Consider the following 288,358-nt stretch of genomic DNA (forward strand, 5'->3'; position numbering starts at 1 on the left):
TCTTTGCGTCAGCAACATTGAGAAGGTTACACTGTTTTAGCTGGTGAATGGATGAACATATTGCTTTGATGTAACATGTTTTATTCCATGAGAATGTTCAAACAATCTGTTCAAGTTATAAAGCAATGTGATACTTAGTCTGAGCCTAATACAGACCTAACACACTTCACTGTGTGAACAGTAATCCTTCGCAAAGGTGAGAAAGTGAAAAAGTGCTGTTGCAAGCAATGCCCACATGGTGTACAGCATTTGCTGAGACTAATAATGCAACATCTCCTCCAGATCCTCACAGGATGTGTATTCTTGTTGTTTCAGGGTCTCTTCCAAATTTATTTGGCGTTATTGTAAGATTCACATTAAATTCAATGGATTTCGGTCCTTAGTTTGTCATGTAAAATACTGGCTCAATGCAGAGTTTATATTCAGAGAGGTGAAATAAAACCTGCCTATTCCCACACCCTGAATAAGCACTTTCACCCTGTTTAAGATCATTCCAAAATAACAGGAAGCAGGCAGGTAATAGGTACTATCTGGCCTAACATTATAATTGCAGCCCCAGGGAAGGAGGGAATAATGGATTCTTCTATACCCATTTTCCCCATGACTGGGTCTTCAAGGAAAAAGGGACATTTGTAATAATAAAGATTCCAAATCTTTAAATAATCTCCTTTTAAAAGCCAACTGATTAAATCATTACTTAAAAATTAATCATTTCTACCAGCATTATGTAGTGCATATACAGCTGTTTACTATTTGCTCTGTTTCCCTTCTTATACTTGAGGAATAAATGTCTAATGCAAAACAAAGCATGGAGGGACTTGTATGACCACAGCTCAGCAGATGAGTAAAGAAAAGTAAGCACATGCTTCAAAATGTAGATCTCAGTTGTTAGAGCGTGCAAATATTAGCTTATAATTACTCTTTATTAGGCTTTCTGCTTGGTAGGAGTTAGGGGTCCTCCACAGGGGCTGGGAAAGCATGACCAGCAAGGGAAGCTGGACTGCTGTGCTTGTTCTGGGGAATGCATTGTACATCTGTCCATCCATCCATCCACCCATCCTGTGTGAGTATAACCAGCTACAGGTACATTCCCAAATGTTGCAGAGCTCTTACATTAATGGAGTTTGTGCTGTGAGCCGGTGATTTCCTGCCATTTGTCAGTGACCTTGGCTTCACCCTTAACAACTGCAGTGAGCCCCAGCTCCATGTTACCTGTTTGTAGCTCAGCAGCCTCTCATGAACTAAACTTAACCCAGAAAACCAGGAAGTGCAGCCAGCACCCAGCCTTTCAAGTGGCGAGGTGGTTGGAGGTAGAATGACATTGTTGCCCTGACTCACTGGCAGGAGAGTCAGACGGGATCGCGGGAAGAAGCAAGGGTCAAACGCTGGCCTTCAGTCATCTTGTCTGTCAGGGAGGGGGACAGCTGTGGGTGATCTGCAGGCACCTGCGTAAGACTGTCATCTTAATGGTGCAATGATGACTTATGACAGTCCCTTCTGATACAGGATTATAGCTAAGCCACCATCAATAAAAAAAAAAATAATTAGCTACACGCAAAGAGTGTCCTCATTCATTAGTGTAAGTTTGTTCTACTGAGTACCGATTGGTTGGTTATGCAATTTCAGTGTGACGATTCCTGGGGGATTTGTACACCATCAACAATAAGGGCTCTGTGCTCATCAAATACATGGCCTGCAGATGATCAGAAAATATGTTTCAGCCCTCACCTCACACTGTCTTGCTAAACTTGTCTGGGCTGAGGAAACTCTCTTTTGCTCTTCCCTGTGGGCCTCCCACTAAGAAACAAAAGTGAGATGTTTTCAGTATTCCCATCTTGGCTCTCACAACCCACCTGATTCTGAAAAATCAAAATATTTCCCCTCAAAAAATCGCAAAATAAAACAGTGATCTCTGCAAAAGCAAGAAAACAGGCTGACAGCTGAGTTCTTAGCTTAGTATATACTGAGGAAACAGACAGGTGTCCATCCTGACTGATGGTAGGTTGGTTTTACTCCAAATGAAAACCATGGGTGAGGACAGTCAGAGCTTTGGTGCGTACGGTTGAGAGATCGTGGTAAATGTAACATGACAAAGTAGTATTTTGAGAATTGAAAATCCCGAGTATTTACAGGAAGATGAATGATTCTGAAGAAAACAAAGTGGTCACAGCTCTATACAGTTGTTTTTGAAGTTGTGTTAAAATCGACCTTATTTCTGGACTGTGAAGGGGGCACACCATGATTTACTATGTAGGTGACCTTTCAGTATGAAATTGAGTATAGTGTTAATTTTTGTGGCATTGAATTTTCTCCACAGGTTCAGGTGGACAGAGGGGGACCATCCATTGTTCCCATTCATGTGAGGAGGATAATAGAAAGTATTTGAAATGTGTATTTAGTCATCCAAGCATCCTTTGGGTAATGTCAGTATTTGTCATGGTTTGGGGGGGCTTTTTGGCAGTACCTTTCAAAAAGCATCATAACCTCTAGTAAAAAGTAATGACATAAGAAGACTCAACCCTTCAAGCCAAGGTACCTGAACATCGCAAAACACCTACTGATACCATCCTGGTTTTATCTGGCTTTTGAGGGAGGAAGGAGGGAGTATTTGACTGTTGCTGCCCAATCATAATTCTGTCATGATGGTGGTGAGTTTTCTCAGGTAGTCAGGAGATCTCACTTCCTTCTTCGCTCAGTATGTCTGAAGGCAGGGAACGAAGTCTTAGGAACTAAGTTATTCACAGTACTGGAATGAGGGGCAGAGCCAAACAAAAAGACCTTCTGTGGCTACAGCTGCTAACTGGGATGCCAAAGTAGGATGGGAATGTTGTACAGAGTTGGGGGCTGTAGTCTCTGGCAAAAAGCTAAGGAGTCACATTCATGGCATGTGAGGATATGGCTAGGGACTCAAATGACCTTAATGGAGGTAATTTACTTCAGTGCATAAAATGTGTTCCTTTTTGCTAGCTAGTAACTAACTTCCTTAAAGCCAGCTAATTTTCTTTTCAAGGTCCTACTGGACCTCTGACACTCATATAAAGTCAGACATGATTCATGTTACTTTTCAGACTACTTCAAACATAGATGCAGGTGGCATCACGGTAGTGTTGGATGTCACCCTCTGCAAATGTACCTTTCTCAAAACCACAGTCTGCCTTTGTGGTTGTTGTTTTAGAAGAAGCCCTTCAGCTGGTGTTATCACATGATGACACAAAGTGTGGGAAATGAGACAGTCAACAGGTGCTAAGAGACCTTGAATACTAGAAGCAAGAAAAAAAAAAAAAAGAAAAGAAAGACTAAAGTTAGGTCAAGGAGATACAAAAGCAGTGAAAGTTTTGAAAAATATTTTCAAGGTAAAAAGAACCCAAGCCAAGAGAATTACAGGTCATTCTGGCTAGACCAGAGGAAACACTATGCAAGAACAATGTATTTATAGCGCATATCTTCATGTGGTTATGAGATTACCCTACTCTATTACATCAGACTTTCTCTAGAACTAAGTAGAAAAAAACTTTATTTACTGCTCTTTGTTTGGATGGTTTTGATTGCAACAGAAAAGCCATGCAACACTTTGTTGTTTTAGTTGTTTTTAGTGAAAACTTAGTTTCAGGGCATGGGTTCCAGGGCAATCGTAGGGTCTGGGGCAAACTCAGTCCTAGAGTCATTGAAAAGTTAGGGTAGGTACTGTAAGTCAAATGTCATAAAATTTGTCTTTATTTTAGCTTGATTTCCTAAGGAAATGAGGATTTGATTGTGTTATTTGTCCAGAGGTCTGTCTATCTCTTCCTTTGTATGTCTCCTGTCCCCTTTGTATGTCTTCTGATTTCACTGTCCATTTTCTAGAAATTTCAAGTACAGTAAGTATCTCAGTGGTAATTATGATCCTAAGAGTTTCTTGGATTTCAGCTCCTAGGTGGAATACCATCCCACATTAATATTGCAGTAAAGCAAAAGGAAGGAGAACTCAACAGTTACAAAAAATATTTGCCCCATTGGCCAATGAACCTGCGTGTCGTGGCTGGCCAGAGCAGAGTAATACCTCCAGGTCAGCCACCATATCAGCATCTCCTTCGCACTGGAGCTGTTGAAGGAATTATTGTTGAACAGGGGCTATTGTGGTGGAAATGGTTAAGGAGCAAAGGATTGAAATCTGTAAGAAGCCAACAATTCCTTTGCTTATGGAACTACCTATTAATTACGCATACAAAACTACTCTGCAATCAGAAATATTCAGTATGCAGTAGGCTATTTGATAAGCATATGCATGAAGAAGTACCCTAAATGCATCTTTAAATACAATTAAGTATGTGTACAGAATAGCTAAGGAATATGTTGATATGTTTATGCATCAATTCCAAACATTCAAATGCTTACTTGCATATACAAATACAATGTACAATTACAGCACTTGTAATATAGGCACCCAGAAAATTTGATTATCATTTAATTTTGATTAGCATTATCAATTTTCTCCAGGCTACTGACAAATCTCAAGTCCAATTAAAAAAGAATAACAGTCCCAGAAGTATTTTAATATATTGTGTATATATATATACACCAAAGTAAAACTTTCAAAATAAGTACAAGACGAAAACTGAATGAAATTAATTGTAAGAATTTATGTTTCAAAGCGAAAACTGATAATGAAAGGTATCTTCTGAAACAAAGTCTGAAACAAACTTTCAGTCCAAGACACTGTTTTTTCATTGCTATCACCAGTGGGGCACATGGTCCATCGTGGCTTCTCTGCCAACTCTTTTTTTTATGAGTCAGCTTGTCAAACAACAGAAAAGAGATAACACATCCATATACCACACTGTTTCATATGTGCCTCCACACTTTTATTCTAATGTGCCAGAAGAGGAGAATCAAAATGACTGCTTACTCAAGCCCAGCCACATGCCACTCTGTGCAAGCCTTGGTGAGCCAGACAAAAGGGCAAAACTGACTGTAAATGAGATTAGCATTAACAAGGGCAGTGGAGAGTCATCTTGGTCACTGCTGCAGATTAGCCCGTGTTCCTGGCTGCTTTACCCAGCAGAGACTCCTGTGGTGCCCCAGGAGCCCTTCCCCAACATGTGCTTATTCCACCTACAGCAAACCCTTGGATTTCACTCCAAGAATGCCAGGAGGGAGAAGTGTGGGGGCAACCACTGGCAAAACTGCATGACAGCTTTAATCTTACTGATTTTAAATCAAACCTGTATAAAGGATCAGGCCCTCTATGTAAAAAACTGTATTGTACTGGTGAAGAATATTTCTACCCAGATCAACAAGCCAGCAATGATTTACTCTAAAATGAAGTCATTACTTTAAAATTCACCAATGATGAATTACTTTAAAAATATCTACAGCAGCTTTTAAAAATGCTTTTAAAAAATATTTTAATTCCTAAATAAATACTCAGAGAAACTATCTGGCCCTTTTGTTATGTATGTTCACATCTTCCAGCTGTGACTGCAGATACAAGGAATAACACTGACAGATCACATTTATTAAGTACAATTCTGCACAAATAGTTAAAATAATGAAAAATTCCAAAGATAAGCATGTCATGTACAATACAGAAAAGAAGATTAAAACCCAAACCAAATGGAAAATGATCTTTCAAATCAGCAGCAAGACTCTTCCCCAGAGACTGAGTACAGTCAAAATAAAAAATTCTACCGAATAATTAACAGGTGTTATTGAAAGTGGGGTGGAGTGGTTTTAGGCTTATATCCTGAAGGAAGTAGCATGGTACCACACTAAATCATGCATTACAGGAAAATGAAAAGCTACCCACCTAGCTGCTGTTGAACCTCTAAGAACCGCCATTGCACAGGTGGTTAATAAGACAGGAGCTAAGAGGGAGGTCTGGAGCACAACTGCATCCTTCTACTTAAGAGTTTTAGCATTGCTCCAGCAGAGAGATAAAATCATCCTGGCAATGTTATAGGCAGTAATGTCAACAAACAACAGTGCTGCTACGTTCTGTGTAAAAATCCAAAGCTTAGTGAAGTCAAACATGAGTGGGCTTCAGTGGGCACTGGATTAGGGCTGGGTTGCATGAGGCAAAGAAGCTGCACTCAGGGCCTGGGAAGGGAAGAAGCCCACACAACCCATCCTATAGCAATCAGCAAGAGAGCGCTTCATGGGTACCTACACACAGATTTCTCTCTCAAAACACTGTAATCCAAAGGTGAGTTCAGCTCTTGTTGTTTTGAGTGTTCAAGGCTTGTAATAGCTAAACTGAAAGGGGTACAGAACATAATGTTGCATGATTAGCCAGTCTGACAGACTGAACCTTATGTGCTCGTAGTATGAAATGCTATAGAAGATTAAACACAAAGTAATATCCTGAATAGCTGAAAGAAAAAAAACACCAGAAGGTATTCTTCAAGAAAAATACCTGCTTGACATATGAAAACTCTGACCACAGTATGAGTCACTAGAAGTGACTTCTGATGAATCACTGCCATTTTTGAAAACTCTGATAACAATCTCTAGATGTTTCCAAAAACTTTTTTTTTTTTTTTTTTCAAAAAAATGTCTTGGACAGCTTTTCATATCAAAAGCCTGCAATTTAGTTTTCTTCTTTTTAAGCCTCTAAACAACTATACTAGTGGACTGTAGTTGTAGTAAATTAAGATTGCCTACATTTCTTGCTCCTTGTATCCTGGAAGGGCATTTCTAGTGCAGAGCATCAAGATCTTGACTGCTTCATCTCAGACTGTAAATTACCTGTAATTCTGGTGGTGGTGATGGTCATCTCCCAGGCAGTGGACCAGGGGAAAAGAGCTTCTGCTAGTAGAGCACTGGAATGCCACCAGATTACATCTCTTGGTTCCTACCTCTGAGTAGTGACTTGTGCCTTACTTACACAGGAATGTTTAGTCGCTTGGTTACACTGGTATCATTGCTCAGATAAAAATAGCTCAGTGGATGTTATGTCAGGTATGAGAACGTTTCTCCCAGTCAAGCATGAATCCCTTTCCAATTGACATAACATAAACTGAAAAAACCCCACGTTTTTCCATATCAGAAAGAGACAGTTGTGGGTTGTTTGAGTCTAGCTAAATCAAAGTAATTTGACAGTGCCCATGTGGACAGAGTTTAGCAGTGAAAGACTGGGCACTATAGTTACTAGTTCTCTTGGCAGTTCCTACAGTTTTCTGTCCTAAACCTTTTCTTTCCTCCCTCAGTCTGAATTTAGGCATGGTAAAAAAATGCCCTGGCAGTCTCAAGGTATCCAGACAAATTTTGCAGGCAACACTTTTCAAAATTGACATTACACAGTTTTGGAATAACTTTGAATAGCTTTGGGAAGTCATTCAAGTTTAATCTACTTTGAGATAAATTATTTGAATAAAATAAATGATACACTTCCTAGTTTAGACCACAGGAAGAATTTCTTCAGTCTGTTCATTCTGCATCTCATTACACATCAGTAATATGAAAATTTTGGATGGGGAACACCAATAGTCAGATAATTCTTCCAGTAATTCTGCTCTGAATTTTTATTCTACTCCAAGGCATACATCAGTGACTGCATCCACATGAAAGAAAAAAAATGGTCTTTGGTTATTTGTTGCTTGTATCGTTGCCATGATACCATGTGAACACTCCTAGTCCATTTCAGTGCAATATTGAAGAGGCTAACTACTAACTAAACCACTCTGAGCCTGGTTTGAGCTAATCTGTTTGGCTTTGTAAAGGAATGCTTATATATTTAGCTACCAAGTCTTAGCTGGGAATCACAGGTAAGAGTAAATTTTTCCTAAATTGTTAGAAAAATATGGCAGAAATTCAATCAGGTCATAGGAATGCAAGAGTAGACTGTAAAAACATTCATACCGTGTCAGACCTAAGACCGGTCTAGCTCAGCATTCAACATCTGCATTGGCCACTAGCAAAAATGTTAAGGGGAAGATTTAAGGAACAGGGCCAAGTACTAAGTGATGCTGGCAGTTTAGGGGTCTCTCAATCTGAAGCCACCTGATGGACCCACCCTATGCTGATTTGACTGATCTCTTTTAATTAATCTATATTTTGGCCTTCTTGCTATCCTGTGCCACTGGTTTTGCCACAATACACTTGGGCATCACATGGAAAAAATATCCTCCTTCTCTTAAGTCTGCCATCGGTTATTTAATGGGGTGGCTCAAGCCCTGATGTAAGAAATCAATTAGAAGACAAGAAAAGCTTTTACTAAATGTAAAACCAGTTGACTGGGTCATATTTAATGTATTAGCCGTTATTGCTTACTTATAAATCAATTTAATTGTGCAAGTGCTTACTGCATTTTCCATTTGTTTTTAATGCATGTAGACCTGGCAGTTTATGCCATTTCGGTTACGGTACAGAGATCAACGCTTTTCTGATTCCTATGGGGACATCTGTTCATTAGCACGCAGGGTGGCCAATATCACTTTAGGTAAAGATCAGCTAGTTCCGCTGTTCTACACACTTGGGAAGAATAGCGTTGCTTATAAAATGTAACAAATGTTTCCTGGACTATAGCCAATATATTTTTGATCCTTTCTTGATCTTCATTTTCACTAATCCTTTTCTTTTTGTATTCTTGCCTTTTGTTGACATGCCAAAATTCTGTCAGTCTTGTTTCCTCTTTCAAAAAACGTATTTTTGTTAAGTTGAATTAAGCATTCTGCCCTGTTGCCAAGAGCAAATTAAGTTCCCCACACACTGAAATCAAATTTCGTAAAGTGTCCGGGCAATTAGCTCTAATATGTGGTTGCTGTAACTCTTAATTTTCCCCTTTCAAGGGTTTTCTTTTTTCTCTGTCTTTGTTTCTGAACAGAAGACGTGAGATTCCTTCTCTTCCCTCTGGTGTGGCCTTTTAGTTCCCCAGCATCCAGCAACCATCCACTGATATCTAGCCAAACCTCACTTTTAATCTATAACCCAAAGCTGTTTGAAGTAACAAATTGTTCATTCTTCAACCAGAAAGCTGAGCTGGTGGACCATCCTGCTGAAACTGGAACAAAACTTGAAGAACAAACTTCTCAAGAGCTCTCCAAAGCACCACATTTTAGCACATCATATGCACACTGAGAGATTTCCCATGACGACTGAAAACTGGCACAGCTCACCCACATAACTCAACAGCAGAAGTCTTTTACATCAGAAGTTATCTTCTATGTAGTCAGGAGCTTGATGCCAACATGTTCAAGGAGGATAAAACATGAGCACGTAATTATTGCAAGTAGACAGCAAGGAAGGGCCCCATTTCAAAAAATCATGACAAATTCCTGCCTGGTATTGTATGGTGGAAGAGCCCAGCTCTAGCTTAGCCTTCTAGCAACACTTCAGCATTCTCAAACCTACATCAGCCTGTGGTAGGCTTTCCTCTCCAGCCTGTCTTCAGCAAAGAGATTTTCCTTATCCCCATCTCCAAACCCTTTGTATTGATGCACAAGGCAGGATGTGTAAGACAAGGAGTAAGACTTCTCCCTGCTAGCCATACCAAGCGCTCTGTGATGAGGAAGGATGTAATCAGAGCCAAGGAAGAAGTTGTTTCAGTTCCAATAAAAAGTCATCTTCTATAAAAAAAGAAATCCTGGATGGTTTCCCAATGTCAACTAGATTATGATCAGCTAATTTGTTCATAAGGAATCTGACAGTTTGAACATTACTCAGTCAGTCACTGTCCCTCTCTTTCCTCTACATTCCCATTTATTTTGGCATACTTAAATAGTGCACATGATAAAGCTGTGTTATAGTAACAGACATGGTGATATTTTAAATGTAACACTAGAAGCTGGAGAAAAGCTGCTTGGACTCAAAAGGATATATATATGTATGTGTGTGTGTGTGTGTATATATAGATATATATACACACACAGATTGACCAACCACACTGCAAATGCTCCAATAGTGATTTTAATACAGAAAACCTGCAATTACATGAAGTAATCTTTTGTTTAAAAATAAATACTTCTATCTACAGATGCATGCAGAAGTGTTTTCCTGCCTCACATACCTCCCATTGCTGATTGCCAATCCTTGACAATGTACTACTCATTTAAGCCCAAGATGTGGGTATGTTTTGCTGTTCCTGTCCTCCCCCTTTTTATTCCTATTCACCTCTGCAATAGCCCTTAGTCTACCTCTTCCCTAATTTAATTTTATGTCAACCCTGTAAGTGAATCAGAAGGGAGGCGCAGCTGAGAGTCAGGTGTATAGCCCTCACTGATGTTCACTGGGGATTAGGCATTAACTGCCCTTCAGTGTACTGGAAATTGCCCTATGCAAGTAACATGCTAATAACTTAGTCTGTATTTCAAGTTAATGGGGTCACAACAGCATCCAGAAATTCATAGCTAGTCTTCGACCTGGCTTGTATGATACGCATCTATTGCAGCCAATTCTCGTGCTCCTTCAGGCCACTTAAAATAATTTGCACGTGGCCAAGGTCAAGAAGCTCAGTATGTATCTCCAGAGAACAGGCAGAGGGATCCTGGGGGAGGATGTGGCGATAGGCGGGAGGTGAAACATCTTGCCTTAAGTTGTCACACCACTGCCCCGTGGAATGGGTGGGACAGAGCTTGGAGCTAGGTCATGAGGCAGCCTGTGTCTGAACCTCCTCTCTTCTTACTCTAGGCATCCTGGAGTACTTAGCAATTCAAACCCCAGCACAGACTTATATTGAGAGATCTCACCATAGCAGCCGCATGTGACCTGCTCCCAGTAACGACGTTAGCTACCTTTCTCTATCGTAATCAATACCAGAAGTGCAGTGCCTATACTCAGTGCCTCTAAGAAAAGGCTGGGATGTTTGAAGACAAGTCTGATAGCTGGTGAATTCCCACAAAGCCTGAAGTTTCACTGTAACACTCTGCTCCCCAATCTCATCTTCCTCCTCTATTTCATGAGCCACCCCCTACTCCTCTCTTTTCATCTTTCAATTTTCCATCTGGCAGACCTGATTCATGCTCTATTCTATTCCACATGCTTTAGCTTCTTAATCCTCCTTGATCCTCACCCCTGATAAGACTGACTTCTTTATTATTAATGTTATCAAAAGGATGAATTAAAATTAATGCAAGACTTGTAATTCAGCTGCATTGTTGAAGTGAGAAGTCAAGCCAGTCAAAACAGCAAATGAAACATGCTCAAAGGCATATCGTGGCAGCTTTTAAAAGAAAACACAGTCTCTTTAGAAAAGTGTAGGCTTCTAAACAGAAGAGAGAAAAGTGTATGATCATACAAGGGACAATAAGTATTCACAGAAGCTATTTGTGAAGTACATACGATACTTTTCAAGCATTTTACATCAGTTACATGATCAGCACAACCAATCTCGTGAAACAGCTATGGTATTCCTATGTCAAACTATCTTCTATCTTCCATAGAAATTTTTTTTTATGTTGTGATATTAACACAATTTTCCTAATAACATTAGTCACTATTTTTTCTATCATCTCCTTATATTAAAAGACAAAGATTTTATCCAATATCTTTGTGTTAGTTCATAATGCCATATAACATACGGCTACTGGTTTTCAGCTTTCAGTGAGATGAAGAAATAACTTTCTTTTTGAACAATGATTCCAGTCTGTTTCCCATTCGATTTAATCCTCCTTGCTTCTGAAACTTTATTTTGCAAGTTAAGTAGTACTGAAACGTGTATTTCCTGGCCTTTAGGTTAGGATTTCCACTGCTATGTCAAGGGATATTATTTTATAAGCATTATTTCCAAGCACGATCAAGTGGGGAAAAATCAGAAAACCTCAGATGGAAATCAGATTTGAATTATCATGAGGCATAAGAGGCAAGAAAAGAAGTAGCTATGAATGTATTAGAAGAGGAAAACGATGTATAGATCCATTGCATATTGTAGAAAGAAAGCAAGCATGAATACACACACAGGCAAACATGAAAGACCACTGGGAAGAAAATATATTTTAACAGGAACAGAAGATACCAGACAGAACACAGAAGTAAAGAACATATTTAGATAAGTGAGTTATGTTCTAGCTGGCAGAGCTAGGTGAAAATTACTTGACAAAACTAGCAAAACCTGGAAGTTGCCAAACTAGCTGATTTTGGAACTAACCAAGATACTTTCCCAAAACTTAGTGATTGACTGTGGGAACCTGGGGAGGACAAAGGAGGCTCCAGGAAATGAGAAAGGGCAGAAGCCTTTTAAAAAGTGAGAAAGGAAGATGTGAAGATGCCAAGTGTCATAAACTAATCAGTCTATAAAAATCCTGGAATGAATTACTGAACAATCCATGTCAAGTGCCTTAAAGATAACAAAGTGATAAAAACAGGCAGCGAGGGTGTGTCAAGAACAGCTCACTTTAAACCAAACTGGTTTATTTCTTTGATAGGTAATAGATGTAGCACAGAAGAAAGAAGCAGAAGGTCAGCTGTACTTGCAGTAAAGTTTTTCATTGTCTACACAGAGTTCTCTCAGGGGAGCAGAATCTTGGTATAGTCACCAGCAGGTAGATAAGGTTGGCTGAAAAATCAGTTTTAAATCTACTTATCAGTGATTCTCACCAAACAAAGAAAGTATCCCAAGGGGGTGGGATTCTACCATGGGTCTTCTGAATCCAGTTATATTTAACGTTTCCATAATGACTTGCACAGTACAATAGAAATCATACGTTAAAAACTTGTGGGCAGCCACAAATACTTTGGTGAAAAGGACCAGAGTTCACACTAATCTTTTTAAATGGAAAGAATGGTCAAAATTTAGTGCACTGAAAATCAGAGAAGAAACCTGCACAATGCTGCACAGGAGCAGAACACCACAAACACAAAAGGAGGAATGATCTGGGCAGCGCAGCAGACCTACAGCTGGAGTGCCTCACAAACTGGGTGACAGACAAAAATATCACATGGCTAGGGAAAAAGGCAAATACTGGTTTATTCTGTGCTGGACAGATTTCTGATGGTGCCCTCCCCATCTGTGCTGATAGTATAGGCCCCTAAAAGTATCCTAGTCACATTCATATTGCATACTAGGTGTATTTTGCTTCTCAAGCCCCTTGCAAACCCTGGGAGCCATCCTGGTTCTCCTGTTAAGTAAGAGGTTGAAGGATGTTGTTTCTGCTGGGGAGGTTTGAGGAGGCATATTGTATTGTTGATGAATGGATCTATGGATCTGACTCAATGACCACTTCAGTTAAAGCAAGTGATAACAATATGCAGATGGATGATAAAGTCTTTTGGACAGATTCTGGAAGACTTTACTCACTTCCCTAGCAGAGTGACTGAAGTATTTCATGAAGAGGTTGGACAATAATCCGGCAATTATACTTTTTTTTACTTTGGTTGAAATAGTCTTTTGGGGATGGCTCTGCAATTCCATCATTAATTTGTACTCATGATTTAAAAAAAGTAGTCCAGATGCTCAGAGAAAATTTGCTGTAGGTCTGCTTGGAAAAAATAAGTTTTCCTGATTTATAAGAGGTCATGGATCTGGCCCCAACTGTTGAAATATTAGTATGTCAGTCTGTATTATGTGAATGAATTGTTGCTATTTTATTTGGGAGTATTTCTGAGTTTTATAGACGTTGCTTAAAAAAAAGTATATACATTTCTGGTTTATATGACGTCTTTTATTGAAAAAAAAATAATCTATTAATCAACAGAGTTGGGTTTGCTTTTGTTTTTACCAAAAATTGGTACATATCACATACTTAGGCCTTTATATCATAGGCCAACAACTACTGAAGTCAAGCTTTGGGGCAGAATTTCCTTTAGTCACTGAATCATACCTATTCTTTTTGTTAACTTCAGAATCAAATTACTTGTAGTTCTCCATCTCTTACTATGACAGAGTGCACAAAGAAAAAACTAGGGTTATTCACAGACACCAAGGCACAAGAAGGCTTGATCAAACATAGTGAACTAAAATGGCAAGCACAGTTTCTGTATCAAAGACTCAAAGGCCTGCTCAGGCAAAACACCACCCCTACATCTCAGCTGAGCACAGGAGCTTCCCAGACAGCAAGATACTGGCTTTAAGTGCAAGGGCAGATCAGCTGAATCTTAAAAACTAGTCTCATGCTATTTGGCTCAAAGCCTGGACAACTGAACAAAATAAGGGAACCTATATTAATTTCCAGGTTAGCTTGCTGAGTGTTGTGGGACCCTGTCTCTGTAGATATCGCTTCAGAAAATGTCATTTATTTTTCATAGCAACCACAGCCTGTAGGTGCAAGAACAGGGTAAAAGGGAGGAAAAAGCAAGCAGTATTTACAGTTGATCTTTTTTTCACCTAGCACTCACACAGAGAAGTGATTCATTTTTACCAATAGGAAAAGTAAGGGCATCCCTTTAATGAGTCAGATTCTTTTTTTCTTGTGTATTTCTCTGTTTTCAGTGTTTTGTTTCTTGATTTTGCCTTTAATTCCTTGTGACAGAGATAAGCTGAGCATTAAAAAGGTGACCGCCAAATGTGCTTTCTCCTCAGCCTACCTTCCTTAGTATTTTTTAACTAAGTCGCAAGTCAGGGCTTCTTGTTGCTAGTAACAATCTGGTGCACAGTTCAGGTCAGTCTTAAACTTAAGTGCTTAAAGTTATGGAAGCTAACATACACGTCTTTTGCATCATTGGTCAAAAGATACAAAACCTCATCAAAGCAGGCTGTATTTCATAGACAGATGAGTAGATTGAGGACTGACTTTTAGTCCTTACAGTTTAAACATCTTAATCAACTTTTCTGGAAAAAAAAAAAAAGTACCCAAAAACCTCAGAAAATCCACCTCAACAAATTTTATACGTACAAACTTAAATTTCACAATGTAGCCCTGATGTAACTCATTTGGGCCTCCCAAATTACACCAGAAATTAATCAGCCATACAGAGGTGAGGCTGAAAGGGCTCAAAAGTATTCACTGACTTTGCATGCCTCTGTTTACGGTTGTCTGGCTTTAAAACTCTTACCAGCAGGTGTCTAAATTAGGCTATCTAAAAAAAGAAGAACCCAAAATGTGGGGGACTTTTTAGAAAAGATTTCCCCAAGTGACTTGTTCAAGGATTCTGAGTGAGCCAGTGCTCAATTTGGAAAAGGCAACCAAGGGCCTGATCCAAAACTGAGTGAAGGACAGAGTCAGCTTTTATGACTCTCATATCTATGGAAGTGGCAATCACAATGTACACCAGATTGTATAGTATAACGCTTATACTGTTACAGGGTTCTGAGGCAGAGAGGTGGTCATTTTCATATTGAAACTATGTATTGCTTTTCTATGCACCTGATTAGATACTTGGCATACAGACCTTGTCTTCTGTAAAAGGGAAAAAGAAAAAAGAAGTGAGGGCTGGTTTTCATCCAGTTTGTTCATGGTCTATGCTACAGCCCTGAAACCAAGGAAATAACAGCCTTTAATCTTTCTCAGCTAGTCAAGGAGTGCCCAAGGAACCTACCATAATGATTTTGACTGGCATTTGGAAAGCATATCTAGCTTTTTTTGAGTTTTCTTGGACTTTCTGGAGCTAAAAGCAGATCTGGAAAATCGCTGTCACTTGGATACCCACCACTGAAGTATTCTGATGCCAGACTTCTACCTCAGTTTTCATCTCCCTCAAAGACTTATTGCATAAGATTAAAAAACTCAAACCATCTTAACCTTTTTTCATATTTATAGCTCTATTAAAATATTTAGCTCCCCCTCACTGGCTAACAGGGTTTTAAAACACCATTTGTCTTGTCTTCCTCAAGATTTTGTCAAAGATTAAGTCACATGGCTTAAAATGCATCCCTTTTCTTAATAGAAGAAAGGCTGTATTTATTTTTTTAAAAGTTACCACCAGGAGAGTCACGATATGAAAATAAAAGATCTTAACAATACAGACAGAAAGACAGTTTTGGAGAAGTTAGACTAACCACCTGGCAGTGGCAGGGTGCAAACAGAGGTGAGAAAGGAGGTCAAATGTACATCAGTTAAATACACTTGTGGGAAAGTAGGTGTGAAGAAGAGTTCACTTAAGAAAAAGCAGGAAAAAGTAAAAGTGCATAAGACACTGAAAACGAGATTGTTGATCTCCCATTCTTCCCCAGCCACCTTGTTGGGAAAAACAGGACAGTATTTGCCTGCCTTTTAGTAAAGCAAATCAGGGCAGATTAACAGGTTTTCTCACTCTTTTAACAAAGGTTTCAGTAGAGGAAGAAAATTCCAGGATCTCCGTTATTGCATTTATTTAACTAAGCACAGAATTTGGCCTAACATTTATCTTTGTAAGAGATTTTCTTTTTTCTTTTCATGAGACCTTCACTGAAGCAAGATAATACACGACTCACAACCACATGGTGAAATCCAGTAACTACACATAGGACGGGTAGAAGAGCACTGACATCCCCATTCCTGGGTGGGGACCTGAGCGACAGAGCAATTGAAGATTCGGAACAGAAGGGACACAGCTGAGCATCTCCGCACTCAATTCCCACTCCGTGTCTGCATTACCAAGTAGAGCAGCTCAACAGGCACAGATTTGCTGCATGACATGGTTGATCTTGAGGACCCCATGTCCACCCACTGAGCACCTCAGGAGGTTTTAATTGGGAGTAGCTGTAGTCTGGCACCAGGTACTGAAAGCAAATTAGCACAGGAGCACACTAGGTGTGCTCCTACCATGCTTTCTCAGCTTTCTTCCACCTGAGAGAACATCCATCCCCAGCCAGTCTTCAATGCAGACTGCTGCAGAGCAAACGGGCCAGGACAGTGAGGGAGTCATTTCAAAGGTGCAATCGTAATCTACAGTGAAGACACTGACTGTCCCCGTGCCTGGGACCCAGCCGGGTGGGCTGGCAGACTGTGAGCCTGCCAGCCGGGCCCCATCCCCGGTGGGAGGTAAGTGGAGAAGCGCCAAGGCTTTTTGGCCAGGCAAGCTCAGGCATGAGCCAGGCACTGAGCTGTTCAGTCATGTCCACACTGAAGCATTTCTCACACAGGCAGATAGGAACCAAAGCTTAGGGGCCTGATGAATTTCAGACCATGACCAGCAGTGGTTTCAGGACTGTGTTTATTAATTATTTTGCTGCCTAAATAACATTTTAGGGACCTGTACAGCACTTTAATCAATTTGCTTGAAGCCACCACAGCCATTTGTGGCAGAACAGGGAAATACACCTTCATCCCCAGAGGCTCTGGCTAACACCATAACCGCACCAGCATCCTTCCTCTTTTCTCCTTCCTTCTGGCTGGTCAGAATCAGCTTAAATTCACCTAACAGGAACATACTCAATTTGATCACAGAGAGATAAGGCCTTGAGAGGCATTGCAATAAGACAGCTCTTCCCAAAAGGGAGACTCTTTGATCACAAAAGAAAAATCTACATGGCACTTAACAAGCTGTGCAGAGCCCATGGTGGTCAAGTATGAAATGGTCACAGTGGTATGAAATGAGAGGTGGCTTGGAGATGTGAAAGGAAAGGAGGTGAAGAGGTAAAAGGAAAAGCTAAGAAAGATACGGATTTATTCAGAAGGAAATAAAGTTCCTAGCTATCACACTATTTCACTCAATGGCAAAATTTCCACCAAGTTCAACAAGATAACTGGCTGACAAACCATGTGCATGACTAAAGTGGGGCCACTGATGCACAACTTAGAACCGTCACTCCCTGTGAGACTCTGAGATGGCAACATCTTGTTTCGTCCCAAATCAACAGGAAAATGTAAATATTAGATTTATTATATTTTTTTTCAAATTAAAATATGCTGTGGGTATTTGTTTTGATTATGCCACAACATTTATTTTAGGCCTTGAGGTGTCGGCTAAAGCTACGATAGAAAAAGCTACAATAGGAAGTATACAATGCTCTGCATATTTAGTACATCGATATGTAGAATGTGAAAACTGAAATGATAGAACATTTTTGGCAATTTCTTGCAAAAGTGTTACAAAAATCAGTACATTCACATGATTATTATTTTTTTTTAATTGAACAAGCACTTCAAGATTTCCACCCAGCTTTCTGTTCTTCACTTTTTACAGGCTGTACTTGCATGAACAGGAGTTTTAATCTCAAAATGTAAAGCTTCAGTTTTCAAAACTCAAGCAAGTTACCATGCTCAAAATCTTGCTCCTCCTCATGGAAGAGCCTTGCTGATTAGTTTTAATGAAACTGTGATAGAACCTGTTGTCTTTCACAAGTTTTGGATCAGGCCTTTAGTGAAAAACCTTTAATTATATCTTTCATCACAGTAAATATCTAAAGAGATGGAAATTAATATCAAATAATTAATAGATTTTTTTCCTCAAGGCTTGTTCTAATTCATTTTAGTCAAATGTTTCATTTGTAATACCTTATTTATTGGGTGTAAAACCCAACAATAATTACAAATAAATTTAAATTAATGGAACATTTCTCTCTGTAGTTATAATAAGCTCTTCAACAATTCACATTTTCTAATTACAGTGCCAGAGGAATATGCTGTATGTTTTCATTGCACATGCAGAAGTAGCAATGTATATGTGAATTGCTACCAAATATTCTGATGTATACATTTTCTGGTGGTATGTTTGCAAAATCAATACAAGGTCTCATTAAATTATTCATCTCCCATTCTGTCATTTATACTAATAAATCATGGAAAAAGACAGTATCTCACAAAAATTATACGGAATAAGATGTGGCCCTATTTGTTTCCAGGTGCCTAGGTTTTTTAATCAGGCTCCCAGAGTCTGAACTCCTACAGGAGGGGGAAAAGGTCTCAGCTATAGTCCCAGGTAGTTGGGTGAGTGCACAGGGAAGAGGACTAGCGTTCGTTTTATGTCTGCACCATTAGGACGGGAATGAGTAGGGTAAGAGCAATGAAAAAAAAACAGACAAGAAGAATGTCTGATCTCATACGCACCCCATGAAACCTGAGAAGAAAATGGTACTGATTATCAGCTTAATGCCAGGTAAGAAGAAATTGCATTTCCAAATTCTGGGGCAAAGAATCAAAATATTAAGATTTGCTTTATGAAACAAATTCCAAAATGTTTCCAGGTAAATATCAAAACAACTGTATCAGAACACTAAATATTGGAGTGGTTCTGCTACATGTCAGTTTAAGCAATACAATGTGTTGTTATCCTTTCTAATGTTAAACAGAATACAGATATCACATAATGTGAAGCTTTTTAAAAAGTAAAAATATGAATCAAATAAAAATTAAATAGCACAGGAAAACTGAAATCACATATAGAAACTGATATTGCCAGTAAGACTCAAACTATTTAAAAATTAAATAAAATCATGTCAAATATTTGTATTTTGACAGCAGGATAGAATTTTCTGATTGTTTTCCAATATTTTGAAGGAATCTGATAATGAAGATTGTAAAGAAATTAAAGATTTGGGTCGAGTCATGCTCGTCCTTTTTTTTTTTTTTGTCATTTTGGTTTTTGGACAATAAAATGTGCAACTGGAGATATTTGTATCTAGGGTTTTTTGTATAATGGAGACAGGATATGATAGGATACGGTTTTAAAGGTCTTTTTCTCTGTGAATCATCTTTGTTCTAGAAATAATATCAAACAAATGCCCATCTGACTGATGACACATTTTAATTGCAACACCATGTAACATGGTTCTCACTTTAAGAGTAAAGCAAGCTTTCTTGAGAAGTGTGGGAGAAAGTTTGTGGAGGAAGACCAAGCCACAGCAAACAGCTTAAGTTGGCCCCTGCTCTGCTAAACGTCTCCTCAAGCAGGGCTGCTGATGCCCCTCCAGAACCCCGCTGCCAGTGATGTCCTGCAAGCTGATATAGTTTCATCCATGTGTCGTAACCTGCACGGTCTTAATTCCTGTCGCCTTGCTGTAGCTTGAAAGGCAGAGGAAAAGGACACCAGGTAGGAAGTTGCTTACAATCATCCTGCTACGTTTTATGAGATTAAATGAGGGGATTTCCCATCAAGGTGAAGGAGAAAGCACACCTGTAAAGGCTGAACATCAGCAGTAATTTGGCATAGCCTCCTTCCTGCTCTGAAACCTGATGGAACGTTTTCACTTTTTTCAAACTCTCTTTTGTGTTACAGCTGAAAAACAATACACAGTTTTAAAGTTGTGAAGCTGTACTTTCCCACCTGCTCACGTCTTAACATGACTGGACTATTTTTGGTTTAGAAAAACTGAAGAAGTGCTTTTATACCTCTTTATGTGCTTACCTTCCAGTCTTACCCTATGATTTATTTTCCCTCACTCTGTCCACATTCTCTCTCATGTGTCATTGTGTTGAGGCTCTTTAGAAAACAGCCACACCCTCTGTACTTCACCATTGGGACAGCCTGGGCTTTTCTCGTGTTTGGATCGCTCACTTGGATGTCACCCTGCTGATAGAAGCCTGGAGTGCGGAAGGGAGATAAAACCCTTTTCTCCTATATGAAATAACGGTTGGACAAGAGTTAACCAAAATACGTCCTGAAAGGACCTGATCTAATATCCCCTGCAATCAATGGAAGGCCTTTAACTGACTTCAGCAGGTCTCAGATAAGGACCCACATTAATATTATTACCATTATCGTTTGTAACGGAGGCTCTGAGCATCACTGTACGGTATGTTTTGTAAGAACAAGAAACAAATGTGGGATGGGATGTTTTGCTGTTTCAAAAGAACTTTAATTTCATGCACATTTTTACTTGTTTTGTTTTCTTTGCTGCTTCTATATATCAGATGTTCCCTTGTTGGAGGTCCTCCATGTGTTTTGAAATCTCTCAAGCCTCAACAGAAAGATAAGAATATTGAAAATCAACAAGGATGTTTTTTCTCAGAAATAGTTTGGGCATTTGAGGTGATTAAGTTTCAAAAGGAAAAAGACTTTGGAATAATTCACATGAAAGATGAAGTCCCACCTTATTTAATCAGGTCTCACTTGTATGGGTGATACTGTTACCATTAGCCTTCATGTTGCATTATGTTCCAGGAAGACAGACCTAAGTGTCTGATACAAAAACCCAAGCTGAACTTTCTCAGGCTGGAAACATTGAAGGCTTAAAAAAAGTCGTAAAAACTGCTCCCCTTGTAGAAAATTGCCTAAATACTCCATAATAAAAATCTGTAGAGACCAGAAAAATTAATAGGGCTGTCTCTGCCCCTGTTGACCTCCACTGTGTGGAAGGAAGGAAGAGAAGCAGGAGAAACTGTTCTAAAAGAAAGTGCTCTTTCAGAGAGTTTTTTGCTTCGGTAACTTTCCATCTGATTTATATCACAATTGTTTCAGTGACTGTCCTGAATTTTAATGGATTAACTTTTGCAGTGTCCTCTAAGGAACAGAAATGTTGCTACCCCTTATAACAGTCCTTAAGCTGGACCTGCTGAAGTTAGATGATATGCTTTGGGTCATGCGACAGATCAATGGCAGCATGCAGTCCTCAGCTCTCAGTCTGACAACTGAGCTCAGCAACTCCAAGACAACACTTGAGCACTCGTGGAAGCTGTACCTGTGTGATTTGCTGCTGGCCATTGCTCTTGAAGTCATCACATCTAGGACTGAGTTTCATGTGTTATGATTTGAGCTTTGTCCTGCTCTCATTTAGGCGATTAGAAAAATCCTTTTTGATTCCACTATAAACAGCAGCAGGTATAGGACATCATGCAAGGAACCTGTTCAAGAACTAACAACTAAATTCGGGGTTGCATCTGAGTCTGAATTCTGACTAAACTGACATATGTACTTACATATACGTGTATGTACATGTCTTTTTCTATGGGTATCTAACAACCTGTTTCTTATACCACTTCAGTCTTTTACCTCGTCTCCCTGTTTTGTTACATACTCTCACCTACCATCTCTGCCACTCTAAAGTCTAAGACAGCTTTTAAAATCGTAATTTGTGTGCCCAGATCTCAGTACAGGAATGAGGCAACTAATCAATAAACACTTAAGTCAGACACTTCTGATATCTAGGAAGTATCTAGTAACTTCCGAAGTACTTTGGCTTGTAGGTTTTACTAACTCGGTACATTGAGAAGTGTATGTAGCTAAGGAGTTTAAATGAACGTAAATGGTATTATTTATATATTACCAGTGAGGTTAGAATTAAAAGGTATATAGGTTTAAAATTACATTTTCAGTTAAACTGGTGCAGTAAAATTAATTCAAATGGGTGATTCATATAAATTTTATCCCAAATGGAGAGTTAAAGCTAAATTAATACAAGTCAGGCTGAACAAAAAGAGTATCATGTAATACCATGTTTTGTACTGTTTTTACTAACCTGCTTTCCAGTGTGATTTCAAGCTAAACAGCTTTAACTTTGGTAAAGATGAAAACCTAAATCTGGCCTTAGTACTCTGAAGCACTAAAGTGCTGATGAAGTTACAGAGTACCCAGAATAGGAGGAATTCTCACAGGTGGCTACCAAGTTTTAATGCAAGGACAGTTAAAGGTAGAGGAGAGACTCCTCAGTTTGCAATAGGGTAGGAAGGGGAGAATGTTGGTTTGCCAATCACAGCTTTCCTAATTAAGGAGGGGAAAGAAAAAAAAAAAAAAGCAAAAAAAAAAAAAAGCCTTGAAAGCCTGAGAAAACTTAACTATAACTTGATGTCCAAATAAAGCTTTATGAGATGGTAATACAGTGGAAGGGAGACTATGAAGTATTTGCCAAGATGTGACTCTGTGAGAATAATTAAATTTGAGACAACCTGGTAATTGTTATTTCTGAGAAGGATTGATGGATGGTTTTCTAGTCATATACCATGGACACTCTAAAGACCACCATTGAGATGACCCTAAGAAACAAGAAGTCAGCCATTTAACAAAGTATTTGAGACAGATTTTATGAATGTGTTTCCAGCTAATGAAAGGGTACAGAAAAGCATAGCAAGCATATGTGATCAAAGCAGTAGGCAGTACTTAAAGACTGATCTTGATCACATCCATGCTAGAAATGCAAAACGTAAGAAATGCCAGAGGGAGGATCAGTTTTCAGTCATGTGCTGAACAAAAGGCACCCAAGAGGAACATGCAGAGCCACTCTTCTTAGGCCCTATTACCTGGGTCAGTAAGTCTGATGTACCCTGGAAAGTGGAATTCCTGCTTCATGGTAAGCATATGAGCTTTAGAACAGTCCTGGTGTTTCTGTAGTCAGAGCTAGCGTACAATGATCTTCATTACCAAGCCAAACTAAAATAAACCAGTGTCACCCTCGGTAGCTTAGTGGGAGAGCTGAACTTGAAAAGCAGAAGAGACAACACACAGTGGCTGGCTGTTGAGACCCAGTGTATAGGAAGGGTACAGCTTAGCAGCCTGTTGAGCTGTAGTGTCATACCAGTGCAGCTGATACAGAAGTTCAGAGAGTGTGTCTGAAGAATGTGGGTCCCTTGAAATGTGAGCCAAGTAGGGTGAAATGCCGGAGAGGCTATTCCCTTGTAGCAGTGATGCAAAGCATCAAATGTCACTTCTCAACAAGGTCTGGAAGATCTAGCCAAGAGATCCAAGTACCACAGTAACAGATCCTGCAGGGTGAAACACAGCATATGTCTAGACCAAAACCAAACTGACAAAATCCTGCTAGAGAGCAATGTGTTCATTGTTCTCCCAAAAGAGAATGTTCTCCCAAAGCCATCAGGCAGGCAGATATGTTTCCCCAAGATATGGTATTTCACGTGGACTTGGGCAGAGCTTCCTTCTTGTAAACAGTGGGTTGTTGCAGATTTCTCCATTTGGCCATATCTTTTAATTTTGAAATTAATCTTTTGGTACTGGCAATATTTCCTCACTTTCAACACAAGAGGGTAATTGAGGAAGGCCTGAGCCTTTCGTACTTCTGTGCTCAGTACATGTGCTTAATCAAAAGGAGGTCAAGAAGGTTTGAGTGTTTCCTTAAGGTTCATAAGTGCACAAGTATTTCCCTGAATCAGGGTCTACATCACCGTTACTAATTCAGAGAGCACAGAGGATAACTGCAAGTGGAGAACATCTTCCTCACGCAAAGGGAAGTAGCTGGTGTGTTTTGTGCCATTCTTATGTGAAATGACACCAGTGGAAGACACTTATTCTACAGATGAATCTTTTGTGCGTTTCACTGTTGTTGACAGTAACCCAAGGTCATTCTCTGCAGTCAGCTCATCTGTATCAGAAAGGAAAGGAATACAGAATTATGGGGCCTTTCCAACACCCATAAAAAAATATTGTGTAGTATACCAAATTGCCTGAAAGAGTTCCTTGTAAAACAAACAATGTTCTTGGTATTGCTGCTTTCCACGTAAAACATTTCTCTTTTTTCTCTGATATGAAGCCATGTAAAGCTTTCATGCGTTTTTCCCTACACAAGATTTCTGCTAATAGAATATTGAGGTAAATTACTCTACAGCCAGGCATGACCCTGTCCTATGGAAAGTTCTGATAACAATGCATACCCCAACCTGTCATCCAGTTACAGAAAGAAAAATCTCAATATATATATCCTGTGGAAAAAAGCACAGACACCACAGAGTCAGGGAGATCTACAGGCCACTGCTATTAGGGAAAGTGAAAACCAACAAAACCACATTTGCCTGACCAGAACGTTATGGAGCAGAGGAATTAGTCACAAAATACCCTCTACCTTTTCAAACAGTAGTGGATCCCTAGCTACAAGCAAAAAAAAGCATATTCTTTTGTAGGTTTAGGGTAATCCCTAAAACCTGGAGAGGAAACTGAAAATAGAAGACAGGATGGCCCTGAGGCTTTTAGAAACTGTTGAAAAAGCCCACTATTTCTAGAGTAGCCTACAGCATGTAAAAAAGCCAGAGAATCTCTGAATTCTGACACTTCAGTAAGGCAGTAAAAAAAAGGGGGTGATTTTCTAATAATACCATCTTTGTCTGAGGAAGACTAGAAAAGTGGGTATCAATCTTTGTGCACTAGAGGGAGAGAAATAGCCAGCTGGGCTAGAATATTAGCCAAAACACTTATGAACTGTGTGGCTGCCAAGTACAACTAAAATGTCACTGGGAAGGTTAAGAGTATGTTTTCTTAAAGGGGAATTCCAGAAGAACTATTATGAAGAAGAGAAAGAAAAAAAAAAAGGACCACGGTTTATAAGGCAAGGTTTCAAAGCTTTTTTGGCAACGATGTAATTTCTCCTGCATTATCACCAGCCCTCAATATCCTCAAGCAAAGGCAGAGACTGGAAGAAATGTGCAGACAAGATGATCCTTCCTTGGCACAGTTATGTACAGATCAGCTCTTGTTATGTCAGCTAAATAAAACAGACTTCACAGAGAAGCACTTGCCATCTCGGTGACTGACACTAGAAGAAGTTCTGTCTATCTATGTACCTATCTACCTATTTACAGAAGATAGGGGTTGTACAGACTATATTATGACAACCTCCAGCTGTCTCTGAAACATTAAGATTTAGATGGGCATTTAGGTGAGCAGCAAAGGTGAACATTGTCTGCAAAATCACAGGAAAATTTGTCTCAGCAAAATTGTGTGAGTACTTTTCTACAAAAGATGCTGAAGTATTATCAGGGATACATCTAAACAGAAACAGCAAGATTGCCTCTATTGCTTGTCAAGCTGAGAGGTATCTGAGGTTAAAAAGTCACATGATTTGCCACAGAAGAAACCTCTGGTAGTGTGAAAATAGGTTTAATGCATATCTGCTTCAGTTGAATGCTTTTATCCCCTACAGTTGCATACTTAAAGGAACTTGTGCAGTATGAACTGGTACAGGATTTATGCCCATGTCTAAAGCAGCCTGAAGAAGCAGCTCCTGTAATCAGCTCATTGCATTCATTTGGTTAAGTGTGAGAACTAGAGATGGACCATTTAGATGTTGTCATTGACTACTTCATTATTTATATTGGAAACATTAAAAATGTTTCTCAGTTCTGTCCAGACTCCTCCAGAAATACCTTTCTTCTACTCCAGAGTAAATGCTTTCAGCTTCATTCTTGACCTCTAGAAGGCACTGGCACCTCAGAGGAGAGAGAGAGAGAGAGAGAGAGAGAGAGAGAGAGAGAGAGAGAGAGAGTGTGTGTGTGTGTGTGTGTGTGTGAGTGTGTGAGTGTGAGTGTGAGTGTGAGTGTGAGTGTGTGAGTGAGTGTGTGAGTGAGTGTGTGTGTGTGTGTGTGAGTGTGTGTGAGTGTGTGTGAGTGTGTGTGAGTGTGTGTGAGTGTGTGTGTGTGTGTGTGTCTTAGCTTACTACATTGACATTTAGGGCATCTGAAGTTAATTTTAATGCCCCTTCCACTGGAATCAGATAGCTCCTACATGTCTGTCAGGAAGTCATTTGTCACAGCTCCATAATGGCACTTCGCTGGTGTGTTGCCACTGTTGACTTCTAGTACCTCACCCTAAGAGCCGAGTCTTGCTCTCCAGTTACATTTGGGCAGAAAGTGGGGGTATAAGCAGATACTGGCCTCCTCATCAAATTAAAACAACATCTGACAAGTGATAGATCAGCAAGGATGGATGCTTTACTTATTCATATGCACCCCACAGCAATTTAGCTGGTTCCTAATTGTCTTGTTTAAGAAAAGAGAGTTGCCTCTACTTGTTTTATATTTCTACCCACAAAGCACTAAGGATCCACCTCGCTTTATCATTCTCAGAGCTACAAAAGGTACTTTTACCTACTTTCTTTTTCCTTTCCTTTTGCACAGCAATCACACCCCGTGCAAGACTACTGCTCTGCTAGTGACCAATTTAAAGAGTCAGACACTCAAGAAGACGGAATTGTTCTGCAATTTTGCTTATGTAAAGTAGGTGTATTTAAAAAAATCACTCCCCAGAGGAACTATGATCATACCTGTATTTCTAATTGAGACAAGGGAATATCCCTGAAAATTGCAATTAAACTAAAATGGGAATAAAAATTTTTAATGAAAGTTCCATGTGAAAACATATGGAGAGGCAAGGCAATAAGAAATAATATGTGATTGCAAGTGAACAAAAACCGAACCGAGCAGAATGAAATTATGAAACTCATGCTTTACTCTTAATGAACCAAGTAGTAAATATTTTATTACAGGCTTAAGACTAATAGGTGACTAAGTAAAGGAATTTTTTTCCAATAATAATGTTGCATGACAAGTCCCTCAGCCAGTTTTCACAGGAAGGAAAGAAAGAAATATCCAACTTTGACCTAAAAGTACAGACCAGAAAAGCTGTCTTTGGCTGCATCTGATTCTAATCTAGCAATAATATCCCCATCAGAAAGACAAGAGCTTTAGCAGTCTTAATGATCAGTTTCTGTAGCATCTCCGAAAATAACTGAGGAATCAGAACCCAACTGCTGACCTGGTGATACAACAAGCAGATGATGGGCTAGCTCCCTTTTCATGGCTCTTTGTGTTTTACGGTGCTGACAACACTAGAGCTTGTTTTCATCAGTATACTATCCAGATATGACTCAGAAGACATATGGAGAATAGATATGTGTACTACCAAGATTCAATTTTTAAAGTCACTTTTCTGTTCATAACCACACTGCAAAAAAAAAAAAAAAAAAAAAACCCAACCCAAAAACCAAACCAACAACCACCATAGAACAAAAATGTGCTAAACTGACAAAAACTGTCACTAAGAGCTGTCTGAATCTTGTTAGCTGGTCATCTCCTGCTCTCTAACTTCAGTGAAGGTGGGATAAAGGGGAAGGGTGCTTGATGTATAACTAAGAAAAATGTCCATTTGGGGAAAAATCTTAGGTTAACAAACCTGAACACTACCATCTTTTTTAGAAAATTAAAAACTAAGTTTATGGCAGCTGAACACATGACCAAAATATATCAATTACTATTCAAAAGAAGGAAAAACAGAAATAAGATTTCAGTTTTCTGTGGAGGCTTTTCCATCACAATATGCCTGCAAAATAAGAAGTGCCTATAAACAGGAGAATAGGCACCTGTGAAGTCCACCTTTGAACCTATATGCATAATATGGCCATGTGCTGGGCCATCTGTAATCCATACTAGAAAGCAACAGTAGATGGCCTACTTTTCACAAAAAGTGAGAGCCAGAGAAAACCGCATTGTGCCATAGGGAGGGGAAGCACAGGCATAGCCTTCATTATTATTTGGCATACACAGAAAGAGCAAGCAGAAACAAGACTAGTAAAAGAAAGAAGGGAATTCTCCCCGGAAACATATGGGAAGCACAAAACAGAAGTAATAAAACATTAAAGAATAGGGATACAAACACCAGCATGTCCAGAAAGCACAATTATTAGTAATGAACGTAATGAAAGCACTGGAAGTGTGAATGCAAAAGTTAATGTCTTCTTTCACACATGTGAGGGTGTGCATGGCAAAAGACCAGGGTGTCTAAATAAGAAATGTATGAAAGAGTCTTCCAAGTATCATTTTCTGTATAACTCACCAGCCTTTAGTAAAGGGAGAAGTAAAGGAAAGCACAGAAAATTCCACTTTGACACCTGTCTTTTAGAGCTGTTTTCATTTTCACAATGTATCTTTGTAGCTCCTGCACAGCAGAGCTCCAGAAGCCCAGCACTGTCAGCAAGTCACTGGCCACAGAGCTGGCTTTCCGTTCACTTAATGCCACCAGCCCACTAAACCAACTCCTTTCCATAATTGGCCACCAGGGCTAATTTTCAAGCTAACCTTGCCATGGAAACCCAATATAGGCTCAAGTCCCTAAAGAAAACAAAGGACTCGGCCACTGTCGAGGTGCCCTCTGCTCAGGAAGCTGAGCATAAGCATTTACACTACTTTTGACTGTCCTTTTCCTATCTGGTTGAGCTCTCAAACCACAAGTTTCTGAATGTTGTCAATTGACATTTACAAGATACTTTGGGAAAGATTTTTGCAGCTCTCTAATACATTTCCAACCCTGGAAAACCAAGGTGTGTAGATGAAAGCAGATGCAACGTTACACAGAATTTGATGAGTTACTGCTAAAAAACATCTGATGAATGCATTTTCAAACAGGATACTCAAAGTCTGTTGGACACAGATACTCGGTAATAACATAGTACTTGCTTCAGAGTTGTCTAAGCGACAGCAATCACCTATTTAACCACTTAGTCTTGCTTCTAGTTAGGGCCCAGCAAACTTCTTTCAAAAACAGTGGTGTGATGGAGGAGTAGCTTAACTGGACGAAATGGCCACACTTACGGGCACAAGGAAGAAAGGAAGGAGCACAGCCTTATTTGTATACACAGCATTACTGCAAACATAATTTGACTAGCTCTTGAGCAGCAGTGGGTAACAAGGGTTGCAAGGTATAAAAATTGAGGTGATTAATTCTGTCTCAGCCTGAAAAAAATTACTTTTCTTGCCAATCTTTTGACACCTCCTACTGACTAATACAGAAAGGAGTGACATAGGGCCTGAGGATGTAAAACAAATATAGTGAGAAATGACAAGTTTTACCATCTAGCCTACATTAGGCTATCACAGCGATAGGGTAAATGCGGAGGAAAGTGAAAAAAGAAGGGAGGGACTGATTCCACTTCACAGTATTCAGTTAGTCCAATGCTGGGAGAAGGTTTGAGAGGGGGAAGGTTATAAACATATGAAATATTGGATTTTAGTAAGATGATAGTGGACTACTCAGGAAACAGGGGTTTATGTGTGAAGTGTAAGCGTCTGTGACAAATCTACAAAATGGGATTAAAAACACATTAACATAGGAAACACGTAAGAAAAGATTGCAACCGGTGAGTTGGGACCACAGAAGGAGACACATCTCCTTTACATATCTTCCAGTACAAGGAGAAATTAATGAATTTTATAGACAGTGGGCTCAACAAGATGAGAATCTGCCCTTTATTTAAACTGGCGTAAATCAAATATATTTCCTTCCAATTACCAAGTCAGTAGAACAAGAGGGAGGAAAGACTGCTCTTAGGGGGAGCCAGGCCTCTCCAGTAGTGTGACAATGAAAAAAGGGTAAAGCAGTTGGTGTCCACGAGACGTTGCTATGTTCTGCGTCACACAAGTAAGCGGCTAAACATTTACACGTGTTTATCCTCAGCTACACTACTATGGTTTATAGATTGAGCTCTGCTTTCAGGTACAGCCAGGTATAACTGGAGCACCTCAAGAAACATCACTGGAGTCGCTTTGCATTTATGGGAGCAAAACTGAGAGAAGCAGCAGGCTGAATTCCCTGTTAAACTGGTGCAAAGGTGCAACTCCCTCAGAGGACACTTCTGAAAGCAGTACAAAAGCCTCTCTGCTTGCCAGCCGGGCATACATTATAGTAACCACACCCTTCTAGGTAAACATGTACGTAGAGCAAATCACTTCTTTTGTGAATAGGGTTTACTTTATCATTTTGAAAGGCATATTGCTATTTCTTGACATATTAGTATGCTTAAATGAATCACTTAAGAAAATAAACTTATTTGCCTATGTTTACATTTATTTGTCCTCTCCTCTGTTATTAATCAAACTTGTCTAATATTTTTATCACATTGTGTTTTAAATAAATAAATAAACACTGTGATTTCCTTTGAAATACTGGTTGCTAGCAATAAAAAAAAGGCAAGAAATCACATAGTCTCCTATGTGATGAAAGCTGGCAGAAAGGATGTATTGCTCCAGGTATGCTGATAACATACAATATCAATACCCCACCATATTGCTAATTTTCTATTGCTTTGGATGTCAGTGCCCTGCTACAGGTTAAGATGGAGCTGCATATGAAATGGATGCTTCTTATTGTTAGTACTATGCTTTAAAAAGGAAAAAAAATTAAATCATTCTGTGTGATGATGTAGGTTTTTACATGGGAAGGGGTTAGTTTTCACAGGGGGCACTGAACTCTGTGGTGCTGAGCCTGCTGCACTTGGGCAGCTGACTCGACATGTGGTTCTGCTGGTGTCCAAGGATCTGGTGCCACTTGCCCCAAGCCTCACTTTGCACCTACTATACCGTGCCATTTCAGAACAAATGAAGTAACAGCTTTCGTAGAACATATGTTCTGTTCCTATAGAACGCTATTTTTGCAGTTGGAAGGCCTCAGGCATTACTCTTCTTCCAAGCCATGCACAAACAAAGAGGGTTTACCACAAAAAAGAGCCTCTGCTGAAGAGTGCAAGGTTTACCTTTGCTCCCTTGCTCAAGATCTTAATTTCACCAAGTTATGTCCCTTCCTTTCATTCTACATTGTATAGCTACAACCCGAAGTTTTCTCCCAGCAGCAGCACAGGTCCCTCTTGAATTTCCCTTAGCTTTTAAACCAAGAGGATCATCCAAGACTGTCATCAGGAAAACCTAGATGTTACAACAGAAAGGAAATAGACCTCTTATTCTGTTAGTAATCCCTTTCAAATAAAATTTCAATTGATTCAGTCTAACCTTATCACTGAATTCTTATTGTTACCTGACCTGGGCAAAAATAAATTAAACAAAAATGAATTATGCAGTCAACTGATAAGTCTGAACTATTGCTGTCTTACTCCAGTTCTATGCCAGAACATGCTGCGGATTTTCAGTGTAGGTGCTCTGGTATAATCACTGGGTAACAGTGGTCTAGTGGGCTCTAAAACTGCATGTGCTGAAACCAGATGTCCAGATCTGAAGACGAAGGCTATGCCATCTACACAGCTGGAGTAGGAGCCAGCAGAGTACCTCCTTCTTTCTCTAAGCACATGGATGCATAGCCTAGGGGCGGATCTTCTTCCCAGGAGCTGCAACAGTTTCTTCCCAGCTCACTACCCTTTCTCCAGCTTTTCAGCCTGGCTGCAAGAAAATGTAGGTATGATGGTGTGGAGATAGCCCCATCTCCTGCTGGCCCACAGCCTGCCATCTATTTTGGCCCTGTTCGGGTCCACACAATGTCTGTTTTCAGTAGGGCAGATGGTTGCCACTCACATCTACGTGTTCACTGCTCTGGGAGTCCTGGCTCACATGCAAATCTGGGTGGCAACACAAGCCAGGTACCTTTCAGGCAGGTAGCCCTCAGGCAGCCAGCCATGTGGCCATCAGGCTGGCCCTCATACACTGCACAGTTTAGTGGAAAAGAAGTGTTAATACATATTGCTGGACATAATTTATATCCACGGGTAGGGGAATGTGGCTCAATATGTGGCTGAAGTGACTTGGTATGTGACACCAGGAACATTAAACCTCAGTCTCCTGCCTCCCTCCCCAGAGCTTTTAATCAACCTTCTTCTTCCATGAGGAACTTAGGTTAGAAAGTTTACATTAAAGGAAAACATATATTTGTGTTTTGCTTCAAATGTGTTAACAATATATATTGAAAATATTTCTGGCTAAAATATAAAAAACCTCTGATTTTCAATGATAACAATACCACAACTGTATTTGAAACTTTACAGCAACTAGCCTAAAAGTGAAACTAAAAAAGTGAAAGTTGCTTTTTGTTTTTCACTGCACAAGCTGAGAGAAATGCAGAAAATAAACAAAAAAAGCACATATTAACATGCATTTATAAAAATGTTTCTTGCATTCTAAGGTGCCTTCAGACCAGAGGGAAAGGTGGCTTTTTATAACACTTGTGATAGAAAAAACCCCCATACGTGTGTGTGATCATGTGAGTAGTTAGACACTGATTTCACAGCATTCCTTGCAAATTCTGTGACAAATTCAGGAAAAGCAGGAACAGCACATAGGTAAAGATTGCTGCTGGGATTTTCCAAAGTCAAATAAGAATTTATGCAACTACCTCCTATCCATCTGGAAAATCCCAGGGTTCAGGCTTACTGTTCCTCTTCTCCCAGCTACATTTCCTTCACGATTCCTTTTTGATTTGATTATGCCTAGTTAGCTAATATTGGCAGTACTCAGCCCAAGTCACGGCAGCTAAACAGCAGATTGCAACAGGAAAACATTAAGGATGAAGACAACATGTCTTGGATTTGATGTTTAACTGGGATTCTTGAAACTTTCTTCACATGCTTTGAACTCCATTTTGAGGTTTGTGTTTGTAGTGGAGGTGCAGGAAATCAAGGAATTCACTGTGTATTTACCATTTATGTAATTACTTCTCTTAAATTACTTATGTAATTTGTGTAAGTAAAAGATCATCAGAACATGCAGTTACACTGTTTACAATTACTCTGTCAGTTGATGCAATTACTATAAATAGGCTCAGAGACATCACTAATTAATGAAGTTGGAAGGGTAATACAAGAAGTCTGCTACTGCACATCTTAGGGCATATGATCTCTAAGTTCAGATGTAGAAGGGTGATTTCTTTTTCTTTAGGGCTTTGGCAAAGATATATTATAAAGAACCCTTACACCCCAAATTGCCTCAGGCTACAGGTGTTTGGGAAAGGAAAGAAAACAAAACAGTAGGCTCGTGGCTCATTTTTAGCTAAATTTTAAACAATAACAATGAAGCAACACCAGTGGAGTGCATGTGCACACCTTAGTGGTTTTATAGGGGTTTATATATGCAGGGTTGGAGAATACTGATCTTTAAGCCTGGAGCAGAGGTGTCATTTCCCTCTTTATTTTGAACACAGTAAAAATATGTTTTATTTTCAATTTTTAGTATTCTTATAAACCAAATGTGGTCTTTGTTTGGGTTTTTTTGTTTGGCTGGTTGGTTTTTTTTTCAATATGGGAAGAAAAAAGGGTATTCGTTCAGAGTCACTGGAGAAGAAATGCAGTCTTACACAAAACCTTCAGAAGGAAATTGTGAATATTAACAGTTCTCTTGAGAACAATAATAGACATTCTTTGCATTTATTCAGCAAATTTACATCCAAATCGGGAAGATGTTGGATTTGTCTCAGTAACACTGAAATATTTGCAAAAACCAACAAGGGAAAATGTTTCCCGCAGAAGCAGGAAGAGATAACCTAGCACAGTTTTGTTTGTACCTCTGTGGGAAACTATAGGCAGCATGACCACACTGTTTCAGTGAAACGTACCTTTTCAGTCACAAAGTTACTAGTACCTCCCCTTAAGAGCAAATCCTGTGAATCCTGTCATAGCCTTACAGCTGCTTCGACTACAGGCCCAGCTTCAGGCCTCCTACCTACAGAAGCAACACTCTCTGGCGGAGCAGTACTCAGAAGTCTCTCTAATAACTTTCTGTAAAGGATTCAGCATTAGGTTCTGACAGAACTGGGTAAGCATCACTGTGTTAAGTAATGAAAGCAACATCTAACACACACAAAAAATCCCGATACTTTTGTGGATTAATATCAGCTTTGGTTCTGCAACAGTAACATCCCCAACACCCAGCAACAGTGGCTCGCTACAGTGCGGACACCAAGATGCCTTTCCGGGTTTCCTCGGGCCGCCTGATTTCCCACTTTCCCCAAACACATCTTTACCAGAAAAAAAGCCTCAAAAATCTGATGGACCTGAGTAGCCTTGTTCTCTGCTGATGCCAGCACGCACTTTCATATAAAGGTCACCGGGTGCAGAACAGAGCTGAACTAGTCTTTAGTTTTCCAGCTCTCCCACTGCCACTAGCACTGAAGTCCCCCTTCACAGCAGGGAAACGCTTCGCAAAGCTGTGACGAGGTGACTGCGCAGAGCGCCTCCAGCCTGCACGAACGCCGCCCCCCGGTGCAGCAGGTCCATTTCACAGGTAGGCGAGCGGAGGCCGGACGGTGGGGCAGCGGCCGTCGGAGGCGTGGGTAATGCACAGCCGGGGTGACGTGCGCCCGTCGGCTAATGTGGGCCCGCGTGTAACCCCACGCAGCGATGCACCGGCGGGGCTCGGGGAGACAGCCCCGCTGCCCGTCCGTCCCCGGGCTGCCTGCGCCGGTGAATCCCGTTACATGGGAGTCTAGGGGACCTCAGGGACACGACGGGGCGGGGGCTTGCCGCAGGCCGCGCTGTGCCCCATGCCCGGCCTGCGGCTCGGCGGGACGGTCCGCCCCGGGAGGCGGCGGGCCCCCAGCCCTCCCGCAGCGGCGCCGCGGGCTGGGGAGCGGCCCCGCGGCCCCGCCCCCGCCCGGCCCGCCCCGTCGGCGGCTCATTGATGAGCCGCGGGCCTTTGAGGAAAGGGCGAGTGCGCCGAAACCGCTGCAAAGCCCCGATTTTTCAAGCAGCAGCGCAGCCTGGGAACTTTGCATGTTTCGCCATTTTTCACGTCCTGACTCATTTCTGTATCACAAAACGTGTTCTCTGGAGCTCGTCGGACACCCACCGCCCCTCCCGCCGCGGCGGCGGCGGGGACCATCCACCCCTGGCAGCTGCAAGGGGAACTATTGCAAAAATCCCCCGCGGCGCGGCAGCCGCTGTCAGGCACCGGGCAGCCCTGGCCCTCGGCCCCCCCCGGAGACCCCCGCATCCCCCAGCGTCCCTTTTAGCGTATGTTTCCAGCGGGAAGGGGGTGGGGGTGGGGGAGGGGTTACTCGCCCCCCGAGGGTCGCTGTAGCCCGCACGCCAAGCAGGGAGCGCAGCAGGTGCACCCGCCCAGGCCCACCCCCCGTCGGCGGGAGGCACCTAGGTGGCCCGGGGGTAGTCGCCGAGACCCCTCGGGGGTGGCCGCGCCGACCCACGGCGGGACGCACCTTCCCCACCTGCCGTGCACGGGGGTGGCGGGTGGGGGGGGGGGGGGGCGGTGTCTGCCCCCCGCCCCGACGGCTTCGTCAATGAAAGCCTGATGCCGCGGGGACTGGGGGCTGCGACCGCGCCGTCGAGGGGCGGTGGCGCGGGAGGGGGAAGGGGGGGTCCCGCCGGGGCGGGGCGGGGCGGGGCGGCGCGGCGCGGGAGGGCCCCGTCTGGCGCGCGGCCCCGGTCCGCCCGCCCCGCGCCCCGCCGCCGCGGCACGGGCCCGCCGCACGGCGCCAGGCGCCTGCGCACTGCAGGGGCGCCAGATTTGGCGGGAGGGGGAGTGTCCAAGGGCCCTTTGTTTGATGGCATCTCTGTTTACAGAGTTTACTCTTTAATCTCAACCTGTTTCCTCCTCCTCCTCCCGCGGCTCCTCGGCACTCCCGTGCGCGGCGGCGGAGCGCCTGGGCGCAGCCCGGCAGCAGGGCGCGGCGGCGGGCGCGGGCTCCCCCGTCCTCCTCCCCCAGCGGCCGGTGCGAGGATGGCCCGGAGACCCCGGCACAGGTAACTCGCTGTCCGCGGGCGGGGGGCGGCCGGCCCCGCTCCGCCCGGCTCCGCGCCTGTCAGACGGGGCGCGGGGCGGGGGAGCAGGAAGGCAGCAGCGGGAGAAGAGCTCGCCCGGCGGACGGGGCGGGCGTGCAGCCCCCCGTCCTCCGCGCACCTGGGCTACTCCGCCCCCGAGGCGCGGCGCGGAGCGGCCCCCTCCTCGGCAGGCGCCGGGGCAGCGGGACGCGCCGCAGAGCTGCCGCTGACGGGGCGCCCGGGCCCGGCGCCGCACGCCTGCCGGACGCCACGGGGGGCCGGGCTCGCTGCCCGCAGGGGCCAGCGCGGAGCCCGGCGGGGCTGCGCGCCCGCAGCTGCAGGGCAGGACAATGTCGGGCTGGCTCGGCGGCGGCAGGTAGCGCGTCCCGTCTCATTCATTCATTCATTCCCGGCGGGGTGGGCGGCCGGCGGGGGGCTGGGCTCACTCCCTCGTCTGTTTTTTTTATTTTATTTATTCTTGAAGTGGCGGCCCTTTTGCCCTCGGGAGCGCGGCTCTGCCCCGCCGGGGTAGTTGCGTCCAGCGGCGCTCGCCTGTTCCCCGCACACGTCGTTCGGCACATGCCGGAGCGTGGCAGCGCGAGCGGGCAGCTGCGGGGGGCTGCGGGTCCGACGGGGCGCTCGGCCGGAGCTGTCACCCGTGCCCGCCCGCCCGCCGCGCTCTCGGGCGAGGTCGATCGCCGCCGCGCCGCGCCAGGGGCCGGCGGCGGCGGCGCCCCGGGGGCGCCGGGCCGGGCCGGAGCGGGCCGGGGAGGCAGCGCCGCGTGGCCGTGGCCGTGCCGCCGCTGCGGGGCGGGCGCCCAGAGCGGGGTTGTTGCCTAATTAGCCGGGGACGGCGGGTCGGACACGTGGAGGCTTTTTTCTCTTTCTCTTTGCAGCTCGGCATCCTCCCCTCTTCCCCTCCCCTGTGGCTGGGCTGTGACAGAGGAGAAAGTGGCAGCCCTGCCTCTCCCTGCCCGGCTGCCGGCGGGACTGGGCGCTCGGGGGGCTCGTCTTAAGGAAGAGGGGCTTGCGGTGCGGGAGGAGGCAGCGGGCCGCTGGGCGAGCGCCGGGCTGTACTTTCAGTGTCAGAGCGGGGGTGTCGCTGGGGCTGGCGGTGAATCACCCGGCCCCTCTCTCCCGAAAGGGGGACCGCCGCCGCCTGCCTCGTGGGCGCCTCCCGCCGGGACGCGGCGCTCCGCCGCCCCGGGCTCGGCTGGCAGCCCCGCCACGGCGGCAAGGGCTGGCGGGGAGGCGCGGCGCGGCGCGGGGCCGCCCCGGCGGGAGCGGGAACGGGCGCGGGAACGGGCTCTGCCCCGCGGGGCCGGTGGCCGAATTCCTTCAATCACGGTGGCAGCGGCGAGCCACTTCCTCCCCACCGCCTGCGTGTTTTTTCCCTCTCTCCTGTTTTTCCCCTTTCCCCCTGTGTCCTTGCACGAGCCGGTTGCCCGGGCGCAAAGCGCAGCGCTGCTGCCGCGGGAGCGCTGGGGCGGCGCGGGGGGGCTCCCGCCCTCTGCCCCGGCCGGGCGGGCGGAGCGCCGGGGGCCGGGGGGGCGCGGGCTGCGGCCGGCGCTGCGAAATAAGAAGTTTTGGAGCAGCGCTGAGGGCCCGGTTGGCTAAAGCAGCTACCGAGCGTCCCGGAATCCCGGGGGCCTTTTCTCCTGCTGGAGAACACAGGTAATACAGCGGGGGCTCGGCTCTGCGGTGCCAGCAAGGCCCCGGTTATTTAAATAAACCGGTTACGGTACTGGCACCGCACTTCAGTCATTCCGATCCGTTCGCCGCTGATGTGCCTCTGCGGGGTGGCGTCTCTGTGCCGTGCCTGAGACGCGCCGCGGCGCAGGAAGCGTCACCGATGGATGCGTACCTGGTGTTTACTGCCTGCGAAACTCATTTTCAAAATGATACTTGGAAATGGAGCCACAAAACTTCCTTTGGCATATGGGCAGTCGCACAGCTGTCTCTCTGTGTCGCTTACTTAGAAAAAAAAAAAGTGAATCTAAGCTGAGCGGCGGCAGGGGCAGGAGCCGCGGCGGCAGCGGCCGGAGCGTGTAACTCGCCCCCTGCGCGCTGCCGCGCTGCGCTGCGCAGCGGGCCGGGGGTCCGCGCTGCCCGGGGGGCGAGCTGGGCGGGCTGCAGGGCTTCGGCACCGTGGGGACGAGATGAGGGCTGGGGGGGTGGTGGGGGGTGGGGAGCGAGGAGCCACTCGGCAGGGGCTCGGCGAAGGCCACACGCATCACGGCGGGCTGTGGAAAACTTGCTGCGTGTCGCGCAGCTTTCGCGGCGCATGCCGCAGGGCGGGAAGCGGGGCTGGAGGTGTGCGGTGTGATTAGCCCAGTGGGCTTGAAAAGAACGTGTGTTCAACAGCTTGCGTTTTGGAGGCGTTTGCATCCATCCCCTGTGCTGGGACTGACCGGCTCCGGGCTTCACTGCAGCTTAATTTAAAAAGGAATCTCCTGAAAACAGGCTAACGGCGTAAACAATGCCTGATACTTTTCTTACAAAATAACTTTATTTTAATGGCTTAGTCATACTTCTGACATACCCCAGCATACCACACCATCGGATACATCACGGGTTTTAGCCTCGTAGCCTGACGTCTCCTTTCTAGCGCTTGTGGTTATCATCTCTTAGCTGAAGTGTCAGAACTGCTGCTCATACCTTTAAAATTGGAAATAAAATACTGCCCACCAGGAAGATGACTGGTGTTGCAAAACACTCTTCTGGGTTTAGTTAACTGGGTAGAGCAAGCACTGTTTGTGAAAAGAGTAATAGAGTCCTTTTTACCTGTAGATAGCCTGTGGGGAAATCCCTTAGTCATTAATTAGGTGAGAAGCAGTGTATTTCAAAAACAGAATGAGGGATTTAGGAATGGAATAGAGGCAGATAAAGTCTTAAGTTAGAGACATGGAGAGCATAAAAGGGTTCGATCATTCATTTGTTGGTTGCATGGTATTAAATGTACTTGTCCTCAGCCCTTGTCCAGACCCATAAATGGCAGGCACATTTTATATTACAGCTTATTGCATGTTAATGCTACCACTTACTGGCTTTAATTAGAGGAACTTTTGTCTTCACATATAGGGTCCATAACCATATTCTCAAACGAGGTTATTGTTGGTTAACTTTTTGTATAGACTTTTATTTGGGAACGAGAACTATCTGCTCTGTTAAACGTACAGAAACACTAATGTTTTTCAGAACGTATGGCACGAGTTAAAGATTTTGAACAGGCGCTTGTGTAATGGACACAGCCTCTAGTTCTCTTTATTGTCCCAAACATTGTATTTTAATTTGAAACTTTCATTGGTTGAAAGTTTGCCAAATGTGTAATTCACCACTGATCTAACATTAGGAGCAGGTCTAAACATGCACAGTAATACGAAGGTTGCCAGCCCTTTGCTTGTATCTGTGGATACCAAAAACAGAAGAACCAGTTCGGAATACTAGAACAACAGAATGCAGAACAAAATCTTGTTGTGCAAGTTTTAGAACTTTTATCTGTGTAACCTTTGTAAGGATTGTAGTGGGGTTTTTGTGCTTTGTAATTAAGTAGCTCAAGTCTTCATGTCCCACTCTGTGTCTCGCTGTGTTTCCTTCTGCAGTATATATAGTAGTGATGATGATGAAGAAGATGTTGAGATGTATGATCATGATTATGATGGTCTACTTCCTAAGACTGGAAAACGTCACTTAGGAAAAACCAGGTGGACCCGCGAAGAGGTAAATCTGAGTTCATTCATCTCCAGCATGTAAACAGACTGAGAAAGCATGGATGATGATCTTCTCCCTGGTTGCTTGTCTATGAACTGATTTCAGTGACAGTGACATGTGTATGAATGAGGACAACGTTTTTGACTCATTAGCTATCTTCAGTGTTTTATTTAACTTCAAGGATCATTCTCATCTTTTAAAAAAAGTATAAACCCATTTATTTATTTATTTATTATGTCCACCCAAGTCTGCGTTACAGGTATGTGAGCCTCTGTGTAATCTCTGTTGGAGAAACAGATTCAGTCACCTGCAGCAGTGCTTGACTGTTACTGCTGCCTCTTTTTGTTTGAAAATGGTTGCTATGTGAGAACTGACGTGTGTTCACTGTCCCACAGCAGAAAACAACTGTGGCAGAAACTGCTGCAGTCCTTTTGTGCCATTTGAAATTTGCACTTTAATTACAGCATTATGATTCTGAGTGGAAATAAATTAAAAGCTGGAAGAAAGAAAGTCAGCGGTACCAAAATTGAGCATTCTTTGCTTTTGAAGGTCAGAATGTGTTTTAATCACAATACCCTTGTGCTGACTTTCCGGGTAAATTGTGGTATCAAACTCCTTTGCCAGATGGATATCCTGTGGCCATTTAACTGGTTTGAGTTTATTGTGAAATACATTAATATGGTTCTTAAGTTATGTTTTGACTTTCTCCTCTCTAACAATGTATATTGATGTATAAACAGTTGCAGGTCACCTCTTGCAAGCATTTATTGTTTTTTTTTTTATAATCATAATCTGCTCTTTCAGAAGTGGATGTGGTTGTGATGTGGCCTGGAAGGAAAGGATGGCCGTGGAGCCCGATGGCCACTTTACTGTCATATGAACTGGGAGCATACTGGGAGGCCCTAATCAGGGAACCCGGGGGGGGGGGGGCGGGGGGGAGGGAGGGTTGCTCCCCTCCTCTTATCTCTTGGGGCAGTTCTCACTAGTTTTGCATTATCTCAATCTTTCCCAGTACATGAGATACTGGTTTCTTTTGTCTTTAGGGTCAGTATTTCTGGCCTTATCATTAAAAATATTGGGCCAAATTTCTTGCTGTTGGGAGTATCAAAACTCCCTCACAGTGATCAGCAGCAAAAAGGAGCCATTAGTTTTTTTGTACATTCATTGTACGTGGATAGGCAACAAGCAAATTACTGGAACTCCCATTACTTGCAAGACATACAGACCTTGAGGCTGTGATTTTCAGAGGTCTCCAGGCAGCTGGGTGTCTGTGTATTACTGAATTTCATTGTTATTCTGATGCTTGGCATCTAAACAGCCATGCCCTCCTGTAAATCCAGTACAAGAGTAACAGTTACATTGCTTTGAGCAGTAAATGGGGATGTATAATGCAAGTCAAAGAACAGCACAGAAGTCAGTCATTCTCCTGCAGCACAGTAAAGAACCTACAAAAATCCACAGGAGTAGAAAAATCTTCTGATTTAGGCAATTAAAAGTATGAGAAGACTACAGACCACCTTCCCTTACACTCAGGAAGCAAAAATAAATGCATAAAAAGCTGGAAGGACACAGTTTAAAAAAAATACATTTCATTTCACCTCTCCTGTGAAGACAGGCTGAGAGAGTTGGGTTGCTCAGCCTGGAGAAGAGAAGGCTCTGGGGGGACCTTATAGCAGCCTGCCAGTGCCTAAAGGGGGGCTACCGCAAAGCTAAAGGGACTTTTTACAACAGTATGTGATGATGGGACAAGGGGGAATGGCTTTAAACTGAAAGAGGGTAGATTTAGATTAGATATTAGGAAGAAATTTTTTACTGTGATGGTGGCGAGACACTGGAACAGGTTGCTCAGAGGAGCTGTGGGTGCCCCATCCCTGGAAGTGTCCAAGGCCAGGCTGGATGGGGCTTTGGGTGACCTGGTCTAGTGGAAGGTGTCCCTGCCCATGGCAGGGGGGTGGAACTAGATGATCGTTAAGGTCCCTTCCAACCCAAACCATTCTATGATTCTGTTATTATTTGCATTATAAGAGATTGTGATATTCATGATGTCTGGGTTTTTTAATGATCTAGGATGAGAAACTGAAGAAGCTTGTGGAGCAGAATGGCACAGAAGACTGGAAAGTCATTGCCAATTTCCTTCCTGTAAGTTGATCTTGGTTTCTCTTTCCAGTTCTAGTGACAACTCTTTATCAGAGGTTTCCAAGTAAGAGGAAGGGGAGCGGTTGCTTTGTAGGTACATTTTTGCAGGAGATATAAAACCTCCACAGTTGGAGACCTCAGAAATTTTAGAATATTGTGGAAACCTTTACCTCTAATTTTCCTTTCACTTCTTCAAAAGGGTTGGGAAAAATCAAACCAGCAAAAATGGGGGGTGGCAGGGTGTTGCACAGTAGATGGTCAATGTGACACTGAAACAAAATGTCTCAGCACAGAGGAAAAATAGCTTTGGTGAATTGTAAGTATGGTTTAGAAGATAATTGCTTTGCAAACACTTTGTTATAGAAATACTGCATGTGAAAGCGTGACTGCTATTGTGCAGATGGTGAAGATTCAGTTTCTGTAGTTTTGGTGATGTCCTCACTGCACAAATTACAGAAATCTTCCCTAGTTCAGTGAGCAAATTGATAGTTGAGCACCCTCTTCTCAGACCTCCTGTATCACACCATGTTGTTTGGTAGCTGTAGTTGGCAGTGAAATACAGCAGGAACAAGTGTACTTAGATAAGAGCATTATCACTCTACATTCATCTTGTCTAAAGAATCTATTTTGCATATTTTACATTTCACTAGAATCGGACAGATGTTCAGTGCCAGCACCGATGGCAGAAGGTACTAAACCCAGAACTTATCAAAGGTCCGTGGACTAAAGAGGAGGATCAAAGGGTAATCAGTTTTCTTTTCCATCTGATTAATGCCTTACTAGCAGATTTCATGTGTTGGGGCAAAACTCCTAGAGACTTCGGTGGTCTCAACACCAAGATGGCCAGAGACAGACTGATCCTGTCAGTATCAGTGCTTATTATTTGTGTAGTGCTTTCTAAGTTTTCTACGCAAATTAATTAATGTTGCTTTACAGTACTATAAAACTGCAGTCTAGAAATGCCTTAACTATTACAAGGTTTTTCCTTTTGGGTAAAAGTATAAATGGGAAGTGGGGAACCTTAATTGTGTGTTAGTTTTACCATGGCAATTGTGAGAAATGTTGCTGAAAATATTGCTCCACCACAGAAATATTTCATTGATTCATTATGCATCATTAAATACAGGCAGTTTTTATGTCCTTCTTTGAAGGTAATAGAACTCGTGCAGAAATATGGTCCAAAGCGCTGGTCTGTCATTGCTAAGCATTTGAAGGGAAGGATTGGAAAACAGTGCAGGGAGAGGTGGCACAACCATTTGAATCCAGAAGTGAAGAAAACCTCCTGGACAGAAGAGGAAGATAGAATTATTTACCAGGCACACAAGAGGCTGGGAAACAGATGGGCAGAAATTGCAAAGTTGCTGCCTGGACGGTAATGACATATACCTTTAGCTCTTAAATAGGAAAAAAAGGAAAAAACTGCAGGTCTGATCAGTCCGTTTCAGTTGCCTCAGGCTGCACTTTATAAATCAAAAATTTTTGGAATCAAAACCTGGAAAGCCAGTGACATCAATGTGCATTTTTCTCAGTGGGGAACTGTGCTGTTTGGTCAGTACATGGAACAGTACGCTATTTTTACATGCTTTTAATGTTTGCCATAGGTAAAAAACCTCAGTAACTAGAGCAAGACCGTAACAGTTTCCTAAATGTCCTGTGCAATCTTACTTGAGCTTGCAATAACTGTCAAAATTTAAATGGATCTAACAGGGAAGGATTAGACTTTACAAGTGGAACATAATTTACATTCAGCTAAGGGTATTCCTTCAACATGAAATTCAGTCTGTTTATTCAAAAAGGTTTAGGAGAGGGCTGCTTCAAATTTTGTAATTGCTCCTGAATCATCCAGTTGATTTTGATCTGTTAAAAACACATGTATGGAACAGGATAAACTGACTTCCTCAAACTCTGGTCCTGGAAATACTTGTCTCATTGGAAGGTTATGCCCAGCTTGCATATAATTTCAGAGATTCAGTGTCTTACTTGCTCTGTAGTAAAAGTGACTCGACATAAAGTGTAGTCAAGCAAATAATGTAAGCAAGGGAAAGGTTTCCCTTCCTATTTTTATTCCTGCTATTTGGTGAAACATCTTGAAGACCTAAATATAATGCCTAAGATCATGATAGCCTTTTAAATGGACATTCCCTAGGCTGCTTTTCAGCTTCCAGAAGAAAACAAGAAAGGAATTACCCCTTGGAAAGTTTTTTGGTTTTTTTGGTTTTTTTTTTTGTTATAGCTTCCACACATCACAGATACCGCTTTCAATGATACCATGTGGTGGTGATGTTTTTCAAATAGAGGAGCTGTTTCTAAGCATACTCTTAAAACTCACAGACTTGATAAGTTTGCTGTTTCTGACTTATGTATGTGAGAATTTGAATCGCAGTTTTTCTGCAGCTAAGAAAAATACTCACAGCTTTGTTTACTGAATTTGTGTGTATAGCATGATGCTGTCGTTGTCTGGGTGGCCAGTTGGAAATTTGTTGGAAGTTAGTCTTTTCACAGCTGTTCTCCACAGTCTGTCTTTTCTGGCAATGAGATACAATAAAACTCCACTTTAATATTAGACTTAGGAAGAGACGTTGTCAGCCCTTTAGGGTAGCCTCAAAGGGGTGTTACCCTTTGCTGTCACCTCACCTCATGGGAATGAGGTGAAGCTGAAGTTAATTTCTTAAAGTTTGAGGACCTAAGGCTTAGAGATTGCTTTAAAAATTACGTGAACAACCCTAGCCCATTTGTCTTTTCTCCTGTCTTTCATACTGAGCGTCTTTCCTGAGAAGTTGAGAGCAGCATTTATAAAGGTGGGGGTAGGAGGAAGGTCAGAGAACAGCTTGAAGTTTAAACCAGAAATGCCAACAGCAGTTTCCTGCCTATTAATCTGTCTGAATTGGAAATGCTCATTTTTAAAACTCCTCAAACGTATGTATTTCTGTTGCAGAACTGATAATGCTATCAAGAACCACTGGAATTCCACCATGCGCCGCAAGGTTGAGCAGGAGGGCTACCTGCAGGAGTCCTCCAAAGCCTGTCACTCCTCAGCAGCTGCTGGCTTTCAGAAGAGCAACCACTTGATGGCCTTTGCTCACAACCCACCTTCTGCACAGCTGCCAGTAGCCAGCCAGCCCCCACTGAGCAGTGACTACCCTTACTACCACATCTCTGAGTCACAAAATGTAAGCACCTGGAAATGCTGGGGGTTTGTGCTTTGCTTCGTTAAATAGCTGGGTGCCTTTTTGCCACACCTGATTTCAGGAAGCATGAATGGTTTTCTCCCAGTCTTGGTGGGCTTGTATGTGTTTGATGTCAGGCAACTTTAATTGTGACTTCATTCAGCGATGCAAATATGTACATTTCCGATTACTTGCTGACATTCAGGTGGTGGAGTTGAGTTCAGTGGCTTTAACATCTTGTAAGCAGTGAACGTGTTCCCAGTACTGTTTCTTACAGTGGTGAATATTACATTTCTTGAAGATCGGTTGAATCTGGTTTATTCCGCGGTCTGTGTTAAAATCTCCTACATTCCCTTCAGTACTATTCTGTTTGTGAGTTGCCTGTCAGAACCAAGTAAACAACTGTTGTTTTTAGTCTGATTCCTTTTCTATTAATGATTAATAATGAAACAGGCTGCTGCTTCAAACAGCTGCATTGTAGAGTTTTAGATGATAATAAATTGCATCTTTTGCATTTTCACTTCAATTTTGAAAAATCTTACAAATGCATCTATAAATTATTCATCTTTTCTCATTCAGGAAGGGTGGATACTTTGTGTATGAATTTTCTTTCTTCCTCTGTAATGCTCACTGTCTTATTCCTAAAAGACTGCTTAATTTTTGGTTAAATGTTGGGGGTTTTGCTGTTTAGTCTCCATAATTATAAATATATATCTATTTATATAAATATTAAGATTAAACCTAACACCAGTGTATGTTTAACACAAATTCACAATGCAGGCAGACAATACGATAGAAATAATAACTTTTAGTGTCTTTTGCTTTTTGGCCTAGGTCCCTGGTCAGATCCCATATCCAGTAGCACTGCATGTAAATATTGTCAATGTTCCTCAGCCAGCTGCTGCAGCTATTCAGGTAGATAACTTGAACCTCATTTCAAGAGTCAATTTGTTAAACATTTTATAAGTCAAAATGCAGACATTGTACATTAAGGAAACATTTTAATGTAATGAGTGCAGTGAAGAGAGAAAATGGGGAAGGTGGGGGAGTTCTAACATGGTTAATTGTTGCTTCTTCTGAAGTGGATTTAAAACACAGTAGTTGACATCTGGTGTGATAGCTTTCACTTTCTCCATTTCAGATGTCTATAATGAAATTCAGCAAGGACTTTGGTAGTGGAAAACACAATTGACGTTTGTTTCATCTTTGAGTCTAATTTGGCTATTATAACCACAGGACGGCAAGCCATAAGCATTTTAGTTGCTACATCCTATCAGACCTTTATCTTTTCTTTTCCCTTAACTCTTAATTTCAGAGACACTATAATGATGAAGACCCTGAGAAAGAAAAACGAATAAAGGAATTAGAGTTGCTACTAATGTCGACTGAGAATGAACTGAAAGGGCAGCAGGCATTACCAGTAAGATTGTCACTGTGTGCTTGGATGGAGGGATAGCAGCATTACCCCAGTGCTTGTCTTTTTAACTTTTTACTCCCCCTCTACCTTTGAGACTAATCAAGGCTCTATATTTCCGTTTTAAAAGGATGAAACATAGCACATATATAATCTGTATTTGCTTCTTAAATTCTTTTATTAAAAAAACCCAACAAATATTTTGCAGCTATTTTACTTCGCAAAGTGGGAGCAGGGCTGGGCTCTGTGATAGGATATTGGAAGCTTGGTGACTGTACAAAAACGAAAAATCCCACACATCTTAAATCAATGGGATCTGCATTTCTGAAAGTGTGCAATGGTTCATGTGATGAAAATGTAGTGCCTGTACATCAGATTTTTCTTCTCTGTTGTATTCTTTCCTTCAGCTGTGTTTTATATACTGTAAGCTTCAGACTTGGTGCATGTTTGACAGTTTGTTTTACTTCTCTGAATAATGTTAGATTCTTCATAACTGCATGTATGGAGTAAATGCTGGCTATTACTGAATTCTCACACTTCATTGTATATGCCATTGGATGTTAATGTGTGAAAACCCTTACATAATTACTTAACACCATCACCAAAGCCAAGAATCCTGGAATCGTTTTTGAAGACAGGTGATAGCCAGCAGATTCTTTTTTTGGGTAATATTTAAATTAATAGTAAAACAACTGTGTGCATGATACGTTAGTTTGGCCACTTTTTAACTTTAGTTAATGTTTTGCAATTTCTTCTGTTGCATGATCACACTGGAAAGAAACTTCTGTTAATTTGTTCTTCTGCTTTCCTAACCACGTTGATTTGACAGCCTCTTCATTGCATTGGTGTAAGCTGTAGCATTAGACAGGGATAGGAGAAGAAAAGGAGATAAGCAAACAAAAGCAACTCTAACTCTTAAACCCTTTAGCCTTCTACAGTGCTGAGTGCTCAGTAGGGAAGTCCTGCCGTTTCTTGCTTCTCACAGAAAATGACTTGCAGACACTTTTTGAGCTTTTGGAGTAACACAGAATGAATTGATTATGTGTTAGTAATCATATATGCTCATAGTCCTGGAAGTAAATTATGAGGTAACTTTGGGATAACAAATACAATGCCGATATTACTTAAAACAACATCTTGCACTGATGAAAGGAAACATCTTGACAATTGTTTCATAGGCATAAGCTTTTAGATGATGATGCAACTACTTTTATCTTTCCTCCAGTGGCATCTGACACCTTGTGCAATTTCATTGCTAAGTTCCTTCTGCCTTTCCTCCCCCCCCCCCCCCCCTTTCTTTTTTTTTTTTTTTTCCTTCTTCCTTTAGACACAGAATCACACATCAAACTACCCCGGCTGGCACAGCACCACGATTGCTGACAGCACCAGGACCAGTGGTGACAATGCACCTGTTTCCTGTTTGGGGGAACATCACCACTGTACTCCATCTCCACCAGTGGATCACGGTTGCTTACCTGAGGAAAGTGCCTCCCCTGCGCGGTGCATGATTGTTCACCAGAGCAACATCCTGGATAATGTTAAGAATCTCTTAGAATTTGCAGAAACACTCCAGTTAATAGACTCCGTAAGTAGACTTGCTGCCTCAGGTGGATTCGTGTGTGGTCAACAAGTAAGGGGAGAGGAACTGGGACCATCCTAAATGTGTTTCTGGTTTTTTTCTGAGTAGCTTCCAATTGCTACAAGATCTGAAGCTTAGCTTCTGATATAACAAAACGCAGCTGCTCGTAAATGAAGCCCTCAAGTATGGATGTATGCTTTTTGTGGGTATCTCCCTTTCATGCTGCATCTTAGTATGGGAGTGTGATTTTTAGGAAACTGCACAACAGTAGTTTGAAATGATCTCTCCGTATTAAGTCTCCATAAAATAAACTCAGAGACATCATGAAAGATTTTAAACAAGAAAATTATACTTATTTATGTTTGAAGTGACACATGCTGTAGGTTTATGTGTGGCTGCTCATGTATCTGCATCATTTTCTAAAAGTTTTTGTTGTAGCTACAATAGCTGCCTTTCAAAGTTTAAGGAGCTTGCCCTGGAATATATGAAGGACTGGAAACATGCATTTTAAAGGCCAGGTAGCTAACTGGCATTGACGTGGGCCTTTTGTCACTGTGGTCTCTGGGGTACTACATGTAACAGAAGTGGCACATTGAAATACATTTGTTGGTGGCACCCTCCTTCAGCAGCAGTCTGCTTCATGCAGCGTCACATCCCATTCAGCATGTCCAGAGGTGTGCAGGTTTGCAGGAGACCGGTCTTGGTTTAGAGACAGGGCACGCATTTTTTGGTAGCAAAAGGCACTGTCTTTGTACTCGGCAGAAAACCCTGGGCAAGTAGATATTAGGGACATCATTCGACTCATTGTTTCCTTAGGGACTCAGTTGCCAGCCACACTACTAGGTCATTAGACAGTTTGATGTGATCGAGGTATATATTTCAAACACAAGTAAGTGTTCACGGTGTTACTACTCAAACAGGGTCAAGCTGAACTGAACTGGGAAAGACTTTGTTGTTGTTGGTTATGGGCATATCCTAGCGCTGTATTTTCATGAGGTGGCACTATACACTGTCTTATAGCTCCGTGCCTCCCACGTTGTTTCAGGATCCTTCATCATGGGGTGATCTCAGCAGTTTTGAATTCTTTGAAGACACAGACACTTCGGCTAGCAAAGCTCCCTCAGGCAAAGTCGCGCAGCTTCAGCAAAGAGGGGCCAGTGCTTGTAGACCTCAAGGACACCCCATCACAAACTTGAGCAAAATCATGTTGAGTCAGGGCTCTCCTGGCTCACCAAAGTCCTTATCGTCTGCCTCACAGGGCAGTGCAGCTCCATGGGTCCTTCTTCGCAAAAAGAGAGGGCACTGCAGCCCCTTAGCCAGTGGCCACGGTAGCACCTTGGTCCTAGCTGACGTCAGCAGCTCAACTCCTCCTAAGCGCTCCCCTGTCAAAAGCCTGCCCTTCTCTCCCTCGCAGGTAGATCAAGACTTCTGCACAGATGTTACTAATTCTCAAAAGTCACCCCAGCCTTAACAATTTAGAAACTAATCCTTTGGAACAAATGACTAATTACCGTTGCGCTTGTTGATTTCACTCCGTGTTTGAATCTCCTCACTGCTCTTAAGTCTTCACCACTGAATTTAGATCATCAGCAAGCTAACTGTTGGTTCTCTTTTAAATTCATCTGTGGGGCTTGGGGTGTTTGGTTTGGTTTTTTTTTTTTTATTTAGATCATTTTTTGTAGGGGAATAAGATTGCTTGCTTTGCTCTTGCTGTTAACTCCTTCAACTACTAGAGTTTAACATTTCTGAGCATTTGTAATACTTTCCATCTCTGTCCACTTACAGTATGATTCATTGACCTAGAAAACCTCAAACTGCATTTAAATAGCATTCAGGTTGTGAGACAAACTGACAACAACCAGAAAATTCAAATCATGGCTCGCCATCCTCAACCTGGGCCATGTGGGGTAGAGTGGAATAGGAATGAGGAGAAAAATGGCCTGTTAAAATGGCCTGGCATGCACTTCCAAATTCCTGTTGATGGTTGCTTTGTTTCACAGCTGTAGCACTATTTAAAAGTGTTTTGGTTTTTTTTGTTTGTTTGTGTTGGTTTTGCCTTGGTTTGGCTTTAGTTCTTGAAGTCAGAGAAATGCTGTTTCATGAATGATAGTAAAAGATCACTTATGATCTCCCACTGTATCTCCCATTACTTATTAGGTATTTTAATCATGTATCATTCATCCAGTGCAGTCCATATTTTCTTACATGCCCTATTTTAATATCTTAATGTGATGCAATTTGAGTCTAGAAGGTAATAGGGTGAATCATTGTCAGAATAAAGGATACCACTAGGCTCATAGATATGTAGAAAAAAGAAATGGAAACAACATTTTAGGTTACTAGGTAAAGCTCATGCAAAAGCAGTTTTCTCCAAACTAATACTGCCACCTCCTTTTCAGTCAGCTGTTCCCATTCCAAAGCACTCCATGCACCCATCAGGGGTGGTGGTTTTCATTTTATGCTGTGAAAACACAGCACTTTGTTTTGAGAGAGATGATAGGAAATTTATTTTCCTGTCATAAACACTTTATTTACTGCCTTAAAAGCGCCTAGATTCCCCATATAAATCTTTGTGGAGTTTCACACAGTTTCCTGTGGGGCTATACCTGAAACATCCCTTACTCATTTCACCCAGTTCTTATTTGGACACGCTGCTCTTAATATTAATGAAAATTTATTTGCAGAAAATCCAAACCAGGCTTTTAAGCTTTGGCTCTTACAGTGGTGGAGAGTGTTTCTCATTGTAATGGGGGTGTCATTTTCTTTGTAGCTTCTTTCTCCATTAATGCTCGTTTTGGCTTCCTGAGTGCTGCAGCCAAACCGTTGCATGTTGTTTTGCCATGTAGTCAGGTACCCCCCCATACACCTACCCACATCGTAGGGTCAGAATCACTTATGTCAATCAAAAGGAAGTAATTTCAATAACGTCAAATTAAGAGGCCAGGATTGTAATCTGGATGTTCTGGTTGATTCTTCCTTTCCCTGCCTGCAGTTCTTGAACACCTCATCCAGTCATGAAAACCTGAACCTGGACAACCCTGCATTAACTTCCACACCGGTGTGTGGCCATAAGATGGCTGTTACCGCACCATTCCACAGGGACCAGACTTTCAAAGCTCAGAAGGAAAATCATATGTAAGTCTGTTATCGTGTTGTCTTGTTGGATTCACGAGGGTTCATTTCTTCAGGTTTGCAGGCAAAGTGCTGGGTCACTGTATGCTGTATGCAGAGTTGCTTGCTAACAAATACAGATTTTTCTTAATTTGGAGTAAAGCTTCCACTTTATAGCTCTGGTGTAGGTTATTAATACAGAACAATCATGCATATGGACTCGATGAGTTTTTTAAATAAAGCCATTCTACCTTATCACCATTAAAGAGGTGTTCTGCCAGAAAAGCAAAATGGATTATAGGATTGCAGGAAGATATTTGTCCAAGTCTTACAGCAGCCACTGCCTGTATGCATGTATTTCTGTAAAGAGGGAATATTTCCAAGCATGTTCTTTTAAAGTTTTTCTCCCTCTTTTTCAAGTTTCAGAACTCCAGCAATCAAGAGGTCGATATTAGAGAGCTCTCCAAGAACACCCACTCCATTCAAAAACGCACTTGCAGCTCAGGAAATCAAATATGGTCCTTTGAAGATGCTGGTAAGAAGGAAACAATGATAAAAGTTGCTTTGATATTAGTGCAGAGGGATGTTCTGGGACTTGGATGTAACGTTTCTTCCTTTCAGCCTCAAACTCCGACTCATCTTGTAGAAGATCTGCAGGACGTTATCAAGCAGGAGTCGGAGGAATCTGCAATAGTGGCTGGGATACATGAAAGTGGACCCCCTTTACTGAAGAAAATCAAACAAGAGGTAAATCTCAAGCTTACCTGAGGCAATTTAATTCAGCACTCTTTGCTGAGAAACTTATACCAATACCTTTTCTGTTAAATAGCTGTGTCTGTTTTTCTTTCATGTGAGCCCCAAGATCTTAGTGTCGGTTCTATATAGTGTACTAGGCATGCCTAATTCATCTCCCATTGATTTCCATAGAAGCCTTTCTGCTGTTTTCAGCAGGGGTTTGCTTAGGCTGTTCTAATGCAGTTTTCGTTTGAAACTTAAAAAGAAAGAAAAAAATTAGACAGGAATTTGGATTGAATCTTTCTAATATTGGTGAAGACTATAGAAGAACCCCACAGGGACCAAGCTCCATGGAGTGACTTAGAAACCTGAACATTTGAGGACATTGCATTATATTACTTTGTCACTAAAGTTCTAAAAATACGTATATTCTCAGTCCTTTCTAGGGGATTAAACTCCTGAATACTTACAGAGCGCTGAGTGCAAGTATTCAAAGTTTTATTAGGTGGGGATTTCTTTGAGAACCTTGAACTTTTTTCTTCTGTAAAGAGCAAGGGTGCGGTAAAAGACAGTACTGTAAACATGCATTATGTATGGCTGTGAAGAATATTTATTCAATGTATTAAGCAACTGACAGCCTCCTGGTCATTTTTTTATCATGGTGCCTCTCCTGTTTTCAGGTGGAGTCTCCAACAGATAAAGCTGGAAATTTTTTTTGCTCAAATCACTGGGAAGGAGAAAACCTGAGCACTCAGCTCTTTACACATACATCTACTATGGAAGATGTACCAGTAAGTGCAAGTTTTCACACCACCAAATGATTTTTCTGTTTTATATCCCTGTTCTGTTCTTAAATGCAAGACAGAAAATATTTTGTCTGACCTTCCTTATAAGTAGGCACTATTCATTATTTCTGTGTCGTTTTCCTGTATTAAGCATAAGAAGGAAAATCCTGCCTTTAAGTAGATCACTGTAGTGCCTGTAGAAGGTAGCAGAAGTTGCAGTCATTGTGCAGCCCACAGTCTTTGTAAAGAGCCTGCACTTGGAAGACATCTGCACCTGCATATAGAAATGACTAGGTCACAGAGTTAAAGCTGGTAAAACAAAAAGTTTTGTTTTGCTTTGTTTTGTTTTGTGCAAAGGAGAGCTTGCATGAGTACAGTTTCCTTTGCTTTGCTGGGGCTATTCAATGTGACTGTTGTTCTTGCACTTGGGAGTTCCACTGGATGAAAAATCTTCGCACGTGACCAATGCTTCTGCAAAGCCAAGTCCCAGGGACCCCAGGCTGAGGTCTGCTCCAAGGCTGAGCACTCGTCTGTGACTGTGCCCAGTGTTGCATGTTCTGCAGTCAGGCTGAGCTTGCATTTAATGCATTCAAATTCAGGTTGTTCTTCTGGGTTACTGAAAACTGTTGTTTTGTTTTTTCCTGTTCAGAATCTTCTTACCAGCTCCATTTTAAAGATGCCTGTGTCTGAAGGGGATAGCAGTTTTCAGAAAACAGTCACAGTACCTAGGAACAGGCCACTAGCTAGTCCTCTGCAGGTAACTATTCTTTGGTAAAAATACTTTTTGTATATAAAGATACATACACAAACTTATGTGTGTATATATATATAGCTTTCGCATAGAATGGTTTTAAGTTTGGGGAATGGAAGAATAAAATGTTCAGAGGAATGTGGCTGACAATCTCACTTTACCTGTGGAGTGTAAGGATACAGTGGCTACAGCTGTGCCAGGAAGCTGAACAGGGCAAAGCCCTGTGCGTGGGGCATTGTACCTCAGCTGCCTCCGGTGTGACATTGGTAGGACTGAGGATTAACGCGGGCCAGAAGCTTTTTCCTGTAAGCTTCTTGTAGGTGGCTTTGCTGTTTTGAAGAGCAGGAGAGTTGAGTGGTATGCTGGTGGCCAGAACTTGTCACTGGACGTGGGGGAGAGGAGAGACTGGCACTGCCCATCTGCCCAGCATTGCCCATCCAGCTGAGCACCAGGATGGCCTTTCCCTGGGTGCGGGCTGAGGCCGCAACAGGAATGTGGTTGTAACTGGTGAGCTGAAGAGGCCTCATAACCCTTATGGCCAGTTGAATGTCTTGTGATCTCTGAAAGGAATTAAATGTGCAATTGTTGTAATGTAAGCCAGATGGGAAGCTGTTTTTTATGTATTTATGACTTTTCCAAGTGTTAACAAGCATATACATTTGCTATACTTTAAAATGCAGCTGTTATGCAGGGCCTGATCCAAAGCCCACCAAAGTCTTTAGCAACCTCTTTGTCAACTCTTGTGGACTTTAGATCAGGTCCACAGCAAGTGATTCAGAGAACGAAATGCAGTGTACATAGTGATTAATTATCCTTCCACCACAACTCATATTTTTGATGTAGATGAATAAGTGATTTTATAGCTCTTCACATGGGAGAATGGAGGGAAAGTGTTTCATTCCCCAGGGTGAGTCACTGTCAGAAAGGAAATTATAACTCCATAGTTCCTGACTTGCAGACAGATAGTCCACATGGCTAATCTTTTTTTTCCTCCCTCTTTCCAGAATTTACATTAGGGGTTGTTTACAGTAGGAAGGAATGAACAAAGCCTGGTTTTGATTAAGCATCTCTAACCAGGCATTATAAAGTGAGATACTAAAATTTCACACATGTCCCTGTTTGGCATAGTTTGCCATGGAGTATGTCTGTATTTTGCACTGCGGAATCATCTGATGAAAAGCAGCTTTGAAGAACAGGGACTGTGTCCCCACTCTGCATGGGGGTGTCCGCAGGGGCCGAAGACTCTCACTCCCTGTTGCTTATTTGATCTTTTCTCACCAACTGTGTTTCTTAGCTGCACTGTGATAGATGGCTAAGAGGAGGGGGTTTGAAGATCCACTGCCTCTGGGTTAGGGCAGTTATTTAGAAGCTGAATTCAGACTGTCTCATGGCAAAGGAGCCCCAGGCTCCAGCTTTGCAGGGGTCACTGGAGCTCCCCGGCTGGCATGTGGGAGGAGGCTGCTGGTCCCCAGGTGCTCAGCCTCGCTGCCTTGCCAGCGTGCCAACACTTGGCCATGTCTCCTGGCCAAACTCTGGGCTTCTCCGTAGGTTTAGGGCAACGTTTTTGGGTAGCTAAACAGAGTATATTGTGGGTTGTCCCGTCAGTGGTAGTTGCCTTCATTCTGCCTGTAATAAAAGTGAAGAGTCTGAGGTGCCTGTAAAATAGGATCTTTTGATCTTTGGCATAACAGTGTTATGTTTCCTGCTATCTAAAAATAATTTCTTTACAAGCTGCTGTCAATGAAAGGGCTTGTTTAACCTTCTCTCCTCACTCATGCTGATTTTTGTTCAGGAAGTTTACACGAGTCAGTCTGTGGGCCGTTCTGGATCCCATTCTTCAGTCGTTGCTCAGGAAAGGCATGTTAGAAGTCAGGTATTCTCATTGTTTGGATAAAGAGGACTTTTCCTTAAGTAGGAACTGAGTTAAAAAGGACTCCCTAGCTCATCTCAGTGTTTAAAACATGTTGAACTGAAAGAAAAAGCAGTTGTAAAAAGCCCCAAAGTGAATACTTAGCATGCAGCTTCTTGGTGTACCACTATGAATGTAAAATTATTCTCTTGACCAATGAAAGAAACATTGAGTGTTTCAGCTGAAATGTAATCCTACATGAAGAATGAGCCATTCTGTTATGGTGGCACAGACAGTTTTTTCAGAATGAAATACAGACGTTTTATAACAATGCGGTATTGTCTACCTATCCCTGCACACTCTGATTTGGACTTAGTGTCATGGCTAAAAAGGAGAATCTTCATCCCTGGTAAGGCTGCTTGGCTTCATGTCAGAGGGGACTGTGGCCCCGTACAGCTCAGAAGGGACATGCAGTCTAGCTCTGTTTCACACCAGAAGCTGCTGCTGCTCTGTCCTTACTGCTTCTCCCTCTCCATCCCAGTGGAAATGGATGTGTGTGATGAGGACACAGCATGTCTAAAGGTGCAAAGCAATTGGAAACATTAGTGTTTGTGCTTGACTTTGAGTGGTAGCATTTTGTACATGACCAGTTTTTAGCATGTTCTTGTTCTATGCTTTCTACACCTCCTAGTTTTGGTATATTGCCCTCATATATGTACACACACATGGATGCACATATGAACACTGGACTAAATCTATTCATTCCATGCAGGTAGGTGTTAAACACCAGGGAACCCATCAGGGTGAAATTTAATTGTGTCTGCATATGTTTACATTGCTGTTGTTAATATTTTGGGCCTGGTCCAACTGTTCTTACTTAGGCAAATTCTCATTGACTTCAGTCCAAGTAAGCATTATAGCGCACTCTGCACCTTGGGATGCATGCATGGAGAGGGAAGAGAGAAAGGGAGCACGAAAGTTACTTTTAATATGCTTGGTTCTTAAAATTCCATTTTCTCTTAAATTTGAACTTATGTAAGAGGGAAGTAGTATGTTTACCAGCCCACAGTATTTTTCATTGCTTTAATAGTTTGCACTGCATTTGCATAAAGAAAATTATATTTGGCTAGCAATAAACTCACCAAAATGCCTGGTTACTTACTGTTTTGCTGTAATTTCAAAGAAGGCAAGAGTAATGAATGTTCAAAACAATCTTTAAGGATATTTTTTACTGCATTTTGGGTATATGTCTGATCATATGCAACTTAGTAAATAATAGTTGATAGCCATATCAGATAGCACGATACGATTGTCATAGTGAATGAGGAGGAACAGCATGTTGCATCATTTGGCATGTGATATCAGCTGTGTATAACTGTACTGGGAGTATGGTGGTATCAGTGTTGCACTAGAGCAATGTGGGGAGAAAAAGTTTCCTTAGACCCAAGAAGAGTTTGGGCTTCATCCTCATTTGATACCCTGTAAAACATGGGATGTAAAGGCAGCTGTGCGTAGGATTTTTCCAAAAAGGTGTGAAGGTTCAGCCAGCTTCTTTGTCCTGCATGACACATCTCATGGTAGGGCATTGAGCATTCCTTCACTGGCAGGAATAGGAGATGTCTCACCAAACCCACATTATGCCTTGGGGTGGAATTACTCCTACACGCCATTGCATGGATCCCAAATACTTATGCTTTATATTGGTGGAGTTAGTTACAACCTATATTTTTGCACCCTATGTTTTTGTCGCTCAAGCAATACTCAGTTGCATGGCAGGGAGGTTTTGGCCTCACTAGCAACTTTTCCAAGGGTTAAGATTTTGAAATAACATACTCCCTTATTGAGGTAAGCTGGTGGTCTGCACTGAGCCTTTGCTTGAATAGTGCCTCGTAAGTGGTTACATAAACCCCCTCTGTTTCTCACCCTTCCTATGTAAAAGTTATGTTTTATTTCACATTATGTTCTTTAGCAGTAACAGTACATAATACAAACTATCCTAACACAGGCATTTTAACAGATGGAAAAGTAGGCTAAATCATAGACCACCTAACCCTGCAGGCTATCAAAAGACACCGTGAAATGGAACCTTTTAAGAAAATAGCACTGCTTTGATATCTTCTTCTCCCAGTAACAAAGGAAACAACACAAGGTAGAAGCCCTGCAAGCTAAAGAGAATGTTCTTCAGCCCTAGATCCTGTCACTTTCCATTTTTTAACCACAGACTGACACGTTTCAGCTCGAATTTCCTGACTTTCAGCGGTTTATGTAACCATTTTATTTAAAGAGTAAGTTTAAAGGATTTTAAAAGTTACTTGGTTAACCTTTTCAAGAGTGCGAGCTGTCATTAAGCTTAATTTTCTCCATTTAAAAAGTCAAATGTGGAATTTTCATTTGCAGCTGGTTCTAAGACGCAGTGTATAGGTGAGGCAGCATGCTCTCCTGCAGCAGCAGACTTTCTCTGGTTTTCCTCCATGGCTTTTTGGGGGCAAGATGATCCTGAAGTCTCATACTCTTCTTTGTTTAATCAAGGGAGAGGGGGCCCTAGGAGTTTTTAAGATTTGCACAGCAAGGGAAGGTAGCCCTGCAGGTTTCCTTACTTGTGTTGTCTCTTCTCTCGTCAGTGCCTGATGTGTGCAGGAGCTGTGCTTGGCACAGCTCAGGGAGCAAAAGGACATTTGAAGTTACGAGTCAGTCATCGCATGTTTTCCTCCCAGGGCAGCAGAATCTGGGTTGCAAACAGATCAGGAGTTACAGCTGCCCTGAGCAGGCAGTGGTCTCTCAGAAGGAAGAAAAGTGACAGACTATCAGCCATTTGCAGCAATGTGTTCTGATCCGTGAATAAAAATTAGTTAAGGGCGAAACTAGAAAGGAACTGAATATCCTAACGTGAGTTGCAGGTGCTCAACCCATTTCCATATCTCTTACATTAATCTTACTTGGAAAGCTCATACATCTCAAACAGGAGTTTTGTCTTGAGTAAGGTCTTCAGGGTTAAGCTCTTAAAAGCACCACCAAATAGCTCTTTCTGGCTCTCGTAGCAGGGTTATAATAGAAGCTGAAAAGTTGGACCATCTTACTTTCTCACATTTAGCAAGCTGTATTTCTGAGCAACTGGGGAAGCCCCAGAGTTTAGAAAGCTGTCCCATGCCCCAGAGGAGAACTAGCAACAAGAGCAGAAATAGTGCTCTGCCTTAGCAAATGAAGTAGGATTCATTTATGGTCACTTGAGTATTTTATTTAGTCTTTACTGTCTGGTCTTGATAAGGAAAAGGGCTTCTCTTGGTTCTGCCTTCTTACAGAATAGAAAGCCATACTATTCTACACGGTGTGAATCGTATTCTGCTAGGAAATTGCCTTGTTTGGGGCATTGATTACTGTTTCAGAAGGAGTGCTGCAGTTCTGTTGCAAGCCTCCTTTTTAGCAGCATGTTCTTCAAAGTACCCATACTGTGTAATCTAAGGGAAAACTGGCAAGAAATCCAGCTTTTTGAGGTCGAGAAACATGATAAGATACCTTCTAATAGTCTGAGCCTTCTAAATATTTTAAACATTTTGGCTTTTTTTTTGGTTTTAATTGGCAGCACAACTTGGCTAAACAAATGGGAACGTATGTAACACCAGTAACTTTGCTGAAGATACCAGCCAGTGTAGTGGAGCTTTAAAATCTGTCTTCTAAGACAGTTCTTTGCCCAAAGATTTTTACTAGACTTCCATCAGCTTGGGAGCTTGATACTGCAGGACTGCAGCAGTGTTTGGATTTTGACATCCACTGCTAACACACAAGCTGGTGTAACACAGAAGCTCTCGTAAGCTGTGCAGACAGCACGTGGAAAGGCGGTCGAGGCTCTGAGTGCAGAAGGACCAGTTCTGTTAGAAAGGCACCTTTCCACAGGGTTTTTTTTTCCTTACTCTGGTCTGTTTTCTCTAGATGGTCCAAGTTTTTATTTAAAGTGCTTTAACTGGATATCCCAGTTACAGCTTTGACCGTTTGTTTACAGTTTGCATCTGCCTGAGGGCAGTTGAAGGCACATTACAGGATAAGTGAGGTAGTTTTACTGCCAGAAGAAGGATGTGCTGGTAGGATTACTGAGGTTAAAAAAAAAAAAAAAAAAAAGAGCCAGGGAGAATGATATAGCTGGAATTGTACCATGGGTCTGTAATTTTATCCTATGGGAATTCATAGTAGTACACCACCTTCTCCCCGCCACTCCCTGTTTTAACTTTAAAAGAGAAAACTGCTGCGTGTGGAAGAGAAAAATACAGCTGGAAGTACTGGCTGAAAAGCTTAAATTCTTTTAATTGACAGCAAAACTAAGAGCAGTTTCCTGCTCTTTGAGTCAATTAAAAAAATACATACATAGAATGAATTGTACTGCAGAAATCCCTTTCTTTCCCCACTGGCTAGGAATTTAGGTGCCAAAAGGAACACCTCACTCTTAGATGGCTGAATATAAGTAGAATGAATCCCCTGAATTAATGAAAACATGCCTGTCAATTTTGGTGGGTTTGGGGTCAGGCCTTTTGGCTTCTCGTTACAAAACTTTTGTGCGTCTGTCACTGATTTGCAGAGTTGGACCTTTAAATGTGGCAGGGGACATGCAGCGAGCATTCTGCAAAAGGAATGATCTGAGGGGTTTCTATGCTGTTTTCCTGCATGGCTCTAGCTCTCTGCCTGGGTCTTGTCTCTTCTGATGGATTTGCTAAGCACTGCTTTTGTGGGGCACTGCTGCCGTCCTGCAACAGAGCCCAGTCAATGCTTGCTGCGATGCTGGCATGGAAGGAGGCGTTGTGCTTTTCCCTTTTTACCGAGGGATCTTGTAGTTGTGTGTGCCCAGACCTGGCAAGGCGTTCTGCCTGGGTCGTGGGACCCAGCGCTCCCTGCCAAGGAGGGAAGTAAAACTTCTCGCGTCGGGATGACTTTCACATGTGCCTCCGGCGCTGCGCTGCGGGGCTGGCAAGGCAAAGGCATTGTGCTTTGTTTTGTGTCGGCTGCCAAGAGCCAAGGCTTCAGACAGAAAATGTTTATTAAAAATACCCACTTTAAATGTTGTCATCTGAGTTCCCCAGGATAGAATTGAAAACTTAGTAAATATACTACTTCAGAAAATACACTCCTTTGGGTCAAATTCTGCTTGCTTACTAGAGAGAAGCTCTCACCACTGTCAGTGAGACTGCAAAGTTAGCCTCTCTTCATAAATTTGTCATAAGAGGAGAGAAAATAGTGTTGTGTATTTCTGGGAAAATAATACAAGGGTCAAAACTCTGTGGGGAGATTCTCCCACGCTGTCTCTACGGCAGAACTTGACTCAGTTGTTTCGAGCAGGCTCAGGTCAGGGTCTGGCTGATCCCCCTGCGGCTTGCTGTGCCTGCTGCCCAGCGCTGCCCGGGGCGGCTGAGCACGGAGCCGGGGCAGGGGGTTACTGCCTGCCTGAGCAGCTTCTGCTGCACTGACATCGGGTTAAACGAAGACCAGGCTTTCACTGGAATGAGTGACGTGTAGCAGCATGCTGAGATGTTGTTGGAGATACCAGCATACAGATTTTTTTTTTTTCTTCTCTAAGCACACGGCTGTTAATACAAAGAGCTCAGTGTAGATAGTAATGATTAAGCCTAATTTATGAAATAGGGACACTCCTTGCCTGAAGTTACTTCTGTTTTTTAAAAATGGACGTAATGTGACAGATGGACTTTTCCTTGCATGTTTTCAGTTATTTAGGGGACTGCTGATCTCTCATTCCTAGACCAGTGCATTGAAGCTTTGGGGGATCACAGGGCAATAATGGTTCGACGCATATTTTTGTCCTTTGAAATGATGGATATTCTGGAACTACCAACTGCCTTTGAGGTGTACAGACCAAATCTGACTTCTGAGTAAAACCAGTAGCATTGTACCCGGCATTAATTTGGTCCCTGATGCAAATACCTGTAAAACAACAGGGTAAAGTACTCACAGGTGCAAGTCCTGCTGTGGATCAATAGGAGGCTGTAGGTTCCCAGCTGATGTAGGTGCCTTTGAAAAAGTTACCCTGGAAGCTGTTTAACCAAAACATAAAAGAAGCAGTGGCGTGTCGCATGCATGTCTGCGGCATGCAGAAAGTATGTCACACCTGCTTTTTGGCTGTGGAGTGTGCCCTAGGGCTGAGCCACAGCATGAGGTGTACAGCCAGCCCAGGTAGAACCACTTTAGAAAAGAGGTGTGTGGCATGTTTGTTCACTTCACAGATGCAGCTTTCCTGCAAAAAGCTGCAGAAATGTAATGATTTGAGGCCTGACCTGGTTCTCCTTCACACGAGGAACTCCCACTGAAGCTTAGCAAGAGTTCTGCCTGCAAAAAGGCATCAGGAGCAGAGACCATATCCAGAACTCATCTACAGAGTGGAGAAAGCTGTCTCCAGAGAAGCCCAGCTAAAGTTTCCGGAGGATTAACGTGCTTGCCCTCATCTTGGCCACGCTGCTTACTTACTCATTGGTTTCGTCCCTTTTAGACTGTAAGCACTCCAAGGCAGGGAACCTCGGTCCCTGTGTTTGTACCAGTGCCCTGATTAGGGCGTATTATGAGAAATTATCTTTATTTCATATGTTGCCTAGCCTTTTACTATCCATATGTCTTCGATAACACTGTTTACAGTCAGAAGAGCATTCTCTAAACATTTAGGCCAGAGAATAATTTAAGGATCCTCTTGTAAAGTTAGCAGCTACAAGGAGCAACATGAGGAGCCACGGGCACATCAGGACAGTTCTGCTCCTGGCAGGTGGTTTTGCAGTCCACTAATTTCGCTTCACCCAGTGTCCCAGATGTTGGGAAGGTTTTGGCCATCTCGCTACACAATGTAGATCTTTGTCCTTGTTGAAAGCAGAGGAAAATAGAGAAGGATTTCTCCTGACTTGTCTTTGTTGGTGGATCTTGGGCATAGACCTCCATATTCAGCAGTAGTGGGATCCCCTTGCTGGCAGGCAGCTTTCCATTGACGACAGCTGTGTCCATTTTTGTAATGCAGGGCATTAGTACAGCTAGCTCTATATGGTAATAGAGGTTTTATTCATGGCTTTGGGAATATCTCGTTGTGGAAAAGCAGACACGCAGAGTAAGTGAAAGAGTTCAGTGGGGAAAAAAAAGGAAAGTGTGTTTAAATGTGTGTGTATACTGGTAAATTGCAGAAGCTTTGAAATTTCATTACTGTTTATAGCTCAAGGCAATGAGAAACATCTCACATATATAGTGAGTAAATAAATACAGTGTGCACAGCCCTCTGCAGATACGTTTATCTCATTTTAACATTATACTAAATGGTGTCTGTAACCTCCATAAATACCACAAGAAGTGAAATGGCTTTCATGATAATTAAAATGCTGTTTCTGCTGAGAGTAGCGGACCAGCCCGCCCCCCCCCTTTGCCGGAGGAGCTCTGCTAATGGGCATGTGCTAATCGCTGCGCACAGGTGAAAGCAGCTCTAAGCGCAGGAGGTTTTGTTAGCTGTGGTCAGGCTGTCAAGATTGTCGGGTTTGTTTAGGGAACACAAGGGCAGAGCAGCTGTATTTCTAGAACGGAGGTTCAACAGGAATTTGTGCGTGGTCATAGCACTGAACATTGCAACTCTGGGCTTTTAGCCTGCCTGTGCCCTGTTGACTGTAAAGTCCACCTGCGAGTAAATTCTCTTTTTGGACCTTTCACGGAAAGGAGGGATTAAAGGCAAAGCTAAGGTATGGCCCTGTAGAGAAGGCACTTTGAGAGAGAAGTGGGGAGGTTTGGGTCCTGGCTCTTGTGGCATGCCCCTCTGCAGGGCACCTGATCTGCCCACCCTGCTGCTGCTACCTGAGAAGTGGGGGTGATTTTTTTTTTGCCTGTTGTGTTGAGATTCCAGTTTCTCTGGAGATGGGACAACATCCTGCTGCCTGTTCATGTGACACTTAAGAGCACCGGGCCCAGCTTCGGCAGGGTCTACGAACAGATCACATATCATTCACCCCAAATCTCTCTGCCTGCTTCTAATTTAGCATCTGAACAGCACGTGGGAGTCGGCATCCTGCGGGAAGATCGAGGATCAGATGGCCCTGACGGATCAGGCGCGCAAGTACATGGCCGCCTTCCCCACCCGGACTCTGGTTATGTGAAAGGGTCGACAGACAGCGAAGCATTATGGTTTTGAGAACACTTCACCTCCACTGGGAAATTCCTGTTCCTCTGCGTGAAAACTTCATGAATGGGAGAAGAGCCTATCTTTGTTGTGGTACAACAGTTGGGAGCAGCACAAAGTGCATTTAGTCACTCAGCATATATATTCTTGTTGGATTTCACCCAACTTAAGAGGATTTTTTTTTTTTAATGATACTTGCCTAAATTATTAGGTATTAAGTTTGAATCAGTAATTAATGATCTTAAGTGCAGGCTTATAATAAAATAATTTTTTCTTGTACTTTTTGAGATCAGGCAGACCTAATACACCAGTATTGTTATTTCAGTGATGTGCTAGCCAGGGGTGGGGTTTTGTTTGTGTCTTTTTAAAAATTTTTTTATAATAAAAGAGCAGGTACTCAAACAGATATATTTTAAATCACTGAACAAAATGCATTGGTGTAAAATACTGAAGCAAAAAGCATTACTACAAACACCAGTCTGTGCAAAGGGGAAAAACTGATCAAGATTATGAATGCTCAAACATCCATGCCTGTTGAAATACTCTTTTTGTTATGGTTATAGACCATTATACATTGTGTGTTTCTGTTTGGGGGGGTAATTAGCTTGCTTTAAAAAATATTACTGTATGAAACATAGATTTATGAGAAAAATTATATTTTTATTCAGTAATTTAATTTTGTAAATGCCAAATGAATACTGTGTTTTGCTGCTACAGACCTTAGTGTGTAGACATGCTGCTAGTGTAAAAGGAGCAGTAGAGCTTTATATGGAAAGAAAAATAATGATGTTAGCTAATTGACTATGCACTAGCATTTCAGACTTTTTTATTTTATTTTTTTTACATCATTTATACTTTTTCCCCTTTTTTTATAAGCCATATTTTTGAACACTGTTCCTGGGAGATTTCTTTTTTGTCTGGATGTGTTGTTTTGTTTCTCATTGGTTTGTAACAGCATGCATTGCACCTTCATATGTTTGGGAGAACACTGTCTTGTTCATGTTGTCTGTTTTGTTCCACGTCTAGCTAATTGTTCCCTAACTTGGGTCTTGTACTAAATCAGGTTCTTAAAAATACATGGTTCTTCATACTGCCGTACCAAATCTTTATCGATATGGCAAAACACTGATTTTATTTTATTTTTTTATTGTTTGGGTTTTTTTTATAACAGCCTCTGACTTTGCTGCCTTAATAGCATTTGGTGCAGCTTCATCTGCACTTAATTTTTTATACGACAATGTACTGCCTTGTAGATAAATAAAGTGTGTTCTTTTTTACTTAAACCCGCACGGCCTCTTAATCTTGTTTTAGTGTTTTGGCAGTGGTGTTACAGGCAACAGTCAAGCCAAGAAGGTTTTTTTCCAGCCCATTCAGATAAGTAAGGAATACTGTTTTGCACACCGTAGGCAGCTTCAGCATCCTCAGTTCTCACTGATTGTTAAGGAAGTGGAAGGAGCACAGCACAGAACAGTAAGTACTGAGCATGTTGTAGACTCGAGGCACATCTCTGGTGACACCAAAGTCCAGGTCAGCGTCAGCCGGCAGGAGGCTTATTGCTCCTTTTGTGCAAAACTGCTGTTCTCCCATAATGCTGGCTAGTGCATTTTTCATCTGAGACCGTCAGATCAGGCGTCAATTGAATAAGAGCAAAATATTCTGGAGTCCCTACGCTGTAGAACAGATTTTTTCATGCTTGTCTTAGGAAACCAGAGGTGAGAATGTACTTTGAAACCCTGGTGCGTTACACTGCACAGCAAATAATTGGGCAGAGCTGCAAAGCCTCATGCAGTGTAAATGTTGAGGATGTTCAGCCCTGGGTAGGCTAGACAGTAAAAGCAATTGCCAAAAATTAAAAAAAGATGCAACCTGCCAGGAAAAAAATTGCATTTTATTTAATAGCTTGAAAATAAATTGTTTGCTAAAATTTAAGTTAATGCAAGCAGTTCAAAGTCAGACCTCTTGAAAGCAAAATTCCACTCCATGAAGGAAGGAATGCCTATTTCCAAGTGTATGTAGCCACATATGGGCTGAGAGCCCCGAAGGGTACCTGGGTACCTTTTACTCCTTTTTACCCCTTCCCCAGCAGCCTGCCTAGTCCTCCAAGCTGAAGGCACATGCTATCCCTTGCCCCATGCAGTGCACAGAAAAGGAGGAGCAAAAAGGCCTTTGCGCTTTTCTCTTTCAGCGTGAGAAGGGACAGGTGCTTGCAGCAGCCCCCTCCACGTTTGCCTGTTTCCCATCACCCCCACAGGCAGTTCAGGCTCTCACCAAATGCTGGGGGGCCAGGGTAGAGTCAGCCCGGAGGTGGTTTTGCAGCAGTTACTGCAGGCAGGACCCCAGCGCTGGGTATGGATTACAGAGAAGGGGAAGTCTGCGGGAGCGCTTGCCTGTGCAAAAGCTGCGGGCTCACACCATGAAAATGCTTGTGCAAGATGCAAGGGAGGACTGCGGGATTCGGTGTGCAACTTGGGAAGAGGGAAATTGCTTAAGCAATGCCTTACGGCTTAGAAAGGAGAAAAAAAAAAAAAGGGAAAAAGAAACACCAAGCTTACAACAGGTCTTCAAAGCAAAGCTCTTGCCTTGTAGGGCTCCAGCTGTAACTGCACCTAGCGTGGCTGAGTTTAAACAGATCATTATCTAGCGCCTGGTGCGGATCAGTGCCGGGAACCGTGGAGGCTCACCCTGCAGGTGCCTAGCGTGAGGACTGGGGTTTTCTCTCCTATACCTTCAATTGCTTTAAAACCTATTTTTAACATACAAAACCATTGCAATAATTGTCTTGTGGATGGGCACACTTAGAGCTAATACAGAGGAAAATGTTTCTTTTTCCTCTTTCTCATTTCATTGAAAATGCAAAACACTCAGTAGATTAAGGCTGATTTGCATATGTTTCTGCATGCATGTGGTGCTCAGCGTGAGTGAAGGAAGAGGCTTTGTTTGAACACTGTAGCCCAGGAACCTGATTATTCTCCGCCCCCCCCCCCCCCCCCCAATACTAAGTTTCCTTCGCAACAAAGTGCCACCTCCTGCATGTGTTTCTCATGCAAATATCGCCATGTGACCACGCTCTGCTTACTGTCTGAAATACACATCTTTCTTTCAGAGGTCCAGACCAAGTCCTATGCGTTGGTCAGGCAAGACCTATCCCAAGGCAGGTCCATGTAGTGGCCTATTTGGCCTTGCAGTGGCCCTTTGCACAGGTGTATAAGCCATCCCAGACCGGTTTAAAACTAGAGTAACCTACCAAAACGAAGGGAAAACAGGTTCAGTCAAGTTCTCATTTAATGGAGAGTAGATATTTGGCTCAAATTCCTATTAACTTTTTTCTTCACTGTAATTATAACTTAATAATGTTGTCGGTGGGAATTCTTTTGATTTCTGAAAAGAATTTAAATTATCATTTCAGCATGTGCCACTAATTAAAAATGAAGAGGCAAAGGAGCCAGGGCAAAAATAAAGGAAAATACCAGAATGTGAGATATTTCCCAGCTAGACCCTGTAATTCTCCAGCTCTCTATGCCAGAAAGTCCCAGTGGTTCAACTCCCACAGGTCTGACCTATGTGACAGCTGTAAGCCTAAACTGAAAAAGTGCCAGAGCTTGTACTGGTTTGGGAAAAAACATTATAACTTGAATGAAAGAGATGGACTTTTGAGTTAGGAGCCAAAATAACAAGTCTGCTGAGGGTAAAGCACAGAGCACAGCATTAAATATCTTGTAGCACAGTGACCCTTCAAAAAAGCCAGAAGAAAAGGTTTTTTTCTTAGTATTTGCAATCTTGATCCTTATCCAGGTCAGCTAAGGCAACAGCAATCTGCCCTCCCTCAAGCCCACACAGTCAGGCACGTAAGCAAAGGGTGTTTCTGTAGGGTTGTGACTGGAGCATCATAATCGTCACCTCCTGTTACTTCTGCCACATTTAATTGTATTTCTGTCTCAGCCCTGATTTGAAACAGGGGTGGTGGCAAAGGACAGAACCCCCCTTTGTTCCTAGAAATCTATTTAAAATGTTTTGGGTTGGTTTGTTGGTTTTTTTTGTTTGTTTTTTTTTTTTTAAAAGAGCATGTTAAAAATATTTCTGTTCAGGAAAGAACGATTTTGAGGCACTGGTCTGCATGTTGCTTGTCTACTTACTCCTTAGCGTGGGCAGAGTCCATCGATAGCCCAGACATTACTCAGAAGCAATAAAGGGGTTTTGCCTGGGTGGCAAAGGAAAGACACTGGCCACATCTTTCAATCACCAGGCTAATGTCTTAATTCAAAAAGAAGTCGTATTTCCTGACCAAATGCAGTTGTCCCCTTTGTTTGCCTCTTAGCTTTGAACTTGACTTCGATGTCTCAGCAGTCTTCACTGCAGACCCTGGTACCAGCATAAACTGGTTTGTAACTTTTTTTGCTCTCAGTGAAGGATGCAGGTGAGATAATGATGATAGACCATAAGGGTCCAAATTCTGCCTTCAGCCGTGTTAGCAAGCTGGCAGTGGTTAGACAGCTCATTGCTAAGGGCTGTAAAATGCTATTATTTTTCCACAGATTATTTGTGATCAGTTTATTGGGGTTTTCATAATCCTCTTGATACATGATATTTCTAAAAGGCATTTTTCCAATCCATTTGAGTATCAGAACAGTTGCTGATTTATTTTTTTTTTTTGTTAAAAAAGCCTCCGCTTCTCAGACTGCATGGATCCGCATTTACAGACTAGCTTGACTCACACCCGAGGAAATTTCATTTCATGGGGAAACAACTTTTACTACTTGATTAAATTACCACTCATCGCTACGGCTCCAAGATGCGCCCTGTACACACATCTGTCAGAGAAACCCTTGCAAACGGCGAAGAAGAAAGTTTCAGGAAGCTCTCCCCAGACAGGTTTCTACACTAACCATAGAGACCACCTCTGCATCTCCCGGTTCCTGCCGGGCCAGCTGCGAGCCTGCTGTCACCCTCCCGATAAAGTCAGCCCCAAGAGAGTCTTGAAAGGGTGCCTGCAGGTGTGCTTTCCTGCCCGCACTGCCTCTAATGCTTCATTAACTCTCTCATCAGCGTACACCAGCACAGGAGTTATCTGAAGGCGAAGGGAGGCCGTGACTATTTAAGTGATGGGGTTTTGGTATCTGTGTTTCCTATGAGCTCAAGGCGGAGACCTCAGAGGTGCCGTCTCAGCCTTCCTGTGTAGATAAAGGCGCTGCCAGCCTGTGCTGCCGGCAGGGAAATGGAAATCTGCAGGGGGTTATGGCTCCTACCTGCCCAGCCAAGCCCCGCTGCACCTCAGAATTAAACAGAGAAACAGCCATGGTTTGCTGCAGTCAAAGGTCTGAAATACCTATCAGTGAAGTAATAAAGAGATGACACTTGGCTTTTCTTTCGCTCTCTGTTCACCCTTTTGGCCATCCCCTCTGCCCTTATAGCTGCTTCTGCAGGTTCAGCTCCATTTCACCAAAGCAAGCACCCCTGATGGGGTCTGGCCCAAACCCTGCTGAAAATTGATTGGAAAAAGCCACTGGTCTCAATGAGATCAGTGAACCCAAGCCCATGCTTCCTCAGGGCTCAGGACATGGATCATTTCCCTGCCCATGGCTGATGGGCCCCTGCCACTCAGGAGAGGCCCCCGCACACTCACAAGGGTGCTTGTTACCCCCCAGCTTCAGGATCACCTTCACTGAAAAGCAAGCTCTCATTGTGTCGCGAGTAACATCCTCCAGGCAAGCCCCATCCATGCACAAAAGCCTTCCACTGGAGGTGGTTTGCCCCAGGCTGGGAGGCCCACCAGGAATGGGCAGAATGGGCCATGTTACATTCCGCTTCAGCAACCTCTCGGCAGCTGCCCGCCTGCCCAGCATGGGGACGAGTTCTGCTGCCCTGTGAAGGTCCCATGGTGCCGCCCCAGGAGCAGCAACTCAAGGGGACACCTCTTGTGCTAGCACCGACACACAGGCACACTTTTAACTTTCTCTAATCAAAGAGGTTAGAGTAATCCTTTCCTCACCAACCTCTGATTTAGGGCCACATCCTCTAACAGAAAACCCATAACAAATACAAACGCAGTTCATACGGTGATAAGCTACAGAATCGATGTGATAGTCACCCCTCCATCACCACTCTGAAAACCATCACTTCCTAGTGCAGACTCATTGCATCCAGTTGGCAGAGGTGCTCTTTGGATCTCAGAAAAAGCCCCACTGCCACCAAAGAGGAGTGAACCTGCCCCACAACTTTGCCACAGGCATTGCTAAGCGGCCAACTCTCTTATATGAGGATTAAAATAAGCTCCTGGGCATCCCACCACACCTTGTTGTTACTTCTGAGGTTTGCTGTGCTGTCTGCCATCCAGAAAATTCCCGTTACCATCCATTGATCAATGGAGCAACTAGGGTTTTATGTGACAGCTTGAATGGATTGGATGTGAAATTTTAAATGATACCTTGGTTTGCCTTCCTGTCAGAGTGGTACAAGCTCTTCTTCCTTCCTCTTTAACACCCATAACTGACTTTTTTCAAAGGATTTCCAATAACAGAAATCCGCTTTTGTCTAGAGCCCAGGAAGCTGTCCAGAAGGCTCACTGTCCCAAACATGTTCCTGTACTCTCTTGAAGCTGATACTGAGTGTGCCACAGCTCCAGCATGCTATGCCGAAGCAGGTTTTCATATCCCAATCCAAACTTCCTAGTAGAACCAGGCTTTGTGTAAGAAAGAGAGCCCAGCTGCTACATGGGTAGGTTTGGACTTGACAGGTTTCTGTTGGCTGTGCACACAGGCTGGCAAAGGTCACCCGAGTTCTGCAGTAACATTCAGGTGCTACAGTGATGAGGAAGTTATGAGAAGTTGCATGTGGAATAACACAACCAAGCAACACAGTGTGTTGCCCTTGCAGTTTCCCAGTCCTTCAACCTCCTGAAGAAGTTTGCGTTCATTAGAGAGCTGCTGCAAGTCAGCAAAGGAGAAGCATTGACTTCTCTGGGAGGTGATTTTCCTTTACATTTACTCATGTTAAGTGCATACAAATATATCCATGTATTTCTATAAATATACACTTACTTATTCTATTAAAAATAAAGGAAAGATGTTTTACTGAGAGGGACCAAATCCCACAAGCAGTCTGAATCTGTCACAGGCTGTATGTCGTGCTTGGGTCATGGAGACTCTTGGCCACAAGAAAAAAATCATAAAGGACAGAATTCAGACAAACGTAGACTCTGTGCTCAGAAAAAAGATCCAAACAAGAGGTTGCTGTGAGAACATCTCTGTGATGAGAACTGAAACTGCAAGTCACTGGTTTTCATTGAAAGCAATGCAACCAAGAGTCTGAAATCAGTCATGTCCACCAACTGATGAGTCGTCTGAAATCTGCCACCTTCCAGAACACATGGATCCTGAGATCTCTCAGCTTCCTCATTTGTGATCGCAGATTTCTGTAAAAGGGTATTTAATGATAAAAATCAAATAAATAAATGATGATGATGATGATGATGATAAAAACAACAACAATAATAATAAAAAACAACACTATGGAGAAAAACATACTCTGAAGTTGTCCAAGGCATTTTCCTTTCCCCAATGAATAATGGATTTTTGAATTTGTGTTGCAAGTGATTTCACACACATCCACTTATCTTAGAAGTTAGGTTTTTGGAAGTTTGTCCAGATACACTGCAGTTTAGAGTAGACTGGACTTTATTTCACAACCCTGTTTTAACCTAATTCTTCCATGCCTGATGAAAGGGTTTCCAGCCAAGTCAATGGGAGTAATCATGTGAATAACACACGCAGGTTTCGGCCTGAAAATCCCTACCACCCTCATTTGTGGGTCAAGGTTGGTCTGCCTGGGGAAAAGCACAATGCAGTGCCAACAGTGAATGGCCTTTACATGGTCCATTTCCAAGAGATACAATGATACCACCAAACCACCAGGACTGTATGCACATAATGAAAAGTGACAATGCAGTCATTTGTGAAGGATATAAGACAGCCACGGTAGTTAGGGCAACATTTGCATAATCACATTAACTTTAAGGACCTACTTTAAAATTGACCTAACAATGGCTGTCATTGTTTAAAGCCACAGCTGTCCATGCTGATCGGACAACATGCTTGGTCAACTTGTGTCGCAGCCATCTTCTTCAGGAGGATTTAGAAAGTTTGGCTGAAAGAATCATGGGCTCCAGGACATCCTGTGAATGTTTGGCCTCCCATCGTGGTTTGGGTATCTGGGAATCCATGGCTTTCAGAGCTGCACAATTGATACATTTTTGCTGGGGCTGATGTAATTTATTATACATCTTTATTTTTCACAATTTTTCAAGGTTGTGTGAAAAAGCACACACAGATTACTTACTAGCTGCTAAGAATATTACAAAACATGGATAGTCTGAGCCCTGGTTATTTTAGGCTTGTGTGAGTTACTGGTAAGATTTGAAAAAAATCAGAACTTGTACTCCAGGCATGATGTTTCAGCCACATGTTCCTTCTACACACAGGGAAAAGTGGACAATTTTCATCTTCATATGTGCCTTGCACAATCATTCTCCACAGAAAAACTGCTGACATTCAGCAAAAAATGTATGGCAAATGTTCTTCAGTAGAAAAATATTTACTTAAATTATCAACACACTTCAGGGTAGTTGGCCATATGCAAATTTCTGATGAAGAACTAGACTCTTAGGTAAGATTTCTTTTTCTTGTTCTCATTTGTTTTAGAAAGGCAGCCCTGTCCACCTTGAAAAACATGTTTATTTTAAGTATTTTCAGGATTCTCAGACAAGCAAGGTGGTACTGGATTAGTTGCAGGGAACTCAAAGTTTCAGTTAGAGTGTGTCTTCTTTGAATAACACTAACCACAGGTAGGAGAATGACTAGAGCACACACTCTAGACTGGAAAGCAAATAAAGAGAAACATCGAAGAAAAAAAAAAAAGTTGTAGCAAAAACGGTTCAGCCCTTTCTGAGAATGAGGCTGAGGAAAACCAGTTTCTCCTTGCCCTGGTAGGCCTAGCTGGCATAGCTGCCAGCATGATGCCGTGAACTTTAACTGACTTTTTGTTTTGCATTGCATATACCTGTGATTAAAAATCCATTTAGGCTCCCCACTGTCATTTGGTCTTAAGTCATGATACCCAGTTAAAAGATTTTCACATTGCTTTCAATTAAAAAACTGTCCTGCCTCCACGCTGTGGATCACGGACTTGAAATTTGAAGTGGGAGCGTTGTTGTGACTCTCATCCCTATGAAGATCCACATTAATCTGACCAAGTCAAGCCCTCAGCCTTTAATTTGGCACAGGAGTACCAGAGGTGCACTCCAGTTTGGCAGCTCCGCTCCTTCCAGACCCCCAGGCAGCACACAGCACCCATTTGAGGCACAGAGGCTGCAGCTGGCCATCTGTGACCCTGCTCCTCGCCATCAGGGCCAGCATGGTGTCAGTACATCGGCTCAGCTGCCTCTGCCTCAGAGGGGGCCTCTCCTGCCCCTTGCCGAGCCTACATGGGAGGAAGGTTACCCAACACAAACGCAGAGGGATATAGAGCAAGATGGGTGTAAAGGCAAGGTGGAAGCAATGGGAACTACTGGCTAGGAGCCAGATGTAAATGTGCGTATGAGTGTGTGCACACACATAAATGTGACTCTGTAATTAAGATTAGTATTATAATGCATATATAGAAAAGTGGGGAGTGAGGGGAGGGTGAGTTAATTGCATGGAGAACCTCAATTCTGACTCCTTTAACTTTGAAGTACCGCGCTCCCAAGCCTTAATGATCATTTAATTTATACTTTAAATGATAATTTACCTTTTGATTATTCAAAAGATGGGCAATATTTTACACCAACACTTTACATTCAAGCAGAGTAATTGAAAAGATGCAAATGCCCTTACTGAACAGATATGCAGAATGCCCTTCTGAGTTAAGCACAGGTAAAGTGAACAAGCATATTAATATAGGCAAAGCTTCACTAACCACACTGTTACTTATATTTTAGGCACTTAGTTCATCATGAGGATCAGCATTCTTTCCTCATACTCATATCTAAACATATTAAGGCTACTGGAATAGTTCAATAGCACTACAAGAGAACTACAGATAGAGCAAAGATAAGGATGAGATCTGTGAAACTTCTTCAGAAACCACCTATGCTCTTTCAGCCCTTCTATACTCTTTCAGTACTTCAGAAACCCCTATACTTTGGGACTGAAAGAAAATACAGCTTCATGTCACTTAGACTCACATACATTTCCCACACCAAGGAAAGCCTCAGAGGTGAGTACTGCTGAAAGAAAAAAATGCAATAGTTGTTCAGTACTGTCTTCTGACAGTCAAAATCAACCTCTGGCAGGGAAAATAGTGCAACACCTTTGCTTGATCTCATTTTAGGTATTGCAAGAACTATGGCAGTCCCTTCATCTTAAGTCAATGTCAGGATTCATGACGTATTTTTTACTTTTGGAACTCAGCATTGTGCTAGTCATATGCTCCCATGGATTTGTTTATTACTGAACACAGTTTTATTGCAATGAGTTAACTAGATATTCCATTATACAAAAAAGGTCTTGGAAAGGTTTGTGCAGGGATCCAGGACTGAATATTTTTCATTTCTCGACATGGCAAGGATGACATTAGTAGACCTGGGATTTTTGTCTAGAAAAAATCTTAATATTTCATAGGAGAGACCAAAATGTGCAGAGCACAGAGGGATGAACTAGGGAATCCATTAACGAGCTCAGTAAGTGGAGTACCAAACCTCTTATCACCATCAGACATGTCTGATACCACCTGTCTATCAAGAGTATTTCTGCATTTGCACTACAAAACACATGCCATTTGACGCCATTCCCAGCGCACCCTCATGTACAAGCCCTGCAAATTCAATGCAGGCTAAAACCAAAGGTTTAACAAGTGAAAGGCAAAACAGCAAAATAGCATGGCATTTAGCTCAGGCCTTCTCAACTAATTTGGCCCCTCCAAACTCTGTACATCTAAAAAGGACGTTTTCTCCAGAAAAATCACACTTACCTTTCAGGTTCAGCCCCTTGGAAGTAAAAACTTGTTCATTTGTACAAGCGATCAGCATTCACTTCCCTCAGTTACCACTATTTTTCTGACAGATTAAAGTATTTCAGGTTTCAGCTCCACCATTTTACACAGACTATGCCACCTACACTAAATGTATGTCTGCGCTGCAGAACAATTTGAAATTATGCCAAATAATGTGCTCACAACAACATCAAATTGCCTATTTACAAATAGCACCTACGGTAAAAAGCACAGACTGTAAACGTTACATTAAATTCAACCTGTCTGCAAGACAACAATTAGCTATTACTAATACATCTGGATGTAACGAGGCATACAAACAGCATTGTAACTGCTTCATGTAATTCTCCAAACCAAAGAGAAATAGTGAGTCATTTATCTTAATGATGTCAATATTCTGCCAAAGATAAAATTGCAGAGTGTGGACAGAAAGTTCAGAAACCTATTCAAGCACCATGCAACATGCAAGTACTCATCAGCTATTCCACAAAGTGACTCATTTACAACAGAGAAGACAAGGTTTATAGGGAGAGCAATATTTTTATTAGACTACCTGATACAGCTTCTTAGACCAATAGGTGAACTAATGCAAAGATATTACAGACTTTGATTATCTCCGTAGCAGAAAACAAAATCTCACTTGCACCCTTATGCAATCACAGCTACAAGCGCATTCATTAATTACACGACACACAGGACAAAATGATGTCTCATGACTCCATGTGAAACTAGCGGTGCAAAATGAGTATTGGCAAGACCTTTCCACACAAAGTTAAATGTGGCATTAACACTACACGTTAGAAAGTCTAAATAGCACAGACGCATAGGAGCACACCGTATGTATACTAAACCAGGCAAGATCCTCAGTCCAACTATTACCATATTTTGCCTTACACAGCAGATCACGGTATCTGTTGCTGTAGAGACAGGTAAGATCTATCTGTGAAGCAGCTAAGTATTTTCTGCAGTGGTGATGAAGAGGGAAAGCCATCCTTTTTGGGCTACTGCATGCCTTTACACGTGAGATTTTGTTAATTCTCCTTAATACCAAATGTTGTGTTGCAGCCAGCTACCTGTGTTATGCACATATTTATGTGCAATATACACTGCTTAAAGACAGATTAGCATTAGAAGGTCACAGGCAGCTCAAAATAAAATTAAAAAACCAAACCAAAACAGCTACCTCCTCCAAAGCCCCCACACACTTCATTGCAATGTGCATGCAGGTTACTTTCAGCTGCTCTAATTCACTAATCTCCATTTAGTAACGTCTGTATTTTTTCCTCTTTTTATGGCACTTTGAAGGCGTGGGTTTGTAGAGCAGTGATGTAAAACAACCACCTTAGAAAACAACCTAAATTAAGCATCTGTTCATATCATTGAAAAAAGACGGAAAAAATCAGATGTCTTTTGCTTCTGACAGTATTTTCAAAGCCCACACAAACAGTGCACAGCTCTTTAACTTTGCTGTTGGATATTTTGGGTTTTTTCCCCTGCTAAAAGTCCTTTCATGGAGACTGTTATCCTACAAGTCTTATGTTCCACTAAAATAACTTAAATATCTCAGCTCTTAACACTGCCATTAAACTATTGTTTATTTCTATCACAACAGCAGTCAAAAATGTCAAGGAGAGCCTTATTGTATGACAGTGTAACACAAGCCCAGGAAGTTCCCATTGTGTCAGGCAGAATTTGCTGGTACAAGGTTTATTAATAGTATTATATTGTAGTGAGGATAGATCTTGCCCCTTCAAAGAGTCCGTGCTCTATCTGCTGCTCCACGATGGGCAATGAAGGTACTGTCACGGGCAGGTGGGACTATTTATTTTCATCATACACTAGCACATTATGACATAAATCTATAGGGTCTCTGTGAGAACTTCTTTTGTGAGCATACATCAAGCTGTACCATTAGAGCTCCCGAGCAATCCTTTGCCTTGCATTGGATTATTGGAAGAGCTACAACTCCTCTGTCCGGGAACTACACTAATGATATTGGATGGTATGTGTTATACAGTGGTGGCTTGTCCCTTCTGCCTATGGTCACTCAGTTTGGGATTCCTTCCATGCATTCATTATCTCTTTCAAAAGAAAAAAAAAAAAAGGCAAAAAAAAAAAAAAAAAAAAAAAGCCAGGGGGAATTAAAGCAAAGAAAGAAGGGAGGGAAAAATCTCAATCTATTTCTTTGGAGGCGAGCCCTCCATGCGGTGGCAAGGCACAGGCTGCCTGTTCCGTGCTCTGCCGTGTTGTGTGGCAATGCAATAACTTCGATCCCCGGGGACGTGAGGCGGAAGTTCGTCTTCACCATTAAATTTTTTTATAGATAGCAAAGTCCATTCTTCCACCTGCATCCAAAGCACCGAGGCAGCTGGTAGAACAAAGTGCTAGAGGAAAATAGTTGACCAGGATCTATCTGAAATTGCCAGCATACAGGTGCAGTCTTGTTTTTCATCTCAGTCGAAGCAGTCCCTAGTGACTGTCAATGTTTTACTGAGACTAATTAACCCTTTTCTTGCCTAGAAGGGATCAGAGAAAAAAACACCAAAAACCCCACCACCCTGGCACCCAAGCATAAAATTACACCTGTGCAGAAATGCAATAATCATGTCTAGTCCAGAACTGTGCCACAAATTTCAAACGTAAAAAAGAAACAGCAGAGGTGTGGGGAAACTTTGCATCCTGGGATTATTGAGACTGGTCCAAGGTTAGCATGTTACTTGTAACACCTGAATGAGCTGGTGAAGATAAAGAAATCACCCACGGCTGAAGCACTGCCAACTTCTGAGCGTAAAGGAGCAGTTGTTAAACAAGGAATAGTAAAACTGAACAATAAACTTGGATAAGCACTGTAGACAGGAAGTCAGGAAATATAAACAACTGAAACTAAAGATAAGAATTTGAGGATAGATAAGAACTCCCAAAGCTGCAGCTCGGCTGAGCTGTCAACATTAAACATTCCTTCAGATCCTCAAGGAGAAGTGGTGGCCAAAGAGCCTTACGACTTTTAACTTTCATCCTCAAAGCAGCCAGGTGAAATCCAAATCATCCGTGCAAAAGGCAGGACTGTTCTCTGCAATGTGGTGCCTCGTGCTCCTTCTCTGTCTGGTTGTTCAAGTCCTAGTCTATGGGGTTCCACCTCTGCCCTGAGGAGATGATCCCACAATCCCAATGTTAGGATTTTTCCATTTACAAGTAGCCTAGTTTTGCTTCTCATTTTCATCTCATTCCTGCTATTTATACCTCTTCCATTAAAAAGAAAATTCTGTTGTTATTATTTGTGCGTTCTGAATATTTAGCTCATTGTCATGTCCTCTCTAGCTAAATGGCTGTCATTAACCAAGGTATATTTAGTTCTCTGACAGCCTCCATGGCAGTCTCCCGTTGGCAGAGCTGTTCCAAATACCTCCAGCACTCCAGGGACAGGCTCACCGTGGCCGCAGAGGGGGAAAGATCCTTGCCTCTTGCCCCAGTCACCTGATAGCTCAGCATGGCTCACACAAAATGCACCAGCCTTTTTTTCCCTCTCCAATCACATGATGAGCACACGTGTAACCTCACTAGCACAAAAGTTTCTTCCCTTGCAGAAAGTGTATTTGGTCCAAGTTACTTTCCCCCGCAGCATCAGTTTTTCCATAGCAACTTGAATTACTTAAGCAGGTCTCTGATTTGTCACGAACACAGACAGCTTCCTACCTACCAATCACTAAAAGCCATGTGATGGCAGGACAGAAGGATAAAGGTCAAACAGGCAACATCTGGGCTTGTTCTTACCCTCATTATTTGGCATGACCATGTTAGGAGGAGAGACAGGATTATAAAATAAAAATAAGGGAGATGCTCGCTGCCTTTCTCTGCTACTCTTCCAAGCCTTCCGCTTTCATTCTTTCTGTGCCTCAGTTTCCATGGTGGAGAGTTTGGAAGGATGCTGTGCAGCTGCTTTGCAGCTGTGACAAAACCTAAACTCAGAACCACCAAAGCCTCTGCAGCTGCAAATAAGGCAGTTTTGGTAAACAAAGAGTAATGAGTAAGTCTGGGACAAAAAGGACAGGGTAGGCTGCAAGGGGGGAAATGCTCAGTTGTGCTGGTACAGCAGGAGTTCAGCACTGATGTCAGAGCTGCTGAGCCCTACCTGATTCACTCCAAACAAGCCAGCTCAGAACACCTTGCCAGCCTGGAGTTGGGGATTCTTGAGCTGCAGTCACATTCCTGGCCTTCAGCGAAACCGCCCACTCTGCTTCTCAGGATCAGCATCAAGGAAAGCAATGCCTCCAGACCCGAGCGGTGGAAGCCTGCCCACAGGCTGGAACTGCTGGAAAGCTGGGCCATGATGCAATGCTTTGGCAATCGTCGGCTGTGCTGCAGTTCAGCTTGCATGGCTGCGCCAGTTGTGCCTTCCGTATCCTTTGCTTTGAAGGATGCCACGTGCAGACTCAGTGAAAGCATTTCCCTTGCCAAGACACTTCAACAGCAAGTCTTGGACATTTTGTTGCTATAAAAATAGAAAATACACTTGGAAGGCATCTCAAGAGGTCATTATGTTCATCCTCATGCTTTTAGGCAGCATCGAGCCTAAGAAGCATTCCTGCAATTGATTTGTTTAACCTCTTCTTGAACATCCACAGCGGTTGAGATGCCCAGTTTCTTCAGGCCTCTCTGTTCTTAATGTGATGCTTTCTCAAAGTCTTACCTGAATCTTCCTTATAAGTGGTTCAAGTTTGGTTTTTTTGATCAGCAAAATCATGGAGAGTAGTTTATTTCCCTCTTTGCAGCTTGTTAATATTTAGTATTAATAAATAATCACCCTCTAACAAAATGGAATGAGATTTAAAAATATCAGTCATTAGGGGCCTTCAGCTGAAATGCAGTACAGCTTGGTAATGTAGTATGACAAAACCTGCTCTCTGGCTGTAAAGAGCTCTTAAGTTTACTATTTCAGGATTTAACTGGATTCACACTGTTAAATTGAAATTCCACAGCAAATGGCATTCTAGGTTTGCAAAACAACTTCCTCCCATTCATCCATCATATCACTTTGCATATATTTGAATGGTCAAACATCTATTTAGTCCCTGGCATGATTTGTTCTTTCATTAATGGAGACTAGATGAAAGTCACAGATAACAGCTCAGAGTGATTGAACATAAAGTAAAACCCCATTATTGTACCGCCCGAGCTGTGCAGCCCGAGCACCATGGCAATAATCTAATGATGCCAAAACTTGGATGCCCTTCAATTGCTTCAGAACAATAGGCGCTGTCAACATGACCTTATGCGAGGTACCAGCAGCTGAGAAGCCAGAGCCTGGAGTTACTCCTTCCCCCTGCCACCCTGGGCAGCAGGTAAGGGCAGCGCCCCAGGGGCACCCAGGAAGCACCGTGCATGCACAAAGCTGGGCAAGCAGCCGGCAACACTCGGGGCCAGCCTGTTTGGCTCCTTTCTTATTTAGACCCTCTAAAATCTGGCTGCCACTGCAGCCGCAGCTAAAACTCAGGCAGAGGTGAAGCAGAGTCCTTGTTAAGATATTCCAGAGCAGTCAGCCCAGCAGCTCCCACTGACTTCAGCGAGGCTTGCTTAGCAATGAAGCATGTAAATATTTATACTTGCAGAATTTCCACATTTTAAAGTTAATAGGGGCTCAGCCTGGGTAAGAAGTGTGGGATGGAAGTTGTCTCTAAAGCTGCTCCAGCACTTTGGGGCAGGCAGCAGAGGAGCCCTCTCAGGGCCGAGCCTGCAACACACTACGGACAACAAAAGACGCTGAATGCATCCAGCTGTACATCAGCAGCCCCTCTAGAAGGAATGCCCACCTTCTGTCATTTCAAACCAAACCCCAAACTATTTTAATGGCTAGCGGGATTATTCCACGTATATGCCACAAAACCCATATGTACTCTATGCAGCACAAAACTGAAATACAGCTGCAGCAAATACATTTTACTTGGAAGCAAAAAGTGATTTCTCAGACTGCTTGGAGTAGGTTTGGTGCTTTGAGAGGGTTTGCGGGAATGGGAAAGGTTGGGGAAAATAACCCAACCAAAACATGGTGTAGTTAATTTCCTGACTATTATTTCCCTCCTTTCCGCCAAATGGTTGCATTCACTGACTACATTATTTCCTGAACAGGAATAGTGTTAATTCTGAGTGGTGGAGAGAGATTCTCCCGTTGAGAAAAAATGTGAGATCATTACAAACCATTCACTGACTGAGGTCACAAAAGAAGAAAAATGGACAGGAAAAAAGGCCAAGTTCTCCAGCAATGAGACATCTCCAGTTGGACTGCGGTATTTATTTCAGTTTAAACATATTGCTCACTGAATTAATGAACTGAAGGTGTGTAGGTCAGGACCCACCAGGAATACTCTTTTCTCCTATCATAGTATCAGGCCACACATTTTTTAAAAGCCGAAGTGGCTACAGCCTTTATTAATCCTATTTCAATCTAAAGATATTTCCACTCCTTAATGAGGATGTGTTTACAATTGAAATGTACTGAAATTGCAGCACGACCCCCTGATCTTTTGATACAGCATTATTATCTCACGTACTGTAACATAAGCACAGCCTCCTCAACTACTTCTTAATGCATTTCTGTTTTGTTATCAAATCAGCACACCATCCTATATGCTAGGCAGGCATTCCTGTTTGTGGGGGACAGCAACTTGGGTCCTTTCCTTGCCAGCTTATCCTGCATTTATCTTCTCTCTCTGTTTTGATGGTAATTATCACTTATGAATGCAGGAAACCTGAGGGGAAAAGTAACCTCTCTTTCCTTGCCATGGAACATACTTCAAGGCTTTGAGTTTTTCTGGCCAGACTCCCATCCCAGATTTTTGGAGCTCCAGTGGGGCTTGCTCTACAGTCTATTATAGCTGCCAGGGGAGAGTGTATTGTAATGAGTTATAGTCTCCAACTACGGCTAAATAATCCACCCTTACAAACAAAGGCCTTTTTCAGAGATTTTTCATCTCATGCCTGATATTGCCAGTCCCAAAATTAAGAAAATCAAAATCACCCATCCAAGCCATAAGACTGAAAAACCAAGTTTACAAAAGTACTTTAAAAAAAGTCCTCAAAACTTAGTCCCGCCATAAATATGGACTATTTTCCAACTACTTACTGAGTCATATAGGTATGTGACAGCTAATTTTTTAAGATTCTGCTAGACAAGGACTTGAGGACTGTACATTGTCAAGCCAGTCTTACACTGATTAGGTCTCAGGCTGTCTGCAGGAGAAATATTAGTATCTCCAGCTAAAGACAGGGAAATTGAGGTGGAGTTCAATTCACCCAAGGCTATGCTGTAAATCATTGGAACAGCACGTTTAAAACTGGATAGCCATGGGCTCATGAGTTCTGCAGAAAGATTCAGGGTCAGGATTTTTGCTCCAGTTAGAGATTTATGACAGAGGAGATAATGAATAAAACATTTTCACTGTCATTTTTTTCTCAAAGAACGGTTGTTAAGCACCAACACTGATCTAGTGGGTCTTGCAGATGCTATTTTAGAGGAAGAAAAAGGCAACTAATAATAGTACGCATAACACAGAGCAAGAAAGGAAATATATGACCATCTAATATAAATGGCCACAGAAATAATTATTTTTGCTCTGTCACACTGCTGTCAGATAAAACTAAGCCTGTCCACAAGAGAGAGGAAAAAATAGTAGACATTTTTTTGTAACAAAATCACGTGGACATAGATCATACCAAACAGGACTGCCTAACCTCTTGCTCTCTGTAAAAAACTATGCGTGGTTAAGCACTCCTACCGTGTCTCCCATTCCTTATCTCTTTTCTGCACTAACAAATCCAATTCCTTGCACATTCCTCATAGGTTTTTAAATCTCTTGTTACCCCCACTGCTATTCCCTGGACCCTCTTCAGTTTGTTTACAGGTTTCAGTATGCAGTGCCCAAAACTAAAGCAAAGTATTCCTGCTGACGCTTCACCGGTGTAACTTGGAAAGAAATAATCATCTTCTGTTCATACACATTTCATCCCTGCTGACATCAACACTCATGACCTTTTTTTCAAACAGACATAGTGTGTTTTTGATTCACTTAGTTTGTGTTTGAACCTACCACCTTTAACATTTTTCTGCAACAAAACTTAAAAGGCATTTTATGTTTTTGCCTTTGGTTCCTTGTTCACCTGCTTCACTGAAATCTTACTGGCTGCTGTTTTACTGATTTGCACCATTACTTCAATTTTCCTAAATAATTTTTAACTCTGATCACGTCCTGCAAAGAGCCTGCAAATTCCTGGTGTCACGCACAAGTTTTATAAATACTACTACATCGTCCAGCTCATTAATGGAAATAGTGAATAGAAGTGACAGAGAACTGACCTCAGGGACCTCACTTGCAATACCTCCCTAGTATGATAACTCAACTTGGGTAACCCTTTTCTGAATGCAGCTTTTCTTTTTTAATTAGTTATTCATCAACTCCCTTTTCATAGTTTCATCTAGACCATACTTCCCCCCTTTTCTTATAAAAAATAATATGAGACTATCAAAAATCTCACTGAAATAAAAATTTGTCACACTTATTATGCAGTCTTATTCACTTACACCAGTTATACTGCCAAAGCAGCAAATTAATTCGAGTATTCAACATCAGTGTTTTACATACAAAATTTTTTCCTAAAAAATGGTCTTTAAATGAACACAGAAGTTCTCTGTGAAAAACTGTCAACATTGTCAACATTTCCTGTGACAATGTAATTACTATTTTTTTCAAAATTATTGTAAGATCACTGCTGGTATTTTCTAGTAAATACTGATAAAAAGTAACTTAGGCTCATGAATTAGGTCTTTGAGTATTTATACAGCACTTTCAGATTAAAGTTAAGTAATCTGATTTTACTTAAAAGTCACAAAACCAGCTGTAAATTAAACCCAACAAAACAAACAAATAATCATTTCAACATCTTTTGATAAGTTATTTTCTTGGTTTTCAGACAACACCAAGATTTCACATCACAACTGTAAATTTAACTTCCCAAAGCATTTTCAAACACTTTTCATCCTAGAGCAGATACTTCAGCACCTTAGGACAGAAGCAGCGAAAACCAGTTCTACTCACACCTTTCTAGCCAAAAGGAAGTTAGAATGATAGTGGCAAATAACCAGCCAACCAACCTAAACAAAGCAGCCAACCTTCAAAAGGGCCGATACACAACAAGGCAGCTATATCAGTATTTGCACAAATTTGTCCAGCAGTGAGTAATTTTTTTGAGTTACACGAGGCATGAGCGCATGAAGAAGCGAGTCACACCGGGGATGGATGGCAGGGTGTCCGTCAGTGAGATAAGTGGCGTTTGATGCCGGGCATCTGGCATGCTGCCACCCATCCCATTTCTCCATTTCAGCTGGAGTTTTACAGAGGAGGCGGGAGGCCAGCAGGGAACCGAGGGTGGCTGGGAGGGAGAATGGGAGCAGCACCACAAATTGCGTGTCCTTCCAGGAGCCCTTAATCCTGTGTGACATTTGCCACTGCTTACAAATCTGCATATAGCAGGGCCTGTTTTCCACACTGCTGCACCGTGCAGCGGAGAGACTACCAGTGCGCTGCTCGAGCCCTTCACTGGTTTTGCACAGGTTCAAATGACAAGCAAATCCTCTTTTTTTTTTTTTTTTTTCCCCTTTTCTTTCTCACTACACTAAACTCTTACTGAACTTGTAAGATTCAACCTGACCCTGCAAGATGTACTCCTGCCAAAAAACTCCAAGTCACAAAGGAACTCTGCAAGTGAGGTTAACCACTGTTCAGCTACAGTTTCAGGCACAAATACATGCATCTTCAAATCTGGAAGCTGTGTCGGTCCATTGTCAGGTCCTAAAAAAGCAGGTACCTAAACTTAGCTGATTCTAGCTCTAGGAAAAGACGGCAGTGTTCCAGAAAAAGATACTAACAGTTCAAACAAATTAGGAACAGGTTTCTTCAATGATACAGAGATAAGTTCCCAATACCACACATTCAAAAAAGGAACAAAACCAGAAAAAAAGAGAAAAAGATACCCTCAAACATTCACAGATGTTACAGTGCTGCTCTCAGTGTGGGAAACTGGTAGAGTTCAAATGACTCAGTGAAGCAACCTCAGCTTACAAGAAGGCCAAACCTTGAAGTGTTTGACCAGTGTGTCGACCTCAGTGTGCTGAACCAGTCACTCTTTCCTCTCTGTACAAAACTTCTTCTTAGAATAAGCAACCTGAGCTAAACATTAGGTTTATCATCTTTGGTGGCAGGCCCAGTAAGTACCTTTAGGCTGAAAGGGATCCTTAGTTTTTCATGGCTCAGGAGACACCTTTGTTGGTGACCTGTGTGACCTGACCATCAGCATTACTAGTCCTGTATTGCCTCCTGTTTTGTTGGCATGAAAAAATTCCAGTGAATGCTAAGCATTGTCAAAAATATTAGTCCTCCTGATAAAGCAAACAGAATCAAACTGTTGCTAGATGATAGCACAAGCCCATCAGGAAATTGTACCTCAGACCATGTCTATATGGGTCACCGTCCTTCAACACAGAACCTGACCAACAACCAGAACCTGGGAATGTCTTTTTTCCCTATGAATTCAAGCTACTCAGGGACCTAATTGGAGGCAACCAAGTCTGTACCCTCGGCCTATGAACCTGTCAAAAACACGGCTTCAAGTGCGTCTCAGCAAGAGCCAGGCACCCAGGTTTCCAAGCGTGACTCGAACACCTATACTGTTGCCAAAAAGTATAAAGGGCAAAATACCAGAGATGCTGAACTGGTATACCTGCTATCAAGGGCTTTTTCTGCTTTCAGAAAAAAACCCACCTAATCCTGACTGAAGGAATGGCAAGAAAAAAGCAGCTGTAGCTACCACTCCAAGCAAGCATGTAGCACACAGGGCTGTCCAGAGCTTCCAGCCTCCTTGGCTGTGACTGCAGCACCCCTGGGAGCCTGAGCCCTGGCCCTGCTCAGCACCACCCTGCAGCACCCTCCCCCTCAGAAGCGAGTGTGCCCTGCAGCCCACCTGGTTCTCATCCAAACCTTTGGATGCAGGCAACAAATTAGGAGCTTTGAGGTCTAACCTGGGAGTCCTGATTCCGGGATGTTTGCTTTGGTGAACAGGACTTGCCAGGCTGTGCCCTGTGCTGGGCAGCAAGCCAGCAGAGGGCCACGTGCTGCTGCACACCTCCTGTCTGCCTGCACATGTCCATGCTGCATCACCCAAGAAAGTCGCCCCAAGATATTTATCGCACTGTAGCATTCTGCCTCAGTTAACAGAAAAGCCATTTTCAGTTGTCCTCAGTTGTAACCCAGGCCCGATGGCTCCAGCCATGGCCTTGGTTAAGCAGGAGGGATGGCAGGAGCCCTCGGCCACACGGCACACTGCACTTACTGCCCTTTCCGCCCTTTCCCTGATGTCACTTTCTCATGATGACATTATACCAAATCACATAAGCTTATTATGGGTTTACGTAGGCTGCTAGAGCTTGGCTTTAGATGGCGTTTATCTTAATGAGCCTGGGGCTGATGTCACTACTACACTCTTGACTGTATATCCCCATTAAGTGCCAAAATCAATGTGGAACATAAAATTAAGTTGGTTTACACAGTGTCTGGTATACAAAGGTATCAAAATCCTGATGACATACACTGAAAAAAAATGGCTGATGACGCAATGGCAAAATAAAAATGTCAAAGTGGAACCAAGAGTAAAATTACAGTCCATAATAAAAAAGCACTGCCAAGGGAGTAACGCTTGGTAATAACAACTACTTACATTTACTCTGTACCGCTGACCTGCTGCAGTGGATATGCAAAGACTGAACTTGTGCACATTAAAACACGCAGTGCACACAAGGAAGCAAAACTATCTATCCTACTTATCAAAATCTGGGAGGATTTGTCTTCAGATTATACAGTTGTGCAGTGCTGAATTGGCTATATTTAGTTATGGATTATTCAAGATGAAAGGTATCCTCAGAAAAAGAAGAAATTAAGTATATCTTCATTTTAACTGACAGCTGAGGCAATGAATGTAGGATAAACAGCTGAATGCAGGGAGGACTTACTCTAGTTACCTTTGTAAGAACTAGAGCAGTAAGAAGCATTAAAAAATGGATTTATCAGAAATTTATATTAATTTTCTTTTCAACTCACAATTTCATGGAACTCTCTCACTACAGTATTAAACAAAACCAAGTAACTTTAACACGGTCAAGAAGAAAGTTAAACCAGCACAGAGTGTCTCAGCTCCACTTAATTTCATCAACAAAACACATGGCTAGGGCCTGCACTGACTCACAGAATGTGTGAAAAAAGGTTCCTCAGTTGAACGTGCCCACAGAACTACATTAGCTCTCCTTCAGGCTCCCAGAAGAGTAGGATCTAAGCCAACATATTCTGCACAATTTCCTTTCCAGCTAGTACCTCTGCCTGCACTGACTTCACCACGGCCACTCCATGATGTTGGTGAATGTAAGTCTGGGAAAAAGATTCAGAGAAATAATGGTAATATGGGGCTGTCTCCACCCCCACCCCCCTCCCAGCTATACCTGCATTTTACGTGACTGCAGAGTTTTCAAACAGCTATATCATAACAGTCTGTCGCAAGTGTATTGGGTGTTTCAGTTTGCCAGTCCTGTCATAATAAATTAATTACAGGATGTTGCAGAAATGGCTGAGTTCCAGCAGCATCTTGCACAGTTTAATATAGCCCTGTTTCCCCATTTCGATGTATTTGTGGTTAGATAAATCCTCAGAAAATTTACAGCTGCTACACACTAGTATATTATACTCCCTGCCTGTGAAGGCGATAGAAGTGCAACAAAAATTTGATGTCTGCTCACAGTATAGATTTTACTGATATTGCTTTACCGGTGTGGAAACATTTTTCCGCTAAAAGTGGCATCTGCAGTTTCTGCCAAGTATTTGCATTTGAGCATTAGATAGGACTTGCAAACTTGCTTGCCTCAGCCAAACACAGTGCAAATTCATTTGGCCCGACAAAGACTTCACGACTTCACAAAAGAATCAGATGGCTGGAGTTTTAGGTGAAACGCAGAGCTACCATTTCCATTTATGAGTGCAAGGTGAAGTATTTTTCCAGTCTTTAACATTAGTGTACACTAATGTATAAACTACAGCCATGATGTTGCTGCTGAATGCCTAATCCTTGCTGATTTTGCTGGAGCTTTGAATATAGGGGTCTATCTACTCCAAGCAGCTTGCAGGACCGGGACTGTACATATACATGCCACTGCTGGAAAACCCACCCTTCTGAAGGGGAAGGCAGCAAGCAACTGGCGTACCACATACTGAACAAAGGACAAGACTCTTGCCAAAATCACCGTGAGTAGAACACATCTGTGCGTAAGAACAGGGACAGTTAATGTTCAAAATAGCGACTCGATGGTTGGTGTGAAATTCTCATCACGGCTCTAGCTGTTTTGCACTGTATGAAGAGGCTGGACCGGACTGAATCAAGGCAGAGGTGCGTATTGCAACAGACAACTATGAAGGTGCCCTCTGAAGACCTGTGCCAGAAATTAGAGAACCAAAGCTTCATTCGTCCCAACAGTACTGCAAGCCATAGATGATATGGACCTTTTCTGGCTGTAGCTCAGTTAGGACAGTACCAAGTTACTGGAGAGAGACAGAAGAATATTCCTCATGGTTCTAAGAGCTGAGCCAAAAAGCTTCTTAAATGACACAAAAATGTCTTAAGAAGTGAAGTGGTTAAATATCTTGATTTCTAAAGTCCAGAAAACATGACTGAAGCCACCAAAGCTCTGCTATAACAACACGCCTTCTCACTGTCTTCTGTTCCTTCTTCTTAAGTTCCAATTTCTAATTGCCACATTCTTGCAAGTCTCCCCCAGACAGCAGTTTTCTTCTCAAGTTGCTTATTTCCCTCCCTCAGACCTCCTCTCGTTTCTATTCCTTAGGTGCAGCAGTTTTGTTCTCAATGTACATATTTTATACTCCAAGCAATAAAACTCCTTCAACTAACACAATATGTTTTTACAAGTGCAGGTGCACATCCGTAAATTAATTTCTCCAAAACATTCTGGATAGTCATTGGACTTCTAGAATGCTCAGGGAAAACCCCCACAGCACAAACCTGTACATGAATCTTTCTAACCTCCCTCCACTCTTCACAAAATTCTATCCCCTCCCAATTTCCATGAAATAGGCTGCATTGCATACATACTAATTTCATACGTGCTAGAAAAGGATCATTAAAAAAACCCATCACTCTTTGTGTTTACCAAACAAGTGTTTTTGCTTTAGTCTGTTCCCGCCTTAAATGAAGTATTTCCTATTCACCTTAGTAATTAGAGCAGAAGGATGTAGTGAATGAAGTGCCTCATTATCAAGTTTGTATCCACGGTCTCTGCAGAATGGCTACCATGCCGGCTATTTTTCATAGCTGTCTGCTTTTGCTTGTAATGGGCCATTGTTAACCCTAAATGATCCTGACATTCAATTCTCCATCAGACAATCGGGTCCAGCCGGCAGATTTAGTTCACTAGTCAACAGAGACTTTCAGTTGTCATGTTCCTCTGTGTTCTCATTAGCCCTTGTTTGACTGTGATCCATCCCCTACTGCCTTCTGAATTAAGTGATGCTACAAATACACTTACTGTGTTTTACGAAGTCTGTTCCTCAAATTATTTTAAGGAAAAAACTAAATGCAGTCTGATGGCTATTGGGAAACACAGGAAAAATATGCCATCCATTCTTTTCTATTTTGTCGATTTATGCATGGTTCTTGATGTCTCTGCCATATCATAAAAATGTAATTGGAACTGTATGTTGTAACCACACTAACAAATCCTAAAAACACAGAACAATGAAAGACCTACTATGTTGTTATCACTGGGCAGTTATAAATATCTAATATTTACCTTTTTTTAAACAAGGTTTTATCTGCTTTGTTCCTGCAATGAACTTGTATCACCCTCTAAAAACTTCTCAAATAGACTTTTATAACTCTTGTATTTTAATTCTTGGCTCAGGGAGCAATTTTGCAGGGCACTCATATTTTAGGATATTTAATGTAGTTCTCCAAGGAAAAAAAAAAAGTAGTAAAATTTTCAGTAGGGAATCTGAATACTTCTGGAATTCTTTTGTTCCACTGAAATTTAAGTCCTTTAAATACTTGGACAATTTTTAGCAATGTTAATTTTAAAGTGATTTTAAGAGATACGCAGGCTGCATTAACATAGAAACAAATAGCATTACATACAGTTTAAAACCTTATTTTTTTAAAACCATTACCCTAATCCCAACTGTTTAAAAGTTTTATCCTTTCTTGTAAATTTAAAATCCCAAAAGCAATGTCTGAAGAATAAAGAACCTACTAACACTGAAGAGAAAAGCTGTTTTTCTTAAAATAAGTATCAGCCATATTTCTGAACAAAAGGTAAGAACTGTCTTTGCCATTATGCTACGTTTATAATTTACGAGATTTTTGGACTGAACGTTCCAATTTTAATACTGAAAAATCTTGTAGACTTTTTTTTTTTAAAATTTCAGATCTTTTTGTTCATTTTATGTTACATGAATCCAGAAAACTCTAGTACCACAGTGACACAGTATAAAGGAATACAAGTTTCCAACCAACCATGGTTATGGGTAGTGAGGGAAAAAAATTATAAAACCAAAACAAAAGTTATTGCAATTACAAGAAAACATTATGAAAAGTTTATTTTCAACTCCCTGCATTTTCATGTTTGGCTCTTATCTGATTCCTTCTGCTTAATTGTTATTTGGAACTGTGCCTTGGAAGACACTACTGCTGCCTCTCCTCTCAATTTGGAAAGTGTGGCAAAGCAGCTCTATTCAGCTTCAGAGCAGTGAACATAATTGGAGCCCTAGTTCGCAAGCATGAAAAGAGGTGCTGTGCCTTTGATTAGAACTACCATCTCTCTGTGGTGTTTATCTGAAGTGTTATTTCTGTCTTCAGTGTCCACAATGCCAAATTAACATTTTACAATGCTTTCCAATGAGCTCCCAGATCTTGGATACTACTCAGCTCTCCCTGACGTGGAGCCTGATGTCATGGTCTGCCCTTATTTTAAATGTGACCCAGGACACTTTAAGAAATGGAAGATTATAAGAAATTGAGATCTTTTTCTTATAAAAATCTTTAAATCCCACATGTCACACAGTGATGAGTTGGAATATATTGCAGAAGCAGAGAGATAAGAGGCTAGGAGCCTTGCTTAGAATCAGGCAGCCCCAGGACAAAGATAATTTTACACCACCTCTGACTGGGGAAAGAGACATTAATAAGTTTCCAGTATGCATATGCAAGCAACATTTGGGGGGAAGACCCCATACACACGCTCTATGCAAAGCAAAGCTAGGACTGTTAGCAAAGAACAATTACCAATGGGGCCAAGAAAGAGTATTTGCTGCTGTGTTTTACTCAAAAGAAACAAGTTCACAGATTTTTCTGGCTTTAAAACATGTGCAGGGAAGATACTACAATATATAGTAACCAGTCCTCCGCATCTGGGTGCATTTCACACATCAGTGCCCAACATTGTTATTCTCACTTCTTTTTTTAATGGAATCAAGTGCCCTGTCTACTAAATAAGGGCTTTCTAATTTTATGTTATTTATTGCTTCAGAGGGGGAGGAGGAAGAATTTCCTAGCAGAGTAAAAATAAACTGGACATCATCAGCCAGAAAAAATACCAACACTAACTGATAGAAAGCACTGTAGATAATTAGTGAGGTCATTAGTAAAAGTTCACAACATAATACTAATTTTAAAAAAATAGGTTAATGACACTTAAAATGGATAAAGACTACAAGTAAAACAAACAACACAGACTGATATGAAATATTTCATTCAGACAAAAGAAAGTATATTTGGCAAGACTGTTGCCAAAGGACGCAGAAACTCTGTCAAAATTGTGATGCATCTTTATTATGTGCAAAACCCCTCATTTGAAAAATATAACTGCCTGGAATTTGCAACACTTATTTACATTGGTAAGCATGAGTAGTCCCACTGAAGACAGTGTAGTTGCATAGCTGGTTACTCATATTTTTGCTTCAGAGCTGCAAAATGCAGTCCAAGTGAATATCTGATGCCAGGAAAATATTTTTTAAAAGCTTATGTTTTCAGCTACCCTGTAATGTCAGCATTCCTTTGGAATTTTACCATTCTGAACACTCCTCTATTTATGCTAATCTAGTAACTTATGTAGTGGTTGAGCTTGTTTTGCTCTAGATCAGCCATGGTCACTTGAGTCTCTGCTCCCAATGGATTATCTACGGTCTACAGAAATGCCTGATACAGTGTAATCAGATATTAAATTGGTTAACATTGTATTTGATGGTTTCAGATGATACCAGTCCAGTGAGGAGCCGATCAGTCAAGTTCTATGGATTTCAAGCAACTCAGGGCAAAAGTCTCCCAAAACATGTTTACACCACTGGGGAGTCCACACTGGTGCCATTTTGCATATTTGAATATTTTAATTTCTCTTTTTCTTGTTAATCCTAGAAGTGAGATTGTAGTTGCAGTCTTCAATGTGTATGCTGAATATCACACCGATATCTGGAATTAAATTATGACTATACATCATAACATTCAGGCTCAAAGGCAATATTTGTCTTTCCATTTCTGCTTAAGTTTGAGCCTCTCACTGCCTTTTTCTTCTTCAGTTCCACCCCATGGGCTGTAGATTTTTTTTCAACACCATTAGCTGTAACTGATGATACAAGAGTATCGAGACCCATTAAGTTGTGCTGATTTTCATTCCTCTGTATCTTTTTCTTCTTTTTCTTTGCACCTCTAGAGAAAAGTAGATATAAAAAGAGTAAAAGAAACACAAAGTTAGCCCAAATTTAGAGCTTTTTCCACCCACAGCTGATCTGTTAGAGCAATTGTCTGCCTGTCCCTCTTGAGTACAATGCTGGAACAGCTACAAAAACTATGTTTCACAGCAGAACAAAGACAGAAAAACCATGAAGACAAAATATGAGACCACTTCACTTGTCTACTTTTTATCATAGCATTGCTTTGGAAAGAACTGCTCATGATCTTAAAAAAAAAAATCAGCCAGTCTTGATCAATAGTCAACAGATATAGTTAAAAAATACAAATTACCACACTCTTCCTCTCATAAAAGTCATTGCAATTTTTTTTCCCCCTTTCCTAAGCTCAGACACCTAGTTTATTTATTCAACAAGACTAAGATAGGCAGGCAAACTGTATGAGATTAAGTTTTCCATTTTAATTTACCTGAACTATGACAGATTTACAGAATCAGAAATCACTTTAATGTCTATTTATGCTTATCCAGACTTCATACAATGCCAAAAGCATCACTCAAGCTCCTGTATCTTTCCCAGTTAGTGCCTTTAACAAGAGAATTAGACTGGTCTTGCAGATGATGCCAGGGATTATGCAGATGTTACACCACTTCAACCATGAATTCCCGTTCTTGGCAGAAGTGTAACTTTATTAAACTATAAATGCATAATAATACTTCAGCTGTAACCTTTCAAGGGCAGGTACTGTCTTTGTTCAAAATTTGTATTGTGCGTAGCACAAAGAGGTCTTGGTTTGTGACCAGAACTGTTACACTGAATGCTGCTGAAACACATAAGCGAGTGGATGAATCAAGACTAAAGAATGTAATGAGATGTACGCAGTTCCCCCAAAAAGGGTGCTGCAAGAGCACTACTGTTGATGATACTGTCGTAATGTACTAATATTTTATAGATGGAAATGTTTACACACCAGCCTTACTAATGGACTGATAAGTATCTGCTTATAGTTTTGGGTGGGTTTTTTTAAGCTAAATTGTGTATTCATGAAAAATGAATTGCTGCAGCTCTAATACTGGAATATCCTAAGGAAAAGGCACTGGAGTTTAAGACCTTCTGCATTAGGATTCCTGAAACAATTTGAGAAGTACTGCTGCATGAGGAAGCAGGAGTACAAAATCATAATTACTCAGCAGTATAAGTACCAATCTATCAAACTGAGTGTTCAGCTGGGTCTCATGTGTAAACATTTGTAAATTTACGCAGACAGCACTACCTAGTGTAGCTCAACAAAACCGTACAATAGGAATATATCTAAGGAGAAAACGTCTGTCCTGACAAATAGTTTCATTAATATTCAAAGGGTGAGGCTGCTATGCGGATTTTCAGTATAAAGCTACTCAGATTTTGAGAAGCTTTCATCTCTTTATTATTTGAACACCAGATGTGATGATGCATCAAACCTTTGAGATACCTAGATAAAAACCTTGGTTCACTCAGCATCTATTATGTGGCCGTTTCTCTGTTTCTTTTAAAGTCTGCAGAAGATAGGTTAACTGCTTGGCTAAGATAAAAATCTACTACCATCTTGGATAAAATTTATTTTCCTATTGCAAAACTGTACTTTCCATCCAGAAATTCTGAAAGATAGACATGCCATAAGGGCTTGCCATTCACTTTCTTTTACAGCAGGTATTGTGGCCCTAATGAATACTGTTCTAATAGGCCAAACAGCAATCATTCATCTGGAGGCTCAAATAAAGGTCTAGCGAGTTGTGCAGGTGCTGTCAGTTTCACTTCTCCATAGTGGAAGTGTGTACTTAGCAATTACATCTCACTTCATTCTTACAAAGTTTATTTACTGCATAATTCCTATAATATACTAGCATTTGACATGGATATTAAGTGTATTTTCACAGAAAACAGGAAAATAGCAGAATGTTCTAAGTGGAGCAACTATTTAAGAACAGATTGGACTGGATCACAAGTCATGTTGATAGTGCTTTTAGATGCTAAAGTAGAAAACTTTTCCAGTTAAGATCACAACACTTGCATGAGTGTCATTTTTTAAGGATATTTTAAGACATACCAACTACAATGAACAAGAAACCTACAGATCTGTCACAGCCCCTGTGGGTCACTGTTTCAGGTACAAAGAAGTGAGAGTTTTCATTAAAAATACGCTACCATGTTTCTGAAACATTTTGTTATCTACTCTGTGCTATATAGACAGCCTATAAACACAAATATGGAACAGTCTTTCTAACTAGTGGCATCAGAAATGCCAGAAGATCCTTCTCTCTTATAGCTCTCAAAATAAGGCAAAACTCTGTAGTCTTCAAAAAAAACCAACCCTCAAACCAACGTGGTACGTGGAATCGCTGTTATAATTACAAAGACAAGTTAATCACATTCCATTATGTTGTAGTTCATGGAAGAGCCTGCAATGTACATACTTTCAGATTCAAGCTTTAGATCAGGAGTAGACATTACTCAGATTTGCATTCTTATCTTAAAACATGCAGTGAAAACTGCCCTCTCCACATCAGACAAAACACAAGCACTGGGAAAAAATACAGCAAAACCATAATAAAACCTAGAATGTCCTGTACATGGAAGGAAAATACTGCACTGTAGGACTGGCATGCTTATCTACCTCCCTTTCAAATTAGTTTAAAATATAGCATCATGGCATCTTCCATTCACCCTCACCAGTGATCAGGTATAAATGGTTCAGTACCCTGAAAGCTTGTGAAAGAGGTTCTGCAATAGTGCTCTTTGCCCAGATGGGACAGCAATGACATGAAGAATAACTTCAGACTGGCATCTCCATGATGCTTCTGCTTCTTATAGTTCAGGAGGAGGGAGCACATTCAAGTGACTCAGGCATGTACGTGTCTTCTCTCACCTTTCTGAAATGTAACTGAAGCAGTTTGGGGGCTCTGTGTCTTCAGCATCACACTGAAGTGTGACCTCTTCTCAGGACAGCCTTAATTTCCATTAAAATGAGTATTACACATTTGACGTAACTCAAAATTCTTGAATTTGATTAAATCATTTGTGATTCTACATTTTAAATCTGTGGTCCCGCATTCTTCAGTGGATGACCTGGAAAGGTCACGCAAAGTGTTTCCTGAAGTTCTACTAATGGAGTTGAGTCATACCACATTTTTGATACTCACTTCTAACAGACCGTATCAATTGTCACAGTAACTGTGCTTTTAAGGCATTTCCTTCCTTAATGTACATCCTATCAGAATAGTTATGCCCAAAATTCAACACTGAATTCTGTCAAAGCCCATTCCTCATCATACCTGAGGGTTAAACTTTCTACTCATAATTTTATATTTTCAAATCTAGATACAGGTGGAGATAGAAAATTGAGATTTAAAGGTAAATTAAAATTAGATATGTATCTGCATCTACACCATATATGCACAGATTATTTACATGAGGAGGGGGCCAGTCTGGAAAACAATAGTGAAATAACTTTGCTTTAGATAACAGATACCTGTATTGGCAAACACGGGATGTATTTTCAGATGTATTTTTTCAAGTATAAACGGTTGCAATAGCTAAAGATACTGTGGAAGCTCTTGTTTAAAATGTTGAGATCTTATCTACCTACAGCTTTCACATGACAAATACATATAATTTCTTAAAAATGCAAGTGTCACAAAGATGTTAGCTTGCATCATCTCAGTATGTGACAACCTTTCACAATCTACACTAATTAATTTTTAGAAGGTGCAAAAATAGTTGGCAGTTTGTAGCAATAAAGCCTAATACATAGCTAAGGGATGCCACAAGGCAGTCCCGTATCCCTGAGTTTCGATTCTTACATACATTGTAGTCCTTGCTCTTTTGGGCGAGGAAGTGTGTCTGTGTACACACATACAAACTGTTATTTCTGTCACGTTTCAATTGTGAAGCGCTTTTCGAATCGTTGCCCTAGTACTGTTTTTCTTGCTAAAACAAAATTACCCTTGCAACATTTCTCAGTTTTCTAACAACAGTTGTAGAAGTAACACTGCAAATTGTTTTAAGTATTTCCTGCTTACCGTGTTGCAGGTGAGTCTCTATCTGTGTCAGATTCTGAGCTAAATTTTAGGTCCCCTGATTTACTGATGACTGGTGATGTCTGTAAAAGAAAAAAAAAGAAGCAGGAAGGTAAAATGACAGACAACGGGGCCAACACATGTACAAAAACCCACCAGCTTCCTGAATAAGGAGAGAATATACCTCGTTTGAAAAAGAATGTCTATCAGCCATAAAATGTTAACTCCTATGTGGTTACAAACAAGGAAACACTACCCTGCTTTAAAAGGAAAAAAAAAAAGTTACTTGCAAATAAAGAGTTTTCAGGTATGTGTAGAAACCAAAGGTTAGGAATCTGCTTGAAGTCAGCTTAAAACATACATGGTCTGTAAAGAATCAAGAGTTATTTCTCCTACTACATAAGTAAAGACAGAATACTAAAAAGCCATCTTATTGCATAGGTTTAACAAGAGAAACTTGTCTATTTTTTAAGCCTGCAAGTTTCAGTCAAAAGCAGTTCAAATCGTTCCAGGTTACTTTATAATTCAGAGCTAAAAAAACCCCAACAAAACCCAAACAAAAAAAAAAAAACCAAACTTGGAAGAGTTTAAGGAAATTCTCTGATTTCTAATGAAATTAGTGGAGCATGCAACTCAGTCTCTCTACAAACAAACCTATTCTCATTCTAACAGGTCGTACCTACTGCAAGAATTCCCATAAAGAAATGTGACTGCCCTTCCTGAGTTTACTGTCTCCAGGGTCAGATTATTTTCTCTACCTTCTTCCACGCAGGCTGTTCACAAGTATCTGGTAATGACCCATGTACTTTCATTTTCACGGAGGGCAGAAGCCAACACAACTGATAGGCCTTATGTCTCTTTCAAAATTTGCCTTTCTGGAACCAAGCATAAACCACACATTCAACCATGAACTGCAGGCCTATGGAGCACCACGAAAGCAGTGCAGCACACTGTAGGTTCAGACCTAGTATCACAACGCTGTCAGTGAGAAACCATTGTGGAGCTCTGCTTCAGGTTGACAGGACAGCTAGGCTCTGTCAGTGTCCGTTTGGTATGGCGTGCATGAAAGAACAAGTTATATCCAGGCAGGCATTGTAAGAGCAGGGACTGGTTCCTATGAAGACCTTGGAAAGCAGGTGAAAAAGTCTGGAGCCCTAGGCCAGAGAAGATAGGGAGAAATTAGATTCTAGTACTTCCCCCAAAATAAGATTTTTTTCAGGGAGTAAAGGAGAACAGGCTTGAAACTAAACCCTCAAACCTTGGTCCTTGTTTATGATTTTAAGACTGTTAGTTGAACTTCAGATTCACGGTCAGCCTAAAGCAAAACCTACTACATTGTTTCTGAATTTCTCAAATAGCCTTAGTGTTAAAAGCATCAGACCATCCAGTTCTGCCAAGCACAGAGGTACTCATCTGCTTGTAAGAAAGATGTTTAATGTTCTGCTATAAGCCTGAATTGGTTCAAAAAACAGCCAGTTAGTGGCATTACTGTCTCTAAAACCCCAGTTAAAAATGAGCAGTATTAGGAAGCTCACACAGCATCATTCAGCAGCTCTGGAGAGTAACCACAAAGTCAACAAGGGCTTTCTACAAGCAACAGAGAAAAAAACTAATTACAGTTCTTGATGCTCTAGCTTGCCAATTGTTTGTTTCATTTTGTGTGAGCTCACAGGCAAAGCATACTGTGGTCCCTCCATATTTAATGCTTAAAGAGAGAAAACAGAGGGCTGCTTCACAGCAGTTCTTTTTATCACTTAAGCATTAGTTTCGGCATTTTAAAATGGAACAAAAATACTTTGTTTCCAGACACTAAACTAATCCATCACAGATTTCAAAGCCCTGATGAATAAAACTTAACATTTCCTCATCAAGTACTATTGTCCAATTTTAATTTGGAGTAAAGTGAGGCACAGATTAAAATTTTCTTGGCACACACAAATGAAGACTGTATTGGAATCACAATCTATATCTCCCAAACCTTAGTTTTAGGCCTTGAACAGTTCAATTACTTTCTTAAACTAAACGGAATTAATTAGAAAAAAAAATCTAGTCAATGTTAGTAGTTGAATTAGATTTGAACTTTTTTGTCTCGGTCCCATTCCCTAGTATTATTTTGTTAGTTTAATAGTATTGTTCTGTTGACTTAGAAGAAACAGGATCAAGCTCCCATTGACTTAGTGAGTTTACTGAATTCATATAAGCACACTGCCCACAACCACCATGTTCAAGCATTAGTCATTAGAATTAGTCTGCTCAAAAAACACTTTGGATTTGAAAAATTGAAAAAACAAATTTTTTTTTGCTGGATTATTTTAGACACACTCAAGACTATTTAGAATATAATGATGTAGCATTGGCGGGACCAGGAAAAAATTCTACTTCACACACAAAATCCTTGTTAATAAACTTGAGACTAAGTCAATGGTAAAAGTAAACACAAAAGAAAGAAACATAGTCCCACTAATATGAAGTATAATACAAGAGAGTGCTGTAAAGGGAATGACTCTAAGTAGTTAACATTTCCTTCAGCATTTGTAAACTTGTGGTTCCTTGCCATATATAATCATGAATTTACTTCACTTGCAGTCAAAACGAAATCTTTTTGAAAATCCTCTGTGAATGATGTTGAAGTAGGCTTTTTACCTTCCCTTTTAAGTAAATATTACAGAATCTCTACATTTTACTAATACTATAATCAAATATGGACCTTTCCAGAGAACAGTCTAGTAGAATTCTCTTAAGTGCCACTACAGAAGACTGACTTATCTTATAAAAAATGGACTAAGTTTTTTACACTTTCAGACACCAAAACACAGGAAATTATCCTTGTTTTACAGTTAGAAGATTAAAGTATCCACTATAATTAAGCTGTCTAACTGAAGGTTCTTATGATCTGTTTTAAAAACAACTCATCACATAGGCTTTCATATGCTCAAGCACAGCATTTCAGCATGAATACCAAAGGAAAAAAAGCACACAATTAGAGACATTCAAATAGCTGTGTTCACCTGACGTGGCAACTAATGAGAATTCCTAGGGTCTGTAGGGACAGACTCCCAATTCCCAAGAGTAGTGTTCGAGCACGATAGCTTTCTTACCTTATTCTTACAAACTTTCAAGCATATAATGAGGTAGGAACTAGACACTAGATCTTTTTGAAGCAGATGTGTCTGCCACTATCTTCTCTTGTCCAGCCCACATACCTTTGCGACCTTCTTACCCCACTCCTTGAACTACTTTTCCCAGCCCAGGGATGGGAGGAACAAGCAGGGCCAGCAGCAGATGCAAGGTGGCAGTGCAAGAGCTGCTGCAACATGGGGATGAAGTAGCAGCAGGAGCACTGCGAACGAGTGAGTGGAGGCTGGGAAAACGGGCAGGAGCTATTTGGCTAAGGAGGTAGTGGTTACACTTAGACACTGAGAATGCATCAGGGACATGCTGATGTAAGGAGCAAGCCACGTAAGTCTAGAGTATGGAGGGCTGAAGAGGCTGGCGATCTTTTCTTTCCCCATTTCCAAACCTGCTGACCACTTGTTATGCATGGGCAGATCTCCCAGGAAGCTCCGAAGAGCTCTGTGCTATTGTCACTGTGTCTGTACTAAGATTTAGCAAATCTAGTGTTGTAACAGATATGGTGTTAGTTATTAAATTCATCCAGATTGCAAAGCTTAAATATGAATACAGAATTATTAGGGCTCTGTTTAAAGAAATAATTAATGTTTCAGATACTATAATTATCTTGAGCTTTTCTGTTCACAAGAACAAATACTGAACCTTGTACAAAACACAAGCTCCTTTGTACAGTGTGCCACTAATGGTGTTCAATTTTGTTGCCGCATTCTAATTCTCCACCCTTTGAAAGATACAGCTCACCAGAAGGAGAGAACATAAGTTCATATCAACTGTAGAAGCTTAGATTTTCTGAAGTTTCTTTTGCTTTGTTTACAATCATAAAAATAAAAAGAGTAATAAAATATATGCCTTCCTTTTCTAGAAGGCTTGGTTTGCTTTACAGCTCCTTTTTTGATACTTAACATTGTCTCAGTGTTGCCACGTGAGGAACAACCAAGGCAAAAAAAATTTAAAGGCTAAATACACAAAAGCATATTAGTTCCTGACCCCTGCTGTAGAATCCACAGCAGTAAGTCAAGTACTAAACTCTCCCTCTGCAACTTCTGGAAACAATCATATGAATCACAACACACTTCCTAGCAAAACCCGAAGCAGAGGGCATCTAAAAGAAGTATCTGGGACAAAGTCTCATCCCAAGTCTTCACCTTTGGTAGTGCTTTCTTCTAGGCTGTGCAGAGTTGACTCTAAGACTAATGGTCTGCAGAGGTTCTCTGACAGACTAAGAGACAGACTGACAGAACGAAGAGGTGCAGACAGTCTGTTTAGGTTTTAAAGCCATGAAAGTAAATGCACTTCCTCTACAGCCTGCTCACTCTGCACAGGGGAACCCTCCCACAGAAGCTGTTTCTACAGAACTTGATCTAATTAAAGACTCGTTAGATCACAGATGGCAAGAACAAATACGTGTCTGTGTCTTTTCAGACTAGTCTTTAGAATGTTAAACTCAGTATTAAGTTTGTATTTTGTTTTTTATTACATTGTCCATGGGTGAAAGATTTATAGCAATTTACTTTACTCCCGAGAACCATGTTGATGCCACCTGCCAAAACTGTTCTGAGTCATGTTTGGGAGAAATGCTGTGACACCACACACAACTCATCATTTTCTTTGCTGCTGTTCTGTACTCTTGCAAACATTTCCCCATTAAATGAACAACTGACAGGGAGCTCTGCTAGCAGAATTACATATTTTCCTTTTGCCATGACCTTCCTATTTAAAATGCAATTTATTTGTAATTGCTTTCCCCCCTTTCTAGTGTTGTTAAAGAACAAGCCTAGCTAATTCAGATTAACCATATTGTAACCCTTACGTCTAACAGTATTAACATAGTTGTATCTAGCAGAACCACATACAACAGAGACATGGGCATGAAATTCTGTCTTTCCCATAAAAAACAGCTAAACCACTGAAGTGTTTAGGACTAAGCCAACACACACTAGGTTCTCCATCTACGAATGCTAGAGCCACAGGCAGAGAGGACTTTGCCTGATTTTGGCTTTGAAACAACAATATCCCAGACCTGTTCAGGGCTAGGAGAGACCAGCAGGATATATGGTGGGTGAAAACTGTAGTTGTAGCTCAACATTGACAAATACTGCACCTCAGAATTCAAACAACTATTTGAGGGACAACAAAAGAAAGAGGAGGAAGAGTGGAGACAAGATATTTCAGACTGAAGCACTACGGTTTAGAACAGCAGTTTTCCCTCTTGAAGTCTTGGCCTCTGGGAATTTATCTGCGGTTACAGCTTTGCATTAAAATTTACATTTTAAAAGTTCAGTCCTGTTCAGAAAGAGGCTATGAGGACCCAAGGAGAAAACCACAGGGAAGAGAGAAGTTACCTTGCTCCTGAAAGCTACCTTAATGTAAGTGTTCTTAATAGTATTTCTGGTTCTGCTTGACCAGTTCAGTGCCTCAGCCTGATTCTACCTATATTTAAACAGACGAGTCACTTACAGTGAATGACGATGGATGTAATTTCATCTTTTCTTTTTTCCCCAACAGGTATTAATTTGATTATAAACCAGGTACTTTTTCTTCCAATGACTTAATACTATAGACACAGATGTAAACAATTTTTGAGACAGAACTCATTAGGAACCACAGAGGTGGTTCTGGAGTTGGAAAAGAAGAGCTACCAGCTTACAAATAAAGTAGCCCCACATATGCTTAAGACAGTAATTAAACTTGAACAGTACAAACTACATTTTAAAGGGAAAACAGAATATCTAAAAATAGGAAACTACAGAACTAAAAAGATGAAATATGTTAACGTCGGGCAACATTTAAGGAAAATGGTCCATTCCTCATGGATGATAGCATAGTAACATTTCCTTCAGAAGAAGGATTTCTTCAAGAACAATCAAAGTAATTACTACTTCAAAAGTAGGATTTGCAAAGATGCATCTATTTTATAATGTCTATTCAACAGTTTATGTGGAAGACCACAGCGCAGCTTTGCAGACTGATTCTAGAAAAGCATAGTTTCTTTCAGCCCTGATGTCAGTGCCTTTAGAAAGACAGATCTGTAATCATCTTAGGCACGAATGAAGCCCAGAATTATGAACTGTACTATAATACATTCTAATTCAATTCAATATCACATCTTTTTGGGCCTGCAACCTCTCTGAACCTTGAAAATGAGCACACTTCACGACGTGTTGTAAGTGTTCAGCTCTATTCTCTGTAAGAGTTCCATCACACCAATCCTTTACTGTTTCCTTCGTTAGCATTATCATATCTTCCTAGTCCCTCCTCTTCCTAAAAGATAACCAGTCACTGAAGTGTTCCCCAGTAATGTGAAGAAAGGTGCCACTAAAGGAGAAAACAGAAACTGCACAAACCATAAAATGAACATTTTTGATGAAACTAATAGAAAAATTTCTAGCTAGTATTTTTGGAAATATTTTTGAGCATGTTTTCTATGCTTTTGTAATTTTTAGATCTAATAAATCTTCAGCCCACGAAAACACTCACATCGAATCAGCTCAAGCCCACGGGAAAAGTATCAATTACTTGGCAGGTTAGTTTCAGACACACTAAGCTAAGTATGCAGAAAGTTTGACAACAACCTGCTCTAGGGCAAGAAGAATGAGAACATGAATTATTTATGTGAAGAGTGATAACTCCAAACTTTGTTTAAACATACGTGGAATCAAGTTTTGATGATCTCTGTGTAAGTTATCCAAATTGTGCAATTGTGCAATGATGTAGTTCCTCAAGGTAACCCTTTTCTTATCATGCTTTTTATTTCACATTTGCATTATTTTACACCTTAACATAATTTTTCAAAGATAAATACATCAGAAAGAATATTTTCTTACACTTTAAATGGAAATTTTAAATTACTGCTTTGTTTTTGTCTATTACTACTTCCCAGTATTCTCACATAATGTAGAACTGAATACTTAACATTCATAATCTAATTAGATGCATTTTATGTAGAGAGTGGTAGGCCACCTTGAATTATAAAACGTATTTGTAAGATTTTATAGGCAGCAGAACATTTCTGACCGCCACCCCCCTCCCCCCCCCCCCCTCGCCCCCAGGACACTCCATCGATTTTGAAACATTTCTGATTTACCAAAATTTTGCAAAACCTGAATTCTGGTTTCTGACACAACCCTATGTGAATCCCTGTCTTTTCTGCTTTCCTCTTAAGGAAAAGCAGCTGAAACCAGCACATTCACTGGAGCAGCCAGATGACAGGTCCATCTCTGTTTCCTGGGATTCTTCACCAGTGCAGTGAAAACTTCACTCCATGAAATTTCTATTGGCAGTTTAGATGTATGTAGTAATTAAAGATGATTATGACCTAATTTTGTGGCTCAGGAGTTAAGTAACTCATAAGGCAGGAAAACAAGGTTTGCATAAACTTATTATGTTATGAACGCAAAGCTGATGGCAGAAAGCATTTTGAAAGCAGGTTCTTTGAACTACAACTTTCTTTTATTATTTGCAAAGATTAATATTGGATCTTGAGTATTACACCTTCTTCTAATGTTAATGATTCCATTTCATTCACTCATAAAATTTTGACAATTAGCTAAATATGCATTTATACTATATGCAGTTGGAAAACTATTTTTAAATCGACATCTGGTATTCTCAGTAATTAAAATGTAGAATACTTCTATGGTTTTAAGTGCTCTATTTAGTCTTGTAGCAAATCTCACAAGTAACTGCTACAATGATTTTCACAGTAACTGTGTTTTGCAGTCTTAACAAAGCTAAGTATTTAACTATTCCTCAAAAAATACAGAAAGAACAATAGATATTGCAGACCTGGATATAAATAAATATTTTTGAAAACATGCTTGTGGCCAAAACCCAAACACAACCAAAAATTCAATTATATTTTCTTCTGGTGGTAACAACTTAATTATTCAATAAATATTTTTTTGATTAAAAAAAAAGCTTCATTTTCTGCCAAATTAAAAAAACCACCACAGGGTATTACAAAATTATGATTTTTCTTCTTTCCCGTATAAAAGAAATTGGCATTTCCTTCCACCAGCTCTTATACTGAAAAAAAATGAAAGGAATAGGAAGAAAAGTTGCTGTGTCACTGCTGCAACACAGGAACTGCCATAACTGATCAGCCCCTTCAGTGGTCGTCTTCGCAGTTTTGTCTCAGAAGTATCTGGTATTGCCCAAAGCCAAAGCAGTGTAGGACTTTCCTTTATTATTACAAACAGCAGAATGACAATTTGTTTCTTCTATGCAGCACTCTGCAGCTTTTGTAAAACCGCCACACTTCAAGGCATTGCAAGTATTACACAGAGATGATTCATCATTTGATTCAACCCACTATCTTCTTGGTGATTTATTTGGTGCTTATGTAACTTGAAATAAAAAAAAAATAAAAATCAGGCAGATTTGTGTTTCCCAGTCATTTAGATGCATTTGGAATCTCACCCTAAACTGTTATTAAAAAAATTAATCTCTGAGTGCATAGGTTTAATAGTGTCTTGTAGTAGCTAGGTTCACCAGGTTAACTAAGCACAACATAAACAAAAATTTTCTTCTACCAATATCAGCTCTGTTCCATTCCAGCTTAATGTTCCCTGATCTTGTTAACAGCAGAAGGGAAAAAAAAAAAAAAAGAAAAAAGGAGTGCATCCAATTTACCTCTCTACATCACGTACTATTTTATGCACTCTCTTTGCTGCTCATTCTTGGCTAGTTTAATCTTCTAAAGTATATCCTCTAACATCACTTTTTCCAGGCCTTGTAAATGTTTCAATGCTTTTCTCTGGACTCTATGATTTTGTAGTGAACTTCGATGCCGTGCCAGATAAAAAGCAACATATTTGTTTAGTTTTGGACTGTTATTGTACACTTTTTTCATTATGTCTTTTGAATATCTGTATGTACTATACAGACTACACAATTCTGACTAATCATTAAATACGCATCCATTTTAATTCAAAGTGCTACTTCTCACAGAGTTGAATAATAAATACTTGTTATAAAAGTTAGTAACATTAGTTAGTATACATAAAACTATTATTTTTATATAATAATTTTAATATTTTAAACTATTATTTTGATCCAGTAAGTCAACTAGATTCCTATTAGATTAAAGCAGAAAAAAAGATGTGGATAAAAATGATCAAGTCTTTAATGACTAGAAGTATCTCAGCTCTTCTCCCTTTTTTAATCTAGGTATAAGCGAAACTGGGTGAGTACAACAACATATTCCCTCTGGGATACCTTCCTTGCCTCCAGCAATGCAGACAATATAAGAACAAAATCTTCATGCTTTCCAGTAATTTGTATTTTTTCCCATAATTGTTCCAATCTGCCTTTACAGAAGTATCTGGAAGTAATGCACCCTTGTCTTTCTTGGACAGAGGTTTTGCTATGAGTTTCTCAGCTACAAAGAGGTAAAAGAGATACTTCAGATTAATTACTACTTAGTGTAGTGATTAATTTCGTTTTTCAAATATAGTCAGAAAAAAAACACTTAGCATTTCGATTTATAGCAGTTGGCTTCAACAAGACCGCTGGCTTTAACAAGACCGCAATGTGAGTAATCCGTACTTAATAATTTATTAAATGCTATGTCTCTCTAGTCACCTAAGAAAAACAAAAGTTACAGAAAAAACGTTAATAGAAGTAGCTTTGAGTGTTTCAGCCTTGAACACTGCAATATATATTATGTAAAGATTAGATAAATCCTCTGAAAAAAAGAAAAAATTTACCTTAGAACACAGCATATGCTTTGAGTCTTGCAAATCAGATGCAAAATATAGATTAAATTTTAGAAAAGTACATGGTACATTGAAAAGTCAAGCCATTTGAAAGAAATCTGAATAAAAGTAACTTTTGAAGTAAGTTATGTTTCTGTTACTTTTTTTTTTTTTTTTGCTTACAAAGTATCCCATATTTTAAGACAATCATCAATCTTACTTCACAGAAGGGGAAAGTGAGCTATGCAAAGTTTCTAAACTCTGTCTGGAGACGTGACAGTCACTTGGCCTGCTTTGTACATAGCAGTATCTCTAAACATCTGAAAAAAATAAAATAAAACTCCATCTTTTTCCTTGACTAAAAAATGACCATTTCTTCTTTGTTGTTCTGTACGTACTGTATTCTGACTGCTAACTAAAAATCACAGAAACAGGAATGCTTCTGTGCACAGTATAGTATGTGATAATGTTAACAACAAAACGACATATGCAATTGCGATCCAATGTAAGTATCCGGTGGGAGTGGAGAGATATTTAATATGGTCAAGAAAAAGCATTCCTTTCCTTTGTTCCTCCAAACTATGAACTCTCTACATTCTACCCTCCTGAGCAACCTACAGGATGGGTGAAGTCATTCATGTCAGAGAACGAGCAGAAACATCCGTTGACAAATAAGTGCATTAAGATGCAGCATATCTCCTGGTCTGATAATAAGGCTTTCTTATTACACTGTATATCTTTAATTAGGATGTCATTACATGGATGAAAAACTCTTGAGAGAAAAACATCACAGCTGTCTCCTAAGCAACCTGATAGATAAGGAAACTGCAGGGCAGAAAATTTCAAGTCTGTGGGCAGTGTATATTATAAAAATGACAGTCAAGTGCATGAAATTATGTCAGGTTTTGAAAACCCCATGTTCTTTCTTCAACCGTAATTTACATAAAGTATCCATGAGAGATACCGTGGTAAACCTTGGAGTCAATAGGTGGTTTGCCACTCACTACAATGGTACAAAAGTAGGCAAAATATTTAATTGCTATGTGATGGAACATGTGGATTCACACAAGACAAAGTTAGATTTCTGCTGAAAATCTACGTGCTTACCTGGAATGAGGTCTACACAGGAGAAATTTTTTCAAAAAGGATTGAAAATTTAATACAGTCCACTTGGAACACAAAAGACATAGTCCACCACTAGTTAAAGAATCGTTCCTTCTCACATTATTACCTTATGTAGCATTGGAGAGCCTTCCTCTGCTTCTGTTGGTCCTTCAGGTAGGAGAGGAGCGGAATCTGGTACCAATCCTGAAGGTTGTTCTTCATATTCTTCTGAAAACAGGATCCATAATTCACCATTATGAGTCATGAAAGAATTATGAAAGTACATATTTCATATGAACAATTGTGACATTACAATCTAACCAAAAAAGGGGTGTCAGTTGGAACAGGTGAAACTAAAGCCAAACTTTGTATAAGAATTTATCAAAATTTGCCTATTAACTTTATATTAGTAAGCTTAGATTTAAATGTTATTTATATAAATGTAATTTATATAGATAATTATATAAAATAGAAACAATCAAACATTTACATGACTAAGAACAAAGTCCATACTGACAGCAATGCAGTTGATACTTGATAAATATATGACATGCATTTCTTTTGGTTCATTAATAAGATGGTCACCAACTGAAATAAAGAATTATATACCAGAGGTTTTTTGCACAGTTGGACCACTGCTTCAAAAATTTTCTTCTGTGTTTTTAAGAACAGGCCATCACTGAAGAATCTTCCTACAGACTGATCTCTTGTTTATTTTGCAAGAAAGTAAGGAAGAAGAAAATGCATAAGATGTGCAAGGGGAGGACAAAGGGGAAAGACAGTAGTTAAGCTAACTTTAATTACCATCATCAAGTCAGCAGTGTTATGTCTGAGTGTTTTTTAGGGAAGAGGCATAAATACTAGACTTCACTTGAAGGACAGAGGGAGGAACTAGAAAATGGAGGAAAAGATCTTGAGAAATGTTGAGCTAAGAGATTTCTAAACACCAGTATAACTGATAGTTTGATAGTTTAGGAAGGCAAATGAATTTTTCGTAGCATGCAACCACAGACTATGTCCGTAAGCCGAATACTAACAACAGTCAGGACACTAAGCATCTTTACATCAGTTGACTCAGTAGGATGATTCTTATATTATTTGTTCAGATTCATTTAGGTTTGTCTGTAGTAGTTTAATCAAAATGTTTTTAACAACAGGGACCTGGTAGCAAGTTCAGTGCTCAGATATGAGATTTAACCATTACTGTTTTTTAAAACTTCATACTGAAATTCAGTTATTTGGGAACTGAGCATTCTCCATTACAGTAGGGGGAAAATCAAGAGTTTTTACAAATGTAACTGCTTAGATCTAACAGATTGCCTAAGAAAAATGTAAGATGTCTGTGAAATGCTTTGATGTATCCTAAAACATTGCCAAGGTAGGGCATGAACCAGGTGGCTATTTCCAAGAAGAGACAAGGAATCAATCCATTTGAGTGATAATTAAGCCAGCACTATATAAGATGGAATGTTTAACTAAGTGCCAATGCCTTCCTAAGTCAGGTATGTCAACTTGCTAAGTGGTTAGCTAACTTTATACAATTTCTGCATCACGCTAAGTCATCATTATGCCATCTGTGTGCTACATATATTCATATCTTCAGAACAATAAGCAGTACAGCATGGTAACATCTTGGACCATCAGTTAAACCCACACCGGTATACCAGGAAGATAGCAGTAAACTTACTTTCACCAGCCACATAATTAGCTGGAAAATAGCCTTGCTGTCCATTTGCTAGGCTGCCAAACCACCAGTTATCATTATCTTTGTATAACACTTGGATAATGTCACTGCGATGGATGGTTAGCTCATCTGATCGATGCGCTGTGTAGTCATAAAGAGCCACTACCTAAAAGAGAGATAAGAGCACCACAGCTTTATCACAACCATGCCACAGAGAAAAAAGCACAACATTCACTTCCTCTTGCAGAAAAGCAGCTGAAACCAAAGCTGCACTTTGGTAAAAGCTGAGGCTGTCTCAAGTTTTGCTAATGGGATCAAGGGTGGTGGGAAAGCAGCAGGAGAGGCAAGATAAAGGACTGTGGGATTGTAGAAATGGTTAAGAACATTCAATTCACTAAGATTAGCTTCAAAACAGCAGCTGTTAGTTTTATAAGCAATTTACTTGTGAAGCAAAAAGAAAAAAAAACCACTTCAGACATTCACTTTCTTAGAACTGTTACACCACCTTCAGATCCCATTCCGTGTGCTCATGAAGCATATGTGTTCGAATAAATACTTCCACAGTACGACAGTTTCACTGATGGAAAAATTTAGTACAAAATATCATTGCAAGTTTTGCTCTGATCACCCCACTTTTTCTTTTTCCTTTACAAATAAGGGCTTGCATATACAACTTTATAAATATCTGCCAAAAATAAATTTATATTCCATTTCACATAATAAAACGATTTGCCAGTGAAATACTTCTATACTTTCCTGGGGAAGAGTACTAACAGTGGTCAGCACCATGCATACTACATAGAATACATTACCGGAAGCCTGCTTTCTACCCCAAATATGAAAATATCAAGTATAATTCTTATTTATTTCCCATGCTCTGTGAACAAAAAATCTGTCCTGATGAATTCAGAGCAGAAAAGACTGAAAAGAAAACAAGTGAACTGAAAGAATAAGGGAATTGCTCACTTCCCTCATAAGTGAAGAGTAAAATTATGACCTATTTTATGCAAAGAACATTGCTTCCCTACATATAATCTTCACCTCTGATTCCTCTATGAAATTGTAAGAGATCATAAACGGGGATGGTTAGGAGTGATAGGAGGTTATAAGGGATAGAAGAAGACAGCAAAGTTATTATAAAGATAGGGATTTGGAGAAAAAACTTTCTTTTTTATTACTCAGGCATGCATTTAAATCCTAAGACTGATGAACTGCACAGTGCTTTTTATCACCTGTGAGGTCTAAGTGTAAATATATAGCCATTGTCACTTGTATTTTCATAATTCCATGTCACCCATTAAACAGATTAAATCAGTTACAAATGAGAAAAGATGGAAATGATTCTACCATTGTAAATTCTATGTGGTAATTTGTAGTGGTGGACAGCATCAAAGAATTAGCATCAGCACAGTTCTCAGTAGATGGGAAGTTTATCTAAATATACATTCAGTAATCCTGCACTTACATAAGGAAGCTAAACAATGTAATATTTTTTATTATAACGCTCCCCTCTGCATTAGGAAAGCTAATATAGTAATTACAGCTGACATTGATGATATAGACATATGAGCCATAGAATAGAACAAACTAAAACACACTAATGAGCATCTTGGAGAAACAGTACAGAACTGGAAGCTTGCATGGTCATGTCCAGTAAGAGGTGCTCTAACAGTGCCCAATTCAGGTAAGTGACAACGGTTGCCTTAGTAATAGTATGATGAAAATCATGAGGTCACTTAAGGTTAAAAAAAAAAAGAAAGGAATACAACCCTAATTACTTGGCAGCATGAAAAACAGTGAAAGGCAGAGCAACAAACATTTCTTTTTGCAGTATCTTTTGTAAGACAATTCTGGTGTAAGTGTTTTGGGTTTTGGAAAAAATTACAAAAATTCAGTAACATGGAAACACTGCCAACAAATAGCTCAAACTAATCAAGCAAGTCCCATTGTGTGTCCCCCCCCCAAGAAATAAAAAAAAATAAAATACAAATATGTCCTGTAATACAACTGGTTTAGCAAGCCTGACAATTTAGACGAAATGTGGAAATTGCCATTATATTCTCTGGAGACATATGATCACAAAATGACCATAAAGGGATACGGGAAATGCACCTCAGGACCCAAGAAAAATGTAGAACACTCACAATTATGCCCAGAGCAACTGAATTTCTTCTGTTGTGACATTCAAACATTTGTTAAGTTCTGTCTGGGTCCAAGTTCAAGAGAACAACAACAAAAAAAAGTATCTATATTAATTAAAATTTGATGAAATTATTTTTTAAGAGTGATATAAAAATGGCGATAATGTGGATATGCTGGTTACGAACACGTTTGTAAGAATTACAAAATCTAGGGTAGCAAAAGAAATCCTTGGGATCATTCTAAAAAAAACCAATGTGCTTTGAAAAGCTCGATACAATGCAACAGGTATAGAAGATATGTAAAAATTACATAATACTTACTGTTTCTTGCTCCAGTGGACAACTGCTTCCTCCTCTCGCCCCCAGTACAGTCAGGCAGTCATCACTCTAGAAGAAGAAATTATTTTAAAACTTTAATATGAAGTACTTTGATATACTACATTTATGCATATTTTCATGTCTACTGTAAATGAGTAAGAATTATCTGTAATAAAATGCTTTTTTAAACATGAAAAAGCAGAAGTGATGTTAAGCTACACTGAGTAATATCAGCTATGTAGATCTTTTGAAAAAGATGTTAAGTTTTCCACATATGTACACTATACTAAAGATCACATGGGGGAAGACAGAGGATTGATGACTATGCTGTTTAAGTCTGTTTGCATTGCAAACACTACAGGTAGATGTTTGAGAAGTTGTTGCAGTGAATTTTACCTCTGAACCAGTATGCAAAAGTTGTCACTTTCATATAATGGAGAATTTCAGGTTGGCCTGAATAACCAATACTTCCCATTTAATTCTAATCGTTCTATCTTTACCACTTACTCTTCAGACTTCCAATGAAGTCAAAGGAATAGCAGGTTTCTAATGCAACCGTTAGGATGGACTTACACCTACAAAACTTGATGTCTGTCAATTCTGTCAAGTAGAATTCTTCAGTTGGATAAAGATTTAAAAGAGAAAAATTATGGAAATAGCAGACGAACAGCACAACAGAACAAAGGAAGCGATGGAAGTCCTTTGCTGGTGTTACTCAATTATTTTTCAATGGCCTATTTTTACAAAGGGGAAACCAGTTTCCCCGAGATTTTGTATGTGTGAAAGGATGCAAACTACAATACAGAATACAAATATTACACAGCAATTAAAATATTTTAGAGGAGAACCACCAAATGTGAGCTTTGTGAAGTAAACATTTCCACCTGTAACAGATGGTACCACTTTATAAACTACATTTAAATTTGAGAATTTATATCCAACATACTTCACCATTTTCCTGTTTTACAGCCCTTCCTTTAACTGCCTTTCGCACGAACTTCCTTCTCATCTCTTGCTTTTTTAAAACATATATCTAAAATGTATTGCTCCTTTTATTTTCCGGGTTTTTACTTTATTAGGATGATCCAAGGAACATCATTGCTGCAACCCTCAGCAGAATAAATGGCATTCTCTAGAACAGAGATTCTTGTCCTCAAATTGTCTTCCTGACTGAGCTAGGCTTATCCCATATGGGAAAGAAACCGCTGACTATCCTGAACACAAAGATTCTATCCAAGTCTCAAGACTGTGTTGATATTGCCGCAGTAGTTACAGACACATGCAGGTACATAAAGATGAACACAGTACAAAAGCAAACAGTTGCACTCGGTTCTTATCATCTACCAGAACATCTAAGCCTACCACCTAAAGAGTCCTGAATAATTATGTATGTACACAGGGAGGGGGAAGTGTAACTGCCTGATTTGATAAACAAATTTTGAACAAAGACCGGTGGAGCTGCAGCTCAGAGTATGTGGCTTGTTCAATGGTCTACTGGTAGTTCACACTGCCTTACAGGTTTCAGCTAATTCTCATTTTCCATTCTCAAGGTTAAGAGAACTATGCAGGCAACGTGCTTAGCCTGTGGGATGGGAGTGCCTCCTGTTGCCCAAATATGATTCATCAGAATTATTAGCAGTATTATTTAGGTATCTAGTTCAGGTACTCATATTGCCCCATTATTGTGTCTCAATCTGTCTCTCTTTTTAATAAAGCATTTATGTGCTCTCAAACACTCAATGTAAGAAGAGCTTGGAGAGAGGGAACTGTTTGGAAATAACAAGCTAAAATCCATGAGTCATCATGAGACTATGTTGAATGTTCTCAGACACTGTGTTAAACTTTTCAGGCAGCAACAATCCAAAGGAGTTTCATCTCAGAGATACTCCAAGTATGTCACAGGCTGCACACACACACACTACCTCCAGCAGGACAGGGGAATTGCCACCGCTGCCTACCACAAACACAGCTACTGCGAAGCAGCAGAGCTGCCTCTGGCATGCCACACCATTTCTCAAATAGTACCAACTACCAATTAGACTGCAAGTAACTACTGGCCTTTCAGTTTAGAAACACCTTTTCTCTTTTTTTATGTTGTGTCCAAGATTAAGCCACATTTTCAGGATTCCAAAAAAAGCAACAGACATACTGAAGTGTATGAATACATCATTCTTAATGCAATATTAACGTCTCCTTTTTTGAAATGCAAAATGGAAACTAGTTAATCTTTTTCTTGCATCAGAATAGATATGGGGCTATAGTTACGTTCTGAGGAGTTGGTCTTTTTGGGAGGCAGGACATCTGCGAGAAACAGGAAGAAAATGCTTGCTGAAAAAGGCCGCTGTGTCACACTGATTTTGGCTGAAGAAAGCTGTTAGGAGCTTTCAGGGTAAGAAACATCCCCAGAAGATGATAAATAGATCCAGCAGCTGATGCAGAGTTCTAAAACATGGAGTATTATACTGGTTATCTATGACTAACCCACTTACATAGCCTTGACATTTCTAACACAAAAACAAAAATGGTTTTAAGACACTAATACAAAAGACAGCATTGCAGGTAAAAGTAAACTGCTAAGTTGCTGTATCAGGTAGCACTGATTTCTGGTAAAGCACTAATTAAAATGTTTACGGCATCTTTTTAATTGGACAGTTTCAGTGATTGTGGTAATGGAGTTTTGCTCTTTATTCATGCAGCCACACAAGATTTGGGCATTAGATAGCATTCATTCCCTTAGAAAAAGCAGCACTAAGTAAGAACAAGTGATACAGTATTACTGCCTTTTCTGTAAAAAATTCAGCATTGCATTTCAACTACTGAACAAATAGATTTTAAATACCACAAAATCAAAGTTTAAAAAAAATATGCAAAACCTAAAGCCTACTGGTGGTTTCATATGCTTCCTCCTTATATGTAAACACATTCTTCATTGTAACAGAATAAACATACAGATTAACTCCCACTTCTAATCAGTCATTAACTTGGAAAATTAACTAAACTTGGAAAATAAGCTTTTCCAAGATTAACCTTAGGCAGACACTACATACACTGGTGACTGTGCATACCAGGCCAAAGCCACCCTCCCTCTTCTTCCCATCAGTGTCGGATTCAGCGACAGGAAGAACAACAAACATCTAGTTCTTGGATGCTGCACAGTGCCACTGCTTCTCTCCACTCTACCTCCCTGTACCTGCTATCTGCCAAAATGGAAGAGAAGCACAAGTGTTACATGTGCAAATACTCCAGTAAAGACACAAGGAATGAGTGTTAAAGCTCCTCTTGTCTATTCAGTAAATCTGTACCTCAGTCTGCTATAGCCTAGGTTTTCAGACTGTCACTTTCTAGGGTTTTTTTGTTGCCGTTTTGTTTATTGGTATTTAGTTGTTTGTATGTTTGGTTTTTTTAAGGAGACAAACTAAGAAATGAACTTACAGTGCTCAAAAAATACATGACAGGCTTAAACGTGAGATATTTAAAACTCTTAAAAATTTTGCAGAATCAATCTGAGCTTTTACAGTTGCTCCACTATTTTAATTTTTCTTTATGAACCCAAGGGTTAGAAATTTACTTAATCCTCTCTCTCCTCAAGCATATCATGCAACCTCTCTACCCAACAATTGAAGTTTTAAATGAAATGCTGAATAAGCTCAGACTTAGCATAAAATAACTGAATATTGTTAGCACTGTCATATTTCTGTTCTTGTTGTCTGGTCCAATTAATTGTCAACACAGTCCTAGCTCAGGACACCTAACTGTACAAATTGAGTCTATGGGAAACAGAAGTACAAGGATAGTATTAATACCTAAATTAAAATGATTCTAAAAGTATTTATTACTAAGAATAATGTACTCTTCTTTGGTCTTAATTAATCTGTCTGTAGACACTGTAAAGTTACTTCCTTAGGCTTCAGATGACTACAATCCTTATTTGATTACAGCCGTTCAATATTTAATGAGCATGGGAATCTATAAGCTGCCTAGAGCAAAAATCCCAAAACTGTGCCAGGCTGCACTTTATTGAAACTTGTAATGTACAAACAGAAAACAGAAATGCAAACACAGCTGCTGCAGTAAAGCCTACAGGGATAAAAAAGGAAAGAAAGGAAAAAAAGGGAAAAAGATCAATTTAGAAGCATGTGAAATACTCCAGTTCCTGAAATTATTCAGAACCTCTTCAACTATTTCATAATTTCTAAATATGCCTCTTTTTTGATATAAGTTTACCTGCACTTATATATATTACTGCATTTATAACAAAAAAGTAACAAAAATATTCAAAATCTTAATTTAACCTTCTCAGAAAAAAATACTCTAAATTAGGTGCTATTTAGTGTTTTCCAAAACAGTTGATCCTGTAAATGTTTATTGAGCTTGCTGTGATGGAGAACACTAAAATGCTAACTGTAAAATTTATATTTTTTCCTGAAAATTTTACATTGATGCTTAAAAAAAATGAAGATGTGAAAACAAGAACCATTTAGCCACTAACAAAACAGCAACGTAAACCTGTACTTTCAAAATTTCTTGATGTATCTTATGAGCCTTCCAGAACTCTATTATCAGAATCTATTAAATAAGGTAGGTAAAAAAACCCCAAGCCCAAACCAACCGAAAACTGCAAATCCAAATTCTAAAACAGCTATAAATGATCCAAGTTAATTTATGCCCAATTTAACATTTTTCTGAAAAATTACAATTAGCATACAATTAAGACAGATTATTATATCATGGCATTCTGTCCCTGGGTGCAGGAGGATTAATCTCCAGTACAACTGGCCCAGCTTTCTAGAGCCACACATACATTCAATATTCAGAAGCACTGCTCATTCTTCCATCACTAGTTTCCCCATAAACCTCTGTGCTTAATCCAGGTTTATCAAGCGCATAGCTGGAATGAACGGCATTTACAGATTCTGTTGGATTTTTATTACAGCGTTCAGAAAATAAAGAAATAAAGAAAGGAACAAATGTCATTACTAGACATTTCCAATCAATATTTAACAGATAAGCAATTAAATAAAGGATAACTGTGATTTCACTTGTTACAAAAAGGTGAGGTGTGAGTAAACAATGAAAACATGGTGCTGCAAATGGGATTCGATTGCAAATTACTGTTCCAGCTTTCTCTCCCTACTTATCAATGCCTGTATTCTTAACAGTACTCAGAAAAACAGGACTGTGATTTTAGCTTATTTCTAAACAACAAAAAGTGAATCATGAAAAAATAAAAAGCTTTTAATTTGCAGATATCTGATCTTCCTACCAGCTGGCTGCAGCAAAAGCTTATTTGCCCATGTAGACAATTTGCTTGAAGATACCTCTTTTGTGAATAAAGAAAGGATAAAAAAAAAACACCTTTCTCTACAGTGAGAACTTGTGAATAATGACATTTTATAGTTAAACATCAATTTAAAAAAAAATGCAAAGACAGAATTCCTTACCGTCTGTAGTCTACCCAATAGTGTTCGGCTAAGAGGATTTCCTACTGGGCTGAAACACCCTGTGAAAAGCAAAGGCTGTGAATTTTCTGCTTGTTATCCTTTTCCATCGAATAAACCATTTTATTTTAAAATCATTATGTTAGCAGGATATGTTTGACAAAATTCTAATGAAAAGCAGCAGCATCTTTCAGTCACAACTATGCATCCTTCAGTCAGGAACAGTTGGAGGGTTTATTTAACTAACAGACCTGACACAAGGTTAACTAATCCAATATTTCCATTCAAATGATTTGGAGAAATAGCTCAAGCTATGTCCACATGCCACCTCGTGCTCAAAGCTGACACTATTATCTAGGCTGTATTGCTTTTCTCTTCATTGAATTTCTGAGTAATGCATCCAAAGTTTTCCAACAGAAATGATCCTTCCTTATTTTATCTGAAAGAATAACTATGCCTATTCAGTAGTTCCCTTTGATCATCTAAGTTCCTATCACAACACATCTTGCTGTTTATTTTATTCACTCTCTACACAGTGCATTTGAACAAGTACTTGCAAATTCTTTTCTTTTTAAACTATTATGTTAACTACTAAGCTCAGGAAAATCCTTTCATCATCTATGGATTTATCTTTTTGTTACTGGTCTCCTCAGCTGTATACTTAAGAAAAAGTCCTAAAAAGAAAAGATACAAAAAAATCTGAAAATTGTTGAATATGACAGTGAAAAACGCTACTGCTTCATTGGAGAACAGTTTCTCAAGTATAGAGATGCCAGACAACACAGAGTTAAGCTCACTGGATTTTCTCTGTGAGATACTATATCTGAAACAAGTTTTGTTTTCAAAGAGTAAGTTCTGAAAACTCATTTTCATTTGCTACTCCAAATGCCTACTCTTGAGGAGTCCAGTATGTGACTAAAGAGGACTTTTCAGGTTCAGATTCCCATGTACTGGCACAGCTCCACAAGGAAGCTTGCACAACTCCACCTACAGTATACTTTGTAAAGCCTAGTGGTTTTGACTTTCACAGGAGATTTATTAATAAATGTTTAATCATTAAGATATTTAGATATTTCTAAATATAATAAAAGCTGCAAGCTCAAATAATCATAGTTAAACCATGCTCCTGCAGATCTACATGTGAATAATTTTGTACTTGTGAGAAATCCTAAGAGCAATAATGGATTTTTCAATTTTGTGAATCTTAATTTCAAAGAAGCTTGTACAAATTCGGAATACTTCATTTTCAAAGCTTTACTTCAATTTTTATTATTTTTCCATCTCTTCACCTCTTTTCAGAAAAGGAAAGAGACAAGAATAGAAACAGTTTCTGAATTCAACCCATAGTTAAACATGGTAGACTTACCTTTTTTCAAATAAGCTATTTGCTAAAACATTTGTTAAGCACTAACACCAAAAGTCAGTGGGGATATTACTCCTATTAATACTGTTATGTACATAATCATACAAAACACGTTACAAAACAAGCTGCTACAGAGATGATACTACATATGGATGTACTATTGCATACAGTATCATATAATTTCTTTGCATAAAAATACCCCAAACTTAAAACCAATAAAATGTCTGCATGATAAAAAAAATTCTTTAGACAGCTCAATATTCTACCATAGGATTTTCAATTTGAGCCTTTCAGTGTTTTAGCCACTTCACACAAACCCATTCTAAGACAGAAATCATATAAAATATATGATGAAAACAATTGCTTTTTTGGAAAAATATTCAGACTTTAATTTTAATAAACAAAATCTGTATTTCTGTCAGTAATATCACTGACTTTTCTTGTTCTCCTATGGAAAAGACGTATTACCTCCAAGTACTTCTGGACTGTATGTTTATGTATGTGAGTATTTCTGTGCAGTCTATAATTTAGCTGCTTGTCAGATGATAACTTTATTGTTAGACTGATAGCACCAATTAAGCTTCAATACAAGGTAGTGTAGACCTGTTCTGCTGCAAGCATAGGAAAGACACAGATGTGTAACTCAAAGATACAAGGTGTAATGGACTGAATTCTAGCAACTGGCAATGGTTTTGAGAGAGGTTTCCATGACTTGAGCCTTCTTCCAAAACACGCAGGAAATTCCTGTTACCTCACTTGAGGGGTAAACACTAAATAGACCACAGCCCACGGGTCCAAATATTCTGTAGTCCACAGAATCAATGCCATTTGTTCATATTAATCATGCCTATTGGTTACCCTAAGCCAGTCTTTAGTTAACTGTTAGTTGTTTTCAGTTATCAAGTACTCTTTTAGTAGCTCCTACATTCAGAACACAGCATTAAAAACTAAAAAACTGTTCAGATCTTCCTCATTCACAAAACAAGGTCCATTCAGTAAGCAAGGGAATATCTATCCCTTCTTTCTCAAATGAAGCAATAAACTTTTAAAGCAATTTTACACCGCTATTGGCTTGACGTGGTTCCATGCTTGATGAAGCATGTAAACAACGCTGAGCAGGTGTGACTAACAGCTTCAGCAGTGCTTGCTTTGGTTATCTCTGACACAGGCTGTGCAAACTTTTCAACTACTGCAGTGAGGTACTGAAATTGAGGTCAAGATTGCAGAAGGGCATTTTCCACTTGATCCAAAACCGAAGTTTACAGGACACTGTGACCTGTTAGGACTCTCACTTACCCTGCACTTATATAATAAAGGTCATTAAAGCCCTTGTAAGGTCAAACCTGAAAAGAAAACTCCACTGAATGCCCAGGTTAACCTAGACTGTCTTATCTCAAGGATGCTTCCAAATCACTAATGGAGAAGCATTTTTATTGATCTACAGAGTTTACCTTAACTCTCTAACAACCTTCTTAACAGCATTTGCTGTCTTCACCTTCAAAACCCTCCATGTCCTGAGTTTACCTTCTCTATGAAAGCATTAACATTTGGATTACTGTATTTCCTATTACTCTGCATTGATTATTCAGCGGTCTCCTTTATATGGAATTTTACATGAAAAGAATACATTACTTCTAGAAGAACCTACTGCTAATGTCTACATGCCATGTTAGATGGTCTCAAAATGATAGATGCTATTGCTTCTTTGTCAAATAATCAAGATTTTCACATTGACACAATTTAACAGCAGGAGAGCTCTTCTTTATGGTCCACATAATCCTCTAGCTACAATTATCTTGGGAGCCCATGCATGTGCTGACTTTAGGTAAATGCCTACCACAGAACTAGTATCTTTTGAAAACAAGTGTAGCTGCCTGCCTTGAGAGAGAGTCTGAAACTGTATTAGTTTCCTGTACAATTTGAGCAGTGAACTGAAAGTCTATCCTTTCTGGGTCACTTCTGGCAATATATTCTCTGTCAGTAGAACAGCAACTAAAGACAGAAACCAAGTAGTTGTCCTCCTGTCCAAAATATGTTTGTAATACCAAGTTCCCAGTTTTGTTGCATGCTTTCACTGAAAAACTGCCCCCTGCTCCAGATAAGCACATTAGTGCGATCTGATCAAACTCTAAATAGTGGCGCTGAAATACACAGGAAGTAGATGAGTTCACTTCCAAGCAGATTAGACTTATACAGAAATTTATACAACAGCAGCAACAATGCTCCAAAATAGCACTTAAGAACACTTCCTTTTAAATAGCAGCATCTTAACTATTATATTTTTTTTAAATTAATAGCAAAAGATACAGAAAAGGGAAAGAAGTCCTTGTAGGGAGTCGCATAATTCCACTAATACCCTGCTGGAGTGTCCACGATGACCTAATATTAAATGTTTACATGAAAAATTCTTCTTTTAATAGAGGCTGAGAAAACATTTCTTAAAGAATTTATGTTTGAATTAAATCTTCAAAGAAGGCTTTTTCTCCCTTCATGAAATTGACAATTTATTTTGACATTTTTTGACAAATTAATTCTTTGACAATTTTTGACAATATAATTCTTTAATTAATAAATGTATTTGTGCTTTCTAACTCTCCCAAGGATTCCAGTCTCACAGAATCTACAGTTAATGAAATAATCCAAAAGTTCATCCTGGAAAATCCTCAGAAAAATCACAGAACACCAAACAAACAAATACATAACTAAGAAAATTGCAAGACGTTCATATTCAGACATTTCTGTGATGAACCCCTCTAAAGCAAGCAGAAAGGAAAATTAAATCTTACTTATTCCAGTTCCACATTATTCTATTTTTAATTGAGTTTTACTTTAAGTTTACACTAATTATTGATGTCTAAAACCCCCCCAAACAAATCCTGAAATATATGAAAATAAACTATGCCTCTAGGAAATGCTATTTCTTATTGCAGACATTCTTCTTATAATTCATATTGTGGCCTCCTGGAACAGGGCATAGTTAAAATACACCCAAACAACAAACACTGGGGAAAAAAGTCAACTGATAAATGAATATGTGTATAGGAGCTCAGTGCTTTTCCTACTCATCTTCTGTGGCTCTAAAACTGTTCCTGTAAACAGAATTGTTTTCAGCACAGTCACCTATTAAAAAGTATGACCTTTGAGACCAAAAGAACTTTTAGTACGCAGTATAATCTCCTCTTTAGGCTTCAAAGGAAAGTTTTGAGTTTTTTTTTAAATTAAAAGCTTTCAGAGCAGTATTACTCAATTCTTTCTGCAATTTTATTTTTCAAGCTAGGTATAATATAAAAGAAAGAAGATAATTTTATAATGATACATTAATCTTTTCTCAAAGGCTTTATCCTTATAACAATTATGCTTTAAGAGATCAAACAGAATTCATTAAAAAGATTGTTTATATACTGGGTAAGAACCTGTTTTCCTTTACTTAAACACTGGATCACAAATACTTTCAAAACCCACCACAAACATTTTCAGATGCAGTTCACATAAAATTAAAGGAATGGATGTATCCACTTAAAACAAGTGTATCTTTTTATTTTACCAGCCAAACAGATGTGTTACTAATATTCAATGCTGCAGGTAAAAATTCACTTCAAATTCTGCTCTACATAACTTAAAATAGCACCTAGGATTCTGAACAAATTCCAAATCGAACAGGAGAATGGATAGGACCAACGTGTACTGAAAACTGTTTCAGTGAAGTTTAATCTGTATCACAGCTTTACAACTACTTTGGAACACAGTTATCTGAAGGCAGAGCAAGAAAACTACATTCAAAAGCAGTTCAAAGTGAGACAAGGAAGAGAGTATTTTTAGCATTCTTTGTAAAATAGGGTTCTCTTCGCAACTAATACGCCACCAAAGGAAATGGTTAATTCTCTTGAGAGCCTGTATCTTGCAAGCCACTTAAAATGTATATTCTCAAAATAGACGGTTCTCACATGCTATGTTTAAGTGTATATACAAGAGTGCTGTGATGGCATCACTACTGAATGCAAAGGACTTCCACAAACACCCATAAGACTCTTGCAATATAATCTGCACTGATAAAGGTCTACTCAGCATCTGGTGAGCCCATGCTGTTACCAGCCTTCTCCTTGTCTTTTCTCCACTTTTTTCTTCTATCAGAGCAACTGGAAAAGACTGAACTATCTCCTCAATGTTGTTCTGATTTTCTAAGTGGGATTCCAATTTGTTAACCTAAATCAAAACACAAAATGTACACGACAAATAAAATCCCTCTCTGTTTACTGTCTTAATTTCTGTAAGTTATATACAGAAACTTCTGTCAATTTATTTTACCAGTTGGATATGGAAGCTGTTTTCATGCTATATACACTTTAAAAAATGAGAGGAAGGGAGCAGATGGAAGGAGTAGAGGGCTTACCTCTACTGCTGCCAGATGTCACTCCTCCAGTTAGTGCAGCGAGTGATCTAGATGGCAATGACAAACCAAGCCAAAAAAAACCCCACCCCCCCAATTAAGCCAAAACAGAACTGTGCTGATAAGTGAAAGAGTGTAACTTCTTTGTTTCCCTTCCCCATACCCATTAATATAATGAAAACTTGTAAACTAACAAAATGAAGAACTTATGTCAATAGATCAGGCTGTGATTGCAATTCAAAATACTATCCTATGCAGAAAAGTCTGCACAGAAGAATAAGATTTCCATAAAAAAAGTATACAATATTTACCTTTTTAACCAATTGTTTACTAAATGTTGGTATTAAAAAGCTATCTAGAAAAGTAACTCTGGGGAGTTACAAAATTCAGTACCATGCAGTTCCACACATAGCGCTGCTGCTTCTTTCACGCCAGCATGTAATTTTCCAGTAGGTGCCCCAACTCCAGGTATTAGGAAAACTCTGGCTTCTCAAACTGTGATTCAGTCACAGTTTTCCTAAACTGAGATAAACATACTAACTTTCTTATCCAAGGACTGGTACAGTTGTCCCTAGCTCCCGCATCTGGCTGTCTCCAATTCTCCAGCCCAAATGACCAAGTACACCCTTGCTGCAGAGCTAAGCGAACACTAGAGCAGTGGACTGGAGCAAGGCTTGAATTCACACCTGTAGGTCCACAGAAAGATACCTTCACTGTAACAGCAGCTAATACCAAGCCTCATACATGAGACCTCAGAATCAGACAGCACTAACACAAAAAACCCCACTATGCTTCTGGCAGTGCTATTATCCCACAACGTAATTATATCTACCATCAGCCAAAAGAATGCATAGAGTTATTCATTCAATGTTGGCCATTATTTTCATTCCTCGTTCAAGGTGTACAAAGGCACAAACATGTATTTGCTCTGAATCTTAGAATAATCTTCCACAAGGAACTATGGGCATAGTCTGTCACTGTGTTTTAAGAGAATACTGTTTCACACAAATACATTTATCCTGTACTCAGGCACAATGAACAGGCAGAATTTGGCCCCTATTTACAAAAGGTATAATGAAGTAAAAACTATTGCATCACAAAAACAATTAAAAAATCCAACTTTTTAATTAGAGATTAAAATCAAATACATTTAGCAGCCTACACACCCACCTAATTATTTCTGAGTAATCTTATCAAATCATCATCTTACATTTTTCTTGCAAATGTTAAGTTTCTACAGTACCATGCATAAACAATGCAAGTAGTAGCACATGTCCCAAGCATTCTTTTGAAGTAAAGAACATTTATTGAATTCATGCTAATCAGGAACGTGTTAATTTATGACAACCTCTAACATTACATCATAATGGCTGTAGATACAACTGAAAACGAGCAGAGGTTATAGCATCCAGTTGTTTCTTTCTACAGTGTAAACAGTACCTCTACAGCAAACATCAATAAGCCTGCATATATATCATCAGCATTCTGAAGTAACATTGGCAATATTATTTACAAGTTCTATATAGCAGATAAAAAAAGATGTAAGGCAAATGCAGACTATGATGCATACTTTGTATTAATAAGAGGTATTTTTATTCTAGTGCTGTAGATATCCTGAGAAAGTAATTATTAGTTTTGCTAAGCTCACCACAACTATTTAAAAGCAAGCAAACAAAATTAAATTTGAAAAGAAACATATTTTGTATTATATTAAATAAAGTTTGTGGTGTTACTCTATCAAAAAATACTTCATGAAACATAGAAACTGCAGTCTCTTAGAGTTGTGGATGACCAGCACTGAGTAGCAACCTTCACTTTTGGGTTTGGTAATATTTTTGCTTCTGCATGAACCTACCCTCCCTGAACGAGAGGAAACAGAGCTCTTAAGCAGCAGTTATGCTTATCTGTTTCCTAAAAATACGTAGTACAGGTAAATTCTCTTTAGTAATACAGTTAATTGCTATGTAATACAGTTACATAGAATTCAACTCTGTAACTCTCGAAGTCAAGTATCTACTGACTTCAGGAGGTCTACTCATGTCTTCAAAAAACCATACTCAACTAGGGATAAAAGTCAAAGAACGAAAATTATCAAGGAAGGAAAACAGTAATTTACTCCCACAAGCGAAATTCAGCAATGGCTAGATACCCACAGTTACTTAAACCAAATTAGCCTATTACTCTACAAATGGAAAGTTGTAAGTAAGAAACTATGTTTAGTATACCACAAATACTTTCCAAAATCAGCCATTAACATTTTTGCAATGCAAAGTTGTCTCAGCTAAGAAAAACCAGTCAGTTACTGCATGAACACTGATTTCCTATATTACCCAGTAGCCTTAGAATGTCTTGACCAGAAAAAAAAAATAGTAAAAAAAAAATATTTTGTAACTGCTTGAAGAACATAGGTAGCTTCTTCTAACATTTGCATTCAATGAAAAATAGTATCAGCAACATCATATGCAATCTGCTGGAAAAAATAAGTCAGCTTGATATTTCAGGTCTTTACCATGACCAGAATAGTCACTAGTTTGTACCTAACCTACTGTCTCCATTAAATCAGCACTTTCAGCCAGTACTGAATATTAATTTTAAGAATGTATTACCAGAAAATTCCATGACATTGCCAAACTATTCATATGTTATTAAACCTAAAAAATGCAGGACCATTGGAAGACACTAAATCAGGAAAGCTTTGTAAGAATTTTAATATAGTCTAAAATCAAAAGAGTAAGAAAAAAATTCATAGCAGATACATTTATTGAATTTTCAGAAATACAGGTCTATGTCTAAAATACATTCCCAAGTTTACTTTCCATTTTGTAGTTCTGAAACTAGATTGGTTAGATATTTCATGACAATGTTTGTGTGATGAAACCAACATACCACATGTGAGTTTTTGTGCATGCACACTTCTGGGTTTTCAGATGATGAACAAACTATTCTAAGAAGAGTTTTCTACATATCAGTGATCAGAACATGTATGAATAAGTAAGTCCTTTCTAATTTGTTTCCAACTGCATATGGAAATAAAATAATGGCCTGTAGCTACTTTGGTAACAAAATATGAACACACTTCCTTGTAAATAATATATAACACAGCACTTGAGACTAATATTGGTATCACCCATTAGAGCGGAAAACGCACTGAAAAGTTAAGCCCAACATTAAAGCAACACATTGCAGATCCAGTTCGGTACAGATTTCACTGATGTTGATTTTTCACTGATGTTGATTTTTCGATTTCCTTCACCTACAAGGTTCACAAAGTTTTCTGGAATGCAATAGCATCCTGCTACTACTTTTATGGCAGTGGATTTTTAGAATGCTTTTTAGAAAGTATCACTATTCCTATGCTCTTACCCTTTAGCCACCAGTCAAGCACAGTAGCAGAAGTTACACTAGTTATACAAATATGTACATACCAAATGTTATGCTACTTTGGAGAAAGTAAAAAAGATGAATTGGCCATTAAGGGGGCTGCCTTCTAGTACAGGAGACCCTAATAGAAAGCTTGAATTCTCACTCGATAAAGACCTGAAAAGCAATCTGTTTTAGATGGACTTTTCCTTGGGTCTTAGGTGGAGGTTATGCAAAAAATAAGCATGGAAAGGAAACTGTTTGCAAAGAACACCATTAGGAGGCAATACTCCCTTTAATTTACAAAGTGGCACCTTATCTGAGGAGAGGTAAAAGACAGAAAACAAAAGACAGGCAGGTTCATAAAGAGAGACTGTGCCCAGCTTTGGGCTAAGACCACATTTTCAGAACTCTGGATATCCTGGAGAGGACAGACTTCTCTCCAAGGTTCAACCAGCAACACAAATCACTGCAACGAGTATTAGAATAAATCAAGACTTTACACTTTCTCAGCATCAAGGCAGCAAGTAGAAGTTACAGTCCTAATCAGTGAATTTTTGCCTTAATTGTACAGAGATTTTATAAACAAGAATATTTGCACAGTATGTCTAAATATGTAAACAAACACATTAATGAAAATTAAATTCAAAATGAATACACAAATACCATTTGACTAAATATTTTCTATAGTATCATGAAACACAATTTGGCTAAGTACTTACTGTACAACACAAGAGATTTTTTCACATAATCACACAGGTAGTGCCAAACTGATAACTGTAGTATTTTAACATATAAGCTTAGTTACATCATCCATCCTATCTGGTTTGACTAACAGCACTCACTAAAAACGCTACTAACTATGCTCATACTGCATCTCCAATGACCCAAAACCCACAAGAAAACAGCAACTGCTAAGTTTTCATACCCATCAGTAAGATAAAAAGGATTACTGAGTTCTGAATATTCAAGGACAAGAAACTCTTCCTCATAGCTTATTATGAAAGCAACACATTTCTATACATTATGCATTGTGAAAGACACCTAGGTTTCTTTAAAACTGACTTAATTGCTAACTGGTACAAAAACATTTGCTTCTTCAAAAGGACCAAACAACTGTACAAAACACAGAAAACTGTCTAGTAACACTCTCAAAGTTTGGAACTCTCAAAGCATATGCCTTAACAGCCTTGTTCACATAAAAGCACAGAGCTGTTAAATCTTCCTAGATGGCTTCTGCACATTTCCATGAGCCAAATTATTAACTCAAGAACTAGTGATACACACAACCCTCGACACACCTTGTTATCTTTGCAGGATTCCTGGAACTTACCCTGAAAATTATTTGTTTTGGTAAGAAAAGCTGATTTGCAGGAAGATTCTTAATTCAAACCACAATTTCAGTTGCTGAAGAGCCTTTACACATGAGTAGACAAAAAAGGATGGAAGTGTCCTTTATGCTTTTTAGCAAAAGGAAAACAACTTTCCAATAAAGTACTGTTATCAAGGTACATGTGATGTGGCATACTATATACATGTATTAATAGGGCACTACACTCCTGATTTTCCCAACAACAGTAGCACAATTACCTTTCTTCTGTTGGTTCTGCTTTTTATACATAAGCAGCCAAATCTGAAGCAAATTGAACTTGTGGACACAAAAGGTGAAAAGCTACCATTAACTAATCAACATATAGTTCAAAATACAAATTCTGAATATGTTTCCAAAATGAAAAGTTCCAACAGGACGACTCAGAGTCCTTAAAGGAGATAAATACCACCTCAGTTTTAGCTTGTACCTGGCTCACAAAAGAAGTTCTTCAACTAGGAACGTGCACAATTTGGAAGTTATCAAGAGCTCAGCTACAACAGATTCTCCTAAACAGGCAGATGAGGCAACAGACCTCACTGATATGTACTGTGAATTGAGACAGCCTGAAAAAAAACCCTTCAAGGACAAGACCATCCTTTTTTATTAGAATGAACACTGCTTAAATATGCTTATCTACAAATGAAAATTCAAAGATGCAAGGAGCCAGAAAACAAAGCCTGAAAATAGCAGAAAGCACGATATCTTACGAAGTGGATCTTAGCAGTTACAATCCTCACTAGAAAATAAATTAAAAAAAAAGCTAGTGGAATTGCTTCTTATGCTCTACTGGTAGATAATGACAACGAGAAGTTTGGTGAAAGAATTTTTGAAACAATTTATCACACCAAAAGACGCTCAACATAGATTAAGTAAATTCCATTTTTCTATATTCTATTCCTTGGCATATTAGCTGCATAAGTTTGCTTCCTCTGACCAGCCAGGCTCTGAATGGATTCCAGAAAGATCTGTATCAACATGTCACTGCAACACCCTTCAGTTATCTTGAAAAAAACCCCAATCAGTAAGACACCAGAAGCTAGCATAGACGGCTGAAGTAGAGTCAGTGGCCCTCTATTCAAAACAGAAGATACTGACAGGATAGGAAAAGGGGATACCTATAAACATATGGGGTGCAATAAGTTAGAATAAATCTTCAGATGATGTAATACAGTTTCAAATACTATCTGTTATACAGTCTGAGTAAAAGTCTTCTGCAGAAGGACTGCCTAGTACGCCAAAGCAAAGCCTAGAGTCAAGTGAGCAGGAAAAACTAACAAGTTTTTTTGAATTTGCCTGTGTGTCATTCAGGTCTTTTTTCTCTGGCCAAAGTAGCAAAAACTGAAGAAACTAAGACCTATTTGTGAGGAGAAAAGATGAGGAAGGAATCTGTGCAATCTCTTCCTTCACTGGAACATGCCATAAGGTTGCAGAAAACATCCAAACACAAGTTTTCAGGAGCAGAGTTTTAAGGCAATTCTACCACCTCATCTGAAGCCAACAAGCAATGAGTCACAGTTCTTTACAACCTCCAGTGAGCAAGAAAGCAAGCTAATAGAGAGAAGAAAGGCTCCAGTGAAGCTCTCATTTCATCTGGATCAAAGCAGCACGTTGAGGCCAGCTCTGTAAATAATACCAAGTCACTAGGCTGTGTGACAATAGCAGTGTGTAAGTTACACACCCACAGAGGCCTTCACTTCTCTGTATGCGCTTCCTGATTTCTTAATGCTTTCCCAAGCCACCATCCTCTATCATTAGTTTCTACATGACCAACATCATCAGTATCAAGCTACACTGATACCACAGTCTATTGCAGCGCATACTGTGGACCATAGATACCAAAAGTTAATTTAAAACGTGTTATATTAATAGAATGAATCATGTGAGGGAAGCTTGCTTTCACTGAACTTTGTGCTTCAGCAACATGGGTAACAACTGTTGCTTAGGAATCCACAAAAGTTTAGTTGCTTAACACAGATAAAAATCTATCTACAAAATTTGTAAAGGGTTTTTTAAATAGTTGAAAAAGTACGTATGTATGTATACGAAAAAAGGAAGGATAATGTCTTTTAAAAATACAGATTTTTTTAAATGTACTTGGGGTTTTGGTCACTTGTCAAAACAGGAATGAAGTGAAAGGACCTAGGTCTCCTCTTGGGAGAGGGAGATGCCTCCCTCCTGTGCACTATGGCCGCTACTAGGCCTTTTGCACAGTCCTCCCAGCTCCTCTGGAAATGACAGGAAAAGAAGAATCGGAACAATACGATGCATTATTTTCTCATCTTGTTCACTCATGTTGATTGCTTTACAGACATCATCCTTGCTGACCTGATGCTTCACTGCACAGCCCTTGGGCAGAAGAACTATTTCCACTTCTGAAACCAGCTAGAATTTCATTTAAGCATGCACTTTGTCAACACTTGCTGCCTTGTGGCTCAATAGCTCAAAAATTACAGACAAGCTCAGGCTGAAAACAGTTAACAGGACCTCTCCACTTAGGAATTAGGTTGGTTTAGGATCCACACAATTGAGAAAGTAAGGGCACACTCAGGCCAAATCACTTTTGGCAGAGTCTTTCCACAGTACTACGTCACACCCTGATTTTGCAATCCATATCCACTGCTGCCAAACAGAGAGTAACGCTTCACTTAACCCACACCCTTGTATAATTTGGCCGAGAGTACTTCCTTTAGCCTGAAGGCACAGCAGTAATTACCCTAACATACACCAATTTCAAGTAAATATAAATGGTGTTTCTTCTGATAAAGTTTTTGGAATCTTCAAAGATTGCCGTTATTGTGTTCTGTATTTAGTGTAATTTTTAGTGAAATATTTTAATTAACTTGCCTAGAAGAAACATGAAAAGGAACATATAATAAAGGGACATGTGTATCTTTGATCTCAGTATAAACAAATCTAGCAAGTTTAACTAGAAAATACAAACTCTTCTGACATTTACAACATCTTATCAATCACGTAGAGGAAACTGGATAACCACCTTTCAAAATAGAAGAACTAGATTGTCATGAATGTTAATGATTTTGTCTCTTATGTCTTTCCTACTGTGTTGGAACATTTTTGCGGTTAGATGAATCTCTACAGCTTTTGTTTTCAAGTTAAAAAAAATAACTTTTACTATTCATTTTATGAATGTAAACACTTGCCTCTTCTACCTTAAAACAAGGTCCTGTATTTGTGCCTTGAGCCAAAACTCTGACATCGGCAACTGATGTTGGTGGCACAGTAAGGCCACAGAGCTCTGCCTGAAAGGAGGCTGTAGGCAGGTGGGTGTTGATCTCATCTCCCAGACAACAAGCGATAGAACAAGAGGAAACAGCCTCTAGTTGAGCCAAGGGAGGTTTAGATTGGACATTAGGAAAAATTTCTTCACTGAAAGGTTGGTCAAGCATTGGAACAGGCCACCCAGGGAAGTGGTGGAATCACCATCCATGGAAACGTTTAAAAAACATGTAGATGAGTTAGAGGCATGGTTTAGTGGTAGGCTTAGAAGTTCTGGGTTAATGGTTGGACTTGATGATCTTAAAGGTCTTTTCCAACCTAAACTATCCTATGATTCTACGACTCCTTCCCCTGAAGAACAGCCTCAGCTGCATGTAAGTCGTGGTAAGGGCATTGCTGTGTCCTGGTACTCTGAAATTATATTTACTGCTGAAGTCAGCTGCAAGGTGGAACAGCTCAGAGATGGCTCTCATGACTGAGCAGATGGAATAAGATCAGGGAAGTTCATGCAAAGGTTGGCTGCAGGTGACAACTGAGCCACTGTAATTTATCTTCACTGAAGATACTGAGACACAGTTTCTTCAAAATGTAAATGGTATAGCAAAATAGCTTATAAAAGAACCAGAAAGGCATTAAAAAAAACAGTACCTTGAAGGATGTTTCTGTTGTTTTAAAAGAAAATTAACTCGGAGAAAAATATTTTTAAAGTTGATTTTTCAGTTCTTCCATTCTGCTATGAGCAAATAATAACAACAACAGGGTTTTATTTTCTTTCTCCTTTCTCTTACACTTTTCCCCTAAGTAAAAGTGAAGAGATACGGGTATCTTAAAATGAATGACCATTTTCCCCAGGGGAGTTCCCATTCAAATTAGCACACAGACATATATATGAAAAAATTTAGATGTAATATTCTTCTGCTTTTGTTAAGAATATTTTTACCTAAATACAGCGTAGTTAAGTAAGTTCACACTTGCTGAAGAGCTGATTAATGCTGTTTAGCTGGTACTTTGTCTCTGGTCAGTTCTCTTACCCTTTTTTTGAAAAATAAAGAGAAACCCTGGTAATTGGATCTGAAACTTAATCTGTTATCATAATTTCTTTGTGACTATGCAGTGCTTTATATTTAAAGTAAAGCCTTGTAAAGAATGGAAAGAAATTATCTTTGGTTAATAGGAGAAAACACAAAACCAGAATAATATACTTAAAAATCTAGGGACTAAAATCAGCCAAGTTTATTAACTTCAAAAGTACTAGTCTTCTGCACTTTCTCATAACAATTTTCAAACATTATTATCTAAACTGGGAGGTTGTGTTTAAGTAATCCAGCTTCCAAAAGAAGGAAAACATACATACTTGATTCAATCAAAGAGTTAGAAGCAGTTGAGTTCTACAAATTATAGCAACAATGAGAATTCTGCAGTTGTATTTAGAAGCTTGTTATCAGAACAAAAAGCAATTCATATGTCTACATTTAGGAATGCAAAAGAAAATTATAGGCAAAATTCTCCATTTCTTAGAACCACTGTCCCATTAAATGAAAAGGCCACATTTAAAAAAAAAATTCCATCCCCATAATGTGAGAAGAATTCTCTTAAAAATTTTTTAAGGGTTAAATTTCTGAAAATTGTGTCAAGCAACATCAGTTCTTCAAATACGTATCAGAGCAGGAAAACACCAAATTGCATAAAAGCATAGAAACATAAATGAGAGGTGAGAGAAGTATTAAGCACATATTTCTTTCATCTTAATGCATGTTCAACCTTTTCAAACACATGATAATGTACTGTAAGTAGACTGTAGGCTTGCAGGAACCTAACCATTCTGGAAGTGTTTCTTCTCCTGTATTCTTAGGCTACTTTGTATTTTGGCAGCACCTCTACAGGATATACTAATAACGTTCTATATTTCTGTACAGTGTAGAACTTACAGACAACTGGCAGTAGAGTACTAATCAAAGATATGTCCCCTGCTGGACTCCCTGATCATATTGAGGTCATTACAACTATCCCATAGTGAACAGACTTGCATTTCTCCCTCTGTAGTAGTAAGTATAAATAGGAAAAGATAAACATATCAGGCCACCAGGGAAAAAAATGACTAAAACCCTTTTTCAGGGGCTGCATAATGTCACATCATCATTTTTTTAATCAATACCACAGAAAAATAAAGCTCAGTAGACTCACAGATACTAATGAAATTGAGAGACTGTCTTTGTGAGATTATTAAACATCACCTACTTCCCTTTTGTAAGCATCTCATATAAAAGTAAGGAAAATTAATTTCCGTCACCACCTATTCCTCCCAGCAGCTGGTATTACACTCAAACCACTTTCAACAAACAGTGTGGGTACTGAACCACTTTTTGGTATGTATTTGGTACTCTTCACCACAATATGCTCCTGCCCCAGTTTTAAGATGTGGGACTAAAAAGAAGTATCCCAAAGTGACTTAGACATTACGGTAAATTACTACACCATTTCCATGGCTCTGATCTGGGCAGACCTACGCTTAATTCGCTTAATTGCTTTCCCCATCAGAACAAATCTAAATGAAGCTGTTGGGTGAGCTAATGAGGCAGCACACATTACAGTTTAACAGGGAACTAACATACCCAGATTCTTTCAAGCTAAAATTGAGAGTTCTCTTCTTATGTTTAAATTCTCCACATTCAATCCATTTCTCTTAAAAATTGAAGATTTCACTCCTACTTTAAAATTTGACAAAATACAGTATTTACAGTAATACAGTAGGGTAAAAAAAAAAAAAAAAAGGAAAGAACATATTCAGTGATCTCTGTGCCATTCAATTTGCCTGCATGGATTGGATCCCAGTAAACAAATTTCTCCAACTGGCACTCCTACTGGCACTCCCACTAAACAAAAATGGTCCCTGCAAGGTCAGCATTATCTAATTTCAGCACAGTAGTATGGGAAAGCCAGCAATTCTGCTGGCTGTACTGCATGCTTTTCTTAGTCATCTTCCGTCTGTCAATCATTTTTTTCAATCTTCTTTGAAAATGCCACCAACTTGTATCCAAACAAAAAGATATACTACAAATGAATCATGTTATACTTGGACTATACAGTACACATACACGCTACCTTCAATTAATACCTACCCTGTAATGTTTTTTAATGTCTCTTCAGGATATTTTATTACTGTTTATTCTCAAATTAGAAAACTATACTATTCTAATAGTAAAACTGAATTCAGTTGTTCATTTGATACATTTTCAATGACAGTTTGCGTAAGTCATTTTTCCCCTAACAGTTTCTTAGAAAGAGATGAAAAGAATAAGGCCATACTGAACTAGCTTTCTACAGACATTCTTCCTTGAGTGGCACAAAATTATGTCCAAAGCAACATAAATATCCCCAACAAACAAACAAAAACATTAAAGATCTCCAGGACTGTGGTAGTACTGAAGACAGATGTTATAGAGTTGGGGCGAAAGTATAAAATACTGGAAAAAAGTAACTAATGATACCAACATACATAGGAGGATGTAACTTTTGACAGTGCTTCTGCAGCTCTCTGCAAAAATGTGAATTTTCCTACTTGATGTACCTCCTTTTTCTGCTCCTCAAAAAGCAAGAATCAATTTAAAAGCATTTAGCTGGTGCATAAATTTTTTTGATATCTTTCATAGAAACCTATTTCACTGTTTGCTCAAGACTGGAAAAAGAAGTTTAAGTAGTCTATCAAATATAACATAGGACTTAAAATACAAAGTCAGTTTTGTTAATATCTTCAGAGTGTGAGAAAGAGTGTTTTCAAGCTTTCACTTTACATAGGTGAAAAACACCTTTGACTGTCAGTTGTGTTAATGGAGAGAAAATTTCTAATTATTCTCAACCCTGCCCAAGCATTGTGTTGTTTCTGATATTTTTTTAAAGATACAAGAACCATCACGTTTCTAGAACATATGTAATTAATTTTTAAGAGCAAGTTTAATTAACTGGTTTTATTGAAGTAGAAATTTTAGTAAAAAGATCTGTGCAGTATTTATAGTCCAGCTTCAGTCTCCCACATAGTTAACAATTAGTGTCACTGCTAATTACCATTACTTGAAACCTAAAACTTATTTTAGAAAACATGCCCTGAACACAATGGGAGTTACTGACAAGTCACTGTCGAATAAAGCCTAAAAATGCGGGGCCATTTCTTTCATGGCATGCCACAGATCTGCAAAACTGTGTCTGAGAGTAGAGGAAGGTGATTTCACTGTCCGAAGATGCTCAGTCTTAAGGAGGGAAGGTAAAAAAAAACAGAGGGTATTTTAATGCCTCTCAGAGAACAGGTGATTGAAAGCTGAAGGTTTTGCTGCTTTTTTATTTGTTTAAAAAAAATGTAACTAGCGAATGGATTAACTTGGAAAAAAGTACAAAGATGAGAACATGACAAGGAAAAGATAGGAACGTCTCAGACAAAGTCCTGGATACAGTGCAGTGTTGCATGGTAGTAGTACAGGACAAGGCATGATAAAAGCATGAGCATAAGCAGAACTATACAGCACAAGGAAGGTAAAGCCTCAATTCTGACTATCAAAGATGAGTTTTAGACAAATTTTAAACATTACATACTTTTAGGGACAGATTCCTTAAAGTATACTAAAGAATAATCCAGTAAGAATAAAGTAAGCTGCTATATATACAACATGGAGAAATTTGAGTAGAGTGAAAAACAGGACCAACCATCAGACTTTTGTAAGCACTTGCATGAAATCTTAACTGGAGACCAGTTACTAGGAGTGCACTCCAGGGGTTGATACTGGATAACTAAAATCTCCATTAATGGCCTTGATGATGGGACTGAGTGCACCCTCAGCAAGTTTGCAAATGATGAACAACTGAGAGGTGTGGCTGACACACCAGGGGGACATACTGTCATTCAGAGGGTCCTTGACAGGCTGCAGAAATGGGCCAACAAGAATGTCACAAAGTGCAACAAAGGGAAATGCAAAGTCCTGCATTTAGGCAGGAATAATCCCATGCACCAATGCAGACTGAAATACACAAAATACTATTTAAACATCAGAAAAAAACCTTTACTATGAGGATGGTCAAAATTGTAATAGGTTATCCAGAAATGTTGTGGAGTTTCCATCCCTGGAAATATTGAAAACCCAACTGGACATGGCCCTGAGCATCCTGCTCTAGGTGAACCTTCTTTGAGCAGGAGAGCTGGGCTACATGACCTCCAGAGGTGCCTTCCCACCTCAATGCTACCACAATCTTTTCTTCACTCATCTCATCTAAAGAATGTTCTGTGCTTGAGAAAGGTGCGGAAGCTCTCTATTTGACAATTAAACATCACATTATTTGATTTAGAACAAAGTTAGGATATCTAAGCATCACATGTAAAACTCCCGATCAGGGATTAAACCACTCTTTAAAGAGACAAGGAAGGATCTGGTATTGGTTTATAATTAGAAGTTACAGCAGTTAAGCATGCAGAAAACCAATCACTAGCAGATTTTTTCACTCTATATGGAATCACTTCATAAAGATAACAATTCGCCTTTTTTATTTAATTAACTAATAATCAGAAAGAGGCGCTCTGTGTAAGTCTATAAAACATTATACAACAGAGGGAAGACTGAAATAAGAGGAGCCATCTTTGCTAGCACCCTATGAAATATTCAAGGATGCATGAACCCAAGTAGTTTTGAAGTAACTCAAGTTTGCTTTCACAAAGTAGCATTGCTGAGGGAAGGGGTTATATTAGAACGATAAATGGCATCGAACCGTATTTTCAGTGTTTCATGAATTCCTCCTTCACATAAAATATTTATGTTTCTTACTGTTTGACTGAAGTGTTGTAAGAGCCTGCGGACATCGGCTCTTAGGAAGGACTGACAGGGAAGACAAGAATGGCGAGCGCTGTAGGGAAGGGAGGAGAGGCATAAGTGTGCAAAGCTGTAGAGTAGGTGACAGGTTTATCAAGAGCATATGGGTCAGAACTGGAAAAGCAAGCAAAAATATGGACATTGTGGGGGGCACCTGCTACAGACTGCCTCATCAAGAAGAGGAAGTGGGTAAAACCTTCTTTAAACAGAGCAAGAAGTCTTACAAATACAGGCCCTGTCATGGAGGTTTTTAACAACCCCAGTAACTGCTTGAGGCACAAAAACACAGGCTAGAGGCAATTCAGACTTCTGGAATGTGCCGGGGACAACTTCTTTATGCAGATGATGGACAGATGCTGTCCATTTTGATAGAAAAGGTAAGGGGCTGCACCCGGTAGCTAATAATGAATAAGGCAGAACTTGTTGGAGGTAAAGGCAGTCCTGCCTCATTGACTATGAGATAACTGATCTTGAGGGAAGGAAGGTAAATGGCAGAACAAGGACTGGGGCTTTATAAAAGCCTATATACATGTGAAAGTATGTGCTTGAAGAAAGCCAAAACATACTATATGTTTGAGAGTATACAGAACCCATCTGTTAAAATGAACAGGCATGTTTAAAAAGCATAGTAGTGAGTATTATTTTTATTAGAAGTATTCCAAAACCACTTACAGCTATTTCTGCAAATATATCTGGATATATAAAAATCTAAAATTCAGGAAAGATCTGCAGTACTACTGCTACTGCCCACAAACCAAAAAGGTGGATACCCTGTTTTCCCACTGCTTCCTACTAATGCAAGACCTTGATAATCATCATCTTAAAAGAAGAAAGTGCGACATGCATCCAGGCTGCTACTCTGTCCGTACCACAACACATAAGCTACCACCTTATCAAGTTAATACAGCATGCACATACACCAGTTACATAGTTAAAAGGATTGCCAACAGAGCTTTACAGATGCTGCTTATAGGGAATTCACTATAATGGGAACTCTGCATTTTGATTTAAGAAGCATTAAATACACAGCAAAAGGTGACAGAGAAAGTGTGAGAATGAGAAGACTGCATCACTGCCAACATAACCCTCAGGAATACATAACCATCTGCTGGACAAAAATGAAGGATCTTTGTATTACAGGCAGTTATTAAGAATGCAACATCCCAATAACATAGGTACAGAGAAGCATATTTATTGTGTATATGAAACCAACACAGAAAAGAAAGGTTTTGTGGTTCCAGCACAATCTGCAAATTAATAGATCTGTTCAGGTACAGATTTTCTGTTATTCAAAACCAAGATTAAACTGGCAGTTAGGAGCTATGAACATAAGCACCTATCTTCACACTTTATAACCAACAGGAAAGATGAAATAGATGAGTAGATCTCATATGTTTCACCAAAAACAACTCTACCACAGTAGAACAACTTGGAGGTCCTCAAAATGACAGAGAAGTAATACAGAATTTTAAAAGATTTTCTTCCAGGAAAAAAAATTATTTCAGTTGTGGTTCAACAGCATTTTAATGGCCTTTTTCCCCTAAAAAAATCTTCATTTTCTCACTGTTTTCATTCACTGTTGAAAGACCATTAAAGTATACCTCTTTTTTATTTTACTTCCCTTGCACAAATAATATCCTGTACCTGTGTATTGTCTTGATGTATTAGTCAGTTTTGGAAACAACTACACTGGGAGTGCACATGAACAGCTCCAACATATACCTATGTTTGTTGATACTGTTTAAGTAGTTTCCATCAACACATTTATCTGTGCTTCTGCATAAAGTAAAATTCAAGACAATAAAATGCACTGGTTTCAGCAATATTAGGTATAGCCATTTTAACAAAAGTATATGTTAATGTTCTTTAGAAAGTTAGTCCACTTATCTGAAATATTCACAATATGTAGGACAGCATATGTATTGTACTGTTACTGTATGATTTCATGCTCTGGAAACAATAAGCATCTGTTATGTGACAGATTAATATTACTATGGCTCTAAAACCTTTTGTTAAGGTAGAAAATGGAAATACAGAAGCTAATTGGTGTATGGCTGTTTGCATTGTGAATTAGTGACTAAAAGCGATTCTGAGAGTAGTGGTCAATCTTCTAAAGTCCATGCTAAGGACTCTTTCCCCTGCTGCTCATAAAAATTAATCATAACTTGATTTGCAAATAGAATTGTCTGCCTTTAGGAGACTATTCTATATAATTGTAGAGGCTATTCCTATCTTTACTATCAACATTTTAAATCTCTATTACCTGTTTTTAGTTCATTATATATTCCACTCTCCCCTGGACTACTTTTTACTCTTCTCAAAGACACAAAACAAAACCACTTCAAAACTAAGGTTCTAATTTTCTATTTTATTTTACAGGTGCCCAAAGAAGAGAAAAAAAGGCATGAAATTATCAATTTTGTTTTTAAATATTGTGATCAGCAATACAACAGATATTAGCAAAGTAAGTATAAAAAAAAATGCGTATCTCGTTGCTGACCTTTTTCTCAAAATCTTTAACACTTAATCAAACACAAACAAAACACAAACATAAAACTTTAACACAAAATCAAACACTTAACAAATTCAGAAAGAAATCCCTAAAAACAGATTACAGACAACTGCAAATAGACTACCAAGCACTATGGCTCTTCAGTAGTAAGAAAAGCAGCTTACCTTTTTCTTTTATCAGTACATGTGCTTTTAAAAATAAGATTTTTATTGTGTTTCAGTGTCTGTGTTTAAGATACTTTAGTATTAAAATATCAAAATACTAAACTAAGAAAAGCTGGCAATCTCATGCTGCTCTTGGAAATTACAGCACTAATATAAATATACAGCTTAAAGTAAAAAGCTTTACAAGGGAACATGTATCAGTATTGGACTGTTACCACACTGCACTTTATAAACAATATCACATATAACAACCAGGACACTCCCTGAAAGAGTTTCACAGCAAAATTTTTAAGGGCAGAAAAAAGTCCTTGTGCAAGTTATTACCCATTCCCTACAGAGAGAAGAAATAAAGACAGAAACTTACCAGTTTTTGCAGTGTAAGAATACAGAGGATTCAGTGGAGTGCTCAGAGTACCTGGCAGTTTTAGTTTGGAGTGTGGTGACAGTGATGATGATGCAGGAAGCAAGAGATTTGAGCTCGCCTGTAATAGGAAAGACAAATCAGAAAGTGAAGTGTAATTTCCTGGGTTACTTACTGATGCAATAGCTATAAGAGAAATATTTGCTTACTGTAAATAAATATTAAATTCCAGGAAAAAAATTAAGACTCAAGTTGATGATAAATAACAATTCCAATGATAGGTTGTTTTTGTTTGTTTGGGGCTTTTTTTTCCTTTGGCTTATTTTGTTTTTGTAAGACTATTTAGAGACACAGACTTGATACTGACACAGCTATGAATTGAATTGCGTGTTCACATTTGGATACAAACTCTCAAGCAGTACAAACAATGGAACAGAACTGTTTGAACTGGCATTTCATTGTGTCTTCACGTATAAAAATAAGGTGGCATTTATATATGGTTATAAACTTGTAAAGTAACTTCTTATTTCTGAGTATTCAAACTACACTACATCTACAAAGAGGTTACTCAATATTAGAATGAAAGGAAAATATAAATCTTAACCCAGACTTAACACAAAACTGCAATTTCTGCATATCAATAAAGCATACTTTGACCAAAACACCAGACAATTCCTTTACGTAAGCAACACAAAAAATATTTGCAGTCCTTATTCCCATAGCAACAAAGATACTGTAGTTAAAATTTGGTTTGCTGTGGAGTTTCTTGATATACATGCAGCTATCACAAAGCAAAAACCTTTCTCGAACTTTATTATTATTATCCAATACAGTCTATGTAAAAAATATATTATGAGAATCTTAGGTTTTTTATCACGTGATCCCATGGAGAGTTTTACAGTTTGTAAAACACATTTTCACTGGCTGCCTTGATAATACAGCCAAAAGGGATGGAAAATAGGCCTTAAATAAAATATATGTAACTTTCTTCAAACGAAATAGATTCATATGCTAAATTTATTGAGTTAGTTACATAAAACAACATAATACTTGACCTTTCCAAAGTCAAGCCTACTTCACAATCTAGAATAAATGCATATAGTCACTTAATCCAACTAAAATCCCACACTCAGTGGAGCACTTTCTTTGGCCTCAGTAAACTCTATATCAGACCCTCAAACTTCAGTTGTAAGCCAAAACAGAAAAATGACATTTTGCAAACTTTCAATCTACTGGCTTGTAAATTCTGTTTAAATAAAGGAGACAGCTATAACAAAGTGAACCAGTGGCTTATTTCCAGAAGTGATATAATTTATATAACTACTGTTTCTGTCATTTAACAAATATGAAACAATTCAACAGATTTCAACAATGCAGAATATCTGGTCATTGGCAGGTGTACTGGGACGCAGGTAATATAGCACTAAAAACATGGATTGATGGGGCCATATAGGATATCTGCTATCATCTCCTCTGTACTACTACAATAGATCTTCATCTGGTTTTTGTGTAGCAATATGGATTTAACTCTACTGAAAGAAGTTAATAATAAAAACTGTCTTCTACTAGTCAAGTACTCTCTCAGCAACTGTGTACAACTGTAATTACTATACTCCAAAACTGACCAGAAAGACAGAAAATCGGATCAACTATTGAACATGACTTTAAAAAAGCATTAAACCAGCTAAATTTTACTGCAGTATACAAATTTAACAGAGTATTAATAAACAGTAGTTGTGAAATGAAAGCAGAATGGAGAAGCCTATTTTCCTGAACAACAAAATCCATCTGCTTTTCTTACCTTCAGGCATGCAAGTGACTAAGTTTCATTAATCCAAAGTTTTCTCTGATACACACACACAGTGGAAAGCCACTACCTGATGTGTTCACTCAAATACAGAAAAATAATCTGTTCTGCAAATGCACTGAGCTCAGCTTCCACTGTTATCCACCGTCAGATCTAGGGAGAGCCTTTCTGCAGGAAGACAAATGAGACCATCTCCCCCTGCGTGAATTTCTTGCTGAGTGCACACTACACCATGAGTGATACAAAGGTGTGTTATCCATTCAAGTATTCTCATGGAATTCTCTTTCAAATTTGCTATCAAAAAGTTGGTTTCAGACACTACCATGGAATGAAGAGTGGTTGAATATGTCAGCATTTCAAAATCAGACTAAACACAGCAGAGCAAACTATTCAAAACTAGTACTTAACAGACATCCCTGGTTCTCCTGGAGGGAAAAAAACATCAGGAGAAATTCGCCTTGATTGTGGTGCTTGAATTATGCAAGAGATATGGAACCTTGCATGTAAGTTATTAATGTACAGCATTTAATTCACTTACTTTCCAGCTGTATTACCCAAATACTCTCATTATACACCAAACAGCATGCTTTGAAATCAAATGCAATAGACACATACATTAGAAGACTGAATGTATGGTCCTGAAGATTTAAGAAAATCGGCCTTTTTAAAATGCAAAACAAGTTCTTAAAACTCTTCCTTCTCTCAAAGTCCTTAAAACCAAAATAAAAAACATTTTTATAAAAGAGATATTAAAAAGAAAATTTTAAATTTAAGCAGTCTTACAGGAGTGATTCATTCCTCCCCTTAATGGTAATGAAGCTCAGCACAGGTGAGCCAAAAAAGATTGCCCATTCAAAGTAAACATAAAATCAGAGTTTTAATGACCCGTCTGCTACTAGGTCTTAGGTATTATTTAAATCTCTAAAAACCCCATAGAGGAAAAAAAACCCCCACAACATTATAAGAGAAGAAGGAACCACTCAGCTAATAAGTGAGCACTAATTATTCAGCAGAACCGTTTGCAGGTGAAGTATACTGTCCTAAAAATAATAATTAACTCTCCTACAACAGACAGACATAAGGCTACCTACAGAACAGAGTGAAGCAATTTTTTTTTTTTGAAATGCATGCTGTGGGAAGGCATTGCTAAATACCTTTACAACAACGAGTAAAGTTGGCTAAGATAGCCAACCACCAATCTACTTAATTTTCACAACAGGCTCTGCTTGCTTCATGCACAAACCACAGCTTTATCAAAGACACAGTTTACTACTATCCCAAATTGAGTAAAACCAAGAGTTATAACATTCATGCAGGTTTTGTAGCACAAAAGGATACCTACATAATTCTTGCCAAGTTTAAACAAAGCTGATTTGCATTTTCTTTTTTGTGTTAGGGCTGCTCTATGCAAATTATGCAAATAAACATTTTCAGTGGAACTAGTTTTTACATTAAAGTGCATTGCATGACACAGAAAACAATACTGCAAGACTTGACAAGCTGACAATAACAATTTCTCTTTTTCCCTGAGAATGCAATTTTCTGACCTTTGCAACCAATATAATGTACATTTCCATATATACTTGCAAGTCAAATCAAGGTGGCCAGCTCTATGCTCTCTCTTATTATTTTAGTTTTAGGCTTCCCTTTTGAAACTTCAGGCCTCTAGGATGCTGTTTCTAAAAACAATTTAAATAAAGTTATTAAACCATGATTACGCAGACTTTAAAAGCTGACAATTGAATTGGAAATAAAAAAAGAACACAAATTCTGCTGGTTTTCTCAATGCTAGACAGAAAATACATAGGCGATAATGCTTAAAGGAGCAGTACAGTACTACAGCTATTAAGTTTGGAATGTTAGTTTGAATCAAGTTTACATCTTTGTAAAAATGCAATCATTTCTCTGACAATAGTGTTAGGAGGACTCCAATGAAGGCTGGGATTCTAAAGGTATTCTGCAATCACTTAAGAGATCAATCTGTTCTGTTCTTAAGTAATTTCTAGACTAACCCATCCAGATGGCAACACAGTTCCCTCGTAACTTGGGTGCTCCATTGTTTTACCCCACAGAAGCCCAGAAGTGACCAGGGCATAAATATGAAAATTGATGCTAGAAAATGCTTGATCCTACAGTTTAGATGCAGCCATTGTCTATAGATACGTTTCATCACACAGTAATTAATATACATTCAATTCCTCAGTTCTGACAGAGAGTTCTGGTATTTCAATGACAGGCCTACCACAAAAGTTTTCCCCTTTTTTTGTTTTTCTTTGGCCGGGGTGGGGTGGTGTGGAATCTTAAGAAATTAAGATTACTATGAACATTTGGAATAGTGAGCTTCTTACTTTTAGCCACAAGGAAAACCAAATTCTTCATATGAGACACAAAACTGTTAAATACAGGCTCAGTTATACACAGCTTGTACAAACTCACTCAGCCATTAAACACAGAGTGTATGACCTTTCCTGGATTGGATAAAACTGGCATTTCTGCTTAAGAACATGCCTGGATACACACATTTGAGCAGAACTGGGCAATGTCAGCACCAATACTAGCAAAAATTAGGTTTGTCTTGCTTAGTAAGAACCAAAAGATTGCTGTGTATACTGTAACCTCTTCTGCAGTTGGTTATGACTCTTTATTATCAAAGAACCTAAGACCAGGCAAAATAAAAATCCATTACTTCAGTGGTTAAATTTTAAAAATGTCGTATTTTGTGCAAATGAAAAATTGATGAAATTGTGTCATATACAAAACACACCCAGAGATACTTGTCTTGCAATTTAATTTCTCTTCCTACTAAGGAAAACAGACACCTGAAGTTCTTGTGACCCAAATCTTATCAAATACATATAGAATCCTATTCCTCTGTACCTGCTGGTAAAACACATTAGGACATGAGTCTAAATACTGTATACAGTTTCAGGTAATCGTGTAACTACTCAGACATTTGTAATCCTGTCCCCCTCCCCATCCCGACTGCTCCCCAAGTATTTGGTTAGACTAAGCTTTTCTCATCATATATAAAGTCCTTCTTTGGCAGATTAAAAATCCACATTTTTTTCCCCACAGAGATAGATATATAAAAAGATAACATTCTGAGAATTTCATTATCATTCCTATTATTAAAAAAAGTATAACCAGGGTTGCACTTCACTAAATTGTTTTTAAATTTAAGCACATAAACAAAAAGTGTAATCTAATTTCTTAGGCTGACAAGGCCTCATTTGCTTATTCCAGCAATTAACTGTAATGTAACCATAGAGAAAGGTAAAAAACAAATCCTGACTGGATTTCCCTAGAATAAGCAGCACTTTTGGATGCAAAGACATAAACTTATTTTCTGTATCATTGACTTGAATTAAAACCAAATTGCTTTCCTCAGCTAACAAAAAATAAAAGGAATATGCGAAATTTTATTAAAAAAATATTAGTGGTTTAATCTTGTATGGCCTTCTTTAATTCTCAACTTACACTATCTCAGTATTTGAGCCATGATTAATGTTCCTTTCTGCACCCAACATGTTGCAAGAAGCACATGCACCAATGTTCAAAAAAACAATTGTCAACAACGTTATTAGTTGACTCAGTGCACATTTGCAGTATTTTCTGACATAAAAAGTTCTTAATAAGCTGCTTTCTCCATGCTTTGGTGACAATAAGCCAGAAGGAGATATCATTTGCTGGGGTTTACCAGCATGAGTGAATCTAGCTTTCTCTGCTCTAAAATATGTTTTGCATAAACATACTATTACTCAGATGTCCCTGTTTAATTTGTTTAGCAGGGAGAAAACAAACAGTGCAACTTTTCCTTAATACTGTACAAACATTTATGGTGAGAAAACTATGATGGTAAAACTGGAAATGTAAGTAAAGGACCACCAGTAAAAGCTGCACACTTTAAAAAATGCTTACCACCATCTTATTTTACCCTCTGATAAAATTATGATGGATATAGTTTTATGTTAAAAAAATAATACAATTAATTTCTTGTGTCTGACATACCTTTTATATAAACACAAGCCACTGAGAGAAATACAATGCTGAAAAAGACTAGTAGTGGAACAAAATCTCCTGCCACAGTTCACTGCAGCTTACTATTGCTACTTTAGACCTCTATTCAAATGGTAATGTTAGCAAATATTAAGCAAGAATTAAAGACAATCATCTGTGCTGTAAGCACAGGAAATAAGACCACTGGTGTATAAATATTACTGTGCTGATACTCTAACTAGATTCATACAGGTCACACTTCATTTGAGTAAAAGGCTGAGAGCATGCAGATTTAAATTCCATATTCACAGTAAAATTTGTAGTGACTCCCTATAAGAATCTGTGTATCCAACAAAAGATGCACACAATTCCTCATTGACTTTTGTAATTAAAAGTATAAGAAATAGTAGAGGAGAGGAAAAAGACCTTAATACATTTAAATTACATATTCAGGGAATTCAGTAAATATTCCCACGACCAGATATTTGAAAGTACAGTCTTGCCATAAAGAGCCATTTCAGTCTCTTTATGCTCCATGTTAGCTACCACGCTAGTGGAGAATTTCAGAGTTCTGGTACCAGATCTTACTCTGGAGGAGGTTCAGGCTGCATTGCTGCCAAGCTGGAAGGCATGTTTATAACACACTACTTATTTCTAAGGTAACTACCTAGACAATGATCTTACCTAATAGTATAAGCAAGATAAGCTACCTATTTTATTTCATTCACTAGGTAAGTGTGGGAAAACTAGCAATTACTGTAGAGTAACTACTTGCAGTAAATCCATCCAGATCAGTATGAGAATAGTTTGTGAAACTACTCATGTTACATCTGTGCCAAAATTTCTTCATCTACAAAAGACACAAGTTCCTTTTTTCCTTTCCTTTCCCTGTTTTGACTGTGTTGTTTTAAAATCCATCTGATGCTTGCTAGAAAGAATGCCTAGAAAAATTTCTTACCACGTAAAGAATATTATAACATAGGAAAACAGAAGAGATTTTAAGGATCTGACTTGCTTTGTAAGATTTTCACAAAGGAGAAAAAAAACAACCAAACCAACAAACCACAGAAAAAAGAATAGCTGTTTGTTCAACTTTTTCTAACACAGGCAACTTAATTAAAACTGGTGAATTTAATGAAATGAGAAGCAAAATTCATTAAAATTTCCAAAACCTTACCTTATAACAAACTACTTCTTCAAGACATATGAAGTAAAATTTTGGCAAAGCTTTCATATGGTATTAAGCATTTTACCTATATAAAGCTTCTAGTAATACTTCAACCATTTCATATCACCAATCATTTCAGGCAATCACAACAACTCACAGTATCTGCCTGGTAAACGGAAAAAAGTTTGTAAGAAGTTTTTTTATCCAGTAAATGAAGTGCGTAGGGTTATATGATTTCAGATCCAAAAGTGGTTCCACCATGGCTTATAAAAAACATCCTTCTAAGTCTGCCACTGGGAGTAGCTACGTTTAAAGTAATAATTGCAACAGAACTTCCTGGAGTAAGAAAAGCATCTCCTAGAATTCTGAAGAGGAATACTGGAAAAGGAATAGGAAAAAGTACACAGCACTATTCAAAAGCACCTATTTAATTTAAAGACCCTCATTCCAGTGGAATGTATTGCGCAAGTCATCAGAAAAATGACTGCCTATGTTACAGGATCATGTTACCTGCTAATATGATAATTAATGAACTAAACCCCAAATCTATCATGCAGCGGGCCATATGGATCTGACTTGAAATTGCTATAAAAGCAAAACTGGAAGAAATATAACTTCATTTACATTTTAAAATTCAACTGAACTTTAATGATTTTTTAAATTATTTACTAATCTGATGTAATGAAAAGAACATTAGTAACTCTTATGGAGAATTACAACACAACCTACTAATAAGTAACACAATAATACCATGCACCTGTCATATAACTTTTACATATATCATCTATATACTCCATAATGTAAGAGTAATTATAACGTGTTAGATCAAAGATCCATCCTTACATTTTTCAACAGTAAAGTGTAGCAGGTAAGGCACATAAGTTTAGAGTGATCTTTCTCCTGTAGGCCATTTCACTTTCATCACTCAGCAGTTCAGGAACCCCTTGAGCATCAGCTGGCAGTAACACTGGTTCATTGGACCAACAGCTTTTGCTTAATCTCTTCTTCATGAATTTGCCCAAAATCTCTGTGAACCCATGTACACTCCTGACCTTCACAGCACTCTGTGTATTTAATTTCAGCCTATGTCTCTACTTCAGATGTAAGAAACAATATTTTTTTTCCAATACTGCTCCTGATTTCATGTATTTATGGCACAACTTTCCTCTCACTCATCTCCACCTGCACCACCCTGCAAAGCTGAGGAGCTCTAGTCAATCTCATTACATGCAAGCTCTTCAACAGCTCTTGGCATTTGTGTTTCTCCTATTTGAACTACTTCTCATTTTACTATATTATTGTTCAGAAGGGATGTCCAGAACCAATTACAGTGCTGAATACATGGGCTCATCCTGGATTTCCCAAGTTGAAACACACAAGCATCCCCCTCATATTCAGTTGGAGTAGATCTTATTTATGGTTTTCTGAAAACTATTCAGCTACATTTTTGGTTTTAATAAGAAATAAAATTAAGTGCTTTTTTTCCTTTTTTTTTTCCTCCAACTATGTCATACACAGTATAAAAAAAAAGGTTTCCTATTCATTTGCAAGTTTTCTTTGGGAAAAGCTTACAAGAAATTTAAGACAATTCTATGAACTTACTGAAATGAGGGTTTAAAAATACTGCAAATTTCTTGCATGGGTGATAGATAAGATTACAGTATTCTGTACCTCCTCTGACAGTCTGCAGATAAAAATTTTTTATTGTAGGCACGATCAAGTGAAAAAGGTCTTTCAGACTGCTGAGACATTGCAGCATTGCCTTGTACTTGGCCAAAAATGTTCACAGAATTGGCAATGTTTTAACAAGAGTCCTCAGTTCTTACCCTCTGGTTTTCTACCTTCAGGTAGAAGTTATAGTAAATTACTATAGAACTCCTATGTTCCTGATTTGCACTAAAACCCAGAAGCCAAGCATGGTGTTTCAGATTCTACCAAAACCAAGATGACCTGGAAGACAGATTCTTACAAGACTGACAATGGTAGCATAAAAAATACACACCCCTTCAGCATTCATCTCTGCCTCTAGGTCTTTGCTGCAGACAAAAGGATGAGTTAACATCTTCTTCCACATCATGGCTTAGATAGTATCAGTATCATGTTCATGTGTTCATTAAAAAGGTTGCATATTTTTTCTGAAAAGCAGTGGCTTTAAATTGTTCTGCTTTCACACAACAAGATATATTTGCATCTCAACTAAATTCTAAAAGGAGACCATCTGGAAGGACTACACAGTACAGTATTTGATGTATACTATACCAAAGCATCATATATGACCATACTTTACAGTCCTAGATTTAATGATGAAAGCTCAGTAGATTTGATGCAATCTGAGGTATAAGCTTCTGGATTCTCTCACAGTACCTACTCCCTTAATGACTTCTGGCATGGTAATAAATGCACTCAAAGGACAATAAAAAAATTAAAACAGTTTTAAGTGTTTCTGTATACAGGAAAGAATATTTCCACATTCTACTTGAATAATACTGCACCAAGTACCAGAATTTTGGTAACCACTGATAACCTTTTAATAACACTTTTCACAAATACATTGTGAAGTATAGACCAGAAAAGCCAATCATACTTCTAATTAATTTAGAATTATTCACATGTTAAGAGATGAGGCAGCCAACATAACTGATTCCAGGACTAGTACTACAGAGATGCTGTCCTTAAGTGCTACAAGTTTTTTCTCTCCTTCAAATTTTAGCATTGAAGTTTTGACATCTAAAAAAAAAACAACCCACCCCACAATTTCAGAGCTAGGATATTATTTATACCTTTAATGGAAGCCCTTCTCCCCATATCTACAGAACATGCATCAATCCCTTGTCATGCAGTTACAAACAGGTATTGTGACTGCTAGATGGAAGTGAAATTTTAAATACATAAATACTAATACTGGATGAAAAGAACTTATGAGTTCTTTAAATGAGTAGAGATGGGTTAAGTGTTTTCCTATCAAAAACTTCTGTGAATAGAAACATATATTAGCATTAGTTCATTGAGACAGAGATAAATAATAATTGCTGCAAAGATTCACTATACTGTAATTTCTCTATGTGGTAAAAGGCAATTCTGCATTCCGGTTTCATAGAGAAATTAATTTTTACCTTTTGTAACAAAATGTCCTAGCTTTTGTGAATTGCTAAAGCTTTAGCCCAATATTCAACTCTTGGTTTTAATTACACATGTTCTGGGCAAACAAGAATGGTAATGTTACAGAAGAGAAGAAAAGAAACTTCCTCTATCATTCATTAAGGTTCCTGTTTAGGCAGCAAAGAAGAAAAACAAAAAAAAGGGAAAAAGAACCCCAAAACATTGGTTCTAAAGGGACCTGAAGACACTGATCACCACACAAAAAAACCCGTCATACAGGATCAGAATATTCTCTATTTCTATCTAGCTTAAACCAAATTTTAATGTATTTACATTACATTCAAATCATCTATCTAAGCCGCAGACCTCCGAACTGCACTTATAAGTTAATTTTACATCCGTTAGCTGCTGCTGTTAAGTTCACACACATCAAACCCAGAACACCCTGTGTTGGCAGATCTGCTGTTCGGAGGTTCCAGCACCTTTGTCTCATAAAACATGACCCCAGGCATGACCTCAGGCCTGGTTTACTGTCTACAAAGTACACTGCTTGTCCCAGAACGGTAAACCCAAATGCAGTTCTGTCATTATGAACAGTAGTTATAACTGAACAGCGCTATTCAGGAATATACTGCATTCTTGTCGCATGCAAAATTGTCTGAAGTTGGTGAATTTAACTTAATTAAATTTATTGCCAATTACAAAATGTTTTAATTACTGACTTGGGTATTGAGAAACAAGACAAACAGTCAAACACCCAAAGAAAACACTTTACCTCCCTCTTTGTCTGTCTCAGCTTCGCTTCAGACCCCCTCTCTCTCCTTCCTTCTAGTCCCCAGTCTCCTTGCTTTTGTCATTATGTTACACTCAGTCCATTTGGTAAGGCAATAAATGGGCCAAGAGAGTGGGATCAGTGCAGAGCGGTTTGCTCTTTTTGTCTCTCCTTGTTTCTTACTCCTTTCAACTGCTTTGGTGTTGGTCCTCCACCAGCTGAAGTCCCCTTGGAGACTGTACCTGTACAGCATGGACTCCTCCATGGGTTGTAGTCCCTTCAAAGGTTTACCTCCGCCCACATCTTCTTTTGTGTCCTCGCACATCTCCCATCTTTCCCTTCATGCCTACTGCGTTATCTCCCCTGTATCTCCATTTGTGCATCATTTTGGGTCTCCTGCATCACCTCTGTGCTTCTTTCTGTGTCTTCTTTTCTGCCTCCTCACAGCCCTCCTCCTGTATCTCCACTTGTGCCTCCTGACATGTTTTCCCTTTGTGTTTCCTCCTCTACTTTGGTGTCTCCCATCCCTCGTAGCTACTGATATTTATTAAATATGTTTTTGCAGAGATGCCACATGCTCTACTGTTTGGTTGTCATCAGTACTAGGTAAATAAAACCCACTAAGTTTTAGACAATCTCTTTGAAAGAGCTACTTACAGGTGCATAAATATTAGTGAGAGATGTCTTCATTTCTAAAGAACAGATCCCAAGATTACATACATATGTTCTGTTACATGTATCAATCCCAAAATATGTAGTCTTGTCAGCCAAAGTTCATATTTCTGGAAATTAATTAAATTTGACTTACCAAAACAGAATCAAGTTTTTGTTTCACCTTCTGCATTCTCATTGATGCTCTTGCAACACTGACAAACTGATCTGCTGGAGACATCACTGAACTATTTTGTACAGGAATTTCAGAGAAACTGCTAAAGAACTGTGGCCCTCTTGGTGCAGCTGTGGTAAGTGATGAACCGAGATCTTTTACAAGTTCAGCTTCCTGTTGTGCAACTGTAGAAATAACCAATATTAATGTGTCAGGTGAAGCCTTACGTTGCCACGGGAAAAAAACCCAATTGAATGATAGCTGTTGTTTCGCCAGCCATATCTTCAGTCAAACACCATCAGAATCTGTACTAACAGTGCTATATGGAAAACATGAAAACGACATAAAATTTTCCCCACAGTACCTCATTTCCCCCTAACTCTTCCTGATCACAGTGCCTCCCCCTTCTGTTATCTGTGTTCACTAACCTCTCACACAGAAGTGATATTTTTGTATTGCTTATAAACAAGTGTTCTCCATGCAGATATATCGAAGGGTGGGGAAGAGAAAGGACTTTTTCAAAGGCAAGAAAGTTACAGAGCTTGCACTGAGTTCAAGCCAGCTATTTTACTAGGTACGTTTCACATTTTTTTCGGCCTAGTTCAAGTGAGCTATTATACTCAAGTAAAATTTCAGAAGTTTCTACAGGCATAGCAGACATTCTTAGGAGGTAGCCTGTTCTAGAATAGGATACTTTTGATGAAAGTTGTGCTTGCTGTAATTTAAACAATTTGTTTGACTTTTTCAAATTTTGTACTGTGGTCTCAAGGAACAAAGTTTAAAAAATTCATGAAAGTTTTGTCTAGGACATTCATGAAACTGTTGGTGTATGTAAAACACATACTGTTGGAGTCTTAAAAACTGTGTCAATGACTGAAATTAGTATTACTATATGATTAACTCTTTCAACACTAAGGCAGTAAGACTATCTTCTGAAAGCAAAGCGTGTGCTTTTAACCAAAAAAGGAACAAAAAGTTTAGTAACAGACAATATAGAAAAGACCACAACCTATACAAAAACTTACTGTCATCAGTGACTTAGTTAAGCAGCCAGATGATACAACCAACTACCAGTGTGATATCTGAATGATCTCTAAATACACACACGCATATATATAAACTACCCTATACTTTTTAAAAGCTCACTGTCTGCTGAACAGTCAAAAAATGTTGAAGTTCTCCACCTGAAAAATTGTTCATTGCACTCTAGAATGCAGATATCTTACTGGGTTGAAGTTTAGCACTGAATATTGACTGTGAAGTCATTCCACTTTATTTTCCTGTAAAAGTCAACCAGTTCACCAGACAAACTGTGAGATTTGATATGAGTAATCTCATTACTACGTGTTATTTAAAAAAAACAAATATAAAAAGACAGGATGAGCTTTAGAAATCTATGTTCACTGCAAATATAATTCAAACAAAAATCTGTTACAGATATGCAAAATATATTGCATAATCTGTATCAACATTATTTACTATCTAGATGCAACATGACCTCTGAAACTAAGTCCTTAATTGAAACAATGACATTGCTCAAGCTAACCACAAACACATAAATATCAGAAAAGCCTGCAAAAGACAGTCTGAATTTTATTTTGTATATCAAAACCCAAAAGTTAATCTTGAGTTGTCTCTTTAATCTAAAACAGGGAATAAACGTATCTCTCTCATAATGACACCACAGACGTAACACCTGTTTATTAGAACAATCTGTACTCTCCAATCCATTTCTAGACAGCTTCTGAACATTATTTTGCAAAAGCCAGCACAAAATACTGAGATTTCTATTAAATTATACATGAATTTTCAGAATAGGTGTATTTTCTGGCTCCATAATCCATCTTGATATTGAAAAGCGGCTTTTAAATATCATACATAGGCAGCATCATACAAATAGAGTGCAATAAAAATCACACAGCATGACATACAATAACATTTAAACTTAAGATTACAAGGGACCTCTGGTGATTGGCTGGGTCAAAGCCCCTGCTCAAAGCCGGGTCACCTACAGTAGACTGCTCAGTCACGTCCAGTTTGGTTTTGGTATCTCCCAGGATAAAGATATGTATTATCATCAAATAACTGTTTCCTTTTTCCTTCAAAAGAAGTACAAATATTAGCAAATCACTTCTGAAAATAAAATATTTATGGGCGTGTAACAAGAAAATGTGTACTGTACCTTTATAATCATAAATGTATGCAAGAATTGGCTGGTTTTGACCAAAGGCACAAAATAACACCATGTGTTCATGTGGATGAAAGGCGACATCACGAAGTGGAGATGTGAAGGGGAGTTCAGAATATATGGCCACCTGATCTCCTACAGAAGTGAAATATGATTAATTTGGAAATTAACCATGGAAATATATTTGATACAGCAAAACAACAGTTGGTTAGAGCTTGTATTACTACAGGGCAGTGACTGCCACTGTAAATACCCTTCAGTCAATTTCATTCTTGAAAGTTAGTATTTTGTATAAGACAAAAAATATTGCATGCTTTTAAGTTACTGAGAAAAGTTAGTGCTGTTCCAATAGTTGCAGGAAACCCCAGAGGATGCATCAGGTTAGCAGAGTTCTTGTTCTGATAAGCACATTCTGGAAAGGTGGCGTTCCACAGTACTTGTGCTTGCATTTTGCCAGATAGCTATCTTAGCTGTGGATTTCAATTATATAGCACTGACAATAGCAGTGAAAGTTGAGCAGAAAATAAATAAAAATAGCTCTTCAGCTGATGGCGTTATGAATGTAAGTACAGTGTGTAAGCAAGTCAAAGTATGATGAAAACATACTAGTAACAAAGTTCCTCCTCCCTCCTTTTATTCTTTTTTAAAGTTTTCAGATTAATTATGTAGTGGCATAGATGTAAGCTAATATAGTTGGAAACATGGAAAGAAATTAAAACCAGAACTGTTTGTTAGCTGCCAGTTTTAAAATATTTACTTCTTCCTTTTTAAAAATTATTTAGATAATTGGAGACAGAATATAATGTCATCTAAATCAAGGACTGTATCCTGCTTTCTACTGTTATTTTTGTCCTTTTTACCTCACTGCACAATAAAGATGACAAACTATTATCTTACATTTACTTAATATTTTTCCAGAAAGATTTTGGTAGCTATTTTGAAATTACTACATTTGGGGAATAATTCATGAAGAAACCTTATATTATTCCTAAGGCCAAAAGCACTCAGTCTCTGACCACCCTTGGGAAACAGATGAAGTGTTCCTCAACAAAAGCCTAACTCCCAGATCCAAAAACCACAACAGATAGACTGAGTTGAGTTAAAACATTTTTCTGTATTCTGTTTTAAGACCTTCATCCACATGTAAAGAATTGTAGAACACAAAACGCTGAGCCTCAGGTGCTCTGTTCCTGCTGGATATTCCAAATGCTACATCTGCCTATTCATTTCCTCTAGAGAACTAAATCTTAGAGATTAATAATAGCTATTTAAAAGGTGGAGATAAGGCTTCAGGATTAAAGAACATCTATCCTGAAGTTTTATTCCATATAAAAAATGTTTCAATAAAACTTACAAAACCCTTTCCCCCTCCACCTTGACAACCTGGCTTAAGACCAAAAATAATCAATTACCTGTTTCTGGATTCCAAACATAAGCCTTTCCATCTTCACTTCCAGAAAACAGGAACGTACCACATGGTGTTAAGGTGCTGTGAATCTTTTCTCTGTAATTTGTGGCACCTATGTATTTCTTTGTAGCCAAACTAAAAATAAAGAATAGTTTGCAAATGTAGCAGATACTTTCAGAATAGACAATCTAACTTTTTATGTGTCAGTGCTCAGAAAAATCAATACACCTTGCATCCCAAATAGACATCTAAGCACCCACCTTTTGCAGAGTGCAATGTTTACCCTTTCTTTTCCCTGGCTTTCCTAATGCACCTTAAATTATAGATGAAAGTATACATTCTTGTTTTTCAGCAGGAAATGGAAATACCCAGATCTAGATGTAGTAATTTGCATTTTCTTAATCCTTGGCTTTGCAAAAAATAGGGAAATTGGCACTATTATATCAAGTTCTGCCAAAAAAAGTTTTCATTATGCTACCTTGATTACATCCCAGTAGTGTTTAAATTTATCCAACAGCTCTCTTTAGCTCTTCAGACTAATATCTCCTTGGTTAGGAAACCAGCAGTAGAATCAACAAATTTCAGACATCAATGTTTATTTACTACTAATATTAGTATTTTTAATATGATTTTGCAACATCGGTATCCTATTCATTTTTTTCAGTGAAACACTATTGGTCAGTACAGTAATAAAGACCTACTAATGAACTACTGCCAGTTTGTAGGCATCAAGCTGGGGAGAAACTACAAAAGGATTTAAAGAAGCCCCTTACAAGCTGGCTTATGCTATCTTAAACATGAGGCACAGCTTGGAAAGAGATATGAAAGTTCAAAATGAAGACTAATACAGCAGTAATACTACAATGCAGAATTTGAGGCAAGAAGAACGGCAACAGGCCATGATAGCCCTCAAAGACAAGTAATTTTGAAACATGTTACTGCAGAAACAGTGGAGGTACGCTGGGAAAAGTGCAGTGCAGTTAATATGACAGGAGTATTGTTTCTAACAATATTCTGAATAAATATACCCTAGATATAATTGTATTTGGCAAGCAAGAGAAAAAGATGCTTTAATGATCACAGTGCAAGACCATATTAGCCCAAATATGAGTTTCAGCTGCGTGAGTAAGAAAGATAGTATCTCTGAGATGTCATGTAGAAGAGCTCTGCAAGATGTAAAACTAACCTGCACATGAAACCCTAAGGAGAGGTCTGAACCAAAACCAAACCTCTGATCACATACCTGAGTGACAGGACAGCAGCATTATCCAAAAAGATCAAAAAAGTAAGTAGAAGGAGGAAAGTTAAGAACACCTAGCTGTCAATACAAGTGAATTGTGTTGATCTGTGACCTCCACCCCCTCTTTTCTCATGCAGGGAATGAACAGTTAATGCTGACGCGTAAAATTATCACTGCTGGGTATCTGACCCTGTGGTTTATTGACAGACTTAAGCCAATGTAACTGTGGGATGCGGGCAAAGCAGCAGTCCTGCTACTGTCCTCTCCACCCTTATTTTCCCAGGCTCTCCCTCATTTCTTCTCTAGTGTTTGGGCAGCTATCAGATGAGATTGATCTGATAGTTGATTAAAATGAAAATTAATCATTTGTATTTGTAGGCTGATTTTTAGTTGGATCAGTTCACTGATCTGACTTAGCCCGCATCAAAAGATCTCTACAGCTGATAAAAAGGAAATGCTAGGAATACATGGCCATGGGTGTGGGAGATAGGAGGAGATGGTGTCTCCTATGGATAAAATGGCCTAAAGAAATTGTGAAACTGCACACTATATTAACCCTTTCTGGGAGATTAGTATGCATGTCATTTTTTTTTCTCTCAAACTAAAACACTCTACCCTTTCTAGGAATGGTAGTGATAGAAAAACCCTATCTGCCTCAAAAACTACAGGCTTCCACTGTTAATTCACCAATTTCAAGCTTCCATTGAGTGGATAGTTTAGCCTTCTAACATGGTCATTATAATTTATCATTTACAATAAAAGATGAAGAGTGCACTATAAGACTGGAAAGTCTTCAGCTAGTTCAAACATCCAACCCAAAAGAATCATAGAACCATTTAGGATGGAAAAGACCTTTAAGATCATAGAGTCCAACTGTTAACCCAGGACTGCCCAGTCCACCACTAAACCATGTCCCTAAGTGTCACATCCACACGTTTTTTAAATAGCTCCAGGTATGGTGACTCAACCACTTCCTTGGGCAGCCTGTTCCAAAGCCTGACAACCCTTTCGGTGAAAGAGTATTTCCTAATATCCAACCTAAACCCCCTTGGTGCAAATTAAGGCCATTTCCTCTTGTTCTATCACTTGTTACTTTGGAGAAGAGACTGACCCCCCCTTGCTACCTCTCCTGAGAGACAGTGTGTGTGTATGTGTATATATATGTGTGTGTGTGTACCACACATAAAAGTATATTCTAAAAGAATGTAGTTTCTCATGCTATGAGAGTGGAAAGGTATTTTCCACAGGTTATTTCATGTAGAAAACTAGGGGCCTTTAATCTTCTGCGTGGCAAGCGGATGAAGGGAACCCATGAAATTAAGAATGAACCATATAAAATAAGCATTCATATCTTTGACGTGACTTTCCAGAAGAGAATGTTCAGGTGCATCTTATCAATGGGTGTAACTGATAGGACTGAGACTCTTCACGGTTTCACCCAGTGAAAGGACAAGAGGGAACAGACAAAAATTGAAATATAGGAAATTCCATTTGAAATTAAGAAAAAAAGATCTCTTATTTTGAGAACAAACACTACAGCATGTTGCTCACAGAAGCTGTAAACTGTCCATCCTTACAGATATCCAAAAAACAACTGGACAAAACTCTTGAGTAACAGGCTTTCATACTTTGATTGTTGGGGTTGGACTGGACACTCTCCAACCTCAATGACTCGAGTGATTCTGCAATCCCCTTGTTTTTTATTGTAGTTTATTACAAAAGAATCAAGCTCATAATTTTTATTTTCATTTTTAATAGTTAAGTTAAAAATATTTCACTGCCTGCTTAATATACCATATATCACTGCATTTTTCAGTATTTATGATGACAAGCTTCATTCCATTTTATCATTAAAACACTCTTCCCCAGTCTTAACAATGAGAAAATAACACACAAACACATGTCATAATTTCAAAGTTATTATCAAGCCCAGAATGCATTTTTAAAAGTTAATTCAATCTTCAGGAGACTAGTGCCTTTTCCTTCATGCCACCTTAAACTCCCAAGTAATCTAGTAATTTTTGGATATTCTATTCTAAAAGACTTACCCAATATCACACAAAAGGTCTGTAATACAGCAGTATTTTGAAACCATTTCCTAACCCTAATATTGCTATCCTTGATTATTAGGACATCTTCTCCAGAACTATACATTTAATAGTTTTATGTACTTTATTTGCCCAAGTAAATTTTAAACCAAAAAGGAAATACACACTTCTCGCCAAAAGTCTACTTACATTCTGAGATCCATGATTCTCACAGTACTGTCTCTGGCATGTATTAATAAACGCCTTCCATTTGGATGCACCTCCAAATGATTTATTGGTGTTCCTTTAATATCATTTTCTTTTATTTCCTACAGAAAGAAGGAAAATAAGGTAAAAAACAAACAAACAAAGAACTTTCTGTTTTAAAACTCATGTTTTTACAAATCATTACTCATTTTTCTCTTGCATTACTCTTTTTCTGCCTACTTCATTCTATTTGGTTAAGGAAAACATTTGTTCCTTTATTAAGGCATTACATCCTAAGCAATCAACTTTTCAGAACCACAAGGCAGATTCTGCTGTGACTCTGAACTCTTGAGACACAGTTGATGAGAGAAGTGCTGACTCAACATTAAGCCTTTCAGGTATGAACAGGTGATTTGTAAAGCCTGTGGTCTATTTTATTGTTGCCTCTAGAGAAAAAACTTATTGCAATAGTATTTATCTGTTAATACAATGCTATTAAAGCTCAAGCATTTTCATATTTTACATACAAAAAATTAAAGTTGTAAAACAATTCAAAAGTTTTAAGTCAATGAATCACAGCATATACTATCAGCACTTTCGTGCTGTTATTTAAAGGAAATACACCTTTTCAGTTAAACAAAACAACTATAAAAAATTTGAACTCAAATCAAATTACTAGATTTGGAACATTTCACATAAAAATGATGACACTAGTTTAAGAAACCTATATACCTTATCAATCCTCCATTGTTGAAACAGGTGTTGAGAACTTCCTTTGACAGATGTATCCCAAACTATTATCAGTCCTGAACTATCTCCTGAGAACATGTGGAGCCCTGTGAAATAATGTCTTATCAGCAGAATACCACACAAAAGAACTAACACAGAAAAGGACGCATGAACAAGAAAACCTTTTTCTGTTATTTCTGTGAATAGGCAAACACCAATTCTTTCTTCTCTTTTGCTACGATACACTCAGTGTAAATACGTTTTGCTCAAAACGCGTGATGTAAGTTGATACCATAAATTTGGATTCAGCATGCAAGTCAGATACTGGAGTGCAGAATATTCTTTTTTTTCATTTTTACTCATATTCTGAAACCAACAAAAAGTGAGCGTTTATAGCTCAATGAGCTTCACATGATACTCAGATTCTTGACCTATACGTTCACTGAGCATCTTGCACAAGAACAAATACTGTTTTCCAACAGTTGTTCTTAAATTAAGCACAAATATTTGTTCTTTATAAAAATGCAACTCTTTCCTCTTTGTAGTACCTACTCCAGTGAATACCTCCAAAAATGAACCACCTAATTACTAATGATGCCACCAATACCAGAAAGTCAAACACAAGTATTTTATTCATTCACCAGTCTTCAACTTCCCACTCTCCACTAGTACGTGTCAGTACCTCTCAATCACTTTTCTGCTGTTAATCTACCAGCTAACATTAGTCACAATAGTAAAATCTGTCCTTTTCTGTCAGTTTTTCACATTCTCTGTCAATGTTGAGAAGTTCACCACCTTCCCACTTCTTCAGTCTAGCATTAAAAGTCTCACAATCTAACTACTGCTGCTCACTATCTTCGTATTGGCAACTTTGAATGACAACATAGTGGAGCTCTTTGCTACTGTTCTGATCATGCGATCATGAATCATACTGTTCTGAAGTTCTGTTCTGAGAGTTCTCTAGAAGCTAGTTTCAGATTTCCTGCTTCTGTTTTTAAGTTAGTACATAATTCTTCCACCTGGAAGAATTCTAGCCAAACCTGCTTTTTTTCCAGCTTACCTCTCTACGCTAACTGCTAGGCTTTCCACCTGCATCCTCATGCATTTGTCTCCTCCGAACAGGAGCATCTGTGCTTTACATTCTGCAGATTCTTGCTGCAATACATACAAAACATTAACTAACTAATAATAGCTAGTTGTAGGGACAACAAAAACTAAACCATGACCAAAATTTGCCCAGTCATCATTGCCTGATCACTACACATTTTTTTGCCTGTCCTTTCTACACTTACTTTTTGTGATTACTCTCCATCTATATCAGGGATTGTGTGTCCCTTTGTGGTCATCCAAATAAGGCATCAAACTAACATATTCATTACGAACACAGCTAAAAATATTCTAATCTATTACAGCATTTTACCTTGCCTCTATGAAATAAAGCAAACTAGGAATGCTCAAGTTGGTCTTCAAGTGAAGACTATTTGAAAAAGTAATACTAAGCACGTACCTTCTGCATCAAAACAAAGCGTGTTGATGAAACTTTTGTGACCATCAAGCTCCTGCAGCAGTTGCCCATGGATTTCTTTCACATTTGCATTCCAGATTCTAATCACTGCGTCATAACATCCTGTCACAACCAAGGAGTCAGCAACTGGATGGTACTTTGCAGTGTAAACAAATGAAGGATGAGGGAAAACTCTCACTGCAGAAGCTGCCTGCATTTCTATTTTCCACATTCTAAAAGGAAAGAATGTGAGGATATCCACTGTAGAAAGCAATCACACACAGGTATAACTGAATACCGTATTTTGTGATATTGGTTCTAGAGGCAAATGCTAGCAAACACTTGCCAACACCTATTTATCCTACCAATTTGTTCCACCTATATTTAATATGGTACTTTCTAACAAGACTTAAGATACAGTTACATAGTACTCTGTCTTCAGAGTACATTCATGACTACTTACTCATTTAATGGACATTTTAAAATACTGAAAAAATTCCATGGAATGGATCAGTTTCTTTCTTTCCAAAGTTATAACCAAATTATTAAGACCTTCTGGGGAATCACTTATTTAAATAAATGGTAGAACAAAAAACCTGCAAAAGGAACATTTAGGACCACTAAATATAAATAAAATCCACAAAAAGTTTTAAAATAACCATTACCTCCCACATATGATTGTGATCTCAAGGATGTTTTCTTCACATAAATTCAGTTCTTACAATTAATTTATTTCCTATCCTTCACCACCCAGAGCTGTAAGATCAGATTTTTCTTAGGAAGTGTTTTTTGTTTGATGCTATACGTTTTATTATTGAGCCTTCCCCAGACATGAGTCCATAAAGAATGGAATGGTACCTGGATCATGAAATACAGGTGGGCACATTTCAGGGTGCTCAGTTACAGTATGCAATTTAATTGTTTGACTGCCACCCCTCCAGGTGGGGTAACTACTTCTGGTGGCTAATGAAGAATTCTAAGCTTACTCTGAGGTGAGTTCATTACAAAATTGCAATTTCTTAGAGTATTGCAACTAACTTGCAACTTAAGGTGCAAAGTTCACAAGGAGCCTACCTATCTTTTATAATGATTTTGCTCTAACAACATAAAAGTTAATTTATTGTTCACAAATAACGTGGGACTAAAGCTTGGGAAGGCTCAAGGGTAACGTAAAACACTATATAAAAAAGAATTCACATAAGTTCCCAAATTTCCCTCCAAATTGCTTTAGAATTTAGCCTGAGAGATGATCCAAGTAATAAACAGATAATGACTTTAATTTTGGTCCTCATCCTTCAGTTCTACCATAATTCAAGAGCAAAGTGCTCCCAAAGTGAAAGGGAAAAAGAAGAAACTCCTTGCCTAAATTAAGGCTTTTTTAAGGAGCTTAAGGCAACGGACAATAAATACAGGAACTAATAACTCGTACAGTGACTATGCATAGTACACAGAAGAAGAGGCAGACCACTACAGTTTCAATTTGCTGCCAAAAATTCAAGAATTGAGGAACAGCTAGGCCTTCTTATAGGCAACAAATGACTGAATCCGGTGTTTACTTCAATATAAAAAAAAAATATCTTCATTTGATCGGCTTCCAAATAAAAAAAATGGGCTAAGCTCTTAAAATACTCTTTTCATGCCTAAATATAAACAGCAAAAAACAAAACAGTTCCACACATACAATACATCATTTAACAATACTTCTGGCATTTCAATTATGCAACTGCCCATAGCATTACTGCATTGCATAACAGAAACAACAGATAGGGATCTGAAGAGCTAAAAAACAAAACAAAAAAACCAAAAACCCTCCACCCTACAAAAAATTATGAAGTTTCTCAAAATAAAATTGTGCAGTATCACAGCTGTATTTTCTTGTATTTCTACAGTTTCGAGGGTTTTGCTTTAAAATATTAATTTGTTCAAGGTTTAAACATTAACACTGCATTGAAGTACACTTTTTAATTGTAGAGGAAAAAGTGCACATATTCAAGTCTCAGAAATAATACTATCAAATCTCATTTACACCAATTTACATTGAATTATTTAAGTATCCAAAAACTAGGGGAAAAAATTTTAAAATTACATACATATGTACAGTGTGGCAAATTTATATGCATAACTTGAATCTTAATCTTTCAGCTTCCTGTCTCATGTTTAAATTTGAAAACTTAACATTACATTAATAATATGGCAATTTCTCCAAGGACAGAGTATGCCAGCTGTCTCAGTGACTTCCTGAAATCTAAACTTTTTGGTCATTTGCTGCACTGTACAAAATGTGACAGTTTTTGGAAAAGCTTTGCTTTCAAATACATATACATTAGAAACCAATGTATTAAACACGGCGTGATTAACTCCATCACAATTTTTATATTTACACTGTATCAAACCTTTAATTAAAACATTGTAGCAGTTTGTAGTAAGACATGAAATTGGACCACTTTCTTTTCTGCTTCTGATGCTGCCAGAACACCTTCATCATACTCACCTGACAGTGCCATCAGAGGATGCAGTAAGAAGGTATTGATTGTCTTTTGACCAACAAAGATCATACACTATGTTAAGGTGACCATAAACTTCTCTCAGGAGCCGTCCAGAAGGAATATCATACACTAGTGAAGTTTAAATACAAAAACATTTTTTTTAAAGTATTTACAATAAATTATATGCAATTATTAGTGCGAAGTTTAGTTTAATCTTAGGCGGAGTTTTTGCTAGCACAAGTCAAGTTTCTTTATCTTCTCATTTTCAAAGAACAAGATCAAATAGTTGCTGGATATGCATGGATGGCATGCATATACTTCCATCTAGTGGTTCATGGATGTCACAGATGTCTTAGCCCCTAAGAAACCCTTAAGAAACAACCTACTTGCTTTAAATTATTAGAACCAGATTAAGATTATAATTTCTATTTATTTTTTAAAAAAATATTGACAGGTACACGACCAATCTTTGAAATAGATTAATACTGAGATCATTTTCTGGGGCTGTTCCTTGCATTTAAACATTGAAATAATTTTTGTATACTTAAAATACTGTTCTCTCTGAATCTCAATATTCTTATGGAGGATTTAAGAACTGTGAAGAAGCAGTCCCAAGTATGAGTAATAAGGAATATTTGTAGTTCCAACAGAAATGGACCATGGAAGACAGATGCTGCCAGTAGTCTGTCTGGAGATGACAATATTGTGGGTATCTCAACTTTTCATGACAAAAAGTATGCATGTGCAGTGGGGGCTGGAAAAGTTATTTTACTTTAAAACTTATTATCAGAAAACATGTTCTTTAGGCAAACTGATTTAGTATTTCCATTAGACCTCTGCACAGAAACAGTGGGATTTCATACCGTTAAACTGTGTATACACTACCACATAAGAAAAGCTAATTCTGGCCCTGGTAACACAGAAAGAGCATTTTCCTCAATGCTTTTCGGTGCACACAACAATTTACAAAACATGCTTTAAAACCCCACAATTTAAAATTACATCTCTTGCCCTTTAATGTCAAAACTACATGAGTTATAAGAAAAAAACGCCAAACATTTTAAACTTACAAGCAATGGGATAGCCATTCCTTCCTGCACATGCTGCTGCCAGTGTTCTCCCATCATGAGAGAAGCGAATACAGAAACAGCCCATATCTCCACCTCGCAGTGAAAACAGATGCTTGTTCGGTATGCGGCAAGCCTAGCTTTTCAGGCAAGAATTGGGATAACACAGTTATGAATATTAACTACCCAATGCTTAAAACATTCTGGGTTGCTGTCACGCAACAAGTTTTAAAAAGCTACTAACATCTTAAGGGAATTTAAAAGAAAAATTCAACCTTATAAACAAAGACAGTTCTGCTGCATAACTTGGGCCACATCTAGTTTGCCCCATTTTTACAGACAACTAGCAAGTTTTAAAAACCTAAGTAAATGTAAGATTGAATTAAATTTCCTTAATCTTAAGAAGCTCTTAAAGATTACTATCGCCAATAATAGAAGCTGTAGAGTTAAGACTGTAAGTCAAGCTTCTTTAAGGAGTCTAAGCACAACTTTTATAAACTTAATGATTGCAGAGTGAACTCAAGACGACTAAGTACAGGCACTCAAACTTTCGGTCTACCAAATCACCTTTAGCATTCCTCATCTGTATTTCAATTCCTGATTTTTTTAAGCATAACTGGAGATGAAACATTTTTTAAAACTGCACAGGTATTATAGTCCCCCTTCCTCTCTCCTGAAGTATTTCCTCTTTTTCACCCAAGGGCTTTTTGTCCAGAACTAAATTCAAAGGGCAATTCAAATATGCAGAGTAGTTATACGATTATTTAACCTAAACCCGATTTACCTTTACAAATGAAACATGAGTATTAACAGATTCATATGCATTTCATATTTAATTAATATATCAAATAATTCATAATTCTGTAAAACATTTTGGAAAAATAACTTCATCTATCTATATCTATGGAAACATACAACTGTATTGTGGTTCTTTAAAAAGATAACTTAGATTCAAAGGCAAAAATTAAATGTATAAAAAGGAAATAATAATTCTGAATGACTATTCATTTTTAAGCAAGCATATCTGCTTTAATATTCTTTGGCTAACAGGCATGCCAAATCACACTACCCTTACTGACACTTTTTCACAAGACAGTGCATCACAAAATACATCATTGTTGCTACTAAAGCTCTCCAATATTTACATGGACTGCTTTAAGTATAAGTGAGCTGTCAAATGTCATTTCTATGACGGCAGGTAAATATTCTTAGGATCATATTTCTCTTAGTTTCAATTACACACTTATATTCAGAACGGCAACTTTCTGAAAAGTAACAAACATTAACATAAATATAGGTATCCTGCCATTTTTGGTAAGAAAATTTCCATTGTAAAAACAGACTCATCTATTCTTTGCAATTTTATTACTGTTAGCAAACATTACTGGCAAATAAAATTAAGTCCACGTACATTTATGTGTTCTTTTTAAAAAGATCTGTACAAGGAGTACAGTATGGAATCAAAATAAAGTTCAATATTCTTTGGTAACAAGTCTTTATGTTATATTATTCAGTTTTTGATAGAACCATGAACTCATGCTAATGCCACTCTACAGAATAATATGAAATCACTGCATGGACATTCTATATATAGTTGCAAAAATATTACCGTTTTATGGTTGCTTATTTCCATTAGCCAGAGTGACCTAGGAGGTAGGATGAAGTCAGCAAGAACCTTCTTAAGAAGGTTCCTCAATTAAAGTTCCTTCTGTTATACTGTAAAAATAACTTTAACGGAGGGAATTAAAACAAAACAAACAAAAAAAGAAAAAAAAGAAAAAAGCCCAATCACAAAACAAACAAAAAAATATATTTCCAATCAAGCTGAAATCTGAGATTTGCTACCTTAATTCCACTGCTTGAACAGCCCTACACTTTCAAATTCCTAGACAAATCTGTCGAGAAAAATACCTGACCCAGGAAAAAATGGTTAAATCGGTCACATTTGGTAAAGAAGATAAGCATCCACTACTACGTTTGAGAGTTCTTTATGTTTTTTATTTTGTTTATTTCTTTAAAAAAATTGATTTAATTAATTACTTGCTTCATAATAGCTATATGATAAAAATAAAGTTATAAAAAGACAGTCGATCTTTAAATTATTTTCCTTTAAAAAACATTTCACCTGTCCAGGCAATCTTGTCCATTTAAATGGTTCCTTTTTCTCCTCTGTAAAAGGTTCATGTGATTTTTTAGATCCATCTCTCTGAAGCTCACACAGTGCTGCACTACTTTGTTCCTGCTGAACAGCTATCATAGAGCGGAAAGAAGGAGCAACCTTAAGGGAAACAAAAGTAACTATCAGGAAAAAGTAGTTTTAAAATTTTAATTTCTGAAAAGATTAAAAGGTACTTTTTTAACTTCAAATGTATTGCATTATTACAGCTGAAAAGTAGAGACTGGAAAAAGCTTAATACACATAAATTGCATAGCAAACACTAACCAGCAAGTCAGAAAGTAATCTGAGCTTTCAAAGTTGTCAGTCAGATGGTATTAAAGATTTTTCAAATAATGGATACTTTTCTATTTTTATTAACTACCCAGGCCAGTGAAAATCAGTAATACTCTACTACCTGGTGAAGGTGTTGTGTTAAAATAAAAATAAAAAAAAAGAAAAAAAGAAGAAGAAAAAAAAAAGCATTTCAGCACATACATAGTTCCAGTGACATTAATCTACCACCTTCACATCAAAATACTGCTTTGGCAACAAAACCCATTCATGATACCAAAAGATATTACCAGCGTTATGTATTGAACAAACCATGTTCAACTACTGCAAAGCAAAAAGGACTGACATTTGTGATGTTAATCCTGGGTCAAGCATATATACTTTCCAAACTTCTGCATTTACTGAACTTTACCTACAAGTTACACCAAGCCTGAAAACACAGTAAGCCTTAATGCTGTGAAGCAGCCTGGCAGCCCCATGACGGAGGGGGACAGAGGCCATTAAGAGGCAGCTGCAGTTCTGATCAGTATCACTAAGACAAGTTCAGAAACACATCTGAATACCAGGCAAAATTAGTTCTCATCCCAGCTGACAGTTGCTAGGTATCCATTTCAGGGTGAATAAATGTCTAGGTTCCTGTGACTAAAAAGGGAGGCTGGACACCTACTATGCTAGTAGAAACCAATTTAGGAGCTTGAATCAGTTGTCGACACATAGATGTCTACTTCCATGCAAGATGCTGTTTTATCTGAGACATCTATTTTCATATCTACCGGCCCATGCAAGAAGTATGGGATATCTGGGCCCTTCTAGAGAACCAGGAAACAAGGCAGGATCTGTAAGAGATCTTGAATAGAAGCACAAATCTATGCATAGAAAAACGTATCATGCCATGGCTCTTATCTGGAGCTCAATCCCAGCCTTGGCAAGTCGGGCGTTTATCAGAACAAGAATGAAATTGTATCAGTAGCCAATAGATTCAAGTCAAGCACAGCTCAGAAAGTTGCCCACTCATCACATCACTTGAACTGCACAGACAACTGTAAAGTAGGGGCAGCTGTAAACCAGTGATAGCACCTAAACATAGCAGGAAAACACTTAGACCATGGAGAAGACAGGCTCAGAAAACTTCCAAAAAGATGAAGCACAGCTGCTCAAGGAAAGCACACAGAATTCTTAAACTACCTCAGCAGCTGACTGAGCAAGAGATGTGCAGATATTCCAGTATACAATTAGAAAAATGTCCCAAAACCATAAGAACTAATCCCACAGATTAGTTTGGGTTTGTAACACATCTAAGAAGGCTTCCACAGATTAAGAAAGACTTAAAACAGCTGCAAATACACATGGAAAATTATGTAATAGAACAATGTTGTACTCACATTGTAGAACAATAAATGCTGTATTTATTTTGAATACACATCTCTGCGCATTCCAATGTAACCCTGTCTCTAAAGAAGTTTTCATTTGAGAAAAAAAACCCAACTCATTATAACTTGAGGGTGCAGGGAATCAGAGTTAAGTGACTTACAACTTCTCTCACTTACAGAATTTACACACCTGCATGAGTCCAGTGACTTAAAATGCCATTTCTCTAATGAGAAGGAATATCAAACTTCAAGAAAGAACCCTGAAAGTTTTCTGTAATTGGCAAAATATGAAAAATTGCAGATGTGAAAGTACACCTATTTTTCAAATATAGCTATGAAGGGCTGAGTTTGGAACACAACTTAAGATGCGAAGTTACTATACCTAGTTATATATTAGTTATTTTATATACTGCATATAAGTGCAGCTTTTCTATACAAGCATACAAATACACACACTCACATGCTCTAGCTAGCTACTAGTTCCTACAGAAAAGTCTGCATATTTGTAAATATATTTATATATTATATATTTCACTTACATGATCTGGCAGTTTTATGCCTCTTACAGTTACATATAATGTTGATGGGTAACGCTTTCTAGGACATTTTACCCACCAGTCATAAATCTCAACAACATTCGAATGCGACTTGGTCCTTGGAGGAGGGTAATATAACTGCAGGCGGAGTTTTCCATCAATGTTTAGAACTCCATTTGCACCTACAAGCTGGAAGGGTGATCAAAAAGAGGAAAAAAATGTGTTACATTAACATAAAAGTAGCAACAGTAATTATTTCTATTATCTTAAACAACTACAGTATACACTCTTGAAATCCACTTCCCATTGGGAAAATACACTATCCCTAAAAGTGGTAATGAAGTAAACACCCTCAGGATCAAATCACTAAGATTAAGCTTAGATTGCAGCCTAGTTTTGAAACATGCTTTATATGCACAAAAGAAATATCCTGTCTGTGGGAAGACCTCTGCAGTACCACTTTCTTGGTAATTACTACTTGCTGGAATCACCTAAATCTCAAAGGACTCTTCAGATCTGCCCCTTTTGAACTCTGCAGCAAAGGGCATTGGTAAGGCTTTGACTCAGAGGAGAAGATACAGCAAAACATCACTCTTTCTAATTCAGACTTTCAATCTTTCCAATCTTTCTTACTCAGAGAAACTAAGAATTCTCCCTACTGAATGAAAGAACTAGTGTACTTACCGTGATTAATACTGACTACTGTTCATCAGGACATTTCTACTTTCACTGGTACAAATGAAAGAATAATGCAGACAGATGCAGTAGGAATGAAGAACAGGTGACAATTTCATTTGTATTTATTTACGAGTTGGAAATGCATCCTTCCCTTTGTTCTGGAGTAGGGTTTACTGGATGCCTGGATGCACAGTTCCCACCAGTTATACAGCCCAGACATGGAACAGAGGTCTGGTATCCCAGTCGATTCATCCTGGGCAGAGCTGAGGAGAGACTTTGTATGGAATGATATGGGGGTCCCTCTCTCTTCCCCTAAACATGCATTCCATTATCTTCTCCTCTGTTTCTTATGTTGGGGACTGCTCAATGGCTGTCAAGATCTACCATTCACAGGGGTAGGTGTAAATCCTTTGGCAGATTAAAGCTTGTCAGCTCTCAAAGGCCAAATTGGCACATTCAAGTCTCTCCTAAAAGGGTAAAAACGTTCATGACATGCTGGCAAAATTATCTGTACCTCATTGCCGCAGCACTTTCATGCAACTAAAAATGACAAGCATTTTATAATTAGACTTGGGACTCTTTTTCAAAGACTGGCCAACTGAAAATGTCACCAGAATACAGAATAGCTGAGGTACAGAAATTAGTGGATTTGTCATTTTCTTTGTGGACACAATCTCACGAACACACAGAAAACCCTCAAAGAAGACATCCTCCTGTAGTTTATGAAAAAAAAAAAATTCATGCATCTTTTATACTTTCTTGAAAAATACTTAATCTTTACTGTCAAGCTTGTTACTGTGAATTTTATCAGGTGAAGGAAGAGGTAAAGGAGAGAACAGCCAAGCAACTGAGGATTTGTTTTTCCATCTCTGTTGCCTGGAAATATTAAAAAAATGTTTTCCCACTTAGTACGGTTAGCATCTTTGAGACAACTGAATAAAAAGATTTATAAATTTTGTTTCATTTAAACATTTGCAATACCTTTAGAAATGCCCAACAGATTTTTCGGAAACCACATTCCCGAACTTGCACATCAGAGTTGGCTCTCACTTCATCCATACTTAGAAAATCAAGGATCTGAAAATATTGGTAGGAATATAAATATATTTTTAATTAATATATACCTCATGATAATTAAAAAAATACTGCTTTAAATATGCTAGATGTGATTCACTAAATTAAGCAGATTTCAGTTTTAAGCAATTATAACAGACTTCTTCCACGCAAGTACACAATCAGAAAGAACACATCCTTATGCATTTACCTGATGATTGTTTATTAATTGCTTTAAAAGAAAAGAACTTAAGTCTGGTCTTAAAAAAGTATTCTTGCTTTCCTTCTGTCTCAATGTGTAAATTTCATAAATCCTACATAGTTCACAAATCTGAGAGCCAAAAGCAGCTGCATGTTAATGTAGCTGGAAAATGGCAGTCGAAGAGTTAGTTTTCATTTCCTAGCTTTATCACTTATGTCATAGAAAGGTTTGGGTTGAAAAGACCTTCAAAGACCATCTAGTCCAACCCCCGCTACCATAGGCAAAGACATTTTCACTAGATCAGGCTGCTCAAAGCCCTGTCCCATCTGACTTCAAACACTTCCAATGATGTCCGAAACATTCTTCATTTTTCTAGTCAGTGACCAGAATCTTCTTATATTTGGGCACTCCTGGAAGTTTATTTGGCATACAAAAAAAATCCTTGGAACCAAGCTTTTTTCAAACTGCTATTTCATAAACCATGCTGAAGTCAAATGCATGTTTTCAGGATAGTCATGCTTTTGGTCCCAACATTAACATGATTTCCATGAAGAATCTTTACATACCACTGTAATTACTTCTGTGCTAAGCAACTAAGGACTCCTATTTCTATAAATGTGTTTGTTTATGAATATCACAGAACATATAGAAACATACAGTGATATCATATATACAATCTATTTGAAATATAAAAAACAAGGAATGAAAAATATTTCCTGTATTAGGTTTCCATTTTCAGGTTACTATAGAACAGGGGTCCTCAAAATGTTTAACCAGGGGCCAGCGCGCGGATGCAGCGGCAGGCAGCCATCTGCGGCTGCTTGGTTTCCCCCTCCCCAACCCCTGGCGGGTGGGGGGCAGGGGAGTTCTGTAAATACCGGGGGCCGGACTGAGGACCCTGGGGGCCGTATCCAGCCTGTGGGCCGTAGTTTGAGGACCCCTGCTATAGAATCTCTCTTTACAAATATTGAAATACTAAAGCTCAAAATCACGTTGAATACATATCTTACAAATTTTCTTTTAAAGAAAAAATGTATTGGAGGACACATTAATAACTACTTTGTGAAGAACAGGAGAGGAGTAGACGTCTAAAATGTTAGTGGACAAAAAAGCAAATAGCTTGCTCGTTGGTACAAGGGAAAAGAGGTGTTGCTGCAAGCAGGCAAACTCCATCTTTAAGTTTCTGGTACTTAAGCTTCTTTTCAGATTTCAAGAATGTGAAAAAGTAAGAAGTTATATCCTTTGTACATGGTGCCATCGCTCCTGATCTGGAGCAATGTTACCAGCCTTTCCCAGATGTCTGACAGTGATTTAATAAGAAATCCTCCTTACTACTAGCAAAGCAGTTTGCGTTTGTTTGGGGGTTTTGGTTTTTGTTGGTTTGGGGTTTTTTTGCTATTAAAAAATGTTTGCTAGTATTAGCAACTACCAATACCACATTTTGGTATGTCCATTGAATTCTGTATCTTAAGACTATGCTATTAACCCAATATAACTGAACAAAAACATCCAAACCAGTCAAATATATGCTGTTGAAGAAACAAACAGAAAATCATAACATGCATAAATTGGATGTAAAATATTTAGCCTCACCTCAAAAAACAGGATTACCAGAGGGCTTTCTTCCGTGTTTTGAATAAAATAACTAAAACGCTCATTAAATATGACTTGCTCCTCCCATTCTGGAACCGTTGATTTACACTGTCTGAAGTCATATGGTTGGGTCATAATAGGAAGAATGTGCTCTATTTGTTCTTGCTCATAATAAGATGAAACTTTCCTCTTGCTGTTTGAAAATTTCCCAACAGTTATAATTGCTATAGTGCCTTAAAAAAACCACAACTCAAACAAAACAGTATTATTCAATTACTCAAAGCAAAGAGACAAACAAGATACCATTTGTTTGATTTTAGAAAAACATTTCTAAAACCACCCAAAATTTAAGACAGTTTGCAATATATATAGATGCTACAGTTCAAAGAAATGCTAAGGTTCAAAATCCTAACTATCAAGTTACTATTACCAAATTTATACGTAATGATCGCGGCAGAGTCTACTGCATAAACACTGTTAAAATTTGTTTTTCAGGAAAATTATGCATAAAGACAGTAAAAGCAAGTAAGTGAATTGATTAGAAATATGAACAACTAAACTTCATTTCAGGATTTTAAAAGTTCTTTTATAAAAAAGAAAAGGCAGAAACTATGCTACAGGGTTTTGCTTACTTATTCTAATCTTAGCTTCTACATATTTATGAGATGTAGGAAGCTTTCTCTCTGGGAACAATACAGAATGAACTTTGCTGTAAATACGGGGACTTGAGAGCAATACAGCAGCACAGAGCATTTAAAAGTGCTCAAAAGAAAAATATCACCCTCATTTACTGTAGGCGTATATATGCATTATCATAGATGTAGAAACCAATGAATGACCTCTAAAGCTTAAAATGTAGCATTATTTTCATTGTCATATTTAATTTTTTAGGGAAGGATCTATGTATTTATAGTAATCACTGATAATAGAAATAAGTTTTTTAAAAGTTACCTGTGGTCTTTCTTGACATATAAGCCACTTCTCTGATCAACAATGTGGATTTTAACCATGGGATGAAATACCAGGAGATCAGTTTTAAGTTGATCAGATCGATGGATATAAACTCCTAACACAAGATCATCATCAAAACCAAATTTAGACTGAGTTTCCGAATTCTTCATTTCCTCGTCATTTTCTGCAGCAATTTCTGTGTTTTCTTCTGGAAATAGGAACAAAGTAAACAGAGTTTACTGTGTTCTACTAGTGACAGTTTAAAGAGGTAAAAATGCTCGGCATTGTCTTGGCAATCAATAGTAAAGTAATAATATTTAACATGTTCTTTATGTAATAGATTAAAATAAAATTATCAAATTTGCAGCATTTTCAACATGTATGAACATACAAATGGATATCTATTAAAATAATCCATTCCTATTTACATTTTTGCTTAAAATCAGAGGTGTTCCTCCTCTTGATTGACAGATTCTTCTGTGCCACAATGACTTAAAATCCATAGTTCATATCCTGTTCTGGACTACAGCCTGTAGTAGATTTTGTCCATTTTGTGTTTTTTTTAAGGAAAATTTAAAAACCAAGATAAGCAGAAACTGATGCTTTCTCCTTGTTCATTTTCCCTGAATTTACCAAATAGTTTTCAGAACTTCCTATTTACAAGTTACAGTGAGACCATCATACTTAATAGATATCAAAAGACTTAATCCTCTTCAATTTCTGTGATCTCAATTTTTTAAACTAATTGCTTATTTTGGCCTCCACAATATAAATAAAATATAAAAAGACAATATGCATCTAAGGAATATACTGTAAAGGTGGTATATAGTATTATATTATGCTTAAAAAAACCCATTTTTTAAAAACTATTTATCAATCTCAAAACTATTTACAGTAAATGAACTCTCAAGATTTTAGATTGATACATCAAGTAAGTTTCCTTACAAATTAGCCTCAGAACTGGAAGAACAAAAATACAATTAAGTAACTACAGAAACCTAAGTCAACAGCTCAATCATTTGTTACTGTGTTACTACTACGAACAAATATTTCTGTAGCAGTAAAAAAAAAAAAAAAAAAGAAAAGAAAAAAGCTTGCATAAAGCAGCAAAGCAGCAAATAATTCAAACATTTTGTTGGCAGACCTTTTCTGGCTTTCTTTTTACCCTTCTTTGCTTTAGGTTTCTGTTTTTCCATGCTTTCCTCAAGTTTCTGTCCTGATGTAGATAGTCTTTTCAGTGACTGATTTTCATTGCAATTTTCTGCTGGATGATGCTGTAGCTCAGAAAGGGACATTGCACTGCAATGTAATGCATTACTGTCAGCAGTTGCATTCTACTGCATATATGGATACAATAGCTCATTACCATTATTAATCCACTTGAAATTTCCTCTTTAGTTCTGCAACTCATCATCTCGAAAAATTAACATACACCCTTTAAATTAGTGTCTTGCCTTTTTCATTTCTCTCCCCTCCCTTCATTTCCCCCTGATTTCCAGATAACTGCAGAACCATTCATGTGAACAGATCTAAGCTAATACTCTTCTGTTGGATCAGGGCCACCGCTCATCACTAAAAAAACACGCACAAAATTACCTTAAGTTAGTTAAGAGTGAGCTCCACACAAAATAAACATCAGATAGTAATGCAGGATATATTATTTTTAAAGTTAAAAAGAATCTGTGAGTTAAATATTAATCTTAACAGCATTTTTGAAAAAGTATTTGGTAATATTTTTTCATAACAGAATCATCCAGTTCATCACTTAGAAAATATGTACAGTTTATCAGAAAGCTTCTGCCTATCTTAAAACCAAATTAAACATTTAGCTTAAGATTCACAGACACATGGTATATACTTTATCATGGTACCTTGTTTCAGCTTCACTTAAAACTGCTATTTCTTTCTTCTTTTTGCCCACTTCATTGTTCAACACAACTTCATGGCTTTGAACAGTGGACGTAAATTCAGACATCTGTTCTTTAAGTTTCATTCTTATTTTCTTTTTAATTGCATTTGCTTCATCCTCAGCCACATGCAGCTGATAGGCTCGAATTAGCTCTTCTTCCTCTTCTAATTCAGTTACGTTTCTCACTTCAGTCAAGGATTTTTTAATCTTTCTATCACATTCTTGATGAGGTACATCTGTTTGTGATTTACTTTTTGTTTTCTTCTTTGGAAAATCATTAATCTTTTTCTCAAAACTCTCCAATTTAGCTTCATGTAAATTTTCCTCCTCATTAAATTGTTCTTGTAACAGTGGTTTCTTTTTCTTCTTGTTAGACTTTGGTTGCTTGTTCTCCTCTCCACTAACAATATCATTATTTATTTTTTCTGCAATTGAGGCTTTCTCTCTCAGTTTATTTTTTGTAAATCGGGGACTCTCTTCCTCGGGATGATATGTGTTGTTTATAATTGCTTCATCAGTCACACTTTCCTTAGCTAGATCAATATTACTTTTAAAGGTGTCAAGCTATAAATGAGAAGAACATAAAACATACTTGTACTAAACATTATGTTAAGGATAAACATAGCAATTTCTGTTATTCCTTCAGCATTACACAAAGTAAAATGAAATCAAAGATCTAGTTATTTAATTTTTTAAAAGTAACAAGTGACAGATTGAAAGGGAACAGAAAATTCATACTGAAAAAAACAACCAACATACTGAGTTTGGGCACTTAATTTTTTATATTTTTTAAATAAAAGTTCTTAAATTGCTTTCATGTACATCCAGTAAAAAAAGAAATCAACAAGTCTACTCCATAAAGATATGCCAATGCTTTAGATTATGGAAGACTTGAAGATTACATGCAGCACAAAATCAAGCATTTCCATCCATTTAAAATGCAAATTAGAGACAGACTTCAAGTGCAGTTGTTTGTAGTCTCCGTTACTGAAAGTTCCTTGCCAAAGTTTGGCAATGAAATTATACCAAAAAGTGCTAAAACTGAAAACCAGATTTCCATTAAGACTTTTCTTAAGAATAAATTAAAAGCATGAAGTTGAAAAAAATACCTCACCACATTGTTCTTAGTAGAATGACAAAGAGTTAATCTAAAGACCAGTCTAGCAGAAAAAACAAAGATAAACTGCAGCTAATGCACTCCTCCCATCAATTTTTGCTGTTTTTTTAGAAAATGCATTGTAAACTTTTCCCTCTCCTTCAGATTTCTATTCGTGATTACTACAAGTCATATAGCCCCATTCCTGGAAACATTCAAGGTGATGTTGGACGAGGCTCTGAGCAACCTGATCTAGCTGAAGATGTCCCTCTTCACTGCAAGGGGTTGGACTAGACGACCTTTAAAGGTCCCTTCCAACCCAAACTATCCTATGATTATATGATAACTCCAAACACCACAGCAAGTAACTAAGACCTAATTCTGTAAGGAACTCAACACACAGATCTCTTTCTTAACAGAACTTCTATAAAGTCGCTGAGGTCCATTTACTCCGTTGTCTTAAATAAAACCCTCCAGAGTCACCACATGAAACATTAGAAAAGAGACTTTAAAACACAAAGAAAGCAAATAAAATGCTGGAGAAAATATAGACATCCACATACAATCTTTTTGCCAAGACTGTCTTCTTCTGTCAATAAACACAGACATCTTCCCCTTCTAGCTGGTATACTTCTCCCATTTATAGAAACTTATTTGTCTCAAACATTTTTCAAAAGGGACAATATGTTTAATAAGTGATCACCTTTACAAGCTTACAGGAAGAAAAGACAGAGGATGAAAGGTGCAACGGCATCATGCTTTGGAGGATGTAGCCTGACTTAAAAATGCCCACCTGCAAAAATAATATTCCATGACTATAAATAAGAGAACACACAATGTACAAGTCATCTGCCTCTCTACTGTATGGCCTCATTTATGTGAGCCTGCAAACTTTCATCACTACCTTGTTTTATTCATATCTGAAGAGCGAACATGGACAGCAAGGGAAGAATTACAGGTATTGAACAAGGAGAAGTGGGGAAAAACAAAGTTTGAAGTATATGAGAAAAAAAAAAAGAGAAAAAAATCAAGCTAGTTTCCTATTTTTACAGGAAAATGGTCAAATAAAAGCAGTGGGACAAGAAAAATACACCAAGACAGTTCAACACAGAAATAAAAGCTGACACCTGAAACTAGAGACAAAGCTTAAAGATGCACTAGACTTACTAATACTACATATTAAACACTGCTCTAATAAAGTATGAGTTAAAAAAGTGTCTAGAAATTTATGCAAGTATGGTTATCTAATACATCAGAAAAAAATCTAAAGCCATTCATACATCTTTTCAGTAGGTATTTTTATTTTTAGCATCCTATGTTTTTAAATTAAACATAGTTTAAATTATCTCAGTATCAAATAATGAAAAAAACCTGTCTCTGTACCTTCAATCACTGACTTGCTTAAATAGACCAGTAACATCCCCTTTATTCATAAGTCAACGACTTAAGCGGATGTGGAAGATTTCATATAAGTAACTTGAAATACAGCATCAAGTAAGGGGCATAAAAAAGATAAAGCAATAAGCTTTGATAAAAAAAACACAAAATAATGCTTTCTAATAGATTGTCCACTTCCTTATCTGCATTTCTACTAATAGCTTTTAACTGCAGATTATAAAGGAACGAAGGTTAAAACACTGGCAATTAAGACTGAACAGTGACAAACAGTTAAGGTCATGCTGATTTTTGCCTTTGATAGAACATTAATGGATTAAGGCCATGAAGCAGAATTCTTTGAGAAATCCTAAACAAAAAGCCCTGAACTTTGACCTGTTAAGGAGTTTCTAAAATAACTCTGATACTCAAGAATCATTTCCTCAAAGAAACCTAGCTATTGCAAAAACTTGCTTGAAATATTTACTAGAACTTGTTACTTATTATGCCCATAAACCAAAACATAAGTCCACAAATATGTGCCATGAATAGTAGTAGCACACAGTCACTTAATTATAGCAGATTTACTTATAGGAAAACAATACAGAATATCCTCATAATGAAATAAAACACAATCTCAAACTACAGCACATTCCAGGAACATTAATAGCTACTGCAGGCAGCATAAAATTGCTTCAGCAATTCAAACAAATTCCTCAGATACACAGCCTGTATGATCTTAACTCAGGCTGGTTTTTCTATGTGTTGTAATTACATGATGTAATTAAACTGAGGGAGAAGTGGGAGGGAGTCACAAAATGATAAAGTAAAAGCCAAGAGGCTCATAAAACCCATCAGATTAGGTCTCAGGCAGTGGCAAGGATACCAGTATAGATTCTCTGTCTGAAAAGCAGGACTGAGAGAGATCAACAAAGAACAATTGTCTATATATAAACACACCTGAACTTAGAAAAAGCGGTTAGGCTGGAAAAGCAGCTCAGAGGATAGGCCTGTCTCTGGAGTAACTCCAGGCACAGGGTTGCTGACCTGAACCTGACCCTCCTCTGCTTAAAACAGGGAACAAAGAGGAAGGCTTCTTTTTTCCAAACAGCTCCGTGGCCACATTACAACACCAGGGCAGATGAAGCGCTCCACCATGACAACAAACCAGCACTACTGGCTTGATAGGAGCCAGAGATGTGTGCCTGCCAAGATGCACACAGGTGGGCTAACACACAGGGCTTGCAGCACAATGAGCCAACCCCAAGTCACGTCATTTGCCATTTGTGTTCCCAAGCTGGCAGCAAGGACAACGCCTAATAATCTTTTTTAAAAAGGCTTCTCAAATATGCATGAGTGGAACCTGGAAATACATCAAGTGATTTTGCCCAGAGTTTCTTGAAACTCAGATAACCAGATTTACAGATGTACCTGAACTTCTTCCCATAATACAGGCAGACATTGAAAAATCAGAATGGACGCTCCAGCCCACTGAAGGGATGATATATACTGGTTGTGAAAGATGACTTACAACTGAACTGAAAACGAATGTAATTGTGATACTGGCTCGTTGGGTGTGATGTTTAAGAAAATTGTAATGCACTAGGGAACCAATTTTACTGCCATTGCACATATAAGACTACAAAATGTAGATGCTCAAAGCTAGAAGAACTTTAATGTACAGATAGCACAAGCTTGGAGAAGTTTCACCACATTTTAAAAGAAAACATTGAGAAAATTTTAGGTCAAGTATATAGTCAACTATTAGCAGTTCTCCTATTTGAAATGTAAGAAATAAAGGTCTAAACCCCAGTAGAAATCTCAACAATTATTCAATGCCTGTCAGCTTATAGAAAAAAAGGGGCTACAAAAAAGACCCCGGGAAAATTCTACAACCTCAAATCTCCATAGGCTGTATTTTACATTTAAGATAGAAGCTGAAGTGCTGAATTAGTCAGAAGAAACCTGTGAAACTTCTATCTTACTCCAAAGAATATGTGAATTCTTGAGCCTTGAGATTGACTCCTATTACCTGTACCCTAATAAAACTCCAGCCCCCAACTTGTCATCCAGGGCCTTATGAAGAGAGGGAAGGGGTGGACTCGGTGAGGCAGGAAGTAAAAAACTTCAAATGGATAAATCTGTTGCAGTCTTGCCTTGAATACAAAACCTTAGCTATGAATGCATGGCCATCCCCATATTGTAACCTGGTCAGACTACAGTCCAGGGAAGAAATTCTTGCCTCCATGAAGGGATCTTACTTTTCACCTGGTAGAAAAATTCACTGACATGTTCTGAGTTAAGCATCCTCTTTTCTACAATGAAATTTAGATTGAGCCAAATAAACTCAATCATCTTCATGCTGACTTTAGACACATTAATCTATCTAGGCAAAATAGCCTCGGCATTGCACAGTCTGAGACTTGCCCCATTCTAACAACTTGTAATATGAGGCACAACTGGCAAAAAATAAATATAGTGACCCTTAGTCCTGGGAGGGATACTAGCAAATTCACTTTCTCTGTCTCAATTGCTTGGTTTTTCAGCCATGCCTTCAGGCCTCATACTCAATGCACCTGTGGCTACTGAACAACACAGCAGACCCTTCCCTGCCCACAGCTGATGTCCACCTCCACTACAATCCCCTCATTCCTATCAGCTGTGACTTCAGACACATCCTGCCCTACTGACCAGCCTTTCCTCTTCCAGTCAGGCTCTTCCCTCCTCTCCAGGCAATGAGTACACAGGGTGGAGCAGGCAAACAGGCACTAAACCTCCTCACCCTCAGTTCTGTCATTTAAAGTCACAGTAACCTCCTGCAGCTCCAGAATTCAGGTTTCAATGCAACAGTGGACTATGAGGGAAAAGGTTTTATTAATCTAAGAAAGGATTAGTTCAGTAAAGACAAAAGGAAGAAGCAGACTGAAACATTACCAGTGGAAATATGCTCTCAACCATTACCAGGTTTCTGATCAAACTGGGAGATCATTTATGACACGTACGTGACACAAAGACAACCACCAGTGATAAATTTCACCTTGTATCAAGATATGTTCATAATCTATATAGTTAACTTATATAAAGTGAAGAAAACTAGAATAAAATCAGCCAACCTGCTCCATCTACCTCCTCCTCCTCCCCTCCCACACATTTATTTCTTACAAAGAAATGACTGGTTATTTACTGAAGCTTTTACAGAAATTTCTACTTGAATGCAACCAGCATGGAAAATACCAGCCTGAGCTCTTGCAACTTTGCCACACTTTAAGGAAGTGACCATTCAAAACCATCAGTATGAAGTTTCAATACATGTTCTCCTCGAGTCCTTAATTTTTTGGTGCTTTGATTGGTAAAAATCTATGGTTTCAACAAAACCAGAACGTTAGACTTCCACACGGATTCCAAAAACATTTCTTAATTTGTGTGCATACCACTAACTTTTGATTCAGTTCATTGTGATTTTAAGCATTTCTAGGTAATTCCAAAACACTAGCTTTTTCCATCAGAGACTTCTGGAATGGAAAACAAATTTAAAACCAAAACAAGCTTAAAATATTTATTAGTAAGATATAGTTGCATGTCAGCATACAACGATGTGCTCAGAAATACTTATAAAAGTATAGGTTTAAAAGCTCACATTTTGTCACAAAAGTAAACCTAACCAAGGAAGAATTTAGTCTTGCACTTACACATATGCCAGCAAAAAAAGAAAACACCCTCTAAGTTTTCTATGCTATATTTTAGACATCACATTGATTCTTTGTATAGACTATTGACTAAATACCATATACTTCAAAGAATGCAAAATCAAAAAAACACCACAAAAATATCAACTTCAAATTGTCAATCTAAAGACAAAATTATTCAGCATAACCATATTAGTTTAATATAACCATTCCAAACATACTTATATATAATACATGTAGCATTCTGATATTATATGAAATAAAACTCCTCTGTCTTAAATGAATGTTAAAGAATGAACATTCACTTCCAGCATCTGGTACAGATGCAACTGTAAGAAAAAAAAGACTGCAAATACAAAAGCTAACAGGAGGAAAATAAAAAACCAGAACATTTGTCTTTTAAGGAGATTGCTTTCTTTTGAAATTCCAAACATTGTAAGTCAGTAATTGGTATACATAGGATTCAAGCATTTATTCTTCTGTTCAGAAAAAAAAGCTACAATATGAACCATGACTCACAGACTCTTTCAATGAGATATGCCACAAACAAAAACGTCATCTAACCATAAGGTCAGGTGATAGAATCATTTCTAACCTGCAAGACACAAGCTAAGGCAAAAATCTTTAAAATATATCTTTATACATGTGTACAGACTAAGTAGACATATAAACACAGGACCAACAAATCAGACACAAAGCTCAGCACATGCAGAAATATGCTGATTACTGAGATCAAATTGAAAAAAAACACGTTTCAAACATTGTTTAATAATGTTTGTAAATTCTTATTCTTACACCAGATTCTTACACCAGTAATTTTTAGGAAATGGAATAGAGTTAATGATTATCTCTAATGTTATTATACATTCTCTACAGTTCTCGATTTACAGATGTATTACACAGATCTATTACTCTCAAAATTAAATACTTTTACAGCCATAATTGTACTAGCCCATCACTCAAACTCCTACTAAAGTCAATAATGCATTTGAAAATCTTAAAACTTCTGAAAAATGTGAATCGAAAAAAAAAATACTGGCAGACTTTAAATAGAGTGCATGCCTGCATGTACCACTTTCTTTGTACCAGTATTAAATTCTACGTAATTTTGGCATATCTCCAAATAACAAAGATGCATTGCTGGTACACAAACAACAAATAAAGCTACATCAAAACCAAAGAATATATATAGAAATACATGGTACACTTTTTTTTTTATTTTTAATCCTTACATCTCCTTTCTACAGTACATTTTCCTGATCTTTTTTCCATTAAGGAAGGCAACCAAAGCTTGCATGTGTTCAAACTCACCACAATGCTCTCTTCAGAGTGAAACTTCTTTTTCTTTGATTTCTTTGCGTCTGTTAGGCCAGCATGACGTCTGAAGATTTCCTCAAAGCGGACTTTGGTTTTTGCCTTTGCCTCACTTTCAACTGCAAATAGTGTATGATTCACTAGCTCAGTAATCACCATTGCTAAAGAAGTGCCTGTTCATGCTCTAAAATTGCAAAGGACAAGAACTATTTCATCAGGGTAAATTTACCAAGAAATTTGCTTAGCACTCAGTTAAGAATTTCCACTGACAAAGTAAACTACACAACGATAACTCAGCAGCATTGTACAAACACGCCAGGCTATTTTGCTGCTGAAGTCGCCATCATCCACTGTTTCCTAAAGAAAGCATGTTTCAAAGAGCACACTATACAGGATCAGCATAAAACTGGGACTAGCCAAAGCAGAGGACAAATTATTGCCCTTACTGTTAATGAACAGTAGCACACTGATGTGACACACTGTCTTCAGGAGAAGGAGCAGCTCTGAGTTCCTGCCTAGTCTGGAACCCAAAGGAGCAACACTCCCAGAAAGATCTGTAAGAGGCAGGAGCATGCATGGATCCAAAATCAGCTGGAGCTGAGAGTCTCTGCCTTTTTGTGAATCATGATACTGCTATCAGCAGCATTTTAACCCTTGAAGCATTAGGTATCCTAGCCCCCCATGAGGTAATGCTAAATTTGTAGCTAAAGAATTAAAAACGCAATCTGGCACACCACTGAAAAAGGCTGTTGAATCCTCATCTATGGCATCTTTTCCATCGTCATTACAATTTTTACAAAAGCCCCCAGATTTAAAATAAAATAAAAAGACCCAACACTTCGTAAATCAGGTATAAACATGGACTTAAAACAGACCCAATGCAGCATTAAAAATGTATAGACAGAAGTAACTCCTATCATTTGCATGTAGTTCTGACTATGAAATATGTATTGGAAATCAAACACGAAGTATTCTTACCTGCTGGCATTTTCAGCCCTCAGTTAGAAGTAGCTCAATACACCAGCTGCTTCTTCCTCAGAATCCACCATTCTATTTAAAGTAATTAACAACTTTAATTAACATAACGGGTACATAGACTTGACGCTAACAATTAAATGCATGCTAATTAATATCAAGGATGAGTACAGCTCTTTTAGGGAAATATTTATTTCTAGACTCTTTGTCTGAAGTATTAGAAGTTCTCTGCCATCAAATCTCAGCTCAGGATTCTTAGCGTCTATCTGGTATTTGTTATTTGAGAGTAAATAAAACCCAGCACTACAGCAGTTTAATTAGCTATAGATTTCTGGGCAATAGCCAAATACTTCAGTACTGTAGTCCTCCGGTCTTCTAAAAAACCCTACAGTTTATTTAAACATGAAGCCATTTATACTGAAGCCTTTCTAATCAGGTTCCTATCCTGACAGCATCATCAAGGAAGTCAAATTGTAGCTGCTGATAGCTTTCAATGCAAAGATTAATACCTGCCAGCAAATCTAACTTTATCTCTAAATATTTATGTTTACATAAAGCGTTTGTATTTTATATAAAGCAGACAAGCAATTACATGAAACTCATTTCTCAAAAAAAAAAAAAAAAAAAAAAGTTAGGCCCTTCCGGCTGTGGAGAAAAGCCGGCAAATGCAACCTAAACAAAGCTTGAAGGCAAATAAAAATATTACACAACTTTATCTTCTCATCAAGAAAATTCAGAATGTCTTACAAAAAACTTTAATACAAAAAGCTGTTTTGTAAACAGTGGAACTAATGAAACCCAGCCTTCTATGAATGTGTTATGCTCCCCTTAGCCTTCAATGCAATGAGCTATGGTACCCATCTCCCCAGCAGCCCATCGGGCAATAGCTCCAAGGTCTCCCTAGGTGACACCTCCTGTTAAGACACCATTAACTCTCACATTCACGGGGCATCCTGACTACATCTATCCTAAAAAATTAAGACATAGCATTAAATACTGCCAGGCTATATGGTTGTATTATCCTTGGCACCATTTTGGTCCAAGCCATCCAACACTCACCCAAGCAATTCCTGGGTACTGTTTAGGAGTTAGTATGGATTATAATTAATAGGCAGTTTTCATGTGGCCACTCTGATCTGGGGCTAAGAAAGTTTAGTAACATTAAAGTGGGCCAAACATACCACTTGGCCTTGACACTAAAAATCACTCCTGGGCACACACATCTTAGCAGTACAGGAAAGAGCCAGGGCTGTGCTTATATTCCCAATCATCTGCGCTACTATACCCTCAGATCTCCCTCATCTTTCTTTCACAGTATTACTTGCTGCTTGTCTGTCCCCTACAGGCTACATCCTTTCAGGTCTTTTCACATTTGTTACAGTAGTTTGGCCTGCTGACTAGCCAAACCAAACCAAGAAAAAACCAAAAGGCAAAGCATCAGGGTTGGTTTGGGATTATAGAAGTGTTTAGTCAATTGCCAGGTGTGGTTTGTTTGTTTATTTCATGTGTTAAGCCAACCATTTACATTAAGTATCTGACAATTTCAGGATGTTTGAAATGAGCAAGGATGACCAGAAGGGACTGCACAGGAACAAAAAAATGTTTTGTTTTGTAATATGCTTCATCATGTCACTGACAAGGTAGCAGTATTTTCACTAAAATATGTTTTGACTCATAAAGCAAAGCTTTACTGTCAGAACTAAAGCAGTAACAGTTAAAAATACTTCTTACAAGAAATTTAAACAGAAAATATTAATGAAAAATAAATCTGCTTTTGCAATTTAGAGTTGTACCAAAAGGCTGTTTTAAAAGTGCTACAGTTAAGTGCTGCTTTTCAAGTAGCTGATTCACAGCTGGCTAGAAAATACTTATAATTTGAAAGAGTAGAAAACTATAGTTATAAAATGCAGCAGATTCTATCACTTTAATAATTCACTGAGGCTTGCAGGAACATGGAAAAGTCTGTTATGATTAGTTGACTGATTTCAACCACCCTTCAGAAAAACTAATTACAAACAACAAATGAAAGGCTGAAGTGCTCTTGAATTTCAAACAAAAAAATATGAGACAATACAGAACACAAAAGCAACATCAGTAAAAGTGCATACCTGTTCCAAGTATGGAAACAATTTTATGGTCAAAGGTTAAATAAATCACACAACAAAACAAACTATAACTAAATTAGTTTTGCAGATACTTTTGCTATAATGGAACAAACACCTTTCCAAAGCAAAAGCTTGGTTCACGTCATGTCTACCAGCACTCTGTAAAATGCATAATTTGCCAAATTTACAAGTGCATACTTTTCTGTTTACCTCTATTTATGCAGCAAAAGTCTGTCCTCTTGTAGCAATAAAATTAAGATATAAAACACTCTGATGATGGTGCTGTTATTCTATATACATTTCCAATTTTGAATTACATGACCTTTGACATGATACATTAAAGCAACTATTAGACTTGTGTAAATATAGATCATTAATCAACAAGAATAAGAACAAGGCTGTTTACTCAGTGTAATCTCACCTTAAAATAGAAGAGATTTAATTGTATATTAGAATTCACCAACCACAGTGCCCCAGTCTGAATAAACTCAGTTATCACTAAGATTAATCTTGGAAGATTCATTTTTGCCCGATCAGACTTGATCTCTTCCATGTTAACTAAAGCAATCCAGGAATGACAAAAATACTGGGAACAGTGGCATATTTCAGCCATCAGGAATAACCATGAAAACAAAATCATGAAGCCCAGACTTCCAAGAATTACTATGTACCTTCCGGAAAATAATCTAATTTGCTCTTATCTAATATCGCAACTATATTTATAAATGTGATTCTAAATTAAATTCTTGCTCTTTTCACAATAGTTGCTATATTCTGTGTCCATAAAACAGGAACTCTCTGTGCAAAACATACCACAAAGCCCACTAGTCACAAAAAACACTCCTATTGATCACAACACCAACACCAGTGCCACCGAAAAAAAATTGTTTTTAAAAAAATCAAACCGATACTATAATGAAGCAGAACATCCAGAATCTGTACTACAGAATGTGAAGTGACAAATTTCCCACCTAACTAGGCTCATTTAGGAAAACAAGTTGACAAAATATAATTGCACACTTCAGGATTTTCATAAACTAAATTCCTCATTTTGATTTTATCACAGTGAATATAAATCTTCAGTGGCTCCAAACAAGTATAACGTCAGGTCTTATTCCCATCTCTCAGATGAGATCCATCATCATAGTGGAAAATCTTGGGTTTTACTAGGTTTGTAATTCAGCTATCTGCAGGTATCATGACTTTGAGATCTCAAAAAGCTTTCACTCAGAATTATACAGCAAAATAACACTGAGTCAAACCCGTTCCTCTTCACTAATGATAAATGTGACATCAAAACCCAATCTGGTTTTATTCATGAAAATTCAGTATTTAAGCCCAGAAAACTGACAGACAGCATTATCGTTACTGTGCAAATACCTATATACTTGCTTATCAAACACACACTGCCATAAGTGCAGTGGCTTTCTACCAGTTTAGATGGGCCCGTAAAAACCTGGCGTTCGCATTAATTTAAAAGGATGTTAAAAAAGCACTGCCCGTCTGAGTTTCCTAATGGTAAGGTATCAGAAAGAGTAACTACTGGGTTTTTTTCCCCAAAGATTTTGTACCCTTCGTTGGTCAGAAGGTCAAGAAAGTCTCTTGTCTGCCCTCATGACAAAGTTATGGACTTTATTTCTGTATAAGGAAATACAGCCGACTTTCAGTGTTTACGACTTTTTAAGTATCTGCCTTATCTTAGATCATACTGGGTTCTCATCAAGAGACCACCCCAACTATTTTAATTTCCAAAGCGGCATTTTGCTTTGCATAGAGGAATGATGATGAGCAGCAAAGATACAAAGCAACGTTCCCAGCACACGCTGCAACTGGACTAACCGATGAGATTAATTGCATTTAATGTGCAGATGCACGTTCCGCACGCAAGGGAGGCATCGCTGCTCTGGGGCTTGACACGTCAGGCACGGAGAAGGGCTGTACCTTCCCGTGCCGCGGGCACGAACTGACCGTGCAGCCTCGCCGGAGGAAACTACAACACAGCTTGTACCGAGCGGGGGGGGGGGGGCGGCAGGAACTCAGCAAGGGATCGCGGCTTCACGCGGCGCTGCTCTGTGCCACGGCGGGGCGCCGAGACCAGGAGACGGCAGGCGCCTCCCCGGGCCGGCCGCCCTACCCCCCGGGTTACTCTGAGCAGCCCCGCGAGGTGCGGGGCCCGATCCCGCTGCTCCCCGGCGCGTCCCCGCGCTCCCGGCGCCCCGACAGAGCCGCCCCCCCCCCCCCGCCCCGCGCGCCACAGGCCGGTCCCCGGGCGCTGCCCCGCGCCAACGGCCGCGCCACCGCGCGCTCTGCGTAACGGCCACCGAGCCCCCGGCTGCGCCCCCCGCCCCGGGCGGCGGAAGGAGCCGCCGGCGGGAAAGGGGCGGGTGGGCACGGGGGAAGGGGGGCCGGGGGAGGGAGCAGCGGCGCGGAGGCGTGCCCCAGCCTGCCCGCCCCCGGGGCCGCGCGGCGGGACGAGCGGCGGCAGCGCCCGGCGGGACCCCGGCCGTACGCGGCCTCCCTGCCCGAGGCGCGGGCGCAGCCTGACGCGGCCCCGCACCCTCCCGCCTGCCGCGCCTCCGCAGAGCGAGGGCATCACTCACGTCGGCCCCGTCCGGCCTCCGTGGCAGCGACGCTGCCAGCCGGCTGCCGCCGCCCCGCCTCCCCGCGCCAGTGGTCTCGCCCCGCGCGCCCCCCCCCGCCGCGCCGGTGGTTTTGCCGAAAACAATCGCGGCTGCCAAGGAAACAGCGCACGTGGCGCATGCGCGTGGGGGACGGCGTGAGGCGGGGCGGGAACGAGTAGCCCGCGAGCCCGCTGCAGGCTGGGGGCTCGGGCGGCGCACCCGCGCGTTTTCCCGCCGGACGGCCGCCGTGGCAGTGATGCGCCGTCGGGGAGAGCGCCTGCGCGCGGGGGCAGCCCGGCGGGGGTGAGGAAGGCGGGCAGGCGCGGCGGCGGCCCGCCGTCCTTGTGCGCGTGCGCGGCCCGGCCTTTCCTCACGCCGGCGTCCCGCCCTTAGTGGGGCCGGGTGGTGGTTCTGTTCGCCCTTGGCCGCGGCGGCGCCGTGCTATGGCAAGAGGAACGCTGGCTGCGAGTGTCTCCGGCCGCTGCCCGGGTGCTCCCTGCCGCGGGCCTGGCGGGCTGGCTGCGCCGCTGCCCGGGGGAGGCGCCCTCCCCTGGCGGGGGCCCGTGAGGGGCGGCCGGAGGCGCGGCTCGGAGGCGCGGGTGCTTGCCGCCGCCGGGCCCGCGACAACGTGCAGCCCGGCGGTGTCTGGCGGAGCTGGGGTGGGCAGGAGCCAAGAAGCAGCTCCTCGCAGTAACCATCGCCGCAGAGCGGGTTTGCTGGCGCTGAAAGGGGCAAGTTGTGGTCGCCTTGTCCCGCTGCCCCGACGTGACTGCGTGGAGGAAACGGGAGGGGCCTGCTGATATACAAGCTGCACGCGTTGCAGATGTCATTGTTAGGCTTTGGGCAACGTGTGCTACAAAACAAAAAGCTCTCAGTCCTTAGCAGTACTTCTTCCTGTGTTCCAGGTCTGTTTGTAGTGTTGCTTTGCACTCATGGATGATGAGCTGATCAGAAAAAACTTACCGAAAACATGAAACTGGAATTTAGTAAAAAAAGAGGGATTGAAAAGCTTTAGAAACAGGGGAGCCCTTCAGGAGTACTTTTATCATCCATCTAAAAAGATGTCAAAAGTACAAATAGCTTTCTCATGTTCAGATTAACAGCATTGCTTGCAGAAGAGTCAAGTCTCTGGGTAATGGCCTCGGTTGGAGCCAGGGAGGTGTCTAATCAAATGTTTGGGATGGACATCGGCTTTTTGTAAATGGCAGCAAAAATTGATGTCCTAAAGCTATGCAGATACTGCAGAAACTTAATTTCCCATCTTATTTAGCTGCTAATTTAAGCAGTGGTGTTTTTTTTCTCTAGGAATAGTAACTCATCGTTACTGCCATGGAAAAACTATTTGTTTATTTCTTCTGTGTAAAAATGAGTAAATAAAAGTTGTAGATGTCCAAGTTCCTTCAAACACTAAAAGGCTTGAGAAATTAATGCAGGTTTTGGATGAACATGGCTGTACCTTTTCAAAAGCGATGATGGGCAAAATTAGCCTTCAGTTGACTCCAATATATTTGTACAGCCTAGAGGTGAGCTAATGCTTGTGATACTGTGGTTGTGACCCTGTGCCCAAGCATGGTGTCTTTCAAATTCTCTGAAAGTTACACAGATGCCAGAAGAATACATACTCTGAATCCTTGTTTCCTTGTTGCTCAAGCGTTATTAGTGACATATCCTATTATCTCTGGTACCTCCCTGTCCTTTGCTTTCTCAAATGCTTACACGCACTCAACAGATGGGTAGGGGGTTTTCTTTTTTCGTAAGGCAGGTGTTCTGGATAAAAAGGCCTTGGCATAACATGATTAAACAAAAAAAGATGTCTCCTGAGCATTTCTTTTGCTGCTTTAAATCCTTTAGTATATCTCTGTCCTTGGTAGAACCCCAAAATCAATTAAATATTAGCCTTGAACAACCTGATCTCACTTTTAATTAGGCCTTGCATTGAACTGGTGATTGGACCAGCTAAACTGAAATCCAGTTGTCCCTTCCTAAGTTGTATGATTATGATATTATTTGTTATATATGACGGGTTTAGTGCTAGCTTTTACAGTAGTCAAGACACGTAAAATGGTCTTGGGGCTAGTCATAAGGTAGACAGTCAAAGGCCACCTTTATTTTAGTGGTGCGGTCCCAGCAAGTTGCAGCAAAGGACTGAAGCTTCATCCGAATTTTCAGTATAGGTAGGACAACTATAATGGATTCTGATATAATCATTAACAGGGACACCATTCCTGATTATAGCCCACTCTATGCCTGTAGCCTGGCAGCGTTCAGAAAAAAACCCAACAAAAACCCCCAAACAAACCATAGTAGGTGTGTGGGAGGGTTGTACACCATAACTCTCATTCAAATTCTAGTCCCAGTTTTCAATGTAGAGAATATGACAAAATGGTTCTCCAAGGGAATACTGATTTTTGATTATTGTGATGTCATCTCTGTTTGACTAGGCTTATTATCTCCACGAGTTGTGTAGGATGCAGTAGAAGAGCTGCTTCTTCAGTACCTTTCTTTATAAATGTCAATGGCAATCCTAACAATTCCAGTACAGTCAAGAAACAAATAGGTCCATGTGTAGCTTGTCAGCTGTGATCTGACAAACTGTACTGAAAACTAGAAATTTTCTTGAGAACCCATTATAGGACAGTGACTGGTGAAGACAGACTCCCAAAAGCTTTCCACGTGCCACCTTGCACAGTAACGTGAGAGCTCCCTTGCACAGTTCTGCATTTACCTGGTATAGCGCTGCATAAGCACCGTCCTCAGTAAACACAAGCCTACATGTTGTGCACATACGCAGATATTCCAGCACAGTCTGCAGTGCCACCAGAGATGTCTCTGGAGGGGATGTTTTTTTATGGCTCAGTGTGTTTAACCCTCCAGAAAATTGTCATAGTAGGGAGAAAAGAAAAAAAAAAAAAAGAATTACACTGTTGGACCCTCCCATGGCCACACTACTAGGGAGAGGGCTGTAGTGACAGGGTTTGAGGGTGTGTAGTAGTATATCTTCCATATATCTTCCATACAATAGAATCACTATTCACAGATGAGGGAAGAGCCTAGAATTAGATTTGGGCTTTTGGAGAGTAAGGGCTGAAGAGGTAGTCCTGTATCCTCTGAGGCTAGTGCAGGTAATGTAATAACTGAAACAAGGAGAATTTGAGGCAGGATTTTTGGAAGCAGAGTCACTCATGGAAGCAGAGTCACTCATTTTTGTTCATGTTGTGGGTAGAGTACAGTTGAGATGGAAGGGACTGTAAAGCTAATGGTATTGCTAGACCCTGTATGCCAATAATTTAGGAAGAAGGCTTTCTGGTGCAGACTCGTAGCTAAATGAGAGGTGGAGTTCCCTTCACTGGGGTGAGGCTTTCAGATTATGATTAGATTTCTTCTAATAGTTGAAACAGCAGGCACCATAAGAATATATTTCTGGATGTGGCAAACCAACAGGCTTGTGGAAAGTGAGGCAGGCTGAACTGAAAAGTGATTAATCTTTTATGCTAAATTCTGAAGAGTGCTGTCAGTCTTGAAATTATGCTTCCAGTGAGGATTAGGATTGGGGTTAAATGAGAATCTCAAAAGACTAAAATGTGCATTCGTGCCCACCATATAAAATCTCAGGATAGGTAGGGTTGTAATTCTTGGAAAGGTAAAGGCTGAGGCTATTGTCAGAAAGCTTTTCTGACAGCAAGACTGAAGAAAGATCTTTCTTTTCAAATCTGTTAAAAGGTAAGATCATGTAAATCCTCCAGGGCTTGGATGAAAGCAGCCTGTCAGAGTGAGTGGCATATGGCAGCTGGGAGGCTCAGTTATGTCAGCAGCAGTAATGGGCTATAAGGCCTTCTAAATAAACTGGCACTAGACATCAAGTTTTCCTATTACTAGTACAAACTTGTGTCAAGTTTCCAGGATTACTTGTTTTATGAGACCTTCTGTGACCATTACACCTATGGAAGATCTGAAGGATTTTTGCAAGCTGAGTTCTGTAAGCAAGTAATGATCAGGTCCATTTTCAATGCTGGAGGAGAATTCCATCTCTCCTCTTCAGCTGACTTGTTTAGTTGGATTTTTGGGGGGAATAGGCAGAAGGAAACACTGCATCTCTTAGTCATAGAGACTAGATTCTGTGATAAAACCAAGAATATAAGTGTATATTAAATTTGGTACCTGCAGCCTGGGATAGGTAAAACTCGCTATTCTGGAGTTAAGAACATTTCAGATACAAAGCTACTGTAAGCCAAGATTTTACATGCTGATGTGAAGATTCACACCACACACACACACACCCTTCCTTTAAGGCCCTGTGTCTTGCAGTTCTTCTTATGTACTTTGCCTAGTGCATACCATGATATTAAGCCGTTCTTAAGGTTACTAATCACACTTTCATTACAGCTAAAAACGTTGCAATATGTATTCCAACATCAGTGTCACAAATATCTTTTGTTTCATTTCCTGGCAGTGAAATATGTTTTTTAAAGATTTAGGCCTTGCTCATTATTACAATGGCAATGGAAGTCAGGAGCAGCATCTAAGAAATCCAGCCTGGGAAGTTTGACAGCCCCAAAAATAGCAGAATGAGTTTTGTCTGTACTGATGGCCAGTGGAACAGACTAAAGAAAAGAAAGCAGATTCCAAATGAAAAACATCCTGCCCAAAAGCATAGACAAGTGTTCAAATCCTGTTCTGCTGGAAGCAGAAAACAAAGACTTTTGAAAACCATAGAACAACTATTATGGATGCATGGAGTTTTTCAATAGATTGAAAAGCATGCGCTCACCCATTTTTCAGTTCCAAGGGCTTGTATATAGAAGGCTTCCCGTTACTTACCTTGTATTTGCTATGTGTGGGAAGTAGAAAGGGACATGCAGAATGACGACATATTGTAGCGTACAGGTAGAAAGTTTGTAGATAGCAGATGTATTCTGCAAATCTCGCAGGAATTCCAGGATGATGAAAAATGGATCAAGCTTCTTGTCAGAGCCTAACTTTGAACAAACGGGTAAATGTATCACATGCGGGGAACAACCTCTAGGTGTCACTTGAGTGTACAAAATAGAAACAGGATTTGGGGCTGGGCAACTGAGCTGTAAAGACGTGATGCTATTTTGGCAGAAGTTAATTATGTAGCTGTTCAGGGGTTACTTTCTCTTCACAGTCAAATATAATTCAGTTTCTGTTATTGGGTGTTCTCAGCAAATTATCTGACTGACATAAGCTGAAGCTTGGGTAATTGATGGGTCAACTCATAGGAGAATTTTCATAATAGTGATAAGAGAAAGAACTGTCACAAAAATTAACTTAAAGTCAGTCACCAGCTTCTTTAATAAACTTTGAGCCCTATTGTGCAAGGTGTTCTGCATCCTGAGATTATTGTATCTTGCATACCAAATTTGTGGTACTTTGAAAGTAAGTCATAATGTCTAACTATTTTGTAAAGCTGGTATTCCCTAAATATGCAGATATTGGCACTATCAATGTCTGTACGTGCTTCCTTGGCATTTCTGTGCATTTCTGTGGCCTTCTCTCTGAGAACTTCAAGAATTTGAGCTGAAAAGATATCCATGTTAGTTCAATCTTTGACTTGCCTCCTATTCCTAAAGAGAGTGCTGTTAGTTCAGGGGGATACATAAGCATATAATGTGCTCAGTCCTTTCCCGGAAGAGAGCTTTTGCATGTGTTTAAGAACGTTCTTTATCCTCATTGACTTTGTTGAGCCATAGTTACCATCTTAAAGTGTTTTTCTGAGTAGGTGCAAGAAACAATTATTGCCATGTGGGGGTTTTTTTGTTTGTTTTATAACCTTATTTTGGGTGACAGTTCTCTCAGGCCCAAAATTCTATAATGCAGAAGACTTATTTCACAGTTCACTACAGTTTTTACTTGTAGGCCAAGAGTAAAAAATTCTTGTATTCAGCAAAATATATGAAGAAACCTACGTTTTTTTTCTATTTGAAGATGTTTCCAGTTTAGGATTTTGAAATGTTTTAGGGAACTTAAGCCATAGTTGTCATAATGCAGAGAGACTTGGAGCAAGGCTGGAACTACGAAGCAGCAGATCCTAGGATCTGGTATTAATAGGAAATGTAAGATTCCTAAATTTCTAATTTTATTTTTCATTTTAAATGGGCTGGTTAAATAGGAGGGTCACAGCAACACTCCCTCGTATCTCAGATTGTGTAGATTTTGTTCAACATACTAGATAATCTATTTATAATAATGTGTTATATTTTTACAACACGAGGAAAAGAATAAGATAAACTCATTCTGTTTAACTGCCAGAAAACAAGGTTTCAGAAGTCATGGATTCAAAATGTTCTTCCAGACAATAAGGCCATGAGCCCTCTGAAGCGAAATTTTGATTGAGATTTCAGTAGAGTTAGTGTTCCTTGAGCAATATCTCCTGAGGTATCGCTAAGTCTGTTTTCGTGTCTTCAGAACAAGAATGCTAAGTCTTGTCTTTCTGAAAGTGTGTTATCATCTGGAAAATTGTATGTTTACAGAAAGCTGCAGGTACCTTGCCACACGATGGCAGTGTAATAGCACATGTAATTAAGTCTGATTTTTCTGAAGTGTTCTGGAAACTGGCTATTGGAACTAGAATTTGCCTGCAACTAAGTGCAGCATTATTACTTCTTAACTTTTCAAAATTCCGTTGTACCCCTTGTATGGTTAGTGCATCTTTGCATACATTTTAATTACATTGTTTTCCTTTTGTGCTGTTTATTAACTATACTATAAGCTTCAATAAAAAATGATGTATCTCCTGAATTTCCTTATTGTGTCCTACGATATGTCTTTTATTTGTGGACTACTTGCCACAATAGTTTTGTTAAAAAGCCATTTATTCTTTAAAATGTACTTGTGATGTGTTTCAGCTGGTATCCTTTCTCTCTTTTAAAGGGTTTTATGTATTTTTAGCAGGTCAGTTTGGAGACTTGAGTTCATAGTCCTGTGGCAGGTTCTCATAACTCTTATTTACAAAACCTTCAAGCCTATCTTTTTAATCATTATTGTTTATCTCACTGAGATATTTTGTCCTTTAGTATTTTATTAAGGTTCATCTCTTTCCATGCTTCCAGTGATTTCTTGAGTAAGAATCACTATTTCTGTCAGCAAAAGAGTTGCTGTTTTTTAACTTGGGAAATACTTTAATAGTTCATTGCAAATGTGCTGTTGTGTGTCCCTGTTATCTGTTTCTAATCAATCTGTTGTGGGGTCTTACTAGAGCTTTACTGAAGATATCTGAGAGGTAAATGAAATAATACGAATCTCTTTGTCTTCATGGCAATTTTGCAAGCCATATTTATCAAAAACATTACTGTTTTCAGCAGTTTATATTTTTATATCAAAGCCATTGATTTTTTTCATCCTTTTGTGATTAACAAAGGATAATAAAACTTTGGACTGATACCAAAGTACAAGAGTCTGCCTTTCTAGGTGGACTCTGGGTGATCCAGTTGAATGTGTTGTGCTTGGCCAATGCATATGAAGGATTTAGTTTTTGTAGAGAGCAGCTTGGCTTGACTGTTTCTAAATAGCAGTCAAAAGTGAGACACCTTGTAGTGACTTTCAAAATGTATTCAAGAAAGATGGGATATGTTTTTTTTCTGGGTTTCATTTTGTTGTGACACAATCTGGGAACAAATAACATGAGAAGTCTCATCTTAGTTTTGAACTGAAATTCTGCATTCCACATTAACATGCACTTAATTTCTGCAGTGATTGGCACTGTGTTACTTGGTAATTCTGCCTTTATCAAGAGTGATGTGCTGGTACTGTGGTATAATTAGTTTTTGATATCTGTCCAGCAAAAATAAAAACTTCAGCTTTAACTTTTCTGTCTTAAATGCACTATTTCGTCAAAATTACATGAGGTTTATAAAGATGTTTCAGAAGTCAGTGTAGGTTGACATTTCAGATCCATTTCTGTGTAAAGTGAACTCAGAATGAAACTTAGTGAAGAAAATGACTAATTAAGCATCCAAATGGTTTGATGATTGAGAGCAAAAAGAACAAACACATTATATTTTATAAAATGTTCCTCAAGAATTGTGCAAAGCAAGAACACAAATGACTTTTAAAGGTGCTTATAATTAAAAAAGAAAAATCCTGCAACTGAGATATTCAACATAGACAAGATCTAAGTCTGTTCTCCCATTTCTGCCTGTTGTGTTGAGCAAGAAGCCAGGAACCGACTGAAGATACTTTCCTACCTGTTCAATTTTCAGTGTTGGCTCACTTTACAACTTTCTCTCCCCATCTCTAGATATCTTTAAGAATCCCCTCTTGGCAGGTGTTTTCATATATCTTTACCCTGTCACAATGCATAATTGGTATCTATTTTAGCCATTGTTTCTACGCACATTTTATCAAGTCTACATTTTCTAACTCCTACTTACATGTCTGTCTTGATTCTGTTACCTGCTCAGTACACACATTACTTCATTTAGAAAGAAATTATTGGCAAAAAGTTTTTCTTTTCCCAGTTTCTGATTCTTTTGTTTCTGAGACCAGAAATCTAGGAATTGTCCTTGATCCTCCCTCTTTTCCTTCTGCACTCCGGTTTTCTCTCAGGCTTTCTCTGTCTACTCTGGGAATGCACTCAGAATTTTTACTTAATGTGGTATTGCCTCCTTTTTCTGTGCTTGCACCATTTTTTTTCCTTGCTTGATACAGCTTCTTCTTATGGTCTTTCAGTATCCTCTTTCTGTTAAACTAGGTAATCTAAAGGCAGCTACTCTTTCTTGTTGCTACAAGAGAACAGAGATAAGTCTTTTGCTTCAGGACTTAGAACTTAATACCCATGTGTTTTGCCACTGGTTTCCTGTCACTGCAAAAAAGTCTTGTAAAACAAGAACATAGCAACCTGACCACATCAGGGCAAAGATACCACATTCAGGTACGTAAAGCAGTCAAAAACCCTACTTTGCATAGTCCAAATATACTGGGAAAATAACAGTATCAATGTTAATTGATTTGCTCCTGAAATACTTACTAGATACTATTGTTACTTTCATCTCTTTGGTATTTTGATGGGCAAGGTTTCTTGCTAGGTGTTTTTATGCTTTTACAAACTGTTCCTTGTCTGTAGTCTGTATTATTAGCCATCTTTCCTAAGATCATAGCTAGTCAGGTTCTACCTATCAGATACAGTAATTTTCCATCATTCTCCATTTCAACGTTATACTGCTTGGTTCAATTATTCTACTTGTACATGTCTCTGGGCCTGGAGAACCTTAGGGGTTTAAAAGGTTATTTTTGTGTAACCACAACTCTCGGAAGCTTTCTTACACTGCTTATTGAATCACCTTGTCTTGTCTAAATGGTTTTGGTTTTCCATTTCCACACTGCAGCCCACTTCTCTGCATTACTGGATAAAGCCAGAGAACAGTTACTAATGAATGGATATGAAATCACTTTAATTTCTCACTATCATTTTTTGTGTATTATACATAACTATGCAATTTTGATGTTTCATAGCTCTCAACTTTTGTTTGCATTGCCCAAACTTAAACTTTTTAATGACCTGATAGAGCCTGCCTATCTCATCCTAGCTCATTGAATTAATTCTACTTACCACTTTTAGTAGTTGCAGCAGCTGGCTCTAATGAAATGAGCTGTGAAGAGAATTTGATATACTTGCCCTAGAATCATAGAACACAGAACTGTGAAGTGGTCTGAGGTTTATTTGCTCCTTTTTAAGGCAAGGGGCCTTATTATACTTGTATCATTGCAGACGGTTCTTAAAAAATCTTCCAGAGCTGGAGTTTCCACAGCCTCTTCACACACTGCGTCATGCTGTGTTGTTACCCTTGCACTTAAAAAGTTCACAAAACCATAGAGCAACCCATGTTGGAAAAGACCTCAAAAGATCATCTGGGCCGATTTCTCATGTGAAAGGGAGCATATCTAGATGGGCTTATATAGCACCCTGTCCAGTCATGTCTTGACAACCTCCAGTTGTGGGAACTCTACCATGTCCCTGGGGAGGTTGTTCCAGTGATTGATTTTCACAATTTCTTTCTTATACCAAGATGAAACCTCTCTCAGTGCAACCTGTACCCATTGCCCCTTCCCTTCTCCTTGTGAGGACAGAGCCTCTTGTCCTCCTTGTAGCCACCCTTTAAGTACTGGAATATTGTGTTGAGATCCCACCTAAGCCTTCTTTTCTCTAGGGAGGAAAGACCTACCTCCTTCAGTCTTCCCTCATGGGGCAGGATTTCCTGCCCTGTAATCGTCTTCATGGCCCTTCTTTGGACCCTCTCCAGGCTGTCAGCATCTTCCTTGAGTTGTGGGGACCAGAACTGTACACAGTACTGCAGGTGTGGCTTGGCAAGCGCTGAGTAGGATGGGACAATCACGTCTCTGTTTCTCCTAACAATGCCCCTTTTGCTGCCATTTGGACTTACTACTCCTGTTCTCTGCAGGGAGAGTAAATTATTGTCTTCCTTTTTGTATCAGTCAAGAGAAGCATTCTTCAGAATTTGAACAGTTAACAATTTCCCCCCCTTAGTCTTTTCTCCAGCCTGAAAAATCTTAGTGCTTTCAGTCTGTCCTCATAGATGGTGTTTTAGAGACCTTCAGCCATGTCTGTTGCTCTTTGTTATGCTCTGGATTTGGTCCAAATATCTTTTAAAGTGTGCCTGAATTAAATGAGGTGTTGCAGGTAAGGCCTTAGTGTTGAAAAAGGTAAAATAATGGCTTTGCCAGTCTTCTGGAGGATAGTAATGTATGCTTTTTCCCTAACGACATTGATATTGTTGACTCACGTACAGCTTGTCAACCTTGTAGTTTCAGATCCTTTTCAGCAGAGATGCCAGCTAAACATTCCTCAACCTGTAAGCATACTTGTTGCTGTGCATCTAAGTCTTGCACATGTCCTTACTGCATTGCAGTCTCCTTTTTCAGATTTATTTCGTGTTTATCAGGATCATGTTGAATTACAGCCCTCCTGTCCAAAACACTTGCAGTTCCTCACAGACTGGTGTAACTGCCAGTTTAAAAAGCTTCCTTTTCATTGTAAACCCCAGTTCAATAAATAATGCATGAAGTAGTATCAGGGCCAGCGCAGACTCCTGCAAATGTCACGTTGATACAGCCTTCCTTATTGATAGTGAATTAATGATAGCTACTTCTAAATAGGTTTTCCACCGGTTTTATACCATCGATGTGCTTATTTTCCTTGGAGTAGGTAACATTTGCATAAGCAAGCTAGAGATATATAAGACAGTTTCAAAAACTCTACAAAAGATGGATATATGACATCTGTTGTCTCTTCCTTACGTACAAAGCTTGTTACCCTAAGTCTTACTCTCTCACAGGAAGAAACTGACTAACAATTTATTTTCAGCACAACTATGATGAATGTTACTTCAGTTGTGCAGTAGTTTGATTATTCATTCCCTGATTTTTTATATTCTTTTTAATAAGAATTGCTGCTAAAGTGATTGTTGGATAATTTCCAGGAAACACTTTTAACCTTTCCCTTACCCTTTCATATTTGCCCTTGTCCAACCTCAGAAATTCCTAGAGACAGTTGAAAGAAGGATCAGAAAAACAGAACTGCAGAGGAGTTACAATGTAGGACTAATACTGTTTATTAGAAAAGAAGTTAAGGTGATGCAAGTGCCTGTGCTGAGGTACTTCCAAGGCTGAGGTGGTTACTAGGCTCATACTAATCCTTACCTTTAGAACTGGGAGGCAGTTTTTTGTCTGGCATGTGTTGACAAGAACTTTTTGCTTCCTTCAGTAGTTACTGGCATGGTTTGACTGCCGACATCTTTCATCTTGGCTTGGCCAGCGTCTGTCACTACTGAGAACCAAAGCCTTGTTTTTGCATGGGACATAACAGCTTAATCTGTGGAGAATGGAAACATTTTACTGAAGTCTAAGATTTATGTACAGGTATGTGGATAAAATCTAATGGCCTCTTACCTTCATATGTTGATTTGATCATAGAATCACGGAATGGTTTGGGTTGGAAGGGACCTTGAACAGCTAAAACTGTGATGCCTGTTCCACCGTCTTCCTGAGCTGCTTGAAAGAGCATCTGTGGCCCTGGCCACGCTTCTGGACATCTCTGTGGTGGTAGCACTGCCTTGGGAGACAAGCCATGCTCTCTCCTTACCACTTCAGGACCCTGGACTGGTTTCAAAGCCAGAAAGGGAGAAGCAGAAAGTCCAGCTGCTTGAGGGAGTTCTGCTTATTTTCTTAACCTGTGGCTGATAGCATTGTTTTCTTAATTTTTCTTTTTCCTCTTGGTGTAGGAGTTGGAAGTGCTCTATGTTGATAGCTTAGAGAAAGCAGAGGGGAGACAGAGAAGAGTAGAATGAACTTGGGGACAAGTTTGGTTTGGGGCCCATATGTTTGGCATATACAGAATTGTGAACTCTTGTAGAAGAAGCCAAAATTTTCTTCTTTGCTAAGCTGTCATATTTCAAATAAAACTAGCTGTGATTTAGATGCACCTAATACAAGCATATAGTTACCCCCATCATTTTCTCATTCATGATCACATGTGGTTGTTAAAGCCAATAGAAAAGTGCATTCTCAATTATCATGCAATTATTATACAATAACTAGTCCTTAAAGGTATATAATACAGAAAAATTATGTCGTGAAATGAGCTTGTGTGCACAAGTTCTAAAAAATTACCTGTCATGCTCATTTCACACAGAAGAGCCACTATAAGAATGTGTTTCTTTGTTGATTAATGAAGTATTGAGTCTTTCTAGAACTATCCATCAACAGGCTGCTTTTTAGCAACAAACTGCATCTCATAGCAGAGAAGTTGAAATTTATGTCTATTAAAATAACTACTAAGATTAAAAATTACAGGAGGTATGTATTCAGGTGGGATTTCTTACTCCTCTTTCAGATAGCAGTTCTTGCTTAGGAAGGCCATGCCTGGGGGTGCAGCTCTTCTAAGAACTGGTTCACAATTTCAACCACTGCAGAAGCTGTCCACTAGTTTCAAGTCTTGGTTCTGCCAACTAAGCAGAGCAGAGACATTCCAAACCGTGCATCCAAAGGACATGGTGTAATTTTTCATTTCTCTTTCTATTTTTCTCCAAACGTAATAATATATTCTTTGTAATGTAATCTAGGGAGAGACGATCTGATATTCAGGGATTGCCTTAGACTGTCCTGTTGATACTCTGTGCAAAGCTGGCAAGTTAATGAACTATTACGGACATTCATTCTTCAGGGACAAGGGAACTTAGGCAAAAAACCCCCCAACAAAACAACCTAATCAAAAGACAGATCTCCAAAATCAGAACACAGTAAGTGTTCATTTTTTAAAAAAATAAATATTTTTTGGTCTTGTACTATTGGACTACTTCCACTGTCTATGAGCTTTCAAAAATGTTCTTGGTGAAAAGAATGTTTATGGTGGAATCAAGATAAGGACCATTTATGTATTTGGATAACATATACAAAAGAGTTTGAGATTACATACTTCATAGGAGGAATATGCTCACTTTTCCTTGGGAAGAATGGCATTGTACAGACTAGAGAACACAAACTTTCCTCAGCAAGCAGGGAAGGAGCGATTGCTTTCCAAAAGGAGAAATTGGGGTATTCACGTAGATTTCTCTGAGGCTAGGAAAGGTCTAGATATTAGCAGAGTGGGTGTTGTTGCTGTATGAGTATTGTTTATGAGAAGCTCAGGACCTCACTGAGGAGTGGAAAGGTCTAAGAGTAGACTAACAGAAGGAAGAAAAATTTTCATTTGGTCCTAGTTTCAATGTTCACCTGGTGTTGGGGAGACTAGGGGAGTTTTCACCTGAACCATTGTAACATCTCCTTAGTTAAGATGCCCTTGGCAGTAGAGAGGGAACATTTTGCTGGTAGTTCACTGTCTCTCCATACATAAGGAACACACAAACTGTGTCCCTTGCAGTTCTGTTGCAGAAACCTCGCCTTTCAGATTTGGCATGCAACACAAACAGGGGTGTGAACTGAGCTACATGTTCACAAAAATATTAATCCGTAAAGATACCAAGTTTCCTCTTGGGTGAGGAGTATGCAAAGCCAGTATTTCTTATGTGGTCTCTGTTCAGAACTGCTACAGTTTTGAACAGAAACAGAGTAAAATATGCTTAAATTTACTGTTTATAGAGCTTTGTTCTCATCTTGGATCTTGTACACATTCCTTTTCTCGAGGGAATGAGGCCAAGGATTTTATTTTGACTTTGACAACTTTGTACAGCTCTATCTAGTACTGAAATGCATAACGCACTGGTAAAAGAAAACTAAACAATTTTTCTTTTAAAACAAACAGATTTTATCTGAATGTCATGTTCTGAATGGAAACAAAAAAAATCTTAAAAGAAATGCTCCTTTTCAAAAGGAGTAGGCAAATAATCTACATTAAGAAAACAACATTGCATCTCTTGTGTACCTAGAGTTCTGTATGAGCAATAATTAAAAGTATAATGTCTTTCTGTTTAAAAAAAATATTTCCAACTTCCATGTGTGGCAATCAAACAAAAAGGATTACCACCTTTTTACAAATTTAAAAAGTTGCTTCATATGCATCCAGTTTTTGTTTCAATGACAACCCTTCTCACTGAGTGCTACATTATTATTTTCTGAACAAAAGTGTGTTGATCAGTTTAGTAAGCTCCTGAATAAATTTGTGTCCCATTTTCTCATGTTTATTGTATTTCCACTTATCAGCTTTCCAAAGAATAGAAAAGTTGGAAAGAAGTTTAAGTGAAACTTTGTTCTTACCTTTAAAGTGCCTTATGATGGACTTCTACACAGAAAAACAGAAAGTAAAATACTGTATAGAGAATTTACAAGGTGATGAAAGCTGGCTGATTTTCTGTGGGATTTTTTGGGGTCTTGGGCTGTTTGTTTCTGTGGGTTTTTTTTCCCCTCCTTTTTTTCTGGGGCAACCCAAGGAAACCTAGCAGCCTGGGGAAAGCACTGCACATTTAACACAAAGATAAGTATTTTCAGCTTTTAAATAGTCATAATGACTTTGTTTCTACACACTTTGAATATGAGGTGGGACTGGGTCTTAGTTGATACTGACAACTAATGAGCAGTAGTGAATCAATCCAATACTATCCTGCCTGCTGCAGTTATGCATTACATTTGCCATATCAGTTTTGTCACCTTGCACTTTTTTTTTTTTTTAATGGGTTACAAGCAAGGTCTTGACTTACAAGAAACTGCTGCACATTTTTAACTTTTTGTAGACTTAATTATTTGACATTAAAGTAGTTGACTATGATACAACTAATATTTGAAATCTGCAATACCTGTTGGGTACTTTGTATAGTGTTATTTAAAAAAGCTTTAATTTCATGCTGAAAATTTTACTTTACATTGTGAAACATTGACTCTTGACACACTTTAATAAATTCATTATTAATAGTCTTGCTGTATAACTAGGTGTTCAATTTAAATATGTGGTGGATCATTAAAAAGGAAGTCATATTCCACATTTGAGGCCATACTTGCTTAAACAGGGCAAAAAAGAATCATTATTTTCCTGGTTTTCTTTTTTTTTTTTTCTCTTCAGTTAAAAATGACTTCTGAGCTACCAGTTTGCAACAAATCGAAACACAAAGGACTTTATTACCATGCTTATGTAATGAAATGATGTACCTATTTAAATATTAATAAATCACCTGTTTGTAAGTATTTCAGTAGACTTCCTTGCTTGAGATACTTGTGGGCATAGTACTTACCAGTTGACAGTATTATTATTACTGTCAATTACCTGTCATAAAACTGTTCAGCTGCTTAAATCTTTGAGTTTCACTATACTGCTTGAAGAGTAAATTAAGCAGGTGCAAGCTCATCTATTGTTTGATTTTACAAAAATGTTATAAACAGATTCTCTGTCTCCTGAGATGCACTAGTGAGGTATTTGCTCCCATGGTCTTTGTATTTGGACAGCTTTGCAGTTCTAGTGATTGAAAGGCAAAGATTAACTTTCAGTTTTGTTATTAAAAGAAAATGGGAAAACCGCTACAGAGACTTATAAAATCCTTTTTTGACTAAGACATAAAATATGATCAGCATTTGCACAGATGCATGTGATAGCTGTAGTATTATCTGTCTTCTGAAACACCCTCATGCAATGAGCACAGTCAGATGTTCTGAAATTACAAAAATGGGGATAAGCCAGTTGTCTGGCTTCATCAAGCGCATTTTTTTAAGGCAGTGCTAGATACTACAAGAGCAAAGGCATTGTTAAATTAGATGAAGATGTTAATAGCTGGACACACTGAGTGGAGATATGAAAAAATCTACATAAGTAACATGTCATTTTGCCACTCAGAACTCCCTAGCATAGAAAAATTGTGCCTTCTTGTATTCACTTACGGATGTTAATATACTGGCATCATGAAGCCAAACAGTTTTTCTAAGATGAAGGCGGGAAGATGACGATTATGACAGTGATGGCAAAGCTATTGAGTGTTTTTTAACAAATGTAAGTTAAAAGACTTGTAACTTGTTGTCATTGCCAGTCCAAGTATTTGTGTGAATTGTGACCCCTATGCAAATGATTTAACTGTTTTTTCCTAGATTTAATAATAGCGAAGCAGCCCAGAATTGCCCTATGATAAGGCATTGTTTCTCCCAGCATTAGCTATTTTCTACTGCTGTAGGTCTTGCAAAATTAAGTACTGTTTACACTGTAAGACCCACTAATACTTCCCAACCCAAGGGCAGGCAAATGCTGTCTCCCAGCAAGGCAGGGATGAGATTCTAGTACACAATGCTGTTGAAATGTCAGCTCACTCCAGTATGAGAATTGACCATAACCACAGGATCTACACTGCCCTAGAACTTCTGTAAGCAGCTCAGCATTTCCCATGTTCCCAGCGTCAGATATCACCCTAGGCTGTAAAGGATCCATTGCAAAAACTAACTTCCAGCCCTTACTCTACCAAATCGTAACCTTAAAATTAATTCAAACCAGTGACAATCCTTGCCATCCAATGCTAAGCTGGGCCCAGTCACCCTTGCCTCAGCAAGTTCTTACACTACTTCTCTTAGCCTCACAGAGTGCAAAGCAAACTCCTACAGCTCTGCCGCCTTAAATCCTAAACATAACACTCATTTTAGCTAACTACAGCCCAGTGACCACCAGATGCCCAATAATCTGCTGTGAATCTTTCATCGCTGCTGCTTGCGTCAGCACCAGAGTCCCTGCAATTTCCAGGATAAACATAGGTCTTCAGTCCCTGCTGTCCTCAGCTCCAAACCTGACACGATCAGACCTGAGCCTTGGCCCTAACTGGGCCAGCAGCCCATGTGCTATGCCAGATGAGCTGTGCCCACTTGCCAGCTCCAGTCTCCTGCCCAGTCTTCCAGCATCCGCCAGCAGGCCCAGCTTTTCAGCCCTGCGCTTCACTGGGAAGAATGTTTTCAGCTGCATTCTAAATCTGACTTTTAGAAAAAAATTCATGTAGTGTTTGGGATTTGTTGTTCTTAAGAAACTGTGTACTGATCTGCGTGAGTAGAGGTAGACTAACTCTTGGCATTTCTGTAATACAATAGAACTCTTACTTCCAATACTGCAAATAAAGCAAAATTACTTCATACCACAATAGGTTAGCTGGAATACATTTTTGTTAACTGAACTATATCATTGCCCATTTAAAGTAAACAGAAGCAGCTAAGGATGCATGCTGTTAATACTTACCCCCTATTTTGTTGTCATAAGTTGCAAAGTGGCTTTTCTGCAAAATTTCATTCTCAAATTTGACAAGCAGGTGCTAAATTTTATCTATGTACAGCTAGAACTAGATTTTACAGCTTGAAGCTATATCCCTTACTCTGAGTTGCTAATGTGAAAAATAACTGATGCAGAAGGAAAATTGGAGGTTATCTTTTGTGCCAAGTGATACTTGCAAGTCGAGCTTCAGAACCGTGAGATTAGTCATGACTTTCTATCCATAGCAATTATACAATTGTAACTTAGGAACTGAAGAAGAAAAAGGTACACTGATACTTGAATTGGGATTTTTAGTTATTAGTACTACTTATTTTCAATGCTTTTGGTGGAGGGGGGGAATTGACAGCAATGAAGTATTTTGCCTCATATTTTTTCTCCTGCACATAAGCTGTTCTGCTCCATTCTCAGGACCCCAAATAGATCAGGTTACTTTAAAAACATTACTAATGTTACTTTTTAATAAAAAGAGTAAGTTTTGTCATCTTCTAAGTAGCGCTATGTGCAGAAGAAGTATCACTAGGTGAATGAAAATGTTGGCCATTAATATTTTGTAATGTGCTTTTAATAGCCAGACATGATAGCAGCATCAAATGACCTCTTGCAGTACTAATGCTAATATGCTGACTTACTAAGAAACTTTACATGTCACAAACTAGGAAAACTTGGTGGATGGCACTGAAATCTCATGGTGCTGTGTTACTCAATTTATGTCTCTGTTGACATCCTGACCTTTATCAGCACTAATGTATTACTGAATACATAACTTGCTTCTTGACAAAATCGTCCTAAAAGGCTGATAGAGTGTGATGCATTACAAGGCTGCTATTTTCTAGGGGGTTTTCTTTTGTAGTTTAACAGTGAATTATTTCAGGTTGACTTAATAAGCAACTCTAAGAGTAAATATACAAAATATAGGGTACTATGCAGTTAAAACACTTACCATCTGACACCTTCAGGGAGGGAAGAAGGGAGAGGGTTAGCCAGAGACAGCCCAGGTCACCTGCTGCAGCCTGAGCTTAAATGGGGCTCCTGATCCGATGGGCAGAGGGTGTGGGTGGCATCCTCAGGAAGGCCAACCAAGGTCCTATTAGGGCACGTGGGGTCCTGACAAAGGCATTGCCTCATTCTCCTGAGCCAAAGCTGTGTGTTGGCGTGTGAGCTAGCTTGATGAAGGTGTGCTGCAGGAGACAGAAAGTATGTAACTGCTGTGGTGCTGACAGGCTCAAAAGAGTTGATGCAGTTGCTAAGTAGAAACATTTCTAACAGCTGCGTGTGGCATTGCCCCAAGAATCTCCCTAAATGCAACAAGCAGCTCAGCTGCCATAGAAAAATGGGTCTTACCCACTGGGGTTTTGAGAAACCTCTTGTATGCTGCAGGGCAAAGGTTTTTGCTTTATGTGGTAGTGACGTTAGAGATGTAAGATGTCACAGGCATTCACAGAGCTCCTTCCTTCCTTCCCTTGAGCAATGAACCTACAAGCAGAAGTGATTCCAAGCACTGCATCAGGGTGCACTTCTGAGCTCTGTATGTGCAAACAGTGTCCAGCCCCCCCGGGCTTACTCCCTGTGACTACAGAAATATTTGTTTGTTGTTAAAAACAACAGCTTAAATTTACTTTGGCCCTTTGTGTCCTAAAATACGTGTTCTCATCCATACTTACGGTAAATAGTTGCATTTTCCTTTGAAATGGCTGTAGTGCTAACTACTGCAAGCTGGCAAACCTAATTTCAGTTCTGTGAAAAATTTCAAGATTTGGAAATATTTTTCATCACACATTAGGACAAAATGTCAAGAATGTACCCATTTCTGAAAGAACTGAAACCCCACTAAAATCCCCAAATGCTTTGCTTTGGACATAATATGTCAGAATGCTGTGTTCAAAACCGTTGGGTGTTTAAGTTGAAGTTTATAATCCTTTACTGGCAAGAAGTAGATAGCAGATACTCACAGCTTCTGTTGTCTGGGAGACCCCTCCTCGTTTTAAGAAAGTACACTTTATGCAAATCCTTCAATTAATTCTGAAACCCGAGAGGACGTGATGGCAATAGTTTTGTCTGTCATGGGCAGTTCATGATACCCAACCTGCCTCCTGGTGGTATGCAAAGAATATGAGTGCACTCATCACACAGATCTTCAGTCCCATGTAAACTGGATAAGGCAGTGCCTACCAGGGAAGTCAGAGGGCTGAAGGAATGATAATGGTAAATCATTGCTCCTCATTTTTCTGGAGCTTTTCTCATTATTTGTGAATTCTGCTATATACAATGAACCACATTGTCTCCGATATATGCGTACAAATTCTATCAATAGCAATGAGAACTGCACATGCCCCTGTCAAAGACTGTTCTTCCTTCACAGTCTTTTCATAACCTTTCACATGGCATGGTTTAGTTAATCTTAGGCCTTGCTTTATTATTAAATGTCCGTTTATTATTCTACTTTATTTTAAAGCACATTCTTCTTGTATTTAAACTCTTTTTTCCTCATAGCCATCTGTGAGAGTCTATTTGGTATTCTGGATTAGAAATATTTTTCTTACCGATATTTTCTCCATCTCATAGTAGTTTGTTACAACTTATGAGTTTTGGCATTTATTTTATTTTATTAGCCTATGAAGAGCTTTGAAATGTTGAGTTTTATTTTGTTTTGACCCTTCTGCCCAGAGAATTACGTGGATACTGTAAAAAGATACAAGAAAAATATTTGGTCACATTTTTACCCTATCACTGTCTTAGTCTAAACAGGATATCAGTCTTTTAACCTAAAGCCTACCCTTCAGTGTGCATGCAACCTTTTCGTTTCAGTGGGAGCAGTATGTGCAATTGAAGGACATGACGTGACCTTATATGTGTAACTTCTCTGCTTTTATAACATAGGTTTTTGTTTGGTGGCTGAGATTTTTTTAAGTCCAGACGAAGGAAAAATGACATTTAAGGGACTGTCTTTCCACTTTTCATTTAAGTAAGATAAAACGTTCATCCATGAGTGAAGCATCCAAAATTAAGTACTGGAATAAACCAATTATTAATTATTTTATTAAAAATTATTTCATTAATTATTAATAAATATTAATTATTAATGTCGTCAATGTCTAAACCGTTATACTCTCCACCCAAAGGGTCTGAGGAGTTTAAGAATGAAATGCCTGAGATGCTAAGGAAACCACGTAGCCTCTTTAAAACCAACTGCTGTTGGAAAGTAGAAAATATGAATCTGTCTTAAAAATTAAGTGATGACTTCTCCAGGAATCCTATTGACTTTTGGATGTTACAAGGGTGATGCCAGTGGCAGGCATATGTGACAGCAGCCGCAGTGATGAGCTGAGTGACACCTGCTCAGAAGGTGTTCGAACAGTCTTAGAGTCTCATGAGAAGACTCTCGGGGGTACAGAGGATGTGCCTGTGGTGGGTTTTCAGTTGCTGTGGAGTGATGCAGCTGAGTGGTGATGGCTTCCGCAACTGGCCAGTGCTTTAGGGGTGCTCTGGCAGCCTTGTCTTGCAAGAAGGGGCACAGGCAGGGGGTGTGTGGGGAGAGTCTCATCCTGGAGCGGCTATCTCCTGTGTCGGGCTCCTAACTGCTGTGAGGGCAATGCACGCAGTGGGACTGAGTTCACAAGCACACTGAATTGGTGTCAGGACATGTTCAAGTGGCCTCCTAGCCTCATGCGAAGGGACCTCACAGTGGAGCCACCCTAATCCTGGAGCAGCAGCGTTCTTTAGGGAACACAGTGACTAGGAGCAATGAAGAGGGACAAGTAGCAATTCATGGGTTTGGGCACATGCTGGGGAGCTGGAGTGCTTCTCTGTCTCCTGTTCTCTGCCAGTGCTCACTGCTTGCTGAGTAGCTCTGGGACTTGTTTCTGGATCTTCTGAGACTTTTTTTTCTGGCGTCCTCAGACCCATGCTGTACTGCTGGGGAAGGCTGATCCTGATTAGGGAGGGTCAAGTACCCATTCAGCTAGTATTAACAGTCCCAGGGCACAGCTCTCAGAAGCAGCAGTTTGCTCAGAAAGGCCCATGGAAGGGGGCCAGAAATCTGCTGAAGGCCATGTGGGACTCATCAACAGTAGTGTTGCACCACAGAGCACAGTTCCCAGCGCCAAATGGAGCAACTACTCCTGGCACAGCAGGGGCTGCTATTCAAGTCACATCTCCAGTGAGAGGATACACCTTTCCAGATCTCAGGCTGCAGAGAGTATCTGGTGCGTTTCCCAAAGGCAGGAGCAGGAGAAGATGGTGTCCTTGCTTGCAGGAGGTGTACACTAGACGAGCAGATATTTTGCCAAGATAAGGAGCTGTGGGCGAAAGGGTGCAAACTGCACAGGATAAGGGAACCTAAAAAATGTGTTGTCAGCATCTTCATAGAGATCCTGCAGAGGCAAAAGCCTGAACCTGTAACTGCACAGAGGGAGGGCAGCCAGAGACCATGGTCAGTTGTGGGGCAAATGGAGAGTCCCAGACAGGGAAAGACAGGTGGCTTATGACTCCTGGCAAGAGGAGGATGGCAGATCTGCAGCTGCAGAACTGGTTCAGTGTGCTGGTAGCAGGTAAGGGAGAGAAATCCATCCCTGGAGAGGCAACAGAGCCACCTAATGAGCCATGCATTAGCACCAAGAGGAAGTCACAAATGGTAGTTGTGTGGGACTCACCTCTGGGGGTACAGAAGGCCAGATTTCCTGATCTTACTTGCTGTTTAGGGAGGTCTGGGACTTGCTGGGGACTCAGACCCAGCGCGTTGCAAAGAAACTGCCAAGGCTTGTCTGACCTTTGCACTATTTCTCTTGCTGCTTAATTACATTGGCAGTATTAATACATCTGGGGCAGGAACCTTAAGCTTATCAGGAGTGACTGGATGGCTTTGGGAATGAGGGTCAAAGGCATGGAGGCTCAGGTGGTGTTCCATTGAGTCCTGCCAGTGCAGAGGAAAGGCCTGGGGAGGAGCAGACAGATTCCACAGGTCAAAGTCTGGTTGCACAGCTGATGTCGTTGACAGGAATTTGGCTTTTATGAGCATAAGACTTGCTTTGGACAGTAGGAACTGCTAGACAGAAATGGTGAAAGGGCTCTGCAAAAAAGGGCATGGGAGTCCTGTCAGACTGCAAGCTGAACGTGAGCCAGCAGCGTACTCTGGCAATAAAAAAACCCAACAGCTTCCTGAGCTATACTAACAGGATCAAAAGTTCCCCTTTGCTCAGTACTCACGAGGTCTCTACTCAGGAGGCAACTGGAAGGCTGTGTCCAGTTCAAGCTCCTCCATTTTAGGAAAGATACTGATAAACTGGAGTGAGTTCAGCAGAGGACAACCAAGATGGTCAAGAGACTAGAGCACCTGATTTGCAAGGGGAGACTGGAGGAACTGGGCTTGTTCAGTCTACAAGAGAGAAAGCTTTGGGGAGACCTAACAGCAGCCTTGCCCTAGCCACGACTACATTATCGAGAAAATGGAGCCAGTCTGTTTCACAGTGCTGCATGGTGGAGGGCAGAAGACAGCAAGCATAAGCTGAAGCAAGAGTGGTTCAGACTGGATGTAAGGAAAAAAATTTTTACCATGAGGACAATCAAACATTGTAACAATTTGCCCAGTGGGGCTGTGCATTCTCCATAGCCAGAACACATAAAGCCCTGAGAAACCTTGTCTGATCTCATAGCTGATCCTGTTTTGAGCAGCAAGTTGGATCAGAAATCTCCTGAGGTCCATTCCAGCCTGTTATCCTGTCATAATACAAATATCCTATGATCAAATGAATTTAGAGAATAATGAGCCAGTAAACTCACTGATGAACTCTAGAGTATTAACATGTTGTGCCTTAGCTTTCCCTTAACATCTTGTTGCAGAGTTAACAGAACAAGGCATGAAGGTATTAGCTATTCAGATTCAGCCTGGAGTCCTGGCTTTAACAGCAGGGAGGGGGAATTTGCTCTGAGTTGATGAATTGTGCACAGCAATAGTTGAAAAGTGCATGTCTGTTCCAATTTACCAAGTCTTCCAGCAGGGATGTGAGAGGGATGGGTGAAAGGGCATCTTCTAACTTCACCAGTATTTGTCGGTTAAAACCCTTTCCTCTGTTTTAGGGAAACTAGTGTAAATGAAGATTAAATTGAGAAATACAGATTGTTTGAAAAACAGTGATGGGGGAGAGCAGCCCTGCTTTGCATCATCCAGGAGTTTCAAAAAGTTGTCAGAAAGACAACTGTGGTGTAAGTTACATGAGTGTATTCATTAAATTTACAATTGGGTGAAAGCACATATGTGTTTACACAGAAATAATGGGCTTAATAATATTAACATGCCAAGTGGTGTATTCAAATAAACATGAACAAGTAATGGCACTTGAACAGTTCCTAGAACTTTGATTCAGTTGCTTTGAAAGTACTTTGCTAAGAATCACAAGCATTGTCTTTTATTTAATTCATAGGGAAATTGTGGCACACTGAGGTGATTTGTTGAAGGTCAGCTTGGCAGACTGAGGAAAAGAATTACGCTCTTCTGAGCCTCAAACCTGTGTTCTGCTAAACTGCAGGGGGAAAGCAGACTGAATCTTTGACCTGAAGTGGTCACCAAGCCAGTAGTTGGATATTGTACTGTATTAAACTGTGTTTTCATTCTTTGATACTGGCACCAGTTAAACCCAGAAATTGAGCAATAACTCCATTACAGCTTTTGACTCTGTCTTAAAATGAGTTATCCATTCATACGATGAGTGTCATACTGACCTGTTTACATATTTGTCACAAAACTGTGTTCTTTCTGATTTGCAACAGCTTAAAAACATGAAATTTTGGACAAATATTCCTACAGAAAGCCGGGTCTTTGGCAGGCTGTTTAGCAAGACCGTATTTCCCTTCATATTCCCCCTCTCTCATCTACATTCACACTGTCCCTGTACATATTGCCAAACATTTGCTGTGAGAGAACTTTTTGTTTGATAAGGCATGCCCACAAGCTCTTCCCCACTTTCCACTCTTTGGAAAGGCAGAGCAAATACTCCATATTTTTTAATCTCCTCAGCCTTTTAAATATGACCATTTAAATTTCTATCATTCATTTTTTTGGGGGGTGACAGTTTTGTTAGTTCCCTCCAAAGCTATCTGATTCTACTTGCAGTGTTTAGCCTCAGGAGTCTCTTCTGAACAATGCCTAATATTCCTTCTTATGGACAGTCCATGTGCCTGCAACCACTGAAGTGGGCTTTCAGGTATCATCACAGCAGCTTTCACTGGTGCCAGGCAGTGACTCTATTGGGCCAAGAATGACTTTCTCTTACATTGCTGTAACTGTGTCTGTCATGGTAGAGCAAAACTCCATGGACTGTACTTCCTGAGCCTGAAGTACGCTTACTTGAGAATGATTTACATTACAGAAATATCACCAGAGAAGTCAGGATTGGCAATGCACATGTTGGCATCAGTCTAATACTCTTGATTCTTTTTGTTGGTGTTGGTGTAGTTATGCATATTGAAAGACTTGACCCTTTTTGCCATGTAAGGTGCTTTATTATCTGGCATTGTTTACAGGATGCAACTGCACAAATGTCATCAAGATGTTATTTTGCTGTTGGCAAAGGCTGTCCTCCTCAACACTTCAAACTTCATTGAACACTGTAGTACACGTCCTGCTATTTGAAGTGGTGTTTGGAAGTGTCTCTTGGCTTCAACCTTTGGGCAGGCCCAATGTGATACCATAAAGCTTCAGCATGAGAAGAGAGACCTCACTGTGAGAGCAGTTACGTAATCTTTCTTTCATCTGCTGATGAATGCAGCTTCCCAAGGCCTTAATAAGAAATGCTGTCCGTCATGCAGATCTCTATTTATGTATTTTTCAGGACAAATACACAGTTCAGACCCATTCTGAGCTTCTTCCTGAGGTCGTCTTCAATGTCACTTGAGTCAGAAGATTGATCAGATGAATATATAATTATTTTCTAAGTTACAGCCTGTCATGACCAAGCTTTCCCTCTGTAACTTTGTTGGTAGGCAAGCTTTCAACTTTTTATGTTGATAGGTCAAGATGTTTAAAAAGTATCTCCCCTTTTCACAGTAGCGGCAGAAAGATGGGATAGCTACATCAACATAAAAAAGTTACTTATATTTTAGTATGCCTGTAATAACCATCAAGGCCTTTTCTATTAGCCTTGAAGTGACCGTGACTGACCTCTCTGCAAAATATCTCCATCCCTGAGGTCTGTCTTCACAAGACATCCTATTCAGCTTCAAAGTCCAGGATCATTCTTGAAGTCCAGGATCATTTTTTTAGGTGTCTTTCATAGGCATACACTGTGTAAAAATACTTATAAACAGGTACTCATGGGAGAAAGATGGCCATCTATGGTTCTTCTTTAAGATATTTTGTCTATATGTACGTTCAGAACCATCCTTCTAACTCTCTCCCAGGGACTATATAACAGTTTTCTAGTTCTGAGACTGAGAAGCACAGTGGGTGTGGGATGTCTCTCTTCCTTTTAAACCAGCTGGTGCAGCATGCAGGGAAAGTCAGTGCACTGGATTTGGCTCAGGTAGAGTTAATTTTCTTCATAGTAGCTGGTATGGGGCTGTGTTTTGGGTTTTTGCTGGAAACAGCATTGATAATGCAGAAATGTTTTCAGTTGTTGCTGAGCAGTGCTTACTCAGCCAGGGCCTTTCCTGCTCCTCACCCCACCCCACCAGCGAGGAGGCTGGGGGTGCACAAGAGGTGGGGAGGGGGCACAGCTGGGGCAGCTGGCCCCAGCTGACCAAGGGGGTATCCCATACCGTATGGCGTCATGCTCAGCATATGAAGCTGGAGGAATAAGGAGGAAGGGGGGGGGGGGATGGACGACATTCAGAGTGATGGCGTTTGTCTTCCCAAGTAACACTGACGGAGCCCTGCTGTCCTGGGGATGGCTGAACACCTGCCTGCCCATGGGAAGTGGTGAATCAATTCCTTGTTTTGCTTTGCTTGCGTGCACGGCTTTGGCTTTACCTATTAAACTGTCTTTATCTCAGCCCATGAATTTTCTCACTTTTGCCTTTCTGATTCTCTCCCCGATGCCATGAGGAGGGAGTGAGCGAGCGGCTGGGGCTGAGCTCCCAGCAGGGGTTAAACCATGACAGACAGGTTGTCTGTACACCTTATAAATAGTGTTGGGGGGGTGGGGAATGACCTTGGGAACAAATGGGTCTATTTATTGGTATATAAATCTGTAGCTAAGCATAGAATTTTTGAAGGAAATAGTTGCAATTCAATACCATGTCTATCACATTATCTAACTCTGCTAACTCTGCCTCAACCTTGGCATCATTCTTATCATGTCAGTTATATAAAATCAAGTAGGAGTGTGAAAAACTAGGTGAAAAGATTCAAACAATATTATGTACACTTTTAAATTCACAGTTGTTTCTTTCAGAAGTGGTTACTTGTCTATTTTCTTAAAAAAAATCATATACACCTTCTTTCTACAATAAAATATTTCCCTCCTGATACTGAAATGGCTGAAGAAATAAAATGTAAGTATTACAGCCAAAATTGCGTATTCTTATGATCTCAGCTAGAGAGTATTGTTGGACTAAAGGCCTGACTTAGCTTCTGATTTTCCAACTTTGCTACATCAAAGTAAATGACTAACAGTCAGAACTGACAATAAGCAGTTAGTCAAACCTCTCAACTAAACAGTAGTATAAGCTGTCAGCAAAACACCCGAAAGTCCTCTTCCTGTGTTTCTTATCCAATTAGTACACACTTACAAAAACTGGAAAACATGACTGTAAAGCTATAAAGACAGTGAAGACTTGTGCTTTTGACATAGCTTTGCAGTTGTCATTTCAGGGCATGTTGATTTTCTATTTAATTGTGGGTTCAGTTAGGAGCTTTGGTTTCAAATTTCCCCCTTGGTCACTTAGTTCAGTTCCTATGAAGACAGGCAGAAGGGAGTTCACATAGTAAATATTTTTGCAAACTCTCATTTCCAAGTTTCTCTGACTGTCATAATGGCATACTTCAGGGCCCTTCTGCTATTTTTAAGGAGGCCTGAAAGGACAGAATTTAGGAACCAGTGAAACTCTCTGGGATGGCTGAATGAGAAGCAAAAGAGAACTGAGAACACGGGGAAGGCAAAACCCCTGACTTATTGTAGTGGTGGAGCAGAGAAGCCCTCAAGGGAAGTTGCTCCCACATTGATAAGGTGATGGTGCTCTTTGGTGCACAGACCCAGTGACATTGCCACCAGAGACCATTGCTGATCCCTTCTGTGTTCTTCTTCCCATCCTCCCCATGCTGGAGTTGGGCATCCAGGGAGTGCTGGTATCCTCAGTACGGTCTTCATGCTCTAGGCTATGGGCAAACTGCTCCTTATTATTCCTTTGTAGCTGGGCCCTTCCCTCCTTAGCTGGAGCCAGCAGGACCCGAGTACCTTAACGCCCTGAAACCGCAGAGCTACTCCAGCTCAGTTTTCTGGCTCACTCATACTCACCAGATCCTCAGTGTGCCTCTTCCAGCTGGTGTGGTGGACTCCACCAGCTGTGTTAACACTTCACAATGTTTTTGGAAGCTCCCAGTTCCAGAGCTGAGGAGTCCTGATATAGACAGGGATGTGGAAATGTTTACAAAACGTGTTGAACGATATCAAAACTCCTTTGCTTCTCCAACTGTGTTTTAACAGGAATTAGTAATAAAAAGACCCAATGAAAATTGTCTCTACTATTTGCTTTTTCATTATACTGCTGAAAGTAAATAACAACCCTGCACAGAATCTGCTATTTACTTCAAAACGCAGGTCAAACACAGCAAACCAAGCTGCCAATGATACGTTTCTCTGACACCATACGTTCTGGCTCCTCTTGAAGCTCTCAGTATCCATTGAGAGTGATGATTGTAGGTTAATACCTTTCAGCTGGGATGCCATATGGTGCTTGCTTTTAATATTAACACATAGGAGAGGGGGAAAAGAGGGGAGATCCTTAGGATGGGAATGAGAATGTGTTTTTGGACAGATACGGAGGTCAGCTTTTATACTTCAGGGGCAACACTGCACACCTCCCCCATGAAATTATAATTACTAGTAAAGGAGTTACTCCTGCATTGTAGACTCTTTTGGGAAGTGTAAAGCTGCTATAGCATCTCTTGTGACCTCCACTTCCATTTTCTGTGCAGGCAACAGCACCATTTCTGTTTCTCCTGATGAGGACCAAGAAAAAGAAGATGCAGGTAAGCTGTTACCATGTTCTGCTGAAATGAAACATATACTTCTGAAAACCAGCTATAGACTATGCAGACTAGGGATGTGCTTTTTCCTGGATTATTCCTGGACCCATTGCTTATAAATTGGATTATTTTTCTTTCTAAGCTTTTTTGCTTTGGTGGACCTTCCTGGACTCATTGTTTAATCTTTAGCACTTCAACTCCTCCGTCTAAAATAACGGTGTATTATCAGAACAACTTAGGGGATAATCATTCTTCTTTACTTAAGAATTTGTAACTTCAAAATCTGACTTCATTTCAAATTGGGCAGCAGCCAAATATTTTGAAATTCTCAGAAAGAAAAAGAGAAGTAAACTGGATTGATCAAAACAGTTCAACTGTAATGTTTATCTTGAAAGACATTTTAATATCTCAACACAAATTTGATCAAATTTGTAATTTTAAAACAGAAAATCCATGTTTTATTTCAGGAACATGTTCATGGAATGTATTGAGGCTCTTAGAACTCCTTTCAGTGTTTCTTAAAGGAAGTTTGCATAAAGCAAACATGGTTTTGAGAACATTTTATTTTCTCTTATGAAATATCTCTGTTAAGATTGTAGACATGTATTCTCTCCATTTATTCACTAGACCTTCTATGAACTGTTACAAAACAGGAAAGGATTGTAAGGTTTAGTTTTGGAAGCTTGGACAGAAAATTGAAGCTTTATTGAAGTCTGTTTTCAGAAGTGTGGTTGTTTCTGCCTGGTATTTTCAGCTATATACATCTAGAAAAGCAAGAAGGCATCACACAAGACCTTTTACTCCTTTCTGAAGTGCCTACTTAGACAGGCTTTTTCGTTAGGCATTTCTGTATGTTGAACATGTGTCATCTTATCATGGGCACAAAGCTTAAAATGTAATGTTGATTTCTGTATGGGCACCCTATATACTGTAAATATGTTATAAAAATACATGTGTTTTAAGCAAAGCATCTAAGTTATGTTGTGCTCAGTATCCCGAATGATCACATCAAATATTGAAATGTAAATATTCAGGATTTGTTATAATTTCCAAGAAGCTAATTAAAGCCATATCTAAAATAATGTTTTACATCTCGCAGTAAAAAATTTCCCTGCACAACACAAGGAAGATGCTTGTACTAAAAACTTAGAGGAAGTGAAGAGGTGTAAGGCATCTTGATTCCTAGAAATACAAACCCTTTTAAAAATATATGTACAACTTTTTGGTACCCTTAAAAATATTTGCCATGCACTTTTTTGGTGCTACATGGACATTTTTCTCATTATCTGAATTTAAACCTGGTTTCCATCAAACCTATAGTCTGTCTCTCTTAGCTGCCTCCAGTAATTTTTTTAGTAGGTTTGTGTGTGGTTGTGTGTGCTTAAGAAAACAACATTAGGTTGTGCTATCTGATCTTAACATGCTGTACTGTTGTGGTGAATTTCTTAATGCACTAGGGTGTCCGTCAGGCCCCAGATACAACCACAAAGCCAAGCCAGTGACGCAAATCAGCAGCTGATATAAACAAGTTGACACAAACCAGAAACTAAGCTAGCAGTGAACCTCCAGAGATGCTTCTTTTTTTCTCTTCTTTTTTTGTCTTCTATTTTTTTTTTCTTTTAATAAAGGGAAACATTTCTCAGCAACAGAAATGCTTTTGCATTTGCCTCCAACTTCACAATTAACCTAAATTTGGCTCTGTAATGTGCACATTTATGAGAAAGAATGTGATACAGCCTGCTTGTAATTAGTGTTATAGACAGTGTGTCCTTGACTTAGCATGTTTGTTGATTTTTAAAAGTTCCCTGATGACCTTTTTTCCTATTTATATGCCATTTAATAATCCATAAGAATATTAACAGAAGAGACCATAGTGCTCTATTGAAGTCCTGTAATTTTTTCTGAATCTCTTTACCATTAGGTGATTAAATGCATATAATCACTTTCTTTACAGCTAGAAATCTCTCTGTTTCCTTCTTTCCACACTGTATCCTTCTTTTAAGGGTATATGTGGCACTTTACTGTCACTATTGAGTTCACACTTCTAAGCACAAGCATGATCTCATCCAGGTTCATACTGGGCACGCTTAGCTAGTGTACTTACTGCAGCTACATGCCATGATAGTAGCGCTATGTGTGAATACAGCTTATAGTAGCAGAAGTGCTTTGTTCCACACAGTGCCCTGTCCTGCTTTCCTCCTCCTTCCAGGCAAATATGATCTTCTAGCCCAGGTCCAGGTTTGTCTGCGTGTCTGCATCTGGGGCAGCTGTAGCATTGCAAACTGCTCACTTGACAGATACAGCCAGGCCAGAAGGAGTGCAGCAGAGACGTGGTCAGAACTATCCACCTCCTCTCTTTTCTCAGAATAGTTACCGTTTATTCTGTGTGTGTTTTTACTAAGTCGTTCAAGTACCTTATTCTGTTTAAATAAATCTTTATTAAATGTGAATATAACACTGTTTTCAACCAGCTTATCTCTTGTACTAAGTTCCCTCCTGGAAGGCTGTGTTTTTTCTTCAACATACTTAAGTCTGAAAGCATAATACTGTGAACTTACTTTATTTTATTAAACTCCAGTTTTTGGTTTCTTTTAAAGACTATAGCACAAGGAAAACAGCAGACACAACCTGATCCTAAAGGGTGACAGTATTTAAAGTTATGGAAGCATGAGATATATCAAGATTCTCCAGTCTATTTCTGACTGACACTCTGCTTTAAATAAACTCAGTTTAATCGATTAACCTTTGTTGGAAACTGGAGTAATTGTATTTACAAAACTTAAAGACTGTACACATATTAAGTACAGTCATTCATTAACAAAAAAAATAAATAAAATAAAAATATTGGCTGTTACATATGTAGTTGCAGTGGAAAATAATGTTTATCTCCTGCTAGAGAAATGCATGTATGACCATGCTGATATGTCTCATGCTACAAATCTTTTCCTATTAAAGGGATAATAAAAAGGACATAAAAGCTCTGTTCTGCAGAGCTTTCATATCATGTATCCAGGCTGGAAAACACAAGAAAAGTTGTCAGTCAGGCCTCCTGGAAGTGAATGTCCTCTTTTTCATAGTCCAGATAATACTGTAACAGGAAATTACTTCCATATGTGGAATACACATGTGTTAGGAAGAGTAGAACATTTTTTGTATCTATTAATAGAGAGATGTCGTCTACTGGATATTATAATTTACTGAAGAGTCCCCGAGGTTAGTTAGGAAATGCTAGCTGTTGTTGCAGTTATGACCTTTTGCAAAATTGCTTTTAATGCACTTTCCACAAAATTTAGCCTTCCGACAGAAAGTGGGTTGAGGTACAAAAGATAAGGAAACTGCAGTTCATATGTCTTTTTTCTGATTATCTTTTATCCACCAAATAAATTACAGATAATATTGCCTGCATTTTTCTAGTCTTCTGTCATTATCATCCCCTGATCTCAATGTAATATAGAAGATGATGATAAATAGGTATTCTCAGAGGCAAACGTGGAGTGTTGAGAGGGTCTGTAGACAGAGACATTTTTTCTTTGCTGTCCAACTTTTACTGTTATATTATCAACTTAAAACAAAACAAAACAAAACAAAAACAAGCCAACAGACAAAAATACAGGAAAACAAAACATGGAGCCACTGTGCTTAGCTTTGTTCAGCTTCTAGGATAGGGTTCCAGGGATTAAAATTTCAGATATAAAGATTATTTTCATACCCAAACCTACTCTTTTCTGCCTAAGCACATATTTTGCCTACTGCTCAGTTCATTGCAGTATTAATAATGCACAGTATAGTACCATTTGTATACTGTATAAAATAACCAAAACCATCCTCACTCTCTTGCTGCTTTTAGCTCTGGATTTTTACATTTTATCTGTTGTAAGAAGTACTGTTGCAATTTGGGGAACTACTGTTCATGAGTCACTGTGTAATGGAACATTTCAATGCGTGTGGAGTCAGCCAGATGCTGTCAGGCTCCTGTGTCAGGTGTAGACAAGCTTCAGTCCCTCAAGCGCAGATGGGGAGGACGTTGAAACTCTGGGTGGGTATAGCTTGGTCAAGATAGAGCTGGTGTCTGCAGAGGTAGACTAAGAGGAGTGGCCAAATCATGTCCTTAAATAAAAAACTGAGAGGGATTCTCATCTTGGGTTGCAGTTGCAGTTCAGTTCTAAAACCGTGTTACTTTCAAGTGGTATTAACAGCAGCAGAACGGTTCTCATAGACAAGGTTCTCACTCAGCAGCTCAAGCAAAAAACACATTAATGGGTGCTGGTAGCCCTGCAACGTGCCTGCTCAGCCCCATTCTGCCTGGTCCCTGTCACTACCCTCTCGCAGCTGAAAAGAGGGGCTGGAGGGGTTGTACTGCTAGTGGACTAGTAGATTGGTGACAGGCTGGGGTATGGAGCCTAGGGTGTTGCTCTGCCTCCTCTGTGTTCAGTTCTGCCTACAGTGATGAAAAAACTTGAGTTGTCCTGACATAACAATGAGATAGCCACATCCTTTATGAAGTCAGTCTCCTCCAAGAGCTCTGTTGGGGATGGTAGTTTGCATGTGGAAATCCCCCAGAAAGGAAGACAAAGAAATGAGTCTAATGCTGAGTCTTAAAAACTGCACTGCTGGCAGGCTGCAATGGATGGGTGGAGGGGAGGCTGAAAGGTTTTATCTATATAGTCTTTTGGTAGTTGCCCTCAGGACAGTATGTTTCGTCATTAAGGACAGTGGACCTCCAAATGCAATTCTAAAGTCAGTGAAGGTGCAGCAGGCTGTTAGATACCTCCCTGTATGAACTGGCACAGACAACAGACCACCTGCAAACAACTGCGTACGTAGAAGGTGGACAAGCTGCAGAGGGTGTCATGCTTAAGGCCATAACTGCAGAAGCCTGTCACAGCTTGTGTTGATATATTCAGTGAAGGTCTCAGGCACAAAGCTTGGGAAAGGCAGAAAACCAGAGATGACTTTTTTTTTTTTTTTATAATAGGGACTCACTGAGGAAGCAACCAAGCAAGAGGAAAGCATGCTGCATGGAAGACAGATCCCATGATTTGGAGGAGAAACCCTTGGCAGAATCCGGGGTGGGTTTGGATTGGATTTCTTGTCTCCTGAGAGTCCTATGACCTCACCTGGAAGCATGCCCAAAATTTATTTTAAAATTATCTACAAGGAGGAGATGCATGCAGATAATGCCTCAACCTCGCATGTTCTTGAAGGATGAATTGTAGCACCAGAGTCCCTAGAGGGTGAAGGGAAGATGGGTACACAGTCAGCCCTTGTCTGGAAGGCCTGGGAAGACTGGCCCAGGGGACGTACAGAAAAACTGTATGCAGGAAATATTCTAGAGCAGGCAGGGGAAGCCTGCCTGCAGCCCCACAGCCTGCAGGGGCCAGGAGAAAATTGAGAGTGTGCAGGCCTGATGTGACTGTGTCTAAATACAGTCTGAGTAGTCTTCAGCTGAAAGGACCTTATCAGGACTGACAGGATTTGTTACAGGCTGCACTATGTGCTGCTGCGGTCTTGCACCAGGGACATTACAAAGATGATAGATGATGCTGATAAAATGGCAATCTGTAAGAGTGTTATAAAAAGGTCTTCAGAGTTGTATTTTTGTCTAGGACTTTAATAAGTGACAGAAAAACAGTAGGTTGTAAAAATCTGAATGCATGCTTCTGGAGCAAAAAGAATGTCAAATGTGAACATGAACAAGACAGGAATGAAGGAAATGGACTAGTGGAAGAGTAGAGAGAAGGGAAAGGTGCTACACGGAAGCAGAGCGGTATACATTTCAGAAATCTAATTTGAAAATCATAATCCAGATCCCACACTCTTCTAAATCTGGCCCAAAATATCTGAAACTGTGGACCCTAAAACCTTGAGGTAGAAATTTTTAGAGGGTTTCTTATTTATACTCATTAATATCTCTGGGGAATACAGGTTGCTATAGAACAAAATTTCTGTGGTATTGACATGTGTCATTCTGACCAGAGCTAAGAAAATATGAGCTGAGTGCAATTAAAATCATATGAAATATATAATAACTGATTGAAATTTAGCATGCAAGCTCATCAGTTTGAAAACATTTTAGACAGAAGTGGTGAGATATATGTGTATCTTCTCTCATGATACAAACCCCAGAATATGCTAATGGAATTTTAAGGTAGAACGTTTAAAATAGATTAAAAATAATCACACAATTGAAATTTAATATATCAATTTCCACAAGGCAGAAGAGTCTAGAAATAATGAGGATTCAAGACAGCATAAAATGAGAATATAAAAAACCAAACCTAGATGACATTTAGAAAGTTAAGAAGAGATATAATTTTTGCACTTTGCTGTGATTGTTTACTTTGAATCTATAGCAGATCTACCGACCACTACTGCAAAAAGGATAATAATCATAGTTGCTAGTCTGACCCCTTCTCTGATCTGGCATCTTGGTTCCTATGTTCTATGTTTCTCCTGATAAACCTCTTTATGGCTGACAAAAATTTGTATCAAATTGTTTGAAAATCAGCCACAGTGACAAAGCTCTTAAGAATGTTAAGGAGCTGCCTTTAAAACTATTAATCTGGTAGTGCTGTCTATCCTTAGCAGTTCTTTCACTTACAGTGGCATGAGGACAGAATAGAAACCTTTGCCTGTACTTGCTGCTTTACTGCAGTACTGCACAACTTGTGCTAGCTTCTTTAGTCAGTGATTTAAGCTCAGCTGAGTCTTTTTCTTAAAGACACATAGTTCTCTTAACACCTAGCCTAGGTGCTTTTCTGAGAGATTTCATGTTCACATTTTACAGTCTCAGAAAACAGTTTTACTAAGCTACCCATACCAAATCCAGTCCCTAGCTTGGGTGCCATCAAGAAGCCATGGGAATATGCAGTTCTGTAGAATAATAGTACAGGCATCTGTAGGATTACATAGGAAACCTGCAGAATATATTCCTTCATTTTTTATGCCAATTTGTCACAGTATTTAAAAAAATATTAAAATATTTTATTGAATAACGAGTAAGAATAATCAGATAACCAGAGCCACCCTGCAGTTTCAAAAGAGCTCAGCTATGAAAACAGTGAACTAAGAACTGTGCATAACACGTCTGTTGTAGCAGTCGCTGTATTTGAGGAGCTGAAGGAGGTAAATGTGGTATCAAACTTTAGAAGTCCATGGGTGCTCTGGAAACCTACAGAATATAAGTCTGACTCCATTACAATCCAAATCTTTAAATTATAATAATGAATTGAACTAATAGCCAAATACATAGATGAAAATTTAATGTGGTTTTTGTAGAGGGAAGCCACTCTGAGGTTCTTAGAAAGAGTCAACAGCATGTGGATGAGGGTGGTCTAGGGAGTCAAGCATACTTGGCTTTCCAAAAAATTTTCATAAAGTGTTCACAATAGTTTGTGAATAGGCCAAACTTCTGCAGGAGAAAAGAAAAAAATATCCTTTCAAGGATAAATTACTGGTAAAAAGTTGAGTAAGTTTTCACGGTGGTGGGAGTTTTCCGTTGGAGTCTCACAAGGGAATGTGCTGGGAAATGTGTTCAGCTATTCATAAAGAGACTGAAAAAAGTGGTGGAACAAGGATATGAAGAAATTTTCCAATAATCAAAAATTGTTCAGGGTGGCCAAAAGCAGGGCTAATTGCCAAAGGAATTTATAATCTTTAGTAAGTGGGTAAAAAGATGATGCTTGAGTGTCAATACTGATAATGTACAAGGGTGAGGGGCCACACACCTTAACTATGTCTGCAAAGCAATGGGCTTGAAATGAGCTGTTACTTTTAAGGAAAGACATCTTGGACTCCTTGGGCAGGCCTCTGAAAACATCAGATCACATATTACCAGACAAAACCATGAAAAGAATAAGGAAGGGAACGGAGAGCAAAATAAACAGAGTCATTACACCACTGAATAAATCCAAGATATGTTCACATCTTGAACATTAAGTGCAGTTCTGGTTACCTCATTCCAGAAAGTAAATATTAGGATATAAAGTACAAAAATACTAGTCGGGAGTATGGAACTGGGGGAGTTTTATCCCAAGCACAAATACAGGCTAGGTGGACAATGTATTGAGAGCAGACCTGAGGAGAAAGGCTTAAGGGTGTTGGTTGGTGAGAAGCTCAGCATGACCTGGCAACGTGCACTTGCAGCCCAGGAAGCCAAACATATGCTGGGCTGCATCAACAGGAGTGTGGCCAGCAGACCAAGGGAGGCGATTCTCCCCCTCTAGTCCACTCTTCTGAGACCCCACCTGGAGTGCTGCGTCCAGCTCTGGGGACCCCAACATAAGGAGGACATGGACCTGTTGGAACAAGCCCAGAGGATGGACATGAAGATGATCAGAGGGCTGGAGCACCTCTTCTATGAAGACAGGCCGAGAGAGTTGGGGTTGTTCAGCCTGGAGGAGAGCAGGTTCCGGGGAGAGTTACAGCACCCTTCCAGTACCCAAAGGGGGCCTACAGGAAAGCTGGAGAGGGACTTTTCATGTAGTGATAGGACAAGGGCTAATGGCTTCAAGCTGAAAGAAGGTAGATTTAGGTTAGATGTAAGGAAGAAGTTCTTCACTGTGAGGTTGGTGAGGCACTGGAAGGGGTTGCCCAAAGAAGTTGTAGATGCCCTGTCCCTGGAAGTTTCCAAGGCCAGGCTGGATGGGGCTTTGGGCAACTTGGTCTAGTGGAAGGTGTCTCTGCCTATGGCAGGAGGGTTGGAACTAGATGATCTTCAAGGTCCCTTGCAGCCCAAACCATTCCATGATTCTATGATGAGTTAATAGATTAAGAGAGACCTCATTGGTGTGGAAAAAGACCAGAGGTGGGTCGAGAGAAAAAAGCATAATATAATCACGGAGAAGGCAAGTAAGAAACGATTATGTGCTTTGTGACACAGGAACTCTAAAAGCAAAAAAAGAAAGCACTTTTTCACACAATGCACAGTTAAGTTGTCGGACTCATCACCCCAAGATCTTGAGTCCAAAAATATGATTGTTTTCAAAATTAAATTTAAAAGTATACGTAGGATAGATTCATATTGCCAGTAAACATAATGGCCCAAATATGCCTTCTGTCTCAGAAGATCCCTTACCAGATTGCCAAAATCCTTTCAGAGAAAGGATCACTCTTTGTCTTTCTCTAAGCATCTGCTGTTGGAAAGGTTTCCATTCAATGTTTATCAATAGTTAATGGTTGTTGTAGCCATGCCAGATAAACAGTATTGTTTCACTTTGTATTTATGTCTGTCTTCAAGTGATGAAGCTACGGAATTCTCCTAGGATTTTTTGTGTCCCACTTAGAAATAGGCCAGTTTCAAAAGGTTTTCAGGCTCGGGTGGGTTTGTGTAATGATCCCCATTTGAGCTGGAGATCTTCAGAGAACAGGCACTCTCATGAGACTGCTGGTATTTCCTGTTTCTCAGTAGACCAGAAATACAGTAGCAGAGGAAGAGCTTTTCTCTTAGCACTGTATGATAACTAACCTTCTGCCTGAATCTAGGAAGTGCCACAGTGCATAAAACTGAAAGAAAACAAACAAGCAAATTTAGTGTAATCTTTTCAGCCCCCAGAAAAGGGTCATATTTGGCTTGTGTTTGGACAGTAGTTGTTCACCCCTCCCTAGTCCCGTGATATATTTTTGTTCAGAACTAAGGGCTAGTGTGCCATTTTCTAAAATTAACTACATGCTTTTTGTAAATGTGTCTGCTTTAAAGCTCTGACATAAGTATTTTACATTGTAAAGACAGAGGTATTGTACAGTGGCACTCGACAAACTAATCATAATGTAACATTTCCTTGCAGGAATAACATTTTTGCCTCAAAATATCTCTTAATAGACATATATTAAAACAGGGTCTCACCAATTTTCTTGAAATCTGTCTAGTGATTTCTTTTAAAAAATCTTGCAGTTGTGGATATATATTGATATATGTGTAGATTTTAAACCCAAAAGGTCAAACATCAATTTCAAGTGGTTCCAAAGTAGACAAGTTAGAAACAGTGCAGATTTCTATTGACGTAGAGGATTATAAAAACAGAGTGACTCAGTGGGCATTTGTGTCCTTCTAGTAGATATGCCTACACATTTTATATTTTAACAATTAAAAAAATCTCATTAAAATATTTGTAAATTTCTTGTATTTTTTATACATGAATATTTTAATGGTGCGTTTGTGTGTGTAGATTTTATTTGTGTTTGTAATGTAATACAATAAAATGTAACTCTCTCTCTATAAAATAATGCTGAGGACTAGGTGGGTTTTTTATGTCTTTTTATGTTTCAAATGTATTCCAGCTGCATCGGTCTTTGACTGTTATTTTCACCTTGCTGACCACGTGATTTTGCTGTGGTGAATATGTGCGTAAGTGAGGTTTTTCTTGTGGATTTCCTGCAGATACTGGGGAGTTGCAGATTATGCAAAGGTAGCAAGACAGTTTATTATTCCGGATGTTAAGAGATGTAGAAAGCTTCTGAAACATTTTGTTGAAAATATTCCTCTTTTGGTATATTAGAGGAAAACCTACTCTGAGTGCCCAAAACACAGTACCTAATTATCCTATCTGTGGTGTGTTGCTATGCTGTAAAGCCATTTCCTGTGAATAAATCAGTAACAGAAGCAAGCTCTTACTGCTACCACTAAATTGAGAAATTTTAGAAACTCCACTCATTACCTTTTCCTAAAGAAAACCTAAGAGATAGATGTATATATACATATGCCCTCAAATTTCCAATTTTTTTTCCCACTAGTTTTAGAAGTTTGGGAAATCTTTTTTCCACTTACAATTGGTACTGGGAAGATTTTCAGATTTGGGTGAAATAGAGACTTCCTAATCACAGTTCAGTCTTCAGACAGCCAAAGTTTGTTGTACTGAGAAAGACTACTCTTGATTGCCTCAACGGTAAAATATTTCTTGAAAGTGTGCAGGAATAAAAACAAGAATCACTGAGTCAGGAAGACAATCTATGAGGAATCAGGAATCTTTTGTAGTTTACTACTTACTGCATTTCTCTAGGAGCAAAAACGTGTGGTCTCTAATGTCTGTTGTGAGCATCAGTCTTGTGTTTCACATAGAAGAATTATTTAGTAAAATATTTAAGCTGTCTCAGGTGGTAGTTAGTGTGGTCCTGAATAGAAGACAACATGGTGAGTGTACTAGCTTATAAAGTATAATGTAGAGAGCATGGGCAGAAGCTCCTCTCCAGGTCCCCTCTTTGAGTAGAAAGCAGCTTTGCTACATTTGTAGGGTCTCCAGTGCTCTAGGTGTGTTTTATGAACGGTTTGAGAACACCTATCAGACTGATCACCTCACATACTTTAGCAGAAAAATGTCTTCTGGATCCTGGAACTGATACAGGGCTTGAATTGTCCAGTTCATTGAGACTTGGAAAAATCTCACCATCCTCAGAAGAATGCAGAGGACTCTAATGGAAAGCATAAAGAGTGGAGTGTGTCCGGGTTTGACAATCACATTGAAATATGTAGTCACCATCTAAATCTTAAGTTGTCATTAGGGACCTAAGTTGTCTGTTGCATCTGGCCCACAAAGCTATTTTGGCTTGCACTTTGCTTTTTTTTCTTCAGTCTGTTCTGTTTCACCTCTGTTCTTTCCATTTAGGATGGAGCACTGCAAGTACCTCACAAAATCCTTAGATCTGGGCACACATGTTAAGTCACTGTTAGAAATCAGACATCTGTGTGTTCCTGCAGAAGCATGTCTCTAGGCTGTATTGATTTTACTTCAGCACTCCAAATTTATTAGTTACTATACATGTACTGTAGGTTAAATTGCTGTACCAGCGTATCATGAGTGCACCATTGAACAGTACTTTCACTCTTACTGACTTTAAGATGGATTAATTTGTTGCAATACTAAAGGAACTGAGGCTTTTAGAGGGGGAATTCTCTACATTTTCATATGGTTTGAGCCACATGAAAGCATAAACAGGTATCTAATCAAACTAACATTTAGACTTTAGGTTTTCTTATGTGAATCCAGGTGCTCTAAAACAGATAATGCATTGCTAATTACCTGATATTCCTTTGTAGATTTTTTAGCTCTAACCATAGTAAACCCTGCATTTGGTGTTTTCTTTAAACTGCATAATATAACCTCTTGTAGTGAAGCGTCTCAATTAGGACACAGAAAGAAGATGAAGCAGGTAGGCCATATGCAAGGAAAAGCAGTAATTAATCATTACATTACACATGATTTCTTTTAGTAAACTCTTAGATTGCCATGCCTTTATTCAAAGTTTGTTGATGAAAATGAAACAAGCAGAAAATTCTCTTTGCTTGCCCTCAGTTAAGCATGATTCTTATTGTTTATAATTCCTCTCAAGACACAGCTACATTAAATTTTCAGCACAATTAAAGATTTCATATCTGGAAACTATCCAGCAACACAAAGGACATTTAATATTTCTGAGTTACAGACATTTTTATCAAAGAAAACACTAATATTTTTTAAGCAGATCTAAGAGTTATGCATACATGAACCTTGGAAATGACTTTTAGCTAATGCAGAGTATGGCAGGAGGTTAGGTTATTGGTTTGTTTCACTGTGTCAGCAGAACACTGCTTACTCAGTAATGAGTCCAAAAAAGGTGTCTGTTTTTTAAATGGAAGTGTAACTCCCTATGCTCCATGTTCCCACCAATCCCGTGGTGAATGTTTGTAAATCAGTGATTTCCTGAAGTGGAAGAGAAATATTACAAAATAATATGCCATAACCTGAAGGAAAATGAAAACTTCCCGTTCTGTTTTATTCTTTCTGATCCTATATTTTCTGTTCCTGGCTAGAACTATAAGTGCAGACGGATGAAAAGAAAAAGGCAGCCCAAAAAATGTAGCTTCCTTTTTTTGGCTTGAAATTTGTAAAACACTGTCCATGTTAAATTTGAGGCAAAGAAGATCTTATTTTATCTTAAAGTTTTCTCACCCATAATCAAGAATTCTAGCCTAGAGAGATTATGTATTTGAGCATTATATACAACAGGATCTATGTATAGATAGATCATTTCTTCATTTCTAGGGTTCCTTACCATGAGTTTTATGAGAAATCTCACAATAATTCCCTGAAATGATCCCCCGGTGCTCTTCCCTGTGAATGTAGGGATGGCACTGGTGATAAAGATTGCAACATCTGTCTAGACTGCATCAGCTATGCTTAAAATCTTTCTTTCAACGCCCTGTCAGCCCTTCGACCCTCTGTGTACACATCCAGAGAGAGACTGGCCTTCATGAGGGAGAGTGCCAGGTAAGTTCTGCTCTTAGGGCATGGGCAGAGTGAAGTCAAATATGGTTCCTTCAGTGTTGAGGAAATATGATTGCCGCAGGAGTGTTGAAGGCAGAAGTAAGGGAAGATGAGATGAGCGAATGCTCCAGGTGTGGGCAGTGGTGTTTGTCCACTGATGTGTATATGTAGAGAGAGGGTAAGAGAGGAAATGACCAATGTGGAGAAAGAAGCAAGAACATCAAGTCACTGGTGAAGCTAAAAGCACAAGATGAGTGATATTTTTAGTATCCTTAGAAGAGTTTTCTCCCAGATCATCAGTTTGCATTAGTAAGATCGGCAAGCCATACCCACACCCAGCTCATCCACCTCTGGAGACTGGGATTGAATAGAAGGATTTCCTGGAATGAAATGTGGAGAAATGTTGACCAAAACATTAATAAATGACTGTCATGTAGTTATCAAACATGCATCAGTTGTCAAAGTCATCATGAGCCCTGTAAGCCAATTCAAATGGTCAGCATACATTTTCATTCTTTTTACGGTAAGTGAGGAGACAGTAATACAATAAAAGGAAGATGTGCCAGAGTAAGGTCTAGAGTTCAAGCAAAATACTTCAGTGTAGTCTGTTAGCCTCAGCTTGTTCTGTGGTAGTGCTGAAGATATTTCTAAATCAACAAATCCACCCACAACAAGATGGGGAAAAAAAAAATCAGAGAGGAGCAGGAGGGAGGTCTAACATGGCACGGGGTATAGGAGATCTGGTTTCTGCTCCCATCCCTTTCATTAGCTTTTGGTTGGCAATAAAGACGGAGAGGTAAGAAGATTTTCCCAATTTTCCTGCTTATGTTTTTGTCACATCTATTTAAGATACCTTGTTTACAGTTCACACTGATATAACCTACATCTCTGCTGCTGTTTCAGTGGTCAGCCAGCATGTGTGCTCACACTGACCTTGTCCAGCTGCAGGTTTGTGTGTAACCACAGAAGCAGCCTCGCTTCAGGTTGTCCGGTGGTTCTGTTTGCTCCCCACAGTAGACGACCTTATGTCCCTTGGAGGAGGGACCCTACCACCATGTGGCATCTCTGCAGTGCAGCTGAAATCCAGAGAGGCAGCGGGGCACAGCACAGGCATGCCTGCCCAACCCACACCTCAGACTGGGTGCTAAGGTCCTCTTGAAGGGGTGGCATAAGCCTGATTTCCCTGCTGTGGGGGTGTTCCTTGAGTTAACCCCAAGTTTGCTCAGCTGTTTAAACTAAAAAGTGTCCAAGGTAGGCCTGTAAATGATCACAGACCCAGACATTTACTTGGGGTACAGTTTAGATGTAGCCATACGGACTGGCCAAGCAGGGGCAAATAGGCAGTAGGACTCCGTATCTACTAAATCAGAATATGCTGCATAACAACATTTCTTTCAGTACACACATTTCTAATCTTTTCTTTTAAAGGAGTAAGGCAATGAACTCTGTTTTTTACATTGTATTATTGCTTTTTCAATATTTTTAAAAAATATTTTTAAACTTCTAAATTTCCAGGAAATAGTTACTTCATTACTACAGACTTACTAGCTGTTATTGCACATCTTGGCCTGTTTCCACAAAAATAGGAAAATAACTTTACCAGATGCTGATGAGTCGTTTGTACAGTGGGAGCAGGTCTATCTGATATAATGAAACAACATGAAGAATGATGCCATCAAAAAGTGTTTCCTTAAGAAAACACTGAGACTCTTCCTTAGGGTTCAAAACTTAAATACACATTTTTCCACTTCAGTGCTATGAAAAGAATCCTCTGTTCAAATTAGGTAACTGTGATGTTTAAAGGTACAGTTACCTAGCAGTGAATATGAACTAAATTATTTATGCTGTTGCAGACTATGAAACAGAAGGTTGCACTTTTCTTCTCTGCTTCCTTTCCTTTCCACCCCCCATTTTTCAAAGCAAAATTAGCTTCTCACGGTTTCTTTCTGGATGAGGTAATATGGCAACAACAGTACTGCTATTGATACCAAAAGATTTTCAAAAGTTGTACAAAGAAATATTTGATTCAAGGGAGTAAGTCTTGAATTATCAATCAGTGGGATTTTACAATCACATTTCAATCAATGGTTACAATAATTATGTAACATGACAGAATCTGACATACTTTGTGCAGTTACTAGTTTATTCTGGCCACATAATTTCTGATAGTAAATTTAAATAAAAAGTAGTACATCAGGCCTTGTAGCTATTACCTCTACAAAGGAGATTTTTTTTTTAATCTCCTGCTACCATAATTTGAAACTGCTTTTGTTCACAGGTTCCCTTGATCTCTCACCAAAACCCAGTCTGGATTTTAATGGTTATATCAAAAACCTTTCACATTGGTCTGTAAGGTGACGTTTGAAAACCCAAGAACTGTAATGATCTGCAGAATTTTGTGACAGTGAGTCTGAATGGAACCATATAAGTGAATGGCAAAATTGTATTTTGAAAGATTGAAGGACTGCTAGCAGTGGTAGTAACAGTGAGCAAAGGACTGTAGCTATCCTGCAGTGGAACAACTAAGAAAAAAGAGGAGAAGAAATACAATCATGTTGAATTTACATTGCTTATGACCGTGACTTCTCTAGGTTACCTGAACTGGTATCTGAACATCTCTTCTAAAGTTGCCAGTCTCTAGGCAGAGTGACATTACCATCCCAAGTCTGTCCTAAGCATATGTGCGAGAGGTATGTCAGTATGTCAAGCCTAGCTCCTCGAGATAATTGGAGCCAGCTTGGAAAAAACCACTGTCAGTGGAAAAGGAAGTTATTCTAAAGCACATCTTAAGTGCCACTGTTACTTAATACACACATAATTAGAAATACTATAAATAGAATGCACAAATTAGTCTTCTGGTTGCTTCAGCTGTAGCAGGACCTTTGCAGAGCATGACTGTGTAAGGTCCTTCTTGCACAGCCATATGATGAAGGAAAGGGTTGGGTGTGACCTATTCATCAGCATGCTGACATTTGTATCACGAAGTCAGAGTAATGTGAGATACGTGATAACTTAGCTAATGAACTTTTGAAAACCTTTTCAGAAGTGGTTCCAAGAGGTTGGCTTATTTGTTATGGAGAATCTGCAGTTGGGTCTGTTTCGGTATTTGAGCAGGGATCCCAAATATGTTCCTCAATCTTCTTGCAGAAAAGCACCTCAGGAAGAGTGTGGGAAATCTTTGAAAGATGAATAACTGAGCATGGAAAAAGAGGCTTGAAGAGTATCAGCTCTCCCCTCCTCCTGAGACATATTTCTGATGACCAGGAAACTTAATCATGAGCTATAATTCCTCTATGTTTCCTCAACTGAAGCCTTGGACATTCATCTGTAGGCTGCAATATTAGAAAACAGATTACTTTGATTGTTCAGCAGATTCCTAGTTAAAAATAGAATAAAAAGTCTAATCAATAAATCTTGGGCAATATCATGAATTAGAAACCATTCTGTTCCACTGCACTGGTTTTGCTTTTGCTGTCTTGTTTTAACCCATTTTGCTTTCCATTTTTTAATCCATGATTTATATTATGCAAAGCAGAATGTATTTCTAATTACTTTTGTCTTTCTCAGTATAGTCACATACAAGGTTATAAACACATAATCTTCAAACCTGTTTGTTAAAACCTATTTATTAAATCTAGTTATAATACACTACATTGTTTCCTTTCTTTTAATGATCAATAGATAAATATAGCACAATTACAACATCAAATATCTGAATAATAAACTGAGATCTAAATTAGTAAACTAAATTATACAAAACCATGGAAACATCTGTCTCCCATTGTATGAAGCTTACTTGCTTTGGAAAAAGAGGCATCAAATCTTAAAGCTGTAGTTTTGGATACAGTGTGTTTATTTTTCACAGAAGAGAACAGTTAAAAAAATTATGCATATTTTTTCTGAGTCAGTCTTTTTTGCTTTCAATTAAATCTGATTTTTAAAGGAACTTTAAATTTGAAATTACTGAGCCTGTAATTATAGTTAGGGCTTATTTACCTTTAAATTGCAGGATTTCCTGAAATGCTAAAGGTGGCATTCTTGCAAAACGTTGGTTTTGAGCAACAGGTCCAGATTTTTCCAGCATCTATAGGCCTAAGGTTAAATAATACTATACTTGGAAAGTAGTATGAACTGATTCAAGGGATGTATTAATACAGAAAGAAGGTGAAGAAAATCAGCAATGAACATGTACCAGATCCATTTCTTTTCCTTCTCATTCCCTAACTGATGGAAAGTTGGGTCCTGAGCTGTTCTCAGATGTTTTAAAATTCTTAAAACTCCTGCTACACTTGTCCTTGAAAATAACCTTCTTTATAAGCCCTTCTGAAAATTTCCTGAAGTTCTGAGTATTGAAAAGATAAATTGATGTCTTAAGGCAAGATTAAACTCATCTTTACAATAGGATTTAGTTTATTCACTCTTATAATAGGGTTTAAACTGTAATTAGTATGGAGTAGGAATGGGTGTAGAGAAAAGTAATGTCTCTGTAATGGTAAGTTGTACTAATACCAGGGCAAGGATTCATCTTACATCTCCAAACCATAGGTTTCTACCACTCTCGGTAAATGTTATGATTTGGCAAACTGTTGGTTTCAAAAGGACTTTTATGTGTTCTGAAGGCTGAAGCCAACCAATAGTGAGAAACATGAAAAAATCACCCATTTGATGGCCCATTAAAGTTAATGGCAAAAGAAAAGTACATTAACAGAACCAGAATCTGAACTTAAAGGTGGAGGAGTCCTGGGGACAAAAGCTCTGTTTAACTGATTTGTATTTTCTTTACATATAATGAGCATGTAATTGTTCAGGAAATGAAACTATGTGGAAAGTTTGAAAGGTTAATAATTGAATTTCAGCATCTCAAAAGAAGTCAGGGAAAGAGAAAAGAACAGACTCTTAACCTCTGAAGCAATAAACCTTTGTTTCACCCAGGATGTCTCAGTGCCTTCTTGCTAATTGCTTTTAGCATCTATGCCCATGCTAACGTAAAACCAAGCTGAACATAATCTCTTTCCTAAGAGAAGTATTTTAAGTCATACAACATGAAATGGTTTTTTTTATGTGGAAAGAATTAACACACAAAGGGTTTTTTAGATGTGGGGTTCCTCCTAAACACTCATCAATGTAACATTTAAGCAGTAAACCAGCATTTTAATTAATATCTCTCTGGAAATGTATAAATAATTTTGGCCTTGATTTTTTTATTTGTTATTTTCTTCATCTGGTTTTACAAATGAAAGTTTTGATTGTATTTAGTAACCTCAGATTTTTGTAATGAATACTCTTTCTCAGGAAATAATACCATGTCTGAGTTCAGCATCTATCAGATGTGTTAATACAAACAAAGTTTGAATCCAGGATTTCATCTTTAGCTTTTCTAACAAAGGAGATCACAGCTCTGATATGTTTTCCTACAGATGTGTAGAGACCATGGGAGTTTGTACACCTGGAGTGAAAAAAAAAAAAGTGCCTTGTTATTTAAATATTTACATTAGCTGGAATTGACAGTAGCATCTCTTAACACTGTAACAGCGTGATGGAAGGAAGATCTGGCGTGTATCAGCTGTAGGAGCTGTATCTCACTCTTCCCTATATTTTATCAATTTCCATAAATATAACAAAAGACAGAGTTCCATGAGCACCATGTGGGTCAGTACCCAGTACAATGTACCAGGTACAATGGAGGTTTATCTACACCCATGATGTTGTTTGCAACTAAGAGATCACCTTGGACTTTTTCCTGCTTTCAAGTAACACAGCTGCAAGTAGTGATTAATAATGTATTTCATAGCTTTTATTGGGTTTTGTAGTCTGTTCATAAGCAAGAAGTTGCCATTCATTGTTTTAGGCATAGGCTTTTCCCCAGCTTACTGTGATCATCCCTGTAATTGCAGCATCAAGGTTTATATTACATCCAAAGATGAAGCAGAAATTTTATTGATACAGAGTGTGATGGTTGGCTTGTTAAGTCATACAGAAAATGTGTTTTGTTTTATCAATAACAGCTGTGTACAAGGACAGCGTAAGACTTCAACCCTTCTGTAGTAAATAATAGATTACCATAACTTAAGGATAGGTTTGCATAACAATTATGTTTTCACTTTGAAGGCAACATTTTCCTTTATTTAAGTAATTATTATCTTAGCTGTGTGCCCCTGTTAACATTAACTTCTAGCATTTCTGGTATGTTTATATTTCAAATACTTTTGCCCAAAAAAGTTTAAATGGTTTAGCTTCTGTCAACTTCAGAGACCATCCTTTCCCCTATAGTAGAAGATAGTAATTATGACAAATGGAAGTACTTAAATGTACTCTCATTTAGCTGAAGGGCTTTCTAAATTCACTGCTTTCACATTGGCAATTTACTTATCACTGTCATCTTCAGGTTTATCTAACTGAGCTTTATCTATTCAGTTCTAGGACTAGCTGCAAAACTTATTTCTGAATTTGTGGTGTGGAATTCAGAGAATCTTTTGTTAATAAAGAACATTTTGTTTTGTAAATGAAGGGTAAATAATCTTGGGGCAGAAGCCTCAAACAGATCATTCTAAAGAGAAATGTGACTTTGACTTTTGCAGCCATTGAATTTCATCTGCACCGAATATTAAGAATAGAAGTGAGACAATTTCATTCTGAGGGCTTGTCAGATTTAGGGGTGTATCTATACAGCACAGTGGAGCATAGCACAGAGATGCCTTTGCTTTCTCACGAATGCACTATTTCTGAAATACAATTTACTAGAGTGTTTCAGGACCTTAGCTCTGCCTGATTCTATGTCATGTGCATGATTTAGATCAGGTTAGCACCAGCATTGACAGGGTATCACATGGTAGAGATGCACTTTTAATCCTTTTGCAATTGCTGCAACACTGAGAAAACCTTACGTAACATACAGATTTTACTGTCTTGCCGCTTTTAACCTGAAATGCATCTGAAATCTCTCTTTAGGTTGCCTGGGACTTGATCAAAACTCCTTTGCACTGAGCAATCATATTTGAACACTGAACTGTAAGACTGTCGTTACTGGCTGATAGGATGATAGTAAACACTATTTTTAATAGTAATTTAAATTTAAAAATTATGGTAAGTGTGCCTAACAGTGATTAGTCAGTCCTCATAATTAGATTATGCTGCACTAGACCAATAGTTTTTAGATTGCAGTGTATTTCCTTTTAAAAGCTGGATTTTATTTGCATTCCATGTGGCTGTCACTTCTACAGTTTATGGTATTGACATTGTTATTAGTTTTGATGGGAAAATACCTATAATCTGAAAGATACCCTGAAGATTAGCCAAGCATTTAATCTGGCATTACCAGTAAATCTTCCTTTGCTTTATATCAGAGTGCATTGACCATCAAATGCCCTCCCTGCTGGAGAAAAAAAATGCAGAAATACTGAGTATTGTGTGATATCATCTCTGGGAGGCAACAGGGAAAAAAGCAGGGTTAATAGAAACATGTATGTGGCCAGTGGATCACAAAAACTCCCAACAGGTGCTGGGCTGTTACCAGTTGATTAATCTGGTCAGCAGCTGATGCACTCCTAATTTAAGGTCACTTTGTGCTATTGACTTTTCAGCAAAGTCCTCTTGGTATGGTGTTTCTCAGGAAAGCTGAATGAAAAGTTTTATAAATTAACAATGGACTGAATGGGATTATTTAGCAATTTACTAAGAGCAATATGGCTGATCAGATCACATCTCGGTGTCTCAACTATTTAGGTAGGATCCTGGGATCTTTTCAACAATTCTTTGTGGTTTTGCTCTGTGACTGCTTGCTTTCTTGTATTCTAGAAAGAAAAAAAAAAATGCAATTGTATCAGACATAGTTACTCTGCTGTGGAAATATCTTCCTTGATACTTACTTTTTCTTGTATGCTAAGAGCTGCTTGTTTTCCTTAGAAGCACAAAGAAAAAGATATAAACCTGAAGCATAATGGAGCATCTTGCATTACCCGTGACTTCTTAGTGTCAGCTTGCTCTTCTGATCTGCAAATAATGCAAAGTTGTGGAAATATTTTAATTTGTAGAGTAACTTAGGCAATTTTTTAATACTGCATATGATTACAGCAGAAATAAAAGTATCAGTAGATTTCTTAGCATACAATAATTTATTTTAATAGCCATCAGGAGATGCAAGTATTGTTTTGCTATACACTTTATATGTATATCTGTTTTTACAAACTAATAGTTACTAGACCAACCTGTATAATTTCTTAAGGATTTTTTTGAGATATTTGTTTGGCATTTTACTTTACAGCTTAAAAAGAAACCTCCCATAACATTATTCATTAAAGAAATTGACTAAAACATTTTCCTCCGTTGGCCAGTGAAATGACAGTTCTTTAAACTTAAATGATATATCCTTAGGACATATTATGTTCTGAGTAATTTTTTTCTTATAAAACTCTGCTACATAGTTTGTCGCATGGTCTAGAAATCTTTACAGTGATTGCTAATATCTTATCAGTTACTCTTTCAAGTACTGTATCAGAGTCCCTGTAAGGGCATCTTCAGTCTTACATCGACTAGCAGCCACTGTTGAGACAGTGGGCCAAAATCACATCTCCCTTTATTTCTCGAACAACGTCTGACACAGGGGTACTAATTTTAAGTCACACCTCTGAAAGATAGCACCAGAATAATATACACTTTTGAATGAGGTTACTCACTGCTATCTATGAAGAATTTCCTACAACTGCTACTGTATTTGAGCATTCCTCCGGGATAACGCAGGACAGCTTTTATGGCTCTTTGGAATATTATCTTTGTAATGTACTACATGCATAGCTTTATACTGAGGACTAGATCATTAAAGTGAACAAAATAAGAATAAAAACATATAAATGTGTGGCTTTTAATTTTATTTATATTTATTTTTAAAAAGCGACACAACATTTCTATAATGTGAATTTCTTTTTTAGACTTTGTTCTGATACTTTATAGTAACACAAGCTGTATAACACTAGGAGTTTTTGCCATGGTTTTTTTAGTATCTCACTTAGCCTTTCTCACTTTGCTACCTACCTTTTTGTGCCACCAGACATCTCAAACATAAGCAATCCAACATGAAAGGGTTCAGTGAAAGCTATCCATTCTCTTTGCTGTGAATTGCTAGGAGCACTGAGGGCTTTTAATTTATTGAGGCAATAGTTATAGTTAAAACCTTTTATAAAGTTGTACCTAACAAGTGAATTAGTAGTTTGAGGAGTGGCTTTGTTGCTCTAGTATCAGTCATTCCTGTTACTTCCATTTCATGTGTGTCGTTGACAAAGGCTGATTCTTTCAGCAAGAGTCCGAAGGAAAAAACCCAAACAATTATTTATCTTCTTTAGCTTGCAGTCTTACATGATCTTGTGAGATGTGTTTATCCATGTTCTATCCTTATCTTAGTTACAAGGACTACAAAGCCCTAGTGAAAGAAAAGAGAATCCATGATTTATCTGTAGCATGGGAGGCTTAATCCATCTTTTCTCCACCTTTATGGGCTAATTACCTCTTTTTCACATCACAAAAAGCTTTCTGACTCTTTTCAATTTTCATCCATCCCTCTAAAGCAGGTATTTCAATTAAAACACAGCTGACTAACTTATAAATGTGATTTGAGGGTTCATAGGGAATACTTGACCCTGAAGGGTGTACTGAAAAGTAAAGAGCCAGGATTTCTAAACAACTTCTTGATATCATAGTCTTCAAAATGAGATTTTTCCATGCCTTATGGGTCTCTTCTTAGCCTTACTTGGCTCCCTACAGATGACAACCCCACTAATGTGATAGCTCTTTAAACTACAAGTCAGGTAGTCTCTTTGCATTTAGTCTTTTATTAGGCCTACTTCCTTGCATGTTTGCTGCTGAAATATCCTTTTCACGATTTTCTTACACTTTTTTAGTACAGCTCCTCATGATTGTTTCCCTAGATACTTTTTTATCTAGAAGCTGAACCAGGTAAATTAATTCAAACAACAGTATTGCTCAGTGCTACTCTTCTCTTTACAGAGAGACTCACACATAGTGTATTGCCTCTTTCCAAATCGATTTCAAACCTATTTCTGGGTACTTCTCTGAGACAATCAACAAATCTGCTTCTTTTGCTTTGTCACCATCTGAAGGAAAATCCTGTCTGTGCTAGTACTGTGAAGCAGTGTGTTGTAACACATTATTAGTGAGTGCCGGGCAGAGCTAGAGTTAGAGCAGGAAATGTGAAAGACTCATCTGCCCCTCTGGAGGGGAATACTGTGATGTTCTTTGCAACCACCTGATAGGAGATGCACCCCTGTAACTGCATGGCCTTCCGAGACTCAGCCTGGAGGTTCTGGAGGGTGTTGTCAGTGGGCTCAGTCTCCCTGAATCTTGATCATTCTGACCAGGCATCGTGGGCTTTGCCAACATCACATACCACACTCCAAACATGTTGCTGACTACCAGACGTAGCTCAGTGGCACAGCAGCAGACATAGCTCAGTGGCACAGCAGTTCAGTATTGGCAAGTCCATCTTAATGACCACCTCTCCTCTGCTCTATTTCTTGCTTATCCTCATCCTATATCCAAGACATGAACATCACATTCCAGTGCCATGTCACACCATGCATCCCCCTTTGTGTGGCTACAATACAATCATGAAAGGTAGCATTTGATCAGACATCCTTGTAGGATACTGGAAGGGCCCAAATCAGTCAGTGCCATCAAACTCTATGAAAAGGCAAGATTCTCTTTTTGGGGACTAGCTCAAATTTGATACCTGTTACTAGGAGTTATAAAGCCTGGTGGCAGGTGTTTGGTTTTATGCTCAGGAAATTCTCCGGCTGTGTCTAGCTTGACAGTAGAGCTTGTCTGGACAGTCATTAGCTTGCCTGCCAGAACATGCTTTGACCTTCGTGTGTCTTCTTTTCTCTTTGTTATTACTGCTGTCAGTAGAGGAAGATGTATTCATAAGGCAGAATACATACACAACAGTCATTTTACAGAACCACCTGAAAATACTTTGCCTAGACAATGTTTCATCATAAACACTAATTATTTATGATTAAAAAATTTTGCAGGAACGGATCAGTTCTGGCTCCATTTTGATTAAGAAGAATCGAACCAAAGCCAGACAAAAGTAACTTGCAGCTGAATAACCAATTTATCTGGGTTCAGTAGTGACTTGCTGTGCAGCAGGATAGCAAATAGAAAATGGTCTGTCTCATCTCAGATTCTGTCATCTTAAATCAGATAATGTTTGTGTTTATTGAAATATTTCATTGTTTTTTGCTATAATGTTCACTGCAGCAGTACTTTATAGCTTGGCTAGCATCCACAAGTGTGAATAGTGTTCTGCAGAGAAGTTGTATTTTTGTTTAGCTTTGGTGAGAAGTCCATTCCTACTTTGATGAAAGATTTGTAAAAAAAAAATAATAAAAAAATGCAGCAAATAAATTTTCACTCTCTTTGTAGCTGGATGTATGTCTGCACATATGTAACAGCTATTCACCTACTTCCAGATCTCAGTTATGATTTTGGGGCAGTTTATCACTTATATTCTGGCTACAGTGTTCTGCTTTGGAGATAATTTTCTCAGTGCTCTGGATCTTGAGTCTTCTTGCTTCTGGCAGTGCATAGTCTTATCTCATCTTCATAATTCCAGCATTCTTGCGAAGCCTGTGCGACATCTCCACTATTTTCTGACCATCTCAACAGAGGCTATGCAGCTGTTTCTGTCAGCGCATAATTGCTTTTTGATTCTTCCCAGTTCTGCTGTTAAAATGGACTGGTAACTGCCTTTGGTGATGCTTCCAAAGGAGTTGAGATTCATGTGAAGTTGCCACGTTTTCATGTTCAAAGACTGGCTTAGCTTAAAATTCAGCTGTGCACATTGGTGACTTGTCTAAACTGCATTTGTGTAGGTTTGGTAATAAGGTTAGAGTGCCTCAGAGTTCTGGTGTGTGGCTTTCAGTAATCTCAACGGCCATGGATCGCTAATGATCTCTTTTTCTTTGAGCATAATGCTTAAGTGCTTAACATATGTAAACGCCACTGCACATGGTTTTTTTTATTGGAAAGGCCCTGGGAATTTACAAATTCTGATAAGCTCATTAATTAGTACCTGTAGGTCTGTATGTATGCTGGAATGCCTTTGTCTCTTGTTTGCTGCCCTCTGCGAGGGGCTTGCAAGTATCATACCACAGTTCCCTTTTTTTCAGTCGAGATTCATTTCCTTGCCTCTTAATGGCAGAAATTAGATCTTTGTGTTCCTATACGAGAAAGTGAAAGGTATCTCTGAAAATCCCATTAGCATGTGTCTTACTATCAGAAACAAGTAACCACACTACTTGACACTAATGTCACTAAATTAGTAGTCACAGATAACAGCAACAATAGTGCTATTCTTCCACTGCAGATTTCTAGAATTTTTATCTGTCTACTGAAATGAGATGAAGAATGATTTTCTCATCCACTAGTATTTGACAGTACTTGTCCATGACATTGGAAAATACTACTTTTAACATACCTGTAATATTCTTCAGTGGTGGGCATGTGATAGCTCTATCTGTTAAGTACATTTTGGTTACACTGTTTGGGCTTTGCCTCGCTTCACTGGATGACAAGCCATTTTGGAGGTTTTGTTACTCTAGACAGGAAACTTTTTTCATGTGCTTAACTATTCATATTTGTTAACTCCTATTACATTCATTATATTCATTAACTAGTCCTATTATATCCATATTCTGTAAGTTCATTTACTTAGGAAATAGTACTGAAGGCAGATCATGTTGTGACTTAGGCAGTTTTTTCAGTTTGAATTACACTACACCTGGGGATCGAGTGCTTCAGAAACATCTTGTTAATTTTTATCTATTTTGCTGCAGTTATGTCAGACTGTATTGCTCTCATGGAAAGTTTTTTGTTTTGCTTGCGTATCTATTGCACTAATCATGTCTCTCAGATTTAATCTTGTTAGATTCCTACGTTTCCTTTCTTTTTTTTTGGGAAAAAGTGTTGTAGTTTTACTGCTTTCCAGTTTTTAGGTGAAATTGCTAGTGGTAAATCACTATTCATTATCAAAGTATACATAGATTCTACCAGGGTATTTTAAACATGTAGCTGGTGGGTTAACAGAAAATAACTGCAAATTCTGACTGTAACTAGCCTTTTTGTTATTAGCTTTAAACTTGGACTTTTGGATTATATACCGATAGGTCATGCATTAAGATAGTTTCAAGTGGTTTAAGCAGAATAGCCAAGGAACAATGTTAAGGGACTTTTTGGTATCTAAAATAAAAAAATGCCTATGAAGTAGTAATTCAAATATTTCATTATTGGCCACAGTGTATTGAAAAAGAAAAAAAATGTTATTATGAATACAAAAAAACCCTTTGGATGTTGGCAGTTTCTATATGGCAGCATTAAGTTAAAGCCAGATATAAGGATTTTGTCTGTCTGGAATGTCAGTGGAGTTTTTATACATAGTAAAGACTCTATATAGGAACCAATGATACTTATTTGGGGCTTCAGTTTAGTAAAAGTTCCTCTGGATAACACTTAAGCATATGCTGTCTTGAAGAGGAAAACACTTTAATAGGTGTTTCAGTGGTTTATTGATACAAGAATGGTTTTGGGGGGAATCAGTCTTCAGAAGACTTCCATGTTCTCACGGTCAAGAAGCAGTTAAACAGGTTATAGAATTGTGTGGTTCTTTGTTTTATTCCCCAGGCTCAAAAGCTTTTTGACTTCTGTAAAGATAATGAGGAGAATATTTTTACCTCTGTTTCCAGTGCAAGAATGGAAGGTTTTACATCTACGTAGCTTGGCAGCTCTGTTAACAGCCTTGCTATGTGAAAGGTGTTTGTTTATTTTGCTGATGTTGAGTTCCATTCTTTTATATTTGTTTTCTCATTCTTTCCTAGGGTGATAGGGTTGAAGCAACAGGATGAGAGATCTCAAACATGCTCTTAAATGTTGTGGTCTGACAAAACTACATGGTTTCCCTTATCAAGACAGCTGTGTTTTTACATAAATATTCTTAATTTGGCCTGCAGAAGGATTACGTCTGATAGACAAATGTACTACCTTAAAAGGTCACCTTGACTTCCCCAAGGATTTTACTTCAAGGCATTCAGGATGCCAGACCAGAAAGCCTCACAGACTGAGGTATGTTATTGTTTACTACTCAAGAAAATGATACTAGAATGAAAAGGACACCTTCCAAAATAGCAAAGTAAGTTATTGCTACTCGCAAAATCACTTTGAAATAAAGGTTTCTGAATGAGTTGCTTCATTTTGACAGTCAATACCTAGTATGGATCACAGGGAGTAATAAAACTGTATTAAATTAGTCTCCTATTAAATAGATTTTTATCTCTATTAACTGGCCTCCTATAGATGTCATTAGGATTTTTCGCAGAAGCAAGACAAGACTGTGATGATGAGTAATTCACAGCAGTTACATATGCAACATTGCAATTTGCAGCAATTAAAGAAATTGGTCTTTTATTTTAATAACCAATGATGATAGATAATTTGGCCAATGCTTAGAAAACCTCATTATAAAGAATGTCAGACGTGAGCTCAAAGATGCTGCCTGTTTATTAAAAATCAATTACATGAAAATCATTATTTTATACTTTCATATCAAGCTGTATGTTCAACATATAATAAAAAAAAGGGAGATTTAAGAGAGAAACGGGCATAATCCTGTCTATGAAAATATGTGATTTCCTTTGTACTTCTATGCTGATCAATAGCATGAATCAATAAAATGACCTTTTAAACAATAAATATTTTGAATATGTTTTTGTAGGTCTAAACCCTGAAAAAATAGTTAAATATGTCCCTGTCTCCTGTAACAACAGACTTTCATACCCTATCAGCTGGCTAGCTAAGATGCACACAAATCATGTTTTAGTGGTAGAATTCATAGCTGATCATGAGATCAGTAATATTGAGGCTTGGGCTTTTATCTGGTTTGTAATCTGTCTGAGGCTGGGGCTTTCACTTGAGAGTGAAACATGCCAAAACATAAAGTAAGACATGTTCTTAATTTAGTGACTTTATGCAGAATGGAGAGGCTCACAGTAACGCATTCGAGCTTTTCCATTTGCAAGTTCAGATTGGATATGGGTGCAGTGAATTAAACAAACAGCACTCATGTCTTGCTTCTGTTATTTGCAGTTGTTTGGCTTGGTTTTTTCATACTGCCCAAACGTTAGCATGCAAAGACAATAGCAATCTGTATAATAGTAATTGGACACTAAGGCAGTAGTTCTAAAACATTCTAGTCAGTTTTTTCTTCTCAATGTATGCACGATCTATAAGAAACAAACCATGTTTTGACATTTAGATGCATACTTATTATTTGAACCAATTTGCTAATGCACTTGATGAAAGAGTCTTGTTTTCAGCCTTATTGTTTCACATTTCCTTAAATATGGTGTTTGTGTGGCAAGAAGCAGAAGGGAAGCTGTTTTGTGATGTGACTTGTAAACTTTTCCATATCTTACCCATTTTTCATTCACAGCTAAATATAGAAAAATATCTCCTGAAAGAACTTTATGAAGTCATGGTTAATATACCAAGCATGAACTACTGAAATAAAGATGTCCAGAGCAACTAGTATAGTATCATGTAATATTTCCAAAATTTTAAGCAAAGTCAGGTATACCAGGGTAGATACAGGGGTTTGTAGAATGCTCTTTAGCATTTGTTTCATGCACCATTGCTTATGTCACCTGATGTACCTCTGCAGCCCTCCTATTTGGGTAAGGTTTTGTTTGCCTGTATCCTTACACACAGACAGGGTTTTCTCTGTGTCTCTTGTTGTTCAGGGTTTTACAGTCTGCAGTCAGGAACCCCTGAAGGGAAGCCTTGCTGATCTCGGCTGTGTACCTCCCTAGACCGATAAGCATTGTGTAGAATCGGATACATGATCACAGAAATGAAGATCATGTCATACTAATCTATGCCTAAAAGCAGAAGTAATGTAGCATATCCAGTATTATATGTTTTATTATTGTTTCTTATCAGTAAATATTCAACAACACGGAACAGGATCTTTTTCTGTAGCACCCAAAGACCGATTGAAATGAAATCTGAAACATTTGCAGAGGCTCAGAGAAGAGCTCTCCAATGAGATGATACCTTATTGTAATGAAGATTGTTTTCTGAAAATGAGGGAGTAATTTGTGTCTGAACTGAAGTTTGTGATTAAACCTACATAATTTAGTAGAAATTATTAATATACTTTCGCTCATATGGCTTATTTATTCTTCATGTGAATATGCGTACTAGAATGTGCACAACTAATGATCTACCTTTTTTCTTCTTCAAAATAGTGTCCCAAATTTGTTAGAAGCATGATCACTGTTATTAATATTTGTCATGAAGTTTCACATCAACTTTTAAAAACTTGCAGCTAGGTGAAATGGAGAAAGTGTTCTCTTGAATACTCAAAGGTACATCTGTATGCCAAGTTTAATTTTTCAGTCTTCAGCCACAGGGCTTTTATTCTTAAAATTAAAAGAATTACTTTGTTTAAGTAGCTGCTTGTCTATGAGAAGAGAAAAAGATGAACAGTTTGTTCTCAAATTTCCAAATATTCTATTTGTCCTACAAGGGGCAATCATGTATGGATTACCTCAGCTCAAGAACTGACATTTTCAGAGTTACATATGATTGACAGAATGAATTTTAAATGGAAATATTTAATCTTAGTTATATCTGTCAGTAATAGTCTGTAACACCCTCTACCACACTAAGTACTGTATAATACCTACATTATGCCCTAAGTATTGTGTGATTCCTAGATTATGTTGATTGGTGGGTTTTAAAATTAGCATGAAATCCATCAGTGCAGAATAATAAGATAACATTTTATTTCAAAATATCGACTATATCATTCGTTCTTCATGATGTTTGCTTCCTGATGAATAGTTCAAACAATCAGGATAGACAATAACTACATCAAAGAAACAGGTAGACTGAGGCCAAGGAAGAGAACACTGAAGAAAGGATTATTTTTATACACATACAGAAACTAAATTAATTTTTAAATATAATTTGTGTGTTTATTTTTAGCCAATTTACAAATGGGTTTACCAGGAGACATACTGAACCGTGAATGAGGAGACAGTAGCTAATTAAATCACTCAAGAGGCCTTGGCTTTTTGTTGGTGTGTGTACTTGATGGCATGTTGTTTATATAGCAGACAAACAAGATGCAATTCCAGAATGCCTAATTTTGCTATGAGTTGTTGGTAACATAAAATAATTTATTAAATTGGAAACATTGTAGACATAGTGTCACTTAAATCACAAAATCATCATATAAAATGTCTTCAGTGAAGAGACAGAAATAGAGAGCCACTATAACTGTTCAGCATTCTGGAGTAACTCATGTAAAATTAAATCTTCATCATAGTGAATACTAAAAGACAGTTAAGTGACCCGAGGACTATTTTTCAATCTCCTAATGTTACATGTACTTCCATTAGAATATAATGGAATATAAGTTGTTCATAATCGATGAGCAGATTCTCTTGCCAAAGGAAACGGAAGTAATTCTCACCTAAACAAGAAAATTATAAGCAGCGATGACAACTGTTTATTCAGGAAATTGGTAATTGTCTTAACCTTACACCAAACGGCACCAGGCAGCACCAAGTCCCATCACAGGGAGCAGAAAATACAACCACAGGCCAATAGTTTTCCTCTGTATTTTGCATTCTTCCTTAGGAAGACTGGGCTATGAAACCATAGGCCATTTAAAGTCTTGCATAGCCCTCCCTTCCTAGAATTAGCTCCTGCAAGACTTAACATTGATCTTCCTCAGCTCATCAATGACCAAATAATCTGTAAACTAAAACCTTCACTTTATCTTAAGTATGATAGTATTGTCACCCTAATAAGGCTGTAAATTTAAGCACTTGTCTTCATATCCATATTTGAGACACAATTAACATGCAGCAGTTTTCTGAAGCATTTTCAATGAAAAGGGAAAGCTTCTCAATATTTTGTGTCTTTAAAGCAGATCTACCACACATACATTAAAATGTTGACAGCAAGTGACTGGTGAAGTTTCAGTTTGTTTCATGGGAAAACCTCTGCTTCTTCAAATGTGAGTGAATCTTACAATACTAGAAATTAGGAACTCAGCTCAATGCTGAGCTTTCCAAGAGGCAGCTAGTACACCTTTTAATGGAGGTACTTGCAGCAGAGATATTTGAAGTGCTTCTAATATTCCGCTGTCAGATTTAGACAAAAATCTCTTAGATGTCATTCTTATTCTTGTCAGTTGAGGGAATAACTTTGAACTAATTGCTTTTCCCTCTGACTGCATTGAGAAAATTTTTTCATCTTGACTTGCCAGAATCTGATCCAGTCAGTATCACAAATTTTACACACACAAACAGGTAATCCTGCCTGCTGGTTTCCACCATCAGCGCTCATCATCATTTCTTCTGAATAATAATGGAAGAGAGCTAGTAATAGTATGTAATCAGATCTAACACCTTTCAAGTTAGTTGTTATTTCTAGACGTCAGTCCGCATTACAAAAATGTCACCATAGTTCATGTAAGTCAAACATGGCAAATCAAAAGTATGAGCTCTGAATTGCTATGCTGCTGAGCCGTGTTAAAATCTTTTACCCACTCTGCACATAGTCACAGAGCTGGTTTCACACGCTGTTTAGACATTTCTTTGGCCAGTATCTGATCTGTGTTTATGTAATAGAAAAGGAAATTGAAACATGAATACGTTAATTCATTTCTCGTTATTTACCTCTCTAATACTGGACAGCTTGAAATATTGCAGATATTTATCTGGGGTTGAGAAGGAGATAAACAATAATTCACATAAAATGAATAATTACTGCTTGTCAGCACCTCAGGCCAGGTCTTTGTTAATATGTCACTTTAAGAATAGATGGAAATGTATTTTTAAAAACTGGAATAGCTTCTGTGTGCTTCATGCAATGATAGAACTGAATGTCAGATATAACTGCGTGCCTCCTTAACCTAATGCCAAGGTATTCATTGACACTTATCCCTGATTGTTCTGTTTTTATTAAGGGCTGTCAGCTCTGTTGGTAATACTTTAGCAACATGGAAAAGTGTAAAAAGTTGTGATATGGCTAAATAGAGGCTATTTATTTCCCAGTAGTTTCATTTCAGTTTTTACCTGGTCAGTAAGTTGATTCAAGGTATTTTTTCAAATGAAGACAAAATACTGCTCTGAAGCCTATTTTTTATTCTGCTATGTCTTGCATTATTCTGATGAGTCTCTGTCGCTAGTTATGTCTGTGGAAATTTATTTTTCAGCAATTAAGAGGCACATGCAAAGAGACGAGATCGTGGTACAGCATAGCTGATTTTAATGTTCTGAGAACAATTTTCAGACAAAAATTTATCATAAAATCAATGTTGTCACTAAGCCACATAATGCAGAAGTGTAAATCAACGGTCTGGAAATACAGAAGAAATCATGCACAGGCACAAAGTAATCATAGCCTTCCTAGAAGATACATGGTGAAATACAGTTGCCTTAAATCACATACTAGGCTTAGGCTAACAGAATTGCTTCCAGTAATGCTGAAAAACACCTTCTTGTCCTGACTGTAGAGAAAATTAAATGCTTCATTTACAAAGGCTCCTTCATTACACGCCCAAAATATAGCTATCCATGCTGGAGGTGAATGGGTAGCCACTTGTTTCTTGGTCTACACAAGGTTAAGAGACCAGCTGCTTAGAGGCAAAACAGATTATGTATGATGGCACCAACGGGCATGAAAGCTGAAACTAAAGCAGAACCCATCACAGAGGTGCAAGGAAGGTAAACAGTGTGAATGTCAAAGAAGTTAGCAGAGTCAGAAGTGGAAAAGTCAGCCAAGTTTTTAAAACAGAATTTCAGCAGGATCTCTATATGGTGCTCAGACTTCTGACCACTGTGACAAAGAACTGGCTGAGCTGGATGCTCATGCAGGTCTGTTCTCTCAATTTGTAATATGAAATGTAGGGTCTGGGACTTTAAAAAACAAACCTGAGAACATAAACCAGTAAATAAATACATGAATAAATAAATAAAGTACCTAAACCATATGAACTTCTTTCCATCTATATAAAGCAAAGACAAGGAAATGTAGAGTGGAAACCAAAGTGTTTTCTAATTCATAATTAATTCAATTTGCAACTGTTTTTGTTTTCCATGCTATCAAAATCAGATGCCCTTTTAAACATAAAATTAACAGTCTTAGTAAAGGTATCCCCAGATGAGAATTCTTAGCCTGTGATTTACAGGATCACATGAAGTGTTCTAATAATCTCTTCTGTCCTTAATCTAAAGTGTGTCATAAATTTCTTTAGCTATAACATCTCTTATTTTGTTTGACTCAGTCTGGGGGGTTTAATCTCTTTTTATCTTAATATTTCATGTATTTATATTGCTATTATTTATATTTAATAGCGTTATTTCAGTGCTATCCAGTAAACACATAAATGGCAACAGGCACAAATCGAAACACAAGAAATTCCATTCAAACCTAAGAAAAAGCTTTTTTACAGCGAGGGTGGTCAGACACTGAAAGAGGTTACCTGGAGAGGCTGTTCAAAACCCACCTGTTACACCTCTAAGAAACCTGCGTAGTTGTCCTGGCTTTGAGTAGAGGAGTTGTACTACATGATCTCTAAAGGTTCCTTCCAATCTCAGTTATTCGGTGAACTATTTTGTGACTATGTTTAGTTTATTACTGTCATGGGGGAGTTACATTTGTATTTATAGATCTGCTTAGAATTAATTGCAAGAAAGTTGGAAACTGAAGATAATGCAGTTTCATGTTAGACTCCAGAAATATCCTGTACTGCAGTACTCACAGTAGGTCATTCTGACTTTGAATGCATTAGATTTATACATTACTGAGGCCCAGTTTATTTTGTACCTTGATAAGAAACCTCTGCCTTTTATTGATGTAGCAGGAAAGCAGAATCAAATTTCAAATGTAGCTAGGGGTGACTATACAATGAAAATGCAGTTCAGACTTGCATCAAAAAATACGGTGGAGCAAAGGGGACAGGAAGCACGTAGTCTAGAGCAAGTATGGTCTTGGCATTGCTGGTATCTGGATAATGTGAGCAAGTCATTTTTCTTAAGATAGATTTCCAGACTAATTAGTCCCATTTCCAGCATTTGTACCTGAGGTCAACATTTCTAATTTTTCAAGAATGCTCAGTTTTGGGTAGGATGGGAGAGTGCATATGCAATCTCGATGGCCCGCCGGTCGGAAGTCACTGCGGTGTCTGAGAGCCTGTCAGTTCCTGTCGTGCTCTTCCACCACAGCTCTTGGCTCTCTCTTCATGGCTGTTGAAAAGTCAAATATTTCCTGCTCGGCAGCCGGATGGAAAGGAAGCCCCATCTGCTTCCTGGTGCTGGAGGTGGCACGGAGAGCAGGGTGGCCAGTAAAAGCAAACGTACAAAGTGAGACAGGATTTGGTGACCTCTCAGAGCAAAGCTTTGTGTCATCCTGCTGGAAAGCAATAGCTGTTCCTGTGTATAATTAATTGTATGACTAAAACTGTATCCACGGCCCCAAAACAAAAAGGATTAGAGAGTTTAAAGGTTTAGAGATTCTTGATTCTTGTTTCCGTTTTCTCTCTTAAGTGTATCTTATGATACATTTCTGGACTTAGATCAGTCAGGGTTGTATCACTCACATATCACCTCAGAAAAAAAGGCTTTTACTGATTGTTTAAGATAATTTAATGCTTGTGAAAAGTGCCAGACAAGTTGATAGCCTCAAAGCCTTCCTCTTCTGGAATGGTTCTCCTCTAAAAAGTATGTAGAGCCTCCAGACACTGCTTGAAACCCGTTTCCTGCATCTTAAATCTGTCTTTTTATTTTCTGACCTGTCTTGGACCCTATACCAGTTGGTGTAAATCATCATAATATTGTAAAATTAATTTATACTGTGCTGGCTTACAGGATGTAAGGCTTTTGCCCAGAAAGTGTAGGAATATGGAATGTCTCTCTGTACTGAGTACAGAAATACTACAGAAATAGGTCTGTTTAAACTAACTTGGAGGTGGTGCATTCAACAAGAGCTATTCCTACTATTTGAATACTTCCTCACACACTTTATACTGTCAGATGATAACTTCTCAGTTAGTCCAGGTAGCTTAACAAAGACCCCTATCAATCCAGATCCATGTGACCGCATCCATACGTGTGCTGCTCTGGTCTGAGTCCTGCACTGGAAGAACATCCCACTGCTACCATTTGGGCAGTGCTTCTCTCTCTGGCTGTGGGACATGCACTAAGGTACTTTCATTTGCTTCTGGGTTTGCCAGACTGGGCTGTCTGTGTCAATGACATGAAAATGTTATTTTTAATATAAACATTTTCCAAGTGGAGTTACTCATCACTATGGAGGCAGATCTGACAATAAAAAAAAACCAAACCAAACCAACAAAAAACCCCAACAAAACCCACAAACAAACAAAAAAAATAAAACCCCCACTAAACTGACAGCAAGAGCTCTTAATGCCAATTTTCTTAAGGAGTTGAGGTTATAAACTATGGATTGATCTGTAGTGCAAATGATAAAGGTATCTGCCTTTCCGCTGTTTAGTTTGCGTTTTCTGTTAGCCCCAGTTTTATGGACTTTGCTGATACTGCACTACAGAATTTATGAGACTGGTAGCAATGTCAATATCTGGATTTCTGAAAAATGTAAGCATGGAGAGTTTTTTTGATTACATCTTGGCTTACATATTATTTAAGAGCAGTAGAAGTAGACTGATTTTTGACAGTCTTCAGGTAGGTCATCTGCTTCAATGCTCTGCATTTCCTTTTAATGCCAGTTCATTCCTTCTAAATGCTAGGGATTTTGTTTCAGGGTTTGTTTTTTTCAGTAGCTTTATCACTCCTTTTTGTATTTGAAGATAATTTTTCATGATTATCTTAGGCTTCACCATTATTTTTCTCACCGCTACAGTCACTACAGGATACAGAATATGCTATCAAAGGCAAATTATCCTATGGCTATGTTAGGGAACTATAACACTCACATATTGGGGAACTTTCCAATTCTCAGAAAAAAGAAACAGCTGAGTTGGTACTGTGAATAGTTTTTAAACTGGAAATTTTAGGGGTTCAGTGTTTTTACTCTCTCATAAAAAACACATTACAGACAAAAACATTGCTCTCAGTCTCTTAAAATCTATATTGCCTAAACACTATCATAGATGTTAATTTTCCATAACAAGCATTTTATCTTAATATAGTGTTAAATTTAACTATGTCTCTGCAGCAGATACCATCTCTGCTCACTCCTGGACACTATCCTGTTTTGCAAATGGCACTCATACAGTCATCCACTTTGGTAGCCAGCACTGGCAGGCATGGTTTCTCTGATTTATGCTAACTGTGGTTGTGCAAACACAGCAAGGAGTGAAGAGAGTGGTCGCAAGATTGTGTAACTAGGTCATTGTTATTCACTGTTTTAGTACTTTCTTCGAATGTTGCTGAGCTTCAATTTGGAAATACTGAAAAGCAAATTATTTACTTTTCCTTGTCCTCCAGTTGTCTTATGTGATACACATTGGGAAGAAAAATAAATCTCTAATTAATAAAAAATTTAGTTTGTTGAACTAGGTTATTAATACTTTTACTTGCACAGAACTTATCTTTTTAACATCTTATTCTTTGACCTCTCCAGGAGGGGACACAGCAAAATATGGTGTGATAATTGTCCAGCCCAACACTCATGTCTGTGTCCATCCCATTGAGAAAAATGAAGGCATGAGGCATGCAAACTTCAGTTCCCATTGCATATTATTTTGGAATTGAAATAAATCTGGTTTTCATTTGAAATTTTTTCAGTATTTGAAATTCTGCCATGAGTTTCATCGGAAGTGCCTGTAGAAGATCAAATATAGTTTTACCGGCTCTACTGAAGGCACAATAATCTAGTTCCAGCAGAAAATATCTTGTTTCAGTATGCCTGATCCTTTTGCTCCAGTGTTTCAACTCTCAACACAGCAGCAGTTCATCTGCTAGGACACTGGCAGTAGTAGGAGGAGAGAGTTTGGGAAAGGAGTAGGTTGAGGAGAAAGTTATGTGTCCCAGATGTTTTGCACTAGTATTTAACAATACAAGGCATAAGCAGTGGGGGAGAAATATGGATTCCAGCTACACTGTTCTGTGTTTCTGCAAATACAGGGAGCAGGATGACTTAGTTGAAAAGAAAACCCAGAAACTTCTACCAATAGGGCATAGAGGCTGATAACAATATTTTAAAGGGGTAAGAGACCCATATAATTGCTATGCCTTAGGGAAGACTTGGGGTGGAAGACATGGTCCAGTACCACTTAAATCTTCAGTCTGGACAATGGTATGACATCCTTCAAGGACATGTCTTAAACCTCCATGAAATATTCAGGAGGTCAGTGGTATTAGTAAGAGAAGGAGGTCATCTACATTCTTCTGGAATTCTAGCAACCACTAATAACATTTAATAAATCTAAATACTTAGTGGTATCATGCTTTCTAGATATCAGTATGGTGAAAAATTGAAATGATACTGCCTGTCATTTAATGAGGGAAACACTGAACATGGAGATACTAAATTGGGGGCATGCAGTTCCTTTTTGCTGAGGTATGGGGTATTTCTTGGCGAGGTCACTGTCTGAACCTGAATCCATTTGAATTGTGCTGCCCTAGGCTTCTTGATCTGAAATGATTTACAAAGCATTGAAGTGTTTCTATTCTTTAAACCTAAAATTCTCAGGTTTAAAAGTAATTTACATTATTCACAGTACTTGCTCATTTATGATGGCTGAAATACTTTACAATTATTCTGAGTGTTTGGACATTTGTTTACAAGGTAACATTTCTTGTAATTTCTGAGAGAAATTTCTCTTAGAAGTTAATTAGATCATATTCATATTTTCTTATCAACATTTGCTTCAGCAGACAACTTGAGGTTTAGGATGAAGGAGAGTGAAAAAGAGTTATATGTAATGTTGTCTCATCTCTACAAGCAATTACATACAACAAAGATATATTTAAGAAATGAAAACTATGAGATGAGGCTAAGAAGGTTAAAATTTAAGATGGCAGTCTTATCTCAGGTATCTCAAGCTGCTTGTCCAAGCCTGTCTTTACTTCATCCATAATGATTACACATTCTTATCCTTCCCCTCTGTACCCTCTTTCATATCCTATCTATCTCATCTCTTATTTCCATCCCACTCAGTGGTACTCTGTGATTTATTCCCATCATGGTTTACTCCCTTCCCTCTCGCCAAGTTCTTTTCTCCTCTACTTTTAACTCCCTAAAGCAGAGGTATCACTGGGAGACCCAGAAAGTGTTTGCTGACCTCGGTTTAGGTGCTCAGACTCAGCACTCAGAGCACAAGTCATGAAAACATCATGTTCAGTCCCTTGTGGATGTTATTTTTGGGGAATTAAACTGTTAAAAACCTAATCTATTGAACACGTGTGAACTTCCTTCCCCGTGCCCCCAACAGTATGAAATTTCATCAACTAGGGTCAGATTTCAGAGGGATGGCAAAAAGCACATCCTTGATACAAAGTGTGCTTACTCCTCCCTCCCTTCCTCCCTCCTTCCCTCCCTCCCTCTCTCCCTCCTAGGTTTTAATCTGAAACTTGAAACACACAGTTTAAGGTCATTGGAGTCAAGTTCACATGAACAAAACTTATTTTTCCATAGCCTTGTCCTTGAAAGCAGCTGAACTATTTTTGCTGTAATAGTCCCAAAACAAACAAACAAAAAAATCAAAACTTGTCCAATGGAGACACCTAAGATGGAAAATTTTATCCCAAATGATTGAAACTTGGCAATGCTACAAGTACCTGAAAAAGGGTCATAAAACAGGAGGTGTCAGGGAATCTAAATAGGTTTTACTATTAGCTTTGGCTTTAAAGTTTGTATTAAACCCATTATTTTACTGTCCCCAAGGTGTTTATCAAATGCATTCATTTTCCTTCCCAGTTGTCTAGAGATACAGTAACCTAGGCAGCAGCTCTACAACAAGGAACAGCGAGTAAATATAGGTGCGAAAACAGAGCCTGTGCTTTGGCCTTCTAGTTCTCTGTAAGCAGCCCAGCACTATTCATATGCTTTGATGACGCATATGATCCATGTGAGTCTTGGGTGTATATGGTGAACCGCACTTTTACTGTTCAAATGCTTAGTTACCTTGTGAGTTGGTCAGATGATGAAGTGGAAGGCACAGGCAGAGCAATCAAAAGTGCCTGTTGCTGTCACTGAAGTTCACTAATAAGAAGAGACCCCATGTGCCACTGATAATGATCTTGAACAGATCTATGCAGGCAGCGTTTTCAGACATCTCTTGGTCCAACATATGGCATGAAGGGTTAAATTCCAGTAAGGTCAGTGGAACTGGTCAGTGCTGTTTAAACCGCTGAGTTTTACCTTAGTATTGCCCATGTGAAATGTCACAGTCCCACAGCTATTGCTGACTTCAGATTTCTCAGGCTTTGAACACTTTTTGAATGGTTCTTTCTGAAAACATTGCCGTGATAATTTTTCATTCCTAAGTAAACAAAACCAAAACCAAAACCCCTCATTATTTCCAAGGAAAAAAACCACCAGGTTCTGGTTTAAGTTACTTTGATGGAAGGGAAGCTGCGCCCATGTATTAAGAGCAGAATTTTATCTGTTTTTTGAAATAAAATTACAGTATTTTTGTGCAAAATTTTATTACTTTTTGTTTTATTTGAGAAACTCATGTACATGAGAAATTATCATTTGCTCAGGAGACCTCAGCATGTGCTATACCAATTAAACTAGAGTATCCAGATGTAAATGAACTGCTCCTTCAGAGTTCACAGGATGTTCACATTGGCTTAATTTTTTTAAGACGGTATCCATACCATTTTTTGTTTTGCCTACATTGGAACAATTGGCATCTCAAAATTACTGCACAGGATTAACTTTTGTTTGGTTTTGTAATTTTTGTTTTTTTTCCTGTAGAATGGCCATCTGTACATATACCATGGTTACATTACTTTTTTTGGGAAACGAAACAAAGATACTTAAGTTTAAACACCAGTCTATTTCCTTTGTTAGCAAAGCAAACAAAAACAGCCCAAGCAAAAGATTTTCCTAACTCTGAAGGAACATTGTCTACGCAAAAAAGTGTTGAAAAATCAGCTGCTGTGGCTCAGTTATTGACATTTCCTGGGTCACATCTCCCCATGAAGTGCTGGGCAGAAAAGGTCCCTGAAGTGTGTAAAAAGAGACAAAGATTTCTGACAGCAGCACTGAATTTATTTGCAACCCAAGAGAATATGACAGAAATGCAGAAAAATGAGCATACTACCCAAATTATGACATTCTTATTATTATTCTTACCCAAATTATCATTATTATCTTCCTTACCCAAATCATGCCAGTTCAATTATCAGCTAAATTAGTCTTGGTAACAACAGGGAGTTTGTATACTTCGTATACCAAAGCTTTAGGCCCTGATGGTGTCAGGTGGCGGGGAAGGTCCTGTCTGCCCAATGCTTCTGGTTTTGCTTTCCATCAATATTCCATCTCAGGGATCCCAGAAACATTTGGGAAGACTACATTCAACCCTAACGCAGACAGTGTCTCATGATCTCACTTACCACATGATCACTGCAACCATTTCACATACCCTGTCATCATATAACATTCCTCTGTCAGGAATGAATTTGTTTACATAGGAAACAGCTCATGTATTTTAGAATTTTTTTCATGTGATATAGCAGAGGAAAACAAAGATAACAGTCAATTTAAAAAGAGAAATGCTAACATTCACCAAGTAGCCCTTTAGAATTACTTTTTGAAGCTTCAATACCATCCAGAAATACTTAGTTTGGATTTTGGGACATTTGAAAACCTATCTCCCCTTTACAGAAAGAAATCCAAGAGTGGCGTATACAATTGTGCCAACAGCCAGTAGTTCAGTGTGCTCTCTCTGACAGGGACCTCTATCAGCTGCTTCAGAAAATGTTACAGATTCAGCTGGCCACAGAAATGTTATTCTTAACCCATGTTAGTTAGATGTTGATAGCTGCCTTGAAGCCTAACTGCCTCCACAAACTCCTGTGAGCTTTCAGAAATGCTTATTTTGGATGTTCTTATTATCCACACATGTCCAAGACTTTTTTTTTTTTGAGTTCTGCTGGACTCTTGACCTAAATGATACTTCATGGCATGAATCCCAGGTTGATTACATGTTCTGAGTAATTATTTCATTCATATGCCATTCCCCACACCGCAATTGGGAAGCAAAGTTTAGGTTAAGCAGCTAGCTATGTATGCCAGCTCTACACTGATTCATGTGTTTTTTTAATGTGAAAGAGAATCACTAAGGTCGTCAGTACAAAGAAGATTAACTTAAAGAAGAAATCTCATTCAGTGGTGAATAAAACTAGTAATATTTCTTTTTTGAATGAAAGTATGCTTTGGACAACATTCAGCATTAAGATTGAAGGCAGCAAAGAAAGGTCAGGTCAAATACAGAAAGTGACTTTTTTGGTTATGAATGTGATAGAGAAGAAAAATATGGAGTCTGTTATTGTTTTGCACTAGCAGTGCAAGTATCTAATATTTAATGTTTGGTTTATGTCACTTGATTTAAAAAACAAAAGGTCCTTACTTACCACCAGTGCACAAATTCCCTCTATTCTGGAAGCTCTGAAACTTTGCACAAGTGCAATGTTTTTCACCCACACTTAAAATCTTAGGAACTGAAGTAATGTACCAAGCTGTAAATGAAATAACTAGTGGTAAATAGGTACAGCATAGTTTATCAATATCAATATACGATTTTATTGTGTCTTTAGCCTGAAGATTTTTGCAAATGTTAGTTACAAATCTTTCTGCTTAGCAAGTGTTGAATATCACTGAAACAGAACAACCGTAATTACACAACATCTGCATTCCTTAGTATAATACAAATATGATGCAGAGGACAAGAGAACTGGGTTCACTGTAATGATCTTCTGTATCCACATATTGATTTCCTACTTGATTTGGAGACCAATGCTGCCTCGTCATCTGTAGAATGCAAACTACTTACATGGCTACCACTGTACTGAGGCTGGGGGTTGTGGGGGCATCTGCACTAGGCCTGTGTGGCATTTCCTCTGCTGTACAAACAGGTGGATTTTTCATGGGGGAAAAACATGCAGTTGGAACCTACCAGCAACTCAATGTGGCCAAGCAGCTGCAGAAAAAAACACTTTCTGAGGCACTCACCTAACAGTGTCTGTATTCTCCAATCCCTAACCGCTTATTCCAGCTCCTGCACCAGTTTATCCACAGCTCCTACCTTTCCTGGCTCTCCTTTCCCTTATGTTTTTCAAACTTATCCCCTTCTGTAATAAACCCATTTAAAACATTTTGTAAAGCCAGAGATGGCTGAGTTAACTGGAATTTTGCAAGGAATCTAACATTCTCTCTCTTACTTTCTTCTGCTCCTTTTTTCTGTTTTTTGTTTTTCATAAGGGCTTCAGGATAAGGACTATTATTTCAATGTTTGCAAATTATCTAGTGTAACATGATACAGCCCACACTTCTGTCAGCCTTAAAAAGCAAGATATCTTTCAGACACTACAATTCACCACCGTTGTGTGTGGCTGCTGAAACATGGGATAGGACACATTAACTACCCCAAAATGCATAGGAGCAGCATGTATCCCAAAGTTTTTGTTAAGTATCCATCTGGATTGTAATTCCACTAAAAATTTCATATAAAAATGCCATCATATCTTCACTAACTAGGACTAGTCAGGGTAGTGCTTTAGAGTTTCATATATTGTCTTAATTTGTTGGCTGAATATATAACCTAATGTTCATTCAAGGCAGTGCAGAATACCCTTCCTCAGTTCACAGCTGCACCAACGTGAGGAGGCTGGTTGTAAAACAGAGGGTTTCCACTCTGCGAATGTGAATTCTCATTGTGTAGTGTGAGGCATTTCAGAGAGACAGGGAAAGGAGCAGTTCAGGAAACAATGTTTGTTACGCAACTTGATGCAGAGCATCTTAAAGAAATGGTCCTTAAACACAGAGGGCAGCTTCAATGTAAAAGGGAAGAATGAATGTCCTGGCAGAGAGAAGGGACCACTGCACTCACACCAGTGCAAAATCCATCCTTCCTCTCACGCAACAGGGACTGAAAGCAGGCTGTGCACCATCTTCTAGACTTGACCTGGGGTTTGAAAGCACTGGGGTTTGGATGTGAAAAATGCAAACCTGGAAGAAGTTGTCCTCCCCCAGGACTACTCATCCAGAATTTCTCAGCTGCTTCCTTTTCTTTTACAAGGTCTTAGTCTGTGGGATCTTTCTCCTCTAAGTCTGTGTGTCACCTTTGATGCAGAGCCAGAGAAGGAACGGGAGCTGCAGGTATGATCAGACAGCTAAGGGTGTAGTCACACACTCCTGTGTAAGACTGGAGACTGGCTCCTGTGCTGCCAGCGTGTCTGGAAAACTGTAGATGCATGTGGAAGAAAAGAAAGGGATTGGCGTCAACATTTCTATGTAGGAGGCAGAAAGAGGGAAAGTAGGAGCAGAGAACTCTTCCTTCACTATGTTGGGGCAGGAACCTGGGGTCCAGGTGGGAAGGAGGGTGGTAATGTAACCAATGTAATTAAAAGGGACTGGTGTCCTAATAAGAAAAAAGATGGAGAGTTCCAGGGGTCTGATTGTTATTGTATATATTGGGGGGAGCAATGGGCATCTAAAGTATTAGACATGATCTTTAAAGTAGCAGAACCTGTAAAAGTGTCTAAAGAAGATGTTAATGCTGCCTGAGCTTCTGCCCTTGTTCAATTTTGTGTTACTCACACTGAAATGCAGATAACTACATCAAAAGAGGTTCAATAAAGGCTCTTACAAGGAACCAAGCTTGGAAAAAAGTGGTGATGCATCTCGAATGGTCCCAGATAATTTAGCTTCAAAGCAACTAAGAACTATGTGGGCAGCTGCCTCCAAACTAAGATAATAGTGTATGGGTCTGGGCAATAGGAGGAGAGTGAATTTAGAGTGAGCTAAATGCTAGGCTAAATATATAAGAAAAGAATGGAAGGCTGATTCACACCACTGGTTATTTTTTCCAGTTATGTCAATAGGGCCAACATTTCACATAATTTGTTTTGTTTCAATTATTTATTTTCCTTGAAAATGTTTGTATTAGTATAGTATTCAGGAAATATGCTGGTGTGACCTCCAGAGCACTAAAGAGGTCTACTTCCAGCACAAATACTTCAAGGGTAGCAAGAGATCAAAATGCTTCATAGTGCCATACTTATGGTCTATAAAGTCAGAATCTGTTGTCCTTCTTTTGACAAATAAACTGTTTTTCACGTAATCCTTTTGAAGCCATAGGGCTACTCACTGTCTTGAGGGATTCAAAATCTAAGAGTCATCCCTTCTAAGGGGGAAAATGTTGGTCCTTTGTTCCACCCTTGGTATTTTAAATAATGTACCTCACAGCCGTGCTAACTGTGATGATTGTTGTTTTCATGATGTTGAAATTGTTGGCTAAAGCCTTCATCTGCGTAATTCAGTATTTGATTTTTCATCTGGAGGAAGGAAAGGAAGGAAGAAAGGGCAGTCTGACTTTTTTCTTCAGTTGTTTTGTTTTTACAAATAATAACAAGCACTTTAGCGAAAGAACTAAAAAAATAATTAGAGATGAAGGTTACTTTCAGAGTTCTTTAGTAGTGTGGTGTCGTTAAAAGCACGGAAGATTTGATATAACCAGTGCACAAAATTAGTCTTGCCAGTGCTTGATATAAACATACATGATAGGAATTCTTTTCATATACGAAAGGATAAGCAAATCTCTCAGTTTATATATACTAGGAAAATATTTGTTTGCTGAGTACATGCTGAACATCTTTCCTGCCTTTTCTCAGAATAGGCCCTTGTCTTTCTGCGGTTAGTCAAACTGGATACATGGTTCATGTAGTTTAAGGATTACTTAATTTAACAAACCTCTGTCCTTTGTACTTTTCGTTTATGCTGCTGGCACATCACGCCAATGGCTGGATGCACATTACTAATATAGTGGTTTTCATTTTGATTCTTCCAGCTTTATCTGAATCATATGTGCAGCACTGGGTTGTTACTAAGCCTGTAGAGTCAGGACATTTAGAAGGAAAACTTCTTTGCTCCCTTCCTTTTAGTGAAGAATACTGGTGAAAATAGTGCCAAAGTAGTTTGGCAGAGACAGAAATGCAGTAGAGTCTGGTCATTGCTCCCAAATTCTGTCTTTCCAATCTAGCACCAGGTAGGGGAACTTTGCTGGCTGACAGGAACTACAAAACTCGGCCAGCAAGTTCATCTCTCCTAAGGTAAATGGCAAGGCAAGATCTACATGGCTAAAAGTGGCAGAAGGCAACAAATAGTTGAAGTTGTTTTTTGCTTACCCTGAACATTACCATGATGCAGTTTATGAATTGACACCAAAACAAGTGATGTGTCAGTACTAGTGCAATAGTTACGGATTGGTATGCAAAGGAAGAACAAGCAGGCTGGGATAATAACAGTAGATGAGCTTTTAAAATAGCTTCATTATCAGAAATAATGTACCTGGAATCAAACCTAAGATTCAAATCTGACAGATTCATATTCCTTTGTCTTACTCCTCACCCTCAACGCGCCTGCCCCCAAACAGCTAAATTCTGTATACATTTGGTCTTCAACACAGAAAAATGTTTATGACAGCTGTTAGTTGCCTTTCTTGTATATGTGCTGTATACATATCAAGTTCACTTTGCTATCTCTGTTCATGTTTCAATTGTACTTACCTGGCAAATTCATAATCCACAGCCTAGACACTGGAGGAGCCATTCCTTACAGCTTACAGACCCAGTTCAGCCATGCACACAAACTGAAACTGAGATTCATCTAGGAACAAGAACAAAGGCTCATCCATTGATATAAAAGCCACAGGGCTTCCATTTATTCAGCTCTTAACTTTCTTGTTAGCCAGGTAGAGAGTGAGGCAAGAGGCAGACACAGTAGAAAAAATATTTACTCAGAGCAACTGAAATTAAATTAGGTGTTTAGGAGACATTGAACTGGGACAACAGCAGGTTTAATGAAAGTGCTGTGGGAACATAAGTACATTGAGAAGGGCATTTGGAGGAAGTAAGAAAAGCTTTTCAAAAGGCTGTGAAAGTGGGTAGACAAGCAGGAAAGACTGTTTCAGGCATTCGGAGAGTGGATTGTTCAGCTAACTGGGTTTGGCAGTAGCCATATCTTCATATCCCACAGTTTGGAAAGGTAGGTACAGGAAAAATCTGCCAGGTCCCTGAGCTGGATGTATTCGGCCCATGCACTGGCTTTATACATCTCATTTGTGAGGTCTTTCTAAGCAACATTTCTTCCATAAAGGGACTCACCACATAACCTTTTGGCAAGTTCTCCCTTGGGTGCGTCATGCCGGTGATCATATCCTGCTACCAACCCAGGGCAGTTTCAGAATGAGTCTGAGCCTTCACAGGTGGTTGCCAGCCCTCAGCCCCCAGAAACCTGAGGAAGTTGCTGGGGACATGCTGCTTATCCAGCTCCCTGCTTACCAAGTCGCTCAAGGGCACGGAGGTTCAGAGAAGGACTATACGTGGACCAGCATTCCTCAAACACTAGGGAACAAGAAGAGAATATTAATATCAAGAAACCCAATACTGATTTGCAGATCATCAGCTGCCATGTACCTATGCATGAGCTCACATGATGGCATCTGTGATGCTGATCCTGAAAGTTACAGATATCTGACCTAATTTCCTAAGACTGGTCTTCATTACCACTGTCTGACTAAATCTCTGGAGAATGCTATAACCCTCAGGAAAGATGAACCACAGGGTTGGGAAGGGCAATGGGAAAGGGAGAGCTGCCTGCAGTGAAAAATGAAAGGGATGATTTAGAGGCCTTCTCCACTACAGGGGCAGGATACAGCTGAGACCAGTCCTGATCAGTCTGAGGAAACATATCCAGAAACACACTGAACGGGAGATACTATGGTTGAACAGGAGGAACAGCCTCTATGTGATGCCTGCCTGCTGTATGAGAAGCTGATGAAAATACTTTTCAAGGAAAAGGAGAGAGGTATTTCAGGTGAATAAAAGACTAACAAACCAGCAAGTATGTTTAAAAAAGACACACTGACTTATGAAAATGAATATTTAAATGGGATGAAGAATATGATATAGTGAGAGTGTCAAGGTTGCCCTAAAGCTGTCTTAGAAGAAGCTTTCTGACGGTCAAACTAGATTGTTAATACTTGCTCCTTTTGCTACCTTCAGCACTGACCAATTTACTTTGGGATTACTGACACCCATCCCACGGGGTTTATCCATTAGCAGAACTCAAGAGGCAAAGTTAGTGTTCTTTATTATGAGAATCAAAGCTGTGGTCGTACCAGTGCTGCAGCAGCCATGATGGTGCAGGGATATGTGAGAGGCCAAGCTAACAGGGAACGACACATAGTTTCCTTGGATAGCTGAGAAAAACAGACAAGCTTTACAGTTCACATGCCTTTCCCAGTCAGCACTCCAATAGTCGAGCTGGGTGAGGGTGGCTGAAGCATTCAGTTCATATCGATGCCTGAAATTGCTAAGCAGAATTCGAGAGCCCGGTTGCTTGCAGCACTGGCTCCCTCCACCTGCTGTTTGCTCTGTCTCCTGCAATGACAAGATAAGCCACCAGTGAAGTGTATATGCACATGTGCAGGGGGCAAATGCGGCAGGCAGTGCTTGTCTTTCACTGCAGAACGCATTCAAATCTGTGAAAGCGGATCACTATAAAAGATGTTGGTATTTATTTTACGGTATTACTAGTGCAGCAGCTGCTAGATGGTATGTGGCATCATTTGAAATGTTCTCAGTGAAATTTGCTGTTTGTTCTAGGCACCGATAGGTTGGATAAACCTTGTGAAAAGTTGGCATATGCATTATGATCCGGGAAAAAATACTTTCTTTATCAAAAATGTCATTAGTTTGAATAGAGCTATGAAGTATATTTAAAATATTTTCTTAAAGATTTCAGGTCTAATACATTGGCCAGACTGTTAGCCTTGAAATTAAACCCAAGTGAATAATACATTTTGGATTTCTTTTTTTTCGTCACAGGATAACTAAAACATATCCTGCCTTCCTCTATTGCTTTTCAGAAGTGTTCAAGCATTCTATGATACAACTCAACTCTAAATTTTATGTGAGCATTTGGTATTTATTTCACTATGCTGTTTCATTGTTAATGTCAGATGTCATATGGATTTATTTTCACTTTCAAACAGGTTAAGCATAAAAACAATTTCTTGCAAAAAATACTGTGTTATATGAACGTAAAACCCAACAGCTGTCAACACTAGCACATTTAATGTAATATTTTGTTTTCAATGAATGTTTAAACCACTTCATCCTGCCTTTGGTATCCATGGATAGCATAAAAAATAAGGGGCACAAATGTGAATAAAGCTTGTAATGGGAATTATTGCAGAACCAGTGTCAGTGAGTTATTGCAGACTTTTTTGTAGCATTCAGTCTTCTCTGCTGGATTGTTTGATTTAATCTTTTGTCCATCATTTTAGAAAAAAATATCACTACTGTATGTGTTCTGTGTGAAAATATCCTTGATAGTTGGAACTTAGATTTTGTGTCCTTCTTGCCCTGCCTTCTTTTCTCCCGGAAGCTTCTACAATGGTGACAATTTAGAAAACCCGGTCCTAACCTGAAGTCAGCAGATTTTCCCAGTTAGTGTCTCCTACATACCTTCAGATAGCAATCTGTTATCCCGCAGGATATTTCATTTGAGTCCTTTGGAGTATTTCTCAGATGTCATGAAGCTGAAAGTCTGTAAAATGCCCCACTTCTGTGGGTCAGTTAACAACTTTTATTTTTCCAGTGTTTAATGAGAGAATCTTGTACACAAACTGCCAGATTCTGCCACCATTAATCAAAGGCTGTGTTAAAGCAGTAATTGCAAATCCCATTCACTACAAATTGCAACATCAAGTTCTGCATAGTGGCACTCTTGTTGGGCAGGATTCATCCTGGCCTATACAGTCCACCAGGAGCAAAATTGTATGTATGTCTTCATTCTTATGTATTTCCCTGAACTGGGATCAACTAAAGGAGAGGACTAGCACAGAGATGAACAACCTGCATACAGATGATAGACACAAAGTGCAGCTTTCAGACTTCTTACAAGAAGAATCTGTGGTTCAGCATTGGCTTTGTGCTGGTCTGTACCCATTTGCCATAAAACACTCAATGCTAACAGGACAGTTCATAAATGGAGCAGATGTACATAAACTGTGCAAACCTCCATAAACTGAGCTGAAATAAAGTAAAATAACGGCATGTCTACTTCAAGTTACTGTCTATGTTTAGTACCCCTTTAAAATCCCTTTGGGAAGGTGTTTTCAGAAATTAGGACCTGAAAAAATGCCCTTATTTTATAAGATAATTTTATAAATCTGCTCCAGGAGCAGATTTATAAAAGAGCTCCAGTAGGCTCTCCTCTTTGCCTGCTATGGGCATATGATTCCTTTCTGAGCTCCCACGCTAGGCACAGGCAGCACATGTGAGGGCAGGGGCCTTGGGACCTGCTGCAGGTCACACTGCTGCCAGCTCAGAAATGCAAATGGGGGCTACAGTCTCTTCAGTTTTCCAATAAATCTTGAGTTCTTGAGGAAGGATAGCGAGCTTCAAAGGGTATCTGTTAATGTTGTCTAACTCCAGAGCTGGCTTTAGGCAGGAGCCCTTGCTGTGGAGTTTAAAGTATCTTTGTGTTCTATAGCTGGCCTTAAAGTGGCTGAGCCGAGATGTGCAGAGGTTCTAACCAGTAAACCATGGAAAAGAGGTATTCTCCTGGTCAGAACAGGGATGATAGCGTTGTGGATGAGGTCAGAAAGTGGCCTTCAGAAGAGAAGCATCAATGTAGCTATTGAATGCACTGTGCTGGTGTTTATTCCTGCTCCTCGAAAAGGATGAATGGCCTTGGATTCAGGGTTGCCTTACCACAACCCTGGCCAAAAAGCACAACTTCTAAATTTCTGTAAAGACTATTGAGTATTACCCAAATATTCGGAAGGTAGAGATGGTAGTAGATGTTGATAATTCATCAGACAAAATGTATAAATCCCTCCTACAGTGTGAGAGGTCTTTTGAGGCAATCACAAAAACCTTTCCAAAAGATGCTAACTTCTGCTTGCTCATGCTGACAGATGTGCCTTTCCAGTTCCTGCAAGACTAAGGAGAGGTGGTCGCTTTCCTCTGAAGTAAGCAACTTAATCCTGAATAGGCTCTCCAAGGACATTACAAGAGCCTGGAATAGGCAGGCAGCTTTCACAGAATCACAGAAACATTTAGGTTGGAAAAGACCTTTAGGACCATCAAGTCCAGCTTTTAACCCTGGACTGCCAAGTCCATCACTAAACCATGCCTCTAAGCACTGCATCTATGTGGTTTTTTTAACACTTCCAGGGATGGTGACTCAATCACTTCCCTGGGCAGCCTGTTCCGATGCCTGATAACCATTTCAGTGAAGAAATTTTTCCTAATGTCCAATCTAAACCTCACCTGGTGCAACTTTAGGTCATTTCTGCTTGTTCTATTGCTTGTTACTTGGGAGAAGAGACCAACACCCACCTCACTACAATCTCCTTTCAGGCAGCTATAGAGAGTGATAAGGTCTGCCCTGAACCACCTTTTTCCCAGATTAAACACCCCCAGCTCCCTCAGCTACTCCTCATAAGACTTGTGCTCCAGACCCTTCACCACCCTCATTGCTCTTTGGACATGCTCCAGCACCTCAGTCTTTGTTGTAGTGAGGGGCCCAAAACTGAACACAGTGTTTGAGGTGCGGCTTCACCAGTGCTGAGTACAGGGGTCTGGTATGCTTTGTAATTCTATTCACTGTGAATTCAATGAAATAATTAAGTTAGATTTAGGTTTTGTAATGAGGGTCCAAAAAAGGAAGTGGCAATTTCCACTTGTCATAAGCTGATACAAGTGGAGCTTTGCCATTGTAAGCCCTGCTCAAAGCATGATGGAAACTCTGCAAGCCTGAAGTATGTGACTGACCCTGAATGCAATAGGTGTTCCGCTGGTGGGAGGGCTTCTGCACTGGACTCTGGCCATCACCGTCAGTTTGTGGGTGTCATCATTAGTTGCTAACCTTAATAAAATCAATAATATATCCGTACTCTCCTTTTCTTAGAATCCCAGATACAAGAGAGACTGACTTTCATAAAGTGCTTTGGCAATACGCATTCCCTAGTTTATCCCATCAGATTGGACTACAGTTGTGTGGGACATGCTGTACCTCCTCAAGGGCACTCTTGAAATGAGCCAACAATATCAAAACCTTGTGGGCTGTGTGAGCCGGGCCTGCACATGCTTCTAGACTGCACATTCATTTTAACAGCAGTTGCTGCAGTATATCTCATTAAAAATGATAAAATAAAGCCTTTTCTGATTTTTTTATGTAGAAGCTTTGGTTTCATGAACTTCATGTCAGGGTCTTCCCTGAGTGTGCTAAGGGGCCTTCCTGGCCCTGACAAGCTGCACAGAGGACTCCACCCCACCCCTGCCTGTGGTCCCAGGACTTCCACTTCAGGGACCCCTGAGCCTTCAGTCCTACTTCTGCTGTGCTGTAGGACCAGTCTCCAGCTCAGCCATGGACCCTGTCAGTCTGGTCCTTGACCTGTAGACTGGTCTTGCACCTGTCTTGCTATTTTCAATTCACCCAGTGATCCCAGGGCCGTGTCCCCAGGCAACCCTCACCAGACCTGACCCTGACCCATAAGACTGACTCTTTGGCTTGACATTGGACCTTCCCCACCATGAACTGGTCTGATGAGTGGCACTCACAGCTGAAGCTGGCCCAGATGTCTTTCTCGGGCACTGTGGGTCTGGTGAGGCCCTGTGGCTGCTGGCTATCTTACTGAGCTTATCTCCTGCCTCCCCATCCCCTAGGCAGCCCCGGCCTTTGCTGTGCCATGGCCTTCCACTAAAGAACACTTCTAGATAACTTTAGGGTTTTTTGATCTAGATAAAAAGAACATCAAAATTGCAAGCCAGAATCTCAAAAGTTAAGGACTAGTAGGATCAACTTCACTAGAACGGGTTCCCCTTGTGAAATGCAGGTTGTCTTCCATGATCACACATTGCGGGGTGGAGGCAGTATTAGCAGTGACTACTTACTAGCCTAAGTACTCAAAGCAACATGGCTGTGATGGCATGAGGCACCCTAGCAGGTTATTTTGCTGAAGGAGAATACGAAAATAGAATAACTAACTTGCTGAAACACTGCAGTGGGAATTCTGAGACACAAATAAGGACCGAATTCACTTTTCCAAGGTAGCATTCATTCATTATAACTGCTTTTTCTTCTTGTACTGACTCATTTATTTTGTGTTCTCCTCCTTAGCAATGAATACAAGGGAGGTACTTCATACAACTTATTAAAGGCACAAGTCCTTTTTATTCCCAGAGGACAACTTGTGTTCTAATACTATACGGTAGTAGCAATAAACTGTTGTATTCATACCCACAGAAACACCAAAAGCCATCTAAGTTGAGAGTGCTATACTTTGTGTCTTGTATTAGAAGAACATTAATATAATGCAAAACTCCAAATGTGAGTACATACAGTGTTTGAAATAGTCATATATAGGCATATATATGTATGCTTCTGTGTGTGAATATGTGTGTATGTGTGTGTATAACCAGTGAGTGCATATGTGCTCTGCATCAGCAGTACAAAGAAGCCATTACTCAACAGCTGTAAAATCAGATGGATTTAATATCTTACTGAGACTTTTAAAGTTCCATTTTATATGTGTGTGTTACAGGCAACTAGCTACTGTATTAAAAAAAAAAAAAGATCAATCCACTAAAATGGCACTAAAACTAAAACTAAAAGGCAGGGAGAGGAAGGGGAGAGAGAAAAGTTGACAGGCTGAAGCAAACATACATGGAAATGTCTACAAACCATTATATCACATTCCTAAATAGAATTGTGATTCATGAATGCTGGAGTTCATTGCATGATCTGCCAGTGATACATTCAAATGACTTGGAGGCTTTTGTATATGTTTGCTTTATCCTTTGTCACTACTCTCCCTTACTATCTCTTGATTTTCAGTCATTCTCCTCTTCCTGCTTTTTTCTCATCTCTATAGGCATTTTTTCTTCTCCCTGAAGCCTCTACACTAGTAGGAAGGAGATTAGCACCCAACTTGACAGGGTTCTTCATGAACTAGAAAGAGCAGTTGCAGGATCAGCTCAAATTGTGAGAGCATCTTTAGATATTTTTTTTTCTTCTAAAGTCTAGAAGTGTTCTGCTAAGCATTTTCTGGCTAGAAGATTTGACTGAATACAGTTTGGATAATTTTGATGATGGAAGCAACATATGACTACCTGGCTTCTGGAAGATGCTTCTGCCAAATTTTATGTTTGTGCTCCAAAGTTTGGAGACACTAGAATGCATCAGTGAAACATTTGCAAGGGTTTATTAAGGGAAGAAAAGTTTTATTTTTTCAACGATGTTAAAAGAAAGAGCTGAACTTTTTTTACTTTTTTTCAGATGGGGGAAAAAAATTAAAGGCTGGTGCAGTAAGGAAAAGAAACCAAACTTGAACAAGATCAATAAGGTCATAAATTCTGGCTAAATTTATAAGCAACTTGATCTGTTCTGTGTGACAATTAATTGGTGCCTTGTTAGTGCCAGTCTACATATTAAAAAATAGAAAATTCACACTGCATTCGATATGGACACTGTGCTTAAGCAAACAAGGTAACTCTCTCCAGGCAATTACCACAAATCTGTTTATCAGCAGTAATAACCTCTGTGTAATTTCATACAGAAGATCCTGATTTACCTAATTTCTTTAGACATTGCTGTCTGGAAAGAGTATCTTCCTTGTTTAGGCAGTGGTCCTGAAATCTGAACAGTATAAGGAAAATCAAGATTAAGGTTGATCTGCTAATCTTCCTCCCTGAAGGCATCTTCTAGACAGGTTCAGGAAACACAGGTATTTCAGGGCAAGGGCCATAAATATTAAACTACCGTCTTTGAGATTATTGCAAGGATGTTATTCTGTATAACAGACAAACCTAAAAGGTATTTAAGACTTTCAACTCTTGAGCAGTCTTGATGGAACAGCTGCAGACCTCAGAGTGAAAGTACCCCCATGGGCTCCTGAGTTTTACACATTTGCAAGTACTCTTGTCTCACTATTCCATCCTCTACTTCTTTTATTTGGTAAATATAACATTAAAAGAAAGCAGTCTTGGCACTAGACGCACATTAAAAAATTGCTTTTTTTTTAGAAGATTAGAAACTTCTAATTCAGATTTCACAGCAGTTTAAAAAATGCACAATGACTTGTTCATCAAAAAGCTGTTCAGTTTCCTTTTAGATGAAGAGCTGATAAAATGCATTCACAGTAGAGAAAGAAAGTGGCAAGCTACAGATTAACATTCTGTAGGATGCATAACATATTGTGAGTTATGCAAGCAGTAAGTGGGAAAATACAGAGCTTTTACATGACATGTTCCAAGAAGGATATAACTCATGAAAAAAACAGAATAAACATGTAACTGAGTTGGCATAATACACCGAATAAATTTACCAAATGGTATCATGTTCAGTAGAATAAAGAAAACATAATATAATGGTGCCAAGCATACTAAACAGGGTAAAATTCTTCATGAAACTGATATATAACTCACTGCACCAATCAAAGCTGATGATCTGATAAACAAAGCAATTGAATAACACTTGTACCAAGCGTGTGAAAGATGCTGAATCAGAGAGACCACAGGAACAGATGAACTGTGCAGTAATAGATGTTGCTTTGCAAACTCTATAGGTACCAACTGGTCAGCAGAGCTATAGGTTTCAAACAGAAGCAGAAGGTACCAACACATCAGCAGAGGAATATATTAGATTCCTTTGCCATAGAATCTAGAGAGATAGGAAATTATAACAGTAAAATTATGTCATAACACATTATCTATCATTTCAACTGCTAAATACTTTCCCTTACTTATAGATTGTTTTGCTTTATGTATGAGTTACAATTTTCTGTAGCTTTTATAAATACAAAGAGACTAAGAGATGAAGTAAAGTTCTAATTTAGATTCAATATCATCATAGGAATATACTAGATTCTTGTGCCATAGGATGTAAAGAGATCGGAAATTATAACAGTAAAGTAACAGATTTTTTTAGTTTATGCATGAGTTGCAATTTTTTGTAACTTTTATAAATACAAATTGATGAAGAGATGAGGTAAAGTTCTAATTTAGATCCTGACATTTAAGAATTGTGTGGGGTAAAGAGTGGTAATATGCTGCCAGTGAGGACAGAGGTTGGATTTTGAAGTCTAAATCATTTTGTCATGTCTAAAATTAGCATATTTAAATTTATTTACGATGGGATGGTACTGCACAGTGTTTGAATGGGAGTTATAGTGCTTTTGCTACTTTTGTTCACTTCTCTTGAAAGCTTACTCTGTAATCAGGAAACTCTTTTATCTTTAATAAGCAGTGATGTTGAGAATAGTCTCACTTTACAAGAAACATCTGAATGTTAGACACCCAGTCTAAGCTAGGTTCCTTTCATAATCAATAGATAGCAACGAGCTCTTCCAAGGGGCACTTCTGCCTATTCTAAAGATGACTTACTGAGTCAGATGAGAATCCTAATAATAAATGAAGTTTAGATTAATGAAAATCTAAGTCGCTTTAATTGAGGAATTAATGTCAAGAAGCTCACGCCCTTTAAATTCACGAACTCACTCACTATACAGGGATTTCCCTATATAGACAAGTCTACAAATAATTTTTTTTACTTCCTTGTGAGGTGAATGGAGGTTATTCCTTTCAAGGAATGCTAGCGTCCACTGTATCCTTATATCAAGAGATATAATCAAGAGAGAAGAATGCAGTTAACTTATACTAAAATTTATTGGTTATTTGTATTCAATGTTTTTCATAATCTTAATAGCTTTTCCTTGGCTAAAATTTCTATAACTGCAGTTTCTTCACTCCTTTCTTCACAGCCTTCACTCCTCTGCTACATTTTTGTTACTCTGTGGGTAATAAAAGATGTGGCTTTTGCTAAGTTCTAGATGAGGATTCTTACAAGCTAGGGCAGTGACAGTTTTGAAGAGTTTGTCCCCTACACAATGTTGCCTGGGAAGGGTCTGAAGGGAGGTGTGGATTCAAAGTTCACAGAACTTAAAAGTAACTTGGTGACCATTTTTCTTTCCATCTTGTAATGCTGTTAATCTTGCAGCAATTTCTTTTTGTTCTACTTACCCACAGGTTTCCGTTTCTGTCCCCAGTTTGTTTATATTTTTACTCCTTGTAGGCTGTTTGTCATTACAACATTCTAGCAAGAATATCTGATGGAAAAATATCTGGTCAGGGCTGGTATGCATTCCCTGAAGATGGGCAAAAGATGTGCCTCTGTTAGACAAGCAATTCCCCACCCCCCCACCCCCCATTAATTGTACAGCTATTGTGACAATACTTTGTCTATCTAGATCTTTCAAATAATCTGAACAAACCTTATCACTGTCCAGTCTTTGCTAACAAGGCTGGGCTCTGGAGCATAGAACCTGGCCCTGCAAAACAGACTGTATCTCCACCTTCGCCACTGTCTCTTATGAACCTGGTGAGAGGATGTAATTGTTCTGTGCCTCAGTTTCCCCTGAAAAATCAAGCTATCAACAGTTGTCTTAATATTTGAGATACACAGACAAAAAATACTGGAGACAGAGATGGAGATGTTCAGTTCCAATACAACAGTATAATTCCAGTATGTTGAGGAGACTGGCTTTTTTAAACATCCTTAAAAATTTTGAATAATTGTCCAGAGGGCCACTGTGTGACACATGGAAACTGAATATTCAAATTATTTTTTTTTCTCTCCCTGTTGACCATTTCTGTACTTTCATTCTTTGTTGACACAGTTCATCGTATTTTGTGTGAAGGCTTCACTTCATTGCCATGTCATACTGTACAGTATACTATATAGTGTCCTGGCATATAATTTTTATTGAAAAAAAATCTAGAGGAAAGGTTTTGCTACTTTAATTGTTTGCTTTATACCCTGTATTTTAGCAAGGTTCAATCATGAAAGATTTCTGAAACTTGAAAAAATATTCCTAAGGACAATATACTACAAAGGAGACTCCTGGAGGAGAATTAAACTTCTGAAATGGCTCAGAATTAATGCAGTCATTAAATTGTTATGGGAAAGGCCACTACCAAAACCAGAACACTTCCATTTCATTGATATATGACTGTTACCTTGTTTACTGCAGAAGAAACTTAGAGTGAGAAAGTTGGCTGAATGAGTGAGAAGTGCTTTTGCTACAGTTATACAATTAAATTTCAGGTCACAGCAGACCTAGATCTAGAATTTCTGGCACATCGTCTTACAGACTAGATAACTGCTAAAAGCTTAAGACCTCCTACCGTGATCTGATTTCAGAGAGCTCTGTTAGTTTAACACTTCATTATTTTTTGTTGTGGAATGTGATAAAATAGAGGTGGTTTGAATTTTCTCCTTACAAGAACTATGTACCTCTACTCAAGTTTAGGTACTTGCAGATAAAGACAATATATTATAAGTGAGGAAAAAAAACCAGTTATCTATTTAAGCACTTGCCTCTTCTTTTTTGTCCATGGCATTTGCACATAATCTTTGCTTTAGAATGCTTAAACCTTACAGAGTATTTGTCTTTGCTAGGATTCATGTTTGAAGTCATTAATAAGTACATAAAAGTTCATAACAGTAAGAACTCTGTCTTGATAGATTTTTCTTTTGTCTCATGATTAAATCTATGAGATAATTCCATATGACAGAGAGATGAAACAAAGGAGAACTTATTTTAAAAGAAAATTATTTCTCTTCTCCCATGGAGAGCCTGAGGCTAAAGTGTTTGTCAAGTTTAAAACTCAGGGTCTGGAGCAGGTCTGGAGCAGATTAGGAGGAGTGTCAAAGAAGAACAAAACCAAACATAATTGCTTCTTGTTTGAAGAATGGTAGCTCTTTAGCTGAAGTTTCTGTGTAGTTCCTGACAGTTTGTGTGTAAGGAAAAAAATTCTGAATAAACAAATTATACTAAGAAATTACCTATATTTGCTCAGAAATTATTTCTTCTCTGAATGTAAAACAGGTGTTTCTTTTTCAAAATAGCCATGGTATTACTGCACGCTTTCTTGCTTCCTTATTCATTACTGCTTACTTTCTCACCTCATTAGATTCACATATTTTCAAGTGATCATCCACTGTGAAAGCAGGAGCCTGGTCTTCCTTGTAACTTCTTGTAAAGCTTTAAAAAATTAGTCTTCTTTCCTTGTCCTTTCTCTCACAATTCTTAGTCAACCTATGGAGGAAGCAGAAGCAAAAAGAATAGTGTCTTAGCCCTATTGATAAGACAGATAGATGTTGACTGATAATTTCAAATATATAATACACTACAATTCATGGATTAGATTTTGACTAGATTTAACTGAGGTTAGATTTCTACTTGACTTTCTAAAGGAGCTGAAGTAACTTTTGAATAAAAACTGTAATACATTAAGTTAAAAAAAAAACTAGTTCCATAATAACTTTTAAATTATTTCTCATTTTGTAATGTTCTTTCTAGTAATAAAGACTCCTGTCTGTTTTCATGTGCAATGAGAAAACAAAAAAGAGAGAGCATATGGTAGCATCTGCTGTAACCCATATTGGAGTCTGTAATGCATCCTTCCACTGGCAGTCATGAGAAAGGGCGATGTGGGGAGCTGCACCTTTTGAGGCTCCTGCAGAAGCTGATCAGATATGGTTGTCTTGTGGAAGCGACGGTAATAAAATAGTCTTACTTTTTGTACTGAGTTTTTCTTGGCACACTTATTGAGTCTCTCATGAGGGAAACCTGGGGACCACTGCACTTTGCAAGCTTGAAACATGCTAATAATATACTTGTAACATAAACACTGGTGAAAGAACAGAGTTTCATCTAATGGGAAAAAGTCATTCACAATATTGCTGTTACGAAAAATCATAAGTTAACTTGTAGCACATGAAAGTAAAGCTTCTATTGGACTGGCAGGTGTCAATGAGAATAATTACTAGAGAATTCGTACCAGAAAAAAAGATAGAAATATGCTTCCTATTTGGAAGAAAAGTCAAAAGAGGAAATGCAAAATACTGCAAGTACAGGGTACTTGGTGAGAATGGCACAGTGAGCTCCACATCCCAATCCGAAAGATTTATCTGTATGTATTTTCTGCAGGGCAAAACTAGTCTGCCTACTGCAGGAACTCTTCTGGTGTTCAATGACCAACACTGAAGCGGAAGATGAGTGTTATCAGCCTAAGCAACCAGGAATCATGAATTTTAAACTTAACGCTGAGGTATGAGCCAACATAGATGAAACAATGATTTATCAAAGAAAGCAAAGCAACAAGTTGCAGAAGCTAAAAGGTTAAAACCTAGGCGCACAGATACAGCAATTAAAGGATTATTTTAACTAAATATATAGGTAAATAGCAAACTGGAATAGATTCAGTAAGAAAAAGGGTAAAATATAGATTTTATCAGGTTAAAGTATCTTATTTATATAAAGACAACTGTCGAAAATTCATGTCCCTTGGAAATTTCTTGTTGTATAGGAGAAAGTGGTGGACATGCTGAATTTTATGTGAACGAAAATGATTTAAGTTGCTTTGTAGAAAATTTCCTCTATTTACAAAAAGAGAAAATTTTGTAGAGAAAGATAAGTATTCTACAATTTATCAGCAAGACACAGGAATATGCCCTTAAAAGTAACAAACAAGCAAAATGCACATTTAGGTAAAACTAAATTTTTTTCTAGGGAAACAATGTTTCATCTTACTACAATTTAAATTTTTTTTCTGGGCCCAAGGGTTTTCACAGGAAAATGCAACAAATTTACAAAGTTCTTAGTACTTTCTGGAATTTTATTAAAGGCTTTCATGCAATTTCACATGCTCTGCAAAAAGCATAAGAAAAGTGTATGTGAGTATTTTTAAAGAATTAAGAATCCATGATAGGGACAAGAAATACTTTCTAGAGATTTCAAATAGCAATATTGCAGAAGCTTGATTTGTCACACATGCAGAATGAATAATCAGGAGGCATCTTTTGTTGGTGGCACAGGAAAAAGTGACCCTCTTGCAAATTAGACAGATTTGTTTACGTTTACTAAAAATACAACCTTGAGAAAAGAAACGTCCTGTGTGTTCAACGTTATCCACATTCCCTTGAAGAAGTTCTAACATGCACAGTGGCTTGTACAAAAAAAAATAAAAATTATTGGGGATCCACACCTGGCATAGTCAACACGGACAGACATCTGTGTAGTATTCCATGACATTAAATGGTCTATAGTGAAGTAGAGGCTTCTACATGTAACCACTGGGTTCTGCTGTCCCTTCATCTAAACAGTAGAAAAAACCTGTCAAAGTATCATAGAGCTTTCAGGAAAAGGATGCAAAATTTTATATCAAGCTGTGTTTAGCATGATTATTTTATAGAATAGCAATTAATCATAATTGTAAGCAGACAGGATTTTCAGTTCAGATTAAGAATACCTTTACTTCCAGAAAATAATGTCAATTAATGACCAGTGCAAGATGTTGGTGTAAAATCCTAGTCCAATATGGTTTGTGCAATAGCACATTCAATGTTATGAACAAAAGCCTTTCTGCAATATCCGGTAAAAAAAGAAGTAGCAAAGACAAAAAAGAGAAAAATAGTGACATTTAAATGTTCCTTTTCTCCAAATTTTAATTCCTGGATTCAATCTTCTTACTAAGATATTCCTACATGTTGATCAACATTTTCAGATTTGCAGCTTGAAGTGCACTAACTCATTAAAGAATAATGTCCTAGGACATCTTGCAGCAATTCCAGTCACTAAGTACTTTGTTACTTAAAGCTATTTGACTTCTATGGGCTTGGGTTTATACACATATTTAGATGGGAGCAGAAAGGAAGGAAAAAATTGTGGAGACTTCCACATTTTAACCTAGGAAGTAGACAAAGAAGAATTCCCCGTCATGTCTACCTATATGAAGAATATTCTTTGTCAGCCCAACTAATTTAAAAATGTGACTATATAAAAAATACGAAAATAATACGATTTAAGAAAAACAAACAGAAAATTTTGAGTCCTGAGTCCTGTTTCTAATACTGTCTTTGATGTCAAGTCACTGAACATTCCCACTTCCATTGCTCTAAAAACTTATTTGGGTTTTCAGGGACTATTGAAGAAGGATTAGATTAATTTACAATGGAATGAAATTCAGTGGTAGAAAGTACTAATCTTGTTAATAATGAGAATGTCCTCTGTAAGACTGATATTCAGTATCTGGTAAAAGAAACGAGAGAAAAAAAATCGGCGTGGGTTAGTTAACCAGAAAATTACTAGAAGGCCCCTACTTGTTGTGGTTGTGAAGAAAAGACAACCACATTCCCAAGATGTGTCCAGAGAGGTATTTTCTAGAAAAGATTGGGTAGCCCGTGAAACCCTTCATCTAGAAAATTGTATGCAACTTTTTTCTTAGGTACATTTGTTCAAATGGAACACAGATCTAAAGGAGGCCTACAGTGGCAGTCAAGGATATGGAGAGGCTGCTATACTAAATGAGAAAAAAAGCTTAGCGTGTTTACCCTAGCAAAGAGAAGGCTGAGAAGAAGTAACAGTTGTTCTCCATAAATGCACTGAGGTGGTGCATTTATACCAGAAAAAGAGAATAACTATTAAACTTGTTATAAAATAAACTTAGGTGGGAGGTTAGAATAATGTTTCTAACCACCAAAGGTACAAGACTCTAAAAGAGGATCCCAGTAGGAGTAGTGTAGGTAGGCATCCTAACCACTTTTTGGTTCCTTCATGAAAAGGACTATATGACATGCAACAGCAAGAGATTGATTGGCTTTTATGTTGTCAGATATGTAAATTCAATATTATAATTCCACTGCATTTCCCTTATAAAAATGACTTTTTAGCGAGAGAAAAGAATATTTTTGCTTGGGTAATGGAGGAAAATTTGAGAATGCACATGGTTTTAAGGGGGAAATATGCAGCTTGTTGCTTTTATAGGTTTTCAGTGAGAAATACATTACAAAGTCTGAAGAACTGGCTGAAGACTATGATTGTTGTAATACCTGGAGAGTATTTTAGAACAACACATTATTGGCTCAATTCCTGTAAATCTGGATTGTTTTATTTAGGATTTCTCTGGAACTGGATATAAGGTAGCAGGAAATTAGTTCAATGCCACTATTCGTTTGTAATATTTGAGAGTGATTGCATTTGTCTTTGAAAACAAATTGTGCATGGATATTAGCTAACTGACTAGTATTCACCCAGTAAGCCTGAGCTAATTTTGGTAAACTATAGGAGGTAATTGGATATATGTAAAGATCATACCTGTTCCTTTTACTGAATGTTTCGGTTTCTCATAACTTATGTTTACCAAATACTGTAGTGTTGATGCCAGGCTGCTGTGGAATTATCACATTCCAGTATTGCTGAGGAAAGCTACTCCCCATCTTTGGTTTGCAAACAGCTTTGGTCTGCTTTGAACACAGACCAGGGCTTTTTCCATTTTGAGATTAGATCGTTCGCACTTATTATGGGAGATTGAACTTTAAATCAATCCAGAAACCGTAGCTGGTGCAGAATGTGACACCTGACACTTAAACACTGAATTTTGGCAGCATACGGGCCAAAACCAAATTCTGACTAACATGCAAGTTTCCAGATGCAGTTGAAGATACAGATTATTTTGCAAGAATGAATTAGAAACTCTGTTTCAGAAACAGTTTTATACCCTATATTGTTTTGCCACAGCTCTGCTCAGCGGAAGCATTTGAGTTGGATCAAGAAAACAGAAAAAAGAATAAGTAAAACAGTAAGAGAAAAAGCAAGTAAAGATAAGGGTTTTTTCTTTTAGGGACCTTCAGCTTTGAATCTAGTTTTTTCTGTCTCTTGTTTGGTCCTATATTAACAAAATTTAATCTTCTTGTGTGCTCAAGAGACCATTAACCTCTTTACCGAGACCAAAAAAAAAGCAAAACAGAAGAAAATGGCATTTGTAAGAGAGGACAATGCTGTTGGATTTCATTTTTATTGTAGAGTTGCATTGTTGGTATGAGAGTGTAGAAGCAACCTTTAAAGATCAGGTTAAAGACTGGGACATGTGCTCTCCTTTTATATGTTAGATTTTACAACATGAAAACATGTAGTTCCTTGCATTTCATTCGGTAATGCATAACTGAATCCCTGGAGACACCAACTACCACTTCTGTTCTCCAAAAGACATGACTTCAGTCATGATTTCTTTTCCTCAAGACCCCAGACATCAGTACTTAAAACATCTATTTATTACACTGGGGATATGAAAGATACGTATAAAAATCAAATGTCAAGATTTCTTCTGTTTGTTTTTAATTCCAAAGAAAGGCTCTCATTCTTTCTTTCGTGGGGATTTTGTGGAAGATGACAAATAAATTACAAAGCTTGAGAAAATTGCTTCCAGACAACACTAGAAAAGAACAAAAAGCCACTGAAACCATTTGACTCAGCCTTGGTTTCTTCCAATGAAAGAAAAAGAATATCCATCTGGTCTCAGAAACAGAAGTATTAAACTTCAGAATGAACTGAGATTGTGATGAGTAAAATACAGGCTAAATGGAAAAGGTTTGTGTGCATACATGTGAAAAATGGAGGTACTCCAATGGAAAATTTCTACCTTGGGAAGCAAAAAGTTGTGCTGTTTTTTTTGTTTTTTTTTAAATTTACAATCAGCTCCTAAAAGAAAACTATATATAAAAAATATAAAAATACCACAGCGATACACTCTTCTATATGTGAACAGATCTGTGAACATCTCCCACAACTGCCTCTTCATATGATGTGTGTTGGCAGCTCTGTGTTGCAAAACATACAAAGTGCATCAGGGCATCATTAGATCATGTAATGAATGTACTAAAACAAGTGATAGGGGAAGGGCTGTGCATCTCCCTGCTGCATTACTGTCCCTTGGCTTCTTCCTGCCATGGCCTAAAATACTAGATGCATCTGGCTAACATTTTGCTTGGCCAACTTTGTCTAGCAGATGTGAGTCAGAACACTCCAGAGATGCTTCAGAACTGCACAACATAATGGTAACATGTAGATCCAGCTGGGAGAGTATTCGTGGGAGACAGTTGTGAGAGTCTTATACCCCATGCATGAGATCTGATATGAGGCTTCCACTAAATGGGCTTCTTCATGAGAGGGTGATCATATCAAGAAAGATATTGATATATTCAATATTTCAGTGGCAGCCTCTTCAGAGAAATGATGCCATCTTTTAGTACAAAAACACCAATACATTATAATTATAACCAGGCTGAACACAGTACAAGATGTAGATGTAAGAGAAAATGCCCACCCTGCGCAATCCATGGTACAACTTCAGACAGAAATGTGTAATTCTTGGAAGGTGGATGCACCATGAAGTGAAGGACTTGCCCAAGCAGCTGCTCAGTGATACCACCAGGAATACAATTGCCTAATGCCACTCCCTAATGCCCCAGCTACTGAAATATTGGACCAACAGTAGAGCTAAAATTTGCTCTTACTTATTAATGAAATTGTAAGAAGCTGTCTTACTCAAAACATATTCCAGTTTACAAAAGCATTGATTTGTCTTGGGGGATTTAACTGTGATTTTCAAGCATAAAATTCAAACTATTGCTATATTTAAAATAAATGAAATTGCAAATGAAAAATACATGTTCTCCCCTTACTAAGCTACAAAGACAACTGAAAAGTGGAAGGTTTTCTTTTTAGCCAAGTCTTCTCAAACCCGGAATAAGTCCCAAAGAGAAACAGCAGGGCTGGCTCATTCAAAAGCAAGGGCCTGAGGCAAAGCAAGAGCCTGGTAGTGCTGCTTTCATCTGGTTCAGCTCAAACAAACAGACCCACTTCTCAGCTGAGGAATGCGAGGCCATTGCCACCAGGTCAAGTCCTGGGAGGGGAGCGTGGGCAGTGCCCTTTCACTCCACTTTCACAATGCAGTGGAAAAAAAAGACATCCACCCATGTACTTGCACGCACGTGCCTGCTCACACACGTGCACAAACAGTATGTGCATGCACACATTCTTTTCAATGGTTGCCAAACTACCTAATAGACTTCACTTTCTTTTTTTTTTTTTCTTTTTTTTTTTTTTTTTTCTCCTGTAATCCAGCTAAAGCAGGCTTCTCTGAGCTGGAAAGGAAATCTCAATAAGAAGAGTTCTGTCTCGCTGGAACAACACCTGACTGCTTTGTATGCATTGCCTGTGCTGCTGGGTAGCCACTCCTACTTCACAAGCACATTCTTCTGGAATCGTTTCCATTGTTACAAAATTTTACCATCCTTCACCACTATCTGAAATGAACTGATGATTGTTTTGGCAGAAAAAAAAGGGGCGGGGGGGGACAGAAAAAATAACCAAATAAACCAAATAACCAAAGAAACATTTGATGCATTATCAAATTTGAAAAACAGCTGTAAAAGTGTGTTTTATAGCTTACTGTGTAATCATAGAGACACATATTCAACAAATCACTGAAACTGCAATGGGAATGGGGCAAGGGCAGTGAAAAGGGCACTGGAACGCTGTTAATCACAATTCTCATCTAAGCTTATGGTTGTTTTTTAACTGTGTGATTTACCCCAAAAGTGTTCTTAAATCAGGTTATTTATCTGAACTCCCTGAGGTGAGCTACTGCAATGGGGCACTTAAAAACTTGGTCCCACATTTTGCTGTGAAGTCACGTTGCTTTCTGATGAGGAATTCTTAGGGGAAAACCCTGAAAGTGCAGATAAGGACTCTGTTTTCGGTTATCTGTGGAAGTAAACCAGGAAATGAAAGGTCAGGAAGAAGAGGTTTGAATTAGGTGAGTTTGATAGTTAATTCTGTGAAATCTTGTTTCCCAAACCAAACACACACACTGCTCTCCTTAGACAGAAGAGTCGTACCCTCTCAGACCACTTCCTTTATTTCACCATCTCTTCTCCCTGTGCTGGTGCGGTCTCAGCAATACATTCTACATCCTTCGTCACTTTGACTCTTTCCCAACCATGAATACTTTTCCTTATTTTGGTTATTAAACTTATTAAAGGCAGGAAAGTACAAAACAGATGCTGATAGTGCTTTGGTTTGCCACTCCGTTCAGAGCCTGCACCAGTCCAGCCATGCTAGAATGCAGTGCTCACTCCCACTGCAGCTCATTAGAGCTGGAAGCAAACTGATGATCACACTTACCCTTGCCTTCCCCTGATCAGTCAATGTATGCTTTGGTATCAGCACAGCAGCTGTGTTGACTGAAGGAGAGATAGAGTCACCAATAGCAATATTCTCAAGAGGATATTGCTGTGGACTTCCTGGATCTCCTGGTGTTTGGTGTTAATGCACACTTCAGTAGCCCTCACTTTCCTTTTGGCTGTGTTTGAGCAGTTCTCACTGATTTCAAGAGAATGGATAATCACATCTAAAAAGCAGTGTTAAGTCCAGGACAAAGTGTATACCATTCTGAAACAGAGACGTGTCTGCAATTAATTTTGTCAGGATGATGGAGAAGTGTGTAGATTTTTAGAAGTAGCTGGATTTAGGTTTTGCATGTAATCACTGGCTTATCAAAAGGCTCTCATAAAACATGAGAGCATTTTCCAGGCTTTGAACAAAGCTGGTTTTCATGTCATTACATTACAGCAGCCAGCACAGTGATTACTACCTTCTGATAAAATATAGCCCATAGGTATCCTACTTCTGACTTGCATTTAATGATTTTTTTAATCAGCGAGTGCCATTAAGTCATCTTCCTGATTAAGCCATACAATTTCATTCTCTAACTCCATGGTAAAGCATACGTTCTTAAAAAGACACTCAGATATGACGTGAAGACATCAAGGGAGCTATTCAATTACTTTCAGTTGTAGTTTGTTGCAGAATGTCTCAGTAATTTTAAAAGCTTATTCTTTGCGTTACTGCAATACCTATGAAATTTTGGCCTGGGCTCAGACCTCCTCATGTCAAGTTTCACAGACATGCAGAACAAAAAGACAGGATGAGTTGCCAGTCTATGTGACTGTTCAAAGAAGCGCTAATCCCTTTCTTTTGGACAGACTCCTATCTAAATTGACTGAATTCTCTTGCAGGCTGTCTTGCTGGGCTTACTTGTTTCTGTTTACTTACTCGGCAAATACAAATTTTAGTAGTATTCTATTTTGTTGCCAAATTGCTGTGGAAGAGTTCTGATTAACCACAGTGGTATAACAAGTTTTGCCCAGAGTTACAGATTGCATTTTGGGTAAACCAAACTGTAATATGGGGATACCTTTCTGTTTACACATCTGGGTCTGAAGAGCCCGATACTTGAAAGGATTCAGTAGAATGGATATAGATGTTTGTATTCCTGATGAATAAAAGCTAATGAGTTGAGTGTGCAGTTCAACCAGACAGTGCCAATAGTAACACTTAAAAATCACTCTCAGGTTCTTTAGGACAGAATGTGTCTGTGTTTGCAGGGGGGGCAGGTTATAAGTGGAGAAAAAGAGAAAATCAAACAAAGCAGCAATGTATGTACCCTCTGTTCATATTTCAACACTCATACATTCCACACTACAAAGACTTTTACTTCTTCTCCACAACAAACTCTGTATTTTGACTATATCATCAGCCACAGCCCACTCATCTGCTGTTGATATTTCTCAGGTCTGACTTCATTGCTACATATGTGAGTTATTTCATGACTGTTATATTAGCTTTTGCAAACGGAGATAAGACAAGTGAAAAGTGGAGTTTTTAGGAATGATAGATTTTCTTTATAACTTTAAAAAGTACTGGGAAGATTTTAGGAAAAAAAGGTTGGTATAATTTTTAATGTGGCAAAAAAGAGCAATTTGTTCTTGGAATAATTAATAAATTAAATACTTAGACTACACTCTGTTATTAAACTTTTGAAGGGAAATTTATGTATTATCTAGGTAAAATAAGAAATTTACATGAATTGGGAACAAACCAGATTTTTAGCAGATTTTCGCAAGTTCAGTATTTTCCACTACAAAACAGAATGACATTAGTGAAATTCCAATTTTTCTCTGAAGGAAAGTTGTAAAAAAAACCCACATTGATTAGACAATTTCCTTTAGATAAAAATGATTTTTTTTTTAATTTCAGTTTGTGTGGTTTTGCATAAAAGCTGATAAAAATAGAACAAGAGAACTTGAAAAGATTTCTGAAAAGGAGCAATCATTTTCATCCCAATCTTTTGGGATTCTTATCTTTACATGAAGTATCTTGCTTGTGATAAATTTAACAATCAGAAAAGAAAAAATCCTTATAAGATTTCTAGTGAGCTTGAGAAATAGAATAGAGTTAGATATGTTAGAAGATAAAATATGTTAGAAGAGAAGCCTAGGTAATAGTAAGTTTTTAAAGAATGTCAACCTCCAGCTCAGCTCTACTTGACAGAGGAGGTCAGTGGCAACTGACCAGAGAACAGACGCAACTTTATGAACAAGTACCAGTGATATACACAAGATAAATTGATTTGATCAATAATGTGACCTGGTGCAAACATAAGAACAGTATTTTGAAATATCTCCTACTTCCTTAATGGGACTGTAAGGAAGGGGGTAGTTTCCATGACTGTCAGTGCCACAGAGAAGAGTTTTATTGTGCTGTCAAATAACTAAGTAAGATTTGTTACTGCATAATCTCACAGTGAAATGATATGACATCATGCATTTGCCAGAAAAACATGGTGTGGACTAGTTTGTTCTCCAGATGATTGCCTTAAGATACAGTGACAGGTTTTCAGTTAAACATTTTCAAATAGCCAAGCGTATAATGGTTGTATTTAATTATAGCTGAATTCAAAACAGATTGAAGTAAAACTGTCAGTCATTCCATAATCATGGAACCGTGAGAACATAAAACTGGAAACGACATCAAGAGGTCATCCAGTCCAACACCCTACACTGAGTGGCATCCACTATTCACAGGCAAACATAAAAATATAAGCATCTACAGGAAAGCAAGACCAGGATATTGCATGTACTCTCTAGAGTCATTGTTTGAGTTCCAGGCATGCTAGACTTGCATGTCACAGAACTTCCAGCATTTGGATCCTCTCCTCCTGTTTGGTACAGTAGGTCTGTTACATTATTTTTCTCTTTTCTTTTATTTATTTATTTATTTATGGGCTTCAAATGTATGTGATCAAGGAAAATGACATTTTAGATACAGTGAAGGGCAATTGCAATGGAAACTTCTAAACAAAAGAGGTTTTACTTTTTCATCTCTTATCTGGAACTTGGAGGTCTTCCAGCTTTGCCTTTCAGCATTGGTCCTATTAAATATTGAGCCAGAGTGACGGAACAAACCTGTTTCAAGGCCTCTTTCTAGTTTTGAATAACCTAGATTTTAAAACCTCTGAATCTTTGGTGCAAAAAATGAAATCAAGCTTCTGTGTGGGTTATTGTGAAAGAAAATTTTTGCCAAATGCCTCTTCTTTTTCTCATTCAGTCACTTTTTTTGTGGGTTTTGATTAGTGCCATGGGCTGCCCTCAACTTTCTCTTTGCTTTGAATAATCAAAAGAAGAATGGAATTAATGCCTGTTGGGTGGGAAACAATTATTATTGGAGATCTGAATTAGAGAAGCTTTAAATCCTCTTGGAGCGAGACTACAGCCAACAACATTTGCATTAAGAAATGGTTACTAAGACTCTTTTTTAAGTACAAGTGTCATTTTTAGGACAGACTTCAGCACTTAAAAGTATAAATTGTTCTGAATGTTAGGCTTAGATGGACATATTTTGTAAGTCAAATTCGAAATCTCCCATAAGCCTCTTTAGCTGAAACATGCAAAAAAAAAAGCACTTCTGAGTGTTGTCTAGATGCATACTCACATTATGATGTGTTTTTATATTGCAGATGCTCAAGTCAAGCTCTGTTTTGCCTTAGATACGACCTGGAAGGTGGTGGTCTTCTTCCACAGCCCATGTCCTTGATGTCATCTCACTACTCAGCTGAATCAGCACACTTAGCCAGTGGAGTGAAACATTTTTGCTGAAACAAAAATCTTTGTATATTATTTTATTCACAGCTTTTGGGAGACAGTTCCTTTGGTTTGTTCTATTTTGTGTTAATTTCTTCAGCTCTGTAAAACAACACAAAGCTTGCACTCAGCTCAGACCACACAGTGCCTTTTGTGCACTTTTTCCTTGTGGTACCTTGGAATTTCCATTCATGTAAATTAATGCTTTACCTTCATACTCCTATCATGACATTGACAGTTTCTGCAGGTAGTTTCTTCTTTCATCATCAACATCTTTCAGCAAGCATATCTTTGCCACAGACACCTGTGTTTAGGTTTTGAACAGGTATTGAAGTTGTTCTTTTAATTACTGGGCACAGAGTGTGAATTGTACCTTCGTAAGTATTTCTTGGCTAGGCAGTGGCTTCTTTTTGAATCCAGATAGTCAAGTGGCTTTCAAATAGTCAAGAGGCTTTGACACTCATACTGACTACTGATCCACCTTTTTTGTCAGTGCTGGAGGAGACTGATGATCCCAGCTGTGGGGGGGTCAGGTCTTCTAAACTGGCATTTAAAATACTCTTGCACCTTCACTATCTTCAGTTAGAAATGTTGAGATCTTTGGTCCCTGATAAAAACCAACAGGGCTCAATAAAGCCAGGATTCTCAGGTTCTAGTTTGGTTTGTTCATAGAAGAAGCCTACTTTGGTATTGTCTAATATCTGTGTGTTTCAGCTGCCAGGAATTTAAATGGAAATACCCACCTCTATTAAGAGATTGCCCAGATGCATAATATGCTATGTTATGAATAGTTACGAAACCACCAAAGTAGTTTCCAAGATAAAGGTGCGCACCACTACAGTTTAAGCCATAGCTGTAACCTTATTAAAATTAGAAGATACAATTGCATGCACAGTGAAGCTGCCTAGAAACTGCAAGCTTATAGGAGTGTTGTTGTACACGTGAAGAAATAAGAATATGAAAGAAAAGTTTTGTAGTGAGAGATAATATCTTTTATTAAAGCAGCACACACTTTTTGTCCTCACAGTGCTGGGAGGGCACACTTATTCCCTCTCCTGTTTTCCAAGTAGATAAGAGGGCAGATCCCTCTGACCACAGGAGTACCTGCAGGAGAGGCTTGGATAGAGTGCAGTAGAAGAATGCAGAACCACAGTCATTGGAAATAACTTTTCTTTCTTTTTCACTCATCCATATGCATTAACACTGTGGGTGATCCCATGCACTTCATACACTTGCTAATTACCTAAAGGTAAACCCCCTGTTATAGCTTCTTCTGAAAGACAGGGTGGGAGGACTGGAGTCAACACAGTCATTATTGCGTAGATCCAGAAGCTATATTCCTACGCGGTAACAATGCCAGAGATGAGAAAGAGGGGTGAGATTCCGTTCTGAGTAAAGGAAGAACATAAGTCATAAAATTCTTTGATGAACTCTAGCAG

The 288,358-nt window shown here is 38.9% G+C and overlaps 2 protein-coding genes and 1 long non-coding RNA gene across 12 annotated transcripts; 1 reads left to right on the plus strand and 2 right to left on the minus strand.

The window, feature by feature from the left end:
- Positions 1-35,650: 35,650 nt before the first annotated feature.
- On the plus strand, positions 35,651-64,560 carry MYB (MYB proto-oncogene, transcription factor). Of its 8 annotated transcripts, none has more exons than XM_037391725.1 (16): positions 35,651-35,887; positions 39,508-39,625; positions 41,684-41,755; positions 42,403-42,495; positions 42,904-43,124; positions 44,688-44,922; positions 45,754-45,834; positions 46,235-46,339; positions 47,661-47,918; positions 48,958-49,326; positions 50,905-51,047; positions 51,444-51,558; positions 51,645-51,770; positions 52,439-52,549; positions 53,193-53,300; positions 63,138-64,560. In XM_037391725.1, exons 1-16 carry the CDS (start codon positions 35,865-35,867, stop codon positions 63,252-63,254), a joined length of 2,295 nt encoding a protein of 764 aa, XP_037247622.1. In that variant the 5' UTR covers positions 35,651-35,864; the 3' UTR covers positions 63,255-64,560. The 8 variants fall into 8 exon arrangements, with proteins under 8 accessions (XP_037247622.1, XP_037247626.1, XP_037247625.1 ...); XM_037391722.1 differs by lacking the exon at positions 35,651-35,887 and adding an exon at positions 36,241-36,281; XM_037391729.1 differs by lacking the exon at positions 48,958-49,326 and having other exon boundaries at positions 35,657-35,887.
- A 3,355-nt stretch (positions 64,561-67,915) lies between these two features.
- AHI1 (Abelson helper integration site 1) lies at positions 67,916-187,730 on the minus strand. 3 transcript variants are annotated; one of them, XR_005104909.1, is made up of 26 exons: positions 187,664-187,730; positions 182,962-183,033; positions 181,981-182,102; positions 174,476-175,077; positions 173,749-173,903; positions 172,605-172,812; positions 171,654-171,846; positions 169,787-169,882; positions 168,131-168,316; positions 165,898-166,050; positions 163,776-163,908; positions 162,711-162,834; positions 160,223-160,452; positions 158,719-158,822; positions 157,990-158,108; positions 154,517-154,647; positions 153,099-153,239; positions 150,899-151,101; positions 139,252-139,369; positions 116,647-116,705; positions 111,209-111,274; positions 108,750-108,912; positions 107,190-107,290; positions 96,135-96,214; positions 91,284-92,095; positions 67,916-70,685 (listed from the first exon to the last, which is right to left on the minus strand). XR_005104909.1 is itself a non-coding variant. In XM_037391994.1 (25 exons), exons 2-25 carry the CDS (start codon positions 182,969-182,971, stop codon positions 91,876-91,878), a joined length of 3,717 nt encoding a protein of 1,238 aa, XP_037247891.1. In that variant the 5' UTR covers positions 182,972-183,033; positions 187,664-187,730; the 3' UTR covers positions 91,127-91,875. The 3 variants fall into 3 exon arrangements, 2 of the variants coding, with proteins under 2 accessions (XP_037247891.1, XP_037247892.1); XM_037391994.1 differs by lacking the exon at positions 67,916-70,685 and having other exon boundaries at positions 91,127-92,095; XM_037391995.1 differs by lacking the exons at positions 67,916-70,685; positions 187,664-187,730 and adding an exon at positions 186,903-187,290 and having other exon boundaries at positions 91,127-92,095.
- An 11,527-nt stretch (positions 187,731-199,257) lies between these two features.
- LOC119150533 lies at positions 199,258-206,401 on the minus strand. The gene is made up of 3 exons (XR_005105104.1): positions 206,320-206,401; positions 199,610-199,967; positions 199,258-199,532 (listed from the first exon to the last, which is right to left on the minus strand). It is a non-coding gene; the product is annotated as an uncharacterized LOC119150533 (long non-coding RNA).
- Between the last annotated feature and the right edge of the window lie 81,957 nt (positions 206,402-288,358).

Source organism: Falco rusticolus, chromosome 6 (genome assembly GCF_015220075.1).
Source record: "Falco rusticolus isolate bFalRus1 chromosome 6, bFalRus1.pri, whole genome shotgun sequence".
Classification (NCBI taxonomy): Eukaryota; Metazoa; Chordata; class Aves; order Falconiformes; family Falconidae; genus Falco; species Falco rusticolus.

Excerpts from the sequence above, each read along its gene's own strand:
- MYB (XM_037391722.1), top strand. The coding sequence starts at position 36,256 with ATGTCGGGCTGGCTCGGCGGCGGCAG. Across the intron at positions 44,923-45,753 it reads ACATCTCTGAGTCACAAAAT|GTCCCTGGTCAGATCCCATA; the intron begins GTAAGCACCTGG and ends TTTTTGGCCTAG. Across the intron at positions 52,550-53,192 it reads CTACTATGGAAGATGTACCA|AATCTTCTTACCAGCTCCAT; the intron begins GTAAGTGCAAGT and ends TTTCCTGTTCAG.
- AHI1 (XM_037391994.1), bottom strand. Across the intron at positions 96,215-107,189 it reads GCTCTCCAATGCTACATAAG|ACATCACCAGTCATCAGTAA; the intron begins GTAATAATGTGA and ends TTTCTTTTACAG. Across the intron at positions 92,096-96,134 it reads AGAGACTCACCTGCAACACG|AGGTGCAAAGAAAAAGAAGA; the intron begins GTAAGCAGGAAA and ends ACTTTTCTCTAG.